This window comes from Canis lupus, chromosome 3 (assembly GCF_011100685.1).
Source record: "Canis lupus familiaris isolate Mischka breed German Shepherd chromosome 3, alternate assembly UU_Cfam_GSD_1.0, whole genome shotgun sequence".
In the NCBI taxonomy this organism is placed as follows: domain Eukaryota; kingdom Metazoa; phylum Chordata; class Mammalia; order Carnivora; family Canidae; genus Canis; species Canis lupus.
The window spans coordinates 73,060,220-73,283,380 of record NC_049224.1 but is presented as its reverse complement, the minus strand read 5'-3'; the positions used below and the strand labels follow the sequence as shown (position 1 = coordinate 73,283,380).

The 223,161-nt window shown below is 37.0% G+C and overlaps 2 protein-coding genes, 1 long non-coding RNA gene and 1 other non-coding gene across 4 annotated transcripts; 3 read left to right on the top strand and 1 right to left on the bottom strand.

Moving 5' to 3' along the window:
- Positions 1-38,536: 38,536 nt before the first annotated feature.
- On the bottom strand, positions 38,537-189,896 carry PDS5A (PDS5 cohesin associated factor A). Its single transcript, NM_001313809.1, is given in 33 exon segments — positions 38,537-41,959; positions 49,763-50,115; positions 54,654-54,762; positions 56,569-56,714; positions 57,438-57,500; positions 60,913-61,032; positions 61,598-61,730; positions 73,558-73,672; positions 74,180-74,384; positions 74,685-74,808; positions 77,493-77,629; positions 78,925-78,993; positions 81,428-81,586; positions 82,434-82,557; positions 85,486-85,646; positions 87,437-87,542; positions 96,514-96,629; positions 105,018-105,157; positions 105,395-105,443; positions 106,697-106,778; positions 109,460-109,573; positions 111,104-111,255; positions 114,089-114,234; positions 115,314-115,408; positions 118,332-118,447; positions 121,905-122,045; positions 124,070-124,150; positions 126,080-126,206; positions 131,268-131,365; positions 131,867-131,953; positions 133,012-133,215; positions 189,000-189,177; positions 189,816-189,896. Coding segments are annotated over 32 exon segments (4,014 nt in total). The 5' UTR covers positions 189,138-189,177; positions 189,816-189,896; the 3' UTR covers positions 38,537-41,955.
- LOC102154780 (CDGSH iron-sulfur domain-containing protein 1) lies at positions 165,418-175,105 on the top strand. Its single transcript, XM_038532122.1, has 2 exons — positions 165,418-165,444; positions 174,577-175,105. Exons 1-2 carry the CDS (start codon positions 165,418-165,420, stop codon positions 174,931-174,933), a joined length of 384 nt encoding a protein of 127 aa, XP_038388050.1. The 3' UTR covers positions 174,934-175,105.
- Positions 189,897-190,598: 702 nt separating the features above from the next.
- Positions 190,599-191,566, top strand: LOC119876149. The gene is made up of 2 exons (XR_005357278.1): positions 190,599-191,220; positions 191,421-191,566. It is a non-coding gene; the product is annotated as an uncharacterized LOC119876149 (long non-coding RNA).
- Positions 191,567-222,692: 31,126 nt separating this feature from the next.
- On the top strand, positions 222,693-222,765 carry TRNAK-CUU. The gene has a single exon. It is a non-coding gene; the product is annotated as a tRNA-Lys (tRNA).
- The last annotated feature ends 396 nt before the right edge of the window (positions 222,766-223,161 follow it).

Below are 223,161 nucleotides of genomic sequence, written 5' to 3'. Positions count from 1 at the left end.
AGCATTTTCAGACCTATAATGCTATTCTTGTTTTCCTTGAAAATAGGAAATACGGAGGGATCATTTGCAAGCATGAAAAGGAAAAGCAGTTCAGGTGGGAATAAGGTCTTCAAGGAAAGTGTACCCAAACCAGTCAAATCAATGTTATGAATTGAACAGAATGTTTGATAAACTAGCTTCAACTGTAAGGTTCCATGACTTCTGTTGAAGTTACTTCACATGCACCAAACATACTTTTCTCTGTCTTTGGAGCAATAGAATAAATAGCAATTTTCTTGGTTTATGGAACCCATAGAAAATGGTCATTTAAACCACAAAATCTAATTAGCCCTGAAAGCCATTTTATTCCATTTGTTTGTATTTTAATATTTTATTCCACTATAGATGCTTTGATTCATAATTGTATCATTCCATCTGTCTTTGTATATGAGGAGATGTGTAGCTCCTTTCAGATTAACCTTATTAAGATGTCATGACATAGAGATCAAATCAAAAGACAAAAACAGATTTGAAGCACCTTGCTGGCTCACTAGGTAGACTATGTGACTCTTGATCTTGGAGTCGTGAGTCAAGCCCCACGTTGGGTGTAGAGTATTTATTTATTTATTTATTTATTTATTTAAAGATTTTTATTTATTTATTCAAGAGAGATACAGAGAGAGAGGCAGAGACACTGAGAGAGAGGCAGAGACAGGCTCCATGCAGGGAGCCTGATGTGGGACCCGATCCTGGGTCTCCAGGATCACTCCCCGGGCTGAAGGCGGCGCTAAACCGCTGAGCCACCAGGGCTGCCCTAGAGTTTACTTTTTAAAAAAAAAAAGAGTAACGGGGGGGATCCCTGGGTGGCGCAGCGGTTTAGCGCCTGCCTTTGGCCCAGGGCATGATCCTGGAGACCCGAGATGGAATCCCACATCGGGGGCTCCCGGTGCATGGAGCCTGCTTCTCCCTCTGCCTATGTCTCTGCTTCTCTCTCTCTCTCTCTCTGTGTGACTATCATAAATAAATAAAAATTAAAAAAAAAAAAAGTAACAGGTAGCCCAGGTGGCTCAGCGGTTTAGCGCACCGCCTTTGGCCCCAGGCGTGATCCTAGAGACCTGGGATCAAGTCCCATGTCCGGCTCCCTGCATGGAGCCTGCTTCTCTCTCTGCCTCTCTCTCTCTCTCTCTCTCTCTCTCTCTCTCATAAATAAAATCTTAAAAAAAATAACAAATTCAGGGTAATAGCTGAGATGATTTTTTTAAGGTTTCTTATTTATTCATTAGCCAGAAACACAGAGGGAGAAGCAGGCTCCCTGTGGGGAGCCCAGTGTGGGACTCCATCCCAGGACCCCAGGATCATGATATAAGCCAAAGGTAGATGCTCAACCACTGAGCCACCCAGGCACCCCAGCTGAGGTGATTACTAACACGGTTTATTTTCCTTTAAAAAATATGCTTTCCAAATGATAAACGTTTATTTTTAAGAACCAGAAGTAATGAAGAATTTATAGTGGGAAATCTCTAATCCTCTTCCTACCTGTAGTACTAATCCATTGAGACAACAGATTTAAAATGTTTTCTGGTTTTCATTTTTAGATTACTTCCAGGTCTCTAAGTAATAGACTTATATCTCTGTAAGTAACTTTAGGCTTTGTAATACCTACATTAATTACGTTTCTGTTCCACAATTACATATAGTATCCCTAATTTTATCCATAACCTTCATTTAGTACAGATGATCCCTGACTTAGAATGGCTTGATTTACTTTTTTTTTTAACCTTATGATGGTGTGAAAGCAGTATGCGTTCATTAGAAACTACACATTGAGATTTGAATTAAGACTTTTTCCTGTGTTAGTGCTATGCAGTATGATACTCTCTTGTTATGCTGGGCAGTGGCAGTAGCTGCATGCAGCTCCCAGTTAGCCACTTGATGAAGGTAAATAATACACTTAGAACCATTCTGTATATGTAATAGCCATCCTGTTTTTCCCTTCAGTACTGTATTCAATGAATTACTTGATATATTCAGCTCTTTATTATAAAATAGGTTTGATGTTAGATGATTTTACCCAGCTGTATGCTGATGTGTTTTGAGCACATTTAAAATGAGCTAAACTGGGCAGCCCCAGTGGCTCAGCGCCTACTTCAGCCCAGGGCCTGATCCTAGAGACCCGGGATCGAGTCCCACGTCAGGCTCCCTGCATGGAGCCTGCTTCTCCCTCTGCCTGTGTCTCTGCGTCTCTCTCTCTTTCCGTGTCTCTCATAAATACATAAATAAAATCTTTAAAAAAATAAAATAGGCTAAACTGGGGCACGTAGGTGGATCAGTCGGTTAAGCATCTACCTTTGACTCAGGGGTGATCCCAGGGTCCTGGGATTGAGTCCTGAGTCTGGCTCTACGCTCAGCAGGGAATCAGCTTCTCCTGTCCCTTCCCCCACTGGTACTCGCTATCACTCACTTTCTCTCAAAAAAAAATATAAGCTGTGATATTAGGTATATTAAGTGCATTTTCAATTTATATTTTTAGTTTACTATTGTTTTATTGGCATGTAATTCATAAATTGAGGAAGATCTACAGTGGAATTTAGGTTGAGGGAGGGCTGTTCCATGTATGAAAGCATTGAGAAAGTAGGGTGACTTCGGGGCAGGATATGTATAGATAAGGGACATCATATTCATTGGAGCAGAAATTGCTTTGGAACTGAAGTAGAGAGAAGGAATAAGTAAACTGAAATAAGGAAATTATAATTAGATTGGGATAATAATTAGGTGAAGATGTAAGGGAGAGAGACTATGAAAGGGAGATAGAAAAGGCAAAATGTAGTAAAGGATGAAGTTAGTTATAAATCTGAGGAGGGGGTAGCCCTGGTGGTGCAGCGGTTTAGCACCACCTGCAACCCAGGGTGTGATCTTGGAGACCTGGGATCGAGTCCCACGTCGCTCCCGCATGGAGCCTGCTTCTCCCTCTGCCTGTGTCTCTGTCTCTCTCTCTTCTCAATAAATTAAAAATATATATATATAGAGAGAGAGATGCCTCCCCTTTTAAAAAAATAAAAAATCTGAGGAGGGCAGGATAGGAAGGGAAAGAAATGCTATGTTGGAAGACATCCATGTAGAGAGTCCAACCAAAAACCTGGGCCCTAAATATTTGGTAATTTTCTTAATGTGCTCAAAATTTGCTCTAACCTTCTACCCCCAACTCTCTCAACTTGAGTAGATTAATATTTTCTTCACTGGGTCTTTGAGAAGCTTCTCCCAGATATACCTCCTTATACTCTTTATTACTTTTCATGTTCATTAGATTTTTTTTTCCATCATCCAGCAGTTTTTTTCCCAGTGCCTTTTTCCATTAAACTTTATGCTTTTCTCTTTTCCCTACTTTGCCACACTTACAAAATGCTGCTTCCTGAATAGTTTCTTTCCTTAAACTTTTCTTTATTCTTTAATACACCCAATTTTGCTCTTGGCTTCCATAATGCTAAAATTGGTCTGAAAACTCTGCAGTCCTTCAAATTGCAGATACAAAAAAATGAGGTCTTTACTTGCCCAGAAATAACATGATAACTGACACTGTCAGATTGAGACTTTGGTTTTTCTATCCATTATACTTCTTACTTTGTTTTTTAAAGTGTGTGTGTGTGTGTGTGTGAGAGAGAGAGAGAGAGAGAGAGAGAGAGAGAGAGATAAAAATGTGCTAATTCAGGAAAGTTAGACTTAAAAAAGAATAAATTTTAAAAAAGGTCCTAATCCTATTTCCTCCTAGAATTTACTTAATATCCTGGAGTATTATTTTCTTTTAATGTACTGTTTTTATGCAGGTAATAGTGTATGATTGCCAGTATTCACCTCTTAAAAACTGATAGTCACAGCTTTTTTTTTTTTTTTTAAGATTTTTATTTATTCATAGAGACACACAGAGAGAGAGAGAGGCAGAGACACAGGCAGAGGGAGAAGCAGGCTCCATGCAGAGAGCCTGACATGGGACTCGATCCAGGGTCTCCAGGATTATGCCCTGGGCTGCAGGCGGCACTAAACCTCTGTGCCACCGGGGCTGCCCAATCACAGCTAATGACTAAAATTTTATGTAAATACTTTGGCTAAAGATAGCCATTGAATAGGGTTATCATATTTTACATATCAGTTACCCTATTTGATGTGTAGATTGTTTTCAATTACACATTATGCTGCATGGGCTTCTGATTAAACATGATGAGTACCACAAATGCTTTTAATACTAGCTTCTCCTAGAACTCAACTGAAATGACATTTTTAAAAGTGGAAATCAGGGATACCTGGGTATTTCAGCCATGGAGCGTCTGCCTTTGGCTCAGGGCATGATCCTGGGATCTCAAGATCGAGTCCCACATTGGGATCCTTGCATGGAGCCTTCTCCCTCTGCCTGTATCTGCCTGTCTCTCTGTCTCTCATGAATAAATAAAATTTTTTTAAAAAAATGGAAATCCATAGAGACCATGGAAAATAAAACAATGTCAAAATACTTTTTTCAAGGGGGGTGCCTAGGTGGCTCAATCAGTATATACATCTCTTGATGTCAGGGTCGTGAGTTTGAGCCCTATGTTAGGTGTAGACATTACTTAAATATTTTTAAAAATACTTTTTGGAAGATAGAGGAATAGAAACTGATTTAGTATATTAAATGTAGTTCAGACCTAATTGTTTACAGGAGTGTTTATTTTGCAAGGGAGATGATTTGTTCCTTAAAACCCAGACTTAGAAATGGGACAGAATAGATCTTGCAGAATGTGGATATGAGAGTTGGGCTGGGAGTGGGTATTTGTTGAAAATATATTCCTTTATACCCAGTTAGGTAATTAGCTTATCTCTATCTTCTATAGAAGGAGAACTACTCTTTTGAGAATTTAAAATAGGTTTTCAAACTGAGATGCCAGTTACATTGAAAATGAAGATCAACTAAAATTCTGTATACTGGGATGCCTGGGTGGCTCAGCGGTTGAGCATCTGCCTTTGACTCAGGGTGTGATCCTGGAGTCCAGGGATCAAGTCCCACATCAGGCTCCCTGCATGGAGCCTGCTTCTCCCTCTGCCTGTATCTCTCTGCCTCTCTCTCTGTCTCTCATGAATAAATAAAATCTTAAAAAAAATAAAATTCTGTATACTTGGATAATAGATTCCTAGTTTTAGAATGCTGAGAGTTATGTCTCAGGGAAAAGGAGATTGGATCCTTTTTTTTATTTTAAGTAGTCTTCATGCCCAGCATAGAGCCTAGTGTGGGGCTTAAATTCATGACTGAGATCCAGACCTGAGCTGAACCTCAAAGTATGAAAAAACTCAAGAATTACCAGATTTTTTAAAAAGATTTTATTTATATATTTTAACACACAAGAGTGAGGAAAGAGGGAAAGAGATAATCTCAAGCTGACTCTGCACTGAACACAGAGCCCAATGTCAGGCTCAGTTTCATAGCCTTGAGATCATGACCTGAGCTGAAATCAAGAGTCAATCACTTAACTGACTGCGCTACCCAGGTGCCCCCAAGAATCACCAGATTTATGAAGATTGCCCCAACACTAATGATGAAGACCAAAACAAGATCAGTACAGGCAGACGAAAATCTGAAAAAAAACCGTTTTCAAAGATAAGATACAGCTATTGTGTCCATTAGAAAAGTACAGAATGCTTTATAAAACCAGATTTTGTAAGTTATTATAATGCTTAAAATTTAACTAAAACATTTGAACTTCAAAAAGTAAATCATAAACAGTTGCCTGGGTGGCTTAGTGGTTGAGTTTCTGCCTTCAGCTCAGGTGATCCTGGGGTCCTGGGACCGAGTTCCACATTAGGCTCACCGCAGGGAGCTTGTGTCTCCCTCTGCCTATGTCTCTGCCTCCTCTCTCATCTCTCTCATGAATAAATCTTTTAAAATTACGGGATCACTCCAAAATGTCAACACCTAATAGGAAATTTTTAAAGATTTTATTTATTTTAGAGATAGCATAAACTGGAAAAGGGGCAGAGGGAGAAGGAGAGAGAATCTCAAGCAGGCTCTTCACGGAGCACAGAGCCTGATGTAAGACTCAAATTCACGACCTTGAGATAGTGACTTGAGCCAAGATCAAGAGTCAGTCATTTAACCAGTTGAGCCCTCCAAGCACCCCTAATAGGAACTTAAAGAAAATGCAATGAGACAAAGTATTAAGAAAATAATTTGGGACACTTAAGGACATTCTACTTTGAGAGCCTATTGAGCACCCTAACAATGAATGGAAAAAGATCCACAGTAAGGCATGTTTGGTTTCTAAACATGAGGAAAAGAGCCAAAAGAAATGGCATTGGAAGTGTGGGAAATGGGTCCCTTAAATGAACTGGGGTAAGAATGTCCTCGTTTCTCAACAGAGATATATATGGGAAGCTAGGACAATGAAGCAGTGACAGAGAAGTTTTGAATGAAAATTTATTTCTAAATTCTATTCCTAGCTGAGGTGTCAGTGTAGACTAAAGATAGTTTCATATATTGAAGTCTCAAAACATATTTGTCTTTCATTGTCTTTTTCTTGGGAAGCACCTTAATGATTAATTCACCAAAATTGATGAATAAGCCATCCAAAAGAAAGGCATAAGAATATAACATAGGAACTGGTTGTTTCTAGAATGACATAAGAATATAACATAGGAACTGGTTGTTTCTAGAATGAGTGAAGAGAAATCCAGAATGCCAGTTGTGTAGCAGGCTTGAGTAGTCATTCCATTACATAGAGGACCGACCAGAAAGATGAAGTAGTCTGGAGAAGATCAACAAAATGAAAGGAACTGATAGATTGTCTAGTATATTTTACCATGTGTGATATTACATTGGAATTAGAATGCAAGGAAAAAACTGACAGTAGTAGGTATGCAGAAAACTAATCAAAAAGAAAAAAAGATTTGGGGCTCCTAGGTGACTTAGTTTGGTTAAGTGGCTGACTCTTTATTTTCCCTCAGATCATGATCTCAGTGTCCTGGGATTGGTCCTGGTGTTGGGATTTGTGCTCAGCAGGCAGCCTACTTCAGAATTCTCTCCCCCTCTACCATTCCTCCTGCTTGCTTGTGCTCTCTTTTTCTCTAAAATAGTAAAAAAAAAAAAAAAAAAAAGACGTAATTGTTCTAGGAAAACATTAAATGTATGGTCATTTGCCAATCAATAACCATATAGTTACAATGTAAACTATTATACCAGACTTGGCAAAAACTAAGACATGAAAAGTGGAAGGGGATGGATGATACAAGAGAGCTAAGAACTTGTCTACCTTTAAATTATATTATGTTTTAAGTCATTGAAGACAAATATAGTAGTGTAAGCATATTATTTTGAAAATGTTTGCCTTAATGAAATGGGTATGTGTGTCAAGATATGCTGTGTGTGTGTGTGTGTGTGTGTGTGTTTTAATTTATTTATCCATGAGAGACACACACACAAGCAGAGACACAGGCAGAGGGAAAAGCAGGCTCCATGCAGGAAGCCTGATGCAGGACTCGATCCCAGGTCTCCAGGATCAGGCCAGGCCCTGGGCTGAAGGCGGTGCTAAACCGCTGAGCCTCCCAGGCTACCCTATGTGTTTTTAACAGAATTGCTGAGATATAATTCACCTACCCTATTATCATTTGCTCACTTAAAATGCACAGTTCGATGGCTTTTAGTGTATTCACAGAGTCGTGCATGTGTTAGCTCACATTTAGTCATTTTTATTACTTCAAAACTAATCATGTTTTTTAAAGGTGATTTTTTTAAAAGATTTATTTATTTATTAATGATAGACACACACACACACACACACACAGAGGCAGAGACGCAGGCAGAGGGAGAAGCAGGCTCCATGCCGGGAGCCCGATGCGGGACTTGATCCCGGGACTCCAGGATCGCGCCCTGGGCCAAAGGCAGGCGCCAAACCGCTGAGCCACCCAGGGATCCCCTTTAAAGGTGATTTTTAGTAATAGTTGACTTAAAAACTATACCTATTACTTTGATAAAATGAAAAATGCTATATTGAACCATTTTGTATGCATTTCAGATTATTTCCTTAATTAAGCACAATCTGCAGGGACACCTGGCTGGCTCAATCCATGGAGCATGTGACCCTTGGTCTTGGGGTTATGAGTTTGAACCCTATGTTAGATGTAAAGGTTATTTAAAAAGTAAAAATTAAAGGGACGCCTGAGTGGCACAGTTGGTTGAACTTTTTTTTTTTAATATATTTTATTTATTTATTCATAGAGGCAGAGACACAGGCAGAGGGAGAAGCAGGCTCCATGCAGAGAGCCTGACGTCGGACTCCCATCCAGGGTCTCCAGGATCACGCCCTGGGCTGCAGGTGGCGCTAAACCGCTCTGCCACTGGGGCTGCCCAGTTGGTTGAACATCTTGACTCTTGGTTTCAGATCAGGTCGTGATCTCAGGGTCCTGAGATTGAACCCTGTAACAGGCTCCGTGCTCAGCCAGTCTTCTTGGGACTCTCTCTTTTCCCACTGTCCTTCCTTCCCCATGCTTACACTCGCTCTCTCTTTCTCTCCCTCCCTCACATAGATAAATCTTTAAATAAATTAAAATTTTTTTTTATTTATTCATGAGACAGAGAGAGGCAGAGACATAGAGGGAGAAGCAGGCTCTACATAGGAAGCCCGATGTGGGAACTCAATCCCAGGACTCTGGGATCACGCCCCAAGCCAAAGGCATGACACTCAACCACTTAGCCACCCAGGTATCCCTAAAAATAAAATTTAAAAAGGACAATCTGCAGGGGTTTGCTTTATTGCTAAGATACTTTCCTATGATGTTGTACTAATAAATATTACCACTAACATACATGAAAGGGTCACCCCACTTTTTCTGAAATGTAAGTATTCATTTAAAAAAATACCATGAAGGTGCAAGTAATGGGAGTTTGTTTTTAATATACACTGATTGGGCATCATTTCAAGGTTTAATTTGCCTTGTTACTCCTCTCTGTTCAGGTTCCTTGTTCACTTGAATTTGCAGTCTTTTTCAAGAAATTAGAATACTTCTTTAAGAATAATCTTAGCAGGGATCCCTGGGTGGCGCAGCAGTTTGGCGCCTGCCTTTGGCCCAGGGCGCGATCCTGGAGACCCAGGATTGAATCCCACATCTGGCTCCCGGTGCATGGAGCCTGCTTCTCCCTCTGCCTATGTCTCTGCCTCTCTCTCTCTCTCTCTCTCTGTGACTATCATAAATAAATAAAAATTAAAAAAAAAGAACAATCTTAGCATTGTTTTGGAAAAAAATGGGAATTAATATTAATATTGGGTTTTTACTTTGTATCATATGGCATTTTAGATATTATGTATTATTTCACTGAATACTTCAAAAGAAATGGAGTACTTTGAAATTTTTTTAAATTCTATTTATTTTACAACTGAAGAAACAGGTTGAGCAACTGACCAGGACTTATTGAATAGTGACCCAACCAAACCAGATATCAAACTTAGACTTATGTCCCTATTTTATCATCTTGTTAAGAGACATCTTAATTATTTCAAGACTATATTCAAAACTACATCTGATTTTTCTTTTTAGCATTTTCAGTGCTGACTTCTGAGTAAAGCTAAAATGGATTGGCATATTTATTCTTCGTTTCTCCTAAAAGACCACATATAAAGGAATACAAGGTAATAAATGCATATAACTTGATAACAATGAAGAAAATAGGATAGACTCAACAATGGATGAAGCAGTCCTGCAAAGTAGGAACCAGTGAGTGTGAACTAATACTACATGTGGAAAAAGCCACTGCTTAGCCATAATGCAGAGAGCTTTGAACTGTTGAGAAGGATGAGCCTTGAAGGAACTAGATACTGTGTGAAGATACAAGTTGGGTAAGAGGCTAAAAATGGGACTTAAATGAAAAAGAAGATATATGGGACTCCTGGGTGGCTCAGTAATCAAGCATCTGCCTTCGGCTCAGGGCGTGATTCCAGGATCAAGTCCCACATCAGGATCCCTACAGGGAGCCTGCTTCTCCCTCTGCCTATATCTCTGCCTCTCTGTGTCTCTCTCATGAATAAATAAATAAAATCTTAAGAAAAAGAAAATGAAGATATATAACTCATAAGCCCCACCTTGTATGATTATTTTTTTTATTTGAGCTTTACTTAGTTAACAGATTCTCTTTTTTATTTTTTAAAGATTTTATTTATTTATTTATTCATGAGAGACACAGAGGCAGAGACACTGGCAGAGAGAGAGGCAGGCTGCATGCAAGGGAGCCTGATGTGGGCCTCGATCCTGGGTCTCCAGGATCACACCCTGGGCCAAAGGCAGGCGCCAAACCACTGAGCCAACCCAGGCATCCCCAGATTCTCTCTTTTTTTTTTTTAAAAAAAAAAAAGGTTTTATTTTTAAGTAATTTCTATGCCCAACAAGGGGCGTGAACTCAAAAGCTTCGAGATCAAGAGTTGCATGCTCTTCCAACTGAACCAGGTGCCCCTCCCCTGAATGATTATCTTAAAGGAAAAGCCTGACAGTCCATAACTATAGTCACAGTACTCTTAATCTTTCAGTGCCTCATTGTTAACCACATGCAGAAAACTAAGATAAAAATTAGAAAGAGGGATCCCTGGGTGGCGCAGCGGTTTGGCACCTGCCTTTGGCCCAGGGAGCGATCCTGGAGACCCGGGATCGAATCCCACGTCGGGCTTCCGGTGCATGGAGCCTGCTTCTCCCTCTGCCTGTGTCTCTGCCTCTCTCTCTCTCTGGTGTGACTATCATAAATAAATTTAAAAATTAAAAAAAATTAAAAACAAATAAAAACAAAACAAAACCTGGAGGAAATAATAACAGGGAAGAGAAGAGTAGTTGAAACAGAAATCTAGTTATTGATGTTTAAGAATTCTTTGCAACCATCCAAAAAGAGCAAGATGTTATGAAAAAGGAACGTACAATAACAAAAAGCTCTTGAAGTTTTTTAATGGTTGCATAGTTTAAAAAAGTAAATTAGATTTCCCCCCATTCTAAGGACATCCAGAGCATTCTTTGTAATACTGATCAGACCACCACCATCTGTCACCCACTTTATCACAACAAACTGCCTAAGAAACTGATTCTAAGAAGGAAGCTGTAATCATAACTGATTATCCAACTTCTAAAACTCTACAAGGCTTAATCCCATTATACTTTTCATCTTGGTTTACTTTATTCACCCAGTTCAAGATTAAAGTTATTTGATAACAGTTAGACTTTTAACTCTATCAAGCTATTCCTTGATCTGACCCAATCTTAATAACTGGCCCTCTCTTCACCTCCTTCCATCATGCCCTAATTCATAGAATTCTCAGGAGCAAAATTCAATCTTGATTACTTACTGAGACCACTGTTTCCTTAGTTGGTGTTTATACTTTTTTTAATTTTCAATTTTTTTAAAAGTAGGCTCTATACTCAACATGGAACTAGAACTCACCACTCCAGATCAAGAGTTTTGTGCTCTGAGTCAGCCAAGTACCTGGGTAGTTTTATCTTTTGTTATTATTATGTCATATGTGAATAGAAAGTTATAATTCTTTTCCAGCATATATTTTGTCTCTGTTTATGATTGCCTAATTATTCAGTGTAATGTTGAATATGAGTAATGAGATAGGACATCCTTGAATTGTTCCCAATATTAGGGGGAAGCATTTAGTCTCATATTCAGTATGATACTAGCTATAGGTTTTTGGTTGTTGCTTTTTTTATAGATGACCTTTATTAGGTTAAGGAAATTTCTTTTTTTTTTAAGATTTTTATTTATTTGAGAATAACACATGGTTGTTGGGAGGGGCAATGGGAGAGGGAGAAGCAGACTTCCCACTGAGCAGGAAGCCCTATGCAGGATCCCAAAATCCTGGGATCAAGACCTGAGCCGAAAGCAGGGGCCTGACCGACCGAGCCACACAGGTGCCCCACGGAAATTTCTTTCTATTTCCAGTTTACTGAGAATGCTTATTAGGAATGGATGCTGAGTTTTATTACATGCCTTTTCCACATTTATTGAAATGATCATGTGGTTTTTCTTATTTGGTCTTTTGATGTGATTAATTCTCAAACGGTGAACTAGCATTACATTCTTGGAATGAATTCCACTTGGGCATTAAGTATTATCCTTTTTATATGATGTTGGATTTAATTTACTAATATTTTATTGAAAGTTTTTACATCTGTGTTCATGGGAGATATTGTTCTGTAGTTTTCTTATAATGCCTTTGGTATGGCTAAAACATTTGTAAATGTCTTTGGTGGTCTTGTAAAATGAATTGAGAGGGTTCCCTCTTCTTTCTTTTTTTTTTTTTAAGATTTTATTTATTTATTCATGAGAGACACACAGAGGCAGAGACACAGGCAGAGGGAGAAGCAGGCTCCATGCAGGGAGCCGGATGTGGGACTTGATCCCAGGACCCTGGGATCATGCTCCGAGCCAAAGACAGACGCTCAACCGCTGAGCCACCCAGTTGTCCCTTCTTTCATTTTCTTAAAGACGTCGTATAATATTAGTATTATTTCTTCCTTAAATGTTTCATATAGTTCTGTGAAACCGTCTGGATCTGAGATTTTCTTTTTTGAAAGATTTTTAGGTACCAATTTGATATCATTAATAGATATAGAACTATTCTGATTGTCTCTTCTTGAGTGAATTTTGTTTTCAAGGAAGGAAGGTGGTCCATTTCATCTAAGATGAAACCTTATCTATCTCTATATAGAGAGATTTCTGTAGTATTACCTTAGTGTTCTTTGTAATGTCTGTGGGATTTCTGGTAATGCATCCTGTTTCATTTCTGATACTGGTAATTTATATCTTCTTCGTTTTTTTTTTTTTTTCTTTTTTCTTTTCTTTCTTTTTTTTCTTCTTCGTTTTTTTCTTAGTCATTCTGGCTAGAGGTTTATCAATCTTACTGCTTTGTGAAACCAGCTTTTGGGTTCATTTATTTTTTTTTATTTTTACAATCATTAATTTCCCTTTAATCTTCTTTGCTTTGGGTTTAATTTGCTTCTTTTTCTTTTTCTTTTTTTACTTTTTATTTTTTAAAGATTTTATTTATTTATTCATGAGATACAGAAAGAGAGAGAGAGGCAGAGACATAGGCAGAGGGAGAAACAGGCTCCATACATGGAGCCCAACGTGGGAATCGATCTTGGGTCTCCAGAATCCGGCCCTGGGCCAATGGCAGTGCTAAACCGCTGGGCCACCCGGGCTGCCCAATTTGCTTATTTTTCTTAAGGTGGAGGCTTAAGTTACTGATTTGAGAATTTTTTTTTAAGATTTTTATTTATTAAAGAGGGCACATGAGCATGAGCAGTGGGAAGAGGTAAAGAGAGAAGCAGACTCCCCACTAAGCAGGGAGCCCGACATGAGGCTCAATACCAAGACCTGAGATCATGACCTGAGCTGACAAGGCAGACACTTAACTGAACCACTCAGGCGCCCCCCCCCCCCTTTTTTTTTTCTATCAGAAACGTTTAATGCTTTAAGTTTTCCTCTAAGCAACGCTTTAGATGTATCTCACAAATTTTACTGTGTTGTATTTTCATTTTCTTTCAGACTAAATTGTTAAATTCTCCTGAGACTTCCTCTCTGATCTAAGAACTAGATAGTTTATTGTTTAATTCCAAATATTTGGAGATTTTCTAAATATTTGATTCTAATTTAATTCTGTTGTAGTCTGAGAACATTTTTTTTCAGATTTTTATTAGTTAAATTTGTTAAGATTTGCCATGTGGCCCAGAACATGGTCCATGTTAGAAAGGGTTCCATGTGTACATGGAAAGAGTATATAATCTGACATTTTTTTGGTGGAAAATTCTGAATGTCAGATCAAGTTGGTTGATAGTGTTGCTGAGGTCATCTTTATCCTTATTAATTTTTTGCCTACTTCTCAATTACTGAGAGTAGAATGTTGAAGTCTCCAATTATACTTATGGATTTATATATTTTAATTTTTATATCTGTCTTTGCTTTGTGTACATTGAAGTTCAGTTGTTTTAGGTGCATGAATTTAGGATTGTGCTATGTTGGAGAATTGACATTTCTCATTTTCTCATGTCCCTTTTTTTTTTTTTTTTTAAGATTTTATTTATTTATTCATGAGAGACACCCAGAGAGAGGCAGAGACATAGGCAGAGGGAGAAGCAGGCTCCATGCAAGGATCCCAATGTGGGATCATGCCTTGAGCCAAAGACAGACATTCAACTGCTAAGCCACCCAGGCATCCCTGGCTTTTAATTTGTGTGTTTAGAACATTTACATCTAATGTGATCATTGATATGGTTGATTAAAAATTCTCAGTAGCTGTTTTTAATTTCACAGTCCCAATTCCTGAAGGTGAGACATGTATATTTGTTATACACCTTCCTCTACCTGACTTAGATTCCATGGGCCATCATCATAATTGTCCCTTATCTGTTGCTTCCTGATCTTCCTTAAAAACCTCATGTGTCTGCCTATTCAACTCCTATACTTTCTTATCAGAATTACCTGGAGAAAAACACATGTGGTTAAACTGACTATTCTCACTGTGAGCTGATAACCACTATTTTCGAGTGTGCTTTTAGCTCTTAGCTTCAATCTTCTATCTCCCTGATCATTTCAAATCTGTTCTCTGAAGTGACTATTGTACAACTTACTTGCCTCCAATCTCCAGCAGCTACTTCTAATTCCTCACAGCTAATGAACTAATTTCTTATGTTACTGAAAGATAGGAACAAGGAGCACTGCATCTTTTCATCATCAAAGGTATCTAACCTTCATCTGCTGTTATATACTCTGTCTTCCATCTCCTCTGTTTTAGGATTTTCCTTCCATCTCTTTCTCTTATGTTGTAAATTTCTCTTTTTACTTCAACCAGCAAAGTTATATCTCCATCTTAAAGAGAAAAAGGAAAGATTTATTTATAGACTCCATACCCCATCTGATTCAGAATTTAAACTCATGCAGATCATCTCCACACTTTTAACCACTATGCAGGACTTTTCAAACTTCAGTTTAAAAAGACAAAATCTTTGTTCCCTCTTCACCTCCACCCAAACCTGCTGCTTCCTCCATCTTTCCTTAGACATTTGAAAGGTACCATCATTTACCGAGTTGCTCAAGCCAACCCCCCAACTCACCATTTACCCCTTTCTCTGCCTTATGGCCCATATACATTAGTAACTCTTACTAGCTCAAGCTTTAAGTATGAAACTGACCTTTGAACAGCAGAGCTTTGAACTGTGCCTGTCCACTCTGGATTTTTTTTTTCCCAACAAATATAGTACAAGTACTATAAATATATTTTCTCTTATAATTTTCTTAACATATTATTTTTTCTATCTTTATTGTAAGAATACAGTTTATAATATGTGTAACATAGAAAATATGTGTTAATCAACTGTTGTGTCATCTGTAAGGCTTCTGGTCAACAGTAGGCTATTAGAAGTTAAGTTGCGGGGGATGACTGGGTGGCTCAGCGGTTGAGCATCTGCCTTTAGCTCAGGACATGATCCTGAAGTTCGAGGATGAAGTCCCACATTGGGATCCCTGCAGAGAGCCTGCCTCTCCCTCTTCCTACATCTCTGCTTCTGTCTCTGTGTCTCTCATGAATAAATAAATAAAATATTTAAAAAGAAAAAAATAAGTTGTCGGAGCCAAAAATTATAAGTGAATTTATGGCTGCCCAGGGGTTTGGTACCTCTAACTCCTACACTGTTCAGGTGTCAACTGCATTCTGGTTCTGATTTCCCCTTACTCTGTCCCTACGTCCCTAAGCAAGCCACTATTCACATTTACTTTAACTATTAAACATCTTCCCTCCTTCCACTCTTGAGCTCTGTTGTCCATCTGCCACATAGCAGCCAGAATGTTATTTTTTTAAGTGATACTTCCAGTTCAAAATGACTTTTAACTAAATTTAGAATAAAATCCATGTTCCTTACCATGGCCACAATACTCTATGTTACTTTACTACCTGTTCTGCTCTTGACTATTCCTCCAGCTTTATCCCTTTCTCCTCTCCCTTGCTCACTGTCCATTAGACATACTAGCCTCATGGTATTTTTCAAATACCCCAGGTTTCTTGCAACCTCAGGTCCTTTGAAAAGCCTATTTTATCTACCTAGAATGCCCTTTGCCCGGATCCTGACATATCTTGCTCTGTGATTTCATTCATGTTGTTGTTCAAATGTCAGACCTTTCCTGACCATCCTAACTAAATCAACTTTTGTCTCCACTCAGTTGTCCCTCTACTTGTTAATTTTTTTAAAGGCACTTAAATTAACCTACTTTTTAAGTTTTGTCCAAAATGAGGATTGAGATTTGAGATTTGTCTTATTCACTACTTTATCTGCAATGCCCATAACATTGCTGGGAACACAGAAAAACATAGTAGGTCAGTCATCAGTAAATACTTGTTGAGCAAATGAACGAATAGTAAATAAAGTAGATATGTCAATTGTTGGTGTGGGGGAGGCAGAAAACAGAAGCAAGAATATGAGAAATGTATTGAATCAACTCAGAAGGGTCAACAACAGATCAAAATACAAAGACAAACTATCATAAGAGAATTTTTAAAATGTGGGATTATATTACCAAATAAATAGTACAAGAACATCTCAGAGCTGAAGGACACAAATTTTCTGATTGAGAGATTCACCAGCTCATTGCTATCAATGAAAAAAAGAAACATATCTTTGTCAAATTTTAGAGCAGTTGGCAGAAACAGAGATCCTAAATGTCCCTTGAAAGAAAAGGGCAAGAATCAATAGCATCAGACTTCTTAAAAACTTACTGTATTCTAGAAGACAGTGTAACAGTTTTTAAGTGCTGATAAAAAACTTTTTTCCATATAGTTTGTTAGTCTTTTATTAGGATGGAATAAAACCTTTTTTTTTTTTTATGTGAAAAGATTCAGAAGTATTACTTACATACCATTATAAGAAATTGCTTGTAGATATTCTGCTGTAGGAAAATGAGAATGTATCCATAAATAAAGATACTGGGCAGCCGGGGTGGCTCAGTGGTTTAGTGCCGCCTTCAGCCCAGGGCATGATCCTGGAGACCCAGGATCTAGTCCCACGTCGGGCTCCCTGCATGGAGCCTGCTTCTCCCTCTGCCTGTGTTTCTGTCTCCCTCTCTCTCTGTGTGTGTGTGTGTCTCATGAATAAATACATAAAATCTTAAAAAAAAATAAAATAAAGATCCGTTGAGTCAAAGAAACAGTTTCTAATCCAGAAGAGTTAATACAGGAAGAACCCATGGTAACAAAGCACAAAGCCCTCAGCTTTATTAGAGCAGGACACGGGGCTTTGGGTAGAAAGACTCTTAGAAAAGAGGACTTGATAAAACAGACTGCCTTATTGCATAACCTCATTTATTCTTATCATGTGAGTGGGGCCCTTGCAGTTCATGTTCTACATGGATGAAGCAACTGGAAATGTGCAAGAGAAAAACCATTGTAAACATTAGGACAAGACCCTGTAGTAGGAGGTTCTGGGTGGCTCAGTCAGTAAACCCTCTGCCGTCAGCTTGGGTCATGATCTTGGGGTCCTGGGATTGCCTTGCATTTGGCTCCCTGCTCCATGAGGAGTCTGCTTGTCCCTCTATTCCTTCCCCCTGCTCTGCTGTCTCTCTTTCTCAAAGAAATAAAATATTTAAAAATAAAAAAAGATCCTATAACAATAGTAATAGCTTTTTTTTTTTTACCCTATATACTACATGCCAATAATCATTCTGAGTATTTTTACATGTGTTAAGTCATTTAATTTGGTTTTACAACAATCATGTAGATCTGTCCTCATTTTACGGATGAGAAAATGGGCAGAAAGATTAAATAATTTTCTCACAGTTAAGACAGCTAGAAAGTGCCATATCCAGAGTTTGAACTTCAGTATGGCTGCAGAGCTGATACTCTTAACTAATATTCTGTAAGTTTTCTAAATATAATTAATGTAAAACACACAAGAGTGCCTGGGTGGCTCAGTTGGTTGGGCATCTGCCTTCAGTGCAGATCATGATCTATGAGTCCTGGGATTGAGCCCGTCGGGCTCCCTGCTCAATGGGGAGTCTCCTTCTTCTCCTTTGCGCCTCCCCCTGCTTGTGCTCTTGCACTCTCTCTTTCTCAAATAAAGTCTTTAAAAATAAATACACAGCTTAGCTCATGAGCAAACACTTGCAAGACAATAAATACTTGATAATCAAGTTAACCAAAAGTAGTGATAAATCAGTATTGCAAGTTGTGGGGAGCTCTAAGAATGCCGAACTTTCATCTTTTAGAGTACATTGTAGATATATCCAGAATTTATATAGTAAGAAATAGTATTCAAAGGATATTATTTAAAAATAATGGCAAGTCTTGAGGTGCCTCTGTGGCTTAGTAGGTTAAACATCTGACTCTTGACCTCAGCTGAGGTCACAATCTCAGAATCATAAGATTGAGCCCCAAATTGGCTGTGTGATAGGTGAGGAGCCTGATAAAGATTCTCTCCCTCTCCCACCCGTTCCTGTAGGCACTCTCAAATAAACTAAAATATGGCAACTCTGTAAAGAAATGGTTAAGAAAGCTTGTCTCTCAAGAATAGGGCAGACACTGGAAAGATCTGGGCAGAAGAGATATTTTCATTATAAACCTGTTCTTTCTTTAACCACTTTATTATTTGCATAAAAATAAGAATTTATATTAGAATATCTTTCATTTTCTCCCTAATGTTTCTCTAAGTACACATTGTGCTTCCTGCCTTTATATGTTTAAAATTAAACTTGTTTCTTGGGGGCACCCGGATGATGCAGTCAGTTTAACATCTGACTCTTGGTTTCAGCTCAGGTTATGATCTCAGGGTCCTAGGATTGAGCCCGGAGTCAGGCTCCACACACAGCCGGGAGTCTGCTTGATACTCTCTCTTCCCTCTCTCTGCCCCTCCCGCCTATCCTCTCTCTTTTAACTAAAAACTTAAAAATAAATATAAAATTACTGTTTATTCTTTTGCATATGCTTCTCCTTTATTTCTAGAAATTGAAATCCTATCCTTCAAATCTACCCCCAAATGCTCCCACCTCCAATGAACCTTACCAGATCTCTTACAGGAATTTGTAAGTTCCACGACATATGTACATTCTACTTTATGTTCTTATTTGTTGTGTACCCTGGTTGATTGTAAACTCCTTAAACACAGTCTTGGTGCTTAATAAATGTCAAATGTGCACTTAAGAAATACCGAGAAGCAGAGGAAATAGGACTAAAAATGGTGCTAACATTAATGGTATCAGAATGATGGAGCAGATGAAAGCTAGTTACTGCATATCGGCAATAGTTTCAGCATTTTGTTTGTTTTCTTGCAGTATCTGAGCAGTTTGATAAACTGATGGAATTAACCAGCTTAGAAGTTAGGGAATGGTGAGCTAAAAGAGAAATTCAATTGTTAAAAAGGGAACTAAAATAATTACCAAGTATTGTAATTATTTGCTTTCTAAAACGAGAGAAAGTTGTGCATGGGCACATTTTGTGATAAAAGGAGAAAACTCACTGGGGAGAGAGAAGTTGAAGATGCTGGGAAAATGGAAAATAATCTCTTGGTGAGGAAAAGTGGAATGTATGGATTGTAATTATTTTGAAGGATTAATTATCTGAAGTATAGATGGCTGCAATTATACACTGTCAGTAGGAGAAATGAGATCTTTGAGGCAAATTTCATATTGCTGGTGAGAAATTCAAGGTGAATTATGACTTGCCTAAGGTCATTAAAAGTTGTTAATGAATCATATAACTGAGATTTGAACTATTTCCAAATCTATATTCTCCCCATTTCCCTACCCAGCCGGAAATACTTGTCTCCTTTCTGATGAAATCCTATTTTACTAAATTACTTTTCTGGAACCTTTGTACATTTCTTTAAACTCCCTCTCAGGCACAGTAAATTATTTCTAGACTCATATTTTTTTGTAAGCTATTATTATAATGCACATCACACTGCATTAGCACAATTTGTTTTCATGTCAGTCATTTCCTCTTTAAGGGTTGGAATCATGTCTTCTTTACTTTTGTTCCTAATGCAAAGACTGGCAGAGAACTGAGGCTCAACCGTGTCTTCATATTGGAATTCTTGTTATGAATCATTTTGATCTGTGGAAATAGCTCCATGGGTGCTATTTATAAGCCATGACAGAGATAATCAGGCAATTTATGAACAAAAATTTGGTAACAAGACATCTAAATAGCCAAACAGAAATGTAAAGTGTCTCAACCCCCAAAAGATTTGGGTAATTCTGGTGATCTCAGAATTTTAGGCTTCTGTGAAAGGCGGGGGAAGGGCTATTCTAAGAAATGACTTGAAAAAAAAGAAGGTGAATTGAGTGTAACAAAGCTCCACTTATAAGGGTTGTGTCTTGTATTTTCCTTTCTTTCCTACTTTGCCTTCCCATATTTCATATCTGTACCTTTTCAAGTATCAAATATTTGAGGGGCACCTGGGTGACTCAGTGTTTGAGCATCTATCTTTGGCTCTGGTCGTGGTTCCGGGGTCCTGGGATAAGTCCTACATCAGGTTCCCCATAGGGAGCCTGCTTCTCTCTGCTGATGTCTGCCTCTCTCTCTGTTTCTCTCATGAATGAATGAATGAATGAATGAATGAATAAATAAATAAATAAATAAATAAATAAATAAATCTTTTTTAAATTTTTGAAGCAAGTTTTTTTTTTTTTTTAAAGATTTTTATTCTTTAAAAATAAACACAGACAGAGGGAAAAGCAGGCTCCATGCAGGGAGCCCAATGTAGGACTCGATTTCGGGACTCTGGGATCACACACTGAACCAAAGGCAGACGCTCAACCGCTGAGCCACCCAGGTGTCCCTTGAGGCAAGTTTTTTTTTAAATATTTTATTTATTCATGAGAGATAGAGAGAGGCAGAGGGAGAAGTAGGCTCCATGCAAGGAGCCCGACGCAGAACTCGATCCCGGGTCTACAGGATCACATCCTGGACTGAAGGTGGTGCTAAACCGCTGAGCCACCAGGGCTGCCCGCCTTGAGGCAAATTTTAAGAGCAAGAGAATTCTATTAGGTTCATGGACCAAAAGACTATGCAAGCATGAAATTGTTATATATCCCAAGTGTTTATGTCCTCTTAAAGGGGGCCAAATCAAATATCATTAGTACTGTGTCCTGGCCCAAGTCTAGGATCTCTGGTAATAATGTGTGTTTCTCTTCTTACTCTGATCCTGCCTAGATATTATGTAACCTGTGGGCTAATTTTAAAACTTAATTGCAAAACATACTCTATATAAAATAATGCAGAGAAGTGGAAAATAACTCAAAATATGTAAATATATATATAAAACATTTAATTTTTATATAAATTACTAAAATATGTAAATGTTCAAATAATAGAGCAAAAAATCATTGTTCATTGTTGCTTATATCTGCAGCTGGTCAATGACAGTAGCTGACAAGTGTCACCATTATGATTACCATTTATTACAAATTCACCTTCCATTAGCTAACACCTCAATAGATTGAGCAGCTTTTTATAGAACAGTAGTTTCCCTAGATTCCCCCACACCCCTTCTTGCCACTATTATGGAACAGTGACATATTTCCCTATTTGATAATATAGATAATTCACCCCAATCAATCCTGTAACAGATCCCAGGGGCACCTGGGTGACTCAGGGTTTGACTGTCTGCCTTTGACTCAGGGTGTGATCCTGGGATTCTGGGATCAAGTCCTGCATCAGGCTCCCTGTGGGGAACCCACTTCTCCTTCTGCTTGTATCTCTGCCTCTCTCTCTCTCTCTGTCTCTCATGAATGAATAAAATAAAATCTTTTTTTTAAGATTTTATTTATTTATTCATGAGAGAGAGAGACAGAGACACAGGCAGAGAGAGAAGCAGGCACTATGCAAAGAACCTGACATGGGACTCGATCCAAGGTCTTCAGGATCACGCCCTGGACTGCAGGCGGCGCTAAACCGCTGCACCACCGGGGCTGCCCATGAATGAATAAAATAAAATCTTAAAAAAAATTTTTTGCAGTACAAAAGAGGAAGAGTAGTAGACTAATGATTACAAATTACACTAGTATCTTTTGAGAGGAGAATCTACGTATTAGTCTATTGCACAGTGAATAATGTTGCAATCTCTATTTTTGCTTGTATGTTTTAAAGACTTATTTATTTTAGAGAGAGAGAGAGAGCATGAGTGGAAAGGGCAGAGGGAAAGAGAGAGATAGTCCCAAGCAGACTTGGAGCTCACTCTGGAGCCCTGTGCAGGGCTCAATCCCATGACCCTGAGATCACAACCTGAATCAAAATCAAGAGTCAGGACACTTAACCGACTGTTCCACCCAGGAGCCCCTCTATTTCTATTTTATTTTATTTTTTTGTCTGACTTCCCATCTATTTGTTTTGCAGTTTCTTTTCATTAAAAAAATTTTTAATTCTAGTGTAATTAACAGTGTTCTATTAATTTCAGGTGTGCAATTTAGTGACTCAGCAATTCTATGCATTAATTAGTGCTCAGCATGATAAGTATCCTTTTAATCTTCAGCTGTTTCTCTTTGCCCCCACCCATTTCCTCTCTGGTAATCATTAGTTTGTTCTCTATAGTTTGTTTGTTTGTTTGTTTGTTTGTTTGTTTAAGAGAGAGAGTGTGTGAGCAGGGGGAAGGGACAGAGGGAAGGGAGGGGAAAGAATCTCAAGCAGACTCCCTGCTGAGTGCAGAGTCCCATGTGGGCCTCGATCTTATGACCCTAAGATCATGACTCTAACTGAAACCAAGAGTGGGACACACAACTGACTGAGCCACCCAGGTGCCCCAGTTCTCTAGAGTTTAAAGTGTCTATTTTTCAGTTTGTCTCTTTTCTTCATTTGTTTCTTAAATTCCACATGCGAGTGAAATCCTATGTTGTCTTTCTCTGACTTATTTCACTTAGCATTATGCCCTCTAGATTCATCCATGTTGTTGCAAATGGCAAGATTTCATTCTTTTTTGTGTCTGAGAAATAAATATATACACACACACACACACATATAATAGCATATCTTGATATATAGCATATCTGGTTTATTCATTCATCTGTCAGTGGACACTTGGGCTGCTTCCCTAACTTGGGTATTGTAAATGTTGCGGTAAACTTACAGGTTTATGTATCTTTTCTTTTTTTTAAGATTTTGTTTATTTCTTTGAGAGAGAGGCAGAGACACAGGCAGAGGGAGAAGCAGGCTCCATGCAGGGAGCCTCATGCAGGACTTGATCCTTGGACCCCAGGATCTTGGTCTGGACCAAAGGCAGGCGCTAAACTGCTGAGCCACCCAGGTGTCCCACACATATCTTTGCAAATTAGTGTTTTTGTACTCTTTGGGTAAATACCCAGTAGTGGAATTGCTAGACATAGAGTAGTTCTATTTTTAATTTTTTGAGGAAACTTCATACTGTTTCTCACAGTGACTGTACAAGTTTGCATTCCCACTAAACTGTGTGAGGGTTCCCTTTTGTCCACATTCTCACCAACCCTTGTTCTTTCTTGTGTTTTGTATTCTAGCCCTTTTGACAGGTGTTAGGTGATATTGTAGTTTTGATTTGCATTTCCCTGTTGATTAGTGATGTTGAACATTTTTTCATGTGTTTTTTGGCCATCCATGTCTTCTTTGGAGAAATACCTGTTCATGTCTTCTGCACATTTTTAATTAATTAATTTTAGAGAGAAGATAGTGGAGAGGGGCAGAGAGAGAGGAAGAAAGAATCTCAAGCAGACTCTGCATTCAGGGCAGAGCCCAATGAAGGGCTTGATCTCGTGCCCTCAAGATCATGACCCAAACTGAAATCAAGAGTCACTCAGCTGACTGAGCTACCCAGGCACCCCTCTTCTGCTCATTTTTAATTAGAGTTTTTGTTATTTTGGTGTTGAGTTGTGTAAGTTCTTAATATGTTTTGATACTCTCTATCAGAGATGTCATTTTCAAATATGTTTTCCCATTCAGTAAGTTGTCCTTTAGATTTGTTGATTGTTTCCTTTGCTGTGCAGAAACTTTTTTTTTTTTTTTTTTTAGGATTTTATTTATTTGTTCATGAGAAACACAGAGAGAGAGGCAGAGACGTAGGCAGAGGGAGAAGCAGCCTGATGCGGGACTCCATCCCCAGATCTCGGGATCACGCCCTGAGCTGAAGGCAGACACTTAACTGCTGAGCCACTCAGGCATCCCTGTGCAGAAGCTTTTTATTTTAATGTATTTCCAATAGTTTATTTTTGCTTTTGTTTCCCTTGCCTCAGGAGACCTATCTAGAAAAATGTTGCTGTAGCCAGTGCCAGAGAAATTAATACCTGGGCTGTCTTCTATGATATTTATGGTTCAGGCCTCACAGTTTTAGGTCATTCATCCATTTTGAGTTTATTTTTGTGTATGGTGTAAGAATATTGTCAAGTTTCATTCTTTTGCCTGCAGCTGTCCAGTTTTCCCAACACCATTTGATGGAGAGACTTTTTCCCATTGCATGTTCTTGCTGCCTTTATTGAAGATTATTTGACCATGTAATCGTGGGTTTATTTCTGAGCTCTCTGTTCTGTTCTGTTGATTTTGGTATCTTTTTTATTTTTATTTTTATTTTTTTTTTAGGTATTGGTATCTGTTTTTATGCCAGTACCATACTGTTCTGATTACTACAGCTTTGTAGTGTATCCTGAAATCTGGAATTTTGATACCTCCAATTCCTTTTTCAAGATTGCTTTGGCCTTTTGGGGTCTTTTGTGGTTCCATATACATTTTAGGATTCTTTGTTCTAGTTTTTTTTTTTTTTTAAGATTTTATTTATTTATTTATGAGAGACAGAGAGAGAGAGAGAGAGGCAGAGACACAGGCAGAGGGAGAAGCAGGCTCCGTGCAGGGAGCCTGACGTGGAACTCGATCCTGAGTCTCCAGGATCAGGCCCTGGGCTGAAGGTGGTGCTAAACCACTGAGCCACCCGGGCTGCCCTTTGTTCTAGTTCTAAAACAACAGAAAATACTGTTGATATTTGGTAGAGATTGTATTAAATCTGCAGATTGCTTTGGGTAGTATGGACATTTTAATATTCTCCCAATCCATGAGCATGTCAAGTCTTTCCATTTGTTTGTGCCATCATTGTTTCTTTCATCAGTGTTTTGTAGTTTTCAGAGGATAAGTCTATTAGTGTATAGAAATACAGTGAATTTCTGTGTATTGATGTTTTATCCTGTGACCCTACTGAATTCATTTATCAATTCTAATAGTTTCTTGGTAGAGTCTTTAGGTTTTTTTTTTTTCTTTTCTTTTCTCTTTTAAAGATTTTATTCATTCACCCATGAGAGACACAGAGAAAGAGAGGCAGAGACACAGGCAGAGGGAGAAGCAGGCCCCATGCAGAAAGCCCGATGCGGGACTAGATCCTGGGTCTACAGGATCACAACCTGGGCTGAAGGCAGTGCTAAACCGCTGAGCCACCCGGGCTGCCCCTTTTTCTTTTTTGTTTTAAGATTTTATTTATTTATTTAACAGAGAGACTGAGAGAGCATGAGTAAGGGGAGAGGCAGAGGGAGATGGAGAGGACAAGTAGACTCCCCACTGAGTGCAGAGACCAACATAGGGCTCAATCCCAAGACCCTGAGATCATGACCCAAGCTGGAGTCAGATGCCTAACCGACTGAGCCACCCAGGAACCCACTAGATTTTTATATATATAGTATCATGTCACTACAAATAATGAATATTTTACTTCTTCCTTACCAATTTGGATACCTTTTAATCCTATCTCTTATCTGATTGCTATGGCTAGGACTTCCAGTATTCTGTTGAATAAAAGTGGTGAGAATGGACATCCTTGTCATGTTCCACATCTTAGGGCAAAAGTTCTCAGTTTTTCACTATTATCATTTTAATTGTGGGTTTTTCATAGATGGCCTTTATTATGTTGAGGTATGTTCTCTCTAGACCTATTTTATTGAGGTTTTTTTTTTGATGAAGGATGTTGTCCTTTGTCAGATGCTATTTCTGCATCTATTAGTGTGATCATATGGTTTTTATTCTTTCTCTTAAGAAATGTGATGTATCACATTGATTGATTTGCAGGTGTTGAACCTTACTTGCATCCAAGGAATAAATCCCATGTGATTGTGTTGAATCATTTTTGTAATGTATTGTTTGATTTAGTTTGCTAATATTTTTTGAGGATTTTTGTATCTATTTTTTTTTAATTTTTATTTATTTATGACAGTCACACACACAGAGAGAGAGAGAGAGAGAGGCTGCGCCACCCAGGGATCCCTGTATCTATTTTTCTGAGAAATTGGCCAAAGTTCTCTTTTGTGTGTGTGTCTTATCTGGTTTGGTATCAGGGCTGGCTGCTGGCTTCATAGAATGCATTTGTGAGCTTTCCTTCCCCTTCTGTTTATTGGAATAGTTTGAGAAAAGTAAGTGTTAACTCTTCTTTAAATGCTTGATAGGGGGCAGCCCTGGTGGTGCAGCGGTTTGGTGCCTCCTGCAGCCTGGGGTGTGATCCTGAAGACCCAGGATCGAGTCCCACATTGGGCTTCCTGCATGGAGCCTGCTTCTCCCTCTGCCTGTGTCTCTGCCTTTCTCTCTCTCTGAATAAATAAATAAATCTTTAAAAAAATTATTAAATGTTTGGTAGGTAAGCTTTCTGTTCCTGGACTTTTGTTTCAGAGTTTTTTTTATTACTGATTCTATTTCATTGCTGGTAATCAGTTTGGTCAAATTTTCTACTTCTTCCTGATTAACTTTTTGTAGGTTATGTGTTTCTAGGAATTTATTCATTACTTCTAGGTTGTCCATTTTATTGGCATGTAATTTTTATAATATTCTCTTGGGTGCCTACATGGCTTAGTTTGTTGAGTGTCTGCCTTCAGCTCAGGGCATGATCCCAGGGTCCTGGGATCAAGCCCATGTTGGGCTCCCTGCTCAGTGGGGAATCTGCTTTTCACCCCTCCACATGCCCCTCCCTGCTGCCTGTGATCTCTCTCAAATACATAAAATCTTTTAAAAAAAATATTCTCATATAATCATTTATATTTCTATGAGTTGGTTATTTTTCCTCTTTCATTTCTGATTTTGAGTCCTCTCTTTTTTGTCTTGCTGCTGTTGTCTGTTTCTGTTTTGATAAATCTGTCTAAGGGTTAATCACTCTTGTTCTCTTTCTTAAGATTTTTAAGATTTATTTATTTATTTTAGAGAGAGAGAGTGTGAGTGGAGGCAGGGGAGAGAGAGAGAAGCAGACTCCCCACTGAATGTGTAGCTTGATGCAGGGCTTGATCTTTACAGCCCTGAGATCATGACCTGAGTTGAAATCAGAGTCAAATACTTAACCTACTGAGCCACCCAAGTGCCCCCCTTGTTGATCTTTTCAAAGAACCAGCTCCTGGTTTCATTAATCTGGTCTAATTTCTTAGTTTCTAATTCATTTATTTCTGCTTTGATCTTTATTCTTTCTTTCTTTCTTTCTCAGGTTTGTTCTTTTCTTTTCTAGCTCCTTTAGGTGTTAGATTAGGTTGTTTATGGTGTTTTCTTGTTTTTTTGTTTTTTTTTTTTCCTTTTTTTTTTAAGATTTTATTTATTCATGAAAGACAGAAAGAGAGGCAGAGACACAGGCAGAGGGAGAAGCAGTCTTCATACAGGAGTCTGATGTGGGATTCGATCCTGGTACTCCAGGATCATGCCCTGGGCTGAAGGCAGGCACTAAACCACTGAGCCACCCGGGGATCCCCCCCTTTTTTTAAATTTTTGCTTCTTGGGGTAGGCCTGTAATGCTATAAACTTCCATCTTTTTTTTTTTTTTTTAAGATTTTATTTATTTATTCATGAGGGACACACAAAGAGAAGCAGAGACATAGGCAGAGGGAGAAGCAGGTTCCCCGCAGGGAGCTCTATACGGGACTTTATCCCAGGACCCTGGGATCATGCCCTGAGCCGAAAGCAGACGCTCAACCACAGAGCCACCCAGGTGCCCCAAACTTTTCTCTTAGAACAGCTTTTGCTGCATCCCAACAATTTTGGACTGTTGTGTTTTCATTTTCATTGGTCTCCATGTGTTTTTTTATTTTGTCTTTGATTTCTTGGTTTATCCATTCATTGTTTAGTAGCATGTTATTTAACCTCCATGTCTGTTTTTTCCAGATTTTTTTTCCTTGTGATTTCTAGTTTCATAGTATTATGGACAGAAAAGATGCATGGTATGACTTTACTCTTTTTTAATTTGTTGAGAATTCTTTTGTGAATCTATTCTGGAGAGTGTTTCATGCGTACTTGAAAAGAATGTGTATTGTGCTGCTTTAGGATAAAATGTTCTGAATATGTTAGATCCATCTGTTCCAATATGTCTTTCAAAGCCACTGTTTTCTTGTTGATTTTGTTTGGATGATATATGCATTGATGTAAGTGGGATGTTAAAGCTCCCTACTGTTATTATATTACTATTGATAACTTCCTTTATGTTTGTTATTAGCTGTTTTATGTATTTGGGTGCGTAAGTGTTTACAATGGTTATATCTTCTTGTATTGTTCTTATTATGAATTTATAGTGTTCTTTTTTGTCTCTTGTTACAATCCTTATTTTATTTTAAAGATTTTATGTGTTTATTCATGAGAGACACGCTGAGAGAGGCAGAGACACAGGCAGAGGGAGCAGCAGGCTCCTCACAGGGAACCTGATGCAGGACTCGATCCCAGGACCCCAGGATCACCCCCTGAGTCAAAGGCAGATGCTCAACTGCTGACCTACCAGATGTCTCCAGTCTTTGTTTTTTTTTTAATTTTTTTTTTTTTGTATGATAGTCACAGAGAGAGAGAGAGGCAGAGACATAGGCAGAGGGAGAAGCAGGCTCCATGCACTGGGAGCCCGACGTGGGATTCGATCCCGGGTCTCCAGGATCGTGCCCTGGGCCAAAGGCAGGCGCTAAACCGCTGCGCCACCCAGGGATCTTTGTTTTAAAGTCTATTTTGTCACATAGAAGTATTGCCACCCTGGCTTTTTTTTTTTTTTTTTTCATTTCCATTTGCACACTTCTCCACCCCCTCATTTTCAATCTGCATGTGTCTTTAGGTCTGAGATGAGTCACTTATATGCAGCATGTAGATGAGTCTTGCTCTTTTATCCATTCCATCACCCTATGTCTTTTGATTGAAGCATTTGGTCTGTTTACACTGAAAGTAGTTATTGATAGGGCACCTGGATGGCTCAGTTGGTTAAGTATCTGCCTTTAGCTCAGGTCATGATCCCAGAGTTCCAGGATAAAGCCCTGCATTGGAGTCCCTGCTCAGTAGGAAGTCTGCACCTTACTCTGCCCCTCACCCTGTTGGTATGCTCTTGCCCACTCTCTCTCTCAAATAAATAAAATATTTTTTAAAAAGAAAGTAATTATTGATATGTATTTATTGCCATTTTGTTATTTGTTTTATGGTTGTTTTTTAGTTTTTTTTTTTTTTTCTGTACCTTCTTTCTCTTGCTCTCTCATGGCTGACTGGCTTTCTTTAATGATATAGTTGGATTCCTTTGTTTTTCTTTTTCCATATCACTGATTTTTTATTTGTGATTACCATTAGGTTTATATATAATAGCTTATGCATATAACAGTCTGTATTAAGTTGATGGTTCCTTAAATTTGAACCCATTTGAAAAGCACTAAATTTGTACTCTTCTTCCTTCCACCATGTTTTAGGTATAAATTGTCATACTTTATATTCTATTATTTTGTGAACCCCTTGACTGATTTTTATTTTATTTGTTAATTTTTAATTTTTATTTTTAAAAAAGATTTTATTTATTCATGAGACACAGAGAGAGAGAGAGAGAGAGAGAGAGAGAGAGAGAGAGAGAGAGGCAGAAACACACAGAGGGAGAAGCAGGCTCCCTGCAGGGAGCCCAATGTGGGACTCAATCCCAGGACTCCAGGATCACACCCTGAGCCAAGGCAAACACTCAACCGCTGAGCCACTCAGGCGTTCCCCCTTGAGTGGTTTTTATAGAGATACTTAATTTTATTGCTTTTGTGCTTCCTTACTTTTCTTACTCCTGCTTATGATCTTTCCTTTCCACTCAAAAGAGTCCCCTTTAACATTTCTTGTAGGACTGATTTAGTGGTGATGAATACTTTTTGTTTTTGGTGATGAATACTTTTAAATTCTGTTTGTATGGAAAGCTTCTTTTTTTAAGATTAAAAAACAACAACAAGGGCAGCCTGGGTGGCTCAGCAGTTTGGCACCTGCCTTCAGCCCAGGGTGTGATCCTGGAAACCTGGGGTCCAGTCCCGCATCGGGCTCCCTGCATGGAGCCTGCTTCTCCCTCTGCTTGTGTCTCTGCCTTTCTCTCTGTCTCTCATGAGTAAATAAATAAAATCTTTAAAAACAACAACAACAACTTTTAAGTAATTTCCATATCCAATGTAGGGCTTGAATTTATGACCCTGATATCAAGAGTCACATGCCATCAACTTAGCCAGCCAGGTGCCTCTTGTCTAGGAAACTCTATCTTCTTTATTCTGAATGATATCTCTGCTGGATAGAGAATTCTTGGTTGCAGGTTTTTTTTACTTTCAGCACTTTGAATATATCATGCCACTACCTCTGGCCTGTAAAATTTATGCTGAAATCATAAGCTGATAGTGTTATGGAATTTCCCTTGTATGTAACTGTTTTCTTTTTTTCTAGCTGCCTTTAATAGTCTCTATCACTGTTTTTTTGTCATTTCAATTCCTGTGTATCTTAATGTGGACCTCTTTGGGTTGGTTTTGTTGGAGGCTCTCTATATCTCCTGGATCCTTATTTCTGTTTCCTTCATTATTTAGGAAGTTTTCAGCTATTATTTATTTCTTCAAGTAAATTTTCTGCACCGCTTTTTGTCTCTTCATCTTCCGACATCCCTATAATAAGCACATTATGCTTATTTTTAAAAAATATTTATTTACTCATGAGAGAAACAGAGAGAGAGAGGCATAGACACAGGCAGAGGGAGAAGCAGGCTCCATGCAGGGAGCCCGATGTGGGACTTGATCCCGGGATGTGAGATCATGCCTTCAGCCAAAGTCAGGTGCTCAACCACTGAGCCACCCAGGTGTCCCCAAACTACTGCTTCTATGCTCTATCTCAGTGGGGCTGTTTGTTGTGCTCTCTCTTTAAGGGTGGGGACTCAATTTCCTCTCATTCCCCTGTCTCTCCAAGAGCCAAACCCAGTGATTTTAAAGTTCCAGGTGTTAAGCCCCACTGATCATAAGAACTGGAAGTTAGGCCTCTCTGGTTTTCAAAGCCAAATGTTAGAAGAGATTCATCTTCCAAGCGCGGGTATCTAGTACCCAGGGTGCTTGATGTGGTGAGGTCTGCTCCTGTCCACTCCACATTCGAGGAGTCCCCCCCCCCCCTTCCCACAGACAGGCCTGTGTGTCCATTTGGCTCCTGACTCTGTCTCCACCCTCCCTACGTTCTTTGATGTAGCCTCTTAGCCACATTTAACTGTGTAGGATCTGTTCTGCTAATCTTCAGGTCATTTCCTGGGTTATTTACATTGATGTGGGGGCTATCTAGGTGAGTCTGTGGGACGAGGTGAGGTTAGGGGGAGCCTCCTACTCTTCTTCCCTGATGTTCTCTTGCAGTTTCTGTTTTTTGAGCCTAAGTTCTTCAAATTTATTAGTGGTATTGTCAGAGTCTTTTTTTTTTTTTTTTAAAGATTTATTTATTTACTAATGAGAGACACAGAGAGAGAGAGAGAGAGAGAGAAAGGCGGGGGAGGGGGGCAGAGACACAGGCAGAGGGAGAAGCAGACTCCATGCAGGGAGCCCGATGCGGGACTCGATCCCAGATCTGGGGATCACGACCTGAGCCAAAGGCAGGCGCTAAACCGCTGAGCTACCCAGGCGTCCCATGTCAAAGTCTTTTTAATTGTTAAAAAAAGACTGTACTCAGATTTGTTATCTATCCTCACTCACAGTTAAGCAAAGAACACTATTTTAATTTTGAAAAGAATTGCATGAAGCAAGAGATCAACAAATTATAGGGAATCTTTTTTTTTTTTTAAGATTCTATTTATTTATTCATGAGGGACACACACAGAGAGGCAGAGACAGAGGCAGAGGGAGAAGCAGGCTCCATGCAAGGAGCCCGATGCGGGACTTGATCCCAGGACCCCGGGATCATGACCTGAGCCAAAGGCAGATGCTCAACCACTGAGCCACCCAGGTGTCCCACAGGAAAATTCTTAAGGATAAGTTAATGTGTGTTAGAATTTCATAAAAATCCCATGTCACAGTATATTCCTGAAATTATTTTGCTTTTCAGGATTGAGTCTAGCAATTTCAATAGAGAAGAATTCAAACACAAAAAAACTCCCAGGTTGTCATGTAGAATGAGGAGACTGATATAACTGAAGTATAGTTTCTTTATCTGAGTATTTTGAATCTAGGGGCTTCTGTCTTCTGCCTAGAAGGTGCAGAAAGCTGTAAAGAGGGTGGTTACTACCCTAACAGGAAAAAGCGAGATAATCCACAAAGTAATTTTCTTGAACCCATCGGAAAATTGATGTAATCAGTTTAAGCGAAGGTGCCTCAGACACAAGGAGATTTTTCATCTACTTATGAGTTCTTTTACATGGTCATTCATCAACACTCACAAGGACTAGTGGGCCCAGGTGGAGACCAGAGACAAGCCCTTCTTGGTAACACAGGCTGGGGAGGTGAGCAGTTGCTGCCGTGTGAAAGAAACCGAGCCCTGCCTGGACTCCTCTTCCCTACATAACAAAACTTGTAGCTGCTGGAGAAGGAAAGCAACCTCAGAGTATAGATGAAGATCAGATAAGGTTGGGGAAAGAAAAAGAAATCCTTGTCCCATAGAGAACGGGCAGAAAACCATCGTGAACCAGATCATTAGAGGCTCCTACTGCTGGGAGAGGTCAGGATCACAGAGGAAGCCCCATCCCTTAGATGGTTTGTTACCAGCAGATCCATTTTCTGGTGAGGCTTCTCTTTCTGGATCACAGCTGGCTATCTTCTCATTCTGTCCTTAACATGGTCTTTCCTCCATGTGTACAACTGGAGAGAGAGTGCACAAGTGAGTTCTCTAATATCTCATAAGGACAGGAATTCAGAGGAGAAGAAACTGATCAGTCATTGTGAATATGTTGGCCCCTTGCTTACAGATACAGTCTTTTGTATCTTTGGTTAGTGAAGTCAGTTGTGGCAGGACTATAGTGGAGAAAACGTTTTCTAGACCTGCCTAGGTGAGAACCAGACTCACTCCAGCATGTAACCCTGTAAGGAGTGGAATTCACTGATGAGAAGGGTGGTTTGCCTGCAAATTCAGTTATTGTTAATAATGGTGTTTTTGATATGATTTGGATTTGACAGTCTGGTACTTAAGCAGACGCTGCATTGTTTGGCATAAAGATTTTTTGAAGATGTCTCATTTATCTTTTAAGAATCTCTATGCCCAATGTGGGGCTTGAACTTAGACCCAGAAATCAAGAGTCTCATGTCAACCAACTGAGCCAACCAGGTGTCTCATGTCTCATTTATCTTAAAATTTGTTAAGGTATAACTTACCATAAAATATAATTCAATGATTTTTAATAAATTTATTGAGTTTTAGAACATTTCCATCACTCTGATAAGATCACATGAGCCCGGGATCCCTGGGTGGCGCAGCGGTTTGGCGCCTGCCTTTGGCCCAGGGCATGATCCTGGAGACCCGGGATCGAATCCCACGTCGGGCTCCCGGTGCATGGAGCCTGCTTCTCCCTCTGCCTGTGTCTCTGCCTCTCTCTCTCTCTGTGACTATCATAAATAAATTAAAAAAAAAAAAAATTAAAAAAAAAAAAAAAGATCACATGAGCCCACTTACAGCTAATCCTGGCTCTTAGACCTAGTCTCAGGCAACCACTGTTCTACTTTATGTCTATAGATTTGGCTTCTCTGGATATTTCATATACATGGAAGCATATAATATGCAGTTCTTTATGTCTGGCTTTTTTCACTAAGTATACTGTTTCTAGGATTGATCTATGTTGTAGCATGAGTAGTATTTCCTTCCTTTCTATTGCTTAGTATTCCATTGTATATACACGTTTTGTTTGCAAATTTGATATTTTTGTATAGATCACATTATTTTTAAAGATTTTATTTATCTATTCATGAGACACACAGAGAGAGACAGAGACAGGCAGAGGGAGAAGCAGGCTCCATGCAGGGAGCCTGATGTGGGACTTGATCCTGGGACTCCAGGATCACGGCCTAGGCAGAAGGCAGGCACTAAACCACTGAGCCACCCAGGCATCCCAGTATAGATCACATTTTGTTTATCCATTCACCAGTTGACGGAGTCACATCTTCATTTGCTTAGGATGTTTGCTGAAGGTGTATATGGAGGCAATAGAATCTAATAGGTAATATCATCTCAGCTTCTCCCCAGTGTCTTATATTCAGTATCTGTTTCCTTCTGTGCCCTTATTTCTGGCCTATTGTTGGCATCTGGTGGAAAAGCCTAGGCAAGCAGTGCTGAGGGGCACCTGGTAGGCTCAGTCCGTAGAGCATGCATGCAACTCTCCATCTCCTAGTTGTGAGTTTGAGTCCCACATTGGGCATAGAGTTTCTTTTTAAAAAACTATTTATTTATTTATTTATTTATTTATTTATTTATTTATTTATTTATTTATTTATTTATTTAAGACACACAGAAAGAGGCAGAGACATAGGCAGAGGGAGAGAAGCAGGCTTCTTACAGGGAGCCAGATGTGGGACTTGATCCCTGGACCTGGGATCATGCCCTAACCTAAGCTGAAGGCAGACGCTCAACCACTGAGCCACCCAGGGGTCCCTAGAGTTTACTTTAAACAAAAAACAGGGCACCTGGGTCAACTCACTTGACTAAGCATCCGACTCTTGGTTTTAGCTTGGATCTCATTTGTGGTATCGAGCACCGTATTGGGGTCTGTGCTCAGCATGGAGTCTGCTTCAGATTCTCTCTCTCTCTCTCAAATAAATTAATAAATAAAAGTCTTTTTAAAAAAGAAGAGTTGGGGATCCCTGGGTGGCTCAGCGGTTTAGCGCCTGCCTTTGGCCCAGGGCGCGATCCTGGAGTCCTGGGATTGAGTCCCACATCGGGCTCCCGGCATGGAGCCTGCTTCTCCCTCTCCCTGTGTCTCTGCCTCTCTCTCTCTCTCTCTCTCTCTCTCTCATAAATGAATAAATAAATCTTTAAAAAAAAAAAAAAAAAAAAAAAGAAGAGCAACCGGGACACCTGAGTAGCTCAGTGGTTGAGTGTTTGCCTTTGGCTCAGGGTGTGATCCTGAAGTCCTGGGATCAAGTCCCGCATCGGGCTCCCTGCATGGAGCCTGCTTCTCCTCCATCTGCCTGTGTTTCTATCTCTCTCTGTGTCTCTCATGAATAAATAAATAAAATCTCTTAAAAAAAAGTAGGGGATCCCTGGGTGGCTTAGCGGTTTAGTGCCTGCCTTTGGCCCAGGGCGTGATCATGGAGTCCTGGGATCGAGTCCCACATCGGGCTCTCTGCATGGAGCCTGCTTCTCCCTCTGCCTGTGTCTCTGCCTTCCTCTCTCTCTCTGTTTGTGTCTCATGAATAAATAAATAAAATCTTAAAAAAAAAAAGTAACTGAATTGTGTAGTCAGACTGTTTAGATTTAGACTCCTGGTTTTTTAAACTGCCCCATTCTTAACTGAGGAGACTTAGTTGGGGTTATTGTTTAACTTCTTTGAGCTTCAATGGGATATATAAAATAGAGATGACATAGTAGCTACTTTATGGTTTATTGTGAGTATTAAATATGCCAGTATATGTACAGTGCTAAGCTTTTGATAAAAGTCACTTTTTATTAGCTCTGAGTATGGGATAGGGAACTAGATCTTAGGTAGAACAAATCTCTTCTGTGCTTCATTTTCTTTATAGTTAAAACACAGGCAGGGCAGAGTAGGCAATCAAGGACTGGTACTCTCTGATTTTTTGGTTAGGGTGGAAAAAGTGCTTAATGGCCATTTTCAAGAAGCGTGACTGATCTTTGCCCCATGAAAGGGGGGCGGGGGTGTTCATGAAGTGAGGAAAATGAAAAGCATCTCAGTGTTTCCTAAGTAGGAAAATATTCAGATTTCCTCCACACAGTCAACCAGTGCCAATACAGATGAAGGCCCACGTGGCAGTCTTGACAGCCTACAGTGCTGAGGCCCCTTCATAGCCTCTAGAACTCCCTGACTGGGCTTCCCTTGGGCATTTGCCCTTCTGAGTAACTAGGAGATACTCAGGAGGAACCCTGATATGCTTCTGAGGGACCCATTCTCCAGCAGTCAGGTTTGGCCTCCTAAACTCTGCATTATTTTAAGGTACCTTTCCATCACCACCTCGTTACTTTGAGGTACTCAACCCAACCTTTCCAGGATTCCTGTCTGAATTCACAGAGCAAATGTGTTCTTTGCATGTCACCAATCTGTGCTCTCAGAATTCATCTTTTCTAGGAGCAGATAGAGATTCTAGTTGCAATACCAGACCTTTCTGAGCCTCTTTGCTCAACTATTATTGTTGAAAAATATTAATCACAAGCAGGTATATTAAAATGGATGTAAAAAAATTTAAAAAAATAAAATGGATGTGAACTGAGGCAGAAATCTTTCCAGTCTGTTCCTTCCCATATTCAGAACCCTGTTCTCCCCAAAGCCAAAAGGCAATGAAGGCCATGTTTGCACCATTGCTTGCTTCTTGTCTCTAATTATTATGGAATATTTGTAATTGCTCCATCCTTCCATAGGCACTGTAATATTTAGGTAGTTTTCACCCTCAAAACACAATGCCAAAATTATCAGTAAGATAGAAATGCATCAGTGAAGATCAGGTGTTTAGATAACAAGCACTTTGCTGCCATTTATGTTGCTATTGTCACAAAAAGAATTAGCAGGAGACTAGAGATGATGTAATGTTTGGATTATAAAATATTTGTGAAAGTTTTTCTCTGAGTCAGCTTTGGAGACTAGGACCTGCTTGACTATCATGGTATGGTGGATGCCTTGTGATTAATAAAAGATCCTACTTGGGAGTCTGTGTGGAAAGCAATGGGATCTACTTTTGATCCCAGTGATCTCCGACTTCTAAAAAGAGGCAGGCCCTGCTGCTCATAATGATGAGATTCCATGGGCAGACCAAGCTGCCCAGTGGTCAATAAATGCAGACCTGCACCTTCTGGGCCTATTCTATATAGGACATTTAAAAGAACCTCTGTAAAATGGTTACAAGTAAAGCAGTTTTAGGGGTACCAGCCTTATGCCTTTCAGTTCTTAGTCTGAGGTAGGTTGCAAGGGGGCAGGTTCCTCTTGTGTTCTGAAGCTGGTCTATCTCTTGAAGGGTACACTCCATTGTAAGCTAGGTGAAACCAGATGGCAAAACACACACTTTTGAAGAAAATGGTCTCAGCAACTTTTTTGGGATGAGGGTTGTTATGGCTATCGGGGCAAATCCTTTAACAAGGCTGAGAACAAACCTAAAAGGCGCTTCAAGGGGACACTGTCTGGGTCTCCACCAGAATTTGCTCTTTTGGAGAAGCATAGTAAGGCCCTGTGGTTACAGAGAGTTTGTGCAGAGAGGCGACAGGAACTGTCAGCACACTCAAATTTGTGTTTGGAAAGGGAGTGTACTCAGGATAGCGGGTGAGCAAGGTTTGGGGGCTGGGATGAGATCTTCCATAGTTTGCAGATGGAGTAATGCTTCATGCATGGGAAGTGCTCAGGCAGTGTTTGCCCTGCTGAACTAGCAGGCTTCTTTCTGTTCCTTCCCAGCTGGAGTTTGTTCTTCTTTATGATCACCTCTGCCTGGGGATTCCTCAACCTGAAGAACAGGGTTCAGCATCAGATCCAGCTTACTGTGCGTGCGGCAGTGGCTTGTTCAACTCAATCCCTTTTTTGAGTTCTCTATATAGAAAGGGTAGGTTTTCTGCTTCTACAGCATCTCTCAGGGCTCTGAAGTTCAGACAACATATCACCTAAAACAGTCACATCTGCCTATGTCATGCTGTTTTATATTGCTAGTTCTTCTAACGGCTCAAAATAGTTTTTCCAGTGTGAGCCCCTGCCATATTGTGTACCCTTCAATGTTCTGACTGGCTTCCACAGACTTGGACCTTGTTCCTTGTATGTATAAATGACCTCCAGTTGATTGCTTTCCAAGCTTCTCCCATAATTGGACACAATGTTATTTCCTAAAAGGAATGGATTTTATTCAAAATGCATGGTCTTTGCTAGAGAACAGGAGTAACTAGAGAATGAGGGTAAGTAAAGGGCCTTCAGCTGGCGATCAGGATTGATAAATATTATTTGAAAAAGACCCCCAAATTGAAATCCTGATCACATCTGGTCCATATTCCTTAGAAATGGGACTCACATGTTCCTGTTGGCCTTTCATTTCTTTTTTGAGAAAGTGCATGCACAAGGGGGGTGGGAGGTGGACACAAGGCGGAGGGAGATGGACAAGTAGACTCCGCGTGCAGTGTGACGCAGGGCTTAATTCCAAGACCCCAATATCATGACCTGAACCGAAGTCAGATGCTTAACCCACTGAGCCACCCAGACGTGCCATTGGCCTTTCAAATAAGACACAAAATGAAGTAAAGAAGGTTTATTACTCTTATGAAATTGAAAATTTAAAGCTCTGGTTTACAGGCTGAGGAGGTGTGTGATTATGCACATTCATTTCCATTGTTCTACAGTGTTACTGTCTTACAGCGAACTTCTTGTGAGCAATGCCATCATTGTTGAGGCAGGCTGCAAAGCTTGTTGTCAGACTGTTAGAGACTTGTTGGTCTCCATTGGTTTCTATGAACAGTTTATCCACTTGAATAGTGAAGACAGAAACGTCTTGACAGTACAAATATCAAGGTGTAGAATGATAATCCCATGGAGGGTGAAATACAGAACCAGGCAGGATAGCTAGCTTTCTTATTTCTCATTCTGTCCATTTCTTATTTCCAATACATGTAATCTGCTTGCTGTCCATCAGTTTTTAAAATAAATGTGCATGTCCAAAATTTGCAATAAATAGATGTATCATAGTATAAATGAAAGGCCACTTTTAAGTTCTTGGGTTAAAAAGGAACTTCTAACGTTTCCCAAATGTTTATCAGAATTTATCATCTATTATGCTCTCCCTCAGTCACTGTAGGTCAGATCAGAGTATGTAGCCAAGAAGTTTGAAGGGTTTTTTTTTTGACTTATGATTACATTTGATTTCTCATGAGGATATGCAGACTCCAGATTTCAAACAGAAAATATGCAGATATTTTATCAACTTGTGACATACCAGGGGGTACATGAATATTCAGGGTTCCACACTACTATATAATGCTGCATTTCTTGGTTTTATTTGAAACAATGCATATTTTTAGCATTTTATGGTAGGATTTTACACTCATCATTTACACAAATTACAAGGTTCTGCTTCAAGTCTTTAAAAAATTTTTTAAAAATTCAGCCCATGTGCAGCACAAGAATATGCAAAACTACTTTACATTATACACACTTTTTATCAAAGGAGATACAAAATTCTGGCTTGTAGTTTTAGACAAATACAAGAAGCTTCAAACTAGACACAAAGGGTTAACATTAATTCTCAAATATAAGTCTGCACTTTGTGTTGTATTTCTCTGAGATGTGAATATCAAATTCCTAAGGGATTTAACATTTTCCTTTTTCAAAGGAAAACTGACAAATGTCCCTTAAGTCCCTCCCCCATCATCTCAATCTTTTTATCATCCTACTCTCCCTTCCCTTAGTGCCAGATGCTTGCATCACATTATGAAACCAGAGGGGCCATTTACATACACCTGCGGACCAGATCCTTTTAGCTAAACTCCTCTCCTGCAAAAATCAATGCAGCCACAAACAGATGCAAATGGGTCTGCTACATTGTTTAATAGCACTAGGTAATCTAGTCAGCTGTGATGCTGAGTAATCAAAAGGAGTTGAAAAAGAAGGTCCCTACCAGTGTGCTTTTTTTATTGGTGACAGGTCAGTGGCCTTGCGAATCAAGTTGTCTGATGCTAAGAGCACTTTAAAATCTTTCTAAATATACACATCCACTGTTTGCTTGAGGGACTTCTCTGATGCTTATGCATAGATATTCTTTTTCAGCATGTTGGAGGCAATATTTTATACTTCTAAAGGGTAATGAAGAGGCAATAAGAAGAGCAGGGCTTTTCTTGCCCTTTTAAAAGGTATTGTTTTCTATCACTTGTATTCACTGTTCCCTAACCATCATCTGATACTTACATGTGTGTACATGCATATTTGAAAGAGTTACCCATCTTTCACTGAGTCAATATACAGCCAACTCTTGATTATCTAGGAGATCATACGTGACATTTACTACTAGCAGATTTCACATTTAACATAACCTTTTATTTTGACATTACTCACATTCGCTGTTTTACATGCCTGTGGACTATAGCGTCTCAAGACGGTTCTAGTGCACGTGTCGTTTATGTCTTCTGACCCTCCTAGGAACGTGCAAGGCAGCTGAGTGAGCACATTCAGTTATGGTTTTGAGAAAGAGCCTCAAATGAAGACTGGGGGGCAACAACTCTTGAGCATGAGGAAGGATCAATTACAAGTTCCTCCTGAATCAGCTCTTGTAACATACTTGCTTTCATTCAGTTTAAGATTTAAATTATGACTGCAACTCAAAATCTGAGGCACAGTCACTGTTTTATAGATAATGGAGAGTTGACTGTAATCATGTTCTTTATGACTTTAGCCCTTTCACATAAAAAGAAACAAAACATAATATGATAAAGAGATTAAAAAAGACTACCATATGACCTCTAGAAGCATTTATTTTATGCAAAAAACTTAAATATGATTATGTGTACACAAAAAGTGCACACATCACCTATGCTGAACAATGCCAAGAAACAATATATCGATGCAACAGTTGTCTTCTAAAATAAACATAAAAACTGAGCCCAGACTGGCAGACAAAAAGCAAAATACTTAATTCCCAATAGCACAATGCTGAAAATTGATGGCAATCCTAAACACCTCCAACTTTCCTTACAAAGCTGCCAAAGTCCAACTATTTAAAAAAATTGACTTTTTTCTTTACATCAATAATAAAAATCTGATGACAAACATTATAAAACCAAATGCTGGGCAGTCTTTACTCCTTTAAAATTCCAAATATTCCAACATAATCACAGGAGTAAAAACCATTTTAAAGTGATATGCTTTATGAAACAAACAACAATATGTACATTTATTGCAAATTATATTAAACTAAAATGGAGGGGAAATCAAAATATGAAGTGATATGAAATCAATAATAATCTTAATTATTTTCTCACTCTGATAAAAATCAGAAAGCAACATTTATAAAATTGCCACCACATCACTTTTCATAGCAGGGAACTGAAATCTGTACATCTCATTTTTGCAGAAAAGTAGGCAGGCAGAAAGAATTATACATAAAAGTTTCCAAAAGGAAAAACAAAGAAATATTTAATCTGATCTCTTTTCTTCTAAAAAATTAATTCAGTAGACTTCTATTTTTTTCTTGTGTAACACGGGAATTCCTGGCTCTAAAATTGATGAATTTTCAGTGTCAGTGTAAGGACATCCTGTTACTTTCCTTAAAATAAAAACTGCAGCATGGAAATTAATGGTATATTATGCCTTTAAACTCCAGATATGCAGGAACTGGAACCAAGTGTTAAGCAATTTGCTTAATTATTGACTTTTCATAAGAAAAGTCTAGGGGGGAAGGGTAGAATAGAGTTGCTTTTAGCCTCTCTCTCTCTCTCTCTCTCTCTCTCTCTCTCTCTCAAGAGTTTCTCTGTACATTTCCATCAAAGGACTTGTGGTCATGTGAAAAGGAAGTAATAGTTTCTTTCAGTTTTCAAGGCAGAAAGTGTGTTCTGAAGTTAACTTCATTTTCTGTTCAGGGACATTGTGAATCCAAGTTTTTGCAGAAGCTGGAGTCTGTGCTTCTGTTTGGCCTTCATTTTTTCCCTTTGCAAATGAGTTTTCTTTTTACCTTGGGGATGGGAATAGAAGAAAGCAAAGTTAGAAAAGATGCAAACAGGAAAACAAACCAAACCAGAATTACTTCATTTCTACAGTTATTATCTAAATATCTCAAAATAGGGCAGCCCGGGTAGCTCAGCGGTTTAGCGCCGCCTTCAGCCCAGGGCCTGATCCTGGAGACCGGGAATCAAGTCCCAAGTCGGGTTCCCTGCATGGAGCCTGCTTCTCCCTCTGCCTGTCTCTGCCTCTCTCTCTCTCTCTCTCTCTCATGGATTAAAAACAAAACAAAACAAAACAAAAAAACTCAAAATATTTTTTCCAGTTTTCACGTGAGACCTTTACTTATTTTAAGGAATCTTTCTCTAAACTACATATAAACACAATATACCAATTAAGTTTTTATTTTCAACCATTAGGTGCTGCTATCCAATGGCAGATTTGCTTACCATAATAAAACAATAGAAGCTATTTATTTGAAATAACTGCAATTTGTTATTACAATTATTTCAAAATGGTATTACAGAAAAAAAGGTACTGGGCACTTATGGCAAAATGAATTTATATAAGTAGCAAAAGAAGTTCTAACTTCCAAACCAGGTAAACACATACATTTTACTTTTCTTAAAAGCTTCTGAGAGAGAGACAGAGCACAAATGGAGGGAGGGTCAGAGAAAGAAAAACTGAAGAAGAAGCAGACTCCCTGCCGAGCACAGAGATCTCAGGACACTGAGATGGTGACCTGAGCCGAAGGCAGGCGCTCAACCGAGCCACCCAGGTGCCCCAAACACATACATTTTAATATGCTTAAAACAAACAAACAAACAAGGAGGAAAATTTACTTTAATCCTGTGAAGAGGTTAGAGGAATGAAATCCCCACTGGTCCCATTTTCCTCGTAAGGAGAGAGAGTCTGATCTCTGGAAGCATAAGCATGGGGAATGTGGTCTCTCTCTTCTCTCCCCTAATTCCTCTTTGGAAAGAGAAGAATCCATCGAATAGGTGAGGGGCGAGGGGTGGGAGGAACTAAGCATGCTGGGCTTGTACTCTCCTAGATTTGTATCTTTTGCTTCCAAAAGGGACATTCTGGTTTGCCTGTGGTTCAATTTAGAGGCAAGGCATTTGTAGCCGCCTGGCCTGTCACTTCCACATTTTTTGTCAGCCGTATCAGTATTAAAACTGTGTCTCCGGGACACCTGGGTGGCTCAGTGGTTGAGCGTCTGCCTTCAGCTCAGGGAGTGATCCTGCGTCCAGGGATTGAGTCCTGCACTGGGCTCCCTGTGAGGAGCCTGCTTCTCCTGTGTCTCTCAAGGATAAATAAAATCTTAAAAACCACCTCAAAACCAAAAAAACTGTGTCTCCTCCTCAACAATTTCAAACTTGGGAGAAATGCAAGGGAGATATTTACCTGTATTCCACTACATATACATTTTATTAAGATGACAATGCTTGAAAAACAAGCTAAGTGATTAAGATCTTATAGAGACTTAATTTGTTATGATATATAAAGCAGATTTAATAATATGATATCAAAGAATCCTCTATAAGTTGCTATTGCACCTTTGGAAAGCTTCCATTTACCTCATACCTCAGTATGTTCCTGGCTGCTCTCACAGACTTTTAAATGATCTAGATCACTGAAAGAATATGCTAGATTTTATTCTGTGTCACAAAGTGAACTGCCATCACATCAAGTACCTGGCTTCTAAAAGATGTCATACTAGTTTGATAAAATTCACCTGCTACTGAAACTGAGTAAGTATTCATATCAAACTAATATATGATTAACATATGAGGATACATACTTAGGGGTTCCTATAATTTGAAGATATGAATCTATTACATGGTTACATGGTACCTATGTACCATGGTACATATGATTAACATATGAGGATACATACTTAGGGGTTCCTATAATTTGAAGATATGAATCCATGTAATGACAGGAAACTGAGTATACAAATCAGCACAGGAAATAGGAAATTCTTTGCTTAAAAAATAGAAATTCCAAGATTCTTGAACACTCCCACACTAAGCATACCGAACAAAACATATATATTTTTAAAATATTTTATTTATTCATTCATGAGAGACACAGTGAGGCAGAGACACAGGCAGAGGGAGAAGCAGGCTCCATGCAAGGAGCCCGATGCAGGACTCGATTCCAGGACCCCGGGATCATGTCCTGAGCCGAAGGCAGACACTCAACCACTGAGCCACCCAGGCGTCCCAGTGAACAAAATATATTCATCAAAGATGGGAAAATAATAGTCTGCTTTCCTATAGATAATTTCCTTATATTTAGTTTCCCCAGAAGTCCCAATTTTTTTTTTTTTTTTTTTTTTTTTAGAAGTCCCAAATTTAAGCACGGTTTCTCCACTGGTGTTTCCTGATAATTTCTTTGTAAGAACTTTAAGGCCTTAAGTCTAATAAAACATACTGGTGAATCAGCAGACCTATGCAGACACATTTTCAATGCAAAATGTTTGGAATTGTTTGACATCTGGATAATAGCTCAAAAACAAAAAGGAAAAACAAATTAACTTTATAATTGAAATGATGATCTACCCTTCACTCAAAACTCAGAAAGCCAATGTTAATTATCAGGTTATCAGATACGGTTTCCTGACCATAATACACAAATGGCTAATTATTATAAATAGGGTAAATTCCAGGAATTTTCTCAAAAGTAGTAACAATTCCAAATATAGCCTCTGAAAGGTGATGCTAGCATAGCTATAGATTGGCTACCTTGAGGAGATTCCTACTCAGAAGGACAAAGGAATACATGGAGTTAAGAAGATTAGGGTAATGTCAGGGGGGAGAGGCTCTTTTCAGCTGTTACTGTGAAAACCTGTGGCCAGAGCAGGACTGGACCATCTGAGAAGTGAGAAATTATGCAAGTGAAAAGTTATGAAGAATAATGCAAGGTTAAGAAAAAGATTGAAGTGCCTTTGTGAAATTAGAGAGCAGGGGCATAGAGAAGCACTAGGGGTACTGGGCCTTATTTATCAAAGTCTTACACTCAAGCTTTGAGTCCAGGGGTGAACAACTTCAGTGCAGCAATTTAGATCTCACTCCACAATGCAAAGCCTTTAGGCTAGGCTTTGAGTTACCAAGGCAATGAGTATCATTCTGGAGTCATCCTTGGCTCACAGATTTAGTGTTTGATGGCTCTCAGGTTTGGCAACCCCATTTCTTTTAGTAATTAGTTGGTTGAAATTTTAATGACAACATTAACAGGATGATTCAAGGTGTTGTCCTAGTTTTATAATGAGAACTGTAATCGTATGGCTTTAATCTGTATGTAATCATCACCAGGTCTCAGGAAAATTCAGGTGGGATGTCAAATCAATCACAGGTACTACTTGCAGTTAATGAAAAGTATGTTTACTTTTATTTATTTTTTAAGTAAACTCTATGCCCAACATAGGGCTCGGCCTCATGATCCCGAGATCAAGAGTGGCATGCATTATCGCCTGAGCCAGCCACGTGCCTCAATGAGAAGTATGTTTAGAGTCTTATAGGAAAGTGAAAGCTACAGTCCCACCATGAAATAAAAATAAAGCTGGTACTGTCAGGATTTTGATGGTTTAACATTTCTCCTTGAGATAGTTAAAATATCAGCTGAATCGCAAATAAGGAACTTTTGTTTTGATGTATCTACTCCATGATTTGGTGGTAACTACACAGTATCTTTTATATCATTACACAGTATCTTTTACATATTAAGAGGAAAAACAGGGGATCCCTGGGTGGCGCAGCGGTTTGGCGCCTGCCTTTGGCCCAGGGCGCGATCCTGGAGACCCGGGATCGAATCCCACATCGGGCTCCCGGTGCATGGAGCCTGCTTCTCCCTCTGCCCGTGTCTCTGCCCCTCTCTCTCTCTCACTGTGTGTGACTATCATAAATAAATTTAAAAAAAAAAAAAAAAAAAGAGGAAAAACAGGACTCCTGGGTGGCTCAGTGGTTAAGCATCTGCCTTCCGCCCAGGGTGTGATCCTGGGGTCCAGGATCGGGTCCCACATTAGGCTTCCTGCATAGAGCATGCTTCTCTGCCTGTGTGTCTTTCATGAATGAATAAATATTAAAAAAAAAAAGGAAAAATAGAGTTCTGAATGTTCACAGTTTAAAAATGTTTCAAAATGCTGTGTAAATTAAGAGAACCCACCACACTGAGGTGGTTACTAAGGGATGCGCCTGGATTCGAAGCTTTGCTCTGCAGGACACTGGCCAGGTGCCCTGAGACAGTAGTCTGTTTGGGTCTCCTTATCTTTTTTTTTTTTTTTAATTTTTATTTATTATTTATGATAGTCACAGAGAGAGAGAAAGAGGCAGAGACACAGGTAGAGGGAGAAGCAGGCTCCATGCACTGGGAGCCTGACGTGGGATTCGATCCCGGGTCTCCAGGATCGCGCCCTGGGCCAAAGGCAGGCGCCAAACCGCTGCGCCACCCAGGGATCCCTCCTTATCTTTAATATAGGGTTATACTTACTTCAAACTGACTGCTGGCAAGGCAAATATATAGTTAACAACCTTTCCCTATCATTACTATTATTTATGTTGATATATAGGCCAAGGACTACCCCAAGTATCTTCCACACATTATTGTACCTAACTTTCATCAGTCTGACGATGTTGTTAGCATTAGGTGCTTCATTTACTTTAAGTGTGCCGTTTTCAAGAATATCTGATCTACTGCTTGGTTTGTTCCTCTCTGATGCTAACATGCAGGGGCTCTCGTAAGAAGTTAAGCTGAGAATGATACAACTTACCACAAAGAGGGGTTTTAAGGATTTAATACATTAACAAGGAGCTTAGAATGGAGCCTGGCTTATAATAAGTACTATATTAGTGTTAGCGATCATTATTCCTATGTAGCAGTTTTTTGGTGTAAAATTTATATGACCTAATATTTATCATTTTAACCATTTCTTTTTAAGATTTTATTTCTTTATTGGTGAGAGACACACAGAGAGAAGCAGAGACACAGGCAGAGGGAGAAGCAGGCTCTTTGCAGGGAGCGTGATGTGGGACTTGATCCCAGGACCCTGGGATAACGACCTGAGTCAAAGGCCGACGCTCAACCACTGGGCCACCCAGGTGTCTCATTTTGACCATTTTAAAGGACATGGTTCAGTGGCATTAAGTACATGCACAATGTTGTACAATCATAGCCATTTATTTCTAGAATGTTTTCATCTTCCCCAAATGAAACTCTGTACACCCACTGAACACTAAAACCTACCCCTCCTCGTCCTGGCAACCACCATTCTACTGTCTGTCTCTCTGAATGTGATGGCTCTAGGTACCTCATATAAATGGAATCGTATAGTATTTATCCTTTGGGGTCTGGCTTATTTCACTTAGCATCATGTCCTTAACAGGTGTCAGAATTTCACTCTGTTTTATGTAGTACTTAAAAAAAAATTCTTATAATTTCCTGTATCAATCAACAGACCTAATGTGAAACTCTTTTGGAGTTGACAAGCTAGGGAAATAAACTCTGTGAGGGCAAGAACCTCAAAACTATCATTTTGGATACATCTGTATTGTCAACACCCAGCATGATGCGAGCATTCTTATCAGTTGAGTATTTGTTGAAAGAACGAATGAGAAGTACCAGGAGCAATACTGATGTGCCTATAAGGCATTCAATTCTATGCAAGAGGTGATCATGAGCAGTGATCTTTCACTTTCAGCTTTTCACTTTCAGTGAGTGAGCTTTCACTGAATAGTTCATCAGGATTCCAAGCTGAAGTCATAATGCTAGAATGAGAGGGCAGAGTTGTATATTAGGTTTAGGAAAAGGTAAAAGGAAACTTGGGAGGAAGTTTCAGAATGTACTTCTATGTTTTGTTCAATTAGTAGCAGACAGTTCAAGCAGAAGTTTCTGAAGTATGTGTGCAAAATATCTGATCTATTCTACTGAATTAACACAGTAAACATTGTCATGAACATCTAATTTAACCATCTAACTTCACTGAGAATATAAAACCATCACAGAACTTGTTTTGACTAACACAGTCCCCCCACCCCTCTCAACCTAACAGCCAGCATACTTGAGACTTCTAAGGTGCTTTTTCACTGAAGACATTTTTAGATTTTCAAGAAGGCTCAATGCTATTTTTAACCAGTCCCTGGCATGTAAGCCATTTTTGCTGGTTTAACGATACTGAGGTACATGGTGTAGCAAAAGCAGAGCAATGGGTTTTACAATGCCCTAATCAGAGACAAGGTCTGGTTGCTATTGAAAACATTTTCAAGGACCAAGTAAGTAACTAGATATTTTGCTTAGAAGGCAAAAAGACAGTAAATGAGAGGTAAGGTCAGGTGGCTCAAGTGGCCTATGTGTGATGATCAGTACTAATAATGGAATGGCTAAAACAGAATTTCAGAAATCCTTTAGAAAATTCTGGCCATCTTGAAGGAAACTGTTCAACTTTTGTGTAACTGAAAAGTGTATTAAGGGGTAGAGAAACTAGAGTTCAATGATTACAACGATAACTACTTATTCTGTGAAAGGCACTTTTTTAAGTGCTTTACGTTTACTGATCCACAGTCCTTTGAAGAAGGTATTATTATACTGTCTTACTGAAGACAAAGAGGAGGTTGAGGTTAAATAAGACATTCTAGGTCAAAGATCCAGATCTGACGAGAAAAATAATACATTTGCCCCCAACTGCTTTCAGTACTACACTTATTAGTCCATAAAACTACAAGTGAGTAGGAGAAACATCCATTACTTAGATCAGGTTTGGGCCTGGATCTGCTCCCATGAGATGTTGTAAAAGGTAGCTAGAGACAATTAAAATGTAAGAAAATTTAACGTGAATGGTAATTTAAAAAATGTACTTGTTAACACATATGCTTCAGGCAACACTGTACTTTATAAAAATACTGAAGCAGGATGGTAAGATCATCCTGAGATGATCAAAACTCTTTCCTAGAAGAAATTCAGATGTTTGTCATCTAAGCTCAAGGGGAGATGAGTTAGGTACAGATATACAAGGAAAAAAGCAGAGGGCAGGCCAAGTGTGAAAGGAGCCAAGTTCCAGGTCTCCCGCTGGAACAGGACCATTACAGGGTAGAGAAGCTGAAGTCTCAGCCTAGGAATGATCAAAGATGAGCAGCTGTGAGGTTGTTTCACTGGAGATTGGGGGTGGGGTGGGGTAAATTGTTGATTTATATTAAAATTAACTCTAACAAGAGGAATTGAAGAGCAGGATATACCTGTTTGTGTGTCATGACTTCTGTCTTCTGCTTTCTGAGACCTTTTTACCCAAAAAGGTAGCCCTTTAAATTAAGTAAAGCCCATGTAACTATGTGAAGGATACCAAGCAAAATATAATACCATCCTTGCTAGTAAGCAGAAATATCACAACACGATATCCTAATTAAAAATTAACCAAAAGAGGGATCCCTGGGTGGCGCAGCGGTTTGGCGCCTGCCTTTGGCCCAGGGCGCGATCCTGGAGACCCGGGATCGAATCCCACATCGGGCTCCCGGTGCATGGAGCCTGCTTCTCCCTCTGCCTGTGTCTCTGCCTCTCTCTCTCTCTCACTGTGTGCCTATCATAAATTAAAAAAAAAAAAAAAAAAAAAAAAAAAAAAAAAATTAACCAAAAGAAATAAGATCTCTCTTCAAACTGGCTTCCCGGAGGTTATGAGATCAAAATAAATGCCACTATAACCTACTCAGGAAAACCAAGGGCAGTTTTCAGTCTCAAATGCCTAGGTGTTTGGGGGTAACCGGCACACACTAAGAATAAAACACAATGTCTAAATTAACAGTTCAGAAAGAATGGTGTCCATTACCTTTGTAAGTCAATCTGTCTCTCTGCTGGTACTGCCTTTTTGGCTACATCTTGCAGTTTGGGTGCTTTGGCATTACCTGCTTCCAGACCCCCAGGGCTTTCCTGACTGACCGCAGCTCTCTTTCTTCCCTTGCCAAGAGGTTTGTTTATGTCATCATTTTTGGTTGCATTGCCCTGAGATTCAGACTTGGGTCGGCGTCCTCTCCTGGGTTTTGAAGGGGCAGGTGGTCCTGATTCGTCTACTTTCTCATCTGTTTTTTGTTGGATGTTCTCTGTACCAGCTGCTGCTACACTTCTCTTCTTTCCTCGGTCACTGCTGATGTTGCCCTGGGTAGTCTGATCAGAATTAATCTCCTAAAAGAGCACAAAAGAATTCTGTAAATGCAAATTGCTTAAATATCAATAATCTGTACTGGAAAGTAGTATTTTTTTGAAAGTATTTTTGAGTAGCTGGAATTCTAAGGCTTCTAATGAACTGCTTGCTTATAGAGTCCCTTGTAGAATGCAAACTCCTTGAGGGTAGGGCCTGAGAGCGGTGCCAATCATGGGGCTTGGCACATATAATGTATCTAATAAATGCTTATTGAAGTGTATGGTGGTATACATACTCAGTTTTGCTACCACATTCATTCTATATGAAAAGGTCCTTTTAATCGATGGTATGCTCTATATTTATCTAAACTTTTTTTTTTCTTTTAAAGATTTTATTTATGCATGAGAGACACAGAGAGAGAGGCAGAGACCTAGGCAGAGAAAGAAGCTGGCTTCCCGCAAGGAGCCCAATGTGGGACTCATTCCTGGACCCCGGGATCACGCCCTGAGCTTCAGCTGCTCAACCAATGAGCCACCCAGGTGCCCCTAAATTTATCTAAACTTTTTAAAAAGGGGGAGCATGTTTGCATAATTGAATATGCTCTTTACCTATGATGCTTTTTTGTCTAGAATAACTTCTGTAATTCTATGACACAAAGTTCTTCAATTTCTCACTCTACTCATACATTCTAATTTTTGTCATTTTTGCTGTAATCATTAACCTTCTACTGTTTTCTGAACATTTTTTCTTTTTAGTTTACTAAATATACATATTAATCCAACACGTTCTAGTCAAAGATCCAAATCCAAAACTGTTTTCTGAACATTTTTTCTTTTTAGTTTACTAAATATACATATTAATTCAACACGTTCTAGTCAAAGATCCAAAGACACAAACCCAGTGTCTTTGTTCAAAATAATAAAATCCCATTTTAATATGACAGATATAATGGACTTTAATAGTTTTTAGAATCAAAAGTGACTTTTATACAAAGGTTATTTAGGAATAATAATTTTAACTGATTAAAGGAAAACAAACGAGCACTATCATTATCCAAAAAATCAGTCTATATCTTTCCAATTAATTAATTTCCATTTCCCCTGGAAAATCTTTTCAGAATATCTGAGTAAAAATGATAAATCTTTTATGTTTCATGAAAACTCATGAAAGTAGTAATTTCAGTGAAAAAATTTCACAAGTCAGTGTTTTACTTTAGGGTTTATTTTACTGTGTGTGGTTTTTTTTTTCTAAGATTTTATTTATTTATTTGAGAGAGAGCGAGAAAGCACAAACAGGGGAAGCAGCAGAGGGAGAGGGAGAAGCAGGCTCCCCACCGAGCAGGGAGCCCAACATGGAGCTTGATCCCAGGACCCTGGGAACATGACCTGAACCAAAGAGGCCCAACCGACTGAGCCACCCAAATGTCCCTTATTTTAATTATTTATCTTACTGTTAATCTTCATTTTAAGAGAAAGGATAATACCTGAAAGAGCAAGAATAAGGTCATCCACCATAATTAAACTGTAAAACACCACAGAATGGGTCAGAGAAGAAAGAGGCAAAGTGTCAGCCTGGGGAAAAGACAGTGATTCTAGGATGACAGAAGGGTTAACAGGATGACCAACTATTATTAACCCTGCAGTTGGAAGCATTCATTCAACTGAATGCCTAGCAGGTACAGTGGCTGCTGAGCACAGATCAGGGAAGAAAACTGACAGTGTTTTTGTCCTTATGGAGATTAGCACGGTAGTTGCTAATTTTTAAAAAAGCAAACATTCAAGTACAAAATATCCCAAGTACTCAGAGATTAAAGAACAGGGCACTGATTTTTCAGGGCATGAAAAAAATCAGAGGGAGCCTCAATTCTAATTGGCTTTTAAGGAATATTTTTTAAAAATATAAAAGCAGGACATTCATCACGTGAGAAGTGCTGTATGCTATACAGAGAAAAGAGGACCATTAAAGTATCCGAAGAGGGAAAGAACTTGGAAGAGACAAGGAACGTGAACTATGAGGGGTGATAGGAGAGGGATTCAAGTTAAGGTAGGAGAAGAGCACAAATGCCTTACAGGACAGGTGAAGAAATCTGATTTCATTCTAAGTGCTCATGTAAATCACCAAAGGACTTTCAATAGAGGACAAATTTAATCCAAATTACATTTTTAAAAGATAAAATTTGTTGCTGTATCGTGAATGGATTGGAAGGGAGCAAGAATATTAACAAGAAGGTAAAACTACTACAGCCATCAGAAGTTAAGTTAGGTAAGAAAAAGATCATTTAAAAATGGGTAGATCTCAGGTGTAATTCACAAGGTAGTCAACAACAATACTGGTATAAAAATGTAAATTAATATAGTGGGGCATTAGTTTTGATTTTTGGGACTCAAAGAAATGAAAAAGAACCCTAAAATTTGTTATTGGTGGGCATATAGAGAAAAAAGTACTTACACCTTGATGAATAGCAATGTCAGGTGTTCCACTTTTTCAAGGAAGCAATATAGAAATATCTAAAATCTGTAATACATTTTACTCTTTGACTCAGCAATCCCACTACTAGGAATTAAGTCCATAGAAATAAAAATCACCAGTAAATGTCTGATGCACATTTAATTTTTAATGTAATATTGTTTGTAGTGGCAAAAAAGGGGAAAGGAAATATATACACATACACACACACAAAGTGTAAATGCTAAAATGGGGGAAAAAGACGACTTTTTAAAAGTAAAAAGATTGCATTAAAAATCCTGCACATAACTGTATTTACACATTTATGAATATTATGTGAATATATAATTAAAGAACTTATGTATAAGGCAAAGGAAAGGGGAAACTCATTGGGCAGCTACGGGTAGGAAGAAAAAGAAGATTCCTTAAGGACAACACTGGCAACACTGCTTGCCTGAATCCATGGGATACGTTTTGTTTCTTTTTCCCTTACCCATCCTTCATATTACAATTTGATTTCTCTCACAGTGTAAATAACAGGAGAGAATGTCCCAATTTTTTTTTTTAAAGATTTTATTTATTTATTCATGACAGACAGAGAGAGGCAGAGACAGAGGCAGAGGGAGAGAAGCAGGCTCCATGCAGGGAGCCTGAAGTGGGACTCGATCCTGGGTCTCCAGGATCACAGCCCAGGCCGAAGGTGGCGCCAAACCGCTGGGCCACCGGGGCTGCCCCCAATATTTTTTTTTTTTTTTTTTTTGAGAGAGAGAGGGGAAAGGCAGTGGAAGAGTGGGGAGAGAGAGCTTAAACAGGCTCCACACCCAGCCCAGAAGCCAATGTGAGGCTTGACCTCACAACCCCGAGATCATGACCCGAGCCGAAATCAAGAGTCAGACCCTTAACTGACTGGGCCAGCCAGGTGCCCTAAGAATGTCCTGATTGTAAACACCCACATCTAGTTTGCTGGGTAATTTTGATTTTTACCATATTTTAAAAAAGATTTTATTTATTCATGAGAGACAGAGAGAGAGAGAGAGAGAAGCAGAGACAAACGCAGAAGGAGAAGCAGGCTCCATGCAGGGAGCCCAAATGTGGGACTCAATCCCGGGACTCCAGGATCACGCCCTGGGCCGAAGGCAGGTGCTAAACTGCTGAGCCACCCAGGGATCCCCAAGACTGTTTAATTCTATAATAGAATCCCACAATAGTCAAGTCTATTGGTTTCTGAATTCCAGAGTTTGGTAGTGAGAGGCTCCCTGTTAGCTGAATCTACTGACATACTGAAGTTCAGATAACAAGCAGCAAGAGGTTGAATAGTGAGAGACTGATCTAAAAATATATCCTCATCTATTCAGTTTGAATTCAGATAATAAGTTTGCAGAGCTGAGTTATTGTGGAGTAACTGTACAGTCCTGTGTTTATGTACCCGAGGGTGATTCCTAAAACATTTGATGAATATTATAAATATATGGTGGGCAATAAAAACACAAGCATATCAAGAATATGAATCTGTGGAAAAAGAACAATAGTATTTCCATACCGTCCCTACTAAGATAAGTTACCAGTTTCATTCTATAGTTAAACAGAAGCTTAGAGAAGTCAAGCAACCTGCCTAAGTAAACAGCCAACGAGTGGCAGAGCTGGGATTCAGACTCAGGTCTGTAATTCTCCTACCAATCTTTCTCTCCTGCCACAAAATTAAGAAATTAGATGCCATAATTATAAGGTCAACAATAAAGAATGTGGCTATTAAACAAAAACTCAAATATATTTTAAAAGCTTAACTCATAAATTTAACTTTTAAATTAAAAATATAATAGAAATCAAACTGTTCACATCCCTTAGTGGAGTCAATAAACTTTGAAAGATCTCAAAAACTCTCAATTCCTAGTCTTTCAAGTTTTGGGAGTAATAGTGTGGAAGAAGGGAAACTGTTAAGGGGTGTGAGTGACCAGCTAACCTCTTGAAATGAGTAGTGATATACAAATAATCATTTGTTAGAGAGTGGAAGCACAAAGTATAGTGAGAGGTGGTACATGCAAATACAGAATATGTAGTATTTATCAACTTGTCAACTGTGGGCTTCTTACATCTACCATGAAACTTTGGGAGAAATCCATTTTTAAAATTTTACCTTATTCTTTACTGGGTCAATATTTTTTACAGGTGTGACAGAAATAATTCTCACAGGGTTCTCTTCATTTTCACTAACTCCAGTTTCTACTGCCTCTGAACTTTGTTCCCTGTTGAAGAAAAATAAACCAAAGCTTCATTATTTCACCAAATGGACAGAAAGCCTATCCTTTCACTATACCAATAAGGAAACAAACAGAAGCTCAGGCTAGTTTAGAAGTCCAGCCAAGTGAAGCAACATTAGCAAGATTCAGATCTTCTGTGGTTATAGATCATTGCTAAATTATACCGTGTTATTGATTCCCTTTAGCCTTACTAATATAAGGCACAAATGACTGCCTAAAACCATCTGATAAGATTAGCTGTCAAGAAACAAAATCATACAATCATTTTTAAGACTTTCTCTTGGGGGTAGGAAACTCTAAAACAAACTAAAAATACAATGATAAATTGAGTGTATAGTATAGTTGTTTCCAGTCTGTGTGTTTTTTTTTTTTAAGATTTTATTTTTAAGTAATCTCTGTGCCCAACAATGGGGCTTGGACTCAAACCCCAGAGATCAAGAGTGCTTCACTAACTGAGCCAACCAAGAAGCCCCTCCAGTCTGTGTTCTTAATGCTCTGCAAGGGAGGGGGCAGCTGTTTGAGACCTACTATTTCTGTAAACCACATATGCTCCATGTTAATTTATCTTATATATTGGGGTTCTATTGCTAAGAATGTGTTTAAAACAACACCAACTGGGGATCCCTGGGTGGCGCAGCGGTTTGGTGCCTGCCTTTGGCCCAGGGCGTGATCTTGGGAGACCCTGGATTGAATCCCACGTCGGGCTCCCGGTGCATGGAGCCTGTTTCTCCCTCTGCCTGTGTATCTGCCTCTCTCTCTCCCTCTCTCTGTGTGACTATCATAAATAAATAAAAATTAAAAACAAAAAACAAAAAAAAACCCACCACCAACTGAATTTATACTTAAAAATTCATGAGTAAGAAAAAAATCTTTAAAAGCTTCAATTTTTAATGTTGATAAGAGTAGGGTCAGGTGGAAATTTTTATGCAGTGGCTACCATGGTAAAGACTTGTTAAAATACACATGGAATATTCTTGTAAGTAGAAATGCTACAACAATGTTATCTTAACTCATGTTATACTAATTTGATTGAAATAAAACTTAAAAAATACATAAATTTCTTTTTTTTTTTTTTTTAAGATTTAATTTATTTATTCATGAGAGACACAGAGACAGAGAAGCAGGCTCCATCCATGCAGGGAGCCTGATGTGGGACTCGATCCCGGGTCTCCAGCATCATACTCTGGGCTGAAGGCGGCGCTAAACCGCTGAGCCACCTGGGTTGCCCTATAAATTCTATTTCTTTAAAAGAACTAATGTGAAAAAAAAAACAAAAAACAAAAAAAACTAATGTGTTGTTTCCTAAGTGTTAACTTTTTTTTTTTTTTAATTTTTATTTATTTATGATAGTCACAGAGAGAGAGAGAGAGAGAGGCAGAGACACAGGCAGAGAGAGAAGCAGGCTCCATGCACCGGAAGCCCGACGTGGGATTCGATCCCGGGTCTCCAGGATCGCGCCCTGGGCCAAAGGCAGGCGCCAAACCGCTGCGCCACCCAGGGATCCCAAGTGTTAACTTTTCTTACATAAACATTTCCGTGTAAATTAATTATATTAGAAATTCTTACATCTGTTTCATTTAACTTTTTTATATATTTGCAACGTTAAATGGGTTCAAAATGTAATTGTGCACTCTGAATTTCCATCATTATTTATATTTAAACTCATTGCTTTTATATTTTACAAAAATGTTTCCTAAATTCTATTTTTGTGATCTAGTGCTTTAGGTAAAAAATAAAAGATGAACCAAGTAATGAGTGATAGTAACAAAAACAAGTGGAGAAAAAAATTGCCTTGATCGATTTCCGGTTGAAGGGTTCAGCTCTGAATTTACATTAATATTGCTTCCAGTCTCAGCTCCAGTGCTTCTTACATATGGTTTTCTTCCTGTTGCTGATAAAGGCTTGTTTACTGCACCTAGTACTCCAGCAGGTTTTGGCTAAAAATTACACATATGCATGTTATTTTATACCTTACTGTAAGGAATTCATATAAAATTAGATACATGTAAAAGATACTGTTTAGCCTAAGCCAAGGAACTGCTATTACGCTGGGAAGTTAAATTCTAAATTTATTAGAAATTAGAATTCTGAAAAATCAAGTTGGTCTAAATACAATTACAAGTCATAGGCATAACTTCTATTTAAAAACAACTAGGCAGTATTTAATTATTCCTTATTGCTCAATCAAAATAAAAAGTGCCTGTGAAACACACTGAAATACGTAACAAATAAGATATAATAAAATGTCTTACAAATAAACTATTAAATGTATGTAGTAATAGACACATTTTTTATCAAAAATTACTTTTGCTCTTTTAAGTGTTATAGAATACAAATTATCTAACTCATTAATACTTTAAAATCATTTCTTTTTTTAATCTTAAATATCTAAACTTATTATACCATTTTTTGAGAAAATCTGCTTTGTGGATTCTGAGTACTTTGAAGCTTACTAGTACTGATAAGAACACATGGTCTTATTCAAGAGTCATTTATGGCAGAAAAAAGCCTGAGAGAACAATGCTTTAGATGCTACAATCCACAACACATCCCTAAGAATCAGGAACTATAAAATCCATGGGACATTTAAAGGTTATTTCTAAGAAGAGAAGTAATATACACATGAGATAAAGATTTCCAAATAATCTAGTACATAATACCTTTCCTGTTAACAGAAGTACTCTGGTCTCTTCTGAAATATAACTCTTGTCATTACAGAAATCCTGTCCAAGAAAAAAAAAAAAAGAAAAAAAAAATCAAGTGAACACGTGTATTTTTTTACTGTCTAAGTGAGACTTTTCAGGCACTGTGCTTACAATAACAATTATATTTGAGCTAGCATAATATATTAATTCCTCATATAAAGCATATTTAATGAACCATATTATTAAGTGTAGCTTTAACTCAATGGCACATAAGACTTGGCAAATACCAGAACTCAATTAAGTGATTTAAGTTAATCACATTTTATTTATTTACTTTTTAAAGATTTTATTTGTTTATTTGAGAGACACCACAGAGGGAAAGGGAGGAGAAAAGGCTCCCTGCTGAGGAGACAGCCCAACTTGGGGCTTGATCCCAGGACCCAAGGATCATGACTGGGGCCAAAGGCAGACAACCAACTGACTGAGCCACCCAGGTGACCTTAAATCACATTTTAAATAAAACACATTCCTATTTTTTTCATATAGTTCAGGGCAGTCAGTCTCCAGGTTATTCACTGAACTACTTTCTCTACTGTATAAAATCTACTTCATTTGGAATCCCAAAGCATCCAAAATGGTACAGTGCATATATTAGGCACTCAATATTCACTAAAATAACTCCACACTGGATCTCAAGCAAATTATTCCCATTGAAAAATTGTAACTTTAATTAAAAATATTATATTTCTTAGAACCATAAGCAGACTGTCCAAATCATATAGGTAAATACACTGCCAAAATATAATTAAGTGAATTATAATGTTCTTTGGCAGCAGTGATGTTTACGTTAATAGAGTTAATGTGGACACTGATGGTACTTTCTTAAAAGTTTCATCTATATGAAACTTAAGAATTCTTTGAAATTTCTGTTAAATATCCGGGTAATAGCACACAGATAAATCATGACAGTGTCACATAAGTGATTCACTATGACCAATAAGTTTATTAATTTCAGTAATCTCACTTAAAAAAATAGTTTTGTTCTTTTCTCTTATTAAATTTACCTTCACACTGTTGTTATAGGAAAGAACCGATGGCTTAAATTTGCCCATCAAGAAATCACAAAAAAAGAAAAAATTAAAGAAAGAAAGAAAGAAAAGAAAAGAAAAGAAAGAAAAGAAAAAGAAAAGAAAAGAAAAGGAAAGAAAAGAAAAAAGAAAAGAAAGGAAGAAAGAAATCACAGTTTTGGCATGTGTTCCAGGCACAGCTGTATCTTTTTTGGGGGGTGGGGGTGGGGGACAAACACTTTTATGAACCTAAAATAAATGTCACAAAGCCTGGGTACTTTATTCATTGAGATATATTATGGCCTCACTAGGCTCATTATCTTAAATACTTAGTTTCCTAGAGTTTAAATTTATATCTTTCTTTTTAAGATTTTATTTATTCATTCATAAGAGACACGAGAGAGAGCAGTATAGACACAGGCAGAGGGAGAAGTAGGTTCCCTGCAAGGAGCCTGATGCGGCACTTGATCACGGATCGTGGGATCACGCTCTGAGTCGAAGGCAGATGCTCAACCACGGAGCCACCCAGGCGTCCCTAAATTTATATCAGATTAAAAGCAACATATCAAAAAAGGAAATGAAGAAAGGCATTCACTGAAAACAGAAAAAAGTAGTTCTTAAGAAGGCCTGCCTTTGGCCCATGGTGTGGTCCTGGAGTCCCGGGATCGAGTCCCACATCAGGCTCCCTGCATGGAGCCTGCTTCTCCCTCTGCCTGTGTCTCTGTCTCTCTGTGGGTGTTCTTGTGAATAAATAAATAAAATCTTTAAAAAAATTAATAAAATCTTTAAAAAAATTTTTTTTCCCCAATTAAAAACATGTTTTTATTCTGGGGGTGCTTGGCTGGCTCACTTGGTAGAGCCTGTGACTCTTGATCTCAGGGTCCCGAGTTCAAGCCCCATTTGGGTGTGGAGCCTACTTAAAAAAAAATTAGGATTCTGTTTTTTAAACAAAGCACAGGAAGGTTAAACTTCCAAATACTTCCTTAAAGCCAGAAATAAATACAAAAATTTTTTAAAAAGGATTTTATTTATTTGACAGAGAGAGAGAGAGAGAGAGAGAATATTCACAAGCAAGGGGAGCAGGCACCCCTAAAAAAAGTTTTTAAATTCTGATTAGTTGGAAAAACAAAGAGCTTTTAGTTAGCTGGTAGGTAAACTTCCGTGGAAAACTTAATTTGCTGATAGCAGAACAAATATATGATGTATTAACTATTACTACCATATACTGAATACTTACTAAATGACAAACTATTATAAACATAAAATTATAGACATAATATTAGTAATTGTTCATAGGTATTATCACTTGCATTTTAGAGAGATAGAAACTGAGGCTTGGAAGAGTTAACCTGTCTAAAGTCTCTCAAGTTAGAAGCAGTTGATTAGAATACAGGTTTATTGGGGCAGCCCAGGTGGCTCAGTGGTTTAGCGCCACCTTCAGCCTAGGGCCTGATCCTGGAGACCTGGGATTGAGTCCCATGTCAGGCTCCCTGGGTGGAGCCTGCTTCTCCCTCTGCCTGTGTATGTCTCTGTGCCTCTCTCTCTCTGTGTGTCTCTATGAATAAATAAATAAACTCTTAAAAAAAAATACAGGGTTATCATTTGGTATCATTTGGTAAGACCAATGTTAATTCTAACATTATTTCATACATATTATATATTTTATATATATTTACACTGTACCAAACATTTATTTCTTGCCTGATAAAATACACTGTTTTAATAAAGTGAGATTAACAGGTTCCTGGGTAGCTCTCTGTCGGTTAAGTGTCTGCCTTCAGCTCAGGTCATGATCCCAGGGTCCTGGGATTGAGCCCTGCATGAGGCTCCCTGCTCAATAGGGATTCTGTTTCTCCCTCTCCCTCTGCCTGCAGCTCTCCCTGTTTGTGCTGTCAAATAAATGAATACAATCTTTTTAATAAATAAATAATGTGAGATTAAAATAATTTAAGAAATCAAAAAACTCCTCTTACATACTAGAAATATTGAGAAGGAATAGTTACATAAGAACATCAACTTTGATTTGCATTCTACTCTATAAGGTGAGATGACATTTTTTTTTTTTTAAAGATTTTATTTATTTGTTCATGAGAGACACACAGAGAGAGAGAGAGAGAGGGAGAGAGAGAGGCAGAGACCAGGCAGAGAGAGGCAGGCTCCATACAGGGAGCCCGACTTGGGACTTGATCCTGGATCTCCAGGATCAGGCCCTGGGCTGAAGGCGGTGCTAAACCGCTGAGCCACCTGGGCTGCCTGAGAATGACATTTGTTCAGGGAGACAATCTCCCATTCCTTGATACAAATACAAGGAGGTATTTCTTACTCCGTAGTCAAGACAATCCACTATCTGCCACTCAGGTTGATGGTAAGTGAAATTTAAATCAGTTTAGTGTGGTGGTAGAACGATGAAGAAAAAAAATTACCTTTTCAGGTTGTGTAAAAAATTTCATTGGAAGGACTGGATCCTTTGGTGAATCTGCATTGCACAAAGCACTTTTACTATTTATAACACACAGAGCCACATCACATACTGTATAAAGTTTCTAGGGAAGAAAGAAAGAAAGATCTTATATAACTTTCAGTAGCACAAAGTAACCACAAGTACCAATTCTACCGGATGCATAAAATGAAATCAAAAGGTTATGTGGGTATTCCTTGAACATTTCACATTTATGTTTACATTTCTTCTTTATGTGCAGCCTCCTGGTAAGCAACAACAAAAAACCCTTTACCTAATTAACATGAATGCCAAGTATGCGCTAAAAACAAATAAACCAAACCAAACTAAACCAAGGGAAACATACAAAAAGGAGTATTTACTTCTCTGTGTAACTTACTAAAAGTTCATAAGACAGCAGAGTAGTAAATTTTATTAGTTTTTATCTTCTTGCTCTGTAGAAGTTTTAAAGTCCTTTTCCAGGTAATAAACATTCCTCAAATAATAGAATTCAATTATAATAAAATACAATCAAACTGACCATAAATATATATTTTTACAAACATTCTGTAATCTAATTTATTATGTAATGGGAAGAACAAGTGGGACAAGGATTGTAATATTTTTTCCTGTAATTATCTTAATACACACTGGCCTAATACATATCTTACTTCATTCATCTTGGATTCATCTGGAGACTGGGCATCTTTTGTTAACTTGATGTTCTCTGCCATCTTCTTCATAAATGCATGGCTATTGTTTTCATTCTTTGTCATTAAAACTTCAAGCATGAACCATAGGCACCTAAATGATAAACATACTTGCCTATAAAAAGAGGCTAAACGGAGGTGCTTTGCTTAAAATGGATTAAATATCTTATTAGGAAGGTCTGTTGTCTGCATATAACAAAATAAGAGAAAATATAAACTAAACCATAAAATATTAAAAATAAAAAAATAGCTTGATACAAGAAAGTCTGACAGTTTCATGAGGCACATAAAGATTCATTCTATAGGTATTCAATAGACATTTAGATGATTCGACATGTATCATCATTGCCCAGCAATGGTGAGAAAACCAGCAGGCAGCAAAGTCTTTCCATTTTGACTCTGCAAACTATGTAGGTCTAGGTAGGGCCTGTTTATATTAAGTTTCCAGGATGAATCTCAGGCACCCATGGGACTTACTGCTTTACTGCATCAACAGAGGATAAATCATTTGATGATAATGTATGCATACCTCTTTGCCTATATTCTATGTAAATGTTTTAAAAGACCATTGTGAAGGGGAAATTCAGCACTAGGTTAGTGGAGTTCATTTTTAAAAGAACCATGTTTTAAAAGAACCATTAAATGGAGTCCTTCAGGCTGAAATACAAGGACAAGACTAGACTGTAACTAAAACCATAAAAAGAAATAAAGAACATTAGCAAATAGTAAAGATAACCACCTAAGTAAATATAAAAGCCAGCATTATTGTACTTTCAGTGTAATTATTACTCAATGTATTTGCCTTTAAATACATAGAGTAATAATTACATCTATGTAAATGGAAATAATGTAAAAAGATATAATTTCTATCACAATTACAATACTAAAGGGAAAGGAGTAGAGATGTAAAGGAAAAAGTGTAACTCTTGAAACTAAGCTGCTTTTATTCAGTCTAGGTTGTTACAAGTATTATTTGGAATCTCTAAGAAAATAACTAAAAATATACAGAAAAGAGGGGAATTGGGATCCCTGGGTGGCACAGCGGTTTGGCGCCTGCCTTTGGCCCAGGGCGCAATCCTGGAGACCCGGGATCGAATCCCACATTGGGGCTCCCAGTGCATGGAGCCTGCTTCTCCCTCTGCCTGTGTCTCTGCCTCTCTCTCTCTATCATAAAAAAAAAAAAAAAAAAAAAAAGAAAAGAAAAGAAAAAGAAAAAAGAAAAGAGGGGAATCAAAAAGGCTCATTATAAAAAAAATCTAGATATAAAAAAGAGAAGCTGTCATGAAGGAAATTAAGTAACACATATAAGGCAGAGAAAGCAGATAGCTGTATCGCAGAAATAACTCTTTATCAGTAATTACTTCAAATGAAAGTAGATTAAAGCCCCCAGTTAAAAGGCAGAGGTAAGAAGAATGGAAAAAAGAAGGGAGAAAAAAAAAAAAGGAAAGATCCATCTATATCTATCTACAAGAGATTCAGTTTATTTTTTTTAAGATTTAAAAAAAAAATTATTTATTCATGAGACACACAGAGGCAGAGATACAGGCAGAGGGAGAAGCAGGCTCCCTGCATGGATAAAGAATAAATATCTCTCATGAATAAATAAATAAAAATCTTAAAAAAAAACAAAAAATCCAAACCGTAAAGCATCTGAATGTAAAAGGATAAGAAAAAAATTTTTTTTCATGGAAATAGTAACCAAAAAAGGGCTGGTAGCTATTTTATGATGAGACAAAATAGACTTAAAGTAAAAAAGGATTATAGGAGACCCAGAAGTACTACACTGATAAATGGTTCAATTCAGCAAGAAGATACTATCATAAAACACATACAAACCTAACAGAGTCCCAAAATTACATGAGGTAAAAATTGACAGAATTAAAGAGAGAAATAGATAATTCTGCGAAAATAACCAGAGATTTCAATACCTTATTTTCTTTCTTTCTTTCTTTAAAAGATTTTATTTATTCATTCATGAGAGACACAAAGTGAGGCAGAGACAGAAGGCGGCTCCATGCAGGGAGCCCTCATGCGGGACTCGATCCTGGGACTCCAGGATCACACACACCCCAGGCGGAAGCCAGGTGTTCAACCACTGAGTCACCTGGGTGTCCCTATTTTTTTTTTTTTAAGACTTATTTCAGAGAGAGAGTGTGCACGTTTGAGAGAGTGCAAATGGAGGGAGGGGCAGAGGGAGAGAATCCAACTCCTTGCTGAGTGTGGGTCCTGATGTGGGGCTCGTTCCCACAACCCCAAGATCATGACTCGTGCGCAAACCAAGAGTTGGATGCCTTGGGCCACCCAGGTGCCCCTTCAATACCTTACTTTCAATAATGGATAGAAAAGCCAGACAGAAGATCTGTAAGAAACAGAGAACTTGGTCTGATTCAAGATGATGATGTAGTAAGAACCTGAACTCCACCCTCAGGAATAGAGTGCACCTACAGCTACATATGGAACCAATTTCCTCTTAAAAAAATCTAAAGGCTAACTGAGTGATTACTATACATTCAGCAAACAAGAAAAAACCACATCAAAGTGGGTAGGAGAGGCTGGGACACAATCTAACCATGAACCCCCACCCCTGGTGCTGTGAACCACAACTTGGAGGGAACTTAAATACCTGAAACTTCTTCCTAAGGAGTGAAAGGTTCAAACCCCACACTGAGCACCCTAACTTTTAAGATAGGAACATAAGAGATGAGTCCCCCTAGTGGGTCCCACAAGTCTGTAGCAATCTGAGAAATGCCTCTAAAAAGGGTTTGTGTACTGGAACTGACTTGCCCCTGGGTCCAGCTCAGAAGAAGCTTAAAGTGGAGAACATTAACCTGCTTAAAGCCTCCACCTGAAGGGCAGGCAGCTAAATTAACTTACACATCTAGAAGCCTGCTGGAACACTCCAGGGATGAAGCACTCTCCCTTTGCTGTTTCCCAGAAGGGAACCTTTACATGTGTCTGGTGCCCTGACTTTTGTGGGTGTTGCCCAAGAGGACATCTCTTAAACACCTGTCTCTAGAGAACAGAGGTGTTTGGGTTTCTAGTCACATGGGAACATAATAATCACCTAGACAGGAGTTCATAACCCTCCCCTGGTGCCCCAATTTTTGTGACTGCTGCCAAGGAATACTTCTACATCACCTGACACTGGTGGCCAATGGAGCTTACATTCATGAGTCCCCAAGGACTGTAACCAATGCACAAAGAGTGCCTAAACGGCTACCAGCTACCATCCCTCCCGGGCACAGCAAGAGGCAATTGACCCAGGAGCTTAGTCTTTCTGTGCAGGAGGCCTATTAGCTAATCATCAGAACCTGAGGGGCAGACTTCTAATGATAACAATCATCTGGAGGTTGACTGATATCCTTTCCATAGACCTCTGAGGGCAGGCACTAATCTTCACGCTCACCCTCTGCCATGCTCCAGAGGGCCAGTGTCTCCTGGAAGGGGGCTTTCCAACTGGTGCCTGATGCTCAAGGGGCACCCCTTAATCACTTGGCTCTGGTGCCTGAAGGAGCTTGCATCCTGGATTTTCCAGGGACTGTGTTCATCAGAGGGATGGCCCTTGGCAGGCTACCACCCTCAGGATGCTGCACAGACAATAGACTAAGGCATACCTTGAGTTTCCTGTGAAAAGGCCAATTGGTCCTGGAGCTTTGGACTAAGGGCAGGACTCAGGTTTCGCAAACATTTAGTGGCTTCTGGTGCTTCCTTAAAGAACACAGGCTATAAATGCCATCTTGGTGCTCTTGGTCTTTCTCCAGTTTGTTGGTATCTCCCAGAACGGAGGTCATATACTTGTCCGGAACCTCTATTTTTATGAATGCCACCGGGGGGACATACCATACCTGCCTGGCTCTGGTGGTCAATGAGGCTTATGCTTGTGCCTCCTGAGAACTGTATGTACCTCCATACTTTTAAAAGCAGCTGCCTAAAGGTCTGGGTTCCAGTCACCCTGAATGTAGATGCAGAGATCCTCCATTATGGGACACTGACACCTCTTGCCACATCCTTAACTACTGGGAACTATTAAAAATAAAACAGGCTGCTTGACACACTCAAAGCTTTGAGGGATGACTGAGAGTTGGGGAAGGACCAAATGAAAAGGTTCAACTCCTCTACAAGGTCATTCCTTCAAGACTAGAAAAGATGTTCCATCTACTGTACAGAAACCAATACAGAGGGTCAAGCAAAATGAAGAAACAGGAATATGTTCCAAGTGAAAGATAAGCTAAAACCTCATAAAAAAGCCTTAAGGAGGGACGACGCCTGAGTGAGTCAGTGGTTGAGTGTTTGCCTTTGGCTTAGGGTGTGATCCTGGGTCCAGAGATCGAGTCCCACATCAGGCTCCCTCCATGGGGCCTGCTTCTCCCTCTGCCTCTATGTGTCTCTCATGAATAAATAAAATCTTTAAAAAAACCACACACACACACACACACACACACACACACAAACCCTTAAGGAACCTAAGAAAATGTATTAAGAGTTCAAAGTAATGGTCATAAAATGCTCACTAAACTGGGGAGGAGACTGGATGAACGGAGTGAGAACTTCAACAGGGAAAAAATTATAACAAAGTGCCAACCAGAAATCATAGAGCTGAAGAAATATAATAATGGAACTAAACAATATAATAAGGGGGTTCAATAGCAGACTAGATATGAAACATAAATTAAGGATCAGTCAACCTAAGGATAAGGCAGTGGAATTCACCCAATCAGAGCAGCAAAAGAAAAATAATGATATAAAAGGTAAAAATAGCTTCAAGAAGTGAAAGGATATCAAATGGACTCATATTTGAACTGCAAGCTTCCAGAAGAGCTGCTTCTTCCAGAAGAGCTTCCAGAAGGAAAGGAAGAGGCAGAATTATTATTTGAAGAAATATGCCTGAAAACTTCCTAAATGTAGGGAAGGAGATATACACCAGATTCAGGAGGCCCAGAGAGTTCCAAAATATATGAACCCAAAGAGACCCACACTAAGACACATTACAATTAAAATGTCAAAAGTTAAAGACAAGGAGAGAATATTATAAGCAACAAGAGAAAAAAATTGTTACATATAAGAGAATCCCCAAAGACCATCAACAGATTTTTCAGCACAACCTTTACAGGCCAAGAAGATATAGCACAATATATTCAAAGTGCTAAAAGAAAACAACCAAGAATACTCTACCTGCCAAGATTATCTTCCAGAATGGAAAGAGAAAGAGTTTTCCAGAAAAGTGAAAGCTAAAGGAGTTCATCACCACTAAACTGGTTGTAGGAAAGATGTCAAAGGGACTTCTTCAGGCGAATAAGGGAGCTAATTGGTAACAAGAACACATGTGAAACTGGAAAGGTAAATATATAGGATAGTAAAGGTAGGGAATTACTTATAAAGCTAGTATGAAGGTTAAAAGACAAATGTAATAAAAATAACTTTGATTCAATAATTAGTTAAGGGAAATACAAGATAAAAAGATGCAAAATGTAAAATCAACACCATAAAATGTGGGGAGCAGAATTAAAATGTTGAGACTTAGAATGGGATCAAACAAGTTGTTAGCAACTTAAAACAGACTTATAAGTTGTTATAGGTAAGCATCATGGTAACCACAAAATAAAAACCTACAGTAAATACCCAAAAGATAAAGAGGAAGGAATATAAGCATACCACTAAAGGAAGTCATCAAACCACAAAGCAAGTGAACAAAAGACTAAAGGAACAGAGGAGAACTACAAAAACAGCCACAAAACAATGAGCAAAATGGCAATAAGCACATACATATCAATAATTACCTTGAAAGTAAATAGATTAAATTCTGTAATAATAATAAAAAAAAGAATGGCTGGCTGGATAAAAAAACAAGACTCATCTATATGCTGCCTGCAAGAGAGACACCCAATGAAGAAATGGAAAAAGAGGGCAGCCCAGGTGGCCCAGCGGTTTAGTGCCGCCTTCAGCCCAGGGTGTGATCCTGGAGACCCAGGATCAAGTCCCACGTCAGGCTCCCTGCATGGAGCCTGCCTGTGTCTCTGCCTCTCTCTCTCTCTCTCTCTCTCTCTCTCTCTCTCTGTGTTTCTCATGAACAAATACATAAAGTCTTTAAAAAGAAAAAAAAGAAGTGGAAAAAGATATTACAAGCAAATACAAACCAAAATAAAACTCTGGTAGCTACACTTGTATCAGACAAAATACTTTAAACAATGACTTGTAATAAAACACAAAACACAAAAAAGAATGTTATATAATGAGAAAGGGAAAAACAAAGAAGTAGATTTAACTTTTGTAAATATTTATGCAACCAACATAGGAGCCCCTAACATATAAGCACCAGACCTAAAAGGAGAAATACAATAATAGTATTTAGATAATTATTATAATTTATTATATATAGGGACTCTAATGCCTCTATTAGTTCAATGAACAAATCATCTAGACAGAAAAATCAATAAGGAAACATTGATCTGGACAGCCCCGATGGCTCAGCGGTTTAGCGCTGCCTTCAGCCCAGGGTGTAATCCTGGAGACCCGGGATCGAGTCCCACATTGGGCTCCCTGAATGCAGCCTGCTTCTCCCTCTGCCTGTGTCTCTGCCCCTCTCTCTCTCTCTGTCTCTTGTGAATAAATAAATAAAATCTTAAAAAAAAAGAAAAAGAAAATGATTCATCTTAAACGATGTATTAGACCAGATGGACTTAATAGATATTTACAGAACATTCCATACAAAAGCAACAAATATATGTTTTTCTTTTTTTAAATACATGTTTTTCTAAAAAAAAAAAACAAAACAAAACATGTTTTTCTTAAGTGCACATGGAACATTTCTAAGATAGATCATATGTTAGGCCACAAAACAAAGTCCTAGTGATTTTAAGACTGAAATAATATCAGGCATCTTTTTCGACTATAATTGTATGAAACCAGAAATTAACTATACAAAGAACACTAAAAAATTCACATGTATGTAGAGATTAAACAACATCCAACCAGTGGATCAAGAAAAAAATCAAAAGAGAAATAAGGATAAGGATATACCTTGAGACAAAGATAGAGATGTAACATAACAAAATTTACAGGATGCAGCAAAAGCATCTAACAAGGAAGTTCTAACAGTGAAGTTGATAGCAATAAATGCCTACCTCCAGAAACAAACTAAGTTTACACCTTAAAGAAGGGGGAAAAAGAGAACAAACGAAGGCCAAAGTTAGTAGAAGTAAGGAAATAACAAAATTTAGGGAAGAAATAAATGAAATAGACTAAAATAGCAATAGGAAAAAAATCAATCTCTTGATGAGACTAAGAACTGTTTCTTTGAAAAATTGAGCTAGACTGACCAAGAAAAAAATACTCAAAAAAATCACAAATGAAAGAGATGTTATGACTGATATCACAGAATACAAAGGATCATAACAGAATGCTATGAAAACTCATATGCAAACAAACGGAACAACCTAGAAGAAATGGATAACTTCCTAGAAATATGTAAATTAACCAAGACTGGATCATGGAGAAATACAAAATCTGAAAGACCAATTACTAGTAAGAAGACGGAAACAGTACTTGAAAACCACCCAAAAAACAAAAGTCTAGAACCATATGGTTTCCCTGGTGAATTCTACCAACGCTCAAGGAAGAATACCAATCCTCAAATTCATCCAGAAAAGAGGAGGAAACTCTTCCAAAACATTTCACAAGGCCAGCACTACCCTGTTACCAAAACCAGACAAGGATGCCACAAAAAAGAAAAGCTAGAGGCCAATATCCCTGATGAACATAGACGTAAAAATTCTCTCCAAAATATTAGCAAACTGAATTCAACAGTACATTAAAAGAATCATATACCATGAATGAGTGGGATTAATTACAGAGATTCAAGGATAGTTCAGCATCCACAAATGAATCAATGTAGTATATACCACATTAACAAAATGAAGGGTAAAAATTATACAATGATCTCAATAGATGCAGAAAAAGTAAATGACAAAATTCAGTATCATTTTATGATAAAAACTCTCAACAAAGTGGGTATAGAGGGAACATACATCAAGATAATAAAGAGCACATATAACATACTCAATGGTAAAGATCTGAAAGCTTTTCCTTTAAGATCAGGAGTAAGACAAGAATGTCTGTTTTTTCAACTCTTTACCACTTTATCACTTTTATTCAACAGAGTATTAGAAATCTCAGCCAGAACAATTAGGCAAGAAAAAAAAAGGCATCCAAATTGGAAAGAAGTAAAACTGTCATTATTTGCAGATGAGATATTACATACAAAAAATACTCAAGACTTCATAAAAAAAACTGTTAGAACTATTAAATTCAATAAAGTTGCAGAATACAAAATACACAAAAATATGTTGTATTTTTTACACTAATAATTATCAGAATAGAAATTAAGAAAATATTCCCATTTATACGTACACCCAGAATTCCTAACATCTAGGAATATAGTCAAGAAAATGAAAGATTTATATATTGAAAACTGTAAGACATTAATGAAAGATATTGAAAAATGCAAAAATGGAAAGATATTCTATGTTCATGGGTGGGAAGAATATTGTTAAAATATCCATACTATTTCATTTTTTTTTTTTTTAATTTTTTTTATTTATTTATTTATGATAGTCACAGAGAGAGAGAGAGAGACAGAGACAGAGGCAGAGGGAGAAGCAGGCTCCATGCACCGGGAGCCCGACGTGGGATTCGATCCTGGGTCTCCAGGATCACGCCCTGGACCAAAGGCAGGCGCTAAACCGCTGCGCCACCCAGGGATCCCTCCATACTATTTCAAAGCAATGTGTAGATTCAATGCAATCCTTATCAATTCTGCATTTTTCAGGGGACACCTGGGTGGCTCAGTGGTTTAGCACCTGCCTTTGGCCCAGGGTGTGATCCTGGAGTCCCACATCAGGCTCCCTGCATGGAGCCTGTTTCTCTCTCTGCCTCTCTCACTCTGTCTCTCATGAATAAATAAATAAAATCTTAAAAAAAAAAATTCTGCATTTTTCACAGAACTTGAAGAAATAATTCTAAAAATTTATGTAAAAGACTCTGAAGAGCCAAAGCAAATAGTGACACAATAGTAAGTTAATAACTTCCACAATGTTAAAAACCAGTCTGAAAAAATATTATTTAATACTTCAAATTACATGGTAACTTAAAAATAACTGTTTAAAGATACTTAAAAATGTTGCTCGCTAGACAGAAAAAAATATCTGCCAGTGATTTCAATTCTAACTCCAATGACTTCTTGTACGTCAATATTCTTTTCACAACAGTTATCTCTCTTAATTTTAATCCTACTTCCATGACTGCTTGAACCTGAAATATGCTGAAATGTCCTCTAACATAGTCTTTGTGTTCTAGGCAAACACAAACATCATGTTTTCATTTTATGGAAGTGCTTTCTGGGAAACCCCCAACTAAAGTTTTTTAATGAAAAAAATTTGTAAATACAAATGTAAATATTTACAAAATAAACATGAAGAACTGGAAGACATTATGGGAATTAACTATTTTATCTCCTGCATTTTATAGGTACAATTGAGGGCCAGAGAAGTATTTAATTACACAGCTGGGACTAGAACCTAATTATGTGGCTTCCTAAAATACAGATCAACTAAAAACCTTAAAGAAAATTATTTTTAAAAATGCAGACTTGGGGATCCCTGGGTGGCTCAGTGGTTTAGTGCCTGCCTTTGGCCCAGGGCGCGATCCTGGAGTCCCAGGATTGAGTCCCACGTCGGGCTCCCGGCATGGAGCCTGCTTCTCCCTCCTCCTGTCTGTCTGTCTGTCTCTATCATAAATAAATAAATAAATCTTAAAGAAAAAAAAAAAAAGCAGACTTGGGGATCCCTGGGTGGCTCAGCAGTTTAGTGCCTGCCTTTGGCCCAGAGCGCAATCCTGAAGTCCCGGGATCGAGTCCCGCATCAGACTCCCAGCATGGAGCCTGATTCTCCCTCTGCCTGTGTCTCTGAGTCTCTCTCTCTCTCTATGTCTATCATGAATAAATAAATAAAATCTTTTAAAAAAAATAAAAGATAAAATAAAAATGCAGACTTACTTTCAAGCATTTGGAATAGACAATACTACTAGAATGATGTATTGGAAGTAACAATGAAATGACAAGACTTCAAAATGTAAGGAGCATGACCTAGTGCTTAACAGTAATGTTGGACAAGATATAACATCTCTTTCAATTAAGATATTGACACATTTTGGGACACCTGGGTGGCTCAGCGATTGCGCGTCTGCCTTAGGCCCAGGGCGTGATCCTGGAGACCCTGGATTGAGTCCCGCATCAGGTTCCCTGCATGGAGCCCTGCTTCTCCCTCTGCCTGTGTCTCTGCCTCTTTCTCTCTGTGTCTCTCATGAATAAATAAATAAAATCTTAAAAAAAAAAAGATATTGACATGTTTTCAGTAATGAAAGCTGCAGGAGGCAGAGATAAATGTTGATTATATCCTTAAATAAGATCAGGAATAAGGTCACACATACAAAAATCTTAATACTTTTAAATACAAGTTGAAGCTTACAATTTAAGAGTACAAAGCAAAATCATAGTAACAGAAGAGAAAGTAAATATTGGTTTAAAGTTTCTTGAAGGTTGGAGGCAAGGCAATCAATGCGGTCACTGCCGGGCACAACTGTCCCACCTTGTCTTCCTCAGTGCAACCCATTACTCAGCAAATCTCTGAGTAATGAAGAAAACCTGAAAACATTTGGGAAATTAAACAATCCAAATGACTATGGGCACAATTATAAAGACTGATCAAATTACAGGAATGGTTATGAATTTGACCGACCTCAAAGAGTACATGGAGGAGACAATTATGAAGGCCCTTGATCATTAGAATCTGGATCTGGATGTGCCATGCTTTGCAGATGCTGTAAGCACGACAGAAAATGTAGCTATATATATCTGGGAAAACCTCCAGAAATTTCTTCCTCTGGGAGTTCTTTATAAAGTAGAAGTATATGAAACTGACAATAATGTTGTCATCTATAAAGGAGAATAGCTTTTAGGAGTTAATGCTGTAGAAAAACTAATTTCTTTCAAAGGTCTTTATACCCTTGGACTATTAAGAAATCATCGCAAAAAAAAAAAAAAAGTCATCACATAATTGTTACACTTCCACATTGTGTTCTGGAGTGCCTGATTTATTGAAATCACTGTAGGACCTGTTGTGAATTCAAATCTATTTTAAAATTAAACTTGTAAAAAATATTCTGAGTATCACTTAGTCTTTGTATCTGTAGATTAAAATCACTTCACTTCAGTAAAATGTTGTGGTGTGGGATTTAAAAGGAAAATAAATCAATTCTTGTTTTTCCGTAAAAAAAAAAAAAGTTTCTTGGAGGTCATTTGTAGGCAAACTTAGGCTGCCTCTCACTCTTTCACTCTATCATGTAAAGTCCTATTTGACATAAATAACACTTCTTCAACAGTGTTTTTTAATTATTGTTTACTTGCCGTCTTTCCACTAGATACAAATCTGTGACTGGTGTTAACAAACTTAATTTAGTATTACCGTAATCTTGCCACAGAATATGTATATATATTTTTGTACATGTATATTTTTAAGGCATTATCTCTTGAGTTTGAAAGTTCAGTTTCAAGGAGAAAAATTTTACTACGTGGCTTTCTAAATTATTGAAATGAGGTAACTTAAAACCATCTTAATGCAAATAGTAAAAATAATATAAAAACTAAAATAACCAAACCAACGTATTTCAAAGACTCAGCTAATTGCAAACAGGAAACAAAAGAATCAAAAAGAACTTGTCAGATGAGAAAAATTTTGTAAGATGAAACTTATAATAAATAACACTACAAAGGAGTTTTTATTCTAATGGGAATAGTAATACAAAAAAATTATCATCTTTTCAATAAGTAAAAATAATTTTTAAAATTCTTGAAAATCAATACGACTTACTCTTTAATATCACGAAGCTGATCAACATCTTGTGATCTTGTAAAATCTGGATCATGGGCTAGCAGGTGAATCATGTATGGAACTACATATTCAGGCAACAGTGATAGTAATTTCTCTAAAGTGAAAACATTATTATTAACAATAATAATAACAGCTGTTATAAAATCCCTCTCTAGTTTGCATTCTACTTCAGTTTCCATCTTTTTCCTCAATTATTTAAAATTAGAGGCAACATGCCATCCAGATGATACTGAAATACATGTCAGTGTTGAAAGCTATTAAAGCCAAAAGGATAATTTGAGATTATACAGTGGGACCTCGGTAAAGCTGGGAAAATACTTCTTTATTCTCTGACACCCAAGCAAAGTATTTAAATCAAGCCACACTGCTGATTCCCTAAGAAAAATGCAATTTCCCTAAACAGTGTTTTTACACTATAAATAGGACTGAGAAACCAGGATTTTAGACATTAAGTATATCACAACTACAGGAATAGCATTCTACAAAAATTATGGTGTTATTATAAATACACTACAGTGGAAATATATGAAATAAACCCCACCTACAAATTGATATACTGACAAGATACACTGGCACGCTGGGAACTTTCAAAATTACTTACCAGTAGCCATGGGGTTCTGTTTAATGTACTCCCTGCGTATACTGATATTTTTTAGTAAACACTGTCGTGCATGTGCTCTTCTCTCCTTCACAGGATCTTTGGCACACAAGGCAAAGATCGCCATATATTCCAATGGCAGCAGTAACTTCACGAGAGCTTTATGCAACTTCTGGGCAAATATCTGCCTTACTTGGTAGCACTCATCCTACAGCAGCACAAAACCATAAATACTTAAATAAAAATGTTAGTACTTTTAAAATCATGACAAAATAACCTAGTTAAGAAAAAAACTGGCAAACTTTAAAGAGCAGTTTGTTTCAAATGTCTTCATTTAAAAAATAATGGTAATTATACTGGAGAATAAAAAACAATACTTAGAAGATACTTAGAATAGTTGTAATAGCAATTCCTTTTGTGCACACAGCAAATGGATCTGTATCCACAGAAAGTAAATGTATTTAACTTTGAAGGCCAAGTGATTGACAAAAATAAGAGGAGTACTTACGTTAATAACAAGTGCACAGAGCTGAAACTGTTCTGGAGTTATAATTTCATGGTAACAAGGTTCCTGAGCAAGCTTCATTATGGCACTACCAGCAGCTAATCGCAAGCGAGACATATCAGATTTACTATAAACAAACAAAAAAGAAATAAACATTTCCTATAACCATTATCATTCACAACAATGTTTTGATCCCTTTTTGAGTGTTAATGTCTTTAGCATAATTTATGCTTAAATTGATATAATGTACAAATATCTGGGAAAACTACTTTGAGTCCTTGAACTCAACGCAAGGAAAAAGGTTCAAATCATTGTGACTAACGACAAATTTATTTATCTTCATTTTTAGTTATGTTCTAGTGTAGATCCTCTACCACAGCCAAGCAGCTCTGCTTAGGATCACAACTTAACACTAATTCCAATGTCAGTAAGAACCATTTACATCAGGAACGGTATTCCTCATTTTAAGAGGAATACACATTCATTGCAGAAAACTTGATTAAATCACCCATATTTCCTACAGTTTTTAAATGCATGTACATACACATGCATATGCATACACATACACACACACACACACACACACACACACACACACCCAGAAATCTAGCCTAAGCCTACACATCTGATGAAATAGAGGGGCTAGCAATTAGGAGTTGATTTACACTACAGAAGGGGAGGTATCAAAAAATATCTAAAAGGAAAGAATATGGGAATGAGAGCCAGTATCTATCTGGGCTACTAGTCTCTGGGGCAGACTTTGTAGCAAAAAAAAAAAAAAAAGGAAGTCCAGCATTCCCAGCCCAGCCCAGTATGCCCAGTAGTTTATTACCTAAATGGTAAAATGTGACAATGAATGGGATGAAAGGACAGTTTTATTTCAACTTTTATGTGAAACATACTATGGTTATGACATTTTGAAGACTTCAGGAAATGTGGAAAGCTGTCGGAGTCCATCATTAGCATACAAGAGGAGAAAACATGGCACTCTTGGACAATAGGATTATCAAAGTGAACATTGATATTCTTGAGGGAACTTCAAATGGCTTCTGAGACAAATAATTCAGGAATTTAAAAAAAAAAGTAACTACCATCTGGGTGCTTAAGTCTGTGCTAGTCAGTGTGTGAAACTGTCACAGGCTTTTTCTCATTTAATTTTCACTCTGTAGGATGAGGAAATTGAGGCTTAGAAAAGTGGTTTATATAAGTTCACACAGCTAGTAAATGGGAGTGTAGAGTTGTAGAAGTTTCTGATTCTAGAGCCCAAGTTAAACCATGGGATATGTAATACCTAATTAAGACTTGCCTAATTATTTCATGATTTATGTGTGTTCCACAATTAACCATTTGCCTATTTTCTATGATGATAAACAATGATGAAAAGAACATGTCTGTATATATGTATTCGTAAGATTCCTTTATTTCAGGAGTATAAAAATAGTCAAAATGGTAACATTTATAAGGATCTAGACAAAATGCCAAACTATCCAGCCAAGATTGTGCCAATTTATGTTCAAAGGAGTAATGAGGAGACCCATTACTCTGAACCCATGAAAGAAAAAAGTGATTACTTTAATAAATATTTTTGCTGATTTGAGAGGCAGGAGGTATTGCTAAGTTTAAGCTGTATTTAATGTATTTAGTGATGCTAAACATTTTTTAAAAGGTAAACTGATAATTTATAGTCTCTATCTCTATTGGGGATCCTATTTATCACTGATTTCTAAGAGCTCATTATTAAGCCTTTGCCATAGTTTCCCCAAATATAAAACTTCTCATTATCCCTAACTCAGCTCTAATCTTCTAATCTGTTCCTACAAAAACTACCCTTGGCTTATTCTATGATTAAGATAATTTTCCATGGTTTTCTTCAGTGTATCAAAGCATTCAGCATCTCTACTATAATTTGCTCATTTCCAAATCTCCTCACTGAATGCATATTCTTGGAAGGAGAGATTTTATACCTTTAAAAAAAGCACAGCAGTACCTAGGATGACAGTGCTCAATAAATAATGAATGCATAAATTTAAATTTATGTTAAATGTAACCTGTAATAACACATTTTAAAGGAGGAACACATCACAAGTAGAATTCTTTAGTTTTATCTGTTGGTACTCCTGGACCCTTAAGTCAAGAATTTGAAACAAATACGATCATGAAAAATTTGTTTTTATTTTATTTTATTTTTTTGTTGTTTTTATTTTCATCTTAAAATGAATAGAAAGAAGAAATGGTGATTTCCAAAACAGTGAAAATGTGTAGAAATGGAAACAATTTGTTTTTCTCATTCACAGAACTCTGTTTTAATCTTTTGCAAACCACCAGAAAGGCTGTAACTTTTCCTCCTTTAAACCCCTCCACTGAAGCTTGTATTCCTTTCATAGTACCAAGTCACTCCACTTATTCAATCACTATACTACAGGGCAAAAGGTAGGAACTGAATCTTATTTGTTTTCACTGCAATGCTTTTCATGGTGTTTTGAAAAGAGTAGTATTTCAACAGATATTTGCTTAAGTAAACTAAATTTTGAAGCCAACTGTAACATATAATGATTACAACTAAACATTTACTAGAAAAATCTGGTCTTTAAAAGTGAAAACAAACATTCCATCATTGAGATGAAAACCCCAAGTGAGTATATTAGATCTGATCCTGAGTGTTGGCAAACTGAATTTAAATAAAATATTAAAAAAAAAATTCTGATCCTGAAGCATATGGTACAACATTCAATATTAATTAGGTAAATAGTTCCTATGTAAGTTCTACCAACATTTTGAGCTGTAAAAATTGGAAAGGAAGAAAGATCTCACCTGATCCTCTTTTGCTCTGTCAGGTCACCCTCACTAACCAACATCGCTGATAATAATCGAAGAGTTGAATTGGCAGATTTAGACTGGTTGTTTTTCATACCCAACAGCCACCTTACCAGAAGTTTAATTGCCTGTACCTATAAAATATTAACATGCTAAAAAAAGAAAGGAACTTAAAATTCCAATTAGATGGAAGATTAATTTATGTCAATTAGATTAGTGAGGTTGCTTAATTGCTGGTAGACATGTTTTATTAAACATGTCTGTAGGATAACGATAACAGTAAGAATATTTATTCTGTTTAATCTATAATATGCACTTTTCCCAGAACTGTACATTAACTTATTTGATGTCCCAAGCAAGCTTACAAGGCAAATGTTTTTATTTCCAATAGATAAGGCAACGAGACACATTACTACGATGGATAATTTGCCTAAACTCTGGCTTGTGAACCCAGGCTTTTCACACTTGTCCAAGATTTTCAAATTATTTGAAAATACATTGTTTAAAAATAACTTTTTAAACTATACCTAGTATAGTGATTAAAATGAGCTATTTAGATAGATGTTAATTTTTTTATAAGTACTGCAAGAACTATCTTGAAGAAATCATTAAGTCTGATTCTATCTGACTATCCTGATTTAAAAACTAGGAGATTGCATAATTATTTGTGGTCATAATTACTTGGAAGTTTATACTCAAAAGAATGCTACCAATACACATGAAAGAACTAGCTAAAGGATCTAGGTACTATTTATGATATTTATCATAAAAAGGAAAAAGGAATTGATGGAACACGACTAGGAAGCTACAAAGGGTGAAAAACATTATCAATGAAGATGATAACAAATGAGTCTTGCTTCAATCCCAATATTACACTTTAAAAATTACCTTTACTGAAGTAATTTTGTATGTATCTAAAGTTACCAATTTGATGACAAGCATCTGTTTTGCCAAGTTAATATTCCTATTTTTGTAGAGAGTTGTAGTGAGGTTAGATCTGAGATGCTTCTGAGCATCAACATTCCACAAATTTCTGTGTAAAACAGCCTCACTGAAATTTAGCAAGCAGGAAGTTCTACAGAAGATGCTGACATGTATCTATATGTAAACAACTCAAAGAGGACTACAATTTCTTTGAGAAACATAACTTTTGATTTAAAAATAAGTACTTCATGGGATCCCTGGGTGGCGCAGCGGTTTGGCGCCTGCCTTTGGCCCAGGGCGCGATCCTGGAGACTCGGGATCGAATCCCACGTCGGGCTCCCGGTGCATGGAGCCCGCTTCTCCCTCTGCCTGTGTCTCTGCCTCTCTCTCTCTCTCTCTGTGACTATCATGAATAAATAAAAAAAAAAAAAAAAAAAAAAAAAAAAAAAAAAAAAATTAAGTACTTCATGCAACACAAAAGTTATCAAGGCCTATACAAATTTACCTTTGCTAGTACTTCGGGGGAAACCTCTTCATCTGGAGACCATAATTTTCCATTCTTCTCACCTGTTGACTATAGACAATTGAATATATTTAACTCTTAAAAACAAAAGCAATTTTAAGGTTTCCTTCATTAAGTTTTTCATGCCGAACAATGCAGTGCTCTAGGAAACCTAGAGGAAAGTCACCAGAACTTGAAAAAGAAGAACAAAGTTGGAGGACTTGATCTTCCTGATTTCAAAACTTACTACAAATTTATAGTAATTAAGACAAAATGGATGGTACTGACATATATGGCCATATAGACCAATGGAATGAAACAGAGAACCCAGAAAACCCTCACATATATGGCCAATTGATTTTTAACAAGATTAAGACCAATTACTTCAACAAATGGTACTGGAAAAACTGGATATCCACAAGCGAAAAAAAAAAAAAAAGGATGAACTTCTAACACATAAAAATTAACTCAGTATAGAGCTATAGATCAAAGATCTATTAATTTAAGAGCTAAAACTATTAAAATCCTAAGAAGATGATACAGGGGAAAATCTTCATGATCTTTGATTTGACAAATATCTGACAAGGGTTTAATACTCAGAATATACAAAAAATTCTTACAACTCAGCAACAATAAACAACACAATTAAAAGCATGCAAAGGACTTTAAATGTCCAAAGAAGATACACAAATGCATAAAAGCACATGGGAAAACAAAAACAAAAACAACCTTCTACATTGTTAGTCATTAGGGAAAGAAACACAAACCCTAACCACAAGATACTACTTCACATCCACTAGAAAGGCCATTATCAAAAACACAGAAAAGAGTAAGCATTGGCAAAGACGTGAAGAAATTGGAAGACTTGTGCCTTGATAGTGGGAACACAAAATGGTACAGTCACTGTGGAAGATAGTGTGGTGGTCCCTCAAAAAGTTTAACAAAGAATGACCAAGTGACTCAGCAATTCCATTCCTTAGTATATACCAAAAAGATCTGAAAACAAGGTCACAAATGTTCAGATCAGCATTATTTACAAAAATCAAAAGGTGGGAAGAAACCCAACTGTCCATCAACAGATGAATAAACAAAATGTAGGCTATACATACATTATTTTGCATAAAATGAACTTCTGATACATAATACAAATGAACTTTGAAGTCATGATGCTAAGTGAAATATGCCAGGCACAAAAGGACAAATATTGTATGATAAGAGGCATCTAGAAGAGGCAAATTCAAAGTCAGAAGTACAACAGAGGTTACCAGAGGCTGTGGGAAGGAGACCATGGGGATTACTGGTTAATGAATACAGAGTCTCTGTCTGAGATTGAAATGTTTTGAGGAAAAAAAAAAAAAAAAGGTTTTGAGAAAATGGTGGTGACAGTTTCACAACAATGTGGGTACATATTTTAGGTGGTGGTTTGGGTCATTTTGGAGAGCTGTTTGGTTTTCCTGGGTATACAGTAGGAATACACGGTATTAAACTTGTTTTTTAAAAAACAAAACAAAACAAAACAAAAACACCAACCCAACAACAAATATAGGAATGCTGGTGTATTAATGTAAGTGAATTGTACACTTTAAAATGGCAAAAATGCCAAAAGTTTATATTATATATAAAATTTTACCACATAAACAACAAAAAAGAGCCACCTTAAACTACAATCTAGGTATCTAAGAGGTGTCTTAAATTTCACGTTTGTTGCTATTCACATCTATCAACAGTGCAAAGAACAGCGAAAATGTTAAGCCATGCTCTTCCATTCTTGTCTATTACATCCAAATCGGGGAAGTTAAAGAGAATGGAATGCACTGGCAAATGTCTTTCTAAGTTTGGATATCGAAGGCTTCAAGACTATTGGATCATGTGGAAGGAATAGGTAAGCTGGACAAATTAGCACTGCATTGAATGTCATCCACTCCTTGACCAAGTAGGCCATAAACTTCATTACATCTATTTGGTAAAGCAGTGATTCTTAATCAGAAGTGTATTTCAGGAATCACTTGGGGAGCCTTTTCAAGCTATAAATTTCCAGGCTCCAACCCAGGGCTAATAAATTAGCATGCGCGCACACACACGTGCCCATACCCACCAACCCACACACTTCAATAACTAAAATAGAATATGGGCCTCATGCCAAAAGTGCAATGTCATTATATTTCAAAACATTAGTTAAAAATCCATTTATATTTTTAACAACATCTGATAAAATAAAATTCTAGCATTCCAGTAAATTGTCCTTCAAATGTTAGGATAATAGCATTCGACTTATATTTTTTACTTCATGATTCATCCATCTCATGTTCTCATTTTTATTTTCTTAAATGTTAAGTTCTTGTAATAGCTACATGAAGTTAGAATGTCATTTGGAAATTTAAATAAATAAATAAGGAATGAAAACATAATAATTGAAAAGGAAAAGAAGAGAAGCAGAAATGTTTCTGTAATAAAGATATACAGTTTTAGCCTCATTATTCTAAATTTAATTAAATTATAAACTTACCCTGTCATTCATTAGCAGATCTTTCACAATAAAATTTGCTACTACGGATTTCATTGGGGAAGCAAATTGATCTGGGGCTAACATAGAAATGTGGCCCAATGAAACTAACGGAGTAATAAGTTGTTCTGGTACATCAGCATTCAGACTCCTACTGAGTGGCTATAAAAATAAAATAGTCAAAATTACCAGTTTTGTTTTATAAAAATCTAGACATTCTATGGAAACAGTAAATGTTCCTGACATTCTTAAATTTATTGTGCTCAAACAAATCTGTTCTAATGATATGATCAAAAGTAACTTCAGCCATATTAGATGCTTGATTCTTAGTTCAACTACTGAAATTCAGGAAGATTGAATCCAGAAAGGGGAAAAAAATAAAGAACATATAAAAGGCAGAAGTAAAAACAAGAACATTTCTGTATCATCAAATTAGCATTAAAAGCCTACATTAATAGGCTTGTTTTATTATTGGATTTCTTATCCTGTAGGGACATTTTAAATGACCATGGACCATAAATAAGCATTCACTGGGTTCTGTTGATACTATATCCAATTTATAATAACACATAAGAGTACTAATTGATCTTACTTACTCCTAGTACCTTTCTAGTAGTGGAATCAGGCCAAGGATTATACATAAGAAAAGACAAACAAGACTAATTTTCAGGTAGGGTTGTCAGGTACTTTAAACTGGGTAGTTTAAAGTTACCTACTTATACTCTCTGAGGTTATGTGGACCCACTGAGCCAATAAAGCTACAATTAAGTAAAATATTCTAACACAAACACACAAAATATTTCTATATGTAGTACTTGAACACATAATGTGATCTAGAGGCTGAGAATACAGTACTTAAAAAAAAAGAGAGAGAATCCCTACTCTCATAGAATTTATAGACTAGGGTGAGATTAAATAGCTTAAAAAAAAAAACTACCTTCTATCTTGGTCAAACCACACAGCATAAAAATAAAGATCAACACAAACACATCCTATATATTATATATACCTCAAAAATCTGTGCAAGCTGGACTTCTTTATTTGTGAATATGGCATGTATACAGTGAACAGCCTGTTTTGCTTGATGTGGAGTACCTCTCTTTGCTTTCTGATGTAAAATGGGAATTAAGGTCCTGTAAAAAATAATATCATAGTTAAAAAAAAAAAAAAAAAAAAACCATACACCACAAGTAGTTCTTTTGGTTTCTCCTTCTTCCTTTCCCATAACTGTTTGGATGTATGCTAATAGAGAAGCCTCTCTTATTTTTTTTTTAAGTTTATTTATTTAAGTAATCTACACCCAACGTGGAACTCAAATTCCTGACCCTGAGATTAAGACTCGCATGCTCCATCAGCTGAGCCAGCCAGGCACTCTGAGCAGACTCTTAAAAATTACTTCATCTATAGAAAGATTTAAAGCTCCTTATCTGTCCCCAACTATAATCCAAGAAACACAATGTCTCGAGAAAAGGCCTATTCCAGGAGACAATTTTTGTTTAGGAGCCACCTCACGAACATGGAGAAATAAACAAGCCATCCTTAATTTATAGTCTAAAACTTGCCACATGCTATTTTTATATTCACCTTCTAAGTACAAACTCCTAATTTTCCGCTTTACTTCCACAATCCCATTCAGTTATTTTACAGCAGTCATGGAAAAAAGTAGTAAAAGGTCGAGTTTTATTAAAAAACTGAAATGATACCAGTGGAACACAGTATGCAAGGATACAGACATACATATATTGGTAGAGGAGTAATAAAAGCATTGAATGATTATTGAGAGCTTGTGCCAAGCACCATTTTAAGTGTTTTTACATGGATTAATTCAATTAATCCTCATAATCACCCAAAGAGGACTATTATATTAAACAGATAAGAAAACTAAAGCACAAAAATATTATTTATTTAAACTTAAGTTAATAGAGTTAGGATTTGGTGGAGTTGGGGTGTGAAGAGGTGTACTTCTGTTCCAAAATTCATGCACTTAACCTCCATATTGACACTGAAGATCAAAGTAAAACAATCTTTCCATAGGGCAATATGAATATACACATTAAAGTATTAAATGCTGATATGGGAAAACACTGTATCAAGAAAACAGCATGTGTGTATCAACCTATAAAAGAACAGGTATACACATCAAGCAGATAAAATACTCCTAAAAAATACTGAAGTGTTAATAGTGACTCTTTTTCTCCTTTACATTTCCTAAAGTTTAAGCTTTTTACAATGAACATATATGTATTTTTTTAATCAAAAGAAAATCTAAAGCAAGAAAATTTAAGAAAAGATACTTGTCATACATTTACTGTAGTGGTCCTATTTTCTAGATTATTAGGTCATTGGCATCAAATACAATGGTGACAAAGGGTCCTCTTATGAAAACAGGAGGCTAGATATTAAGAGCAATACCCCAGATCCTAGGTCATGCACCTCAACCAAAAAAACTGGAACATATGTTAGTCAGTATAAATCTAATTTGACTTTTATGAGTATTCCACATTTCTTTGTATGCAGGTTTAGAATGGTAAGGTAGGGATTTCCATGCCCAACTAGTCTCCCTAACTGAGCACTGTTTAACTCTTTTTTTTTTTTTTCCCACAGACTCATTTATGAGTAACAGTTCTTATAAATAACACAAGTAACAAAGGAAGACATATTATTAATCAAATTGTTGTTAAACATATTATTCATTCTTAGCCTAATGAAATGATGACACATAACAACTTTAACCTTTTTCCTTGGTTAGTCTAGTGTGCTATAATCCAAAGATGCCATCAGGATTGTTGAAGCCTGCACTATCATGCTTCTCTGCTCTTAAATGATTCTCTCCTTCCTTTCTTCATTAGTCTTAAGAACAAGAGGTTTTATTCCTTGTCTCCAAAGTTAACTATTCTATCTATTCCCATCTTACCACTATTTCATTTGGGATGGAATTCCTTTAAGAATAAATCCTTTACCTTAAAAAAGGTTTTTCTACCTTGAAAAACTCACCAGAAACTTTATCCTGCTATGCCAATTATTTTTTTCAATGTACAAATATAAAGATTATCATCTCTAGGCTATAAACTCTTTGAAAACAGGGACTGACTGTGGTAATTCTTTTATGTTAGCCAGTACAGTTCTGAGAATGAAGAGAATGTACAATAAATATTGACTTATTTTTCTCAAATTAAACTGTTAGCTCACAAATTTAATAAAAACTTTAGAAGTCAGGAGTCTTCTTGTCCTATTATTACCCTGTGAAGAAAAACTGGTTTGATTTGGATATATCCAGAACTATTTGCATATACCCTGAACATCTGATTCAACAGCTATCAGCAATGTGATTTTCCTCCAAAAGACATCTCCCACATCTTTTGTCTAAATATAAACTCTCAGCACAAGTTTGATCCTAAGGCAACCTCTTTAAGATGCCAAAGTAAAAGTATAAAAATGTATTTCATTCTTATGATGAAAGGGGAAAGGTAATCTTGAGGGAGAGATTAAAATTATAAAAGCACCACTGCAAACAACCAAGCAACTAATAAGATACACGATTAAAACACACTACTTGATTATCCCATTCTTTGATGAGACATGAAGGTAGCAGCTATTGAATTTACATAAGCGGGAGGAAAAAAAAACGAACATTCATAGATAAGGAAGATGTTATTAACCACAAATTCGAAGTTCTGTGAAAACTCTTGATTATTAGTATTTAAAAATAATCCTGTTATAGACAAAATTTCAGTTTGTTCTTTTGCCTAATTTCTTCTTCTGTTTGTTCCTCTAATGGTAGAGGAGGAGCACAAATCAGAGAAAAGATGAAACAAAGAATACAGAAAAGTAGCTTTTTTTTTAAAAAGTAAGCTCCACGCCCAATGTGGAACTTAAAAGTCATGACCTTGAGATCAAGAATTGCTCTACTGATTGAGTCACCCAGTTGCAACCAGAAAAGTAGCTTCTGAGTAAAAGTTCTCTTTCCTCTCTTCTATCTTCCTCCATGAAAGGGAAAAATGACTGTATGGCTCCCACTCTTAAAACACTTTTGTGTTTACCATGAGAAAAAATATACTCACGATCGTATCTGGGGTAGGTCTGTTTCTATTTTGTGGCCTGTATTTCTAAAAATTTGTATAGCAGCTTCTGCTACCTTGTCATCTTCCATTCTGAGGCACTGTAACAGGGACTCATATGTCTCTGCAGAGTGGAACGAGGTAGGATGTGTGAAAGACAGAACCTAGAGGAATAGATACAGCTTTAGAAGTATAGACAATGGTTTTAATCCATTAAAAGAAGAGAATTACTTTCTAATATGAATACAATTCAAAATATTGGGCTGTATATGCTAGCATACGGAATGAAGATTTTACTTCATAGCCTCCTTTGCAACTTATTACATTTAATGATACATTAGCAAAAATATTGTGCAGATTTTTTAAGAGAGCTGATTTATAGCCCTTGCCTTATTTTCTTCTTCACCTTATCTATTCTGATACTGGGAATGCAGAAAATGTGACTCCATTCTTATGGATTGTGGTATTGTGATGTGAACAAAATATTAACACAGAGCTTTATTTCGCTGGCAAAAAGATACTCCATAAGGGGTATTTTAAGTGGAATCCATCACAAAAAGTTCACTTGTTACACCTATAAACAAGCCATAATTGTGAACTTTTATCATGATTACAAACATAAATAATTATTCCCTTATTTATTCCTACATAAGTCCCAGTACTAAGACATTTACAGCAATTTAGACACAACATGTCTACAAAGTTTACTTTCCAAGAAGTGGAAAAAATTTAGTTAGCATAGTATCAGGAGTAAGGGCTAAAAGTAGAGAAGTCGGGGGCAGGGGGTGCAGTATTTAGTCTTCATCAACAATTCAATTAGCATTTATTTACTGGGTTATAAAGTAAAGAGACTGTCTCATTTGGTGAGGTTCTTGTCCATAATATTTAGAAAACATATTGACATGTTACTAATAAGTTGATAATATAATACCTTATAAAAGTTTTAATTACTTACAGAAAGAAAATGGAGAATCAAATCTGAAAACCTGAATCAACCCATTAAAGATGTTTCTTAAAGATGATTTCATTTCACTCTTAAAAACTACTTAAAAATATAATCTCATTATTAAAAATATACTTAAAATATTTCTCATTAAGCATCATATCAATTCTTCCCACAACATTATATTTAAGACCATTCCAATACAATCCCATCACTCTTTTCTATATCATGTCCACTGCATTGGTTAGTTTCTTCTCCTTCAGTTTATATATTGTAATCATCTAAATATTTCTTTGCCTTCAATTTCCTCTCCTCTTTACTCTGTCAAGTGCTGTTATCATATTAAAAGCCCGAATGAAAGACCCTGATAATACCTTTCTGCTCCAATAGCATTCCACAATCTAATACAAACCTTGTCTCCCATTACTCCCCAAAGCAATCTTTTTCTCTAGTCAGGCTAGATTCCCAACAATTCCTAATATATGCCAAGAATGATTTTCTTTGATGATGCAGCACTTCCCTTAGACTAAATCATATCTTGTCCACAAAGTCTTGTCTGACCCAGTCTTACTAATTGCTCTATTCTCTGAATTCTTTGGCATAAGAATATAAATATGATTAGCAATTGTTTAAAGATTCTCTGATCAGACAGATGCTGTCATAAAATTTCTGTGAGTGATCGTACTACTCCAGATGAAAGGTAAGACTAGATCCTTTAAAACATACTGTTACAAAGCACATGTTGTTAAAATACAGGCATGCAAATGATGAATGAAACAGCAAACCCCCCAAACATTATTATTTTAAAATGTGAAACAATTACATTATTATAATGTAAAAAAATACATTTTTATAAAATATTATTTCTGCCACAAATGTTTAATCTTTCAAATAGTTCCCAATGAAATTAAGTCCTACTCTTGCATATCCTTTTTTTTTTCTTGCATATCCTCAAGGGAGTTCAAATTAAAACTGTGGAAATGCATGGAGACAAAATTATCTCAAAAGTACCTTAAGAAGTTCAAGTCCCGAACGAATAGCTGTATCTGGACTTACACCCTCCTCTTCATCATCTGCTGTCCCTTCTATTGATTTATTCATCAGTTTTACCAGTGCACTATAAAAACAAGAAAATCTAAATTAGAAACCATACTAGATTAGTAACTATATCCTAATTGCATCATGGCAGGATACATACAGCATCTAAACATCAGACACAAATATGTTCCTGGAGGAAAACGTTATTTTGTGACTTTTCAACTTTTTCCCTATTTGACAGCTGAGCTTACTTTCAGTTTATCTCCCCAGAACTCTGCCCAAACTCCATTTGTAACTCTACTGAAAACCAACAAAATTGAAATGAATCAACACATACTGGAAATAGAATTTAATATTGATTTCTATATATAAAAAAATCATTTACAATCTTAGGAAAAACAATAAATAGATGGAAGTTGTTAAATTGACAAATGACAAGTCACTAATAGAAAAAAGCAAATAATTAACAAAAATCATGGGCAAAGACATTTAAATTAATCTCTGGTAATCAACTTACTGAATCAGTAATTCCATTACTAGAAATTTATAACAAAGAAGCAGTTCATCAAAAGCATCATGTTATATTCATAAATAGATTAATAAGTTAAAAACCATTTAATTACAAAAATACAGATTCTAAAGGGCACATGAACCCTGATGTTTATAGCAGTATTATCAACAATAGTCTAATTATGGAGAGAGCCCAAATGTCCGTTGAATGATGAATGGATAAAGAAGTGATACATATATATGTTCCATGATATACATATACTCAGTCACCAAATAAATAAATAACATCTTGGCATTTGTAACAATGTGGATGGAGCTAGAGGTTAATTATTATTACCTTTATTAGGCTAATAAGTCAGTCATACCATATGACTTCACTCACATGTGGAATTTAAGAAACAAAAGATGAATATACGGAAGGCGAAATGGGAAAGAAAAAGGAAGAGAAGGAAACATACAGTAAGAGACATTTAACAATAAAAACAAACTAGGGTTGATGAGGGAGATGGGTGTGTTGGGTGTTGAGGGCACTTATCATGATGAGCACCGGGTGTTGTATATAAGTGATGAAACACTAAATTCTACTCCTGGAACCGATACTAACCAATGTTAACTAGAATTTAAATAAAAATTTTAAAAAACATTTAATTGTCCAACATTATAGAATTACTTCTTCAAGTACACCTAAACACCACAAAGTGGAGTATTACCTGGTCAATAAAAATCAGGCTATGTTGCAATATGGTACTATAAGTATAAACAGATATGATTTTTGGTTTTGAGACTGCTTCCTTATCAATGAACTGAGAAATAATACTACCTTATTTTGAGGACACTGATTTATTACAGCAAATGGCCAAATACATAGCAAATACTTAACAAATGGAAGCTAATCATAAAAGCTTTAGGTTAAAACTTTTTCTTTGGAAAAATATGCTTATTTTAGTCAAGTTACTAAAAAATGTAAGTATAGGGCTGCCCGGGTGGCTCAGCAGTTTAGCGCCGCCTTTGGCCCAGGGCCTGATCTTGGAAACACAGGATCGAGTCCCATGTCGGGCTCTCTGCATGGAGCCTGCTTCTCCCTCTGCCTGTGTCTCTGCCTCTCTCTCTCTCTCTCTCTCGTCTCTCACGAAAAAATAAATAAAATTTAAAAAAAATGTAAGTATAAAACATAAGATACACATATATCTATATAATTTAAAGCAATTTTAGTACTTTCCTTTTTAACATCATAAGAATAATTTCAAAATCTTAGTATCTTTAATTGATAAAACTTTATTTTTTTGGAAAACAAATTAGGGATATGTATATAAACATTAGCCTGAAATAAAACTTATCATATAATTCACCTATTTAAAATGTATAATTCAATGGTTTTTAGTGTTTATTCACAGAGTTGTATTACCACAATCTAAATGAATTCTCCCGTCCTTTTCCAATGAGTCACTGCTATTCACTTGCACTTTCTCCAGCCCCAGTCATCTACTAATCTACCTTCTGCTGCTATACATTTGCCTACTCTGAATATTTCATATAAAAATAAAATCATACAATATATGGTTTTCATAAGTGACTCCGTTCACTTAGAGAACTGTTCTTAAGGTTCACCCACATTGTCGTATGTATCAGTATTTCATTTACTTTAATCCTGAATAATCTTCCAGTATATGGATGTAAGACAACTTACCCATTCATCAGTTGAAAAGACATTTGGGTTGTTTCTACTTTTTTGGCTATTAGAATTAATGTTGCTATAAACATTCATGTACAGGTATGGACATATATTTTCATTTCTCTTGGGCATATATTTAGGAGTGGAATTGCTGGGTCATATGGTAACTCTGTTTTAACTTTTTGAGGAACTGCTAAACTGTTTTTCAAAGCAGCTCCATCGTTTTAACATTCCCAGCAGCAATATACGAACATAACAATTTTTCCACATCTTCTCCAAATTATCTTTTTGTTATAGCCATATTAGTGGGTATAAAGCGGTGTTTCATTGTGTACACATGCATGCGCACACACACACTCCCATCTCTGCACAAAAAACTGCCTTATGTCAACCAATCCCCTTTTTCCATGCTGGCAATCACTGATTCTGTCGCTGTAATTTTGCCATTTCTAGAATTTCATACATTGTGTGTCTGACATCTTTTATGTGACATAATTCTTTTGAGAGTCCTCCATGTTGTTGAGGAGAATCAGTAGTTTGTTCCTTTCTACTGCTGAGAAGTATTATATTGTATGGTTATATCACAGTTGTTTATCCAATTACCAATAGATAGACATTAGGATATTTCTCATTTAAAGATATAAATAAAGTGCTATAAGCAATTAATTATATATCTTTATGGCAATTTATGTTTTCTTTCCTTATAGGCAATACCTATCGGGATTCCTGAATTGTATGGTAATATTATATGTCCACTTAACATTACAATAAACCGTCTCCTACTTCACTACCACTTGGTTCAGTCTACACCCTCATCAACACTTGGTATAGATAGGGTCTTTAATTTTACCATTCAAATGGTTGTGCAGTTGTATTTCTCATTGCAATCTGACTTTATATTTCCCTAATGAGTAATAATGTGTATTATAGTTTCCTGTGCTACTTTCTTATTTGTAAACTTACTTGAAGTCTGTTCAAATGTTCTGTCCATTACTAAACTGTACTGTTTGTTTTACTGAATAGTAAGAATACTTTTTATATTCTCGCTATAAACTTTTCAGATATATGCTTTGCAAGTATGTTCCTAGTCTTTAGCTTGACTTTTCTTTCTCATAATAGTATCTTGCAAAAAGGAAACAGGATTTAACTTTCATTCATTATGCTTTTTATGTTCCATTTAAGATATCTTGCTCACCTCATATTTTGTTCTAGAAGTTTTACCTCTGATATTATATATTTTTTAAAAAGTTATTTTCAACTTGAAAAAAATATTTTGATTTAAGCTATCAGGAGGAAATCCTATAAAAATATGAGTTTAACAAGATTATAAATTTTTTAAGATCATACATGTTTGAAAAATTTATAAATGTATCTGATTATTGGTAAGAGGTAGTAGTCCGTTATTGACCACCTATGATGTGCTAAGTCTTAGTGTCTGTCCTAAAAATACAGTGCAAAACAAGACAGGCATAATCTGTTTTCATTATACTGTGGGTGGATCACCATTATAAGTCAAGAGAAAGACCCAAGTCTTGAAGCCAGGATTATAGTCCTTCCTCTTGTAAAAGTACTTTCATTTCTAAATTAGAGAAATAATACATACTCCATATACTTCACCAATTCACGTACATGTTCAAACTGCTTGGCAAGTCTTCTATGTGTCTCTTTCTCTTCTTATGCTGTATAACAAACTGACACAAATCTTCACCATTCTTCCTCAGGTCTAAATCTTTCCACTGAACAGACTACTTTATTTTTAACCTGAGAATAATGAAGGCCTTGAGTGAAAACTAATTTTCTATACCCTGCCTTCTAACTTCTTCTAATTTGTATCTATTATTTTTTCATGTCACAGAGGAGGATTTCCTTCTTCCTTTCCTCCTCTATAAGGATGTTTCATTATCATAATTCTACCCCCCCCCATCTTCAACCTCTCTTCTTTTCCATCAGTACCTCTCAAAGGTATTTCATTTTTAAAAAATATTTATTTATTTATTCATGAGAGACACAGACTGAGAGAGAGAGGCAGAGACACAGGCAGAGGGAGAAGCAGGCTCCTTGCAGAGAGCCTGATGCAGAACTCAATCCCGGATCCTAGGATCATGACCTGAGCTGAAGACAGGTGCTCAACTACTGAGCCACCCAGTCGACCCTCAAAGGTATTTCAATATTCAAAATTCCTTCATTAAAAACAACAAAAGACCCTTTTTCAAGTTTACTCTCTTCCCATTTAATTTTTCTCCTTTACTTATTTTTATTTTTTTTTAAGATTTTATTTATTTACTCATGAAACACACACAGAGAGAGAGAGAGGCAGAGGCAGAGGCAGAGGGAGAAGCAGGCTCTAAGCAGGGAACCCGATGTGGGACTCGATCCCAGACATCCAGGATCATGCCCTGGGCTGAAGGTGGTGCTAAACCACTGAGCCACTGGGGCTGTCCCCACCCTTTAAAGATTTTATTTATTTATTCATAAGAGACACACAGAGAGAGGCAGAGACATAGGCAGAGGTAGAAGTAGGCTTCCAGCAGGGAGCCCAATGCAAGACTCGATCCCAAGACCCCAGGATCACACCCTGAGTCAAAGGCAGATACTTGACTGCTGAGCGACCCAGGCATCCCTCTTCTTTACTTTTTATAGCTAATCTGTCCACAATGGCTGTCCCATATCCAATTTATTTCCTAAAGCAGAGTTTACATTAGAAGTGTGACAGGGTATTTATCCCTTTGATTTTCTCATACCTAAAGGTGGCTGAGTGAGAACCTAGTGGGAACCCGTTGAGCTAAGCCAGTCACTTCTGGGCATCAGCAATTTTCTCTGCTCAAATATTATCATTTTGTATTGTGTTGTGAAGAACTATCTTAAGGTCTTCTCAATCGTTTGTCATCTGGGTTTGCCCTTGCTACCCCCAAACAAACTATTCTGGCCACTGTGATGTTTTTCCTTTATCTAAATCCAATGGAAGCTTTTAGTATCTATTTTACTTCTGGGAACATATGACCCCTCCATCTTTTAGTCCGTCTTACCTGTTCTCACTCTTTCCTGATTTTCCTTCCACTTTTGACCATGCCTCCTTAAAACAAATCTTTTTAATTGAAGAACTGTCATGGTAATATATTGGTTACAGGTATAGAGCACAGTGATTTGGTATTTATAAACATTATGAAATGGTCACCACAATAAGTGTAGTTACCATCTGTCACCATTACCACATTGTTAAAATTTTAAAAAATTCAATGAATTCTTTATCTTCTCCTAGCCTCTTCATTTTCCTTAGGGTTCAGTCCTCGCCTTTTTCTTTTTAAATTTTACTCTCTTCCTGAGGTTTCAACCATTATTACAATCACTACTTCCTTTTCAACCACTATCTAAAGACAACTAACTGGAGCGTACATATGTGTATCTGTATCTGTATAAACACAAGGCTGGAGAAAATATACTAAAGAAAAATTGGTTATATTTAGGATGATTTTCTACTACCCTCATTCCTTTCTTCCAAAATCCTTCATTATGGTGAAAGTACATGCAATTTTCTAACTACTTTTTGATTCCTTCTGCCTTTGTCTATTTTTTCTTTCTGGAATAGATCCTAATGTTCATTTGGTAATTACTATGTGTAAGGCATTGTGCTAAGTGTTTTATATATCCATGTCATTTAAGCCTCTCAACAATTCCAGTTGTTATTGTATTGTAATATACTATTTTTATTTTAAAGGTAAGGAAATTAAAGTTCAGAGTAGCATAAAAAATCTACAGGGCTAGTGGCCTGGGTTGCTTCTTCCTCTGCAATATTCATCTGGCTACCCTACATAATTCCTACTGATCTTTCACTACCCATTTTATGTGTGATCTATTTCAGAGCCTTCCCTAACAACAAATCTATCCCACACAATTTGGGTTATGTAACTATCCTTCTCCAGTTACCCAATGTATTTTATAAACTGCTCCATTAAACATACATTAAATGAGTAAATAAACCTTCTATTTGCAAATTAATAGTCCATGAAGATTTGGTTACATAGAAAGATTATTATATGACATATATATTTGTCATTAAAATAAATTGGAATTTTGCATAAAATTAGTCTCTCAGAAATTCTAACCATAAGTTGATTTTTCTAAGCTAAACATTCATGATGCTACTGAAAAAAAAATGAATTTTTGGTCTTTTAACACTGGAGATCAACCATTAGCGTATTATAATTTACTAATAAAATCCCGTAAAGCCTCATGGAAACAAATAGCAAATGCACTATATGTCTCTTTCAAAGTCAATATGCAAAAGCAAGAGTACTAGAGTACATGTACTTTATCCTTGATTTATCCCATTAAAATCAAATGGCATAGGGACACCTGGGTGGCTCAGCAGTTGAGCACCTACCTGCCTTCAGCCCAGGGTGTGATCCCGGAGTCCTGGGATCGAGTCCCACATAATTCATGAGAGACAAAGAGAGAGAGAGGCAGAGAGACAGGCAGAGGGAAAAGCAGGCTCCATGCTGGGAGCCCAATGTGGGACTCAATTCCAGGACTCTGGGATCATGCTTTGAGTTGAAGGCAAACACTCAACTGCTGAGCCACTGAGGGGTCCCAATAAAAAAAATCTTAAAAAAAAAAAAAAAAATCAAATGGCATAGAGCAAAGAACACTGATATTAAAAATAAATCTACTGGTGGGAATGTAAGTAGTATAGCCACTGTGGGAAACAGTATGGAGGTTCCTCAAAAAATTAAAAATAGAAATACCATATGATCTGATAATTCCACTACTGGGTATTTACCCAAAGAAAAAAAATACTAATTTGAAAATATATATGCACCCCTAGGTTTACTGCAGCATTATTTATAACAGTCAAGACACAAAAGCAACCTAAGTGTCCACTGATAGATGAATGGATAAAGAAGATGTGGGGTGTATACACACACACACACACACACACACACACACACACACACACACACAGGAATATTATGCAGCCATAAAAAGGGATGAGGTCTTGTCATTTGTAACACAGGTGGACCTAGAGGGTATTATGCTAAGTGAAATAAGTCAGACTGAGAAAGACAAACACCATATGACACACGTAGAATCTAACAAAACAAAAAAAATGAATAAACAAACAAGCAGAATCAGACCTATAAATACAGAGAACTGATGGGTGCCAGAGGGAGGAAGGATGTAGAGAGAGGCAAATGGGTAGATATAGAAGAGTGGGAGATATAGGCTTCTAATTATGGAATAAGTTACAGGAATAAAAGGTACAGCATAGGGAATATAGTTAATGATATTGTAATATCATTGTATGGTGACACATGGGAGCTATATTTGTGATGCACTACAGCATATGGTGATGTTGAATCACTATGCTGTACACCTGAACTAATGTAACATTGTGTATGAAGTATATACCCCAAATCAATCAATCAATCTATGGTTTTTGCCCAGCTATGAACAAACCACTTACTCTCTGAAAACCTTAGTTTTCTTATTTGCAAATAAGGAAATTAAATAAAAAGGAACTCTTAGTCAAAAAAGAAAAAAAGCAGACTAACATTATTAGCTGAATTGTGTACCCCCAAATTCATTTGGTGAAGTTTAACTTCCAGTATCTGATGTGACTGTACTTGAAACCAGGGCCTTAAGATAATTAAGGTAAAATGAGGCAAAATGTGTGGGGCATTATCCATTATGACCATTGTCCTTATATGAAGGAAGATTGGGGCACAATGTGAGACCTTGTGAGTAGACAGTAAGAAGGAGGCTATCTGCAAGTCAAGGAAAGAGGCTTCAGAAGAAATCAAACTTGCTTACACCTCTATCTTGGACTTCAAGCCTCCAAAACTGTCAGAAAGTTAATTTCTGTTGTTTAAGTCACTCAGTCTGTGGTATTTTATTATGGTAGCCCTAGAAAACCAATAGAGTTGGCATTTCAATACAACCACGCAGTAATTCACATATGGTGAAATAAGTAATAGCTAGAATCAGCTCTCCTAACCCAAGGCTGTTTAAAAAGAGAACCAATTAAAAAAAAAAAATAAAAAAAAAAAACCCCAAAGACAGAGAACTAGTAAATGAAGCAACCCACCATGAAAAGGAAGACAGACATATAGCTTATCAAAAAAATGATTAGTGCAAGGGAAAAGTATTCGCAGATGTTTACAATAGAAAATCATAAAAAACAACTAAAATGTATGAAATTACAGAAAATACTTAATAAAAAATAGCTGTCAATATCTATTATGCCAGGTTGCTTAGTTTTTTTTTTGTTTTGTTTTGTTTTTTTTTGCTTAGTTTTTATATTATCTCTAATTCTCAAAACCATCTAACAGGGAGATGTTACACACATATTGAAGTTAAAAATAAAATGAGAAACTCAGATAAATTACTGGGCTTCTTCCAAAGCCACAAAACTGGTATGCAGTAGACACATGTTATGAAACCAGATTAGTCTAATGGCAACTTGTGCTCTTTTAAAGTACTATTCTGTTTTCACATATCTCAAGTGAACAGTGATATAATACATAGTAAAAGAATGTCATGTGGCCATCAAAATAGTTAAGAAAATTCAAAGTCTGATCGATAGTCTATAGATATAATTCTGCTTTCTCCATTCTTAATGTTCTAGGTTTTAATGAGCACATATAGGCTAAAGATAAAACACAAGGACCTTTAAAAAATAAAAAGCAGTGAAGTAAGCCAAAAACTAGAAAACAAGCAGGCCCTTCATTCAGGTTGAATGATACTTGCTTCTGCCATTAAAAAAGTATACAGGAAACCTTTTTAGGTTTTCTTAGGGACCCAGAATTTAAACTTACAATACTGTGGTTAAAGATTATATTCCATTTTTGAGTGAATTTATTTCCTAGCTTACCTTATGGCTTCTGAATCAATGTGCACAGGTGCAATTCTTTCCAACAGAAATTTGACCATCTCTAGAAAAGGATTTGTTGGCTGCTTAGGATTTGCAAGTTTTCGAGCTATTTCTCTCTAAAGAAAGGAAAGATTTTATCATAAGTAAAATTTACTTTCATATTTCTCAAAATAAAAATGATTATATGTATCAAAAGCATTTAAAGATTCAAAACCAGCAGAATCTGCTTTAGACCTGACCAAATCTCTGCTCTAAACCCTGACTAAAATTATATATATACTCATGAGATACTCACTGCAAAATATGGACTAAGAGGAACAGAAAGGGGATGACATGGTATGGTTGTTTTTTTTTGTTTTTTTTTTTAAAGATTTTATTTACTTATGATAGACACAGAGAGAGGCAGAGACACAGGCAGAGGGAGAGGCAGGCTCCATGCCGGGAGCCCAATGTGGGACTTGATCCCAGGACTCCAGGATCGCACCCTGGGCCAAAGGCAGGCACTAAACCGCTGAGCCACCCAGGGATCTCCCGACATGGTATGATTTATGCCTCCTGTCTCGTATTTCTTCCATGAAGTTATTGCTTAGTAAATAATCTTTTTCAACTGCTCTACTTTCAAAAAGTTAACAATTTATACTTTCATGGGTATGTCATATTAGTTTATTTCATAATAATTAGTTTATTTCATAATATTGTATTTTATTTCAGTCAATAATTTTTTCTTAAAGAGGGGAAGATTCATTCATTGTGTATTTATAAAGTGTTTTTAGTTCTGGAAAAGCATATTTGATTTCAAAGATGATGACATCATATCAAATAGCTCCTACAAAGAAAACACATTATTGACGGAATTTCTAAAGACTATATTAGTATTTAATGACTAAGAGCCTGATTTTACCAAAGACAAGGTTAAATTTACAAAATGCTGGGTTATTGGGGAAAGAAGTTTAATAATGAGCCTTTTAACTGAATATCTCTGATGAGTAAATGTAAATTTTGGCTGAGAAGATAATACATATTAAAAACGCTTTCCAAACTATAAAGCAATTAACAATAGTCACTTTATATATTTTTTTTCATAAAAAAGAAGAAAAATTAGTAATATACATTCAGAGTGACAAGGGAGAAAAAAATTTCTACTGTAGTTTCAGTGACATCTTGACACAAATTAATTATAAAGACAATATTAGATACCATCCATATTTAAGCAGTGTCTCAGGAAAACATTAATCATTACAAGATGCCAGATATATTTTGCAAGCTGTAATTAGCAAAATTTTAGCAAATAAAAATATTTTAGTCAGTGCTCAGTCCTTATTACATACTTTGCTTTAACTCATAGGTAAACATTTTAAATCTGAATTTAAGTATGTTACTATCTTTTGAAATCAAACTTATTTTCTGCAGGTCTCTCCCAAAGGAGATTTTTTTTTTTATCCGTAGTATAAAATTTAACCTAAGATGAAGTCAGTGATCATTTAATACGAAATCTACTGGAAAATTGCTAGACAAAGTATACAGTCAGTTCTTTGGAATACATTACTAAAAAAGGAAAAACTAGGAGAGACAGTTATGGTAGAAAAAATAAAGGGAATATTAAAGGAAAAAAGAATAATTCACGATTATCTAAACCCAGTAAAAACACTATATAAAATATACCTATGTATAAACATAACACTAGACACAATTAACTTCTATTTTATTTTACTTTTAAGTAGGCTCCACGCTCAGTGCATTGAGGCCTGAATTCACGACCCTGAGATTAAGACCTGAGCTGATGCTTACCTGACTGAACTACCCAAGTGCTCAACATAATCAACTTTTAAGACCTAACATTTAAAAAAAAAAAAAAGACTTGATGTTTTTGTATTCCAATATAACCTTACATTTAAGTAATTCCTCATAAAAATATTTTATGTATGTAATATTTAGGTACTGTCTCATAACAATTATATGTGATAATCTTAAGTGATACTGTGGGTAATCAGCAAGCCAAATTAGTGGCAACAAAAGCCAACTAATTAGTTTGAACCAACAAATAGTTTCCTTGTTCTTTCCATAAGAAAAAAAATACCCACACATACACCCAAGGCACAAAGAGAAACATCTAAGACCAAGATGAAATTTTATAACTGAAGAGTAGTTGACAAAACTTCAAACAGAAGTAATCATTTATGACGGGAGAAAGAATTAAAAAAAAGAATTCTTTCTGCATCCCCGACAATGTTTCCAAAATTTCTCATCAACTATGCAGCTTGATACTACTACTGATATTTACAAATTACATAAATTGTTTAGTATATTAAGCACCCTTAGGGAATATAAAAAATATAAAGAAATAGTCCCTGTTTTCTTTAGGATTTTTTATTTGAGAGAGAATGCACGTGCACACATGCACAGCAGTGGGGGAGGGGCAAAAGGCTAAGCAGACTCCTTATGTGACAAAGGAGCCAGAGGTAGGGTTCAATTCCAGGACTCCCGAGATCATGACCAGAACCAAAGTCAGACACTTAATGGACTGAGCCACCCAGGTGCCCCAATCCCTATTTTCAACAAGACTATATATACATATTAATCTTGTTATTATAAAAATAAAGTTTAAAAATTCTGCATTTAGACGTCCTCTTTGTTCCTTTTTTTAAAAATTATTTATTCATTTCAGAGACAGAGAGTATGAACGGGGGAGGAGGAATAAGGGCAGATGGAGAGGGAGAAGCAGACTCTGCGCTGAGCAGGGAGCACGACTCAGGGCTCCAATCCCAGGACCCTGAGATTATGACCTGAATCAAGGCAGATGCTCAACTGACTGAGCCACTCAGGTGCCCCTCCTTCCTCTTTGTTCTTCATACATTTTTTCCTTTCTCATTTTGACAATAAAAAAAAGTTTGTTAAAAAAACAGTATTCTTTCATATACACAGCATTCTCTCCATACACACTTGTTGTCCTAATCAAAATGCCTCCTAAAGGGATCTAACATTAACAATATTTTTTGCAGTTAGAATCCGTAAACTAGACAAAGCAATTTCTCACAAGAAACAGTTTCTAAAGGTTTAACTTTCATGTTATAGTGGCCTATTGTTTTTGGTTCCAGGATATAATTCGGTGTGTGTATGTGGCGAGGATCCCCCCACCAACAAACAATTCTCTGGACCCCAGCAGGATGTCCTACAATTCAACTCAATTCTGACACTGTCTATCCTGAGACAGCATCGGTTCCCACTGGTTAAGGGTTCAGTCTTAAGCGACTGCCTCCCCTTTCCCCACCAGACCTCAGTTGTAAGCCCAGGTTGTTACCTATTCTTCTGACCAACTGGCTACCCCCTCCTTTCTTGGGTCTGATGAACTTGCTAGAGCAACTCACAGAACTCAGAGCAATATTTTACTTAGCAGATAACTGGTTTATTATGAAAGGATATATAACTAAGGAATAGCTGGATGGAAGAGACATAGGACAAGATATGTGGAAAGGACAGGGAGCTCCTGTTCTGTGAGCTTGCCACTCTCCCTAAATCTTCACATGTCCATCAACCTGTAAGTCTCTCTGAACCTTGTCTTTTTTCAGTTTTTAATGGAGGCTTCCTTACAGAAGTTAGACAGATCAAATCACTGGTCACTGGTGACTGAACTCAATTTCCAGTCCCTCTCTCCTTTCCAGAGGTCAGAGTATAGTTCCAATCCTCTAATCATGTGATTGGCTCCACAAAGAACCAGTCCTACCCTTAGGGGAGGTCCAAAAGGCACCTCATTAACATAACAAAAACAAAACAAAAACATCTTTGCAGCTCTTAGCACTTAGGGAAATTTAAAGGGTTTTAGTTCTGTGCCAGAAATGGGGGACAAAGACCCAATATATATTTCTTTTTTTTTTAATTTTTTTTTAATTTTTATTTATTTATGATAGTCACACAGAGAGAGAGAGAGAGAGAGAGGGGCAGAGACATAGGCAGAGGGAGAAGCAGGCTCCATGCCGGGAGCCTGACGTGGGATTCGATGCTGGGTCTCCAGGATCGCGCCCTGGTCCAAAGGCAGGCGCTAAACCGCTGCGCCACCCAGGGATCCCCCAATATATATTTCTTATGTTAATCACGTTACACCTTCTATCATTCTCAGTGAACTATAGAAAAGTTAAATTAAAATAGGAAGCATTTGATGATTGTTACTGAATAGCATCTCTCTCTCCCCTTTCTTCTTTTCTTCTTTTACCTCCTCCAGGAACTATACCTATGCTAATATATACCAACCAGCCTTGAATTTCAGACTTCTAAACACAACTGCTGAGAGGCCACACACCATTGTTTTCCTACCCTTCTCTCGGCTATCCAATCACTCAAGTTAGAAATACAGCAGTCATTCTTGATGTAGTGGTCTAATCCCTATTCGTCCTTTAAGATTCAATTCAGGAATCACTTATTCTAGAATAAGGTATTCCCATTTCCACTCCTGCCTGGGATGGCTGCTTTTTTGTGTGTGTTACCAAAGCATATGATTCTATCAGAATACTTACGATACCATGTTCTTGACCGAAATACTTGTCTGCCTCTGTCACCTAATTGCAACCTCAGTGAGAGACCACATATAATACAATTTACTAAATTATGCAGTGAATTATAATGGTGTAAGCTTGATCAAGGGACAACCCAAAATTTAGCCTTCAGAAGATATAATGTGGGATCCCTGGGTGGCGCAGCGGTTTGGCACCTGCCTTTGGCCCAGGGCGCGATCCTGGAGACCCGGGATCGAATCCCACGTCGGGCTCCCGGTGCATGGAGCCTGCTTCTCCCTCTGCCTGTGTCTCTGCCTCTCTCTCTCTCTGTGACTATCATAAATAAATAAAAATTAAAAAAAAAAAAAAAGAAGATATAATGTATATTTGGATAACTCTGTAGGGAAGGTTAATTAAGGTGCAGTCCATGAACGACTCATATCTGAATCACTTTGTTAAAAAGAGAGATTCAGGATCCCTCTCCACTTATTTTAAGAATTCCTTGTGTTTGTCATAAATACGTAATACCGTAAGAATTACTTTTCATTTACATCTTATAGGGCAGTGCAAGGGGTCTTGTATTAGGTCATATTTAAAATTTCATTTTATCTTATTCTAACAATCATGAGGTAGATAAAACTTAAAGATGAAGAAAAAGAAGCTCAGAAATATTGAGTAACTTACTAACAGTCAAAACGGTAGTAAATGGCATACTGAAATTCAAACCTAAGACTGTCTCAAATGCTCAATGAGTAAGCTTCCTGGAAAATCTTGACATTCAAGTCATAGGGAGGGGTGCTAGAGCATAAAATAGCAACCAGAGCTCATGCTATGCCAAATATGTGATCCTTCTCTAGAACTAAGGTACAGAAACTCAAAACCTAAAGTCCAAAAGGAAAGCAAACCTATACAGCATATATCCTAATGCTATTGCTCATGCTTTCTCACTCACTATAGCATCATCTATATATGCATTAATCCACAGTATGTGTCTATTGTTATTCCTTGCTCAAAGTATTAGATCTCCATTCCCACAAATTCTGTTACTGAGTAATGCTCAAGTATTAAGAAGTGACTGTCATTTAGAAAAAAAGGAAGTGGTAGTATATACACATAAGCAGGGACACAGCTCTATGTAGCTCTCAGAATGAAAGCTACATAAAATGACAGAAACTAAATTTTATATTTGTGTATTTCTTTATTCTTTTCTTCTATTCTAGAATGAAACTATCAGGAAAAAAGGAATGTGATACTAGAAGGTATATATAACTAGTACCAGTAGCCCTTAGGGAGAAAGACTAAATGATATAGATATTCTGAAAAATAGCAAAAACTTTACAAACAGTAGTCATTTTCCTGAGTGTTTAAAGGGTATTATAAATCCTATTTTTAGACGAAAGAATATGTAGATAAGTTAAATAATATGCTCAGAATACACAAAGCTAATGTAAAAGCCAGAAAATATATTACTGTGAAAAATTCACCAAAGAAAATAAAGAATATGAATAGCAGAAATCTTTTCTTCCAGAATAGAGTTCTATTAGCTATTCCATGGACCATTACTTAAAATATCCTCAGAATAATTTCCCTTCCAAAAAGCACCATTACCATGCTCTTTCCAGGGCAACTGCTGTGCTCATCTCTACTTTCCTGGTTGCTAAAATCAGGAGTGCTGATTGGCTATACTGCATGGCTGTGGTATTCATCCTGAGATATTTTGGTTACAAACATCTGTTTTGCATATACTTTTTGGATTTGGAAACTTAGATATTTATGGTCTGACAAATAGTAGGAATTCATGTTACTGCCATTTTTTCAAAGTCAAGCTCAATTTCTGTTTTCTTAGACCAAAAACACCACTTGATTATTCTTTCTCAAGGTCATTTGTTGAGCAGTACTAAGTTTGTACTGGCTCTTCCGGCAAACAATGGAATGTATAGAAAGAACACTATTTAGGACCTATGAGATCTAGACTCTACCTGCAGCTCAGCCACAATCACCAGCTATAAAATACTGGACAAGAAACCTTAAAATTCAGTGTCTTTATCTGTAAAATGAAGTGGTTAAACCAACTCTTTAGGGATCCCTGGGTGGTGCAGCGGTTTGGCGCCTGCCTTTGGCCCAGGGCGCGATCCTGGAGACCCGGGATCGAATCCCACGTCGGGCTCCTGGTGCATGGAGCCCGCTTCTCCTTCTGCCCGTGTCTCTGCCTCTCTCTCTCTCTCTCTCTCTGTGTGACTATCATAAATAAAAAAAAAAAAAATTAAAAAAATAATAAACCAACTCTTTATTTGTAAAATGAAGTGGTTAAACCAACTCTCTTTCTTTTTAAAGATTTTATTTATCTGAGAGAGCGAGAACAAGTGAGCCCACATGTGCAAGCCAGAAGAGGAGCAAAGAGAGGAGAAAGAATCTCCAGCAGACCCTAGTTGAGCATGGAATCTGATGAAAGGCTCCATCTCATAACTCTGAGATTGTGACCTGAGCTGAAATCAAGAGTTGGGTGTTTAATCAACTGAGTCACCCAGGAGCCTCTAAACCAAGTATTTCTAAGGTCCTTTAAAGATATTTCTTTTTTTTAATATATTTTTTTAAGATTTTATTTATTTATTAATGAAAGAGAAAGAGAGAGAGAGAAAGAGAGAGAGAGAGAGAGGGGCAGAGACACAGGCAGAGGGAGAAGCAGGCTCCATGCAGGGAGCCCACGTGGGACTTGATCCCGGCTCTCCAGGATCAGGCCCTGGGCTGAAGGTGGCGCTAAACCGCTGATTCACCTGAGCTGCCCAAAGATATTTCATTCTAGGATCCAATTATATTAGCAGATACTCTGCAGGACACAGTATCCTGAAACTATAATTCTAAATGCCAAAGAAATTAATGAAATCTTTAAACATTTGCAGCAAACTACTCAACTCAAAAGTACAAAGGCTGAGGAAGTCTGGGCACGCGGCATATCCTTATCCCTAGGACCAAGAGGAGTCCACTGTTCTCTTCCCTAAATTAGCTTCTCCTCAGCTCTTCCTAATTCCAGGTCTTTTTAGATCTACTTAGGTACTTAATATCCCTAGAATGAATAAAAAATACCTATTCCATGCTCTCAGACCACGTTGTATATACATCTATTATAGCCCTTATCCCTTTATCACATAAATAATTATGACACTATTTCTTTCTACAACAAAACTATACATAAATATCTGAAATAATTTTCTTTTCTCTTATTCTTTCTTTTCATTCATTCATCTCTTATGTAAGCCTGGTCCCAAACATAGCAGTTACGACATACGTGTAATACCACAGAAATACAATTTATTTAAGTCCTAAAGGGCAGCACAGGGCCAGGTATTAGGATATATATACACACATACACATGCAAAATCTTCTAACAACCCTATGAAGTCTTTAACATTTAAACATAAGAAAAATGAGGCTGCAAAATATTGAAGAACTTACTAAAGGTCACACTGGTAGTAAATGGTATAGCTGAAATTCAAACACAAAACTCTCATAAAATGCTGAATAAATGAATGGATCAAGTTTTCCTTCCTGGTATTTTCAACGAATATTGGTTTTCTATAAAATAAAGAATCCAGGAATAGAATGTAGACAAAAGCCTAAAAAGGGATTATCTCATCTATAAATGCATATATGGTGATATAACCATTACTAATTTTTTGACAAGGTTTACTTCCATGTTAACACATGAGTGAAGAAAATGCATACATACATAAAGATTTAGAAAATTCTATTTACTTAACAACTGTCTACTAAATACAAACATACTGTCTTTCTCAATTCCTAGCAGCAACCTCCCTGGCTTAGTTCTCTAGGGGTTTTCCTGGAATGTGGCTAAACAGTGGTAAGAGAACTAAGCTGACCACAGATATACTCCTGGGTAATTTAGGGTACACTAAATTGTTAAATAACACAAATAATTTATGCATAGCAGACTTTAGTGAAATATAAATTTCAACAAGCAAAGCTAAAAGAACACATGTAGAAGTATCATTTACTAACCACACAAACATCTGCTTGTTTGCATGAACAGGTTGGGCTGATTAGTAACTCCAGCTGAGACCGCAATTTCTCATCATCACCAAGGACCTGGTTAAATTTCTTCACAAAATCTTGTGCTTTCCCAGGGTCAGGCAAATTCTCTATAAAATTGAAAGAGAATCAGTATTATAAAAGAAAAACTACTAAACTAAAAGTAAGCTTTCTAAAAAATAATATTGAGCTATCAAAAGACATCAGCTTAATTGGTTCTCAGAAATAAAATTAAGAGGATTATTTTCTCTTACTTGGTATTAAATTGATAGTTCCAGTGTGTAAATTATTTGTTTTGATGTTTACACACACACGCACACACAAAGAGAGTGAATAAACAAACTCACTTGCTATGGTCATCAGTTTTCCAAACATGGCAGAACAGTTAGCCTCTGACTGAAATTTAAAACAAAAACAAAAGAAGTCAAATGTGCTACCAAATTTCTGTAAGAAAATCCAAAATTACACATTTAAAGCAAAACAAAACAAAACAAAAAAACAAAAAACATCACAAACCAGCCACAAGAAAATTTACATCCTAAATTGATAACAAAGAATTATGGAGTAGCTAGTTACAATAAGCAGAAGGAAAGGTGAGGTCAGAAGGAAGTTCTTTAAAAACTAAAAAAGAGTACATAACTTCCATAGGAAAAACATTTTGCCAGAAGATTGAAGATAATCAAAACAATTATCATATCAAAATTATTGTGAAACCATACATCAAAGAAAATTAAAAATGTGAAGAGTAGAGAAAAATTTCTTCCTGAATAGTTCTATTAACTATTTTGTGGCCTATTACTTGAGAATATCACCTCGCTTCCAAAAAGTAATTCCATACAGTCCAACACAACAAAGTATTACTTTATTACTAAATTTGTATGGAATTTTAGTAATTTGAATCAGAAATTGGTAAACTATGGTCCTATGGACCATCTGTTTTTGTTAAAGGTTTGCTGAAACACAGTCACATTCATTCATTTACAGATTGTCTATGACTGCTTTTGTAATTTTATAAAGGCAGACTTGAGCATTTCACCAGAGACTTTATGGCTAGGAAAGCCTAGATTTTTACAATCTGATCATTTACAAAAAAAGTTTGCCAACCCTTGCTTTAGCATCAATAGACCCTTGAAGGGTCTCTAAGATTCCTTAGTTAAGAACATCTCTTCTAGCAAACACATTTAGAAGTATATTAGAAAGTATACTAAGAAATTATACAAGTTTCTTTCCCTCATCTTCCAGAAGACTTTTTTTTGTTAATTTGACTTTGCCATATTTATAAGATTGGTACCTGATGTGATACTGACTCTACACTGAAGGACCCAAAATCATGGAGTAAAAAAAAAAAAAATCATGATTTCTCATAACATTTTATCTTGAGGTTTAATTATAATTATTTGAAAATTAATGAACAATGTATAAATTCTTAGTATCTAAAATGATAAACTAGAAACTATCATTTCTTTGTTCATGCTACAAAGTAAGATTTTGTTATATTCTCTACAGTGAAAATTTAGCTTGGAAAACTACAGAAATTATGCATTACTGACATTTGGAAAACAGAATAGTTTTTACCTGCTTCATAATAGGTACAGAAAAACTGAATAATGACATAACAAACTATTAATTTAAACAAATCTTGAACCTACTGTAGGTTGCTTGTGCAAATCCAAGAGTTCTCGTACATGACTTCGAAGCATGTTCTGACATTTCCACATTTCATTGAGAGCTCTGTTAATAAAGTTATAAATATGAAAAAAATACGTAATATAACAATTCTGGTAATTATTCAACTTTACTACTTTTCTTGTTGCATGGTATATATCTATACCATGCTTCTACATCTACCTAAAATTTTAAACACCAGTACTGGTATTTATTTATAGGATTAAGTAAGGCAGGTTAGTTTAAAATGGTAAATAAAAGGATTCTTATGAGAAAAAATATTTGAGAAGTTTAGAAAGATGAAGAGGATCTTTCTAGGTAAATGAAGGGACTGAAAAGACCTTTTTTGTTTGTTTGTTTGTTTTTTAAAGATTTTATTTATGTATTTGAAAGAGAGTGGGAGCAAGTGAGCACAAGCTGGGGGTAGTGGCAAAAGGAGAGGGAGAAGCAGACTCCCCACTGAGCAGGAAGCCAGACCTGGAGCTCCAACTCAGGACCCAGAGCCAAAGACAGAGGCATAACCGACTAAGGCACCCAGGCGCCCAGGGACTAAAAGACATTCTAAGCAGAATCAGAATGTTATAGTACCAAAAAAGATAAAATGTCATCAAAATGGTTGGGATAGAAAACATTTATTTATTTATTTATTTATTTATTTATTTATTTATTTATTATTTATTTATTTATTTATGATTATTTATTCATGAGAGACACATACACACAGAGCCAGAGACACAGTGGGAGAAGCAGGCTCCATGCAGGAAGCCCGACGCGGGACCCGATCTCAGGTCTTCAGGATTACACCCTGGGCCGAAGGCGGCGCTAAACCACTGAGCCACCAGGGCTGCCCGGGCTAGAAAACTTTAAAAAATTTTTTATAGATTTGAAGCACAAAGTATGAATGAAGTAGCACCAGGAAGCTGGAACATACTATAGAAAAGAATCAGATCATAAAGGCATTTTCATGGCAGGCTAAGAGATACTTATGCATAAAGAGCTGCAGAAATGAACTTCTTAGAAATGATGAGATTCAAGACACCAAATTTAACTTGAGTGTCCTTATTCTTCTAGCTTCCTTTCTCTCCATGAAAGCAGATTTTCTTCTTTCACAAACCCAGTCCATAATTCCAGGTGCCCAGAAGGATCTCTGAGACATTAGTCTATATTAGAGTATTATTTGCCAATATTTTGAAATATAAAGAGACCAAAACTTTAGGCCAGGGATTTACTACCCAGGGTGAGCATTAGGAATCATTTGTACATTAAAAAAAAAAAAAAAAAAAAAAAAAAAGGCTAATGGCTCCTAATGTAATACACTAATGTTATAACATAACCTCTGTAGAATTTCTGCTGAAAATGCATAATCTCAGTCGAATAATGAGGAAACCATGGATGAAACCAAATCAAGGGACTATTCTACAAAACTAGACTGGACCATGCATACTCTTCCCTGATCATCAAAGTTATCAAAGACAAAGAAAGACCAAGGAATAGCTCCAAATTAAGAAACTAGTGACCTGACAACCAAATATGCAATCTGCAATCCTAAAAAGGGGGGAAAAATCCCCATAAAGCACATTATTGGAACAACTGAGGAAACTTAAATACACATTAGGTTAGACAGTTATAGCGATGTTAAACCTCTGGATTTTGATAAGAGTTACATAAGAAAATATCCTTGTTCTTAGGGAATATACACTGAAATATTTAGAGCTAAAGGGATCTAATGTCTGCAAATTACCCTCAAATGGCTCAGAAGAAAATATTTATGTAGAGATAAAGAAAAAGTATATGCAAATCGCAAATGATAGCGCATATGATGAATCAGGATAAAAGGGATATCATAATGTTTTGTACTATTCCCACAACTTTTCTCTAAGTTTGAAATTATATGGAAGTTAAAAGACAAATACATAAGATATACAAATATTATAAGTATAATAATACACACATACACACAAGCTGAGGTTCTTTTCAGAAGAATCAGAATTTTCAACAACAGAACATGTTTACTTTTTAAAAAGCTTTATTACTGTGGAGGACCATCCTAGCAAGCCTTGGACAGCTGAAGTTTATGCCAATTGCCTGATCAAAAATATTAACAGCGCCTTTCAGTTTAAAAAATATCCCAGTTCAAATAACCAATCATGTGGTCATTCTACATAGAGGTGATTTTGATATGCTTTCCTAAAAAAGAAGCAGTATTAAGTTCTTAGAATTAGTACTGTAAAGCTCCAATAGTGTAATTTAGATCCCCTTCAACAGGTAGGGGAGTAATTTTGATATGGGGATTTCTTTGAATCCCTGAAACTATATTACCAACCCAGTTTCTAAATATGTCTACACATTTGGGAATATTTTTTGCTTTTAATTTATCTGAACTTATAAAATGTTTCTCTATAATATTTATCTGAAGCTCTCTTTTTTGTCTTAAAAGAGTGTGCACAAGTGTGCGAGGGTAGGGCACAGAGGGAGACAAAGAATTGTAAGCAAGCTCTACACCCAGCATGGAGTCCTACCCAGGGCTGGATCTCATGACCCTGAGTATCATGATCTGAGCCAAAACCAAGAGTTGGATACTTAACTGAGATACCCCTGAGGTTCTTGATTCAACCAGAAGAAGCAACAACCCTATCAATAATTAGATAAGGTGAAGTCGTTTTTACAAAATTGTTAACTCCAATCATTTAAAAAGTAACTTACTTAAAAAAATAATAATGAAATAAAATAAATAAAAAGTAACTTACTTGACAGCATTTGGATCCAAACTAGCGTATAAATAATACAAGCATTTCATTCTCTCTTCTGTTTCCAGGTTGTGGGGGACAAGATACTGAGCAAAGATTTTCTCTACCAACAGTCTATCAAACAAAAAATTCCAGTAACATAATTATTGTTTTTCAGAAGGAACAGCCCATTTATATTTGTATGTGTACAAATACAAAGGAAAAGATTAATAGGTGACCAGACCCTTGCCTTCAAGTATGGTTTTTATTTGGTGGTGGTTGTTTTCTTGAGAAAACTCTATTCTCAACATGGGGCTTGAACTCACGAAATTAAGAGTTGCATGCTCTACTGACTAAGACAGGCAGGAACCCTGCAGTACAGTTATTTTTAAAGCTGGAGCAATGGTTGCTATTTGTGGCTTTACTTTTTAATTTGTCAGTATGGGACATTTGTTCTACAAGGGTTATATGTTATTACTAAACACAGGGTGCTAGGCTGTTCCAGCTATTCTTCACCAGTCCTGAGATACAGGAAATTACTTAACACTACATATAAAGCTATGATCAAGAACAGCTAATTCTCAAAAACAAAACAAAACCCCAACAACACACAAAAACAAACAAAACACTAATTTCTTCCAATTACAGTCCAATTCTTTTCTCATGTTGTCATTTAAAAAGAAAAAAAAAATCAAGGGGATCTCCCTTCATATTACTTCCTGAAAATTTAGCTTTTCCTGTGTATATCTGATCTCCACTCCACAGTCTAAATCCCTTATTGATACTGGAATAACCTTCTTGCTAAGCTAATATTTATTATTCAATATCACTAGAATGAGACAATATAAGAAATCCTCATTAATCAATGAAATACACAGCCAGTGATACTAATCAAATTCTATAAAACATTGCAAAGTATTTTGCAAAAACTAAAATCATTACAACCCAATACAGAATTATAAGTAACATTAAAAAACTGAAAACAATATAAGTCCTTATCAGAAGAAAAAAAAATTTGTAACTAAGTATGGGGATGGATGTTAAGTTGACATACCCTGGTGATCTTTTCCAAGTATATACAAATACAGAATCATTACGTTGCATACCTAAAACCAATGTAATATTATATGTCGACTATACCTTCAGCATCATTATGTTGCATACCTGAAACTAATGTAATGTTATATGTCGACTATACCTCAATAAAAAAACATCACTGCCTCTATTGATACCTACAGTGTTGCAAAAAAGCAAAAATAATAACTAACAGTTACTGAATAGTCCCATATCGCCAGGCATTGGACTAGGAACATTTAGGTTCATTTTTTTAATTTAATACACGTAAGGGAAGGGAAGCTTGTAAGGGAAGCTTTATTATTACATTTTAGATAAAACTAAGATGCACAAGAAGTCAGCTGTGCAGAAGCACATGTCTAATAAGGGGCAGAATGAATATCTGGTCTCTGGTCTGCCTCCAAAGCCCATAGATATTTCACTAATTATGCTACTTAACAATTTCTGCCAGAGTCTTATTTAAACATAGTATGTATAAATACATAGAAAATGATTTCTTAATCTAGAAATAATTTAATAATTAAGAAGTAAATTGTTTAAAAAATAAAAGCACTTTTATATTCGACCATTCTACCAATATGTCAGACTCACTTGTCATCGATGCTATTTTGATAATAAATATGCAAAAGTTTGTCCTTTATCCAGCTGACTTTCTCTGCAGCTTCCTTTCCTGCTTCACCATGAAGACAGTATTTCTTATAGAGCTGAGCCAGACCCATCATAGCTTCTTTTCTTACTCGCCACTAAAAAGTATAAAGTTCATTGGATAAGTGAGATACCAAACTTCAGTATAATAGTCTGCAAAAATTGACATTTCTTCACTAGGCTATATAAGCAGACTTATACATACATAAACTGGCATAATATTTATTTTCTTAAGAAGCAACATATTGCTTTATCAATAACTTTGAATACATTCCTATTTATAAATCAGACTATTTTAAAAATTGTCTAAATACTAACTCACCAATTTTTTATTTCCCTCATAGCCAAGCAATCAGTAGTAGATCTTAGAGATGATTTCATTAGATTCCGTCTAAAAAACTTTGCCCAAGTTTTAGCAGTGATGAAATGGTAAAGAAGAAAGTGTGTGATTTACTCTGTAACCAAAAGCCCTACCATCTGTAATGTTTTATCCTAATTACATTCCTTTTGATATTAACTTAGAATAAGAATAGAATTTAGTATCAAGATCCTAGAATTAGGGCAGCCCGAGTGGCTCAGCGGTTTAGCGCCGCCTTCAGCCCAGGGCGTGATCCTGGAGACCCGGGATCGAGTCCCACATCAGGCTCTCTGCATGGAGCCTGCTTCTCCCTCTGCCTATGTCTCTGCCTCTCTCTCTTTCTGTGTCTCTCATGAATAAATTAAATCTTTAAAAAAAATTAAAAAAAAAAAGATCCTAGAATTACAAAGTTGGAAAGCACGTAATGATTATTATTTTTTTAAGATTTTATTTATTTATTCATTCATGAGAGATAGAGAGAGAGAGAGAGAGAGAGAGAGAGGCAGAGACACAGGCAGAGGGACAAGCAGGTTCCATGCAGGGAGCCTGACGTGGGATTCGATCCTGGGTCTCCAGGATCACACCCTGGGCTGAAGGCAGCACTAAACCGCTGAGCCACTCAGGCTACCCTAATGATTATTTTTTTTGTATGAGTTGACTTATTTATTTGAGAGAGAAGCATGAATTAAAAAAGAGAGAGGATGGTCAGAGGGAAAAGCAGACTCCCAGCTGAGGTGGAGAGCCAGGGCTGAATCCTGTGACTCCTGGATCATGACCTGAGCCAAAGGCAGACGCTTAATCAACTGAGCCACCCAGGCGCCTCCTTAGTGATCATTTTAAGTGGACCTTACTTTATAGATTAAAGGGGCAAATGATTTACCTAGCCACATACTAGTTAGTGGAAGAAGACTCTTTGGGACTTCTAAAGACTGGAAGAGTTTACTAGGAGGAAAGAAAGGTGGCAGGAGGAAGGCAGGAAAAAAACGAGACCATAAAAACCTACAGTTAGAACCATGACAGTGAGACAGAAATAAAAAATAACCAAGAAAAATATTTGTCTCAATAACAAATCAGAGTATACAATCTTTTGTTTATTTACATTAATATAACTTTATAATTTTTTGTATAATTTCCTCTTAGGCAAGATGAATGAAACTATGAAACTTTGAATGAATGAAACAAATGAAACTTTGTTCCTATATAACAGGTAACAGATGCTGTTTGACATTTCTCACATGAAACCAAAAAATGTAAGCAATGCAATCTAAGATTAAGTCCTGTCCCCATATTTTATACAGGAGAAACAAATTTCAGAAAGGCTATACCTAAGATCATCTAATTTATTACACCAAAATCTGGGACCTAAAATGTCCAGTAGATGCTATTTATGACCACATCATGCAGCCTCAGGAAGACTCATGTATTCAACTATTTCAGAAACTATAAACAAACATAAGCAGAATCAGGAGTGAAATGTTTCTAAAAGGAGGAAATAACACAAAAGGTAAAATCTTAAATCAAGTGTGTGTATGGAGGTGGGGGCAGGCAGGGGGGTTACCAGCTAACCATTAGGTAGAGCATCATTTCATTTAAATTAAACGTTTATTTTTTTTAAATTTTTTAAATTTTTTAAATTTTTATTTATTTATGAGTCAGAGAGAGAGAGAGAGAGAGAGAGAGAGAGAGAGAGAGAGAGAGAGAGAGGCAGAGATACAGGCAGAGGGAGAAGCAGGCTCCATGAACCGGGAGCCTGATGTGGGATTCGATCCCAGGTCTCCAGGATCGCGCCCTGGGCCAAAGGCAGGCGCCAAACCGCTGCGCCACCCAAGGATCCCCTAAATTAAACTTTTAAATTTAAATAATTTAAATTATTAAAGTCAAGAGGAAAAACTTGTTCAAAGTTATAATTACTGATACAGCTGAACATATTAAACACTGCTCATTTGACGCTATCTGCCTCCGCTAACAAAATAGTTATTAGACTTAAAAACTATCTCTTGCTATATTTTATAACCAAGAAATACAGTTTTATTCTGAGACTATTGGTAAACGACACTAGTTTTAGGAGGACAGTGTGTTTTCAACCTATACCTCAAATAAAACAGCACACTACAAAGGTAACTTTTGTTGAAGATGTTAATACAAAGCATGTCTAATCAGCCTGCCTTGCATGTTCTCTTGCTTACAGTTGACACTATTCCTTAGCAACTGCTTTTGTTGTTCTCAGTATTACTCTTCCTTTTCAACTCATGTTTTTAACTAACCACAGAAAGGAAATCACACAAAAAAGTAAATGAGCATACATTCTGCCCTTAGCTGGGCAAGGAAATATAGAAATATCACTTTCATATAAAGTATGATATTCTTTTAGTTCAATGAATGACAGATCCAGCTAAGTATATACAACATGATCACTTTTGAAAATGCTAACTATAAGAAAAAAACATAGGTGATCAATCTTTTGAAATTCATCATATAAGTGAAAAGGTAAAATAAAACTTTTGAAATAATTTTACTTATTTAGCACTTTAAATTTAGTAAATTACAAAAGAATAAAATTCCTCAGATCTTACCCGTTTATCCAGTGTTCTTTCTCTTACAAAGCCAAGTAGTTGATCATTTACTAAGGCAAGGTCTCTTTTGGCAGCTGTTATTATAGTAACAATGACATCATGACGAATAGCCTCTTCGGGATCATGGGATCTAACTTTCAAATATTCTGTAAGAAGAGAAAAAAAAAACTAAAGCTAAATGTTAGCTATGATATTTGTCATGTTCAGAATGACAGAAAAGACTAATGCTTTAGGCTTCTATCCATAGTGAAACAATGTTTGTAAAAAGTGGCATGAATTAAAATCATTTTTGAGGTGGCAATACCCTATATAATCAATCACAAAATAAACTATACCTCATTATTTGGTACTGAAGAGTCATATATATATATATATTTTTAAGATATTATTCATGAGAGACACAGAGAGAGGGGCAGAGACATAGGCAGAGGGAGAAACAGGCTCCCCGTGGGGAGCCTGATGTGGGCCTCAATCCCAGGACTCTGGGCCAAAGGCAGACACTCAACAACTGAGGCATCCCAAGAGTCATACATCTTAATAAAATAATGTATTTTTACCTCAACAATTCTGGAAAAGTTAAATCACAACACATTAACTGATTTATATATTCAGAACTTAAGATACAATACAAATTAAAAGAATTAAAAGAAAAATAGTAAAAAGTGCTTATTGCAAGGTTGCTGACAGGTATATTTCTGTACATTACACAATATGAAATACAGAATAACATTCTATGATCTCTAAAAAAGATTCCTAAATAATTACAATACAAACAAAACCAAAACAAAAAGTGTTTCTTTTTTGGTAAACAATATTTTGATAAAAGCATTTATTTGCTAATACCAAATAAGCAGGTTCAAACACTCTATGTTCAAGTGCAGAGTGAGAAATTCTAGTGTACTCCAGGAGATAATCGCTTTCTGGCTTATTAAAATAGATTATGTTACTATATTTAATTACCTCATAGGTATAATGATTTGTGCCCAAACCACATGTGTACCTCTTCAAACTCTGATTTCCAAAAAATTCTAAATGATTACAGTATGTAGATTTCAAATGTAATTTTATTGTATAAATATGAAATCATTTGTTAGCCCAGCACAGATAAAAATCTGAAATAGTGCCAGAGTAAAAACCTATTCAAATACTAAATTTAGGTCAAAGGCTACATCTAAAATATATTTGTGTGATTATTCTCATATTTGTAATAAATTAGCCAGCTTACCTGTGAGATCCTTTGCTAAATCTGGGTGATTCATTAAACAGTGACTGGCAAATTTCACACTTTCTAATCTCACAGGAACATGAATGTCATTAAATCTACATGGAAAAAGTTGCTAAAGATTAGTTTTAAGGCAAAATAATCATTTTTGATTAAGGCACATAATGTAAGTGCCAATAAACAACAGTTACTGAATAGAAAGTGTGTTATCATTAGAACATTTTCAAAAACATTTACCATTCTAAAATAAATGAAAGTATATGAACACATCCCCCAATCCAAATGACACACTTCGTAGAGCCCCAAATTTAAGAGCTAATTATGATGCAAAAAATAAATATTTAAAACCTATAAAATCTACTTGAAAAAAATTTATAGAGGGAAAATGCTGGAGGAATAAGAGGTAGGAAGCAAATCATAGGAAAGGTAGAGCCAGAAGTTCAAAGATGCATGTGTCATACTGCTTTACAACAAAAAAACGTTTCATATCCTGGGATGACTTGTATTAAAGTACTCTTTTAAAGGTCGAGTATATTATAAAAATGCAATAAATATGAAACACCACATGGAGATCCAAAACTGCATATGATAAAGGTAAACTTAACTCTCAAATTTAAAATGGGCTATTCATTCATTCATTCATTCATTCATTCGAGACATAGACAGAGAGGCAGAGCCACAGGCAGAGGGAGAAACAGGCTCCCCACACGGAGCCCAATGCGGGACTCTATCCCTGATCCCGGGATCATGACCTGAGCAGAAGGCAGGCACAGAACTGTTGAGTCACCCAGGCATCCCTTATTTATTTATTTGAGAGCTAGAGTGAGTAAGAACACAAGCCAGAGATGAGGCAGAGGGAAGAGCAGACTCCTCAATAAGCAGGGAGCCTTATGTGGGGCTCGATCCCAGGACCTGAGCAGAAGGCAGCCACTTACTGACTGAACCACCAGGGGCCCCTATTATGGGCAATTTTAAAAACATTTGTTAATCACAAATAATCTGTTTTTAAATAGCAAGAATTATTTTTATTTTTGAGTTAATCTCGTAAAATAACCAGTTAAAGTCATTTAATAAATGTCTCTCTCTGGGATGCCTGGGTGGCTCAGCAGTTGAACATCTGCCTTCGGCTCAGGGCATGATCCTGGAGTCCCAGGTCCAGGTCCCATATAAGGCTCTTTGTATGGAGCCTGCTTCTCCCTCTGCCTGTATCTCTGCCTCTCTTTCTGTCAGTCATGAATAAATTAATAAAATCTTTTAAAAAAATGAATGTCTTTCTTTTTTAAAACATTCCATTTATTTGAGAGAGAAAGAGAGAGTGAGCACGAGCAGGGGGAGGGCAGAGGGAAAGGGAGAAGCAGACTCCCTGCTGAGCAGGGAGCCCACCTTGGGGCCTGCTCCTAGGATCATGATCCCTGCCAAAGACACCCACTTAACCAACTGAGCCACCCACATGCCTCAAAAATGTCTTAATAAATAAAAATTTAAAAATATCTTTTCTTTCCTATGTAAAGATAAAAATTACAATAATTTTATTTTAATAAATCTTGGATTTAGGATTTATAAATTTTCTAACAGCCAGAGAAAAATGAAAATATTACCATTTATGATCAACTAAATTACAAAGTATCAAAACACTTATTGCTAAATAATTAAGGAAAATAATACAGTGAAACATACATTATATACATTATACATTAGTAATACATTATTAGTAACACTTCAATGAATCAGAGACTGATTATTAGAAATAGCAGTGAATGTAAAATTTTGAATATAAGGAGCCTCTTATGGTTGACTTACTTTTTACTGGTAATTGTTTTGCTCTAAACATTGAGGCAATCACAAGGACAAGACCACTTCTCTGTTTATTGACAAGTACAGTTGCTTCATTCTAAGTTCCCATAAAATCAAGTTTAATTATTCAAAATAGTCAGCATTTATAGACCTTCAAAATGGTTTGTTCTGAGCAAATTAAGATGGTGTCAGAGGTTTCTCAAATATTAAAATATAATTGACAAATCTAACTTGGGATTATTATAATGAATTCACTTTAAGAGCATTTCTAAGCCCACCTTCTAAATCAGTTGAATTAAACAAGATGAATCTAAAATATTCTCCAGAAAAAATAAAACAAGACAAAATCAGAGAGGGAGACAAACCATAAGAGATTCTTGATCAAAGGAGACAAACTGAGGGTCGCTGGAGTGGAGGAAGGTAACTGAGTGACGGACATTAAGGAGGGCACATGATGTAATGAGCACTGGGTGTTATATAAGACTGATCAGTTACTGATCTCTACCTCTGAAACCAATAATACATTATTTGTTAATTAACTGGACTTAAATAAAATTTAAAAATAAAAAATAAACTTAAAAATAAAATATAAATGTTTTCCAGAATACTAACAGTAAAACTGACTTTTCATGCTTTGAAGCAAAGAAACATGTAAATGGAATGCAAGAGCAAATATGATAAATTTCAGATTTTTCAACCTTACCATCAAGTTGAATAGATTCTAATAATTCAAAGTTCTTGAGATAGAACATTAAAAGTTATCTGAATGAAGACCAATGTCATTTTCAATTTCAAAATCATACAATACCATATTAGTTCACAACATACATCATTCCATTAAATAAGCTATAGACCTAAAAAAATAAACACTAGTAAATGAATACATTACTAGACTGAAGAATGGCATGGAATGGGTCATTATATCTTCAGTTTCATGATTTAAAACTCTTTTAATTTAAAACTTTTAAGATGGAACATTCTCAATCTTGCCTATTTTTCTAATGACATTATTTTAGCACTGAAAGATTAAGAAGTGTTACATGTTAAATAATAAGCACCTTCATAAAAAATCTGATCTATAATTTGTTTTCCAAGAAAGACAGCAACACAGATACTAAAAAACACCTACCAATTAAAGTTTTGATATGTGTGATTTTAATCAAATGGACCATATCGACTGGCCTCCAAAACATAAGTTCAAATCCATGGAATTGTATGTTCTCTTACCGTCCAAGAAAACACTGCCAAAGAGGACGATTCTGTGTTGCCAAATCAGAATCTTTAGAACCAAACAATTTAGCTAAAAGTCGAACAACAGCTAATCGCTCTTCTCCATCATTGCTCTAACGAAAAAGAGAAAATAAATGAAGCCAAGGGTTTATTCATCAGATTACGAAAAACAACATAATACATTCCTGAGAAGCTATTTCATATTTCCACTTACAATGATGAGAACTTTAAAATATCATTTGCTCACATTTACTATGTGGAAATTAATGTGATTCCATGTAGACTGTTTGGTTCTTTGCTCTTATTTCACAACCCCTCCAACTGCTAATTTATGCCTACTTCACTGTTTGTTTGCAATCTATATAGACATTGTAGAAAAATGAAGATAATCATTCAATTCTTTTTTTTTAATTAATTTATTTTTTCATGATAGACATAGAGAGAGAGAGAGAGAGAGGCAGAGACACAGGAGGAGGGAGAAGCAGGCTCCACGCCGGGAGTCCGATGCGGGACTCAATCCCGGGACTCCAGGATTGCGCCCTGGGTCAAAGGCAGGCGCTAAACCACTGAGCCACCCAGGGATCCCCTAATCATTCAATTCTAACATTCCCCTAGGAGTCTCAGAAAAAAATTCTGTGAAGGACAAAGCTACAAATAACTCCCACCCTAATAAATTTTCCTCTTTTTTTTTTTTTAAGTAGGCTACATGTCCATTGTGGAGTCCAATGCATGGTGTGAACTCACACCTTGAGATGAAGACTTGAATGCTTAACCAACTGAGCCACCCAGGTACCCCCTGCCATAGTAAATTTTCTTAGCTCCAACATAAACTCTATCAGTTAAGATTTTGATACAAGAAATTTTAATCAAGGATCCCCTAACTTACTGGAGAACACAACACTGAAGAATGTCATGATTCAAGAAAACTCATTTTAATAGAAGAACAAGAATGGTAAGAAGATTTAAAAGATCAGGTAAATTGAACACTATAAAAAAATCCAAATTTAGTTTGAAGTTGTTTTTTTTTTTTTTTGATAAAGGCCTCAAATTTTCTTATCCTGAATCAAAATATGCTATGAATTGTTTCAGTTTCACTAGTGATGTCACATCTTAATATAAATTATTCTGAAACCATATGGTGTGTGAAACTTTAAAAATCACATATCACTAGCAAAATAAAGGCAGTAACAAAAAGCAATTGCTAACTTTTTCAAGGATTCATATAAAGAGTAATACCAGAATGCTAACAAAGAAATATTTATGGAAAAAGACAGCAAGTTAAAAAAACAAAGACTACAAATAGCTATGAATAGCTTATCTTTCAGGAATAGGAGTTTTGTGGGCTAAAATAGCCAAACTTATCAAACAGAGGTAAAAATGAAAATTGTCGGGCAGCCCCGGTGGTGCAGCGGTTTAGCGCTGCCTGCAGCCCGGGGTGTGATCCTGGAGGCCCAGGATCGAGTCTCGCGTCGGGCTCCTTGCATGGAACCTGCTTCTCCCTCTGCCTGTGTCTCTGCCTCTCTCTCTCTCTGTGTCTCTCATGAATAAATAAATAAAATATTAAAAAAAAATGAAAACTGTCTCAAGGTTTAACAATAATAATTACAAAAATGAATTTTTCTGACAAAGTTTTTCTCAAGTAATGAGACAACAATGTAGATTTGGACCTTTTTAGTCCAATCAACAAACCAATATGAGTTATTTTTTTTTTTTAAAGAAAAATGTCAAAAACTAAAATAAGTGGAAGTTTTCTTCTATTTACAAGTGACTATTTCAGTGGCTTAGTGATTATTTCAAATGATGTGACATTTTTAATCTATATTTTTAACTACTGAAACTGAGTAAAAACTCACCCCACCTTTTTAAAATTTAAAATATACTCCTTGAGTAAGACTGAAATATGATTATAATAATGGTAAATTGTTTTTGGTGCAAAAATCATTTGATGTCTTTGAGGTGGTGTCTCCCTCAGTTTACTTTTAGTCCACACATAGAAACCTACAAATCTAGTTCTTAATTGCTTCCCACCAACTATCATGTTTAAGGACTGAAGAGGTATGACTTTTCATACTCAGAGTCTAAGAAGAGATTAAGAGAAAATATTTTAATGCCCTATACCTAGAAATAATTTGGTATGGAAACATCTTTAGGCTGTTGTTAAAAAAAAACTTTTAATATTAAAAATAAAACAAAATCTTGTTATCCATATAATATTTTTCATGTAATAGAGTTTCTTAGCTTGATACAATGTCCTCTTATACACAATAACAAATGTTTATAATGAAGACAATATGGACAATTTTTTCCCCATTTTTTTGGAGAGGGAGGGAGGGGGAGAGGGAGACATACACTCTTAAGCAGGTCCCATGCCCAGTGTTCATGAGTGGAGGCGACAGAGGAGTGAGGGAGACAAGCATACTCCACACTGAGCACTAACTCCAATGGGGGTTGGCAACAATGAGATCATGACCTGAGCCAAAAGCAAGAGTGGGATACTTAATACCAACTGAACCACCCAGGTTCCCCCAGTATGGATAATTCCTAACCATCACGTATATATGCTGAAAGTGTCTGAAAACTGGAGTTCTAATCCTAAGTCTGTTTTAATTGTGCAACTTGGCAAAATATTTCATCTTAAGTTTTTCATCTAAAAATCAGAACTAAAAATTGGGATCCCTGGGTGGCGCAGTGGTTTGGCGCCGGCCTTTGGCCCAGGGCGCGATCCTGGAGACCCAGGATCGAATCCCACGTCGGGCTCCCGGTGCATGGAGCCTGCTTCTCCCTCTGCCTATGTCTCTGCCTCTCTCTCTCGCTCTCTCTGTGTGACTATCATAAATAAATAAAAATTTTTTAAAAAAAATCAGAACTAAAAATAAATAAATACATAAATAAATAAAAATAAAAAACAAAAATAAAAATCAGAACTATAATGTTGGTCCTAACTACACCACAGTTTGACTTAAGGATCAAATAGGATACTGGATATCAAAAACATTTCACAAAGCCTAGAATATTAAGCAAATGTAAGCTGTTATCACCCATAGTTCAACTGGGATAGGGGATTGAGGGTCAAGACTTTATGTTTTTTGGGGAGTTATAAATCCCTTACTTAGTTGGCTATACAAAATAAGATATGCCCCAAGTCATACAGTAAAACTTTTGTCCTTGATCTATACTACGGAAGATTCATATAGTTGTGACTAAGACCCTTTGAGCACTCAATCTGAAAGCTTTTGATGTTCTAAAACATACCTACCTAATAATAGTATTTAATAAAATATGTATTGTAATGGATAATGCCATTTTTCATATCTATTATTTGTGTCACTGTGTTTATCAGATATTCCATTACTAGGAGACTTAGAATTTTCACATGTAATTCTCCTATCACACCCAGATTAGAGACTGTTTACCGAAATTAAAAATGTATACCTTAACTAAATGTAAGAAGATAAATTGAACTCACATTTTATTCTTTTTAAAGAGGAAAACAATATTTATATCTTTTACAATTCTATATAAATTTTTCTCTTAAAGCTTAAAGGACTTAAAAATTATAGTCAGTCCTACCTTTAGTTTGAATTCAAGCTGCGGCATGACAGACAATAATAAATGAGGATCTATTGCAAAAAGTTCCTGAATCAGATCAAATACATGTTCTGACAAATCACTTACGGACGATCTTCCCAGCACCAGGACTTGATTGAAAAACTAAAGGAGATTTAAACAAAAATAAAATATTCATTTCACTTAAAAACGGACAGACTTTTAATAAATGTGAGTCTAAAAAAGATATAATTAGGCATTACATATACAACTGAAAGGGATGAAACAAAACAGACATTTCAACTACTAATATATAATGGAACAGTCACTAAAACAGAATAAATTTCTAAATATCTAGCTATGAATGTTACAGCGAAAAAGGTAAAAATGAATTTATTTGTTAGCTTTTTCCAAATTGAGATGGTATTTCTAGAAATCTTGACTTTCATAAAAACAAAACAGCTTTGGTACTTTAACTCATTATAAAGAATTTTATAGAGAAATTTCCTTATAACAGAAAAACTTTAAAGTCTCAATCTTTGCATTTTACTTAAGTAAAAACTTTAAAGTCTCAATCTTTTTGCATTTTACTTAAGTCTGATTAATTAGTCATGAGTGTAGTAATAAAGACTACGTAAAGGTGGGGGCTGAGTTTTTTTTTTAATACCCAGAGAAAATAAAATAACATTTAACTCAGAAGACCAATAGAATAAAAAAGTGATAATTTAAAAGAATGCTAGAAGAAACAAATATCAAAAGCCCCTCCCTGCCAACACATACACACCTAGAAAAAAGATATTTAATTTAAAAAAAAAATTAAAATGCTAAAGAGGCAGTTCTATATAACTGAGATAGTACATATTTCTGGTAGTATCATCAAACAATGTATTTCCTTTGAAAAGGAACACACATTAGAAGTTAGAAAGTATTTATACTGACTACGCAGACCCTGGAAAATTTTTTTTTTAAGTTTTAACAAGATTAAATAATGTACTTATAAAAAATGAATACCAACAGAACAATAATTCTGGAAGGATAAATGAAAGTCTATTGGCAATGATTATTTCTGAGAAGTGAGAACACGGTATTCAGAGTTGAAGAAAAGACACCATTCACAGTATATTCTTTTGTGAAAAGAAACTTTTCCTTTCACCATGCTTAAATATTAACTTAGTAACAAAAATAATACTAACACTTCATACCATTAAATTAATATACTCTCACTTAGGTTTTTTATATGTGGAAAATAATTCAACCATAGATAAATGCTACATTCACAAAGATAATCAACTGCTAAAGGAAAAAAAACTGCTAAAGGAAAACAATGAAAACTCTAAATGTAAGATACTAAGGAAATGGTTAGGTAAACTACGTATATATGTCAACTGAAAGAAACATTTATAGTCATTTATATTATAAAGAAATAATTTCAAAATATAGAAATATATATTAATACGGATAATTCAAAATTTATATAGAGTGTGAAAAAAGTTACGATGTGAGCAAATGTGCAACAGAATGAACTGTTACATTAGGAAGAATCATAAATTATTCTAGATTATTGATTTTTAAGTAGAAAAAAACCTTGAATATAGTCAAAAATGTATTTTTGTTAATATATAACTACCTAAGAAATAAAAGAGTTCAGAGGAAAGACTTAGAAAAATAAAGATACAAAAAAAGGAGAAAGTGAAAGATATCAGCATATTCAGGAGATAAAAAGAAATATAAACACAAAGGCAGCAAAAGAGGGGATGAGAGTTATAGGTAAATTTTTTTTTTTTTTTTTAGTTTTTATTTATTCATGAGAGACAGAAAGAGAGAGAGGCAGAGACACAGGCAGAGGGAGAAGTAGGCTCCATGCAGGGAGCCTGATGTGGGACTCGATCCCTGGTCTCCAGGATCAGGCCCTGGGCTGAAGGCGGTGCTAAACCGCTGAGCCACTCAGGCTGCCCCTATAGGTAAATTTTTATAAAATATCCTCTATTTTATGCCATCTAAAAATAATGTCAAAGCTTATACTTTATGCTGCTTTTGGGCACATCTGGATATATCAGTTCTTTCATGTATTTGTTTTAAATAGATGAAATCATTTATACACTAAGGAAAACTATATGTGAAAGGCCTCAATAAATACAATGGATTAAGAATTATATAATTATGGAATAAATATGAACAGAAATACATACATTGGCAATGCATGCCTCAATGGTCTGGACTGTCCTTTTCAATAAGACTTTTGCAAGGTCAAAGGACTGTTTATTTAAGTTCTGAAACACAATAAAAATACACAAAGTTACAAATGAATTCGTGAATTTATGAGACAACCATGACAGTACTATAATTTTCAAATCTACAAACCATAAAGCAAAATATATCACTGAATCCCATTCAAGGTTTTACTCGATATTCTTTAGTCAAGTGGTCTTAAAATGCAAAAGCTGCAAATACTACAACTCTAAATCAAAAACTAAAATATATTACACAGCCAAAAGCCAAACCCTATATTATGTTTAGTTTTATTAAACTGAAAATGGACCCAAGGCTTTTTGGGTTAACCAATTTGAACTGCCAATTATGCCCCCACATCTAAATGAATTTACACACATATACCCTGTCTAACCCACCATCCAAAGTACTTCATTGTCTAATCAATGTGTGATCTAAGAAAGAGTACACCTAGAAAATGTTAAGAAAAATACTTGGTCAACTAGATACTTTTGAAACCTGAATGTTATGTTTGCTCTTCAAGATTCGCAGTATACTGTAACAAATTAAAGGGTCTGAGAAAGGCCATGGAAAAGACATATTTAATTTTTAAAAACTTATTTGGAAATGGATTTCTTATTTTAAAAAGTACCTGTCAACACCTCTATACTTTGACTTTTTGGACGAAAATGAGATTTATTCACCATCATCTTGCACCTTTCCCAAAAAAGGCTAGGAAACCCTATACTCTAGGTGAGTAATCAGCAAACTTCTCTTGCAAAAACCCAGATGGTAAATATTTTAGGCTTTTTGCGTCCTATAGTTACTGCTGCAACTACACAATTCTGCTGATGAGTGTGAAATAGCCAGAGACAAAATGAAAATGAGTGTGGTTGAGTTCAAATAAATCTTTATTTACATAAACAGGTAGTGGACTAGATTTGGTCCACAAGCCATAGCTTCTTAACTTTTCTTCCATTGGCAAAAGGATAAAATTAGCTCAAAATTAAGCTTTCTATTTCCTAAAATGGTGAATTTTACCATTCTATTTCCTAAAATGGTAAATTCCTAATCATAAAAATATTTTGAATAAAAAAATACATATATATTTTCTGACTAGAATATAAACACCAAATATGTTATCTATTCCTCTAGTTTTTCCTCTCTTATTTTGCCTGACATATACGCTGCCCCCCCTTTGTCATACTCTCAAAATTTTGGCCAATTATATATTTATTTGAATTAATAAAATGCAAATAATACTTGGAGGCAGGAGAACTTCTAATTAATTGCCAGTGTAACTGGATACATTGTTCATCCATCTGATAACAGGTCACTGAACTATTAGAGGAAAAGAGCAAGAGGGTAAATATCAACAGTAAGGTAGGACTGAGTACAGCCCTGTGGTAGGGCTTGTGGAAAGCTAAGTCCTTCAGTTCCTTAGGAAGAAGTAGCAGAGAGGAACAGAAAGAAGAAACAGGGAGAAACATACAGCTGTGAATCATCTCTTTGCCTTTAAGAGTAATCATACAGTTCCAGCTTCTGCCCAAATCTTTTTCTGAAAATGTCCAAGAAAAATGGATTCTGAAAAGAAATACAATCCCTATGTTCCACCATCTGTGTTACAGAGGAGGAAATACATTTTCCTTCCCCCCAAAACCAACATAAAACCCCAACAAAACAAAACACCTAACCAAAACAGTACTCTCTCTCCTTCTAATTCCCACATTACGTATGAGTGGTGAATGTGAAGGATTTTTGTGTTCCAGGAAATCGGCAGTACTTCACTGAATGAAAATCTTCTATGATACATGTTAATAAATCTTCTAAAAACAATAGCTATAAAACTGATGTGTTATACTATTTTATTGGGGCTAGAAGTGATAGTGGGAATAATTATGTGAAATCATAAATGGTGGAAAACAATTATTTTTCATGTGTCTAGTACTATCTTTAAACATTAACCCTTAATATCTTCATATTATACAGACCTTATGTGCAGGAATGAGGTTAATAAGAATGGAGTCCAGTAATTCTTGAGTAACTCCATCACCTTCCATGATGATAGAACTCATCAAGTCTAACATGTGCATTTGTACCTTCTTATTGTGGCTATTGCTTTAAAAAAAAAAAAAAAAAAGGAAGAAGAAGAAAAGGAAATAAAATCAGGCTTACAAAAATAAAATTATACTTCCCAGTTTAAAACAACTATCTCAGATAAAGAATTTCATTTGAAGAAACCATGCCATTTAACGGCAAAGAAATTTTGACCGCTCTATTTACTTTCTCCCTCTGCTGACTATAACAACAGCTGTAAGGTATTGTTGTAAAGTATCTTACAAAACCAAAGACCTCGAAAATGAATTAAGTCACTACACAATTAGAATTCAAAGGTGAGTTAAAGTCAACCAAATGAAAACATCAACTTCAAAGGACATCTTTGCTTACATGTCCCCAGATTTTAAAAAGTGATAAAATGTTAATTAAGAAAACAAAACAAAAAAAAGTACAAGATAATGAAAGTAGACAGTTTTTCATCCTTTTTATCCTTTTAGATCTTAATACATTCCCCAAAATAAAATTATAAACACCAAAAAACCCCTCAGCTAATATAAGTAATTTCTGCTATAAAATCTTTGTCACTAGAGGTTTTAGTTCACCGATTCTGAAAATCCAAAATCGGATATAAAATGTTTACCAGAATTTCTGACTAGAAGGTTCTGAAAGTATCATTTGGATATCTCACAAAGAATTTCAAACAAATGGGGTAGCTCTGGTGGCTCAGAGGTTTAGCACCACCTTCACCCCAGGGCCTAATCCTGGAGACCTGGGATCGAGTCCCACATCAGGTTCCCTGCATGGAGCCTGCTTGTCCCTCTGCCTGTGTCTCTGCCAATCTCTCTCTCTCTCTCATAAATAAATAAAATCTTAAAAAAAAAAATCTTAAAAAAAAAGTTTAAATCAAGACAAAATTTTAACGTCACTTATGTATCTAATTAAAAAAAAATAAACCTGAAATAAAAAAATAAACCTGAAATAATGTATAAGAGACCTGTTGAGCACTTGATGATAAAATGCAGACAAAAACTTAAGTGGGTGGAAAAATTCCCACATTAGATAACCCTGTTTCTCACAACTTTTAGAAAGATACTCCCATTGCATGTCCTCTTCCAAATATCCTATTTTACCTTACTAAAAGCCAAGGTCATGAAGGATCAGCTATGTAGTGTTAGAGAGAGTGTATAAGGGGGAAAAAATAGAAATACTCAGCTTGATGCAAAAAAACTGAAGAGAGCATTTAACTCTCAGACCCAAATGTACTTGGGGATGGGAAAGAACCAAAGTGAAGAGACACAAAAACAGACTTAAAATGGTTTCCACAGGTTGCAGTTAAGATACAATAACTGAAAGGATTTATCTTCCTACCTGAAACTAAAAAACTGAAAATATATGAAATGACAGTTTTTAGACACTGAACATCATGCACATGTGGCTGAGAGAGGGAAACATTTTCCCAACTTAGTGGCTGGTAAGTTTCCCCGCTGCAGTGTGGGGAAGGAAGATCCTGACAGAACCTAGAGGCTGTATGTGGAAAGACTAGAGTTCGCAGGGCAGAATGTCAGAAGGGAGAGACCTACTAAGACAGTAGGTTTGTAAAGGGTATCCAAGTTTTCAAGTGCTCGCTTACTGATCAGCACATGCACATGAGGAAAAGTCTTGTGTTTGGGAAGGGCACCACCTGAAAGGAGCAGAAGGAATAATCCCTGGAACAAGGGTCTTAGAATAGTGCATGTTCCAACCACAGAGAATATCTCACAACTCATAGGGCATCTTGTAATCAGACTGGTAAACCCACATACCCAAGCTCAACAAGCCCCAAGCACAAGAAAAAGAAAGAAAACTCCACCATGGTCATAATTAAATTGTTTAAAACCAGTAATGAAGAGAAAATCTTCAAAGTGGGTAGAGAAAGAAAAAAAAGATAACATCATGTACAGAGGAACACAGATTAAAAATGATAAAAACTTTTCATTAGAAACAGTGAAAACCAGAAGATGGAATAACATCTTTAAAAGTACTGAAAGAGGGATCCCTGGGTGGCTCAGCGGTTTAGCGCCTGCCTTTGGCCCAGGGCGCGATCCTGGAGTCCCAGGATCGAGTCCCGCATCTGGCTCCCAGCATGAAGCCTGCTTCTCCCTCCTCATGTGTCTGGTCTCTCTCTCTTTCTATGTCTATCATAAATAAATAAATATATCTTAAAAAAAAAAAAAAGTACTGAAAGAGAAAAAAGAAAAGAAAAAAGCCTATCAACCTAGAACTTTTTTGTTTTTTTTTAAGATTTTATTTATTTATTCATGAGAGACACACAGAGAGAGGCAGAGACATAGGCAGAGGGAGAAGCAGGCTCCATGCAGGGAGCTCGATGCGAGCCAGACTCAATCTCAGGATCCTGGGATCACGACCTGAGCCAAAGGCAGACAGACAGACGCTCAGCTAAGCCACGCAGGTGCCCCTCAATCTAGAACTTTTACCATGAAAACAACCTTCAAAAATGAAAGTGGAATAAAGACATTTTTAGACACATAAAACTGAAGAATTCTATTGGCCCCAAACCTGAACTATAAAAATGTTTTGTTTTTTAATATTGTATTTATTTATTTTACAGAGAGACAGAGAGAAAGAGAGCACACGCACAAGCAGGGGGAGTAGAGAAGGGAGAGGGAGAAGCAGGCTCTCTGCTGACCTGAGCCAAAGGTAGTCACTTAACCAACCATGCCACCCAGGTGCCCCTGAACTATAGAAATATTAAAGGAAGTCCTTCAGACTGAAGAAAAAGACCATCACATAAAAACCTGCATTGACACAAAAAAATGAAGAACACCAAATATAAATCAGTGAGTTCCTCTTTCAAAAGGCAAATCTTTTTCTTATATTTATTTATTTATTTATTTATTTATTTGTTTGTTTGTTTATTTTTGCAGGTCTTTTTCTTTTGCAAATTTTTTTTTAAAGATTTATTTACTTATTTGAGAGAGCACGGGCACGATCGCGCATGAGCAGGGGAGGGGCAGAGGGAGAGGGAGAATCTTCAATAAGACTCCCTTGGGAGCAGGGAGCATAATGCAGAGCTAAACCCCAGGACCCCGAGATCATGACCTGAGCCAAAATCAAGAGCTGGCTGCTGAGTAACCCAGGTGCCCCCAAAAGGCAAGCCTTTTATTTACATATAGCTTGTTGTGAATTAATTAGATAAGTAAGTCAATAATAAACTTAGATCTTTAGATTCAGGAAATAAAAATATTAACAGATCAAAGAAAGGTGTGTGCATATACAAGTAATTGTGAGAAGAAAGAAGTATAACGTCTGAATGGAAGTAGACTTAATGGACAGTTAAGGTCTACTACTGGGGCAGCATGATGACAATTTTAACAGTTTTAAAATTTTGTTGGTGATTCTAATTTTAAAAGAAATTCTCTTCTCTATATTTATATGTCTTTAAAATGCTGTTCTTCCATGAAGATATGGAATCTATCTAACCCAATCTCCAAATCTATCTAACCCAATCTCCAAATCTGGGCTTGATTATGTGCCTTCCCTGGCCAATTAAATGTAAGTAAACATAAAGTGAGTAGAGGTTTAAAAAGTGCTTGTGAGAGAAAGCATGCTTTTTCTTGCTACTGTTGAAACTCAGTGAGCATTTGAGAAGGCCTGGGTTAGCCAGCTGGATGATGACAGTGTGAGAGAGAGACACACACACACATGACCTTACTTGTCCTATTACTTCAGCCAATTGCCAGATGTCCTGCCAACTGACTGCATATACAGGAGTGAGTCCAGCCCAGACAAAAAGAACTGCTAAACAGAATCAGGAGTTAAATAAAATGGGGTCTATTTTAAGCTAACAATTTTGGGGTTGTTTTGTCATGCAGCAAAAGCTAACTAATACAAAAGGTAAAGTTTATATATTTTATCATTTTTTATAGGCTTCTAATAAGTTGTCAAAGGAAGCTTTTTTTTCATGTAGTCTCTTTATAAGCTTCTATTTCTATACCAATTCAGTCTAGTTCTTTCCTGTTTATTCCAGGTTAAATTCTATTCCTACCATTCTAAGGAAACAGAAAACATGACAGCATAGAATTCGTAAAAAGTCCATAGAAAACTCTAAACGTGTGCTGCCCAAAATGGAAGCCATTAGTCAATAGTAATTTGGCCATCAAACACCTGTAGTATGGATAGAGCCACAAGTTGAAATACTAATGCTTTTGGGGGTGCCTGTGTGGCTCAGCTGATTCAGCACTGGACTCTTGATTTTGGCTCAGGTCATGATCTCAGGGCCTTGAGACTGAGCCTCATGAAAGGCTCCATGCTGAGTGGGGAGGCTGTTTGAGATTTCTCTCTCCCTCTGCCCCTCCCACTGCACCTACATTCATGCTCATGCTCTCTCTCTCTAAAATAAATAAATCTTAAAAAAATATATATAATAATAATAATAATAATAATAATAGTGCTTTTGGATATTGTGAGATAAAGTATTATCAAAATAAATTTCATTTGTTTCTTTTTAACTTTTCTTAATGTGGTTACTAGAAAATTTAAAATTAATGTAAGATATATTATGTTTGTATATAGTGCAATGCTACAGAACACATCTCATAATAATGCTTGGTTTAGTATACAAAAAACCAAACCACAACAAAACACTGAACTGAAATCAGAGTTTAGGCTCTTCTGTTCAGTGATTTGTCCTTGGACAAGCCACCATACTCCTTTTCCCTATGCATTAATTTCTCTATTTCTATAAAGAAAGAGCAATGCTCCAGGTTTTTTCTAACTTGAAAATGAGAAGTCAGTAAGCTTAACCACTGAGGTACTATGATTTACAGCACTCACTAATGGTACTTAAAATACTTAAAATTTCCACTTCATAATTTAGTATTTCATTACATAATGTTTCACACCATTTTCTTTTTTAAGAGTCAACTAATATAATTGATATCTAACTTGAAACCATAGTATAAAGGCAGCTTTCAGACAACAGATTTGCTTATTTTCCTTTTCATGTCAAGTCTAAGGAAAACATTTCATTATAAATCTAAAAGATCTTAGTTATAGTACATGATGCTTCACTATGCACAGCAAGAAAAAGAGACAAACAGAAATGCTTAAAAAATAACTTACTTGATCACTGAGAAGAGAGTCCTAAAAAGCTGAATAAAAATTTCATTGCAATCTTCCAATTCGAAGCAGATGTTATAGGATTTAACCCAAGCTAAGTTCTTAAATAAATAAATAAATAAATAAATAGATTATTTATACTTGCACAGAATAGTTACACAAAAGCAAACTCATTACTATAATTTAATTTTTAGAATTACAAATTTATATTAAAGCTTATAAAGGTCCAACTATATAAAGCTGTTAAAGTTGTCATATACTCGGACCTTTAAAAAGACATACATGTGTTGCATTAACCTACTCTAATGAAAAAATATTAAACTGTTAAGAGATTAGTAGACATATATACATACTAAATATAAGGACTGGTGAAAATTAATTCAACTTAAACCCTCTTCACATTAGAAAAGAATAAAAACAAAAAAGATGAAAACAGACGTTCAAATAACATAACAGATTTTCCAGTGGAATGTATTTTATCTTAAAAGATATTTTATTAAGTGGGATTTGTATAGAACAAAAAATTCATCTTACATTATAAAGTTTCTGTAAGGAATTTTCTATTACATGAGTAGTGTGATATTTATTAAATTTTTTTTTACCTCTAATAAATAAAAGTATCTATTAAACTGTGGACTCTTTGTATCCTCCAAACCTTTTAATTGTCTGGTAATAAACAAAAATATGTCCTGTTAAAAAAAATGATAAAATTAATTTAGATACAAATACTTATCATTCACAATATACTAATAATAGTCTCTCTATACATATTCTCCATTACATACTACAATAAAAGAAAATTCTCCTTAGCCAAATGACTTGGGATTGGCTTAGTCTGTTATTCCAAATAATGAGAATAGAGCAAATTATATAAAATTATATCTTTCAGAAATGATAATAAAAATTATTACTGCCATAAATCTTTAGGCTTTCTCATTCTCAAAAAACCGTAAGTTCTACATCTTGTTGTCCTTTCTTCTATTACAGAACTTCCACTTTACTATCTTCACCTTGCAGCATGGTAAACAATTATCTTCATTTTAAGGACCTGGACAAGAGTTTTCCATTACTACTTCCTACATGAAAATAGTAATTTTCAGTATGTAGTTTGAATTTGATGTGTGGTTATAAATTTGTGTGGAACAAAAACAATAACAGACTAGTTGAAGAGTCATACTTTTCATGACAATAGTGTGCCATTTCTTAATAAGCTTTCTTTAGAAGTTTTAACCCAAAATAGAATCAATATGTAAAAAAATGACTTTAGGACAACTGAAAAGAAAGAAGTTCAAAATATTAAAATTTATCAAGAAGAAAATTATTCAGAATATGAAGTCAGCTCAAGAGATCAATTCAAAAGAGTTCCTTGAACATTTCAAACAGGCAGAAACCTCCAAGATAAGCATAATTCTGCATGTAGTGTGCAAGGGGAAATAATCATTTGAATATATAAATTCCGTTACACTATTGTTTTAAAATAAAAGTGTCACTAAATCCACTTCTATCTCTTCAATTCAGCCATCTGGGCTTTGTGATGGGTTATCATGAGGGTTACCTATGAGCAGACAGGGACTAGTTTTGATCTATACCTTTCAATGCCTCAATAAAAATACCAGTCATTTTTGTAGATATGTAATAAATTTTAACTGAATGAATAATTCATTTTTATGAATAATAATAAAAAGCTATGTTACTAAAGGTAAGCTGAACTATAAAAGTAAACTAATTCTATAAAGATTATATTTACCTTAAGTTTATCATGGGAAGTATATGGAGCTTCTGGGGCATAGATTCGAAAAATGTCGGCCAAACAACATGCTACAAGGAGACGCACATCTTTATTGGGATTCCTGAGGAAAAATTCAGATGCAAGATGCAAGGCTAGTGGGAGATACTGCTGTTTTTCATCTTCTGAGTCCTGATCCATATCCATAAAAGTTTTTACTACCATCTGTAAAAATATATATATAAAAAAAACATACTCAACTCCTGATACTTAGAAATTAGTAGTAGACATATGTTTTTAAAAACTCATGTCCATTAAAACACAAACTAGTAATCAGTTACTATCAAAGGATTCACAATCAGTTTGTGTAAATCTTCAATTAAGACTCTAATCATTTTACATCTAGTCCAGGTAAAAAATTCTTAGCCTCATACATACAATCAAATTCATCTGATATTTGCAACATCATCAATTATGTTTCTTTTATATTTTATTATCAAAGCTGCCTTGATTTCACACTTTAATAGGTTTTGCATTTCACAGAAAAACATGTTCAAACATTTTTATGTAGTTTAGGATTAAAAGCTGTAATTATAAAATAACCTGTTACTTACAACTACAAAATTAACAAGTGTACATTTTAGAATCACTATAAAACAAAAAGGTCCATGCTCGTGAACTGGAAGAATGTTGTTAAAATGTACATACTACCCCAAGCAATCTACAGATTCAATGCAATTCCCATCAAAATACCAATAGTATTTTTTCACAGAACTACAACAAAGAATCCTAAAATTTGTAATGAACCACGAAGTACCCAAACTGGCAGAGCACTTCTGAGAAAGAACAACAAAGCTCGAAGTATCACATCCCAGATTTCAAGGTATACTACAAACTAAGGTAATTAAAACAATATGATTACTAGGGGATGGGGAAAATGAGTGAAGGGGAGTTGGAAGTACAGGCTTCCACTTATGGAATGAATAAGTCATGGGGATGAAAGGGAATACAGTACAGGGAATATAGTCAGCGGTATGGTAACAGATGGTAGCCACACTTGTGGTGAGGACAACATAATGCATACAGCTGTGGAATCACTATGTTGTACACATGAAACTAATATAACATTGTGTGTCAACTATACCTCAATAAAAAGAAAAAAAGAATTTAAAAAAAACCCAGTATAGTACAGGCACAAAACAGCCCAAAAATAAACCTGTGCTTCTATGGTCCATTAATCCACCACAAAGGAGGCAAGAATATATATTGGGGAAATGACAGTCTCTTCAATAAATAGTTCTGGGAAAACTGGACAGCTACATGCAGAAGAGTAAAACTGAACTACTTTCTTATACCATATACAAAAATAACATGGATTAAAGACCTAAATGTAATACTGAAAACCATAAAATTCCTAAAGGAAAACTATAAGCAGTAATCTCTTAAACATCGACCTTAAGCAGTATTTTTCTGGATCTGTCTCCACAGGCAAGGAAACAAAAGCAAAAATAAACTGAGACTACATCAAACTAAAAGGCTTTTTACACAGCAAAAGAAACCATCAATAAAACAAAAAGGCAACCTACTAAATAGAAGATATTTACAAATGATATATCTGGTAAGGGGTTAATATCCAAAATATATAAAGAACCCATGAACTCAACACCAAATAAACCCAAATAATCCAATTTTTTAAAGTGAACAGAGGACCTAAATAGACATTTTTCCAAAGAAGATATACAGATTGCCAAAAGACACATGAAAAGGTGCTCAACTAATCACTAATCATCAGGAAAATGCAAATGCATAAAATGTTTAAAAAGGGGGTGGGGGGCAGCCCTGGTGGCTCAGCAGGTTTAGCGCTGCCTCCAGCCCAGGGCATGATCCCGGAGACCAAGGATCCAGTCCCACATCGGGCTCCCTGCATGGAGCCTGCTTCTCCCTCTGCCTGTGTCTCTGCCTCTCTCTCTCTCTCTCTCTCTCTCTCTCTGTGTCTCTATAAATAAATAAAATCTTAAAAAAAAAAAAAGAAAGAAAATGCAAAGAACAATGCAGTATTATCTCATACCAGTCAGAATGGCTAGTATCAAAATGGCAAGAAACAAGTGTTGGAGAGAATGTGGAGAAAAGGAATCCTCGTGCATTGTTGGTGGGAATGTAAATAGGTACAACCACTGTGGAAAACAGTGCTGAGGTTCCTCAAGAAATTAAAAATAGAAATAACATATGCCCCAGTAATTCCACTTCTGGGAATTTACCTGAAGAAAATAAAAACACTAATTAGAAAAGATATAGGCACCCCTATGTTTACTGCAGCATTATTTATAATAGCCAAGATATGGAAGCAACCTTAATGTCTACAATAGATAAGTGAATTAAAGTGATATACAAACATACATGCACACTCAAACACTAGAATATTAATCAACCATAAAAAATGAAATCTTGCCATTCATGGGAGCATGGGTGATCCTACAGGATATTATGCAAGGTAAAAGAAATCAAAAAAAAAAAAAAAAAAAAGAAATCACACAGAAGACAATCTTATATGTATTGAATTTTGTCATTTTTTTCTGTGCCTGCTGAGGTGATCATATTTTCTTCCTAATTCTGTAAATAGAGTAAATCTCACAGACTGGTCTTCTAATTTTAATCCAAGTTTCTATTCCTAAAACTAATTCTAGTTCTAAGTTTCCATTTTAAAATAATGCCAACTAGGTCATAACACTTGTGCATTGCTAGATTTTTTTTTAAAGATTTTAAAGATTTTATTTATTTATTCATAGAGTCACACAGAGAGAGGCAGAGACACAGGCAGAGGGAGAAGCAGGCTCCATGCAGAGAGCCTAACGTGGGACTCGATCCAGGGTCTCCAGGATTACACCCTGGGCTGCAGGCGGCGCTAAACCGCTGAGCCACCGGGGCTGCATTGCTAGATTTGATTTGCTATTATATTGCTTCAATTTTTACATTTACATTCATGAAAGAAATTGGCTTATAACTTTAAGACAACTTTGTCCACGGTTTTTTTTTTTAATATTTAAAAATTTATTTTATTTTAGAGAGTGTATGTGACAAGGGGGACAGGGAAAAGGAAAAGAATCTCAAGCAGAGTGCACTGAGTTTGGAGCCCAACACAGGGCTCAATTCCATGACCCCAAGATCATGACCTGAGCCAAAACCAAGAGCTGGACACTTAATCAACTGAGCCATCCAAAACACCCCCAACCTTGTCCATTTTAGAAATGAAGTTATACTGACTTAAATTAATAAGTGATCCCTTTCCTTCTATTATACAGAAAGTTTATAGTAATACTGGTTTTATCTTTCTTCCTTAGTGAAGCTCAATTGATCAAAGAAGGAATCATAATGGAATTTAGAAAATATTCTGAACTGAATGACAATGAAAATATAAACTATCAATACTTGTGGGACGCAGACGAAGTTGTACTTATAGGAAATTTATAACATTAAATGTATACATTACAATAGAAGAATGAAAATTCAATGATTTATATTTCCATCCCAAGCAGTGAGAAAAATAGCAAATTAAATAAAAAGGAGGTAAAATGAAAGGGGGAAAAATTAAAACAGATATCAATGAACTGGAAAACAAACATACAAAAGAAAAAAACCAAACAATGACAAATGCTGACTGTTGAAAAGACTAAAAGAATTGACATGCTTCTATAAGAATTAATCAAGGAGAGAAAGAAGGCACAAATTATCATTGTCAGGAATTAAAAAGAGGACATATTATCCATCCTAATAATACATGGGGGGAGGAAGGGGCTGGCACTGAAAAATACTATCTGAATAATCCTATTTCTATGGAAAGAAACTGAATCTGAAATTTAAAACCTTCCCACAAAAAAAAATATCCAATGTTAGATGGCTTCACTGATGAAAAGTCCCAATCAAGACAACTATGTATAGATAGGCATACGACTATCTTACTCTGCTCAGAATACCAAGCTTCTCCTGACATTCTGTTGTTAGCTTTGTATCTTGGTTTCATTATGCAGTCAGTAACTAGTCAGTGACAGTCTATTTACTGTTAAGTACAAACATCTCTGTGAGATGTTAAGCCTTATTTCTTGCTTATCTATTAACATTTTGGTAGAAATTGTTATCTAGTTGGAATTAATAATATAATACATTAATATACATTATTATAATAATACATTAATAATATAAACACCGGGATCCCTGAGTGGCGCAGTGGTTTGGCGCCTGCCTTTGGCCCAGGGCGCGATCCTGGAGACCCGGGATCGAGTCCCACATCGGGCTCCCGGTGCATGGAGCCTGCTTCTCCCTCCGCCTGTGTCTCTGCCTCTCTCTCTCTCTCTATCATAAATAAATAAAAATTAAAAAAAATATATAAACACCTAAAGTTTAGGGATTCTGAAAAAAATAAAGAACACCAAATGTGAGTTGTGAAAGGATCAAAGAAAATCTTAACATTAACTTAAAGTAGGACTAGCCAGGTCACCTGAAATTATCTGATTAGGCTCCCTTTCACAGAAGTCATCTAATCTCAACCAACAAAACAATCAAAACTTTTATTTATGGATGAGTAAACTAAGGAACAGTTTAAAACCTCATGCAAGCTGACAAAAGCCAAAGGAGAGAACATGCAAACCACAGATATTTTGAAGGCCACTGAAGTGTTTGAGCAACAGCATAATATGGTTAGATTTGCATTCTATGAAAATATCTTTTTAGTTACGAGGTAGCCAGAAAATGAATGTCCCACTCAAGGTTGATGAATCCATCAAAGCTAACTCAGCCAAACCCTGAAGTCACTAGTGACATGTTACAGAGTATTTTGAAGCAATCTGAGCATGTTCAGTGAGAGGCAAGAAAGATTAAGAAGGGTAAACTATACTCCTAAATGTCATAACTAAGGCCCTTAAATTTTATAGGAAAATTATACAGGACATGGGAGTCATCAAAAATATTTCTCAGTAGTAAAGTCTATGTATTTGCCATCTATTGCTATGTGACAAAATACCCCCACACTCTGTACCTTAAAACAATAAATATTTCTTTGTCACAGTTTATGTGGAAGCTGAATCAGAGAGTAACTTAGCTAGATGGTTTTGTTTGAATTCTCTAATGAAACTCTAGTCAAAGTTATAATCATCTGAAGGTCTGATGAGCCTACCAGATATGCTATGAAGGTAGTAGCTCATTCCATGATTGTAAGACGGCACTGGATTTGGGAAATGACATCAATTCCTCTCTTTGGGGGCTCTCTCCATGGACAGCTGTTTGAGTGTCCTCATGGAATGGCAGCTGGCTTTCTCCCAGTGAGTGATCCAGAGTCATTAATAACAATCTTTTATGACCTAACCTCAAAAAACATACACTGTCACTTCTACAATAGCCTAATTAGTTACTCAGGACAGCCCTTTTGGTTAGAATATAAGGGAATGAGGATCATTCAGGGCCATGTTGGAGGCTAACTACCATATTATGTCTCCTCATATTTACATCTTGTTTAGTCCTCTCTCAAAAAGACACCGGGTTTGGTCATGTGGCTTATTTTGACCAGTGGGACATTAGAAAGAGTAACGCAAGGAGAGGCCTGATAACTACATGCATATAGATGCTGGAATGCTCCCTACTGGAACCCAGCTACCACAGTGTTAGGAAGACTGGACTATCCAAGAAAGAAGAGACCATACACAGAATCCTAGAAAATGAGACAACACACAGAGGCAGACTGTATAGAGAACTCAGAGTCCTAGTTGAGCTCCCAGCTAAATTTAGCTTGTAAGAGTAACCCAGGCTGACACCATATGGAGCAGTCATATCACAGAACTGTGAGAAATAATAAATAATTTTAACCCACTAGATTCTGTTTTACTATATAGCCAACAATGAACTGAAACCACATCCATTCTGCAGTTTCTAAAACATGCCTTTCTGTACTGCAGAGGCAGGAAAGCTGAAAATTATATATCCTGAGCCACCTTACAATAAAGATTATACTTGTAATTTGGTTTAGCTAATCAGAAGCACTTATTCATGATTTGGAAAATGGAAATGTGGTAAAGGTTGTGTTGCTATTCTTTCTGCCCTCTTTTTGGCTGGCAGCTATGGAATGAAGGCATTTTGTGGTATGTGGTAGCAGGAGCATTAACCTTTGTGAAGACTTACAGGAAGGATATACCCATTTTGTGCTGGTATTGATCTATTAGATGTGTGAGGTTCTGGAGTAATTATTATGGCAATGGTTTACTCATGACAATACTTCCAAGAGATAGGTACTATTATCATCCTTTCCTTATGGATAAGGAAAGTTGTGCACATCTAGGTCCTGGGTCACATAGTCTCAGAACAAGATCAATACCAGCACAGAAGGGAAGGAAGAAAGTAAAAGAAAATATTAGAATGCACCACATATGATAAGGGTATAAATATAGTTGAAATTTGGTTTCACATACATGACTGACCTGGGGAGCACAGTATGAAGTATGTTTCTCAGCATGGGTTGTGGTTCTGGAGATGGATGGTGCTGATAGTTGCACAACAACGTGAATGAACTTAATACCACTCAACTGTATGCTTAAAAATGGTTAAAATTTTTAACATAAAATACATCTATGTTATGTATATTTTACCATAATTTAAAAAATCAATACAAATGACTTCTAAAACTGGGGAGAGATTTTTCTTAGCTACACGTTAAGTAATGTTACAACCAAGTGAAATAAACACAAATATATCAAAACATGTTAAAAAATAAAGTTCAGGATGAAGTAATAATAGTGCAATAAAAAATAAAATTTAGGGATCCCTGGGTGGCGCAGCGGTTTGGCGCCTGCCTTTGGCCCAGGGCGCGATCCTGAAGACCCAGGATCGAATCCCACGTCGGGCTCCCGGTGCATGGAGCCTGCTTCTCCCTCTGCCTGTGTCTCTGCCTCTCTCTCTCTGTGTGACTATCATAAATAAATAAAAATTAAAAAAAAAAAATTTAAAAATCTGATCCTTTGGAACCAGCTAGTTTTTTAAAACTTTCTGAAAGGAACGCTATCACATTACACAGAGAGTCATAAAATATAGAAAAGTATAGCATGCATGACCTAACCTGGCAAAAACACAGAAGAGGAGGACTATTACTGTCCCCAGGAGCCCAAACACAAGCATCAAAAATGGAATCTTAAAGAACTATTCAGTGTTTTTGTTACAAATGGCTTTGCATTTATATAGGACACTAGAGTAGGCAGAGAGGAAAAGAGTAAAAGTGGAAAAAGTTAACATCTGAAGAACACAGGAGGCTCTTTTTACTATTCCTGCAGCTTTTCTAAGTCTGCAATTATATCAAACTAAAAAACTGAAATTAAATTCATTTGCCAAAGTATAAGACAAACATATATATATATTAATAGTTTCAATGAAAGTTTCACCAAACAAGACTTGTCTTAAAAGAAGTTTCTGGTTTTAATAGAATGTATTTATCACTTCATCATTAGCTTGATATAGAGATGTTACAGATATGAAAATAAAATGATACAAAATATTCTAATTCTACTTTCAAACCTTAAAAAAATAAATTACAGGTTTCTTTTACCTAAGTTTCGTCAGGAAAATAATTTTTGTCTGTTATCAGCTGTATCCTCGATGATGAGAACAGTGATTGGAACAAAGTACGTGGGGCATACACTTATTTTTTTTTAAAAAAACACTAAAATTTACAAAATGCCTCTTTAACATATACTCTGATTACATATATACAGGAGTGTTAACAATATATACATTATGATCCATGATATATATTCCTACCATTCTGGCTTAAAACTTACCCAGTTATAGATAATCAATCAGTAAGTTAACATCTGTTTCCCAGAAGTTTATTTAGAGTTTTAAAGTAAATATAATCCTAAACATGGGTCAATCGCAAGGGTCACAGCTGGAGGGGAGTGACATGGAAATAAGGACTGAGGAGAAATGGAGAGCCCATGCCCCAACTAAAGACAGAGCTGGCTTTAGCTAATTACCACCAGGTGACAATGCAGTAAAATATTGCAAATTCATCCGGGTGATCATGACACACAAAATTTTAAGAGAAATCATCTCATTTGAGAATTTGAGCAACTCCAGAAAGTTCAAACTATCACAAAGGAAAAGCAAAACATGTCTACATGCTCTATGTGGTCCTCAAATCAACAATCTACAAATTGTTGGAAATATTTTAAAGGAAAAATGTTCAGGGGCCTGGGTGGGTCAGTTAGTTAATTGACCCCTTGAGCCCTGCATTGGGCTCCATGCTCAGCAAGGGGTCTGCTTGAGATTCCTTCTCCCTCTCCCCCTCTCCCTAATTTGCATGCGTGCACAGTTTCTCTCTAAAATAAATAAATAAGGGATCCCTGGGTGGCTCAGCAGTTAAGCACATGCCTTCAGCCCACAGGGTGTGATCCTGGAGTCCCAGGATCGAGTCCCACATCAGGCTCCCTGCATGGAGCCTGCTTCTCTCTCTGCCTGTGTCTCTGCCTCTCTCTCTGTGTCTCTCATGAATAAATAAAAAATTTATAAATAAATAAATAAATAAATAAATCTTTAAAAATGTATTTATGACATTCAGTAGAAAGGATTCCTTAAGACACAAAAAGCACTACCAATAAAAAACTGATTCTTTTGGGACACCTGTGTGGCTCAGCGGTTGTACATCTGCGTTCACTTCGGGGCATGATTCCGGGATTTGGGATAGAGTGCCACATCGAGCTCCTTATGGGGAGCCTGCCCTTCCCTCTGCCTATGTCTCTGCCTCTCTCTCTCCCTCTCATAAATGACTCTCTCTCTCATGAATGAATAAAATCTTTAAAATAAAAAAAACCACACTGATTCTTTCTATAAAACTAAAATTAATGCATTATTTATTGAAAGTCATCACTAAAAAGTTTTTAAAAGATATGCTACCAAATGGAAGCAGGTATTTGTGAAAGGCATAACAAAGAACCAGTCTAGTACATTAAAGAATTCCTAGAATTCAGTAAGAAAAAGAAAACCCAAAGGTAAAATGGACAAATGACTTGCTAGACTAAGCACTTCTTGAAAGAAACCCAAATAGTCAATGTAATGATGGACTAAATCCCATTCATGGCCAAGAAAATGTCAAGTAAAATGACAGTAAGAGAACTGACATTTTAGGGACACCTGGGCGGCTGAGTTGTTGAAGCATCTGACTCTTGATCTCAGCTCAGGTCTTAATCTCGGGGTGGTGGACCAGCCTAATCAGAGTATAGCCAGGCTACTTTTAAAGAGAAAGAGGGATCCCTGGGTGGCGCAGCGGTTTGGCGCCTGCCTTTGGTCCAGGGCGCGATCCTGGAGACCCAGGATCGAATCCCACGTCGGGCTCCCGGTGCATGGAGCCTGCTTCTCCCTCTGCCTGTGTCTCTTCCTCTCTCTCTCTCTCTCTCTCTCTGTGTGACTATCATAAATAAATAAAAAAAAAATTAAAAAAAAAAAAAAAGAGAGAAAGAGAGAGACCTAACTAACATTTTAATAATACCAAGTTCTCTGATCTGAGAATATAGATTTCTCCAATAATTTAGGTTTTTAAATCTTCTCTTCCAGCATTATTTTGTAGTTTTTAGTACACAAGTCTTGCACGTTTTGTTACTCCAAGTATTTTATCTTTTCAGATGCTACTATAAATTTTAAAAATTTTTCATTTTTCCAACTGTTGGTTCCTAATACATAAACAATTTTTTTTATATTGGGCTTATATCCTATCATACTGCTACACAGCTCTACTGGTTCTGGTGGCTTGTTTCTGCATTTCTTAGGGATTTCCTATAAACACAGTAATATCACTCACAAGAACAGTTTTTATTTTGTCTCTTCTAATCTGTATGCCTTTCCTTTCCTTACTGCACCAGCAAAACCACCAGAGGGGTGGCTGGGTGGTTCAGTTTGTTAAGCATTGGACACTTAGCTCAGGTTTCGATCTTGATCCCCAGATTGAGTTCAAGCCCCATGTGGGGCTCCACACTGGGCATGGAGCCTACTTTAATAAAAAAACAAAACAGGAGCACCTGGGTGGCTCAGCTGGTTAAGCATTTGCCTTTAGATCATGATCCCAGGGTCCTGGGACTGAGCCCTGCTGAATAGGGAATCTGTTTCTCCCTCTCCCTCAGCCCCCTATTCATGTTCTCTCTCTCTCTCTCTCTCTCTCTCTCTCAAATAAATAAAAAAATAAATATCTTTTTTTTATAAATAAATATCTTAAAGACAAAATAAGAAAAACAAAACCAACACCCATCAGAATATTGAAAAAAATGCTAAGAGTAGACATTTTTGCCTCTTTCCAGAGCTAAGAAAGCACTTGGCCTTTCATCATAAAGTATTATATTAACTGGTGTTTTCTGTAGATGCCTTTTATCAACTTGAAAAAGCTATCTTTTATTCCTAAAGTGCTGTTAGTTTTTATGATAAATGTGTTGGATTTTTTTGCTCAAATACTTTTTCTACAGTTACTGAAATAATAGCATGGGTTTTCCATTTTATAATGTTAATATGTTGAACTACATTAATACTCAAAGTTTAAGCCAAGTTTGCACTCCTGGAATAAGCCTGACATGGCAGTCATTAGATTGTTGTGTTATGTGTGGTTTTTTCTTGTTTTTTCCTTCTTTTGGTTTTTATTTGGCTGGCTGGATCTGCTCTAATACTTTGTTGTTCATTAAGGCTCTTGATCTGTCGTTTTCTTGTAAAGCATGTTTCGTTTTGATATTAAGTTAATATCAGCCTTATTAAGTCAGAAGTGTTTAATCTATTTTCTGAGTTTTTGTAGGGTTGGTATGATTTTTCCCTAAATGTTTAATAGAATTTGTCAATGAAGTCATCTGGGTCTTTATGGCAAATTTTAGCTGCAAATTCATTTTATAAAGCTATCAGGTTTTCTATTTCATCTTAAGTCAATTTTGGTAATTTGCATTTTCCAGAAACATATCCATTTTATTTAGGATATTGAATTTACTGGCATAAACCTGCTCATAATATGCCTTTATTTTCCTTTTAATGCCTATACTGTACCTTTTAAAATCTACACTGACACCTTGTCTTTTGTCACTGACTGCTATTTTTTGTCGTATTTTCTTTTTTTCCTTGATTGGTCTAATGTAGTGGTCCCAAGAAAAGAGGAATGAATTTGCCATTCACCTTCAGGGGACATCAGATGGTGTCTAGAGACACATTTTTTAGTTGTAACATAGGGAAAGGGAGTTCTATTGGCATGTAGTAGATAGAGGCCAAGGATGCTGACAGTTCCCCACAACAACCAATTACAGGATAAAAGAATCAATAGGGCCGTGGTTGAGGAACATGATCTAACAAGAGGTTTGGCAATTTTATTGCTCTTTTCAAAGAATCAACTTTTGGCATTACTGGTTCTCCCCACTATTTGTCTATTTTCTTTCTTTTTCTCAACGTTGAGCCTTGAACTCATGACCCTAAGGATCAAGACCTGGAGCTGAGATCAAGAGTTAGACACTTAACAGACTGAGCCAACCAGATGCCCCTGTTTGTCCATTTTCTATTTTCTTTTTTAAAAATTTATTTGCGAGAGTGAGTGCAAGAGAGAGAAGAGCAGGGGAAAGGGCAGAAGCAGACACCCCATTAACCAGAGAACCCAATGCAGGGTTTGACCCCAGGTCTCTGGGTTCATCACGTGATCCAAAGGCAGACACTCAACTGACTGAACCACCGAGGCACTCCTGTTTGTCCATTTTCTATCTGATTGATCTTCATTCTTTATTAAGTTCTTCTTTCTTCAGATGTAATCTGATGTTCTTTTCCAGGTTCTAGGATTAGAAGCATATCACTGATTTTTTTGTTTGTTTGTTTAAGATTTATTTATTTATTCATGAGAGACACACAGAGAGAGGTAGAGAGAGAAGCAGGCTCCCTACAGGAGCCTGATGCGGAACTCGATCCTCGAACTCCAGGATCACGCCCTGAGCCGAAGGCAGATGCTCAACTGCTGAGCCACCCATTTTAGACTGTTCTTTTTTTTTTTTTTTTTAATTTTATTTATTCATTCATGAGAGACACAGGGAGGGAGAGAGAGAGGCAGAGGGAGAAGCAGGCTCCATGCAGGAAGCCTGACTTGGGACTCGATCCCAGGACTCCAGGATCACACCCTGGGCTAAAGGCAGGTGCTAAACCACTGAGCCACCCAGGGATCCCCTAGACTGTTCTTATATAAGCATTTAAAAGCATATCAGAATAATCAGGATTATTATCAGGATAATCAGGATATGCTATCAGGATAGCATATCCTTTCTCAAAAATGACTGCTTTAGCTATATCCTAACAATTTTTCTTTAAAAGAAGAAAATTAAATTTAATAGTCTACCTACAGGAAATCTACAGACATGGAAATTCCCTATCATAACAAATCATGATATCATTTTCATTAAGTTCAAAATATTTTCCAGGGACACCTGGGTGGTTCAATTGGTTAAGCATTTGCTTTCACCTCATGTCAAGATCCTGGGGCCTGGGCATCAAGTCAGGATGGGCTTCCTGCCCAGCACAGACTCTGCCTGCCTCTACCCCTGCTAGTGCTCTTCCTCTCAATGACAGATAAATAAAATCTTGAGGGGAAAAAAAAGTTCAAAAGACTTTCCAATTTTCTTTGTGATTTCTTCTTTTATTCACATGTTACTTAGAAGTATACTGCTTAGGGGTGCCTGGGTAGCATAGTCTGTTAAGTGTCTGACTCTTGGTTTTGGCTTAAGTTATGACTCAGGGGTGTGAGATGGAGCCCCACATGGACTCCAAACTGATCATGGAGTCTGCCTGAGTTTCTCTCTCCCTCTGACCCTTGCCCCAGTGCTCTCGTGTTTTCTTCTCTCTCTCTCTCAAATTAATAAATCTATATAAAAAAAGGAAGTATACTGCTTAAATTCCAAATATTTGGGTATTTTCTGGATTTTTCTTATTAATTTCTCATTTAACTATCTGTGTTATCCCTATGTATAATATGAATCAAATTAAATATACCGAAATTTCTTTAATGGTCTATCTTAGTGAATAATTCATATGCACTTAAAGAAAATGTATAGTTCTGCTGTCACTGAATGTGATGTTCTATAAATATCAATTAGGTCAAATTCATTGGTATGTTAACTCTTAGATAGCCCTATTAATTTCTGTCTACTTCTTCAATAAGTTATTGAAAAAGGAATGTTGATATTTCCATGTATAATTGTAGATTTAATTATTTTTTTTAAGTAATCTCTTACCCCTCAATGTAGGTTTTGAACTCATGACACCAAGGATCAAGAGTCACATGTTCTATGGACTGAGCCAACCAGGCACCCCTATTTCTCCTTTTCAGTTTCCATCAGTTCCTATTTCATAAATGTGGAAGCTGTTTTAGGTAAATATATATTTAGGACTGTTGTTTTCTTAGTGCAATGATCCCTTTATTAATAACATTATGAAATATTCTTCCTTATCCTTGGTGGTACTATTTCAAAGTTTACTTTGTTTCAAATATTGTCATTGTAAATTCCTTGTAATCTGCATTATCATGGTGTATCTTCTTCCAATCCTTTTTTTTTTTTTTTTTCTTTTTTTAAAGATTTATTTATTTGAGGGATGCCTAGGTGGTTCAGTGGTTGAGCATCTGCCTTTGGCTCAGGTCATGATCCTGGAGTCCCACACCAGGCTCCTTGCTTCTCCTTCTGCCTATGTATCTGCCTCTCTGCGCCTCTCATGAATAAATAAAATATATATTTTTTAATTATTTATTTGAGAGAGAGCATGCACACGAGTGAGTGCATGTGAGGAAAAGGGCAGAGGGAGAGAAGAGAAAGAATTCTTAAGCAGACTCCCCACTGAGTGTGGAGCCCAACATGGGGCTCAATTCCAGGACCCTGAGATCATGACCTGATCAAGAGTCAGCCACTCAACTGAGCCACTGAGGTATCCTACTTCTTCCAACACTTTAACCGTGGAAAACAAAAACAAAAACACCACAGGTATACTGAGGTATAATTTATAAACACTTCATGTTTTTTGGTGTCTGTTTCTATGAGTTTTGACAAATACACAGTTCTATGGCCATCACCACGATCAAGACATAGACTATTTTCCAACACCCTAAATAAAAAGTTCCTTTTTGTCCCTCAGAAGTCAATTCTTAACTTCTTCCTTAGCCCTTGACAATCCCTACTATTGCTGTCCCCATAGTTTTACCTTTTCCAGAATGTCATATAAATGGAATTACATGTATGTTGTTAAGACTCAGCTACCTTCCTTTTAAAAAATTATTTATTTATTCATGAGAGACACACACACAGAGAGGCAGAGACACAGGCAGAGGGAGAAGCAGGCTCCGTGCAGGGAGCCTGACGTGGGACTCGATCCCAGGTCTCCAGGATCACGCTCTGGGCTGAAGGCGGTGCTAAACCGCTGGGCCACCCAAGCTGCCCCCAGCTATCTTCACTTTGCAAACTGCATCTGAGATCCATCCATGCTGTTGCATGTAGCAGTTAATTTGTTCCTTTTAAGCAAGAAGTATTCCATTAGAAATATAATTGAAATACACCATATACACAGAACATATTTTATAGGATTTCAATCATTTCAATTTTTTTGAGGCATGCTGGCCTAGTATTCAGACCGTTTTGACAATTATGAAAGGAGCCACTATAGGTATTTGTGTATAGGCTTTTTTGTAAATGCATTTATATTACATCTCTGCAGTAAAAACCTAAAAGTTAGATTGCTGGGTTACATACTAACTGCATAATCACTTTTATATTCATAACAAATCAACAAAACATTTTCCATGGTCACTGTATTATTTTCCATTCCTATGAGCATTGATGAGAGGGGCAATTGCTCAGCAATCTTGCTGAGTCAGCTTTAGTTTTCTGTTTATTCTTAGCTATACTAGTAGGGGTTTAGTAGTATCTCATCGTGGTTCTAATTTGTATTTTCTTTCCTTTTTTTTTTTTTTAAGACTTCGGAGGAGGGAGTCAATCTCACAACCCTGAGACTATGATCTGAGCTGAAATCAAGAGTTTGATGCTTAATTGACTGTGCCATCCAGGTGCCCCTTAATTTGTATTTTCTAATGAAATTAGACTAATGGAATTCAAAACTGAGCATCTTTATTTGCTGTTTAGACATTTACTTGGTGAAGTCTCTTGTCAAATCTTTTCTTTCTTTTTTTTTAAGATTTTATTTTATTTATTCATGAGAGACACGGAGAGAGAGGCAGAGACATAGGCAGAGGGAGAAGCAGGCTCCATGCAGGGAGCCTGACGTGGGACTCGATCCCGGGTTTCCAGGATCACACCTCGGGCTAAAGGCGGCGCTAAACTGCTAAGCCACTGGGGCTGCCCTATTCTTTTTTTTTCTATTACCTAAGTTTTGAGAGTTCTTTATATATTCTGGATACCAATTCTTTTTTTTTTTTTTTTAAGATTTTGTTTACTTATTCATGAGAGACACAGAAAGAGAGAGAGGCAGAGACATAGGCAGAGGGAGAAGCAGGCTCCACACAGGGAGACGGATGTGGGACTTGATCCCCAGACTCCAGGATCATGCCCTGACCTGAAGGCAGACGCTCAACCACTGAACCACCCAGGCGTTCCTGGATACCAATTCTTTATGTATTTTGCAAATATTTTCTTTCAATGTTTGGCTCACCATTTTAAGTTTCTCAACAATATAGAATGCTTTAATTTAAGGACGATTTAACTGAGGAAGTCCAATTTATCAATTTTTTCTTTTATGGTTTGTGCTTTTTGTATCTGACCAAAGACATATTTGCCTAAACAAAGGTTACAAAGATTTCCTACTTAATTTTTTGTAGATGTTGATGTTCTATAGGTTTTTACATTTATGTCTATAATTTATTCTGAACTAATTTCTTTTTTTTAACTTATTTAATTTATTTATGATAGTCACAGAGAGAGAGAGAGAGAGAGAGAGAGGCAGAGACACAGGCAGAGGGAGAAGCAGGCTCCATGCACCGGGATTCAATCCTGGGTCTCCAGGATCGCGCCCTGGGCCAAAGGCAGGCGCCAAACTGCTACGCCACCCAGGGATCCCTATTCTGAACTAATTTCTATATGTGTTCCAAGTTTTATGTAAAAGTATTCAGGCGTCATTTGCATGAAAGGCTATTCTTTCTCCATTAAAAGTAGGAAAAATATATGGACGCTTTACAAAAAAAAATTTATACAATGGTGGCAGGAATATAGAATGGTGCAACTACTTTGGAAAACAGTCATTTTTCATAAAGTTAAAGATACACTTAAAATCAAAGACAAAAACTCAACCCTAAGATTTGTATGGAACCTGAAAAGACCCCAAATAGCCAGAAGAATGTTGAAAAAGGAAACCAAAGCTGGTGGCATCACAATGCCTGACTTCAAGCTATATTACAAAGCTGTAATCACGAAGACAGCATGGTACGGGCACAAAAACAGACACATAAATCAATGGAACAGGAATAGAGAACCCAGAAATGGACCCTCAACTCTATGGCCAACTAATCTTCAACAAAGCAGGAAAGTATTCAGGCGTCATTAACCAATGGAAAAACAGTCTCTTCAGTAAATGGTAATGGGAAATTGGACAGCCACATGCAGAAGAATGTAACTGGACATTCTCTTATACCATACACAAAGATAAATTCAAAATGGATCAAAGACCTAAATGTAAGACAGGAATCCATCAAAATCCTAGAGAAGAACAGAAGCAGCAACCTTTTTGAACTCGGCCCCAGTAACTTCTTGCAAGACACATATATAAAGGCAAGGGAAACATAAGCAATAATGAACTATTGGGACTTAAACAAGATGAAAGACTTCTGCACATTAAGTAAACAATCAAGAAAACTAAAAGGCAACCTAAAAAAATGGGAGAAGATATTTGCAAATGACATATCAGATAAAGAGCTAATATCAAAGATCTATAAAGAACTTATCAGGGACGCCTGGGTTGCCCAGTGGTTGGGTGTCTGCCTTCGGCCCAGGGTGAGATCCTGGAGACCCGGGATCGAGTCCCACATAGGGCTCCCTGCATGTAGCCTGCTTCTCCCTCTGCCTGTGTCTCTGCCTCTCTCTTTCTCTGTGTGTCTCTCATGAATGAATAAATAAAATCTTAGGAAAAAAAAAAAAAAAAGGAAGTACAATTCCTGTTTAAAAAGAACTTACCAAACTCAACACCCAAAAACAAACAACCCAGCCAAGAAATGTGCAGAAGATAGGAATAGACATTTCTCCAAAGAAGACATACACATGGCCAACAAGCACCAGAAAAAATGCTCCACATCACTTGTCATCAGGGAAATACAAATCAAAACCACAATGAGATACCACTTTATACCAGGCAGAATGGCTAAAATTAACAAGACAGGAAACAACAAATGGTGGGAATGCAAGCTGGTGCCGCCACTTTGGAAAACATTGTGGAGGTTCCTCGAGAAGTTGAAAATAGAGCCACCCTAGATCCAGCAATTGCACTACTGGGTATTTACCCCAAAGATATAGATGTAGTGAAATGAAGGGCACCTGCACCCCAATGTTTATAGCAGCAATGTCCACAATAGCCAAACTGTGGAAGGAGCCGAGATATCCTTATACAGATGAATGGATAAAGAATATACATTGTACATATACAATGGAATATTACTCAGCCACCAAAAAGGATGGATACCAACCATTTACATTGACATAGATGGAACTGGAGAGTACTATGCTGAATAAAATAAGTCAACTGGAGAAAGACAATTATCATATGATTTCACTCCTAAATGGAATATAAGAAATAGTGAAAGGGATCATAAGGGAAGGCAGGGAAACTGAGTGGGGAAAAATGAGAGAGGAAGACAAACCATGAGACTCTTGACTCTAGGAAACAAAGGGTTGTGGAAGTGGAGGTTGGTGGGGGGGATGGAGTAACTGGATAATGGGAATTAAGGAGGGCACATGATGTGCTGAGCAAATTATATGTTGGCAAATTCAATTTAAATTAAGAAATTAATAAAGTAAAATAAATTCCACCCTTAGGTACTTAATGAAAACAAAGTTCACACAAATACAATGTTCATAAAAGCTCTATTCAGAATGCCCCAAATTGTAAATAACCAACTATCTATTAACAGGTAAACGAATGAATCCATTGTGGTATACACAAAGGACTACTAACAACAATAAAAAGAACCTCATATAGGCAATTACCATAAATAAATCTCAAAAATATGCTAAGACAAGATAGCCAGACACAAACAGGGAACAGAGTGGGATTTAAAAGAACTGGAGGAAACATTTGGGAGTGATGCCTATGTTATCTTGATTGTGATGATAGTTTCAAGGCTGTATATATATATTGATGTCAAAACTTGTCAAGCTTTCACCTTGAGAGCAATTCGCTGACACCAACTATGTGTACTACATTTCAGTTCAGTTCTGACAGTAACTACCTGGTATTAGCACAAATCCCACAAGTTAAAGGACAAAATCCTTCACAACACTGCCCCACTTCTGGTGCCACCTACAAGTCCTGGAGGCCACTTATATATCTTTGAAGTTCCTGCATACCTTCAGGTTCAATAATTTGCCTGAACACCTCACAGAATTCATCAAAAGCACAATGTTTATAATTACAGCTTTACTATAAAGGATGCAACTCAAGAACAGCCCAATGAAAAAGACTTTGGGGAGGAAAGAGAAAGACAAAGAGCTTCTATGCCCTCTTCTGGTGGAGTCCAACACACCAATGTGTTCACCAACCAGTAAGCTCCCCTGAGCTTTGGTATCCAGAGGTTTATTGGGGTTTTAGTATATGTGCTGCCGAAGCAAGCACTACTAGAGTTTTAATACAGGATTAAATTATTGTCATATGGGGCAGCCCCGGTGGCTCAGCGGTTTAGCGCCGCCTTCAGCCCAGAGTGTGGTCCTAGAGACCCTGGATCAAGTCCCAAGTCGGGATCCCTGCCCGGAGCCTGCTTCTCCCTCTGCCTGTCTCTCTCTCTCTCTCTCTGTCATGAATAAATAAATAAAAACCTTAAAAAAAAATTATTGTCATATGACTGAACTCAAACTCTAGCCTCCCATCTCTTCCAGGAGCTCAGGTGGCATAAAGTTCCATCTCTAACCATGCGCTTGGACTTTCAGTGACCCTATTAAATTAAGAGTTTAGGGGCAGGCCAAGAGTTGCTTAATTAGCATAACAAAGATATTCACTAGACTCAGGAAATTCCAACCATTTTTGAATCTCTGTGTTAACTGGTAACAAAGACTAAGATGTATTATTATATCATATTGTATACTTTATTGTATTTCTCAATTATGAGTCAATATAGCTGGTTTTTTAAAGTCATTGCCTTGGGGAAAGAGTAAAGTAAAAGATCTTTTAGCTTCCTCACTGGTAAAAATTAAATCAACATTTTAAAAGTCCAACAAAGAAAATGAGAGCTCTCATTCACTGTCAATTGGAATGTAAACTGGTACAACCACTTTGGTGTTTTCAGTGAAGTGCAAGACATGCATACCCAATGACACAACAATTTCACCTATGTAGGTCTATGTGTATGCCCTAAAGCAGGTTGTACACATGTATACAACATATGCATACAAGTATATTAATAGCAAAATTATTTGTAAATGCCAAAAAAACTAGAAATCAAATGTCAACAGAAGACTGGATAAGTAGTACAACAGAGTACTATACAGCAATAAAAATAATTGAAAAACAAATATAAGTAATAACATGGACAGAGCTCAAACACAGTACTAAATAAGATGTATACCACAAGGAACTAGATGATGTGATTCCATTTACATAAAATTCAAAAACTAAAACTAGAAAAAAATCAAACTATATTTTTAGAGATGTGTACATAGACAATGACACTATAAGCAAACCAGAAGACCACACTGATATAGAGCTTATAAAGTTCCTGTGTATTGATATTCTATTTCCTTCCTTCTTGATTTTTTTTTAAAGTAGGCTCCAGGCCCAGTGTGGAGACCAATGCGGAACCTGAACTCACAACTCTAAGATCAAGACCTGAGGTAGTATCAAGAGTTGGACACTTAACTGAGTGAGCCAACTGAGTGCCCCAATATTCTACTTTATTTATAGGTTCACTTTATAGTTACTTATTAAACTACAGTCTGTGTATTTTTGTATGCTATATTTCATACATAAGAGATACACCATAACAAATGTATATACCTTCAGTAAAATAGTTAATAGCTATTTTTAATTACATAAATAGTTAATAACAAATTTTTAAGTGTTAGTCATTGTGATTTTAAAAATTATTTTTTTAGGAATGTATTTTGAAATAATGAAATGATGTAATACTTGAGGTTTGCTTCAGAATTTCATTATTCTATTTTGTCCATTTGTGGTTTTGATTGTCCCATAATGAAGAGTGACAAAGTTTAAAAAGTAATATTACATGTACCACAAGAATCTCAGATTTCCTTTGAAGTAACTAACCTTTTATTTTTTTAAAGATTTTATTTATCCATTCATGAGAGAGATAGAGAGAGAGGCAGAGACATAAGCAGAGGGAGAAGCAGGCTCCACGCAGGGATCCTGATGTGGGACTTGATCCCGGGTCTCCAGAATCAGGCCCTGGGCCAAAGGCAGGCACTAAACTGCTGAGCCACCCAGGCTGCCCAGTAACTAACCTTTTAGATAATGTATAAGGACTTCAAAAATTTCAACCCCATTAAAAATGAGAGGAATACTAGGATAAGGAGAGAGAGAGAAAGAGGTATAGAGGGAGAAATGGAGACCCAGAGTTAACGGCAGTTTTAGGACTAAAAAAATAAAACCTGCACCTCAGGATTACTAATCTAATAATACTTTTCTGAAAACTATTTTAATTCTCATATGCCAGGGGTTTAAGTTTTCAACACCTTCTTTTCATTTATTATTCTCTGTCTTTTCTGCACTAGGACTTTTAAATTCTGAAAAGCAATAAATGTATTCATTTGTGCAGTACAGAATCTATAAAACTGTACTGATACACAGCACTCTATTTGTTGGATTATGAAACAGTTAGTTCACACAATCTCTACATGTACACCAATCTTTAACAAATCAATCTTTCAAGGATGAAAACATGTAAGCTTGGGAGTTAAAACTTAATGGTTCTTATATTAATATGGTGACTCACTAAGTATATACATGGACTGCTAGATGTGAATGAGTACTGAGTTGTTGGCCAGCATGTACTCCTGTCCACTTTCATATAATTATTTGTAACATAAATCCTTCTATCTAATGCACATTGGAGGTGAAACCTGAGAGAAGCAGGTGAGGCAGGGGCACAGTTAATGAATGCATAAACCATCAGAACTACAAAAATAGTCTATCTAATACACATTCTGATTTTGGAGTTAAACAGATTAGAGTAACTTTTGGGTCTAGTGCTCAAAGTTTAAGTGACATATTGACCAAATTTATCACATTATTATTATTATGTCTTTTCTCTGCACCTAGATTTTATATGTCTTTCAAGAAAACTTCAGTATTCTTAAGAGCCCTGACTGCTTATCTCAAAAGTGAGTTACCTTCATACTGAATAGTTTATAAAACTTACATTCCTTTTTACACCCTTCTTACACAATACCCTATTTTAGTCTAATTCTCAAAATCAAACTCAGTGATTCTAAGTTATTCTTAAAACATCTATTTTGTTACAATTTAAATAATGGTTCCCAATGACCAATATCTTCTGACATTTAAAACATAATTTACACTCTTACCTTACTTTTATGCATGTATATATGCATACACACGTGTGTATATATGTATATAACCATGTAAATTTCCATACACTTATTAATATAAAACGTTATACTGATTTCAACTCTCCACTCTAGTCAAACTACGTTTGTTCATTATTTTCCAAAAACAAAAACATCTGAGCATCTTTTTTTTTTTTTTTTTTTTTTTTAAAGATTTGATTTACTTGAGAGGGAGCAAGCACACACTTGCATACACATGTGCTTGACTGGAGGGGAGAAGAGAGGGAGAGAGTATTTGAAGCAGACTCCATGCTGAGTGCAAAGCCCAACCTGGGCTCAATCTGACTACCACAAGATCATGACCTGAGCTGAAACCAAGAGGTGGACACATACCACGGAGCCACCTAGATGCTCCCATCCTAAGCATCTTTAAGGCTTTGCACAGAAAAAAGAAAGAGCTCGTGGTGAAAGTGCAACACTTACTGAAGAAATACACGAATATGCTCTCAAACCGCTTTTACCCTAACTCTACTCCTCACTTCAAAATATACTCTTGAGGGCAGCCCAGGTGGCTCAGTGGTTTAGCGCCGCCTTCAGCCCAGGGCCTGATCCTGGAGACCTGGGATCGAGGTAGGGGGGAAAGGCAGAGGGAGAGTAAAAGACAGTATCTTATGCAGGCTCTATTGCTCAGTGTGGAGCCCCACACAGGTCTCAATCTCACAACTGTGAGATCATGACCCAAGCCAAAATCAAGAGCTGGATGTTTAACCCAGAGGCACCCAGGTGCCCCTCTACTTCCTCTTCTTTTTTTTTTTTTTTCCTACTTCCTCTTCTTGAAGCCCATTTGACCATCTTTGTCCGAATGGATCACTGACTCAAACTGAAAACTGAAGTCCAATTACAAAGCAATTACATTACGGTGTCCCCTTGCTGTGCTTATTAACATAAAAATCATGTATCCTCAAGATTTTCATCTCCAGTAAGATAGAAGTGTATATTTTCTGAAGCAAGGAAATGTACTAGTATACTTTTGACATGCTCAAGACTTTAGTGGTGGACCAAGTTTAAGAATGGAAATCTCCGAAATTTTTATTTGTCAATAACGATACAATCAATATACATTTTAAGACTAAGTGCTAACATTAAGACAAAACAAAACATTAAAAATAGAACTACCATATGATCCAGCAGTTCTACCTCTGGCTATTTATCTGAAAAAAACAAAAACACTTACTTGAAAAGATATCTACACCTTCATGTTCACTGGAGCATTATTTACAACACTCAAAAGATATGGAAACAACTGTCCACAGAAGAATGGAAAAAGAAATTATGTTTTTTAAACACACACGCACACATACACTCTCACACCAGAGTGTTATTCAGCTATAAAAAAGAATGAAATATTGCCATTTGCAAAAACATGGATGAACCTTAAGAACATTATGCTAAGTAAGTCAGAGAAAGACAAATACCATATAATCCCTCTTATATGTGGAATCTTTAAAACAAAACAAAACAAAAACAAACTACAAACTCAATGACACAGAAAACAAACTAGTGGTTGCCAGAGATGGGGGCTGAGGAGTGGGAGAAATGGGTGAAATTTTTTTTTTTTAGTTTAAGTTGAATAATTTCTAATTTAAAAAGAAGAAAAGCAAAAAATCCTGCATCTGGGCAAGAAGGAAAAAAACCTACAACAAAAAAGCATTAATATAGCTATTTCATTCAATTTCAACCAAATTAAGTTATTCTCCAGAAAAAACTCACTAAGCTGTTTTACTAATAAGCAGAGATTACCTGATGACACAATTTGTTTTGTTACTAATATGTTTAGTCGATGTTAGTATTCTTTAATGAGCAAGGTTATTATTTCATTTCTAAATTGAGTGGTATACAAAAGTTAGATGCTACATATACCACCACTATCCTCTTGAACTCCAACCCCAAATCTATTCTTTAGGCCCATTCTATTAGTCCCAAGCCATTTCATAAGCATATACTATAAAATTACACTTTCAATAATTCTTGAAAGTTTCTAAAATTAATTGAAATGTTTTATTACATTTATTTCCACTTTTAAGATAACCCAGTACTATTAGTGTTCTAAAAATAACCTGAATACTGACTGTGACAGAGACAGTCATCACAGAAGCTATTTTAGACTCAAGGGACATTTACAAGGTCTAAAATATGAGTAGCCTTAAAGTCTAAGAGTTTCACACTTGTATTGAGGCTTCAGAGGTTTTGACTTTGGTTTTAACATAATCTTAATATGCTTGGGGTCCTTTTGAGGTTGAAGGATAAATTGAGTGAAGGTAACATTATACAAACTAATTAATTATTCTATAGTTTGATCCTCATATAATAAAGAAAATTCTCAATGAAAGCATATTTTTTATAGAAAAAGTATCTTTAATAGTACTAACAGCTATCATTTATTGAGTTTTTGCTCTGTGTAGGCATATTTTAAGTAATTTAAATGTACTATTAACTCCTCTAATACAATGATTACTTATGGGAGGACATTATTATTAACATCTCCATTTAACAGATGAGGAAACTGAGGCTAAGTAATTTGTTCAAGAAATTAAAAATTCAAATCCAAGCAGAGTGGCTTAACATTCTCATGTACCTCTTACCACTCAATCTATACATCATATATTTTATAGTATAGCAGGACAAGTGGTTATCCAAAATAACTACAAAAAAATAAAATATGTATACATACAGAGAGTATGTTATAGAAACTATACTGTTACAGTGTTAGAAGTACTAAGTGGTTATATTCCCAAACCAACTCAAAAAAGCCTTTTTTTCTCACAATTTAGTTAGGTGAAGACTATAGTAGAGAATTTAGATGGGAGCAGATGGCCACTTAATACATGCTATTAATATTTTAACTTCAAGTTTTCTAGCTTTCCTTTTCCTAAAGGTGGATTATTTGCCTTATTCCTAAAATGATCAATCATTTGATTGCTCAAAAATGTAATAATAAGTAGCTGGCTTATCCTAAGGTTAAGTGGATTAAAATTTGGCAGAAAGAAGAGGAAAAATGAGGTTCAAGCAGATAAGTATATATATGTGGGAAAAAAAACAGATGGAATTAATCATGGCACAGAAGTGAAAGCCAGAGAATAAGCAATAGAAAGCACAGGGAAATTCGCTTAGGGGCAAAATGAAAAGGGAATGGTGGAAAAAGAGTAGACAGTGGCAGGGAAGCAGAACTGGGCAAAAGCTTCCTCTATCAGTTGCCAAAAACTACTTCTGCCCAGAAGAACTTGATGATTGCTACAGAAAGGGAAAATCAAAAGCTAGTTCTTTGGAAAGGTCAACAAAATGGACAAACCTTTAGCTAAAAGACTAAGAAAAAAGGGAGAAAACTCAAATGACTGGAATCAGAAATGAAAGAAGGGATATTACTATTTACCAAACTGAAATAAAAAGGGTTATAAAGGAATATTATGAAGAACTGTATGTTAATAAATTAGACAACTCAGAAGAAAAGCATAAATTCCTAGACAAACACAAGCAACTCAAGAAAAAAATAGAAAATCTGAATAAACCTATAACAAATGAAGAGACTGAATTGGCAATCAAAAATACACACAAAGAGGGATGCCTGGGTGGCTCAGCGGTTGAGCATCTGCCTTCGGCCCAGAGCGTGATCCTTGGAATCCCAGGATCGAGTCCCATGTCTGGTTCCCTGCAGGGAGCCTGCTTCTCCATCTGCCCGTGTCTCTGCCTATCTCTCGGTGTCTCTCATAAATAAATAAATAAAATCTTAAAAAAAAAAAAAATACACACAAAGAAAAGCCCAGGCCCAGATGCCTTTACTGCTAAATTCTACTGATCATTTAAATAATTAATACTAATTTCTCCCACCAAACTCTTGCAAAAAATAAAAGATGGTGAAACACTTCCAACTCATTTTATTAAGTCAATATTAACCTAATTCCAAAAATAGACAAAAATATCCCAAAAGGGATGCCTGGGTGGCTTAGTGGTTGAGTGTCTGCCTTCAGCTCAGGGGAGGATCCCAGGGTCCTGGGATGGATTCCCACATCTGGCTCCCCACAGGGAGCCTGCTTCTCCCTCTGCCTATGTCTCTGCATCTCTGTGTCTCTCACAAATAAATAAATAAAATCTTTAATTGAATAAATATATGTATTTACTTAAATATATATATATTTATATATCTCACAAAAAATATATATATATATATCTCACAAGAAAACCACAGGCCAATATCTCTTTAAAAATATGGATGCCGGGCAGCCCGCATGGTTCAGCAGTTTAGCACTGCCTTCAGCCCAGGGCCTAATCCTGAAGACCCGGGATAGAGTCCTGCATCGGGCTCCCTGCATGGAGCCTGCTTCTCCTTCTGCCTGTGTCTCTGCCTCTCTCTCTCTCTGTGTCTCTCATGAATGAATAAATAAAATCTTAAAAAAAAAATATGGATGCAAAAATCTTCAAGAAAATACCAGCAAGGGATCCCTGGGTGGCGCAGCAGTTTAGCACCTGCCTTTGGCTCAGGGCGCGATCCTGGAGACCCAGGATCGAATCCCACGTCGGGCTCCCAGTGCATGGAGCCTGCTTCTCCCTCTGCCTATGTCTCTGCCTCTCTCTAACTATCATAAATAAATAAAAATTAAAAAAAAAAAAAGAAAATACCAGCAGACAAAATCCAGCAAAATATAAATGGAATTATATATTATGATTGAGTGGGATTTATGCCAGGAATACAAGGCGGTATATCATTTGAAAATCAATTAATGTAATACATTATATCAATAGAATAAAAAAATCATATTATCATATTAATAGATGCAGAAAAAGCATTTCACAAAATCCAACACCCTTTGATGATAAAAATACTCATGAAACTAGAAGGGAAATTCCTCAATATGATAAAGGGTATTTATAAGAAATGCACAACCAACATGATTCTTAGTGGTGGAAAACTGGATATTTTCCCACTAAGATTAGGAAGAAGGCAAAGATGTCTGCTTTTACCACTTCTATTTAACATTATACTGAAGGTTCTAGCCAGGACATACAGGCAAGATAAGACATAAAAGCATCCACATTAGAAAAGAAGTACAATTATCTTTCTTAAAGATTACATGATCTTCTATACAAAAATGCCTAAGGAATTCATTAAAATCAATTAGAATAAAGAAGTTTAGCCAAGTTGCAGGATCCAAGATCAGTGTATAAAAATAAATCAAATTTCTAAATACATGGAATAAACAATCTGAAAATATTAAGAAAACAATTTCACTTATAGTATCAAAAGAATAAATTATATTTAGCATTTAACAAAGAGAGTGTACAACATATAATCTGAAAATTACAAAATACTGTTGGAAGAAATCAAATATCTAACTAAATGGAGAAACATCCCATGTTCATTGATGGGAAGACTTAAGCACTGTTAAGATGGCACTAGTTCCCAAATGGATAAACACATTCAATGAAATTTCTCATCAGAATTCAAGCTGAGGGATCCCTGGGTGGCGCAGCGGTTTGGCGCCTGCCTTTGGCCCAGGGCGCGATCCTGGAGACCCGGGATCGAATCCCACATCGGGCTCCCAGTGCATGGAGCCTGCTTCTCCCTCTGCCTGTGTCTCTGCCTCTCTCTCTCTCTCTGTGTGACTATCAAATAAAAAAAAAAAATATTCTTGATATCATTAGGTATCAGGAAAATGAAAATCGAAACTACAAAGAGGAATGCCTGGGTGGCTCAGTTGGTCAAATGTCCAATTCTTAATTTCAGCTCAGGTCTCATCTCAGGGTTGTGAGAATTCAAGCCCTACATTGAGATACCACTTCACATCTACAAAGTTAAAAAGAATCAAAAAGTCAGATAATTACAAGGGTTGAAAAGGACATGGAGAAACTGGAAAACTGGAACCCTCATATACTGGTGAAAACATAAAATGGTATTCAAACTTCGGAAAAGTTTGTCATTTCCTCAAAATGACTAAACAGTTACTATATGACCCAAAATCCCACTTTTAAAAGCAAAAAAAGTAAAAATGTATGTCTACATAACAATTTGTACACAGATGTTTATAGCCAAAAGGTAGTATCAGCCCAAATGTCCATCAACTGACAAACGGATAAACAAGATTTGATATATTCACACAATGGAATATTTGGCCATAAAAAGGAATGAAGTACTGATGCTACAAAATGGAGGAACCCTGAAACCATTATGCTAAGTTAAAGAAACCAGTTATGACAGACTACTATGATTGTTATATGAACCATCTGAAATGTACAGAGACGGAAAGTAAATTAGTGATTGCTTAGGGCTGGAGGGCCATATGGAAGTGACAGCTAAAGATATACGGTTCCTTTCTGAGGTGATAAAACTGCTCTAAAATTGACTGTGGTGATGGCTGCACATATCTGTGAATATACTAAAACCAGTGATTGTACACTTTAAATGGGTGACTTGTATGTGAATTCTATCTCAATAAAGCTGTTTAAAAAGAAAATACAGATGGATAAAAATGAACTGGAGAGATCTCCTAAAATCCTCATATTTTTCTACAAAATATTACTATAAATGTTAAATGTGTAGTTCCTTTAAGGCAATGAAAAAGGCTCAACTGACAAATCAATGGTTCATAAGCCACCTTCCAACATTAGGAAAGAAAGTAACTAGAAGGGAATAATTGCCCTAGATCATGTAAGCCAAATAAACTAACCACAGCTTCTCCTATATAACCACTGGAGATTGACATCTATACCATTTATTACTCTTCCCTAACAAGTTCTAAACAATTTGGAGGAGGGTGAGGAAAGGACAATAAAGTCACCTAGACAAACTATGAAACATCATGAAGGCTCAAAGACAGCACAATCTGCAAGGTACAGTGCTATCCTTCTATAAAGTAAAAAAAAATAATAATAAATAAAAAAAAAGCCCAGGGAATCATCAGTACTGTGATATCACAAAATTAAAGTGGGAGTGGGGAGAAGAACACATTAAATTGTACTGTATATACTATATTATCCTTTACTATAAATGTAATGGAGAGAGAAATAGACTAAATTACCTGTTTTCAACAGAAAAAAAATTTAATTCAGAGAAAAGACTTTATATACATCATTTGTTGGTAGAGTATCCAGGAGTTAGACATAAATCTACAGATTCTCTGTAGAGAACTCTCAGACTAGGTTTAAACTTACAATTCACTCTAGATCAAATCTAGTTAATACCCTGGTATTATAGTTCCTGATTCATAAAGGGAACATATATCCCAATTTGCCTCAGATAGCCCTAGTTCACACCTGTTATCTCAGCATAATTACTAAAACCTCCTGTCATCAATTTATTTCATCAATGTTTTTCATTTTTATCCTGCTTGATCCATATCTGGAACCCCCTCATTAGAAACTTTTACTTCCAGTATCCTTGACTGTAAAATTTTCTTTTCAAAACAAAATATTCTGTCTCCCAACTTCTCCATTTTTTAGTTTTATTAAATCTACCATTTGCCTTTAATCTGAACACTAAATCTTCTATCATACTCTATAGCCAACTCCCTCATACCCTTATTTATCTCTGTTGGCCCCCACACACAAATACATCATTTCAATCATGCTATAAGAATACTACACACACCTCCTGGATTTGGTAATTCCTGACTTTCAATCTCCAATCCAGAGTGGTTTCTACTGGCTGAGTCCACCAGATAAGCAATGCTAACAACTGATGAGCATATACATCCATTCTACCTTAAAATCTGAAACAGATCTCTTCCTTACTGCAGAGAAAGAATACAAATTAAATTTGAATTTATTCAGACCACAGGTGTGAATTCCATTCTGCCTCTTAATAGGTATGTGATCTGAATAAATTACTTTCTGTGCCTGTAAAACAAAATCAAGAATACAACCCTAAAAGACTGTGATATTTAGAGATAGTGAACATGAAGTTCCCAGTGTCTGGTATGTATTGGTCTGTGATAAATAAAAATTACCATATTTTACTAATCCTAGGACCCATTTATTAACATGTTTGATACTGAAATGTGTCTTAAAAATCAGTGGTCTTCTAAAAAGTGACAGCCAGAAATAATTGTAAAAGAACTGTTGTCTGCACTTATACAAACTTCAGTTTGAAAACCTTGGGCAGATACTGCCTGATAAAATCTACAAAACACTAGCACCAAATCTTGCAGCATTAAGTGTTAATACCTTGGAAGAACATCTCAGAAACAAAAATGGAGCACTTCAGAAAGATATTCTGGGGGTGCACAGATGGCTCAGTCGGTTAAGCATCTCATCTGCCTTTGGCTCAGGTCATGATCTCAGGGTCCTAGGATTGGCTCCTTGTCGGGCTCCTTGCTTGGCAGGGAGTCTGCTTCTCCTTCTCCCTCTGCCCCTCCCCATTTGTGCTTTCTCTCTCACTCGCTCGCTGTCTCTCAAATAAATAAATACAATCTTTAAAAAAAAAAAAAGAAAAAACACAGGCTTTATCAAGTTCTTCTCTTCCTCTTCCTCCTCCTTCCCCAGCGATTCCTTACTCCTCCTCCCTATTCCTCCATTTCCTCTTCCATCTTTAAAAAAAAAAAAAAAGATATTCTACATTACTAATACTTTTGATGAAAACAACACAATAAGGAAAAACATAAATGTCAGTATCTAGTCAAAAGTAAGATTTAAAAGGGTCAAAATCTGAATGCGAAGATTTTCAGAATGACAGCCAATTTATTTCATTTTCCTTGGTGTATGTAAAAATGTGAAAAAATTTTGTATAAGTTATCTATATGAGCTCTTCCAACAAGATAAAAATTTCCATGTGTTTAAAAAAATCATCAGGGCAGCCCAGGTGGCTCAGCGGTTTAGCACCGCCTTCAGCCCAGGGCATGATCCTAGAGACCCAGGATCGAGTCCTGCATGGGGCTCCCTGCATGGAGCCTGCTTCTCCCTCTGCCTCTCTGTCTAAATAAAATCTTTTAAAAAAAAATAATAAATCATCAGATCATAATTTATTTGGTAATCTTTTTGACAGTGGACTCATATCTATGGAATTGATTTTCTGCCTGTCCCATAACTAAAGGCTAGTCTGATAGTGCAGTGCAATGGTTCGCTGTTACAATAGCATTTGAGAAGACAATGCTCTGAAATGGTGAGGTTCTATTTTATAAGATGTGACATATGCTCTTAATTTGTGACTGATAAATTATGCTATTTCTACACTATATGGGCCTGGAAATTGAAAGCTGGAAATTAGAGTGCCTCTTCCATTATATCTAATACCCATACTCAAAAGACTTTTTGCTTCTATCCCTAAACCTTTTGGTCTGCTAGTTAGAGATTTTGGTTTCCATGAGAAGAATGCTTGTATTATAGGACAGAATGGTTACACTAAACTAAAGCTGAGATTGTCACCTGCCTGTTTGGACTGTTCAAACCACTGCAACAATCCGTAAAGAAGTTTACTATGATGACTAGTGTGACAGATCCCAAATTACTATGGGAAAACTGGCTGTTACTATGCAATTGGTACAGGGACAAACATGTTTGGAATTTAGCAGATGGGCTAGTGTTGTCAAACTAGTGGCGTGTGAATAACCAATCAGGTACTGCTCTTAAAAAAAAAAATCCAATACAATTGTAAAATACAAAATAATGCACTTAGATGTTGTAGCAACAGCAAACTGCCTATCAAAGTACGTTAACCCTCAATTTCTGCCTTTATCCTGTTGTGCAGAAGTAACATACCCCTCAACAGCTAAGGCACTTCTTAGGATTTCTGCATGCAATATTAAAAGTTCATAGGAAACTACAGTGTCCTAATAAGTCAGAATCCCTAAGGGTTTCGGTCAGACCCTTTGAGAATGAAGTTTAAGGACAATCTACCAAGTTAAAAATAAAACCAGAGCAACCCCAGCTGAGGTGAAGGCAAAAGAAACAGAATGGGTTATGGAAGAAGGAAGTTAATTAAGGCTCTATGGCAAGTGCAAAAATGAGGGCTATAAACAGCTATGCAATGCTGGTGTCCCTGCTTGTTAACATCTGTGAACTGGTGTATTAACTACTTTTCTTTTCCTTCTCTTTAATTATTTTAGACAAGGACTGTCAGTGGTTTCTAATACATGTTTAGGGGACTAACAAACTTTCTGTAAAGGACAAGTAAATATTTTAGGCACCTGGGGGGCTCAGTTGGTTAAGCGAATGACCCCTGATTTTGGCTCAGGTCATGATCTCAGGGTTGTTAGAGCCCTGCATCTATGACCAGCATGGAGCCTGCCTAAGATTCTCTCACTCTCCTTCTGCCACTCCCCTGCCCATTCCCTTTCTTAAAAAAAAAAAAAAAAGTAAATGTTTTTAGGTTGTGCAGGCCATAAGGTCTCTGTCATAACTACTTAACTGCTGTATCAGTATGAACACAGCTATAGACAATATGTAAACGAATGAGTATAGCTGTATTCCAAAGAAACTTTACTTAGAGACTTTGAAATTAGTATTCCATATAATTTTCAGGTATCATGAAATATTCTTTTGATCCCTCCCCAACCACTTAATAATGTAAAAATAATGAAATTAGTATTCCATATAATTTTCAGGTATCATGAAATATTATTCTTTTGAACCCTCCCCAACCACTTGATAATATAAAAATTCTTTGCCCAAGCCTACAGAAACAAGCAGCAGATCGGATATGACGAACTCCACTCAGACTATTCACGTAGAATAGTGTTTTAACTAAAAAAGCAGTTACCACCCAGAATTGGGTATGTTATCACTTAGAAATTGGCCCATGTGACTATTGAGAGTATCTGGAAAGAGAAGAGAGCATCTTCATTTTTAAAAGAATAGGTGTACCTTGTTAGATGAAAACATGAAATTATTATTCTTGTTCTGTGCAAGTTCAAATCATCAGTAGAACAGTGTGCTAATTATTTACATAGCTAACTCCAAATTCACTCTTGTATACTCTGTGATCTGATGCTGAGACTGGGATTCTGGAAAATGCATTGCACAGACTTCTTTGACAGGAAGCAAACTGATAAAGAGGGCAGGAAGAGAGAAAGATGACTTCTTTCTTGTTTTTCTTGCTATTATTGCCAATGTCACTCCAGTAGTCTTTAGCTTCTTTTAGCACTCAATAGCTCAATAGCCCTTAATTGATAGTATTTGTTATTATTTTTAAACACTGAATAGCTTTAGAAAGTAGCTTTGACTACAGACTTAGTAATGTTTCTCAATGAATTCAGCTGTAACTACAGAACTGTTATGCACTTATATGTGAAACTTACACATTATAGTAAAGTTATTTCAACAAATAACATTAGCTGAATCACAAGAAATGTCAAGCTCCTTCTTCCTATAACTGCCAAAAATTATAACAAAAAGTGAGATCTTCATTTCCAAGCTCAAATTCCTATTCCACCAACATTTTTAGGACCTTAACGCACAAGCCAAGGAAACTTCCACATTTCAAAGGCCATTTCGTTTTTTTTTTTTTGTTTTAATTTTTATTTATTTATGATAGTCACACAACACAGAGAGAGAGAGAGAGAGAGAGGCAGAGACACAGGCAGAGGGAGAAGCAGGCTCCATGCACCGGGAGCCTGACATGGGATTCGATCCCGGGTCTCCAGGATCGCACCCTGGGCCAAAGGCAGGCACTAAACCGCTGCGCCACCCAGGGATCCCCAAAGGCCATTTCAAACTGCAACTGGGGAGCTTCCATCTACCCTTCAATTGTAAGCAGTTAATCTGCAAGTTAATGACACACTAAAAGGCAATTATCATGAAAAAAATATCAAAGAATTCTATAAATGCCTCCCAAGCAATGAATATGTTAGTTAAAATCATATGCTCATAAATGGGTATCAATATTTGGGAATATCTAGCTCTGTGAAAAAACTTTCAAATGAAATACACAAAACTTCATTATAGATTAGCATTAAGGGACGCCAGGGTGGCTCAGTGTTTGAGCGACTGCCTTTGGCTCAGGTCGTGATCCCAGGGTTCTGGAATCGAGTCCTACATTGGCTCCCCATAGGGAGCCTACTACTCCCTCTGCCTATATCTCTGCCTCTCTGTCTCTCATGACTAAATAAACAAAATATTTAAAAAAAAATAGATTAGCATTAATAGGTGAACACCTGAAATCAATTTTGGTGATAGGGAACACAAACTTTAAACTTCAATTAAGTGAATGTTAGTCCCACACACCACCGCCCAGAATCCTATTCTTCTCATTAATAGTCCGTGTTACCAAAAAATATACTGAATCATTATTCTGTTTTGAATTTTGTTCAAAAAAATTGTGGAAATTTGTCCTCCTTTCTGTAAGTACATACACAGCATCCTTTTGATTCACAAAGCATAAAATATTTACTATCTGGCCCTTCAAAAAGTATACCTACCCAAGATACATGAGTCCTTGACTCTACCTAAAAAACCTCACACAATGTTAAAGAAGTGTTGTTCAGAAAGCAAAAAACTATTAACCGAAACACCCATTAACAATAGTTCAGATAAATAAATTTTGGTATATTCATATAGTAAAAAATTATTACTGCACCCCATAACAATAAGGTTGAATCTCAGACATGGATGTTTTAATAAAATGGCCAGACATAAAAAGAATACATACCACATGATTCTATTTGTACTAAGTATGATGGCAAAACTTTCAATAAGAGATTAGAAGAGGGGATCCCTGGGTGGCGCAGCGGTTTGGCGCCTGCCTTTGGCCCAGGGCGCGATCCTGGAGACCCGGGATCGAATCCCACATCAGGCTCCCAGTGCATGGAGCCTGCTTCTCCCTCTGCCTGTGTCTCTGCCTCTCTCTCTCTCTCTCTGTGACTATCATTAAAAAAAAAAAAAAAAAAAAAAAAAAGAGATTAGAAGAGTGTCTATCTCTAGGGAGGAAACATAAGTCAGCCTGCTGGGGTGCCAGAAATGTTCTGCATCTGGTCTGAATTGTGATTGCATGTAAATACATATAAAAATTAGCAGAATGTTACCCTTAAGGTTTATGTATTTTACTATATGATCTATATGATCACGTCCTAAATCTCTATGACTTTGTATTTTTTTAGGCTGTATGTGCAGCTGAAGATGACATCAGAAAAAGTAGGGAAGCTTGAAAATAAATCAACAGGAATTATCAAATTTGAAGAACACAAAGAGAAATGACTGAAAAAAGGTAAAGAGCCCCAGTAATCTGAGGGCAATATTAAAAAATCTAATATGTGTGTAATTGGATCCTAGGAAAGAGAAATGACCAAAAATTTTCCAGATCTGCTGAAAGACATAAATTTACAGATCCAGGAAGCTCAGTGATTCCAAGACAGGACAAGTACAGGAGAAACACGCCCCTTGGGACACAATAGTGAAACTGCTGAAAATCAAGAAAAGAGGAAGTATCTTGAAAGTAGCTAAAAACTGCAGATTACATACAATAAACAAAAATACAAATAATCACTGACTTCTCATCTGAAAAACTAGAGAACACAAGATAGCAGAATTACATCTTTAAAGCACTGAATCTATCCACCCAGAATTTTATATCCAAAAATATCCTTCAAAAAAAAAAAAAAAGGTAAAATAGACATTTTCAAATAAATAAAAACTACTAAAATTACCTCAGCAAATCCTCACTAAAATATACACTACAGGGAAGTTCCTCAAACTGAAGGGATATTATAATCAGGTGGAAAATCCAATGTTTGGGAAGGTGTGAAAAACGCAAGAAACGGTAGTAAGTGCTCAAATAGGAAAGACTATTTCCCCCTGCAACTTATTTAAAATACTTAGAACTGTTTAATGTTGGGCTTATAAATATATCTGTGACATAAAGGGAGGAGGATGGACCTATACTGATAAAAGATGATTACATTTTACATGTAGTATAAAAATAAAAATGTAAGTCTATAAAAATTAAGGATGAGTTATTGCAGGGCACTGGGTGGCTCAGTCAGTTGAGCATTTGTCTTCAGCTCCAGTCATGGTATTAGAGTTCTAGAATGGAGTTCCCCATCTGGCTCTCTGCTCAGCAGGGAGTTTGCTTCTCTCTGCCCTCATGCTGCTTGTATGCTCTCTCTCTCAAATAAATAAATAAAATCGTTTTAAAAAGGTATGTATTGCAATCCCTGTGCAACCAGACACAGACACACAGACCAAAAAGGTCTGCCTAGGGCAGCCCCAGCAGCCCAGCGGTTTAGCACCGCCTTCAGCCTGAGGTATGATCCTGGAGACCCGGGGTTGAGTCCCACATCAGGCTCTCTGCATGGAACCTGCTTCTCCCTCTGCCTGTGCCTGTGCCTCTCTCTGTGTGTCTGTCATGAATAAATAAATAAAATCCAAAAAAAATAGGGGGGAGGGTTCTGCCTACAAAACCAATAATCAGAATTCTAAAAAAAATAGCAAATTAAGATAAAAGACAGGAAAGAAGGGAAAAATAGATGAGACAAATAGAAAAAGTACAAAATGGTAGACATATATATCCAACCACATCAATTAAATGTGACTTACTCCAATCTAAATGCAAAAATTGCTACAATGGATACAAACAGGGATGCCTGAATGACTCAGAGGTTTAGCATCTGCCTTCAGCCCACGGCATGATCCTGGAGTGCCGGGATTGAGTCCCACATCGGGTCCCGGATGAAGTCTGCGTTTCCCTCTGCCTGTCTCTGTCTTTCATGAATAAATAAATAAAATCTTAAAAAAAAAAAAAGATTAAAAAATAAATAAAATGGATAAAAACAGTAATAAAAAATTTTTTGAGAGCATGACCTAACCATACTCTGGATGCATGTTAAATATAAAGACACATAGGTTAAAAGAAAAAAGTGTAAAATATATAATGCAGACAAAAACTATAAAAAGGGTGGAGTTTAGACATTACGAACATTTTAGAATGCTAAAATGGCCAACCTATTAGAAAGATCTAACAATTATAATTCCAACAATATTTGCCTTACAACAGAATTAAAAAACAAATGAAAGAATAATCAACAGGATTAAGAGAGAAATATACAATTCCACAATCACAGTTTGAGGTTTTATCACTCTTTCTCAGCAGCAGAATGAGGCCAACATTTTTTAAAAATCAGTGAAGACTTAGATGATGAATAACAATCTCAATCCCCTGACAAAATGGACACTAAATGACTACATAGAACACTGTATCCAACGAACAAATTACACATTCTTTCCAGGTGCACATGATATGCTTACCAAGAGATGCCATACGTGAAGCCAAAAAACCAAATCTTAACAGATTTCAAAAGACTATAATCTTACAGAATGTTTTCTAATCATAGAATTATATTAGAAATCATTAACAATCATATATTTACAAATACTCCAAATATCTGGAAATTAAATCACACATTTCTGAAGAACTCATAGGTTAAAAAAAAATCACAAAGAAAATAAAAAAAAAAATTTGTAACTGAATGGTAATGAAAATGTCAAAACTAGTGAGATGCAATTAAAATAGTGTTTTGAAAAAAATATTAAATAGCTTTAAAAAGCTTGTCAGGACGGTGATTCTCAACCAAAGTGGTTTTGCCCCAAGGAGACATTTGGCAACATCTGAAAACATTTTCAGATGACAAAACTGGAAGGATGGAGCCTGCAACTGGCCTCTAGTAGGTACATTTGAAGGATAGTACTAGATGCCCTACAATGCACAAGACAGCTCTCCAAAACAAAGAATTACCTGGTCTAAATTGTCTAGATTGGATAAGAGTGCAGAGGTTGAGAAAATTATGGTCTAAATTGTCTAGAGTGCAGAGGTTGAGAAAATTCTCTATATGAAATAGAGAAAACAGAAATCAATAGAAAACAATAGAGAAAATGAGCAAAACCAAAAGTGAGATCTTTGAAGAGTACCAGATTTGACAAACCTCTTGCTAAACATATCAATTTAAAAAAGAAAACCAACATGAGGAATGCAACAGGGAGAATATCACCACAGACCCTACAGACATTAAAAGGATAATATTATAATATCTACTTTACATGGACAGAACTTAGAAGAAATGGACAAATTTCTTGACAATACAGTATTATCATACATTGTTGGTGAAACTGTAAAATAGGACAATCACTCCTGTGATTGACTAGCAGCTGCTCACTAAATTTTTTTTTTTTAATATTTATTTATTTATGATAGTCACAGAGAGAGAAAGAGAGAGAGGCAGAGACACAGGCAGAGGGAGAAGCAGGCTCCATGCACTGGAAGCCCGACGTGGGATTCGATCCCGGGTCTCCAGGATCGCGCCCTGGGCCAAAGGCAGGCGCCAAACCCCTGCGCCACCCAGGGATCCCTGCTCACTAAATTAAACATGATCTATCTTATGATCCAATGACTGCACACCTAGGTACTTACCCAATATAAATAAAACCATATGTCCAAAAAAACACTTGTACACCAATGTTTATAGCACTTCATGATGGCCTAAAGCATAAACAGTCCAAATTTTCATCAATACAAGAATGGTAAAACAAATGGTGATATTCATACAACGGAATAATATGGAGACATGAATAGTTACAAATAATACATGCAATAACATGGGTGAATCTCAAAAACACTATGAAAAAAAAAAAAAAAACACTATGATAGGGATCCCTGGGTGGCTTAGTTTAGTGCCTGCCTTTGGCCCAGGTCGTGATCCTGGAGTTCCGGGATCAAGTCCCACGTTGGGTTCCCTACACAAAGCCTGCTTCTCCCTCTGCCTGTGTCTCTGCCTCTCTCTCTCTCTGTGTCTCTCATGAATAAATAAATAAAATCTTAAAAAAAAAAAAAAATTTAAGTGGGGACAGCTGGGTGGCTCAGCAGTTTACTGCCTGTCTTCGGCCCAGGGCATGGTCCTGGAGTCCCGGGATCCAGTCCAGTGTCAGGTTCCCTGCATGGAGCCTGCATCTCCCTCTGCCTGTGTCTCTGCCTCTCTCTGTATGTCTCATGAATAAAATGAGAGACAAATACAATAAATAAAATCTTTTAAAAATAAAATAAAAAGTTATAAGTGTGGGGCACCTGGGTGGCTCAGTGGTTGAGCATCTGCCTTTGGCTCAGGTTGTGATCCCAGGGTCCTAGGATCGAGTCCCGCATCAGGCTCCCTATGGGGAGCTTGCTTCTCCCTCTGCCTATGTCTCTGCCTCTCTGTATCTTTCATGAATAAGTAAGTAAATAAAATCTTTAAAAAAAATTTTAAGTGTGATTACCACTATGAGGCTGGTGGAGGGGCAGGGACTACCCTAAAGGGGGCATGAGAGAACTTTCTATGTTGATTGTAATGTTCTGAATCATGAGAAGAGTTTGGGTTGTACATGAGTAAGCATCGGTTAAAACTCATCAAACAGTACAATTAAGATATGTACATTACCCTCCAACACAGAAAAACTATACCATGAATTCCAATTAATGATGTTTGTGCTAAAGTGTTTCAGGGTAAAGCATACTGATGAAACAGATGTACTTATTCATACACACACACACACACACACACAAAGCAAAATATAGCAAATCCAGTTCAACCAGATAAGAACTAATTCAATCTCTCACACTAATAACCTGACAAAAGAGATGTTTACTGCTGTGCACAATTATTATTTACCGCAGTCTGTTTTTTTATACATCATGTCCAGCATTCAATCAAAAACAGGAGGGTAGGAGAGAGAAACCTACTGCCAAGAGATAAACAAACAACAGAAGCATACCCAGAAATGACGCAAATGCTTAAGCTCTCAGAGAGGAACTTAAAAAAATTAAAATTAGTATGTTCAAAGATATAGTTGAGGGCATCTATAACCAACTGGGTGGCTCAGTCAGTTAAGCATCTGCCTTTGGCTCAGATCATGATCCAGGATCCTGGGATCAAGTCCTACGTTGGGCTCCCTGCTCAGTAGGGGGCTCCCTGCTTCTCCCTCTGCCCCTCCCTGCTGCTCATGATCTCTCTCCTCTCTCTCTCACTCTCTCATGTGCTCTCGCTCTCCCAAATAAAAAAAATTCTTAAAAAAAAAAAAAAAAATCCAAAGATATAGTAGATAAGGGGGACAACATCTAATAACAATGGGGAATTTCAGCATGTAAACAAAAACTGTATCAAACTGCTGAATATTGTCAGACTGGAGACTCAGTAGGAAAAGAGAAAAAAATGGGGAAGAAATATTTGAAGAGATAACAGTCAAATACTTTTCAACAGTAACTCAAACTGAATTATACACATCTAAGAAACTCCAAGAACCCTAAATCGGATATACACAGAGAAATACACAAAAGACACATAATGGTCAGAAAAAGGAAAAAAAAATCCTGAGGGCAATCATATATTTCAAGCACTGCCAATTTGAAAATAACTAAAGTGAAGTGATAAGTAATAAAACCAAATTCTTAATATTGATGATTCAGGAGTCCCAGGGCAAAAAAAGAAAAAAAAAAGTCCCACAGGGATCATATCACATACATCAATAAAAATTATTAGTTTTGGAATGCCACACACTATTGAAAATGCAAAATAGCACAATCAATGCTTACTGACTCTTCTATTTTGGAAAAAGTCCAACTCCTTTTAGTAAAATCTATACAAACTAATAAATTTTTTTACAACTCTAGCATGCTATATTTGTAGCTGTCAGCTCAAATTAAGAAGACTAGGATGCAATGAGATTTCATTTGGAAACCTAGAATGTCTGCTTTCATAAGTAAACATCATCAGATGACCCTATTTGCTAATTACGCTTGGGGATTATTTTGCTAAAATTACATTTGAATAACTACTAGTAAAATCATACAAAAAATGTAGATTGAGGTGCCTGGGTGGCTAAGTTGGTTAAGCATTCAACTTGATTTTGGTTCAGGTAATGATCTCAGGGTTGTGAGATCAAGCCCAACATGTGGCTCTGTGCTGGGCATACAGCCTGCTTAGGATTCTCCCTCTCCTCTGCCACTCCTCTCCCTTTCTCACTCTCTTGCTCTTTCTTTCCCTCTCAAAAAAAAAAAAAAAAAAAAATTATAAAGGTAGATTAATAGAGTTCTAGATAACAGACTAACATCATATAACGTACAAGAGATCATGGTATACATCATTGCATGCCTTCCAAATAAATTTAAATGTTTTCAGGATATAGCTAAGTTTAAAATAATTAGGGAGTGAAGTTTGTTTCTGGGCACAATTTAAACTTAATGTAAAAATCCCAAAACTAAATTTAAAGATTTTAGACAAAATTTTTGAGAATAGTTAATATGAAATTTAGCAATAAGGAAAGTAAAATAGGGGCAGCCCCGGTGGCGCAGCGGTTTGGCGCCGCCTGCAGCCCAGGGCGTGATCCTGGAGACCCTGGATCGAGTCCCGCGTCAGGCTCTCTGCATGGAGCCCGCTTCTCCCTTTGCCTGTGTCTCTGCCTCACTCTCTCTCTCTCTGTGTCTCTATGAGTAAATAAATAAAATTCTTTAAAACAATAAAAATAAAAAATAAAAAAAGGAAAGTAAAATATAGTGGGGTTCTCAGAGTATATATATTCCCTGTATCAAGAACACCAGAGTGGCTTAATGAAAATGCAGGGGGAAAAAAATGCAGAAAATTGAGCCTACCCCTAAACTACTAAATTGGGGGTAAATGGGTGGGAGATTACCAAGTACCTAATTTTTTTTAACTAAGTATCTAATTCTTAAAAGGCACCAGGTGATATTTAAAAATTCTAAAAATCTGAGAACCACTAATCTAGATTAATTAAAGCATTCTGATTATGTCCAACATTTAAAATCTTCTGCATCCGGAGTCGGTGCGTATAGGACGTTTCTCACACCTTGACTCCGGCCCTCCGCAAGAGCCTGTTTGTGCTTTAGTGTCCTGTGCACACACACCTTGCAAGTGATGGCGCCACAAGTCTGACTTCCAGCGTACGAATTGAATGGATCGCAGCAGTTACTATTGCTGCTGGGACAGCTACAATTGGTTATCTAGCTTACAGAAGGTTTTATGTTAAAGATCATCGCAACAAATCTATGGTAAACCTTCACATCCAGAAAGACAACCCCAAGATAGTACATGCTTATGACATGGAGGATTTGGGAGATAAAACTGTGTACTGTCGTTGTTGGAGGTCCAAAAAGTTTCCATTCTGTGATGGATCTCACACAAAACACAATGAAGAGACTGGAGACAATGTGGGACCTCTGATCATTAAGAAAAAGGAAACTTAAATGGACAGTTTTGATGCTGCAAACCAACTTGTCATGATGTCATCTGACTGTTTAATTAGAATGACTACCACCTCTGTCTGTTCACCTCCCCTGGGTTCTAGATGTGATGTATTGCAAATTGCAGCTTTCATATTCACGGCATTTGCCTTATTTGTTGAACCATCGTGGTGCACATTTGTTTAAACAAAAAAAGGAAAAAGTAAAAACCAAAAAACAAAAAAATAAAAATAAAAAATAAAATCTTCTGCATCCAGTTAAAACCAGAAAACGTGGCACTTAAAGCTCCACTTCGGCCAAATAAAAAAAGTCAAAATTAGGAATATTCAGAGGACAATAAATTCAACTTAGATAAAAAAAATATATAAGTAACACTAAGTAAGGAACATTTCAGATTTTCCACGGTAAAAAGCATACAGGAAGGGAGGAGGGAGATACAGGCAGAGCAGAGACAATTTTCAGCTCACTGAAAATACTGTAGATGTTTTATAAAGATGGATATATGTCAATATATGTTTGTCCAAACCCAAAGCATGTGCAACACCAAGAATAAACCTAAGGTAACCTATGGACTTTGGGTGATTATGTATGTGTCAACATAGATTCATTGTTGGTAAGAAGCATAACATTCTGGTGAGTGGTGCTGATAATGGGGGAAGCCATGCATATGTGGGAAAGAGAGATATATGGGAAATGTCTATACCTTCTATTCAATTTTGTTCTGAAACAAAATTGCCCTAAAGAATAAATTCTTTAAAAAAAAAATCATGTTTTGGGACAACTGGGTGGCTCGGCAGTTGAGCGTCTACCTTTGGCTCAGGGCGTGATCCTGCAGTCCTGGTCCCAGGATCGAGCCCCACATCGGGCTCCCTACATGGACCCTGCTTCTCCCTCTGCCAACGTCTCTGCCTCTCTCTGTGTGTCTCTCATGAATAAATAAAATCTTAATTTTTTTTTTTAATTTTAAAAGTTAAAAATCATGTTTTAAGAGATTATTTGATGATATGGATATATTCATGCTATACTGTCTCACGAAAATCAAAATAATACACTTATAATTAAAAATTTCTTTAAAAGAATTTTTAAAAAGGAATATGGACTTTGGGTGATGATGATATGTATTAATGTCCACTGACTATAACAAAAATACTACTCTGCAGCTAGATATAATGGGGAGGGAGGGTCGAGAGGGGAGACAGAGTTGCTGGGAACTCTGTACTTTCTACTTAATTTTGCTAAGAAATAAAATTACTCTAAAAAGGAGCATCTATTAAAAAAAGCATTAAGTGAATAATAAAGTATAGAAAATATAAAGAACAAGTGAGACAATGGTATATTATAATCTAAAAAATCTGGTAAAATATCAACTAAAGGATGAGAAATGAATAAAATAGACAAAATCACATAGCATTACTTCTAAGAGATCTAAAATCAATTTTATCTTATTACTGCCTGATGATTTTATTTAGTTTTTTCAAAACTATTTAGGTATATGCTTCAAGAAGAAAACCATCTTCTAAGCATTTGCCAAAAATAAACTAGTCCTCTTATACATGCTGAATCAATCATTAAACATTTTTTTTACTCGATGATTTTTTTGTACAATGAAAAATTTACCTCTATTTATTTTATAATGGCTAGATGAAGGATATTCAATCCAAGTATTTGAAATTATAGGACAATTATACATGGCCACTGAACTTAATTTTCAAGTATTAAACTTAACAATTTGGCATCAGTTTATTAAAATTTAAATTCCTACCACAGAAATTACAAAAAAATTTTGAAAAAAACACAAAATGTTATAAAAATCCAATTCATATGATAGTCTAGTACATAACATTCTACTAACCACTCAAAATTTTACTCATTCACAGTCTTCACACCTAGTGTCATAGGACTAAACTCTCACCAACTAACAGATTTATTCAGACAATATCAATTAGAAATGGATTACTATTCAACCAAAGATGCTATCTGGTCTGGAAATGAGGACAAAAAGACCACAAATCAGTCACAAAGGTGGTATTCACGTGTAAACAAACTGCTTGGTCACTTAGCTTTGTTAATCATGCAAAACTAGGACTTAGACACCAGACTCTTGCTCAAATGTGTGAGAGTTGGTTTGTGCTTTTTTTTTTTTTTAACTCAAATTCCTCTCTTTGGCATTTAAGGATTTTAACAATTTCAAGAGGTACCTTCCTCTTTTTTTCTCCCAACTACTCTTTTTTAAGATGCGTTAGCTCTAGCAAAACTATTCTCATTTTCTTCAAACACACCAAGTATACTTCTGCCACTCTGTTTTTGTCTCTATTTGTCTGGAATCTGTTACCACCTATTTATCTATCAAAGTCCAAGTCTTCATATCCCAGTCCAACTATCACCTTTTCCATGAAACTTTTCTTGACTGTCAAAATTCATAGTATCTCTTCATCCAAAGAAACAAATGCAATCCTAGCACATAATTGGTATTTAATTTATAAATTATATTTGATAATCTTAAATATTCTTTCTTCATAGAAGTGGAAATCCATTCCAGTGTTATTCTAGAATAAATCTAGTTTCCCTCAATGGACTAATGCTATTCAAGGGCTGATTTTAACAGCACCAATCACAGTGCTCCTACCTTGGTAGGAAATTTTCAATGTTTGATCTTAATGATAATTGTAAAACATGAAAAATAAAACATATTATAGCAGTTCCCAACTTTTAAAATATCACATCATAGGGGCATCTGGCTAGTTGAGTCTGCAGAGCATGTGACTCTTATCTTGGGGTCGAGTTCAAGCCCCATGTTGGGGGTAGAGATTACTTATAAAAAAAATAAGAAAGGAAAAATTAGAATATCATATCATATACAAAAAAAACTCCACCAATATTTATAACCTCCAAATATGGAGTCCTTCCAATTCCTGTATTTAGGCACACCTGTAACTGTGTAAAAGCACACCCGGGGGGGTGGGGGTGAATGGGTGACGGGCACTGAGGGGGGCACTTGACGGGATGAGCACTGGGTGTTATTCTGTATGTTGGCAAATTGAACACCAATAAAAAAATAAATTTATTATAAAATAAAAAGCACACCTGTAGGGAAACCCTGCATTAATTTAATAAATTAAATGCAAATAAGATGATTAGTAAATTCCTTGGTTATTTTTGTGTTCAGCTTTCTATTCCAACCATTACCTAGAAACCTCTTGATTTGTTGTCTTTAGCAAATAAAAACTTATTAGGCTTTTATACAATATATAAACTCTACTCATTTTATCTTTCTGAACAGGGTATTCAACTGGACATATTTCCATGTACCAACAACCTCAGCCAAGTAATGTTTAACTTAAACATTAGTTCTGAAAATAGAAGCTAATAGAAACAAAATTCATTAATGACCTTAAACTGAACTACTCTCCTACTGTGATAACGCATCAGTTTTTTTCCTTGGTGCTAATATTCTACATACCAATGCACCTTATTTTATATATGATTTTTAACATATCTTCACCTAATTTCTACTTAATTTAAGGTTTTGAATTAAGACCTAAGTGAGACTTGACGATTTCAATACCACCTTTGTTACTAACATTTGTCTCCATCTTCACCCATCCTCACTTCTTTAAACAAACTAAACAACCTAGAAACTAAAAAATTCACTCCATTCTGAGCTTTTAAGGAGCTCTAGATAGGGTTCTTTACCCCTCTGAACTCAATGTGACATGTAAGTTTAATCATTCCCATAAAGAACTCTTGTTGCCAGGAGTTATTAAGACAGCTTTTTTTTAACATTAATTTGCCAATTTGCTAATTTAAAAGTAGGCATTACTTTAAATGAATGAATGAATGAATGAATGAAAGCATTACTTGAGAATACATTATGAGACTGAGCATTCTTACTAGCTGGCAGAAGTCCAAAATGCTACAACCCCTATTGAGAGGAATTTGACCACCCAAAACAAAACAAAACACAACACAACATTCATAAATGTACTGTTTAACCCAACAATTCCACTCCTAGAAATTTACCCTGAAGATACACTTCTACAGATACAGAACACGTGAACAAGGTTAGCATTAGCATTATTTGTAATAGTAAAATATCAGAAACAACCTCAAATGCAACAATGAGACTAGCTGAATAAACTATGGCACATTAACAGAGTACTAAAACAACACGAAAAAGAATTTTAAAAAGATTTCCAGATAAGGAAATTTCCAAGTGAAATGAGTGATTTCCAAGTGGGAAAAAGCAAAGTACAAGAGAGTACATCCAGCAGTCTTCGTTTTGAATAAAAAGGGAGAAAACACAGAAAGGAGAGACCACAAACTGATGAAAATGATTGGATTTATTTATTTTTATTTTAGAGAAAATACACACTTGCATGAGTAGGAGGAGGGGCAAGGGAAGAGAAAGAGAAAGCCTCCAGCAGACTCCCTGCTAATAAGCATGGAGCTGCCAATGGGGTTGGGGGGGGCGGGGTGGGGACACGGACGGTACGTGGTAGGAAGCCTTGGATCCCAGGACCTCAAGATCATGACCTGAGCTGAAATCAAGAGTTGGTCACTCAACTGAGTGAGCCACCCAGGAACCCCCAAAATGATTACCTATAGTGGGTGTGTACATAGAAATGAAATGGACGGGGACGCCTGGGTGGCTCAGCTGTTGAGCGTCCGCCTTTGGCTCAGGGTGTGATCCCGGGATCCAGGATCAAGTCCCATATTGGGCTCCTTGTGGGAAGGAGCTTCTTCCTCTGCCTGTGTTTCTGCCTCTCCTCTCTCTCTCTCTCTCTCTCTCTCTCTCTTTCTCTGTGTCTCTCATGAATGAATAAATAAAATCTTATAAAAAGAAATGAAATGAAATGGAAAGGATAAAGATGGGAGTAAGGCTTCTGAAAAGTATGTTTTTTTTAAGGTATGTTTTTATATAGTACTGACTTGAATCATGTAAAATTAAATAAAAAGAAGAAAATAATCCTTAAAACTGAATATAAATACTCCTATAACTCAGCAACCAAAAAACCCCAAATAAACCAATTAAAAAATGGGCAAAGGGCTAGAACAGACATTTCTCCAAAGAAGATACACAAATGGCCAAAAAGCATAAAAAGATGCTTAACATCACTCATCAAGAAACTGCAAATCAAAACCACAATGAGACATCACCTTATACCTGTTAAGACAGCCACTATCAAAAACACAGAAAATAACAAGCACTGGTGAGGATCTGGAGAAATTGGAATCCTTGTATACTACTGGTGGAAATGTAAAATGGTACAGATACAGCTGCTATGGCAAAAAGTATGGGGGGAGGGTCCTCAAAAAAATTAGAAGTGGAATCATCATATGATCCAACAGATATATTCTGGGTATATATACAAAAGAATTGAAAACAGGATCTCAAAAATTTGTATGCATACCCATGTTCACTGCAGTATTATTCACAATAGCCAAGCAGAAGCAACCTTTAAATATCCATCAACAGATTACTGTATAAAGAAAATGTGGGAAAAAAAAAAAAAAAGAAAAAAAGAAAAAGAAAATGTGGTGTATACACATAACAAATTATAATACTGCCTTTAAAAAGAAGAAAATTCTGTCATATATTACAAAATGGATAAGCCTTGAGGACCTTAAGCTAAGTGAAATAAACCAGTCACAAAAAGATACTTTGTGATTCCTCTTATGAGCTATCTAAAGTAGTCAAACCCCTAGAAACAGAAACTAGAATGGTAGTTGCCAGGGGCTGGGAAGGATGGGGAAAGGAGAAGCTTTTCGGTGGGTACAGAGTTTCAGTTTTGCAAGATGAAAAAGTTATAGAGAAATGTTGTATTGACAATGTGAACATGAGGGATGCCTGAGGGGCTCAGCGGTTGTACCTCTGCGGGCGTGGGCCTTCAGCTCAGGGCGTGATCCTGGAGTCCTGGGATCCAGTCCCACATTGGGCTCCCTGCAAGGAGCCTGCTTCTCCCTCTGCCTATGTCTCTGCCTCTCTCATGAATAAATAAATGAAATCTTTAAAAAAACCACAAACAATGTGTACATGAAAAGGGGCAGAGGGAGACCCACAATGCACATAGTTAACAGAGCTGTACTGTAGACTTAAAATTGGTTAAGATGGTAAATTTCATGTTATGTGTTTTTTAGCACAAATAAAAAAAAAATCAAGAATCACATTTATTAGTGGAAATAAAAAGTATTCTGTGTATATAAAAATTGGGATACAAACAAACCACTTGTATACAAATTTCATAACAACAGACAAAAGAATTCAAATTCAAGTAACTAACAAATAGGCACTCTATACAACCTTAGGGGGACAACAACAAAAAAAAATTCTTGCAAGGGATACTGGTAGAGTATTGAATTTTTTTGAGCTTACAGCAGGGTAGTACAAGAAATAAATTTCTCAAAGTTAAGGGAAAACAGGGTTTATACTGTAGGAGAAGGATGATACAAACATGGAATGCAGGAAGTTTAGGAAAAACTGTGGTGTAAGCTCTGCCCCCAACATGGGGCTTAAACTCACAAACCCAAGATTAAGAGTCACATGCATGGGCACCTGGGTGACTCAATTGGTTAAGGGTCTAAACTCCTGATTTTGGCTCGGTCGTGGGATCCAGCCTCAGGACAGGCTCTGGGCTCCAGGCTCTGGGCTCAACGCAGAGTCAGCTTGTCCCATTCCCTCTGTTCCTCCTTCCTGCACCCTATCCCTCTAAAATAAATAAAATATTAAAAAAAAAAAAAAAAAAAAGAGCTGCATGCTCTGTTGACTCAGCCACCCAGGTGCCCTTGTGGTGCTGGATTTTAACTGAACAGAATGAATTCATGATTTAAAGTATATATGTACATTTCCTAGCTCTATACACTGAAAGGGCCTGAAAAATTACACTTTACTACCAATGCGAACACAAAGCGTATGCCCAAACCTTGGTTTATAAACACCACTCTCTAAAATGCAAATAAGGCTTTCTGGTAAAAATGACCTATTCAAATCTGGGTCAAGAAAGCACAAAGTGAACATCTTGCACCAGAAACCAAAGAAGTGCTCAAAGACTCAGACATGTCTAAAAGACACTAGATGTTTCAAAAGGACACAAAGCCAGAATGATCATTTTGTGATAATTCGACTCTCAAAGGGAATAAAGACAGTAGATTATAAAACACTGAATGAAGAATCCATGAATAAATCCAGAGTCCAAATATCCTGTGAGAGAGCCCATGTAGAGAAGCCATCATAGATAGGAAAAAAGGCCCAGCGGAGTTCAACCTTACAGCTGTTCCTATTAAGGCACTAAGTGTTTGAGAGAAAATAGTGTGGATCTTCTAGACCAGTTTAGACACCAGCTAAATACTACTGAATGAGCACAGTAAGGAATATGGAGAAGAATAATCAAATCAAGCCAAGCCAGCCCAAATTCCCGAGTCACAAAATTATGAGATAGAGAAGAAAAGTTGCTGACGGATGTCAAAAGGTAGAAGCAACCCAAGTGTCCGTTGACAAATGAATGGATAAACAAAAGATGTTTTATATATACACAGTGGAATTTTATCTAGCCTTAAAAAGTAAATTCTGGGGCAGCCCGGGTGGCTCAGCGGTTTAGCACTGCCTTCAGTCCAGGGTATGATCCTGGAGACCTGGGATCGAGTCCCACATCAGGCTCCCTGCATGGAGCCTGCTTCTCCCTCTGCCTGTCTCTCTCTCTCTCTCTCTCTCTCTCTCTCTCTCGTCATGAATAAATAAAATCTTTAAAAAAAAAAAAAGTAAATTCTGACACATACCATATGCATGAACCTTGAAGACATGCTAAATGACACAAGCCAGTCACAAAATAACAAATGTTATATGGTTCTACTTATACTAAGCTCCTACAGTAGTTAGACTCAGAGATACAAAGTAGAAGGTGATTGCCACTGCTGGGGGAAAGGGGAATCAGAGTTACTATTTAAAAAAAAAAAAAATTTAATACTTTATTTATTCATTTGAGAAAGAGAGAGAAAGAATGAGCACAAGCAGGGGGGCAGAGGGAGAAGCGGATTCCAGTTGAGCAGGGAGCCCAATGCTGGGCTCAATCCCAGAACCCTGAGCTGGAGGCGGACCCTTAACCACTTGACCTACTGAGACACCCAGGTGCCCCAAGAGTTACTGTTCAGGGAGTACAAAATTTCAGTTGGAGAATATGAAAAAGTTTTGGAGATGAATGGTAGTGATGGTTGTACAATAATGTAAATGTGCTTGATACCACAAAACCTCTTACAAATGATTAAAATGGTAAAATTTATGTTATATATATTTTGCTATAATAAAAATTTTTTTTTAAACTTGCTGTTTTCAACCACTAGGTAGTTTGTTACACAGCAACCAATGAGCAGAATAGTTCCTCTACACAAATGCAAGTCTAAAATAAAAACTGCTACAGTTAGCATTAAATACAATATTGGCTATATTTTAAGGCTTCCTCTTTTTTTTTTTTTTTTAAGATTTATTTATTCATGAGAGACACACACAGAGAGAGAGGCAGAGACACAGGCAGAGGGAGAAGCAGGCTCCTCGCAGGGAGTCCGACGTGGGGCCCGTCCTGGATCCCAGGATCACTTAGGGCTTCATTTTAAGGAATCTTGCCTATTTAATATTTTTAATTTCCTAGCAGAATCTTCCACAAAGAAGATTTAATATAAATACTAAAATAAGACATATGGACAGAATTTAGACTGGAAGTTACATACTGAATTATATATAAAACGAACATCCTATGTGGCATTTAGGGATAAATAAAAATCTTTCATGGAAGTGAAAATAATTATAACCAAAGTAGGTACTTTTGGGGTCCACCTGGAAAAAAAGAAGGGAAAGAATTCATGGCCTTCCTGCCTCTAATCTATTCTTCCCCTCTCACAACCTATTTTTGATGAGAAAAGACAGATGCCCTACTTTAAATCAAGCCCACCATATCCTAAATCCTAACTTATATCAAACAAACCATTCTATAGAAAGCGGAAGTGAGAGTGTGGGGCAGAGGGAATGGTTGACACAAAGAGAAAGGTGACAGAAAAATACAAAGAAAACACAGAAATAACACCTAGTGGGAGAAAAAATGGGGGACATATTCAGAACAAAACCCTATTTAATCTCTCCTAGGTCTTAGCACCAAAGTAATAAGAATTTTGATTCTGTGACTGAATGAATGTGGCAGATTTAGGTATAAAGTTAATAGCCAGAGAACTGTCTGGGGTACTGAACTCTGAGACCAGGTAATAAGAAGTGGATATAAGAAACAATCTTCAGGGCCCCTGGTGAACTCAGAGTGTGGAACTCTTGATCTCAGGGTTATGAGTTTGAGCCCCATGTTGGGTGTAGACATTACTTAAATAAATAAGCACTTAAAAAAAATCTTTGGGGACGCCTGGGTGGCTTAGCGATTGAGCATCTTGCCTTTGGCTGAGGGTGCAATCCCAGCTCAAGGTGCAATCCCAGGATCCAGTCCCACATCGGGTTCCTTGCAGGGAGCCTGCTTCTCCCTCTGCCTATGTCTCTGCCTCTCGCTCTCATGAATAAATAAAATCTTAAAAAAAAAAAAAAAAAAAGTCTTTGGTCTGTCCCTCTCCCTAAAACTCAAGGCTTATCAAGGACCTTCTAGAGTGACAGAACACGAGAGACTCCTAACTCTGGGAAACAAACAAGGGGTGGTGGAAAGGGAGGTGGGCGGGGGGTGGGGTGACTGGGTGATGGGCACTGAGGGGGACACTTGATGGGATGAGCACTGGGTGTTATACTATATGTTGGCAAATTGAACTCCAATAAACAAACAAACAAACAAACAAACAAAAAGGACCTTCCAGGGTGTCATTCTAGTTAAGCATCTGCCTTCAGCTCAGGTCACAATCCCAGGGTTCTAGGATCAAGCCCCACATGGTGATCCCTGCTTCTCCCTCTGCCCCTCCCCCTGCCTATGCTCTCTCATTGGCATGCTCACTGTCTCTCTCAAATAAATCTTAGAAAAGAAAAGAAAAGAAAGAAAAGAAAAGAAAAGAAAAGAAAAGAAAAGAAAAGAAAAGAAAAGAAAAGAAAAGAAAGAAACTTCCACTTTCAAAATAGCAAGAAAGGAAGGAATGTGAGTGGCATGTAGTTCTATAGTAATACATGATCTGAAACAGACTGTATATAACAAACTGGGCAGAAGTACTTAATGGAACTTTGTACAACATTGTTTGTGTCATAAAAATTAACAACATGACTGGCACATTAGTTTCAGAATCCTTAACTATATAGAAAGAAGACTATTTGTGAACTATAGATCCTAACGCTTAATGTAACACTGGTAGTAAACAATCCTCTGCCCTTTCCAACAGATAACTAACTTATCTAAGTAACAAAACTGTCTACTTATTTATTTTTAAAAGTAGGCTGCATGCCCAACATGGGGCCTGAACTCAGGACACGGAGATCCGAGTCACATGCTTTAACAACTATGCCAGCCAGGCAATCCTAAGCAACAAAATTGTTAATGATAATTTTCAGCTTTCTGTAACTAGGGTTAGTCACAACATCTGAAACTCCAATTTCTTCATCTGGAAAATTAGAACAGAACCAAATAACCTTTAAGCTACCTTTTGGTTCTAAAATTCTAAATACCCAAGTTATCATCTCTGGTATTTACTCTCAGGTAAAGACTTAGTTGCAATTCAAAATATTTTCAAATTATCCTTCATTTTCAAAAATAAAAATATTTCTGGGGAACCCTGGGTGGCACAGCGGTTTAGCGCCTGCCTTTGGCCCAGGGCGCGATCCTTGAGACCCGGGATCGAATCCCACGTCGGGCTCCTGGTGCATGGAACCTGCTTCTCCCTCTGCCTGTGTCTCTGCCTCTCTCTCTCTCTGTGTGACTATCATAAATAAATAAAAATTTAAAAAAATAAATTAAAAAAAATAAAAAATAAAAATATTTCTCTAATCCAACATTATTTTTTCTAATCCAATATTAATACAAAGTATTTATTCATCCATTGAACAAATATTTGTTGGGCACCTAACTATGTGTCAGGCACTAAACTTGGTGTTGGCAGTGTACAAAAGTAAACAAAAAGAGACATTGTACCTGTATTCATGAAGCTTACATGGAAGTTGGGGAGACAAACCAAATAAACATGTATAAATGTAATATCATATCTGTAATAAATAATATGAAAGGGTTAAAAGAACATGTAATGAGGAATCTAAAGATTTTCCCTAAAAAGAACAAATGAATGACAAAGATGAACAAATGAATGACAAACGAAGTTGAGAAAGAATACACATACAGGTTACATAACGTGTAATCTGTCTAGGCAGAAATGAACATGGCATGCTGAAGGAACTGACCAATGGCCAGTATGATTGGATATAAACATATTTAGAGTAACTTCTTGGAAACTGAAATTAAAACCTATTATACATATATAAAAGTGTATCTTAGCTGTTTAAGAACTATTTTCAAGAAAGCCTCAAAGCATTACAATTGTTCCTAATGTTAAAAAAAAAAAAGTGCCCCATATCTCCTTGAAAAGAGCAAATTAACTCATTGATTTCCTTCTCTTTTCACTTCACCGCTTTCAATTGCATAATAAAAATCACAACTTCTTAGTTCTACTTAGTTAAGATTCCTCTGAAGAAAGTCAGTTATAAGAATGAAAATAAATATGATACCGTTGCCCTGGATCTGCCACTATCACTCTATAACTGATCTTGGTACATGTTAGTTGGCTACTCTGGGCCTAAATTTTCTCATCTGTGAAATACAGGGAGTTCTAGAATTTAAGATTCTTCTAACTCTAAAATTATGGTTCTATTATAAAAATGTTTGTGCCATTCTTGAAAACCGAAGGGAGTGGACCAAACATCTCTGCATTCCATGGACTAAGATATAGCATATGAACACTATCGCTATGTTATAATAAAAAAACTACTGAATTTATAAAATTTGCCCATATTAAGGATCTAATAACACAAAAAATTATCAAAACTAGTTAAATATTGTTAAAAATCTATGCTTCCAATGAGACAGTACTACTTTAACTAACCAGGGATCCCTAGAAATCACAAAATCAAAACACTTAGAAAAACAGGGGCAGGGCAGCCCAGGGGCTCAGCGGTTTAGTACTGCCTTCTGCCCAGGGTGTGATCCTGGGGACTGCTTCTCCCTCTGCCTGTGTCTCTGACTCTCTCTCTCTCTGTCTCTCATGAATAAACAAATAAAATCTTAAAACAAAACAATAAAAAAACGGGCAAAACAAAATCATAAGATTCTTGAGAAAAGCAAAATTTTAGCAGGGCATTCAAACTGGTTAATATGCATGTTAATTTTAACTTCCAAAAGAACTCATAACAAAGGATATCCTAATCAAAGCTCATTCTAGATTTGGTTATATGTCCATTTATATAACAGCATTTCTGATATAGGATGGTAACTTTTTTAACCAGATTATCCCATCACTAGAATTGAAGATTTCATATTCTTGATATGAAAATAAAAATTAAAAGATCTATAAATTGTTTACTTGACAGCTTTGTATTTCATAATTTTTCAGCATCTCCAAACATTCAATATAGCCTTAAGAAGCATCAATTAAGCACCGCGCTTCACATATAACCTTTAGTATCAAGTTTATTTTAATGGAAGGTATTGTGTGTCCTTTTCCCTCAAAAGAGGCAACAAATTGCAGAATCTAATTAGGTTTTTTAAAAGCTAAGTTAGGGAATACTTTAAATACTCATTAAGCTCTCATAACATCATAAAAATTTACTAGGCACTATACTAACCTTTAGGAACAAAGGAGCAAGATCATACTCTAAAAATACTTTTATCAAAAAAAAAAAAAAATACTTTTATCAAGTTGCCTACGGTAGAAACCCTGTCAACATTGTTTCTTCCCTCACCTCCCACCAAGTCTGATTGATTCTAACTCTGAAACATTTCTTGGATCCTTCGCTACCTCTCTTCCACTACCATAGCTCAACCTCAAGATTTCAGCATCTTTCACCTATACTACCATTAGCAGTTTCCTAGTTGGACTCCCTGCCTCAAGTCTTTCTCTTTCTTTGCCTCAATCTAGCCCCAATTGTGACAACCAAAATATTTTCAGCGCTGACAAACGTTCCCTGGGAGTCAAAGATGCCCTGGCTGAGGGACACCTGGGTGGCTCAGTCCGTTAAGTGCCGGACTGGATCTCAGGGTCATGAGTTAAGCATGACAGCCAGTGTGGAGCCACTTTAAAAAAAAAAAAAAGGCGGGGGGGGGGGGGGGGGGGAGAAAAGAAAAAAATGAAGATGCCCTGTCTGAGAAATACTCCATCAAGTTGCTCTCGTAACAACAGCACTTATCCTGTAAGGCTGTAGGCATAATCAATGTCCATGCAACAAAGCAAAAAGCTGATCAACATAAAGCTGAAACTTACAACCCTGATCTTAGGATCACCATGGTTTAAATAAGCTAACTAAAAAAGAGCTAAAATATTCTCTCTTAAAAACCCCTTTGAATATGCAGACATAAATCATCACCTTACTTCAAGTCTGAATTGTGAAGTCAGTACATTCTGTGAAAGTTCAACCATATTAAATTCGTATTTAAGCTTCCGGATATTAGAAAATTGTGACAATTTAATAAAAATGCTTTTGTGATTGGTCTCCTCGGAAAGTGATGGAAATAGGACCCTTCCTAGGCAGCTATTGCCTAAACTTAAGATTGTAAGCTACTTTGAACAGTATTCTCATAAATATTTCTAGAAAAAAAGTTATATATATATATCTCTCTCTCTCTCAAAAAAAAAAGCGCACATTCTTAGGTTTGAAAAAACAGATACACTGCTTTTAATTTTCCATAATGATTATATCCCTACAGAACCAAAGATACAACCAAGATAATCCCTCTCAGAGGTGGTAAAAAAAGGAGATGACAAGATATCTAAAACAAACAAACAAACAAACAAAAAACCCTGGTAGGTGAAACTGTAAAGGCCAGGCCTAGCAGTGCAGTAATAATACCACGGGAGAGAGCACCTCCTACCACAAACGTCTCAAGTGTGAACACTGTCCAGACGCTTACCTTCAGTCGCTTGATCATTTCATCGGTGGTGATCTTGTCGGTGATCTCCTTTACCCCCGGAGGGTAAGCGATCTTCCCGTCTGCACTCACGACGCCACAGAGGGCAGTGGCAGGCTTGGGCTGCGCGGTGAAGTCCATCCTGGGGGACAACTTTTCTTTCACAGTCCTCTACCGGCCTCTATCGGTCAGAAAACAAAAGTTCAGCGAGAAAGGGGAGACTTTGTAACCTCTTTTTTCATTTCAAAAATCTCTAATCTGCAAAGGGCCCTTTCTCCACGGAGGCCGGGGACTCGGCGGCGGCCCCGCCACTCGCCCCTCCCCGGGCCCAGCCCCCGGCGGCCGCCCCGCCACCCCCACTCACGCGGGCCCCGCCGGCCCCGGGCCCCAGGGGCTCTCCGGCACCAGCCGCCGCGGCCGCGGGGAGCGCCGAGCTGCACCAGGAGTTTCCCATTCCGCCTCTCACAATGAAACCCACCCCGACGCACCGAGGTCCGGAGTTCGGCAGCCTCCCGAGCCCGGCGAGGCCCTCACGGCCCCCGCTCGGTCGGAGAGAAGCCCCGAGCCCCCGCCCGGCCGGTCCCCTCCGGGAGAGGAGCCGCGAGGCCTATAGGGCTCGGCTTAGGCCGCAAAACTAGGGACCCGAACGGACCCGCACGCAGCGGCGGCTCCGGGAGACGAACGCCTCTGCCGGGCCGCGCCTCAGGACCCCCGGCGTCCCCGCCACGCTCCCGCCCCTCCCCTGTCCCGCGGGAGGGGAAAACAAGCCGCCCTCCACCCCAAACCCCACGCCAGGAAGCGGCTGACGCGGCTCCGCACTTCACATTTTGTTCCTTCAACTTCGGCTGAGGGACCCCGGCGGCTGCTCTCGCCCCCGACCGCTCGGCGCCGTCCAGCGCTGCCGAGGCCTCACTGGCACCTCGGGCAGCCCCGCCGGGCCTCGGTCCCGCGCCCCCCCCCTCCGGTCTCCCCTTCCGTCCCCTCCCTCCACCAACCGAGGGCGGGAGCCGAGCCGCCGCCGCCTTTACCTCCTCCTCCTCATGCGGGCGGAAGGTGCATCGAGCGCCCGGGCCTCTGTCAGGTGGTTGTGCCGCCGCCCCTCGTCGGGCTGCACACAAAGCGGCTCCGCGGGTCCCGCCGCCGCCGCCGCCGCCGCCGCCGCCCGCCCCGGAGCGGCGCTGGGGCTGGCGGTGCCGAGGAGGAGCAGCCGCCGCGGGGGGAGACGCGGGGCGAGTGTGCGCTGGGCGGGGAGACACTGCCGCTCTCCGTCTGGCCGAGGAAGAGCAGCCTCGGAGAAGGCTCCTCCGGGAGCGGGAGCGGGAGCGGGAGCGGGAGCGGGAGCGGGAGCGGGAGCGGGAGCGCCCGCGTCCGCCCGGGACCCCCGCGGCCCGCCGACCCACCCGCACCTCGCGCCGGCCGGGTCCGCCGACCGGGACCCGGACGCCCCTCGCAGCGGCGCGCGCCCGGCCGTCCGTGCCCCCGGGAGCCGGCCCCTCGCGCACACACCAGCCGGTCACGCGAGCGGTGCGAGAGCACGCGAGAGCAGGGAGCGCGCCTCGCTCCCTCCCCTTCCTCCGCCGGCCGAGCCTCCGCCTCCCTCGGGCCCGAGGCGGCCGCGCGCGGGGCGGACAGCGCCGCCACCCGGTTGGCGCCAAGACTCGCGGCGCACAGCGCCTCTGGGAGCCCTGGACCCGAAGGGCGAGCGGAGGAGGGGCCCCTGTGGCGGGAAGCGGACCGGGTCCCGGAGGCCCTCGTGAGGGAGCGCAGGCAGGGCGGACCGAGCCGTACGTTACGCCGCGAAGAGGAGTTCAAGACTCTTCGGGGTCATCCTGAAGAGACGGGGGCGGAGCTGCTTGCAAGACGGTTAATTACTCGATGAAAATGAACTGATTTCCTCCCCAGGGACAGAAGAGCTGCAAACTGAGGAAAAAGTTTTACCACATGGCACAACGTGAGCTGCTCGTTCCTGTTCAGACAACCACCGGGGTTTTTGCCTTCTCCTCTTTGGATTTCTAAAATCGATATTTTGAAAGCTGCAAAATATGAAGGTAGCTTTTTTTTTTTTTTTTTTTTTTTTGAGTCCAGTAGTTCTCCAAGAAGGGCCTGAAACGTAGGTTCCTGGGCTCCACTCCCAAACCTAGAGAATGAAGATCTCTGAAGGACACCCAGAAGGAAGCATGTTTACAAAGTAGCTGGATGAATATGGAAATAATATTTTTTTGAGGTTTTTTTTTTTTTTTAATTTTTATTTATTTATGATAGTCACAGAGAGAGAGAGAGAGAGGCAGAGAAACAGGCAGAGGGAGAAGCAGGCTCCATGCACTGGGAGCCCGATGTGGGATTCGATCCCGGGTCTCCAGGATCGCGCCCTAGGCCGAAGGCAGGCGCCAAACCGCTGCGCCACCCAGGGATCCCTTTTTTGAGGTTTTAAATACACCCGGAACAACTTTTCCTTTCATCCATAGGAAAACCCAATGCACCGGGTTTCAGCAGTTTAATATTAAAAAAAAAAAAAAAAGAAGAAGAAGAAGAAGAAGCAAATGAATCTCAGTTGCACATGTATGGGAAGATGAAGTCGAAAAAAAAGAATACAGTAGTGTGAAATAGCATTCCGTTCTTGAAACTGACCCACTACCGTAGTTTAAAATTATATTCGATTATTATTCTTGATGAATGAATATCCATTGGTCTTTTTTCCACATCCTTTACTTGGTCAGAAAAATATTAAAGGTACTGTACTCACTGAATTGTTTTCCTGCTGTTACACAAGGGAGCAATCATCTTGGAATGGACCTGGCCATAGCTGCTGATTGGCTAGAACTGCCCAAAAGTCAGTGCTTTGTTCTGGGGCATTTATAGGAGCAGACAATCCATTTAAGTTGGTCTTCATCCAGACAATTAAACCGACCAAAACCTTCTCTTAGGTGCTCCCTCTCAAGGTGTTTTTTTTCTTTAATCTGTCATACTAAAATAACAAGAGTGATGCTTTCCGTTGTCATTTTTTCTCTGAGTGATTTACCCACTATTAAATGGAATTTTGTATATGCTCAAAAATTTTAATTTTACAATTTATGACTTTGTTAATATTACTTGACTTTATAAACACAAGATTAGTAAACTCTAAGGATTACAACACAAATTGAATTCAGGGGCGCCTGGGTGGCTCAGTTGGCTAAGGGATTGAGTCTGGATTTCAGCTCAGGTCATGATCTCAGGGTTGTGAGCTCAAGCCTCCTGTTGGTCTCTGTCCTGGGCATGGAGCCTGTTTCAGATTCTCCATTCACTCTCTCCCTCTCCCTCTGCTCCTCACCCCCCCCTTAAAAAATTAAAATATAAATAAATGGAATGTATACAAATTTCAGGAATTCTGAAATCTCTGCTTTTAGCCTCCTTTCTTAAACATTTGTTTCCACTTGCAGTAAATGAGAAGGGATATATTTATTTGTGCAACAACTATTTAGAGTGCCTGTTTAGGTGGGCACCTGAGCGGTTCTGCCAGTTAAGTGTCTGCCTTCAGCTCAGGTTGTGATCCCAGGGTCCTGAAATGGAATCCCATATGGAACTCCCTTCTCAGCAGGGAGTTTGCTTCTCCCTATGCCCACTTCCTCACACTCCTTCTCTCTTGCAAAAATAAATAAATAAAATCTTAAAAAAAAAAAAAAAAAAGAGTGCCTGCTATGCTAGGCATTGTTTTGGGCACTTAGAAAAATTGTTAGTGGAGAAGGGGACAGAAATCTCTGTCCACCCTGGTGGAATTTAATTTGGGGAAAAATAGATAAGAAAATAAATAAATTGCTATGGAGGAAAATGGAGTAGAAGAGGAATGCAAATCACATGTAGACTTTTAGGCCCTTGGTCTTTGGAAGAACTTTGGCTTATACTATGACTGAAATGGGGAATTATTGAAATATTTGAAAGAGAGGAGTGACATGATATAATTTATGTTCCATGAGCCAGGCAACCTTAGGCAAATTACTTAGTCTTTCTGTGTCTTATTTTCCTCCTCTACACAACAGGGATAATAGTTTCTCTGAGGTTCATTATGAGAAATAAATAAGTTGACATTTGTAAAGTGCCTAGAATGGTAACTGGCACATACTAGGCTCTACATAAGTTTATATATATATAATGAAAGAACCATTCTAGCTTCTGGGTTGAAAACAATATAAAAGTGCAAGTATAGAATTAGATTAACCAAGTGTAAGACAACTATAAAAATCCCAAGGAGAGATAACAATATGGACCACGTAATAACAGTGAAGATGATGAAAAATGTGACTATGAAAAAAAGGAAGAAAAGAAAAATGTGACTATGTAACACTTGAAAAGTGACTACTGCAACCAGGAACTGAATTTTTAATTTAATTTAATTTTAAAATCTAGTCACATATAGCTAGGTGACTGTTGGACAGTGAAGTTCTAGAGTATAGAGTTTGGAGGAATGATAGACAAGATGAGGGTAGAAGATAAACTGTTCATACTGAATGCTACAAATGTTAAGCAGAGTGATAGTTTAAAAGGATGAATTGGGATAATAGGAGACTAAAGCTGTGTACAGTGAAAGTGGACTAAAGTAAAGCTATAATCAAACAGATAAAAATGCAAAAAATATTTAGGATATTTAAGGCAGTTTTTGCAGGTAAGTCTATTCTGTTTATCTGAAATTATTTATTTGCTTTTCAATTTGAAATATAACAAGCTAAATCTGTCCTGAGGATTTTCACAAATTATACATATGAATCATCCATTTACCTCTGGTCATAGAGAATTAACCATCTGTCATAATTGCTAAGGGACTTGAAAAAATGGTGCTTTATTTTAGTGTCTTTCCAAATACCATTGACATTTTGGCTTAGATTCGCTAAAATTTAAATATATTTAGGCATATAATAATTATCTGTAGTGAGCTAAATAAGTTTGACATGTCTCACTAATGACTGATAAAGACAAAAAATATGAAGTCTGAATCCTTTTGCTCTAGTATGACCAAGACATTGATGGTTAACTTGTTTGTCATAGTAATTTAAAGATTTTATTTGAATTCTAATATCTTAGTCTCCATGCACTCTCACTTCAGTTTTTTTTTAAAGATTTATTTATTTATTTATGATAGACAGAGAGAGGGAGAGAGAGGCAGAGAGAGAAGCAGGCTCCATGCCGGGAGCCCGATGTTGGACTTGATCCCGGGACTCCAGGATCGCGCCCTGGGCCAAAGGCAGGCGCCACACCGCTGAGCCACCCAGGGATCCCCTCACTTCAGTTTAAAGTGTGATGTCTGGCCTACATCATTAGTTATATCAGCTTTCTTAAAGTTGTTTACTCAAAATTATTATTTAACTAGTAGGGAAAACAAACGAAAACTAAATATTTTCAAAATATAAAAGAAATAACAGGTATAAACAACGCGAGTAAATCTTAGTGGCCTAATATAACTTGTTTATGACATTCAAAAGCAAAGCTCAGGGTAGTGGTTACCCCTGGAGTACAAAGGGAAGGAAGGAACACAAGGGGCCAAGATGGGAGAAAAAAAAAAAAAGATAGTAGAATGAGTACACATGTAGATATATTCCTGTTAAAGCTTTAGTCTTGGGCAGAGTGGTGGCTTCACATACATTCATTAAATGATATGTGAATGAATGTGTGAATGAATAAGGACAATCCATGCACTGATAAGGGATGTTTTTACAACCCAAGGTTTACAATTAAACCAACTCAGGGCATCTGAGTTCCAGAAGAGGAAAAAAAAAATCATAGGATGACAAACTCAAGAAATTTTTAAAATTTTATAATTTAATAGTTCTGGAAAGTATATCCCCCAAAGTCAAAGAAATTTTGCCCTCTTTGGATAATTTTTTTCTAATAGTGATGGTAAAATGAGAAATTTTTTGGAGTTATATTTTCTCAAATTGCTTGCTTCCTCAAATTGCTAGTATTAGGCCAATAAATGATTATAAGACTGAAAGAATTTTCACGGTAATTAAACTTTGAACAATCACATTACAGTATGTTTTTATTATGAAGCTTGGGATGTCAGACTCCTATTGTTTCATATGATTAAAATAATTAAGAAAGTAAACCTATGACAAATACTTCTTCATTACAGTAAGGGCAGAAGAGATTCATTTATCGAAACTATTGAGAGGATAATAATTGCCTCCCCTCCTGCAAACTCTTTTAAGAGAGTGGTTTGTATCCCAGCCCTACATATTCTCTCTCTCTCTCTCTCACACACACACATACACACACACCTGACTGAGCTTGCAGTGGCACCCAAAACAAGAAAATGCAGTCCACAAGCTGAGCTGAGCCGAGCCAAACAAAATATCATGAGACAGGCTGCGAATGAAAACTCAGCAACAGATAAAATTTTAGCTCAATTATATCTGTACAAAACAGTAGCAGTCTTTAACTATCTACTTATGTGTAGGCTAAGGAAAGCTGACGTACCCTAATTTTTGTCCCGATGGTTCTGTTTTCCTGGGACTCCCCATAAGAGTTGTTTCCTTACAGTAAAATCCCTTTTATCCAAGATAATTTGACTGAATTTCTGATCTTTCACCACTAAATATGACTTGATTTAGAATTGACAACTGGACTTCATGAAATCTTTTTTTTTTTTTTAAGGATTTTATTCATTTACTCATGAGAGACACAGAGAGAGGGGCACGGACACAGGCAGAGGGAGAAGCAGGCTCCATGCAGGGAGCCCGACGTGGGACTCGATCCTGGGTCTCCAGGATCACACCCTGGGGGTGCTAAACCACTGAGCCACCCAAGCTGCCCTGGACTTCATGAAATCTTAATCATGATCCTTGAACGCAGCTTTACTGAGTCAAACAGTACCCCCCAAATTCTTGTCCACCTGGAACTTCAAAATGTGATCTTATTTGGAAGTAGGTTCTTTGCAGATATAATTAGTTAAAATGAAGTAATACTGGATTAGGGTAGGACCGAAATCCAATGACTGGTATTCTCATAAGAAGATATGCAGGGAGGAAAACCCGGTGACAACAGAGATTGGCATGATGTAGCTGCAAGCCAAGGAATGCCGAGAATGACCAGCAACCACCAGAAGCAAGGAAAGAAGCAGTGAAGGATTCTTTTCTTGAGCCTTCAAAGTGATTATGGCCTTACTGACATCTTGATTTTGGACTTCTGGCCTCTATAACAGTAAGAGAATGAATTTCTGTTCTAAACTTTTACTTGTTATAACAGCTCTAGAAAACTAATACATCAGCCATGTGTAAAATCTGTCTTAAAGTAGATTGGTTAGCAGCTGTATGAAAGCAAAAGCATGGGGTGCCTGGGTGGCTCAGTTGGTTAAGCATCTGTCTTCCACTTGGGTCATGATCCTGGGGTCCTGCTTAGCAGCGAGCCTGCTTCTCCCTCTGCCTCTCCCCCGCTCATGCTATCTTTCTTTCTTTCTTTCTTTCTTTCTTTCTTTCTTTCTTTCTTTCTTTCTTTCAATAAATAAATAAATAAATAAATAAATAAATAAATAAATAAATAAATAAATAATCTTAAAAAGAAAGAAAGAAAGGAAGCAAAAACATTTTACCTCCTGAGAGACAAATTTGATCACTTTCATTTTTGGACCTAACCCTTTGCTTTTGAAAGAGACCTATAGAACATTTATAAAGCTGTGACCAACAGTTTATCTTATTTCTACATTTTTTTCAGTCATACTAAGCTTGTAAGCCTCAATTTATCTCCAGAATCTGCATTTTAATTTTTTCATTTTCTCACATTCTTAGAAATAAGAACAATATGCAAGCAAATATTTAAATAATTACAAAACTACGATGGAGAAACTGCAAAAATGGAACTGTTGGTTGGCAACCAGCTTCACCAAGCTTTGGCTCAAAGTGTTCATTTGTCATCTTATATGCAAAAGTCTAAAATTGGAATTTTGAAAGCAGTTTAGAAATGACAATATATAATGTACTAAACAAGGCTGTGTAAAATTGAGTGAAGTCATAGCCTGTTTAATAATAAAATCTTTTGTGTTCACTTTATTAATTAAAAATTTTTATAAGTGGAATATTTTCTATGACTTATAACCATCAAGTGTCATTATAATAATAAATGTGGCAGACTGGAGGAATAAATAGCTGAATTTCAAATATCTGGTTTAACTGGAAATGTAACCACATTAGAACTGGTAGCCAGAACTATCTGACTTGTCCAAGGAATGTGCCAAGAATTTGCACAACTTTGCCTTCTGAATTTTTTTCAAGTAATTCCAGAAACTGAATAGTTCTTGGACTCTGGGCTACCTAGATAGATACTGTTTTGGAAAAACTCTTCAGAGTTCAATTATGTCTAGACTTGTCTAGCTAAAGAAAATTAAGCAGGGAATCTGCAGAAAAGTTAGTAAGAGTTTCACCTTTTTTTTTTTTAAGTAAGCATGGAGCCCAACACAGGGCTTGAACTCATGACCCTAAGATCAAGATCTGAGCTGAGATTAAGAGTCAAACACTTAACCAACTGAGCCACCCGGGTGCCCCAAGAACTATTCTACCTTCTAATCATACCTGAGATTTACCATGATTTTCAGGGGATAGGACGTTTCCTATTAATTGGATCCTTTTTTTTTTTTTTTTAAAGATTTTATTCATTTACTCATGAGCGACACAGAGAGGCAGAGACATAGGCAGAGGGAGAAGCCACCTCTCTGCGGGAAGTCGGCTGCAGGACTAAATCTGGGACCCTGGGATCATGCCCTGAGCCAAAGGCAGACCCTCAACCACTGAACCACTCAGGTGTTCCTAACTGAATTATTTGACAAATAGGTCAGTTATCTTTTCAGTCTTTAGAAAACACAGGATAGTGACCATAATGGGGAATCTTTTGGTGTTTGAACATAACCCAAATGCCTCAGGGCTGTCAATCTGAAAACCCCTTTAAATTTCAAAACTGTAGAGGCACCTGGGTAGTTCAGTGGTTGAGCGTTTGCAGTTGGCTCAGGTTATGATCCTAGGGTCTTGGGAGCGAGTCTAGACTCCCTACAGAAAGCCTGCTTCTCCCTCTATGTCTCTGCCTGTCTCTCTGTGTCTCTCATGAATGAATGAATGAATAAATAAATAAATAAATAAATAAATAAATAAATAAATAATACAAATAATAAATTTCAAAACTATAGATATAGAATCAGTGATTGATTGAGCCAAACACATACTGAGACTAGAACTTTCCATGAAAGTTAGATTAAATTTAATCTCTATGTGTATTTTAAAAAATTCAGTGGGGAGAGGCAAGTTAAGAACCTTTGGGTTTTGATACATTAAGCAGGTTAGCACTTACTACTTGGCAGATGAATGTTGAGGATGCAGAGGTGACAAGATATTATCCCTGAATTCAGCAGGCAATTTGAAGTTTTCTTGTGTTTTTAGTACTATATTATCATATATTTGTGCTATCCTAACTTACTAATTTGAAAAGCAGAAGTCTGGATAGAAGATAATGGAATTGGGATGGGGATGGGGAAGTAAGAATTGTCTTAGGTGTAAACAAGGAGAAAATGGTAACCATTTCTCTCTCCTGTTGATGAGGTTATGGGATATGCTTTTCTCTTTCTTCATACTTTCATGTATTTTCCAAGCTGTCTGCAAAAAAATTATTCAGAAAAAAATGGTTGCAAAATATTTAAAATTGAAAAACAAATTTATTTTTTAAATGTGACAGACAAAATCTATATCTAATGACATATCTAAAGTCTTACCATAATCCCTAGCACCTAATAGAGGCTTAATAAATATTGGCATTATTATAATCGCTGTTAGTTCTCTTTGGTTGCAAGGAACAAATGAAACTAAAAGTAGCTTAAGCAAAAAATAGATAGATAGATAGATAGATAGATAGATAGATAGATAGATAGAATAGATGGGTAGATAGAATAGATGGGTAGATAGGTAGATAGATAAACAAGGTAATATCTCAAGGAAACCAAGAGCAAAAATTACAGCTATACCTTAAGAAAGGAATGGAAGTCAGAACTGAAAAGTCATCAGGATACAGTCTACTTCCTTCCCAACACCTGCTTCGTTCTTTGCTCTTCGAAGAGACCTCCTTCTTTGCTTTTCAGTTCACATGGCACGCAGAAGAGAACTACCTCTCATCTTCTGACTCTAGAACTCCTTGATCTTTGATTGGCTCAGACTAAACTAGAATTTCTTAGGCCAAATCCCAAATGCTAAAGACAACAAATTTAAATGTTTTCTTTTTTCTGTAGGGTTTATCATCAAGTATACTAATAATTTACTTATTTATTATCTTTGGTGCTTATAGTTTGTCTTTCCAGGAGCCCATACCTAGTGTAATCAACTAGGGCCAGATGGGCATGTCTAAAATGCACTCCTAGGTGAGCCATTGCTAATAATTGGGAGTCCAACAGCAATTTCAAGGTTAAGGAAGGATACTGGGTCATGGACCAGGCATATCCTTCAAAAGATCTCCACCAGTTTTATCTCTCTTAAAGTAGTACCAAAACAATTGTCTTTGTATTTACACACACACACACACACACACACACACACACACACACACACACAAAGTTCCTTATGTAAAAAAAAATTTCCATTAGCATTGTTTAATTATTTAAATGTGATTTTCAGAGTTTTGACTTCTGTAATTTAAAAAGTTGAATATATTATTCACATTTTAATAAATAATACTTAATATGTATTAATGAGTTCAAAATTTATAACACAATCTTTTTTTTCATAAAGTGAAACAGAAAACTATTATCTACAGGAAACGCCATTTCTGTACCCTGATCTGCGTCCCTAATTCTTTCGCTGTTATTGTGGCAGGACAGACATTCTTTTCCTCTCTGTATGTGGTTCCCTTCCTGGAGCATAGCACATACCATGGGAACCAGAAGGGCATTTGGCAATGTGACTGAATGATGAGGAAGGGACAGAGACCCCTTTAGAATATTAACACATTGGGAGAGGTCAATCTTGTAATGTGAAAAGGCTAATTGTATGTACTCCATTAGTGGGATCTGACACACACCAGGTCTCATCTAAAGTAGAATAGAGCTTACAGCCTGTGCCAGAGGTGAAAAGACCTAGGATTCTGGGGAAAGGATGCAGGTGTCATGGAGAGAGAAGAAAAGAAAGGGAGGGGCCAAAGGTGAGGTTGCTTTTTCTTTGTTGGCAGTGAAAGAGATAGTCAATTAGGGCAGCACAGTAGGCCTAGATGGCAGGACCCACGCCCATTGATGGTTTGGCAGGCTTTTATGAAAAGAGTAAAAGAACCCTTTCCAAACCCTTATTCCCTTGTGACTCTGAGTTAGGAGATTTGACACTAAATTGGAGCCAGGCACTATTGTGTAGATTCTACTACAACATAAGTTGTGTGAGCTCAGGGATCTTTTTTTTGTTCACAGTTGTGTGCCAAACACCTAAAACAGTGCCTGGCACCTATAGGCACTCAACAAATATTTGTTCAATTGAATCAAAACATCTTGGACTATGTATACATGTATGACTGGCTAAGAATATGGTTGTTTGATATTGGATGTACCTCTCCTTCTTTCCCTATTCAAAGCATAGTTCTAGTATTTCATTAGAAATGAAGTAGGGGTGCTTGGCTGGCTCAATCAGTAGAGCATGTGACTCTTGATCTTGGGGTTGTGAGTTTGAGCCCCACATTAGGGATAGAGATTACTTTTAAAAAAACTTCCCTTGGGCCGCCTGGGTGGCTCAGTGGTTTAGCACCGCCTTCAGCCAAGGGTGTGATCCTGGAGACCCGGGATCGAGTCCCACATCGGGCTCCCTGCATGGAGCCTGCTTCTCCCTCTGCCTGTGTCTCTGCCTCTCTCTGTCTCATGAATAAGTAAATAAAATCTTTAAAAAAATAAAAAGTTTTAATAAAAATACCATAGCTTTACTAATGCATAACAATATAGAAATTCATGTAAATAAGTATCTTCTGATCATATTTGTACATGGAACTGCCTAGGCAGGATCAGGGGTAGTTTATTATTCAGTCAAGTGAACTGTTCTAAGGTGTGAGTCTATCACTCTGGCTTAAAAAGTTTTAAAATGGAATTTTGGAAAGTTTCCCAAAAAATTTCCTTGGCCAAATGACTTAAAAGGTTATTCAATGACATGTTATTTTAGTGTCTATTGCCCTATGCACTACCTCAACTGACTCCCATGAAAGGATGAGAGACATGGTCCATGGAGGGCTTGGTTGGAAAAAAATCATCTCATCCTGTCTACACCAAGGGTTTGTTACTGAGTCAGATGTGTCAATCCTGGCTGTACTCTTAGGATAAACTTTCTCACCAGGCGCTCCATTTTCTTGCAAATAGAATTCCTTTAGCTTTTCCCATCAGTTTACTAGGTGTCTCCACACATATACACAGTGGACAAAACTTGAACTGAGGCTGGAAACCCATCATCATCATCACTATCGTCTTACCTCTGTATAATTCTTTAGGGCTTAAAAAGTGCTTTCACATTTAGTATATTGTTTAATGCTATCAACAACCCAGTGAGGTAGGCAGAGATAGATTTACCATGAAGGTAATGAAGTTCAAGTTTAGCACCCTCTGGGAAGGACCTTGGCAGAGTCACACTGTTGTAAGATTTTGGAAATTTTGGAAAATTTTTAACAAGAGATTAAGACTACTGTCACTATCCACTCTGACTACCCTCCTTAGCACCTCCCTCATGTTGGGAGCCACTGGCGTGCCCTTAGGCATTTTTGGAATCCAGCTGAATTTGGATACACTTAGTTTGGATCTAGTGGAATGTAGTCATGTAGTTTGAAATCACTTTTGAGCTAAGTTATTGCCAGTTGTCTCAGTGTGGAAATGGTTTCCAGGAACTCTTCTACTGCAAGCTATAAATGAATGCTGACAATGCAGAATATTAAGATTTGTCACTGAACAAGACATCTTCAGATGCCTTGTAATGTTTGTACCTCATACATGAAATAAACTTGTTAGGGATTTCCCAAATGTAACGACAATCCTAAAACTTTATATGACATTACTAGAACACATTGTGGAGCCAAAATAAATGTTTTAAAACTAGCAAAGGTAAAAAAAACAAAAAACAAAAAAAAACTTGAATACTTAAATTAGAGATAAGACTAGATAACTTTTCATTCACTATATAGAAAATAATATTACAAACATGATGAACACCAGGTGATATAAGGAATTGTTGAATCACTATATTGTACTCCTGAAACTAATTTAACACTATATGTTAACTAACCAGAATTAAAATAAAAACTTTCTTTTTTAAAGATTTTATTTATTTATTCATGAGAGACATACAGATAGAGAGTGGCAGAGACACAGGCAGAGAGAGAGAAGCAGGCTCCATGCAGGGAGCCCAAATGTGGGACTCCATCCCGGGACTCCAGGATCACGTCCTGGGCGGAAGGCCGGTGCCAAACCACTGAGCCGCCCAGTGATCCCCAAATAAAAACTTTTTTAAAAAGGAAAATAATATAAACATTATAAAACCATTGTCGGGATCCCTGGGTGGCACAGCGGTTTGGCGCCTGCCTTTGGCCCAGGGCGCGATCCTGGAGACCCGGGATCGAGTCCCACGTCGGGCTGCCGGTGCATGGAGCCTGCTTCTCCCTCTGCCTGTGTCTCTGCCTCTCTCTCTCTCTGTGTGACTATCATAAATAAATAAAAATTAAAAAAAAAGAATAAAACCATTGTCATATAAGAAGGTGATCAAAGATCATCAAGTTTGGAAAATGAGTGTATGGAAATATGGAAATATTCGTTCCTTTGGCTGATTGTTTAATCAACAAACATTTATGATTTGCCTACTACATTTTGAAGAATGGTAATGGGGAGTGGAAATAGAGCAGTGAACAGACACAAATAGTCCCTGACATTGATATAGTCATAATTTAAGGTGGAGAAGGCCCCTAAGCAGTGATAATATCAATAATTGTTTATTTATGACTAGGATAATTGTGAAAAAGAGAAGTATTAGATGTTCTGAAAACTAACCTTAGTCTCGGTAGGTTTCCTTGGAAAAAAAGAATATGTAAACTGTAGGGTTTAGTTTGGATTTGGTGGAATGTATTTATGTAGTTTTTTTTTTTTTTTAAGATTTTATTTATTCATTCATGAGAGACACAGAGAGGCAGAAGCACAGGCAGAGGGAGAAGCAGGCTCCATGCAGGGAGCCCATTGTGGGACTCAATCCTGGGAATCTGGGATCACTAGCAAAGGCAGAGGCTCAACCTCTGAGCCACCCAGGCGTCCCCATATTTATGTAGTTATGTAGTTTGAAATCACTTCCGTGCTAAGTCGTTGCCAGTTGTCTCAATGTAGGAATGGAAGACAGAATGTCTTGATGTAGGGGAAGATAGAATATCCTACTGGGGGGAAGAAGAGGAATAAAGACTGGAGTGGAAAGGTACAGTACTTGTTGATGTCAAAGAACCAAAAGAATGCCAGTGTAGCTAGCTTGTCATAACAGTGGGGAGAGTGATGAATGAGTCCCATAGATTAGTTTTCTTATTCTAAAACTTAGCAGAAGTGAAACTTAGAGTATATAATGTATATGCTATGCTTTCGTATAAGGCTTCTTTAACTCAGAATAAAGTTCTTAAATTTGATCCATGCTGTTGCATATATTTGTAGGTATTTGTTGCTGAACATTATTCTGTTATATACTACAATTTATCCATTGACCTGTTGATGAACACTTGAGTTATTTATAGCTTTTGGCCATTAAGAAGGGAACTGCTGGGACGCCTGGGTGGCTCAGCGGTTTGGCGCCTGCCTTCGGCCCAGGGCATGATCCTGGAGACCCGGGATCGAGTCCCACGTCAGGCTCCCTGCATGGAGCCTGCTTCTCCCTCTGCCTGTGTCTCTGCCTCTCTCTGTGTGTGTGTGTCTCTCATGAATAAATAAATAAAATCTTTTAAAAAAAAGAAGGGAACTGCTCTGAACATTTTTGTATGAGATGTGGTATTTCTAGTCCACTGTTTTTCTCTTCACTGTGGTAAAAACACAAGAATATGCTATGTGTTGCACAGAAGTTTTAATGAAAGTGCAAAGAACAGTTTAATACCTATCTGTTCCTTTTGTTGACCTTATAAAGATACTTGGGTTCTAGAGTCTACAGATAAGAAGATCTAGGTCAGGTAATTCAACACGGATGTGGCAGCAGCCTGGCCTGAGTTCCACATTAACAACATTTGATACGTGAACCATACTTTGAGAGGGAGGATGTCCATATAGGAAAATATTCTCACTGATGCCTGAAGGTGAGGAACCTATCTTGTCAACACACCCTCCAGTCTAAACAGGAATCCATAACTACCTGAGAGACTCTTTATCCCCTGCTAAGTGATTTAAGCTCGTTTCCCCTTGACCCTTTCCTACTTCCCCTAAAGGACTGACCTAGTAATAATGATCTGTAACTCTAGCTTTTCCGAATAACCCTGTGATGCTTTTAGCTAGCGTATCTGCATATTCAGCAGAAGCAGTCCCAGCAGTAAAACAATTCCTGTGCTGAGGCCTGCTATGGAAAGTCAACTGCTATTCTCTAGTGCTTCTCTGACCAATTGTTCCAATTTTAGTCACTGATCTGTGACTTTATTTTAATTTTTTAAAATATTTTATTTATTTGAGAGAGAGAGAGAGAGATAGAGCGAGCACATGAGCAGGGGTGGGATGGGGTGGGGGAGGGGCAGAAGGAGAGAGAGAGAGAGAGAGAGAGAGAGAGAGGCAGACTCCCCACTGAGCCAAGAACCTGACACAGGGCTCCATCCCATGAACCTGAGATCATGACCTGAGCTGAAGGCAGATCCTTCACAGGTGCCCCTGATCTGTGATTTAAATTGAAGTACAGGGGTGTCATGGCTCTGTTGGTTAAGCTCTTTGGTCTTTCAGCTCAGGTCTGTGATCCCTGGGTCCTGGGAAATCCCTGCTCAGTGGGAAGTCTGTTTTTGCTCCTCTGCCAGCACCTGTGCATGCTCTTTCTCTCTCAAATAAATAAATAAAATCTTTAAAAAAATAAATTGAAGTACAACCATGAAAGTATTAAGAATATCAGTTTTTGGTAACTTTATTTTTGTAGGTAACAAACAAAGATGGTATTTTGAAGCAATTTTTTTTCCTTGAGAAGAAACCTCTTTCTTGCAGGAATTTTCTTTCCAGAGAGTATTTCTATGCCCTTTTAATACTTTACATTCTATTTGTTTCTGCTGGATTTCTATTATATTTTATACTTTTTATTTTTTAGCTCAAAGTCAACACCCACCCCAGCCTCCTAGATAATTAATCGTTTTCCCACATTTAACTAGTGCAGCCTATCCCATTATCTTCTATATTCTCTGGATTTCTCTCAAATGGATCTTTATGTGCTACTGAAAGAGTTCTTCCTTTCGGCCTTTCTTTTTTAACCTCTACCCACTTGAGTGCGTATAGTAAGTAATAAGGAGAGCTTCTTTATCTGGTAATATGGTGAACTGATAACTGGGAAAAACCTCCCTACAAAACATCTAGAAGTGCGCTCTAGATGTTAAAATATAACATTCTTTCAAATGAAGAGCTAAACTAGCAAGAAAGTAGGTGTAATAAACTTGCATAATGGCCAGAAATCACTCCCGCTCCAGTATGCATGTGCCTTTGCAGTGTGACTTTGCTGCTTGTCTCAAGACATAGTCTCTACTTCCCTCACCCTTTAAACCTGGACTGCCCTTGAATTCTGACACCAGCTAGTGTGCTGCAATACAATTCTATCCTAACATTAACCATCTAGAGTTACTGTCAGAATCCACAGGTGAGAGGGCACAATTTCCAACAAGATTACTCCACTTTCTAAAGTGGATGCCAGCTTCAAGTGGAGTCCCCCAGCCACCTGCTCTTGTGACCAACTAGCTATGAATCTGGGAGGGTTCCCACGACCCCTTCTCCCAATCAAGTTTGGTAATTCATCAGTATGATTTATAGAACTTAGGAAAGTGCTATACTTAACAATAACAGTTTTGTTATAAAGGATACGAATCAAGACCAGCCAAATGAAGAGACACATTAGTTCAGTTACAGTAATGGGTAACTGATACTTGAGAGCCAAAAACAAAGACGGTAAAGTCAGAGCAGTAGACAAATGAGCTCTCAGATACCCCTGCACCAAGGTTAGATGGAGTTTTCCCATCATGATAACAACGGGACTTACATTTTAACAAGGCTGTGACATCTCATGACATAGGAAACTGGAATAAAGTCCCCTTAATGAAGTTGATGCTTTGAAAAGCTACTCTAAATTATAGGTAGACTAAGAGAAATTCTGTTTCCTGGCAAAGGGAAAGGATAAAAAAGCTTGTCTGTCTTAGTCTGGGATTTAGACAATAAAAAGGAAGTATTCTGACTGAATTTATAGCTATTAACCTTATTTGTCCACAACTAAATTTGGATTTTGAATGTATATCATCAGTGTATTATTATCAGTCTGGGAACTTCCAGTTAGAATTTAATATAAAAAGTGTTCTGTGGAGGCACCTGGGTAGCACAGTTGGTTAGGTGGCCAACTCTTGGTTTTGGCTCAGGTCATCATCTCAGGGCCCTGCATCTGACTTCCTACTCAGCAGAGTTTGCTTCAGGATTCTCTTCCCCTCTGGATCTTGGGATCAAGTTCCACATCAGGCTTCCTATAGGGAGCCTACTTCTACCTCTGCCTTTGTCTCTGCCTCTCTCTCTGTGTCTCTCATAAATAAAGAAAAAAAATTTTTTTGTATAATATAAGGATAAAGCTTTATTTTTGCTTATGGATATCCAACCGTTCCACCCCATTTATTGAAAAGATTACCCTGTTTCCCCTTAAATTATCTTGGGACATTGACCATATATATGTGAGTCTATCTTTGGAATCTCTATTTTGTTCTATTGATCTACATGTCAATCCTATACCAATATTATACTCTCTTGATTACTGTAGCTTGACAGTAAATCTTATAATCATGTTGTATGAATTTTTCCAATTTTGTTTTTTTTACAATATTGTTTTGGGCTATTCTGGGTCCTTTACATTTTTATATAAATTTTATTTACTTATGTATTTAAGTAGGCTTCATGCCAATAGGGCACAGAAAACACACCCCATGAAAGAAAACATTTTTTATAATAATTAGAAATTATTGCTCTTTGAAAAACACTGTTAAGAAAATGAAAGACAAACCACATACTGAAAGAAGATATTTGCAAAACACGTATATGATAAAGGACTTGTATCTAGAATACATTTTTTAAAATATTTTATTTACTTATTTTAGAGAGAGAAAGGGCACGTGAATGGGGGGAGGAGCAGAGGGAGAGGGACAAACAGATGCTGAGCTTGTGGCATATCCGGACTGCCTGGGTGGCTCAGCAGTTGAGTGTCTCCTTGGGCTCAGGCAGTAATCCCGGATCTGGAGTCCCTGGATTGAGTCTTGCATCAGGCTTTCTGGGAGGAGCCTGCCTCTCCATCTGCCTATGTCTCTGCCTCTCTCTGTGTGTCTCTCGTGAATGAATAAATAAAATCTTAAAAAAAAAAAATAATTGTGGCATATCAATAAAATGAATAAATCACTGATACACTTAACATAGAGTATTAGAAAAATTATGCCACATAAAAGGATCAGAAACAAGACTGATTATATGATTCCATTTATATGAAATTCTATAGGAATCAAAAGTGTAATTACATAAAGCAAATCAATGGTTGCCTGGATGACAGAAGAGGATTAACTACAAGGAGGCACAAAGGAACTTTTTAGGGTGATAGAAATATTCAATATCTTAATTATGGTTGCAGTTCCATGTCTGTTTACATTTATCAAAACTCATTGAATTGTATGTACACTTTAAGTTAGTGAATTTTATTGAAAGTAAATTATACCTCAGTAAAGCTGATGAAGAAAAGTGACTTGATGTCAGTAAAAACTTCTACAGAGATACATATTCTTAACTCAGGCTTCACAAGATTCCCAAAGGTAAAGCCTAGCTGAACATGAGGTTTCCATACAAAAATTTCAAAACATAGAGGGAAACTCTAGCCTCCATCAATAAAGAGAGACACAATAATCAGCAAAGCAAGGCACCCAAAGATGGCAGATACCTATTCAGTAGAGAGCATAAATATAATTATTTAATATATATTATATATAATAAGGAATTGAAAATTTCAGAACAAAAACAAGACATCAAAAAAAGACCAGAGCTTTGAAAACATTCTTTCCTCCAAGAAGAAGAAATAGAATTCCTTCAAAAATATAATTTCTAAAAAAGAAAAGGTAAACATTGAAATTTTAAAAATTATGGTCAAGTCTAATAGCTGACTAAACTAGCTAAAAAGACAGTTAAGGAATTAGAAAATTGATCTAGAGAAAATATATAGAATATAGTATACAGAGGTAAAGAAACAAAAAAACATAAAAAGAAACATGGCAAATAGAGCAAAAAGACCTCAATATATTCGTAATATGGGTTCAGAAGCAAAGACTATAGTGAAACAGAATAGCCAATGAGAAAATGACTCAAAATTTTCCCAAATCAATGGATGACAGTGAATAAAGAGTAACAGGGCTTACAAGACTTCAAATGATAGCCCTTCTTAACTTTTTAATTTCTTTCTATCATTACTCCTTTAACTTTACACTTCACTTATATGCTAGCATAAACAATACAAGAGGAAGAGCAGCTTGCTTGTGGAAATGGCAGAACATTGTTTGTGTAATCCATTTCAAAATAGTGTTTTTCCTTGCACTCTGAACTTTGTGCATATTATTCTTTCTATCTAAAATATAATGTTTAGTTGATGTGCCATTACACAGATCACACCTCCCCCCTCCACTCCACTATTCTGATTAAACAGCTGGAGTCTTCATTTTGTGGTTAAGGGACAGGTTATCTTCTTCCAAGAGTTTCTTTACTCCTGATAAATCCAATAACCCCAAGCGTTTACTCAGGCCTGTGAATAATGACCTTAAAGAAACCAGAGAGTCTGTTCCATTTGCTCTTTATGGATTGCTGGGCCAGCCATGTCAAGATCCTGACCACTGAACTTTCCGAGGAACCTTGGGGGCTGAAGCTTAAATGTTTACCTCTGAAACTGAGAGTATGCCACTGCTGCCATAGCTACCTTTCTACCACTATAGCAGGAAGACGCTGGAGGCTCAGTATGGTATTTGTCTAAGCTTGTGCCCAAGGATGTGTTACCACTACCTGTCCTCCCACAATCTCAACAACTGCTCCCCACAAACTCCCTGTGCATTTCCTGTATGACCCCTGCACATATGAAAGTTGACAACAAAGTGAGAAGTCTCTTTGGCTTTTCACTGTAGTTGACCCAAATCACCACAGACCCAAAATCCCAACACTTAGTTCTTCACATACACACAGAGCACAGAGCCAATCCTTGTCCCCATGGCAATCCCCCAGGGCCAGGATTTTGGGCACCAAATCCTAATAATTCCGTCTTCTTTTGTTTCATGCTGTTTTTCCTCCTTTCTGCAACCACTATGGCTTTGATCCTAAAAGTCACATCATAGCGAGTTTGAGTCTAAGTTTTAAGGCCAGAAAACTCTGGTTTGTACCTTACTAGATACTTAGGATTTTTGGTCTTTAGTTTCCTCTCCTATAAAAGAGAGAAATAATAGCATCTATCTCCTAAGATTATTTTGAGGACTAAATTATATAATGTGTGTAAAGTTCCTGAAATGAGACCTGGCATTGGGATGCCTTGGTGGTTCAGTGGTTGAGCATCTGCCTTTGGCTCAGGGTATGATCCTCGCGTCCTGGGGTCCAGTCCCACATCAGGCTCCCTGCAGAGAGCCTGCTTCTTCCTCTGCCTATGTCTCTGCCTCTCTCTCTCTCTTTCATGAATAAATAAATAAAATCTTTAAAAAAACAAACAAACAAGGCCTGACATTAGTAAATACTACCCATACACCGTTAGTAAAGGTGTCTCCTTTTCCTCCTTTCTTCTTCTCAATTACCTATGATTAAGTCTAAATATTTCATGAATAAATGTGTCTACAACATCCCTGGCTCTTAAAGTAGAGCTGGCTCTCTCACACGTAGTTTACCTGTGAGTATAAGCTCTTGTCTCTGGTATTCACTCAGAACATTCTTGTTCTTGTTGTCCAAGCATTTTGGTCGTTTGATTTTTTACTCACCAAATTTATATCAGACTTCTGGGTCTTTCTGAAATATTTGGAATCATCTCACAACCCAACTAGTCCCAGGCCAAATGCCACTTGATTTCAACTTCACATTCTTTTTTTTTTTAAGATTTTATTTATTCATGAGAGACACAGAGAGAGAGAGAGAGAGAGAGATGCAGAGGGAGAGGTAGGCTCCATGCAGGGAGCCCGACGTGGGACTCGATCCCTGGACTCCAGGATCACGCCCTGCGCTGAAGGTAGACGTTCAACCGCTGAGCCACCCAAGGATCCCCTCAATTTCACATTCTTACGTGATTTTGGTGTAGTTGACTTTCTTATCAGTCAGCCCTGTCTGGGTATAATCTAGGCCAAATTCCTCTCCCTTCTTTGGACCCACAACTGCTACACCCCCAGTTCCACTTCAGTTTTGAGGACTAGACATAAAGACCTCTGGTATCCTTCCCTGCCTTCTTTGTCATTTTCCCTTCTCCTACTTGCCTTCTATCCTTTTTGACATCTTTGTATGTCTACCCATGCTGTTTGCTCTCTTGGCCACATGGAAAACCCTCAGCCCTGTTTCAAACATTTCTTTTTTGATATAGTCTTGCTTGACTCTCCTCTTTTCTTTTCCTCCCATGTCTGATTCAACTGGGCCCAGAGTGGTGCCAGGCGTGTAGTTGGAGGTCAGTGAATATTTGTGGAAAGGCAGCCCATGAAAGACTATTACTTCCAGATTCCTGGCCTTTCCCTTGCACCCAGCTTTTCAGATCTTGTATTTTTTTCTCTGATTTTGTGAACTACTCCAATACATTTCAGGTAAATTTTTTTCTTTTTCTTTCTTTTTTTGCTTAAGTTAGCCCAATTTGTGTTATGTTGCTTGCAATAATAGACTCCTAATTGATGCATTGATGCACACATGTGTTGCTTTTATAATGAGAAAAAATGTTTTTTTTTTAAAGATTTTATTTATTTATTCTTGATAAACATAGAGAGAGACGGGCAGAGACACAGGCAGAGGGAGAAGCAGGCTCCATGCAGGGAGCCTGACATGGGACTTGATCCTGGGACTCCAGGATCATGCCCTGGACCAAGGAGGAGCCAAACCACTGAGCCACCCAGGGATCCTCGAGAAAAAAATGTTTTCTATGATGGAAATATAAATAGATTACAATTTGATCAATTGTTCATTGGGCAGCTATTTTGAGTGAAGTGAGGATCTTCACATTCACCTATTTTAGGAGAGCTGAAATTTTCAGGATTTTCAATAATGAAGTGAGAACATGAGAGATGGAGACAGAAACTCTGGCCAAGACGTTGGCAAAATGCACAAAGGAATTTCACATTAGGGGCCTTTCCAGAAAGTGCATCCAATTTAAGTTGAATTTAATCCCTCAATTGGCATCTTTGGAGAGGTACCTATCCCTGAATTTATGAGAAGTAGGCAGATTATCTTTAAAATGGCACTCTGCACAAAAGAGCTTCGCAGAATGTCCATTGGAAATTATATTTTTAAAAAATCAAGTCTTATATAAAGGGTGAACTGAGAGATCCCTTTCTTGATTTGACTCTGAAAGGAACATAAGATAGAAGAACAATGATAAAAGATTTAAAAAGGAGATGAGAGGGAAACTAGATAATCTGAAGAGGCGTTGCACCTAAATATGTAAGGTATAAGGTATAGATATAGTCCTAGTTGTGCCTCCACCAATGTGTGAGAAAGAATTAAATTCAGTTAAGTTGTAGAGCGCCTGGCCGGCTTAGTCAGAAGATCATACAACTCTTTTTTTTTTTTTTTAATCATACAACTCTTGATCTTAGGGTCATAGGTTTAAGTTCCACGTTGGGTGTAGAGATTACTTTAAAATAAATAAATAAATAAACTTGAAAAAATTCAATTAAGTTATCCATTACCAAGTCGTTAAAATCTTAGCTTTATTGCAGTCAGGCCTAGCTGCCATTAATGTTTGATTTGGGGGTCAAACACTGCTATTTCTGCTCTTGTAAAACTTGCCACCTATACTATAAAGAAGTCTAGGGAGGCCACACAATGCCATGAGATGTTTCCTAGGTCTTTGACAGATAACTCTTCTTCCTAATTCCTGCTCCAATCTTGTGTCATTCTATGGCAGTTGTACTCAATTGAGGGTGTCCCTCAGAATTTTTTAGAACCGTTTTTTTTTTTTTTTAAAGATTTTACTTATGTATTCATGAAAGACACAGAAAGAAAGAAGCAGAGACACAGGCAGAGGGAGAAGCAGACTCCCTGCGGGGAGCCTGATGCAAGACTCAGTACTCCGAGATCATCACCTAAGCCAAAGGCAGATAGATGCTCAACCACTGAGCCACCCAGGCGTCCCTTATTTAGAACTTTGTAAAAAAAAATTCATGTTTATCCCCAGCACAGCCTACTAAATTAGAATGTCTGAGATTAGAGTGTCTTCTTGTTGTTTTTGCTTGTTTGCTTTTAATCATTTTTTATAGAGATAAAGTTAGCATACAATGAAATGCAGAGATCTTAAATGTTTGGTTCAATAAATTTTGACAATCACATACACTCAGTAACTACTACCCAAAACAAGATAAAGAACATTTCATTCATCTTCAAATTCCCTTATGTCCAGACTAGTCTGCTCCAGCCTACCAAAGGCAACTACTCTTCTAATTTCGATCAGTATAATATAGTTATGGGATGCTAAGATTTTTAAAAATACAAGTAAGTGGCATGAAGTATAGCTACATGAACAAACATGAATATATCTCAAAAACATTAAGCACCCCCCCAAATTTCAGAAAAACCCAAGAAATTTATTTCATTTGTATAAATCATATACAAATTAAAAGTAGGCAAAAACAATCATAACTTTTCTTTAGAGTGATATATGCAGGTAGTAAAAATATGAAGATGTACATGGGAATGATAATCATTAATTTCAGGATAGAAACTGCCTTTTGTAGAGTGGAAAGAACTAAGAATAGGGAAAAACACTCTGAGGTTTCAACATTGTAATATTTTATTTCTTAAGAAAGTATGGGGTACATGGTTGCCCTTTATATTATGATTTGTACCTTTCTTTATGTCTGTAATATTTCATAATAAAGTAATTAAAACTTCACAGAGGATTTTGATGTGCATGCTCTTATAATCTCTAGACTCCAGAAATATTCAACATTTTAATAATTATATAAGTAAACATATTTCAAAAAATAGAATTAATTGTGCCATCTGTTCAAAGAGTGATTTTTAAAAAAAAGTTTTATTTTAATTCCAGTTAGTTAACATAACCACTGTATATCATATTAGTTTCAGGTATATAATATAGTAATTCAACAGTTCTATACATCACCCAGTGCTCATCATGACAAGTGCCCTCCTTAATCCCCATCTCCTATTTCACCCATGTACCCCTCTGGTAACCATCAGTTTGTTTTCTATAAGAGTCTGTTTGTCTCTCTCTCTCTTTTTTCCTTTGTTCGTTTGTTTTGTTTCTTAAATTCCACATATGAGTGGAATCATATGGTGTTTGACTTATTTCGCTTAGCATTTTTTTTTAAGATTTTTATTTATTTATTCATGAGACACACACACACACACACACACACACACACACACACAGAGGCAGAGACACAGGCAGAGGGAGAAGCCGACTCCATGCAGGGAGCCTGACGCGGGACTCGATCCTGGGTCTCCAGGATCAGGCCCTGGGCTGAAGGCGGCGCTAAACCACTGAGCCACCCGGGCTGCCCTCGCTTAGCGTTATACTCTCTAGCTCCAACCATGTTGTTGCAAATGCCGAGATTTCATTTCTTTTTTATGGCTGAAGAATATTCCATTATATTTATATACCACATCTTCTATATCCATTCATCTACTGATGGACACTAGGGCTATTTCCGTAAATTGGCTATTGCAAATAATGCTGCTATAAACATAGAGATACATGTATTTCTTTGAATTAGTGTTTTTGTATTTTTTGGGTAGATATCAAATAGTGTGATTACTGGATTGTAGGATAGCTCTATCTTTAACTTTTTGAGGAATCTCCATACTGTTTTCCACAGTGGCTGCACCAGTTTGTATTCCTATCAACAGTGCACGAGGGTTCTTTTTTCTCCACATCCTTGCCAACATTTATTTCTTCAGTACAAATTCTTCTTACCTCGCTACTCACTCAAACATAAGATGTGGTTTTAACCTCATGATCTAAAATGGCTGCTTAGGGGACTCCTGGCAGCTCAGTGGTTGGGCATCTGTCTTCGGCTCAGGGCGTGACCCTGGGGTCCTGGGATGGAGTCCCGAGTCGGGCTCGCTGCATGGAGCCTGCTTCTCCCTCTGCCTGTGTCTCTGCCTCTCTGTGTCTCTCATGAGTAAATAAATAAAATCTGAAAAAAAAAAAAAAAAAAGAAAAACAATAAATAAAATGGCTGCTTAGTCTCCAATCATCATATCCTCATTCTAGCCAGCCAACAGAAGGGACAAAGGGAGAAATGCTTGCTCTTTCCCTTCAAAAATACTTTCAGATATTGCATACATAACTTCTACTTACATCTCACTGTCTAGAATTTAGATATACCACATAGTTATATGGGAATTTGGAAAACGCGGTCATTATTCTGGGTGGCCCCATGCCCAGATGAAAATCAGAGATTTTATTACTAAGAAAGAAGTGAGATTAGTGAATCAAATATATAAATCTTATTATTTTATTATACATTACTATGTTTACTATACTGTTATACTATATATACTAAACTGCATATTAATATTATATAGCATATATAGGATGGGTATTACATGTATTATATATATATTTTTTAAAGATTTTATTTATTTATTCATGAGAGACACACAGTGAAAGAAAGGAAGAGACATTGGCAGAGGGAGAAGCAGATTCCATGCAGGAAGCCCGATGTGGGACTGGATCCTGGGACTCTGGGATCTTGCCCTGAATCAAAGGCAGACGTTCAACCACTGAGCCACCCAGGTGTCCCTATATTTTTATTTTTAAATGAATACCAGGAAAAAGTACTATAAAATGTTTTTCTTTAAAACAAAGTTTATTCAGGGGCACCTGGGTGGTTTAGTCACCTAAGTGACAGACTCATGATTTCAGCTCAGGTTTGTGAGATTGAGCACCATGTTGGGTTCCTTGCTTACATTGGAGTCTGCTTGAGATTCTGCTAGAGATTCCCTCTCCCACCCCAACCCCTGATCATATGTGCAGGCACTGAAAAAACCCAAAGTATACTAATTTTTTCCTTTGTAAAAGTCTTTCTTGCTTGTCTAGTGTGAATATAACATAGTAAGTTTTTAGAAGCATGGGCTCTAGAGCAGAATAACGATGTCTAAATCATGGCTCCGTAGTTTATTTGCTGTGGCTGTGTAACTTCTAATAAGTCACTTAATCTTGCTAGCCACAATTTCTTCATCTGTAAATGAGGATAGTAATAGTGCCAAACTTATGGGGTTGCTGCAAAGATGATATGTATTGATACACATAAGCACATACAACAGTAAGTGCTCACGAGTGCCTGGCTGACTCAGTAGAGCATGTGACTCTTAATCTTAGGGTTGTAAATTCAAGCTCACATTTGATGTAGAGATTAAAAGTAAAATCCTAGGGAATCCCTGGGTGGCTCAGTGGTTTGGTGCCTGCCTTTGGCCCAGGGCATGATCCTGGAGTCCCCGGATCAAGTCCTGCATCAGGCTCCTTGCATGGGGCCTGCGTCTCCCTCTGCCTCTCTTTCTCTCTCTCTCTCTCTCTCTGTATCTCTCATGAATGAATGAATAAAATCTTAAAAAAAAAAAAAAGAAAAATCCTAAAAAAAAACAAAAAACAAAAAACCCTCAAAAACTGGTAAGTGCTCAATCAATGTTAACTATTATTATTTATGGTTGAAACTTTTAGAATATTCAAAAAATTAGAAAGAGTAAAGAAAGGTAATCCATAATCCCACTTCCCCAAAACAACCAATATTAAAATGTTGATGTATACTTATGACCTAAGTGTTAAGGATATTTTATACAATTGAAATTCTTGTATATATTATTCTTACTCTGCTTTGGTCTGAATCTAATCCTCTCCCTTCTTTATGCTGCTTTGTGTCCCTGGAGGTGGACTAATAAGTACTTCATCAGTAGGTTTACTGGGTTCTCCAAATAGGTTTGGCCAATAGGGAACAGAGTATTTATTTCAATTTCTTTCTTTGAAAGATTGCTGTGGGTTGGCTGTGTCCCTTACTGAAGGTCCCAGCTCCTGTCAGACCCTTTCTCTCTCCACATACTTACCCTTTCTGGGGTCTCTCTTTTAGGCCTAGGAATGGTAGCAATTGTTGACAGACCCAAAGTACTGCAGTAATCCTTACTGGTTTCTCCTAGCCTTTTGTAAATAATCCCTTTATTAAATCCCCTGAAACTACCCAGTTTGAGTGTACCATGTCCTTTTTTCTAGGACTCAAAGACATAGGAAGATAAGAATTTTTTCAGAGAGATTATTTTGGTAGCTGTAGAATATTCTATAGTGCCAATGTACCTTAACACCAATAGCAAATTACTTAACATGCACGCATGTCAAATTCCTTACAGACACCACCCTATTCATTCCTTAGCACCCCTAGGGACTGGTATTTTGCAGATGAGGAGACCGTGCCTCAGGGGAGTCTGAAAATTTACTTCCCTGAGGTCATAGAGCTGATAAACAGCAAGGTTAGTCTTACTTCAGAATCTATATTCTTTGCACTAAACCCAGTGGTTCCAAAACTCGGCTAATCATCGAAAAATCTAAGGACTGTTTTCCTGTGTCCATTCACAGAGACCATAATATTGTAGCTCCAGAGGGAGACTCAGAAATCTCTACTTTTATAAAAGTGCCTCAGGGGATTCTAATAGTCCACTAGATTTGGAAATACGTTACCTAATTTTAATATACTTATGTTTCCCTTATAGAATATTTGGATCATCTATACATTTTGCCGTTATAAGAAGACTGCAGTGAAGATGGTTATGTATAAAGCTTTGCCTGTATTTAGTATTGTTCACATAGGATGAGTCCAGAAGAGTGATTAGTGAATCAATGATGTAAATATTTTTAAGATTTTTGAAATGTTTCATTCACATATTTACTTATTCAGCTACTCAAATATTCACTTAAAAATTATGTTTCTTTCTACAAATATTTATTAAACATTTGTCATGCACCAAGCACTGTGCTAAGGATTTGAAATATAACAGTGAGCAAGACATATAGTGGGGAAGATGGATATTAATAACAACAAAAAACAAAATACTGAAGTTGTAATTGTGATAGGGTATCTAAAGGAAAAGTAAAGGGGAATATAGCCCTGGTTTGGAGATGATTAGTGAAGATATTGCTGAAGAAATGATATTTAAATTTAGGCTTGGTGAAAGAGTAGAAAAGTTATGCAAAGAGAAAGGAGAGGGCATTCTGGGCAGAAAAAAGTGACATACACAAAGGCTCAAAGGTGCGGGGGAACTTGGAAAACTGCATAAAATTAGATTTATGTTATCATATGGCTATGGACATACTGAGTTTTTGACAATGTTAAGTTTTGAAATAACCAAATGTGTGACATCTGAGTGAAGATATGTTCAGTCAGGAGTTAGAGATAAGAATCTAGAGCTCAGAAGAGAAGTCTTGTGTAAAGAAATTAATTTGGCACTTGAAGCCATGGAAATGGATGGAATGTACAGTGTAAAGGAAAAATGTATACAAGGTCAAGAACAGAGGGCTAATGACTGAACCTGGGAGACTCCACTGTCGCAAAGCTGGGTAAAAATGTTCCAAAGGAGGGGCACCTGGGTACCTCAGCAGTTTAAGTACCAGCCTTTGGCTCAGGTTATTATCCCTGGATCCTGGGATCAAACCTGGGTTCAAGCCCCGCATCAGGGTCTCTGCTCAGCGAGAGTCTGCTTCTCCCTCTCTTGCTCTCCCTGCTTGGGCGTGCTCTCTCTCTCTCTCTCTCTCTCTGTCTCTCTCTCAAATAAATAAAATCTTAAAAAAAAAAAAAGTTCCAGGGCAGCCCAGGTGGTTCAGCGGTTTAGCGCCACCTTCAGCCCAGGGCATGATCTTGGAGTCCCGGGGTGGAGTCCTGCGTCGGGCTCTTTGCAGGGAGCCTGCTTCTCCCTCTGCCTGTCTCTGCCTCTGCCTCTCTCTCTCTCTGTGCCTCTCTTTAATAAATAAATAAAATCTAAAAAAAAAAAAAAAAAAAAAAGAGTTCCAAAGGAAAGCTGAAAACTAGTGACCTAAGAAGTAGGAGGAGAAAACCAGAAGTGTTCTCCCTCTGCTCTCCCTCTGCTCTCCCTCTTCTCCCTCTGCCTGTCTTCTCCCTCTGCCTCTCTCTCTCTCTGTGCCTCTCTTTAATAAATAAATAAAATCTAAAAAAAAAAAAAAAGAGTTCCAAAAAAAAGCTGAAAACTAGTGACCTAAGAAGTAGGAGGAGAAAACCAGAAGTGTTGAGTTGAAGGGAAAAAATGTTTCACTTGAGCAATGATAAAAATTAACAAAATAAGTTCTTGGAATGAGTTGAAAAGGGACTACTGTGCACAAAATGATATCCCAATAATGAACAGAGATGATCACTGCAGCACTGTTTATGGAAATAAGTTGATGCATTGTGATTTAGTCATACACTGTTATCCTAAAAAGTTGTGCAGAAGTTGTACTAAACTACAAGTATCAATATGGCAAAATATAAAAATTAACTTAAAGCAGATCACAGATTCAAAAGCAAGATGTAAAACTATAAACTTCTAGATGAAAACAGGAGAAAAATCTCTGGAACCTATCCTGGCTTGATGAAGAATTCTTAAATATTATACCAAAAACATGAACCCGTAAAAAATTTTGATAAACTGGACTTTTTCAAAATTAAAACTTTTGTTCTGATTTTCAACCTACATATCTGATACAGAACTTACATTTAGGACATATAAAGAACCCCCAACATTAAAAAAAAATAAATTCCAATTAGGGATACCTAGATGGCTCAGTGGTTGAGCATCTGTCTTTGACTCAGGTCATCATCCCGGGGTCCAGGATCGAGTCCCACATTGGGCTCCCAGTGAGGAGCCTGCTTCTCCCTCTGCCTATGTATCTGTCTCTTTCTCTGTGTCACTCATGAATAAATAAATAAAATCTTTAAAAAAATAAAAATTAAAAATTAAAAAAATCCAGTTAGAAAACAGGTAAAAAGGGTACCTGGGTGGCTCAAACAGGTAAGTGTGGGACTCTCAATTTTGGCTCAGGTCATGATCTCAAGGTTGTGAGAAGGAGCCCTGCATTGGGTTCTGAGCTTAGGGTGGAACCTGCTTGAGATTCTCTTCCTCTCCCTTTGCCCCTCCTCCAACTCACACTCTCTAAAAAAACAAATAAGCAAAATCTTAAAAAAAAGAAAGGAGTAGGGATCCCTGGGTGGCGCAGCGGTTTGGCGCCTGCCTTTGGCCCAGGGCGGGATCCTAGAGACCCGGGATCGAATCCCACGTCGGGCTCCCTGCATGGAGCCTGCTTCTCCCCCTGCCTGTGTCTCTGCCTCTCTCTCTCTTTGTGTGACTATCATAAATAAATTAAAAAAAAAGAAAAAAGAAAGGAGTAAAAGGTGTGAAGAGATTACTAAAAAAATACTATCTTGATGCAAGTGAGGTGTTCAACTTCACTAGCCATTAGTGAAATGATAATTAAAGCTATAATGAGAATTACTACACATCTAATAGAAAAGACATAATAGGGATCCCTGGGTGGCGCAGCAGTTTAGCACCTGCCTTTGGCCCAGGGCGTGATCCTGGAGACCCGGGATTGAATCCCACATCGGGCTCCTCGTGCATGGAGCCTGCTTCTCCCTCTGCCTGTGTCTCTGCCTCTCTCCCTCTCACTGTGTGCCTATCATAAATAAATTAAAAAATTTAAAAAAAAGAAAAGACATAATAGACAAACAAAAAGTAATGACAATAGTGAATGCTGATGAGAATATAGAGAAGCTAGATTGCTCATACATTAACCACATATATTAAACATATTAATCACACAACTCAGTACTTGCATGCTACGCATTTATTATGAAGAAATGAAAATTTATGTCCACATATCAACTGTATACAGATATTGATAGCAGCTTTATTTGTAATTGCCCTAACCAAAAATCACCAGAATGTCCCTCAATAGGTGATTGGTTGAATAAACTGGTATAAAATGGATGTACTTAGCAATAGTACATGGGATAAGTATCCATGGGATACTTAGTAATAAAAAAAAGGAGTAAACTGGGGATACATGTGACAAGGGCATTATTATAAGTGAAAAATCCAGTCCCCAAAGGACATATGCTGCACAATTCTATTTATGTAACTTTCTATAACTGACAAAATTATTGAAATGGAAAATAAATTAGTGGTTGTGAAAGTTTTTAGGGTATGTATATAAGCTATAAAGGGGGAACACAAGGAGACATCTGTGATAATGGAATAGTTCTGTATTTCTTTTTTTTTTTTTAATTTTTTTTTTTAATTCATGATAGTCACAGAGAGAGAGAGAGAGAGAGGGGCAGAGACACAGGCAGAGGGAGAAGCAGGCTCCATGCACCGGGAGCCCAATGTGGGATTCGATCCCGGGTCTCCAGGATCGTGCCCTGGGCCAAAGGCAGGCGCCAAACCGCTGCGCCACCCAGGGATCCCTAGTTCTGTATTTCAATTGCAGTGGTTACACATAATAAAGTGGTATAAAGCTATCCAAACACATTGTACCAATGTCATTTTTCTGGTTTTGATATAGTGCTATAGTTATATAAAATATAACTATCGGGGGATCCCTGGGTGGTGCAGCGGTTTGTCGCCTGCCTTTGGCCCAGGGCGTGATCCTGGAGACCCGGGATCGAATCCCACGTCAGGCTCCCGGTGCATGGAGCCTGCTTCTCCCTCTGCCTGTGTCTCTGCCTCTCTCTCTCTCTCTCTCTGTGTGACTATCATAAATAAATAAAAATTAAAAAAAAAAATAAAAAATAAAATATAACTATCGGGGGAAATTGGATGAAGCATTCACAGGATCTCTCTGTATTGTCTTTACTCCCTCCTGTGATTCTATAATTATTTCAAATAAAGAATTTTAAAAATGTAATTATACATAAGAGGTAAGTTTTTATTTTATTTTTTAAAAGATTTTATTTATTTTTTCACGAAAGACACAGAGAGAGGTCTGTGCACAGATATAAGCAGAGGGAGAAGCAGGCTCCCCACAAGGAGCGTGATATGGAACTCGATCCAATGACCCTGTGATCATAACCTAAGCAAAAGGCAGAGATGTTCAACCACTGAGCCACCCAGGCATCTGAATAAGCAAGGTTTTATTTTTTTTTATTATTTTTAATATATATATTTTTATTGGAGTTCGATTTGCCAACATATAGTATAACACCCAGCGCTCATCCTGTCAAGTGCCCCCCTAAGCTCCCATCACCCAGTCATCCCATCCCCTGCCAACCTCTCCACGAAAAAACAAGTTTTTAAAGATATATTTATGTAAAATTTTAACAAAAAAAGCCATAGTATATATTTTATAGGTTTACATACATTTACACCTGCTTGAATTAAATGAAATTGTTTATTTTATACTTCCAAAGGATCAAATATTAAAACTTCGTATAGTTAAACCTAATGGTAAAATTCAGGTACATACAAATATGGTAATGAGGGATGCCTGAGTAGCTCAGCAGTTGAATGTCTGCCTTTGGCTCAGGGCGTGATCTTAGAGTCCCAGGATCGAGTGCTACATTGGGCTTCCTTCATGGAGCCTGCTTCTCCCTCTGCCTATGTCTCTGTCTCTCTTTCTCTCTATGTTTATCATGAATAAATAAATAAAATCTTTTTGAAAAAAAGATGGTAATGATACACATCAATTTAATTAATTTTTAAAAAGATTTTTATTGGGATCCCTGGGTGGCGCAGTGGTTTGGCGCCTGCCTTTGGCCCGGGGCGCGATCCTGGAGACTTGGGATCGAATCCCACATCGGGCTCCCTGCATGGAGTCTGCTTCTCCCTCTGCCTGTGTCTCTGCCTCTCTGTCTCTCTCTGTGTAACTATCATGAATAAATAAATAAAATCTAAAAAAAAAAAGATTTTTATTTATTTATTCATTCATGAGAATAAAGACACAGAGAGAAAGCCAGAAACATAGGCAGAGGGAGAAGCAGTCTCCCTGAGGAAAGCCTGATGCAGGACTTGATCCCAAGACCCCAGGATCATCCCCTGAGTCAAAAGCAGACACTCAACCACTGAGCCACCCAGGTACCCCAATACACATCAATTTTAGAATAAAGACTGCCTCAGAAAGTAGAGAGAAGAGGTGGGAATGAGGCTTCTGATGGATCCAAAAATTAAGAAAAACTGAGAAGTTTGCTTGCAAAGGGTAGTGGTGTGTTAGTAGATGTAAAGATGGAATTCAGATTGGGGTTTGTTGTTTGTTTTGTTTTTTATGTTGGAAAAGATTGTAACTTACTTGGATATTGAAGGAAAATATCCAATAGGGAGAAGTTGAAAATCCATTCAGGGAGGCCTAGCTGGCTCAGTTGGTAGAGCATGTGACTCTTGATCTCAGGGTCATGAGTTCAAGCCCCACATTGGGCATGGAGCCTACTTAAAAAAGAAAAGAAAAGAAAGGAAAGGAAAAGGAAATCCAGTAAGAGATGGCAATTAGTCCAAACATAAGGTAAAGAGTCATCAAAGAGGGAGTAATTGCATAGGTACTGGAAAGATTGAAGATGATGCTTAATGAGTAGTAGAAGACTGACTATAGTCTTTTATGGACAATGGCCAAACCATATGAACATGGAATTGGACAATAACCAAACCGTATATGGCAATAGAATTCTGACTGTAACCTCTGCATCAAAGGGCATGGAATGATCAGGACTTGGTCAATGACTGCTGGTCTCCCTATTTGTTTATTTATTTATTGGCCCTCTCTTCCAACTCAGAACAAGAGAGTGCCACGTGTGCTCCCTAAAGATGTCTCATTTCTAG

Coding starts and splice junctions, on each gene's coding strand:
- LOC102154780 (XM_038532122.1), top strand. CDS start 165,418: ATGACGAACTCCACTCAGACTATTCAC. Junction 165,445..174,576: donor ACTCCACTCAGACTATTCAC/GTAGAATAGTGT, acceptor TTTGTGCTTTAG/TGTCCTGTGCACACACACCT.